Below are 270239 nucleotides of genomic sequence, written 5' to 3' on the forward strand. Positions count from 1 at the left end.
TCTGCTCAAGTGAAGGAGCTGGAACTGTTTAGTTCCTTTAATGTCTCTCATTACACCATTTTATGAGCATTTCCAACCAAAAATCCATTATTTCTCTCTCTGCCTACTTTATGCTGTTTCTTTAATTAAAAAGTATTTCTAAAGCCTTGATATTTACAATGAAAAAAATGCACAATTTTTTTTTTTTAAAGAGTCTAAGAAGTCCTGGGTCACTTGACTGAATACTGGTGATAGATTTTCATCATTTAAATTAACAGTAAGAAAAGTGAACTGGCAAAAGTGTTACCTGGACATCAAAGTGGTTATGGTCAGATAGGAAGAGTAAAATAGAAGAAATTTTTGTCTGAATACCTTGAATATCTCAGACCAAATAAGGTAAAGTCCATTCATGTGGTTTGAAATGTAGTGTAAGAATTTGCAGAAACTACTTCAAATTATTTTTTCAAGGTAGAAACAAAGATGTGGAAAATCTCTGTAGCTTTTTCCCAATTATCTAGATCACCAAGCCCTTGGCAGAGAGCTACTCTAAGGATCATTCCTGTATTTCAGGCATGGTGATCATTCTGAGACCTAATTGTAATCTATTGTCATTAAAATTAGGTAATGGTAATTACCTAATTTTAATCTATTATCATTAAAAAGTGTAAAGCTTTTGACAGACAGATCAAGAATGAGAGCAAGCTATGTTGTTTGATCTGTGTTTCAATCTATTTCTGTGTTCTTCTATTCAGTTAACAAGAAATGGATAATTTTAAGTATTATTACTGTAATAATTACTGAGTTATTATTAGCATTAAGTCCTTTCAAAGTTATGGCTCCTCATCAGTTAAATGGATGTACATACAATTTATGCACAAAATACTGACACAAAGATGACTGTGGGACAAAATGTAAATTTTTTTTCAAGTCACAAAAGTAACATGGTTTAAATGAGAAAAGAATGGTTAAAAGAATCTCAGCATAGAGCCTGTTTTAAAAAGAGCCTGACTAGTGAAGGAAGCAAAGAGGGCTATGTGAATTATTCATTCACAGAGAGTTTGCTGTGGGGCTGCCTACCTCTGCCTCTGCTGCTCTTGTGGCTTTCCTCAGTTGCTGCTGGACTCTGCTGGAATGCTTCTTGCCTTCACTGGGGAAAGTCAGCAAAAAGGGCTCCCACCAACTGTTCCCTGGGGATGGTGGTGGAATCCACTCTGGCAGCTGGGATTCAGGCTCTGTGTCATTGTACTTCTGCTGAAAAGGTTCAGAATCAAAGTGAGGTAATTTTATTTATTGCATACTCTAATTTAGACACACAAGGATACAGGGGATTTCTTGAGATGTCAAATAGCAAAAGGGTTAGATTTACAGAAAACAGACTGCCTTGGTGGTAAAGGTTACCTCAAAGGTACATTCAAATATGATCCCAAAATATCAAGCTCTGGCTAAAATGATTACTAGCAATATCTTAAACAGTTCTGCTAAACTTAACTACAGATAAAAAAGCCCAGTGTAGCTTTTGCATTTGAGGTGACTCCTGTATTAAGTCTTGTAAATATTTTTATTAAAAAGGTGAGCAACTAGCATCAGGAGATCCAAGCTGGGAAAGGTGATAAAAGTAATTAATTAAATAAATTCCTGACAGGATGAAAGAATGTCAGAATTGCAAGGTGAAGTATTAGACATGAGAAATGCCAACACTTGTGGTACCAGTCACCCAGCAGTTTAAAAAAAAATGTTGGCAGGGGAGGAGGAATAAACAAATGCCAGGAATTCTTCCCAAGTTTTAGCCAAGGAATCACTTTAAAATTAAAACAGAGTAGTACATTTATTTTCAAAATTGTCACCTTAACTGATTTTCCAGCAAGATAATGTGTAGAAATATTATTATTCTAATATAAAAAAAAAGGAATGGCAATTCTCATAAAACAATTAAATATATAAATTTAACTAAATATTATATTGTGCTAAGAAGTAACTTACTATAGTTTTAAGTACAACTTGGAGTGAGGGCTTCAATAGTACTCACTTGATTCAAAACAAGGAGAGAAAAAACATATCTATTTCCCTTAACTACAAGAACATTGGATATTCACTACTTTCATTTTTTAGCTAATTGTGCCCCCTCCAGGTCCTTCTGTAATTTACACTTTCTTTAGTCACCAACCTTCCAGCATTGCCAAACTGAATGTGTTTTCCAGTGTTGTAACAAACTGAGGGCCTCCGAGTTTGATTATATGCAAACTATTGGCTTTTTCCATGTTCTTCATTCGTTTGATTGATAGCTCCCTAAGGAGCCATCAGCAGAGGCCATCTTCCTGCATTACCAAAAGGAAAAATACAAACTTTCAAAATTGAAATATCAGCTCTTCAAATGTTTACCTCAAAGTGCTTTTTAAGGCAATTTATTCCCTTCTGTCATTACAGCAGAAGCACATGAAATCATAGCAGGCACATACTCAGTGCAATTTAAGAGGAGAGAGATGAACACTAAAGTTCTTTGTTTACAAAAAACAATTTTCCTCTTTGAGAGACTGTATTTAGAATAAGAGTTCTTACTTGCTAGAAAGTTTAATCACATTTAGTTTTATATTTAATTCAAAATAATAATATCCCTCTGAAGTTTTGAACAGCTTTAGTACAGTTGCATACATAAGTGACTGTTTTCAAGTATAAACAAAGGGAATTTTCCACTAATGAAAATGGATATTGTGGAGGAAAGCCTAAATTTAGGAGAGGAAGTTTTGGTGGAGAAATGGCAGTAACCTTCTCTGTTATGGATCAAGACTGTACTTGGGAATGACCCATCACCAGCTGAAGGAGGATGCTTTCCTTCTCCCTTTCAGAAAGGTTCAAGAAAACATCTGAAAGGAAATCTGTGCAGCCTACCCACAAGAGAAGAAAGCTTTCACAGGTAAAATGCTTTGAGAGATTCGGAAAACACATTTATAACCCACTAGCACAGCGTGATATCAATAAAGTGTGAACTTTGTAAAGTTACAAGAATTTTGAGTGATTTGATAAACACAGAAAGGGGAAAATTGAGTAGCACCATAGTTCTGGAGAAGCAATAGGGATTGGAAACCTGAATATCTGTCAGATGAGGCAGTAGCATCAGCAGGGATAGAAAGAGACTCTCACAGCACATCACAGTGCTCAGCAGTGGGTCAGAAATGTACTGGAAGAACTGCTGAGCTCCCAAATTTCTACGTGGCTCAGCCACTTGTCAGTGCCCAAAGAGAGACTCAGGGGAGATGGAGCCAGGTTTCATTTTCAACATAAGCTGCTACCAGCAATTGCAGGCTGAACTGAACACAGGAAAGCTGCATGTTAAGCACAGTCTAGAAATAGGAATTTAGCATTTGGGTAAAACTCAGCTAAAACCTGCATTATTTCTTTCCCTACTTCAAAGTTTCAGTCACATTTTTTTTTCAGCATATCCCGCTTCAGACTTAGTATTTGAATAATTAAAGAACAGTTCTCTGATATCAGCCCAACACACACAGCTTTCATCATCTATAAAATCCTTCTTCATTGACAGGAATGCATAAGCAGTCACTGGGTATGTTTGCAAATTATCCTTGGATTGCTCACTAATTCTGCTTTTGAAAAAATTTGTTGTTACAAAAAGCCTGAGTTGCATTCTATACAGTTCCTTTAGTCCTAATATCCAGCCATAAACTCACAACTACAGGCATAATATGTACCATCAATTTGAGGTAGATTCTATCTCATCTTTCAAAATTAAAAGCTATCATTATTTAGTTTTAAAATGCTAATCATTTTCCATTAGTTCAAAAAGAATTTTGATCAAAGCTGTGTAAAAGTGAAATGGAGGATAAACTGTACAAGTCTTGAATTCATTAACATTTGTCGACTGTTTAGCTTGAGTGATTGAATTATTAATACAGTAATTACTTGAAAAAAATTACATATACAATCAGAATGCCAGCATACGTCCTCTAATTTCAACATGTAGTTTTGCTTCCAGAAGTACAATCAATGCCCTATATCTGTAGTATTTCTAGTGCCAAAGTAAGTGCATTGAAGGAAAAGGGGAAATAGAGGTAATATCCAAAATCTATCCTCAAATAGATTCTCTTCATTTTTAGTAATTTTCATTAGCCTGGATCCGCTTTTCAAAATAAGTAGACATTAAGTTCTTCAGCTGAATTCAGTGGCAGGGTTTGGTGCTCAAAAACATTCAGTCAGGCTAATCTTGACATCCAAAAGTTCTTACAGATAAAAATTATCTGCCATGTCAAAAATTTTCTCTCATATTGGTGTAAGTTGCAGCTCTTTAAAGTCCACCTTTTAAAATCATTTTCTAACAGCAGGTATTACAAATTTAGTAGCTGTTCCCAAATTGAGAAGTCCCCCAAGCATGCAGTTACCAATCTTTTAGCTGAGTAACAAAGACCTTCTCTCTGCCAAATAAAAGCCTGCTATGACTCAGCTTTCAAGGGCCACACTGACCTTGGTGCCCAGAGCAGATTTACTGCTCAACTCTCAGCTCCAGATGTTCCAAATCAGAAACAGCACCAAAAAACTACACTTCAATGCATCAAAGGTATGCATACCAAAACATATCCTGTGGGCTGGATGGGACTATCAGAAACCCCCAGGGACATTTCAAGAATGCCCCAATTTTGTGCAGCATGATGTTAACTTTGTTGCTTCCGTGCCTTCCTAGAAAAATTCACAGCTGAAAATCAGGCCCTACACCTTATCAGGTATCTTACATGAATTGATCTGTACCATTGGTTATTTGCATAAGTATCCCACCAGTAATTTCACCTCTTTTTTGCTGTTAAATTGAACTGATAGACCAATCCTTTTAATGAAATGTAACTATTTTTTTAATACATACTTACATATCATAAAACTCCATGGTTATGACCCATTTAAAGAAAAACAAAAAAAAATCACTTTTTTTTGGCACAATGCTGTTGGAAACAACTGCATGACTGCTGAGACACTCCTTTTAATGCAAGCCAAATAAAGAAAAAATTACCAATCAATAGATAATAAAGTATCAAACAAAACCATTGGTTTTTAAACTAAACATTACCTAAAATAAGATCCTCCTCACAGGATTGCAGAGTAAAACTGTCTTGTCTAGCTATTGAGGAAATTAATGGACTTTCTAAAAGATAAACAGAAGCAATCATGGCCAATAATTGTAGTTATGGTTAATGCATGACCCCTACTTTTTTATTATTTTATATTTCACATAAAAATGTCTTTTGTATTACAAGAGACCTTGTCCTGATTTATGTAAAACATTGTATGCTACCACTATCCAGTGAAAGCACTCATATTTTTCCAGTAAGTACTGTCAATATTATTTTATTCGTGCATTATAAGTAAATTAAAATCTTTAAGTAAAATTGTCATCCCTATAGCATTCTTTATCCTGCAGCATCACAAAACCAAAATACAGTCTTTGAGTCAACAAATCCTGTCTGTAACATTCCCTGCAAGTTCAGCAAATGCACTGAGACTCAGCAGAAATGAAGCAAGTAATTTTAATTAAAAACTGTTTACGTCTGGCTAGCGGCCATTCTAGTTAGCAATCCATAAAATGATTGTTCCAGGTATTCTCTTATCAGCAGAAATTCTCACTGTAGTGTAACCATTCCCTGTGAGCAAGCAAGCAGAAATTGAAAAACTGTGAACAGAAATTACCTTCTAATAGGATTGAGAGGTATCACTCACCTCCCAGCAGCACCTAAGCTGACTTAACCATTCAAAGTCACTCTCATCTTTGCCTTTTTTGCTTACCAGAGATGCAAGAACATCCTCAGCATGAGCATCAAGCTCAGCAAGTGCTCCCAGAGTCACTCAACTCTGCTTAGCCAGCTTTGCTGACACCAAGGTGACAGTGTCCTCAGTCTGTCTATTATCCTGTCCCAGAAAATCCTCTGCTGCCTGCAAAAAATTGTAAAAGTTAAGAAGTGGAATGGCTGGTCTTAGGCGTGATTATGTTTTCTTGTATTTCTTATTTTTTACTATATTACTTTTATTTATTTCTCTGTATTTAAATAGTTCCTTCTCACTGTGATACCAGTACAATGCCCTTCATTCACCAGGAGCCCAACAGGGCCCTGAGATGCTTTTTTTTCTTTTACAAACCCAAATGTAAAACATCAGTGGCACATATCTGCAAACAAAACAGCATACACAACCTAATTCCGGCAACACAGGAAATACCCATGTTCTTTTACTGTCTCCATTTTGTTCTTTCCAATAATACCTAAGAATATATCATGAAGAAAAACATTTGAACAATTTACCTTAAAGACCATTTAAAGTTGGATTAAAAAAAAGGTTTATCCTCAGCCATTATTCTTGTGTCCTACCCTCTGCAAGATGCTTACCAGATTATTTACTGAAGATCAGTTTAAAGATGTAAAACTTTACTTTCAGTCTCTGTAGCACATAAACTAATGAGGAGAAACAAGAATTCTCTCTTCTATAGCTAATCCACCTCCAGTCCATAAAAAATTATTATTTATACCTTCCCAGCAATAGCAAACATTAAGGAGATTGAGTAGAGCAACCAGACACAATCTTAACACGATAGTTCTCCATGATTACAAAAAAACCAAACAAACAAAACCAACACCTTTAAGATTTTTTTTCCTCACAATATTTCTTGTCCTGTTCTTTGCACTGTAGGGATGTTTCTCTGGCACTGAACTAGCATTCTGGTTTCCACTTCTGTTCTTGTTTTTGTATGACTTTGCACTGCAGTCACTGCACACTGTCAAGTCTGTGTATGGGTACCCAAACCCAGCTGCTCTCCTTACAGCAAAGGTTATATTACTTAACAGGATCCCTACTAAATACTTCCATACCAATTAAGGTCTTTGGTCTTTGAAAAAAACTCAAGGAGTTCCTAATTCAATTTAAAAAAAAAAAAAAAAAAAAGAATCTGGGGAAAACCAGATGCTTTTTCTCTAAGTATTTATTAAGTCCCTTGACAATTATTTCCAGAAATTCACTGCACTTCCTCAGTTTTTCCAGTATCTTGTCTGCTGTTACTGCTGTCCACAGATGTCTGTTCTGGAAAAGAAATTATTCCAGATAAAAAATATTATTGTGTTTTCAAGTGAATCACCACACAGCACTGCAGGAAGTCTTAATCAAAATGAATCTCTATTTCACATTCTGCTTTACTCAACCATTATCAGGTTTACAATTTACTGTCCTTGCTCATTGCCAGAGTTCACCAGAGAAGTAGTTAGGCAGCTTGTATGTATGAAATTATTGAAAACATGACTATTATTTCTGAAAATCATTTCAAAACAGCATCAATTGATCAAAGAGCACAACTCTCATCATTCTGTTGGAGCAACATCAATTTACACTGGCTATTAACTGCATAGTGCAATTAAGCAACATGAACAATTCATACATTTTGATGGATTTTTTAGTGTACTTTCAACAACGAAGTGACACATTTTAACCAGTAATCAAGTATTAGAATTCAATGCAAAGAATAATCCTTCCTTCCATATAAAATATATAAATACATACACAAGACAGGAGTATTAATACTGCAGTTGTACACAGGCAACACTGACTTCAGTACTAACACTAACCAGTAATGTGATCTAAGAACGGCATTCCCTGATCCTGAGACATTTCCCAACTAATTACAAGTTTAAAAAATTTTGTTCTCAAAACAAAGTTCTACTTGTTTTAAGAAGAGAAGAAATTGTTCTTTTTTCTTTCACAACAGGACCTGAATGATCTGTCAAGACACACTGTTGAATAAACACTGGGTTTTTTGTATTTGTACATCGTACAGATGACAAAATATGCATTAAGATATGGAGTGCTTGCCAAATTCTTTCTAGTGCTGTCCAAATTAATTTCTCAAATTAAATTAATGTGAATTATTAGAAAATCTACTGTCTAAGATGAAAGTTATCTCAGTTAATACAAATGCCAAAAGGGTTTTGAAAAGACCTTAAAAGAAATGCAGTTGTGTGAACATCAGGTTCTGGCATTTAAATTGCCTTATGACCCATTTACAGCCTAATCATCACTACAGTTTTTAATCTTGCTCACCAAGTAAGGGCTTGGGGAGCAAAGACACACTGAAACATAGGAAATGACGCACATTTACAATGAAGAAATCAAACCACACAAATGCTTCTACTCAGTTCCAGTACAGGCTTGAATTTAAACCATGACACAATTTATTTCAGTTCAGTTCCATGCCAGGACATTGTGAACTGATCCAAACCCCTCACTTTGCAATGCAAAATTCACAGAATTCACAGAATGACCAGGTTGGAAGACACCATCAAGATCATCGAGTCCTACCCAGCCCCAGCACCTTAACTAAACCATGCACTGAGTGCCACATCCAGGCTTTTTTTACACACATCCAGGGATGGTGACTCCACCACCTCCCTGGCAGACCATTTCAGAACTTTATCACCCTTTCTGTAAAAAATTTTTTCCTTATATCCAGCCTATATTTCCCTTGAAAATGTTCTATCAGGGCAAAGTCCTGCAAGGAAATGGGGCTGTTAATACCAATGCCCTGCTCCATTGCCAAAGCCTGGGAACACAAGTTCTCCTGAGGCATCTCCTCTCCCACCTAAAGCAGAGTGCATTCCCCAGACCCTGGTGCTGCTGGGATGGCCAGGGGTGAGATGGAAGCAGAGGTGACAGAAATGGCAGCCGACCCTGAGGTCCCTCTGCTGTGCCTGGTGCCTGGCCCTGGAGGGACACAGCCAGGAACTCACATCCAGGATGAGAGCAAAACACACAACTGCATCCATCATCAGCAACTCCACAGAGAGTGACAGGGACAATTTCAGCCGAATCCATCTACTGAGGGCTCACAAGAACTGCTGACAGTGACAACTCTGATGGACATCAGAGCACAAAGATGTGCCCAAAGGATTCCCAGCAGGAGCAGTGTCCCAAAAGGAGACCCACCCTGCCAGGGCAGGCACTGAGACCGGCAGAACAAGCTCAGTGAGCAGCAGCTGGGCTCACTGAGGGGACAGGGACACCCAAGGACAGAGGCTGCGCTGCTGGGCACAGCCAGGGCTGCCAAAGGCGTCCCACAAACAAACTCCTCACAGGGGGACAAAGCACATTGGACCCACAACTCCTCCTCAGCTTCAGAGAATTTAACATTAAATTCCAAGTTCAGTGTGAGCCCAGAAGCTCTGAATGTTTGCAATATGCACTCAGCTTTGGTTTAATGCCCTGCTGGTGTCACACAAACCCTTCCCGTCTGGTGACACCCCCAGAGCTGTGTGCTGATCTCAGGGATCAAGATGGGGCGCAGCTCCCTGCTGCAATAATCCCAGCCTCCCTTTGTGCAGGAACACGTTCCCCCTGTGCCTCCTGCCTCACATCACACCAAACTGCACAAACTTCAGCTATGCACAGACAATCAAGACCTCAGCAGGCCAGCACAGTTCATAGTTTGGTTTAGAAAACAGTTTTTAATGCACAACTGTATAACTACACGTTGTTAAGAGAAAAGTGAGTTTTGTTCCCTTTCTCAGTATATTTATCAACAGCAAATGGAATAATTGCAACTGGTAAAGCAAATCAAAGCTGTGTTGCTTTCCCCAGTTCTATAAATGGGATTCTTCCTGCTTGTTTTTTTTATTTCACATGAGAAAAAGCTAAGGAAATAATAATTTATGCTTCAACATAGTTTCCTATTTACAACTAAGGCATGAAATAAAAAAGGGAATGGCATCATTCCCAGTGATTCAAAACATCAGTGTAACTTGTTAGTGACACTGCCAGTGTCAACTGGGGGGGGAAAAGTATCAAGTAAAGCACATAAATCAAGTTTACAAAATAGCCTGAGTACCCTGTTAAAAGACCATCAATAATCTAGTTTCTAAATATAACTTTTAATATATCACAGATTGCAGCCTGGGATCTTTTTTTACGTTTGCTTTTTTTCCTTGCCTTTTTTTTCCTTCTGCTTTCTGCCCCGGGAAGACAGAAAAACTTCTGTACCCAAGATTTTCTTAAAATTTATGAAAAGTGGAAATTAAACCACTAAGGAATTTAAACCTCATCAACACACTTTGCTTAAATTAGGTATTTATAATGAAGGAATAATGTATGATTATTCAAATTTGCAATGAAAAACTAAGCCAATAAAGCAATTTTATTACCCAATGTCATATAAATGCAAAAAAAATCAGCCTGAACAGACTGAAATTAGCTTTATGCTTTAAGAAGCAGACAGACCGTTCATACAGTCTGGAGAAGAGCATCCTTTCAAGCCATGAACCTCAGACCCTGCATTTGTGGAAGGACAGTGCCACCTTCTGGAGACTGGTGCCTGTTCGTGCAGCCAACATCAGCCAGACACTGCTGAACTTCCATTCTCGCATTTACCCTCTCCTGCACAAACTTTTTTTCCCCCTATCAGTGATAGCACGTAGCACATTAAAAAAAAAAAAAAATTGTAATTGAGTATCACTGAATATCTGAATTAGGTGATTTTATCAAAATGGATCATTCAGCACACAATATTCAGAAATACCCAGCAAAGTTCTCAATTTCTTGCCTTTTTTTGAACAGTTCAGTAAACCCACTTACAAATACATTAAAAATGCAATATCCTCCTAGAAATCCCTTGATATTTGCAAACATCTTCAGAAGGAAGGCAGTTTTATCGAATCATTATTAGAATTATATAACAGGATTGGCAGAATCACAAGGTAGCTGGTAATTCCCTGAGGATCAGAATCTGCAGAGCGTGCATGAGAGGAGTCTGGGAGAGCTGTATTTGCTCAGTTGGGTGAAGTGGAAATTAAGGTAGAATTTAACTGTAGCCAGTAGCAGGTACAAATCTTTGCTTGGGAGATTCAGCTGGGACAGCAGGAAAAAATTACTTCCTGGGAGCTCTGAAGCCTCTGGAGGTAATCTGCAAAAAATCTGTGTTCATAGAGATTTCTGAAATTTGGATACACAAAGCTGTACCTGACCTGATGGAGGGGTGCCTAAAGTTTCTGCTCTGTGAAAGGAGTCGGATTAACTGAACTCCAGAGGCCCCTCTCAATCAATGTTTCTCTGATTCTGTCTGAACCAGTGATTTTTTAAAGACCCTAAGTAAGGAAGCTAAGATGAAACAGAACATAGATTATGTTTTATCAGAAGCAATGTTTTTGGTACATACCACAAATTCACTCCATACTCTTAAGACAGCAGTATGTACCTGAAAAGCTGATTTGATCAACTCTTTTAGTCAAGTACTGAATTATACACTTTGCTTCAGGCATCTGAGCCATGATGTCAGAACTGAGAATGGCTCCAAATAAAGGCAAGCAGCCTGAACCTTCAGCCTTTCACCCAGAACCTCCTGTAGGAACAAGTTTGCTCTGCATTCCCTACAGAGGAACCTCAGCTCAGCTGCATTCACTGGGCCTTCCAGCAGAGCATTTTCAGCAGACTGCTGACACCTCTGGGGCAATTCAGCAGCAGGTGCAACACGTGGAAGCTTTAAGATTTCAGCAGATTTCACCTCATATGATTTCCTGCAATAACATTAATAAATGCCACATTATTTTCTGCAACTGGATCGTTTGTAAGGCTGGTGACAGGAGTTCCTGAATGAGGTGAATCCAATGAACAGACAAACAGTAGCAGTGAATAAATGCAGGGCATGTTTTAGCATGTAACAGTATTTGTGTACGAATTCCCTCTAACAGAATCTGGCTTCTGAGAAACACCCAAGCCCCAACCACTATTTGTTTTTGCTAGGATAGTTGGGATTGCAGAAGAAAGACAGGAAAGCCACCCTAACTACTGAACCAAAACTAAGCAGGCTTTGTCCTGCATACAGGACAACCAAAACGTGGTTTTAATAAAAAGATTTCAAGTAGTAAATGGCCCAATACTTAAGTCATATTTTATAGCTGACTTCAAATTCCAAGTGTGGATGTGGAACAAATTTGGTTGATGGATTAAGGAGTTCAGTATTACTGCACCCACTATGGGTACATATTCATGTAATTCAATAGTTGTTCAGCCCTTCCTTTGAAAGCAAAAAATTCAAGGTCCTTTAGTCTATCATTTGTTCTAAGTATTCTCAATTTTTTTGCATCATTTAAAAATTATTTACCACCACCATTTGACATTTTTTACTATCTCACCAGTATCACACAAATATGATGACAGCAGTTCTCTCTATTCCCAATTCACTGACATAAGCAACTTGCAAAAATATATAAAAATAAAATGCTATTTATAACCCTATAACAAATATCTATATTCTTCTTTCCCATATAGAAACAGGGACATTTTTTACTACTGTCATACTACTGGGCAATAGAGATGGAATTACCAAAAGGGCATGCTGTTAAAATATTGTATGTTTGTTCAATAACTCATTTGTTGTACAAATATACAATTCATTCAAGGAACCATAGCAGTAATTTTCTCAACAGCACACCCCTACATGGGCTGCACCAAGTCCTGTTAAATTAAATATATGAAAACTTATTTAACTTCTTCCCTTATTCACTGCCACAGGTTCTGGGCAACAGACCACTGTACCCAACAAGTACCATTTCCTCTAAACAAAGCCCCTCTCTCATCCTTCAGCTCTGGTACCCCATCTCTGGTGACCTTACTTCTACCAAGAGCTAGAGAAAATGCAGTTTGCAAAAGGAAGTTCAGGAAGGTCAGTTAACTTGCTTACACCAAAATGAAGACAAGGAATTTGGGATTCTGTTTGGCAGCAGCCCAGAACTCTCCATGCTTTGTTAGGTTACTAAGAGAGCAACCATTGTGTAATTGCCTGAATCTCAAAGACTGAAGCAAGAGCCCTGTGCTATTGAAGTAATGCCTTGCATTAGCACTGTCAGCCATCAGAACACCCTGAAAACTGAAATGATGAAATCACCATGGCAAGCTTACTCCTTTTAAACAAGAAAACCCAACTACTTGACATTAACAAGGAAGGAGCTCCTATACTATGGTAGTGTAGCAATTAGAGAATAAATATTTAGTGGAATGCACATGCAGGGATATGAATTCATATTTACTGATTATGTAATGAAATCTGAAAGGGCATTTCTGCAGGTCAGTGGGAGTTTTGAGGTATCCATAGTAGCCAGATATCTATAGCCAAACTTTCTAGGAAAGGCTTCTGGGCTTTCACAATATGGCTATGTTTGGGGGATTTAAGAGGTTAGTACTTCATTGAGAGAAGAGACAAAACCAGATTAAAATCTATGCTCAAAGATGGAAGTACAGAATTTTGAACACAATGCTTAATGTTAGAATTTAATTTTCTGCTTTGGGAAAAATATCTAAATCCTTCATCACATCCCTGAAATTTGTCTTTCTTCACTTTCTTCATCTCCTTTACATAAGCCCTAACATTTTTAATTGTTGAAGGGCTAAACAATTCAGTAGCTTTATATTTTAAGCAGAAAGTTTAGACAAAATTCTCTAAGTCTTCAACCTTTCAATCTCTAGTTCAGATATATTTTAGCTGGTAAAACAAAGGTATTGATTTAGCTGGTAAAACAGAGGCATTGATATAAAACATCTGCTGTCTTAAGTACTAGAGGGTGTTAAAAATACGTAGGGACATCTCCAATGCATTAGCACTCCCACATCATTAATTAAGAGTAAAAATCAGCTTGAAGGGATTAAATTGTGTGTGGCTGACAAGGGACAAAAGCTTTATCCCTTTAAAACAAGATTAATTTGCTGCTTAAGAAGGATAAACAAAAGCATTTGAAGTCTCTATGCTTTAGACTAAGCAGAAGAGATTTCTTGTTTGGTTACAATAGTTGGTGATGTTCTATTAGAGAAAAATCACCTTTTTCTCTTTCCATAATGTTTAATGAAAGGAGATCCTCTCATAGTCTGAATTTTGACAATGTGGTCTGAATATCACCTAGAGATGACAAAAAATGGGTTCCTGTTTCTGTATAGTCAAGAACTCCATTTAATCCCTTTGGAATTTCTTTCCATTAAAGTTTTCTCAATCAAACATTTTTTGCTGGCTGTTTCGCTGACAGGCTCAAACTTTCCTAGGAATGGTTCAAAACATTGAAGTCTTCGGAAGAAGACAGTGGTAAACCCACAACTTTGGACATCTTTCCCAGTGTCTTTCTTGCAAACCAGGATTGTGATTAGATGGATTAGAGAAACGTGGCATCTCAATTCTTCTGCTTTGCATTTAACTTGCCTTGTTACTGCTACTGCATGTGGAGAAATGTGGGAGGCTTTGACAAGTTTATTACCCATGATGAAATGCAATTTGTTTATTCTCCAACGCAAAATTATAGCATAAAACGTGTTCATCTTAAAGGCACCAGATTCTCAGAGAGCAAATATTTCACTTTTTGCTTGAAAAATTTGCTGTAATTATGCCTGATATTAAACCTCATTGTAGCAAAAGTTCAAATCACTCAGACCCAAATTCAGCTGAGGCACCCACCTGTATTCCAAACATTTAATACCAGGCACATGCACCAGAACTTTGCTGAACAGCAAGTGACTAAAGCCAAGTTACATTTCAAGGGTGAATATAAGTGCTTTGCTGAACTGAAACATAAATACATCAAAGAAACAGCAGGGGTTGATTACTGAAGTGATATTTGTGAAATGAGGGGATGGGATTTTACAGTTCCCAAGCTGCAAACTCTACATCTGCTAAATTTTAAATGATCATTCAACAAAAGCTGTAAAGGCAAAATTAACTTCACACAACTTGCCAATGAGCGCTTTTTAAAGTTTTCTTGTGCAGAAGTAAATGCATATTCAAGTTCTCCACCCCTCGGGTCTCAGGTCTTTGATTAGTTCAGTGTATTGGGAACGGATATTGAGTCTTCCACAGGTAATTCAATTGCTTGAATTTAATTCAGGAAAACCAAGAGATATTCACTGTTTGACTGCCCTGCCTGCTCAGAAGCCTGCACAACATGCAATTTAACTCTCCCGGAATGCTGTCTACACTACAGAAACTACCTGTCTGATAAACAGGTATGATTCGTGCTGATAAAAACTGAAACAGTAATTAATACTGATACAGTAATTAATAATTGGGAATAATAAAATAGTTAAAAGTTGTAATGCCAAAGAAGAGAGGGAGAGGAGGGGCTCTACCCCCCCCACCCCTTCCCAGCAGATGTTCTCAAGGACCACAGGAAAGAAGCTGAAGATACAGTTGCTAAAAATGAGCAAAAACCTGGTTGGGTCCCAGAAAATGCTAATAAATGCTAATAAAGGATTTATTGCCTTGCTATGCAGATGCAGTGATACATTAGTCTGGGCTTACATCGTACTGGCTTGGTGCGCATGTGTGACCCAAAGGTGAATTAAAGGACACAGAGGAAGACTACGAACTCTTCATCCCAAACGACCCCCAAAGACTGGCGCGACCCCCAAACCGAGTGGTGGTAAAGGTGGTGATGAGGGCGGAGACAGAGATGTGACGAGCGGAAATGGGAGGAGATGGCGTTTGCACATGGCGCAGAAGGAAGAACCTTCACTTGGCAAGCTGGTACGTGACGTGGCACGGGTCCATGAGCCCTGCACTCCGCACCCCGCGGTTATCATTTGCTTATGCGCCATTATTGGAAACAAATTATCCCTTATTTTAATCAAATGATATTGTATCCAATTTTATAGTTTTTTTTTTATTTTGACTATTCAATTAAAATTGCTACTACCTTTAATATTGTTTGGGGTTTTTTTAATGATGGGATAATTAGGCAAACATAACACCTGTTATCTGATGCTTACAGTGGCTAGATGGGCATTGATATAAAGCCCAAGCCATCACATACAAACACAGTGCTTTCTGAAAAGCAGCTTTTAAATGTCCAGGTAATGCCCATATCACTAACTAAATAGCTACATTACTCTCTAAATACCTACATTACTAACCAGCCACACTGCTTGCTACCACACTCCTCTACATATGTGACCTCCAAACTTTCTTGATCATACAAGAAAGAGTAAGCAAGAAATTTTTGAACACAACCCCCAGTATATGTATATTTATTTACAGGTTGTACACAAAAGCCACTGTACTAACATATTATATACACAATAAAGCATACACAAAAGTTGAAACCAGAATAAATTAAGATGAAAACAATATTGTAATTAACTTGTATTAAATTTTATATAAACTTTTTTCCTTTTACTAATTGTACTATTGTTACTACTATTTTAAGTGAGAACAATTGTGTGATTGAATACACTTCATTAGTCTTGGTTCAGTATTTTGAGATTCAAAGGTCTAAGTTCAGTTTATTTCAACACTGTTTTAATGGCTGTCATAGCTTAAAGTTTGATGACAAGTTCAAATGGAAGAATTGCATCATTGGCTGGGCTTAATAAATCACGATTCCATCCACCAGTTATACAATGATTTCTGTTTAAATTTGTATAGTTTCTTTTTACCTTCCCTGATGTCACTTTACTGTTCTTGCAAACTGACTGGAAGGTCTTGCATTTTCGAATCTTTAAAATCACATTAAAAATTTTTGAAAGAGACTGCACCAAGCCTTGTCCAGCAGAGATTTTAAGCTTTCCAAGGCCTGTGCCTCTGCAGGGAAACTTCCCTGTTTTATCGTTCACTGCAAAGAACATCATCCCTGTGCCTGGTGGGAATTCCCCTCGCCGCCAACCGAGGGAGCTGCCGCAGCAAAGCTCCGAGAGGAGCCCGGCACCATTTGCTCTGCAGGCTGGAACTACATCCCTGCACCTCATTATTTTCTCCCAATACACGCAGTTCCCTCGGAAACCCTTCGCACCCCGAATGCCCTAGCCCCATAACCCGCCCGAGGTGATCTGATGGACTCGGCTTCATCAGCAGCTTTACAGCTGACCTGGGTGAAATCACCTGAACCCATCAGGTGACTCTGAACTTCGAACGTGCTCTTTGTAATCCCTGTCATACATAATGAAACTGAAATATAAAGCTCAAGCGGCCTTGATTTGGGTAAGCACTACCTAGCAACAACCAAAACATCAGTGTGTTATCAAATGCAATTGTCATACTGAGTCCAAAACACAGCACTGTGCCAGCTGCTGAGAGGAAAATGAACTCTCGTCCAGCAGAAACCAAGACAATGACATAATATTTTGTACTTTGCACCAAGCTGAAGCTTTGGTACGCAAATTAATTTCTGTGGTTTCTAAAGGGGTGCCTCTAGCAGAGAGTCACTTTCTCTAGAAACATTACAGGAGCAGCAGCCCATACCAAAAGCATCTGTTTAAATTTGCCCTGCTAAGTGAATTAAAGGCGATCCGGGCAGTTTTAAAGACTGTGTTGCGTGTAAACCCGTTTTGCAGAGTTCGCAGCGCAGACAGCGCGCTTTGATTGTTGGGTGCCAATGCCGAACGCTTCAGCAGGACCGGGCGCTGCGGCCTCTGCGCCGCGCCAGGCCCTGCTCACACCGATCGAGAGCTGGGCTGGCAGCGCTAAAAAGTTAACTCATAAAAGGGAGTTCGGTTTAAAAAAATAAAAAATATATAAGAATAACAATAATAATAATAAATTTTAAAAACCGCACCTTTCAGCTCAGAGAGCCCGCTCCGTCAGCCCGGTGCCCCCGGGCGCTGGGAGCGCCTCAGCCGCCGCCCCGAGGCCCCGCGCTCGGCCGCTCCCGGCGCTCCGCAGCGGGACACGGCACAGCTCGGCACCGCTGCTTCCCGGGCTCCACCGCCCCATCCCGGCCGCTAGAAACCGGCGGGAGCCCAATTCCGGCCGCCGTGCCTGGCCCAGCACCGGGAGCCCGGCAGCGGCTGCGTTACCGTGGCCGGGACGCTGAGGCCGCGCTGGACGCACCTCGGCCGAGAACGCCTCACACGTGAGGGCTCTCACGGAATTGAGCACACCTGAGGGGAATTAAACTGCCACAAAGTGTCTGCAGCTGTGCCGGGCCTCAGCCGTGCCAGTGCTGCCCCGCGATTGTCTGCCTGCCTGCACAAAAAGCCTCAGCCCTGCCGTGCCTGCCACCTGCAATAAGGATGGCGAGCACGGCTCCGAGCAGCGTGTGCCATTCGCTGCTGCCGAGGCAGTGTCCTCCTCACCTTTGGAAATAACCCACGGGGGAGTTAATAACGCATAAGTGAGTGCAGGTGCTCGTCTCCAGGCAAAGCGGGAGGCAGCTGCCTCAGCTCAACATGCAAAGGAACTCAGCTCTGTTTGCAAAAATGATTCCTGCAAAGATAGAATGGGCTTGGGTGCATAACCCACAACAGCAACCGAAGGTTTTCCACGTGCCTCATCATGCATCAGCCCACCTTGTGCACAGTGACTTAGGACTTAAACAACCTGCCCCCACACTCCTGGAAAATTATAGAATACAAGAAAATATAAATAAAAAATCTCATTCAGTTTCATTGGTACTCAGTGGGTGTTTCCTCCACTGAATCCAATGCTTTGGCCAATCTAAATCAACTACTGGCACAGTTGGTATGACTTCTAACACTTTGCTCTGGCCAGGTTTGAATTTCTATGGGATCTGAAACTATTTTGGCCATGTTGAATAGTTTGTGAATTTTAAATGAGGTTTCTGGATGTTTTCACAGCAATATATAAATGGTAGCACTACATTTTACAGCGCTAACCTGCTGAAAAATGCCTATGAATGAGTTCCAATTCAGGCCTGTAACCAATCTTGTGAACTGCACACAGAGCATTATGAGTCTAGATAGCAAGTTTTAACCATAAAAACCCCTTTATTCAAATACCACAGGCAAAGAACCACTAGGGTATTTCTGCTTTGTCCAGCTGCAAAAGGCTCAACATCACCTGGAATTCCCAGTGCATTTTCTAAATCCAAGCCAGCACCAAAGCCTGGTTTTGATTTTGAAATGAGAAATACCCTCATACTCAATGAGCATAGGGAGATTCACACAAGCTCTGGTCTGTACTGGCTATGCTATGGACCAGTCCAGCTGGAAACCAGGCAAAGGGAGTTCCCTGCTATTCCAACTACACCTCCAGCAAGCAGTGGCACATTCAGCACACACTGCTTCCACTGCTGGGCATGGGAGTCCTTTTGCTAGCATGTGACCTTTTGGGGTTTATTGTCTGATTAGGAAACTGGAAACAGCATACCTGCTTGTACTCCTCAAAGGAAGAAAGAAACAGATTGCTAATATGAGAGACATTATAAAGAAAATGCTTATACATGTAGTATTTTTCATTATCAGAAGAATTTTCTTCTCCCAACAATAATAATACCTACCTTGCTGTTTATTCACTACATGGGATACCAGATAAGAACTTTTATGGGATCATTCCTGTACCTGCTTTTAATTATTAAGAAGTTTCCTTTTACTCTCATAGCACATTACTCAGTGGTAGATGACTTGGCAATTCAGCCTTGTAATATTACCATTAAATTCAGCAGACTTCCTACACTCTGATTCATTCTGTATCTTGCTCATTTCTGCAACGCTGAGTGGATCAAGCAGTATTTTCAAGCCTGTCAGCTGCCAGGTTCTCAATGCCCAAGATGAGCAGTTTCTGAAACAAACACAGTAATAGCACACTCTTATTCTGCCCCAATTTTACCAAGTGTTTTTTCAGACTCAACTTGCCTCATCTGGCAAGAGCACAAGCACTGCTGTCCTGGTGAAAGGAGGGTCACTTATTACCATATAATGGCTTGGGAGGGACCTTGCAGATCATGCAGTTCCAACCCTCTGTCATGGGCAGGGACACCTTCCACTAGATCAGATTGCTCAGAACTCTGTCTAACCTGGCCTTGAACGCTTCCAGGGATGGGGCATCCACAGCTTTTTTGAGCAACCTGTTCCAGTGCCTCACAACCCTCACTGTCAAGAATTTCTTCTCATTATCTAATCTACTCTCAGTTTAAAGTCATTGTGATGCATTTCTCAAAGACATCTCCTCCTTTAGGATTTTTGAAAAACCAGAAATTCCCAGTTGTCTCAAACCGCCATTAAACAGAATAGTTTGTTTATTTGATATGTTAAAAAAAATTAGGCATCATTCCTGGTAAGAACTCGCACTGCAAGAAATGTAAATATTCAGATAATTTCTGAATTTAATGCTGCAACACCAAAGCAGCCACATGGACACACTGTTTCTTTCACTGAAAAGAAAGGCCATTTGTGCATTTCAAACAATGGAAAAGCTCTGTCAATGAAATGTGCCTTTGGAAGAAACGCTACCCAGGCCACCAGGAGTTAACCCCCTCTTCTGAGTGCAATTCCCTTTCTAAAGCACACTTGTTTTGGGGTTTGTTGTTTTTTATTTCAGCCATCTACTCGAAAATGAAACAAATGTACCATTAATGCCCTAGGAAGTTAATATGTATAACAAAGATTGCATTTCAGTTGTCTTACACACAGCCATTCAGAAAGGGCAGTAGAATTTAGTATAAAAAGTATCACCTCATTAAGTACAGCAAGATATAACTACATAATTACAAATAGGAACAGCAACATTTTTTACATAAACCCCAGACATGTGGAGAACAGTTCCAGGAAGTGAGCTGCTAAGTTCATGATTCACTGGTACTAGTCAGCATGGGTTCAGCAAGGGGAAGTCAGACTGGAGCAACTCTGCAGAGAAATGACTGCCAGGAGCTGAAGGGAGAGCAGCACTGCCTGCCCAGACCTCTGACACTCTCCCAGAAGATCCTGGGTAATCATGATGGGCAGAGCATGCCCTGAGCAAGGCTGCAGGTGACACAAACTGGGAGTGCCTGATACACCTGCAGCTCCTGCTGCCGTCCATAGGCACCTCTGCAGGCTGGAGAAATGGGCTGTGGAGGAAGAGTCCTGCACACTGATCCATCCTGGAGCCATCCAGCTGGAAAAGCCCCTTTGCAGAGAAGGCCCTGGGCTCCTGCACTTGGACAGGAGGCAGCAGTGTGCCCAGAGCAGGCTGATGGCATGGGCTGCACCAGCAGGGTGACAGAGCTCATCCTTCCCTTTCCTCACACAGGAGCAGTGCCCAGTGTGAGACACAGACAGGGATTCAGGGACTGCAGCACCTCTCTTAGAAGGAAAGGATGAGGCAGCAGGGATTGTTTAGCCAGAAGAAAGCTCAGGGAGACTCTTATCAACACATCCCATCATGTGAAGTGGGGGTGCAAAGATGGAGCCAGGCTCTCATCAGGGATGCCCAGTGACAGGACAAGAGGGAGTGGCACACACTGGAACACGTGAGAACATCTGAGCACAAGAACATACAGCTGCTGTGAGGCTGGCTGAGAACTGCAGAGCTGCCCAGGGAGACTCAGTGTCCTTCCTTGGAGACCCAAAGCCATCTGGGCATCGTTCTGCCCAGCAAGGCCTAGGTGGGATGGCTGGAGCAGGGAGCATGGACTTGCAGAGGTCCCTCCCAACCTCAATCAGCCTCTGATTCTGTGAATAAAATAAAAAAAATAATAATGGAAGTTTTGAGAAAATGGCAAAGTTTTTTTTTTTTCTTAAAGAAAAAGGTCATTAATTGCATAGAAATCTTACTTCAGTCATCTCAAAATGTTACTCAGCATTCATTCACACTTGGAAAGTCCCAGTAATATGAGAAGAAGCAAAACAGACTAACAGTTGCTTACAGTGCATGTATTTACATTCAACTGGAGTTAATTTGCACAATAATATTTTAAAATAACTCAAACACACTTATCTAAACAAAGTCTGATTCAATGTATATTTTAAGCATATATAAAACACAAATAAAGTCTTCAAAACTTAAATTCTTTGGATAAAACCAATTTTCAATTATTTAAAGTTAAGTTAGCTCTAAAGTAGTAAGAAATGTAAACATCAGATACTGTGATAAAAATATTAGGAAATAACAGCTTTATCATAAAGTACTTGGATGGCATATGCTGGCATATGCTATCAGCTTAATTTTGCTGATATGCAGATGCTAAAAAATAGTTGTAATTTCAACTCAGGAATACTTTGACAGAATTTTAAATTATAACAATTTTGTTTAAACATTCTTTTTTACCTTTATTTACACTACTTTTTGGCATTTTTTTCTTTATCTTAAGTGAACTTGAACTTCTACATATGTATTGAATAATTTGTGGTTTTAACTTACCCAGTTCAAACTGGAGTCCATGATGGTGGAAAAAAATCAAAAGGTCAGGTAAGACTCCTCCAACTGGGAAAAGCCAAGGACTTTGAAAAGTAAGAGTGTAAAGTACCTGAGCACAATCCAACAGCTGGCTCCTGCAAAAGTAATTCTGTTACCATATATATATAATCCGTACCAATGAGAAAAGCTCCATGAGAATTAATCCACAGAGGAGACCTGGTGTGGCTCATTCACACCCAGCCATCAGAGCTTTGTCTCTGCTGCACCAACCTGTTACTTTATTTCATATGACATTAAATCTTGGAGAACAACTTCTTCGGACAAACAGAAGCTGAGAAGTTTTACACGCCCTACACCTCAGTCTGCTTTCCACTTGTCAATGTGAGCATCCCCCCACACCCAGACAACAGTCCTGAATCCCCCCATGAGTTTTGGTGACACCTTACACTGAAATGTTTGGGAAAAACCTGCTTTTTCCTTGTGTGAAGGAAGATAAAACACAACCTTTTACCACTCATCAGGTTCACCTCTCAGTCGTATTCCAAAATGCCAATCTGCCCAACTACTGACAAATCCACAGGCACACTTGCAAAAGATTATCAGATTGTGGTATTTTATTACAGAAAACAAATCCAATTTAAAGACAATTAAATTTAACCTTTGAGGAGTGGAAAATCTTGAAATATTTTGAAGTGGCATTTACTTTTAAAACATCTGTAAGAGTTTTAATAAATTTACTGCCGAAAAAGGCTCACAGGCTCTGTTATGATTAAGGGGCTTATTTTATGAGTATTACTTTCAGGTTGTTAAGGCACAACTGGCATTTGTTTTAAGACAAAACTTGACACAGGCACTATTACCTCAGAGCCAGAAACAAGTGAAAGTGGAAGGCACAGAACTTTAAAAAATACCACTAACCAAACCAATTTTAAAGGCTTAAAACAATTTTTAGGTAGTTTGTCTTGAAATACTAACACACTGCAGTCCATTTCTCAGAGCAGGCATGAAGCTGAATAATTATGGGCAACACTAATTGACAGCAAGATACACTTCTACATTAGAGGGACACAGAGAAAAACTGTTAATTGCTGTTTCACTGGCAATAATGGTTATTTTCAGTTTACTCTTTTAACTAGAGGCTTTGTGTTTTGGGGCTTGTTTGTGTGGGTTTTTTGGGGGGGATTGTTTTGGGTTTTTTTTAAGATAAGGGAAATTCAATGCAGTAGATTATACTATTTCAGAGGTTTGATTAAAGCAAACAACCAAGTTCAAATATTCACATCAGCATAGAAACCTCATCTTGCAATGCAATTTATGGTAAGAAGCCAAGGGCCATAAGCACAAGGATTGACAATCTACCTGTTTTCTATGCCAAGTGTTGCAGAGATCCAACACAGCATAACCATACAGAATATGCATGATAATGCCCAAGTAGCCCAGATCCATAAGGCAGAACTATGAGTGATCCTAGAGGTAAAACAACTTTCCAAATGGCCCCAAGAGATGCACCATAGCCCCAAAACATATCAAATTTAGCCTCTATCCAAAGTGATGAGAATGGTAGCCAGCAACTCCAGTAAACCAGCAAGATTCAGCTTCTCTGCTTCCCTTCCCAATTTCTTACTAAAAGAAAAGGTAGTCCTAAAAGCATGCATGTGTTCAACCACTGTTTGGCAAAGGCTATGCTTAAACTCATTTCAGGTTTCAGTTTGTTCACACTAGTACCATCTTTTGACTAGAACTTGAAAAGTGCAAAAATATTATAATTATATCTTCTTAAAAAAAATAATTCATTTCATTGGCGCAACAATTCCAATTCCTCAGGAGTTAAATCCACTGCCAGCAATGGATAGAAAAGGAGGCACCAGCATAAAAGAATCAAAGTGCATTTCCAGCATGCCAATGCTGCACGAATTGGCAAGCCAGAACCTTTTTGTCACCACTGGAACAGATTATGCTGAATTCATTCCATGGAAAGTCCGTGTTGTACATTAGCACACAAAGTCTGTCACCAGCTCCTGGGGATACTGCAACGAGTCGTCGAAGCGGAAGCGTTTGGAGAGCGTGCTGCTGTCCTCTGGGATGTTCTCCTTGTCCTCCTTGTCACTGCAGCTGCACTTTACACTCCACTCTTCTGAGCACTTGGCTGTGTGTCCTGGCAGCTGAGAGGAGCAGCAGATCTCTTCAGGGCTGCACAGGAGTGGGAGCTCCCCTTGCTGCAACCACGAGTGGGACAGACAGTCTGCTGCAGTGGGCCTGTCCCTTCACAGGGAGAAAGGGAAAGGTGCTTGAGTTAATTCCAATAATACTAAAAAACTAAAATAGCTCTGATGCTAAAAATCCTGAGCAAAATTGACACTGAAGAGTCAATATTGGTGTTTTCACCCCTACCTCAGCTGCTACAAAACACAGTTAAGTATTGGCTACATGCATCTGAATTTAGTTGACAGTTTACCCTAAAGCTGGTAAGCTTTCATCAGAACAAGGAACATAGTCTCTGGGAATGTTTTCAACATGGTGCCTGGGAATACTTTCAACATGGTCCACATAAATGGGCACTTGCTTTTACTTTTAAAGCAATATGCTTTATACAGACCATCAACAGTCAGGCTCATGATTATTCAGTCATTATGCTTTCAAGGATAGCCAAGTCAACAGGATGTCACAAACTCTGACATTTTCTAGCTTTACTCGTGCAATTCATCTGGCATAAACTCTTTCAAAATATAGATCCTACCAAACAAACCAGACTTAGTAAATTGCTCCTGTGGATAACGTAGTACAGTGCTACTGCAAGTTTTAATTGTGTTCTGCATTGTTAACTTCCACAGAACTTGCCAGAAAACTGGCTCCAGGACAGCAAAGCCACTACTTCCCCCTCACTCCACCAGAACACAGGAATATTTTTCAGTCAGAAAAGTGTAACTTAACAGAGTTGACTCTCTAAGAATTTTAAGAGACTTTTCCTCTTAAAATTCAAGGAGGTAGTGTCATCAAGAGTTGGAATGGGAATAAAAAAAAGGCAGTTTATTAAGTACATAATGCACACTCTTGAGATGCCCAGGAGAAAATGAGAATTAATTGTTACAGAATGTCAAATATCCCACAGGTCCACACTAAGAGTTATCAAAGCAGGTTCTTCCTCACTGATTACTTTTTTCTAGATGCTCCACAAACATGAAAGACAAGATTCCCTCATGATACTGGGGTTTTGTGAATCCTTTCAGATCCTGAAAAACCATGTACGTGAGATGTTAAGACAGGAAGGACTCTTGTAACTTTATATGGAGTCCTCATTGCCTCAGAGCAGGCACTTCCCAGAAATCACCTCCCATCCTCTCCTCCTGCCCAAGAGCCTCTCTCAGGCAGGCAGGCAGGCAGGCAGGCTCACTCCTCCTGCTGGAGGCTTTCTGGAGATGCCAAGGGTTACTGCCTCACCACAGGTGACCATATCTAGCACTGCAATCAACAATACCTGACCAGCTCACTCTCAAAGTTCAGCTTCTTTGCAAGGTCTTGAGTGAAGTCTGAACTCCCCAAGAATGCAGAGTAAGGGGTGTGTCTTACAAACAAACAAGTTTTTGTCTTGGATTGAGATCATTTTTAGAACACTGAACAAGGCAGGACACTGCCAAGTATAAAAATACAGTAAGAGAGGTGTTTAAATAAAAAGATAAAGGTGAGTCAGGAAACAAGAAAGCACTGCAATGAGGCTGCACTGCCTTTCCAAACTACAGTAATTATAGAAAATAACATGACCTTTCTAGAGCATAATAAAATAATAAAATCTGATAATAAAATCTGATAATCTGTTATCTGAATGAAAATATAAAGAAACTCAAAAAAAACCTCAAAGAACAAGCCTCCCTAATAATAACATTATCTGTAAAAATAATAAAAGTAATATCTGACAATTTTAGCCAGACATTGAATCCGAAATTCTTCTCACACATTAAAAGCATAAACTTGCACTTTAAAACAGCCAGTCAAAACTACCAATGCATTGTGAAATGTCCAACTGATCTTGTCAGTGACATTAAGCACATAAATTAACATTCACTTTTTCTAGGTGCTCCACAAATTTAGGATTCTTGCCTGGAGGAGTTTGCTACTTACTCTGGATTTTTTATGAGAAGTTTTTGAATGAAGTCTTTTGCAGGCTGTGAAACTGATGAGAATGTTTCTTCTGAATAATCTACGTTAACTTGAGATATATTAAGGTAAGTTTCTTGAACATCAGCGCCCACAAATGGAGATTCTTGTGTCAGCAGCATGTAGGAGATGACACCAATGTTCCTGAGGTAAGAACACAATGTATAAAGCCACTAGAGAACAAAATGTGTAAAGCTACTGGAGAATCTGAACAATACACCCTGCATGTTTACTGTGCTGCAGATCAAACTTCTTGGCATATCCCAAATTTCCTTGTGTGCACACACACAAGGAAAGACAGGAGTATATATCTCAATGAAGGGATTTTTGAAAACTCTTTAATTTCAATAGATCCTTTTCTTCCTGCTGAGATTGTTAGGAAAAGGAAATACCACTTTTACACAGCCCACTCTTGGGACATGTGGCAATTCTGGATGATAGAGCTGCAAAAAAAGACAAGACTTTCTAATCTGCATGCAAACAAAACCCATCTTTCACTGCAATTCTGGATGACAGAGCAGACTCATTCAACCTCTCTGTACATTTGACATCTGAGTTGTGTTACAATCTCTTCTAGCTGAAATGTTTCTCCCAAGAACATCAACATGAGTACCACAGATCATGCCAGCTATGATAAATTTTAAGGTGGTTTCTTGATGCATAATAAAAACATTTTTGTGATCTGACAGATCAGAATTTAGAAGCCATTACAGTGTGGAAACATGCAGCTGCTGGGTTTGTCATGGTGAGCACAGCATCAACAGGGGTTTTCTTATGTCTTCCCACAAAAGCAGGCAAATAATATGTGATTAAAAACCATTCATGAACAGATTTAGTTACTACTATGAGTTGAGGACTTCAAAGGAGCAACTAGCAACCTTAACAGTGAATATTAATAAAGATGCTGAAGATTTTATGTTTTAAAGGAAACATTTCAAAACTCGTCTTTAACATAGCACATAAAATTAAAATGCCACAAGAAGTTGTGGGTCAGTTCAAAGTATTTGTCATTTTTTATGATTCACTCTGCAGATATTTCCCTAAAAATAAGAAGTAGGAAGTTTACATCCTTCTTACACTTTGTATAAAAAATTATTTAACAACCTAAAAGTGGGGAGGGAAGTGTCCTAGAGTAGCTAATACCTGAAGCATGTCACCCAGGAGTAAGTAATACCTAAAGTATGTTATCCAGCCACTGTTGTTATTCCCTCAGAACAAACACCTCTCCTCCACAGGCTCAGGAGCCACCTGCATTTCCCACTAAGTGTGCAACAGATCCAAAAACTCCTGTAAATCCTGAGGGCTTCATCCCTCTCATCCCTTCCCTCACTCTTTCAGCCAGCCCACTAACAGAAGGGGATTCCTGGAAGCCAGATGAAACTGCATCAGGCCCTTAGATTGTTAAGGGATTCCACCAAACCTCAGTAAAATGAAGATCACACCTACCACATGTCTGTAGCTGTGGTAATAGGATCATAGTTCAAGATTTCTGGAGCTAAAGAGATGGGGGAAAAAAAAATGCTTTAATAAATATCTTCTTTAAATGGCCTTGAATCATACACTACATTTCTGGCATTCTTTGCCAGCTATTATTATGAGACTCAACATGTAGTTTCAATAATTAGATTTATTATTTCCAAGCCACAAGGTGGCAAAAAGTTATTTCCATTTGCCTAGACATGGATGTTTACTTGGTTGACACTGAAGTGGCACTACATGGCCTCAAGTTTTCCAAGTTTCAAGATGTGTTCTAATCAGATGCATGCACATACATTTTTCTCTTAAGAGGTTTTGAATTATACAGCTTCTTAATGGGAGTGTATAGAGTCTTCAGCATGTTAAAGCTGCACCACAATGACCAAGCCAATTTTAGGATCAGTGGCTGTTAGCATAGGCTAGGTAACAAGTTATTCACTGCAGAATGAAGTGCTCTTAACACTGAGTGTTGGCAGCCATGAAGGAAACTTGTCCCTCAGAGAGGGCCAAGTGTTAACAGCAATCTTTCCCTTTCCAACAAATATTTTAATCTCATTAAGTCATCATATTGGATAACTTTAAAGATGTTCCATTAATTCAAAGAACATTTCTTTGTGCATGCTTAATGTTGTATTTCAATTCCAATTAGAACAATTTAACAAATACTACAGTATAAAATTGAGAGCTGCACTTATTGATATAATTCAGGATTTTTTGGTGCAAATATTTGTTGACTACTCTTTAAAAAGAGCAGCTCAAACATGTTGCCTTGCCCTGTGATGCTCTTTATCAGCCTGTAAGCTGCTCAGTGTGCTCCATGAACTGTTCCTGTTCTCTGGAAAGCCCACATGAGAGGCTGTGAGCAGCCCTTCCATACCGAGGTACTCTGTGGTTCCCATGATCTGCCGCAGTTCATTGCAATTCTCCAGCTTCCTGGACATCCCAAAATCCACAATTTTTACATCACCAAGAGGATTGATGCTGCTCAGCAAAATATTTTGAGGCTAGAACAGAAAACATTACATTCCTAATTAATAAAATACAATCAGAAAAAAAAAAGCCCAATGTACTAAATGACACTTCAGCTTCTATTATGAAATACTTATTGCTAAACACTATTTAAAAATATTTAATCTCATAATAGCATTTAATCATCTTCTCCTCATCTTTTAAATGTATTTAACAAATTACTTTGATGAACAGAATAAAGTGAAGATAAAGTGCTAAAGCAAAGCCTGCTGCAGCCTCACCTTTAAATCAAGATGAACAATATTGTTTTCATGCAAGCAGCAAAGTCCTTCAAGTATTTGCCTTATAAGCCTTACAATGTCCCTTTCACCAATTCTGTCATCCAGATCTGGGACACACAAGTCAAATATTTCTCCTCCAGCAGCACTGAAACACATTGAAGAACATCTATGTGTTAAGTTTAAATTTTGAAACTTCAGCAAGGAAAAATGTTTTTAATAGCACATATTTATCTAACATATATCTGTAATATCAGAGAGGCTGGGAATATTTTTCTTTTCACACATTTACACTGAAACACTTAATATAAACACTTAGAAAAGGGAGAAAAAAAGTGATGATGCTTTTTCTTTCCTTATAGCCTGAGACAGCAAAGAGCACTTTGACTGGTAACCTCAGAATGCTCTGATCCCCTCAAGCAAGTGGGAAGATGCCTTCCAGAAGCTGAGTTCTATCATCAGTCCCTAATCAAAGAAGCCTTTCTTTTCAAGTCAAATCTAAAATGTCTTCCATGAGACCAGTTCATAAATAATTCAGAGCAGTGTAAAGCAGCATGGAAATATGTGCTGCTGTGGTTTGTGAGTTATTCCTCCACTTGGCTGCAGTGTCAGCTGCCTCCTTTCAGGCTGGGTTTGAGATCATTACTCAGCCTGCTCTGAGTGCCTCAAGTCTCTCTCAAGGATGAAGGGCTTCCTCAAAACTCCAGATCACTGAGCTGAAACTTCACTGCTGAGTTTACCAAACTCTCTAAAATGAGAGTCTAGTAAAGAGATAATGGACAAAATGAATGAACACAGGCACAAACTGTTTAAGGTTATGGGAGGTGCCAGAAATGCCTCCCCCCAGGTGACCTTAAGGCAACATGGACGTGAGGAGAAGGGCAGAGGATGCCATGGATTTCAGCTCTCACAGGGTTTTCAGCACTGGCTCCCACAGTATTGCTGCACTCAAGTTACGTTATGGTCTGGATGGGTGGGCACCCACATGGGTAAAGAGCTGAAAGCTCTGCAGGAAAGGATTTGCAGGGGGGAAAAAAAGCTTTTACAGATAGAATCTAGCAAAATTCCTTCAAATTTTCCAAAGAATATATCATGGTGTACAGAGACCACCATCAACAGCACTTCAAATACTTTGTACAAGAAACTTAAAGCTAAGAAAGAACTAATTTCACAGGCTGTATTTTTGTTCCCTACATTCCCCACAAAAATTTACACATACAACAAATATAATAGATAATGCAAATTCAATTCCCAAATTAAACTTGTTTTCAGAGCTAATAAGAAGCTTTGGGAACATCTGTAAAAAATATGGGAATTTTTTAGGAAACTGTTCCAAAAGTCAATTTTAAAACAACAAAACCACTAAATTTAGGAGCTCAAAACAAACAAAGTAACTGTAAGTCCCAGTCACCAAAAAAATGTCAAGTGCTAACTGCAAGTTCACAGGCATGGATGTGCTCAACCTCTTTGAAATCTGTGCACATGGAATCAGTGACTTTTTTCTTTTTATTTAAATTGCATCAAGGCACTCAGGACCTTCTACAGTATTCCAAGAACATTATTTCCAGTCAGCCTGCCTGAAACATCATTAAAGGAAAAAATATAAAGTATATTACAATGAAAGATTAGCATCATGCATATAGGGTACTGTTGCAATTCTTCTGGGCATTCAGGCAACTCATGCAAAAAATTAATATATTGAAAGATGCTTTCCTGCAAACATGGGACATGTGATGAAAGCACACTTACTATTCCAACACTAGGATGATTTCATTTGCTGTTTCATAGACTTCATGCAGGTTAACTATGCGAGGATTGGACTTCATTAATTCAAGGACAGCAATTTCATGCACAATCTCTGCTTTGCAGTCTTGACCCCTTCTCCTTTTCTTCAAAAATTTAGCTGCATACTCTTGGCCTGTGGATTTGGCTACACATTTTCTCACCACAGCACATCTTCCTCTATGAAACAAAAGGGGAAATATTGAGATGCAGGAAATCAAAAGTGCATAAATTAATATTAGAAATAAGAAAACACAGCAAACAATTGCAAACAAACAAAAAAATGTATTGGGAAATGCCATGCTTGGCCTGCTCTTACACTGTTTCCTGAACATTGACTTGCAGGCACTGTAAAAGGACACTAAGCTAGATGAGGCTCTGGTGAGACCCAGGAAAATTCCCTTTATACAGCCTAGCTAAACATTAAATCAGAGTATCAGGTTACAGGGACATTCCCATGGTCAGGTCACAGAATAATTTGGTTGGAAAGGACTTCTGGAGGTCCCTAAAAACCTCCAAACCTCCTGCTTAAAGCAAGGCTGACCAGACTGCCCAGAGCTCTGTTCAGGTTGCAAGATATTAAAAAACCCTCAACCTCATTAAAACACCTACAGGACAATAACAAACAAAGCAATCCCCTATGAAATGCAGAGAATGAACAGGAAAAATAAAGTACATTTAAATGCATGGGTGGGGCAGGAGGTTTTCAGCGGGAAAAAAATTTAATCATAAAGAGAATTTCCTTCCACAAGCCATGCAGTACTGCTACAAAAATCCCACGTATCTGCAAAATGTTTCAAAACATCTTAATAGAAAAGCACCCATCATTTAGCATTCTCTTCCTCAATTACAGTTAGACCAAGTGTGTTGCTTTATTTCCTAGCCAACTGTTTAGGTATGGAAACAAAAACGTATTTTGGCAAAAAAATGTTTTTAGAAGAAAACCACATACTGTAGTTAAAACCCCAAGCTGATCTTTGAAAAAGTTAGGAGGAAAAAATGGCAGTTTTTAAAGCCAAGTTATAAATTCCTGAAAAAAATAATAATTTATAGCTACTAATATTTCTGGCACTCCCAGAAATGCCTGGTTGCATACAAGCAAAGTATTTTCAAATTGTGAAGAGAAACCTTACATACAAGAAAATCTATTTATTTAAAGAAACCTTATTTACAGACAAACAACTTGAAAGGCTGCAATAAACTGTAAGTAAAGTTCTAAAAACAGTATCAAGCTTTATACAAAATGCACAGCCTACATTTATCTCTTCAAAATGAGCCTGTCCACCTGTGTTTTTTGTTACCACAGCATACTAAGGACAAACATAATGAAACAGCTCAGAATGAGCCATCTGAGCTCTGTTCTTTAAACTAAATTGGCTTCTTTAGTAGAAAATACCACATTGCCTTACAGGCTTTGCCTTTTTTCTGGTGCAAAAATCCCAGCGCTTACAAGGAACATTTCTTTAAAAAAAAGTACTTAAAAAGAATCTAGACTTCAGTATTTAATCAAAACAGGGATGAGCATCTCGTGCAAAAAAAAAAAAAATCAATTTTCATTTGCAAATAACTGCACAAATGTGCCTAAATTATTAAATATTTAAAGATTACTTTGAATCATACTACTGTAACTTAAAAATAAATTCAACAAAACAGGCCTTCTGTCATCATTTATTTGAACATTAATTAGTTGTAGATTTTCTCTACCCTTTTTTAAAAGCACTAGACTTTAAAGGTGGAAGTTATTTAGGCTGATACAGGCACACTCTTCACCTTAACAACTATTTTTAAGCCTGAAACAGCCAGGTTCTTTCCCAGCTGTTAACCCAGCTTATTACTGCAGAGCATTTGAAGTTACTGAGCTCAATTTCATAATAGACACAAGTTGGAAGCACTCCCCCCTCCAGCTCACATTCTCTTTTTAGCATCACATCAGCCCTGCCAGCCACCAAAGCGTCTCTAAACTTAACAAAGGGGAACCAGTTCAGTTTCATGAGAACAGCACCATCTTCCCCAGTAGTTTTGGCAAATCTTCCTTCTGGTTCCTGTGGGTTCAACAACTCTGAAGGGTCAGTAATACCTCCAGATTTGAGATGTACGAATTTCCACTTGTTTATTAGCAGAGTGCCAATTAAGGCAAAAATTAAGGCAAAAAAAGAAGACCAAAAAGTCTTTTTAGAGCTGTGGAAATTGCTCCAGGAACACGACAACATCAGCTCGGAAGCGCTGCACTGACACAAGCGCAGCAGTTCCCACTCCTTGCATCCCCCTCACAGCCCAGCTCTGCAAGAAAAACTCATTTCAGGATGTTTTCATATCTCAGCTCAGAAACCACAGAAATCTAACTACTTCAAAAGAAGCCAAGCCACGCACACACCAGGGACAGAACTACTTAACCCACTAAACAGAACCTAACCTGCCAGCTTCACTGTGAGTCAGTGTCTTAAATACCAAAGGACCCAACAGATAAGGGTGTGGGAGGAAGAAATGGGGCTTGGGAAGCTTAAGCCGAGAACAAGAGAACTATTTACCACATAATCTCAACAGGAAAAAGAAAACTGCAAGTGAAAATTAAAGCATATTAATCATTTAGAGAGGTTACAAAGAAAAGATGGATTTTACATCACTTAAAAAGCATTTATACACTTAAAAACATGAAAAACACACATGTAGTTAGGCCAGGAGAAATCACAAATATGTTTGCAAAACAGAGTCCTGCTTCAGTTTTCTTTGCATTTTGGCACTTACTTTGTTATGCCTGGTTTTGCGTGCACAGAAAAAATTAAAAACTGTTCTGGAATTCACACAAAATCTACACTTTTGTTTGCTTTAGATATCATCTCACAAGTACGCAGAGTCTGAAAATCCAGTGTTGGAACAATACCTGAGTTTAGAGGGTGCTGCATATAAACTGCTTCTGTAGAGGTTAGAATTCAAAAGCAGGGCTGACAAAAGTTAAGAAAAGAAGAAAGTTATGGGCTGCAACATGCACTTCTCCAAAAGTGTACCAGATAAAAAGCACATGCTAGAAAAATAGGAAAAAACCCAAGAGAACAATGCAGGCTGAGGAGCTCACACAGCACAGGCAGAAGAGCATCTCTGCTGACAGAGGGAGGTGCAGAGGATCCCTATGGAGCACAGCTGTGAGACTGCCCTGGCACATTTCTGCTCAGGGAAACGTGATCACAGCATCAGGCTGGCATGGCTTTACACCCAGTGCACTGAGCATTCTCAAGGTATGACTTAACCCAGGGATTTCAAAACACACACTCACTTGTGTGGCTGAAACAGTGTCACAAACACCGAGGGTTTGGGTGCTTTGTTGTTTTAGTTCCTATTTTACTGCTGCAAACAAGGGCAAGGCAAGCAGGCTGCAAAACTGCTCTGAAACAGCAGCTTGTCTGAAGCTCAGTCTAACTGCTTGGGGCTGGGAGGGGAGAGAAAAGATCTTTGTTTTCTGGGTTTCAGAACACTCACCCAAACGCCTGGAACCCAACTCAAAATCCTTTTTCTTACAGTATCACCCTGTGTCATCTCTTGTTTAGGCCATGCCCCAGGAATCCATGTGGCAGGGAATGGAAGATAATCCCAAATCTACATATCTGTGAAAACCAGATCTCTCTGACATGGAATAGGCTGGCAGCTTATGCCTCACTGTCCCTTTTCCTGGTCCCTAGAGAACCCACCGTGAGGCAAAGAAGGGGACAGGGAAGGAGGAGGGCATATTTCATTCTCCATCTACTACCTACAGGTTTGCCTCATTGTACAGAGAATTTTCTTGCAGCAGAAATCCCTCTGCTCAAATAAAATAAGGAATAATCTTACCTTCCTAGCTCTTTAGATTCAAGCATATAAAAATTGTAGAAGTTCTCTGTCTTGATTGGTGTGTGCAGAGATGTGGCCAACAAGCCAGAAAGGCTTTTATTCTCCAGCTTTCTCCTCGACATGGTCAGGAGCAGCACGTCTCTGTCTTACACCAGCCACCTGCTGAAGCAAAACAATTAAGAGTTTTGGAAATCCCATAGCTACAGCACAGGAAAGTATACAAATATTGTGAGTTTAGGGCTATAAAGCTAGAATAGCCACTTTGTTCAGCAGCAGCCTGAAAACAACACATTTAATCACTGTAAAAACAAAACCTGAAAGGAATACTAAGCAAGACATGCTAATTTAATAATGTAAACACTCCAGATAAGTTGGGGGTTTTTTTTCTCCCTGGAGCATATCCATAAGATACTAGGGATAAGCTTTAGTTCTAATAAAAATGCTAATAGCTACTTAACTATTAATGAGATGTACCCTTTCTTCATCTTTCTGAAACTCTTCTCTGGATTCTGGGTAAGTTCCACATTTCCTTTAAGTTTACACTTTTAACAGATATTTGGTTCCTGGGGGAATTTACCAAAACTCCTTCCTGTTTGTTAACAGCAACACAGCAGGAATAGGTAACAAGAGGACAAAGTGGGGTTCTTTTCCCAGTGCGAATATTCACATTTGTTACTAGGCTCACTCATAGCTCCTCCAAGTTTCCTTTTTAAGGCTGAGTTAATTGTCAGAGAGAAGCATGAATGGACAAGGTCCTCTTTGCAAGTTCAGATCATTTAGAACCAAATGATGGAGTAATCCTGATTAAATTACCTTAATAAACCAGTAGAACAGCACATTATGAAGATACACCACCCACAGCATTTCTACTACAATGAAAAAAAAAAAACCAACAAAACCAAACCCAATAAAAATACTGGGGTTTGGTGTTCACGTTTATAGGCCTGAAGCATCTCTTCAGGTGAAATGCAAAAGCAAGGCAGAAAAAGGTTACTGAAGGATACCAGAAGTAGTAATTGATGGCTTCTTTAAGTTAAAGAGCAGGTTTACCTTTATTAGTGAAAAAATAAAAATAAGGCAAATTACATTTCAGAGACAGTTAGCAAGCTCACAAAAATACACTTGCAGTTAAAATGAGAGAAATGCACTGTCAGACACTTCTGGGGGAGCACTCAAACTAATTATGATCCAAATGCAAGCCATTACCATCCAGCATTGTTCACATTCCCGTGTGGGATGGAACATGGATATTCATATTAGAACTATTTTGGATTCAAATCATTGTACATAATTTAGCAGGAAAAAGACCCAAATTACACAGTTTAAAAATATCTTCAAAGTATCATTTGATATGCAGGAAATAGCTTCCTCAAGAAATTATGAAAAGGTCACAATACAATCCAATACACAAGTCTTTGACTCACTCTGTAACAAGCAAGCATTCCTTCTGCCCCCATTATAAGGCAGTTAACATTAAGAGGATGATTTTCATGTCTGAAATTTTACATGACTCTCCTTAGGGCTGTGCTCACTTTAACTCCTAAACTGAACCTTCTTCCTGCTGTACTTCAGCAGAAAACCATTTGTGTTCGATAACTGGCCTCACTGACTGAGAGATTACCAGTATCAAATTTATTACCATTATCGAGCTTATTACATAAGCTTTCATTGCACATGATCATTCGTACAGAGCAATTATTAAGGAGAACTTCTGCCTCACATTGCCTTGACGTTGTTTCTCTGCTAAGACACCACATCTCCTTTTTTTTAGCTCAGTATCATCAAGAACAGAGAAGAACACATACCCACAGCAGGCAGAAACCCACAAAGAAACACGTCATCTACCCAGGAGAAGGAGATTCAACCAGCTGTGAGGAAAAAAAGGCTTCCCACTAAACTAGGGAAGTTTTCAGGGGAAAAAGCCAGCTCCTTTAACCTTTTCTAAAGACGTCGAGTCCCTGGTCCGGGCCGGGACGATGTTTGGCAGCGAACGACCACGGAGGGCGGCAGCGGCCGGGCGGGACCCGGCCCTGTCCCCGACTGCCCTCACAGGCACCCCGCGCTGCCGCCGGCGCGACCCGACACAGGGCGAGAGGCAGCGCGGTGCTTCCACAGCGCCCAGCCAGCAGCACAGCACAGCACAGGAGCCCCCCGGCCGGGCACACTCGCCCCCTGGCTGGCTACAGTCCCCGCCCGGGCACACTCACCGCTGGCCGCCGCCCGCCGTCCCTCACAGCTCCGCCGCCGCTGTCTCTCCGCCTCTCAGCGTTTGAAAAGCGCAAGCCGCGGGGAGCGGCTGTCCCAGCAGCGCGTGTGCCAGGCCCCGCCCACCCGGCAGAACACCCAATCCGCGCCCAGCCGCGGCGCCCAGAACCCCGGCGATTGGCGGGCAGCGCCCCCTGCCGGCTGCCCGGCCCCCAGCAGCAGGTGCCGCCCGGCCGTGAGGGAGCTGCGGGTGCTGGGGCTCGAGGCGGTGCGGGGCGGCCGCTCGTGTCCGCACCTCGCGGGGTGCGCGGAGCCGCCGCTTCGGGCCACAAGGCACCGATGGCGCGTCCCGCTCCCGCTGCTGTGGCAGCGAAACCCCGCAGCGAAGGCTTCTCGGGGTGTCCGCTGCATCCCCGAGCGCTGGAGCAGCGGGGCAGGTGCGCGGCCAGGTCCCGGTACAGGACGGCGTTCCGCGCATCCCCCGCGGTGGGGAGCCGGGGACATGAGCTGCGCCGCAGCGGTTCCGCTCCGTCCTGGTGGGGGACGTGGTGGGGACAGAGCCGCGGCCGCGGCGACAGAGGCGCCGTGCGGGGACAGAGGCTCCGTGCGGGCCCCGCCGCCGCTGTGCGAGTGACGCGGCCGCGAAGGCTCCGAGACCGCAGCACCGGCCCAGTCCAGTTAGAAACCGAGCCATAAATCAGTTCTCACAGTTCTCACCGAGAGCTGCCGGGAACAGAGAGCTCTCAGTCCTCCTCTATAAGTACACTGCTCGCACGGAGCATGTTTGACAATCTCTCAGTCATGCATTCAAGTGGAAACAGGGTCTTCAGAGCCTCCTGAGAAGCCAACAGGAAAAAAAAAAAAGTTAAAAGACTCCAACCTGTGGTTTCAAAGACTCAAAATAGCCTAAAGCATGGTTCAGAAATAAGTTGAAGTCAGAAAGAGTTCTAAAATAGTTGCAATTTGTTTGTCAAATTGATTTCCTCTGAAGCAATCCAACGAGCAAGAAATTTGCAAGCATCCGTTTTATAATACATTTATCATGAAGGCAGTAATAGTAATGTAGCATAAGAGTTTAAGAGCTGTGTATTTAATTTCAGCAGTGCACCAGTAGAGTTTCTGGGTTAATTCTGTTTGTGCCATGGCACTGCCAGTGAAATGGGTAATTGCTGTGTTTATTACAGTGCCTAAGTCATGCAGTCACAGCAAGGCTTGCATTAAGATGAAAGTAAGGTAAATGAAGATAAGAAAGCAGAAAGCATTCTTGAAGAGTCTAGAATAGGTCACACCATGTAGCTGGCACACTGAGGTACCTACTGAAAACGTGTAACTCCTGCTTGTTTGAACTTCCATCTGGCTTTTTAGCATTTTGAGCTGTGGATATTTTTGACAAAAGCAGTCCAAAATCTTTACTCTCTCCCACAGAGTTCCACCATCTCTGCAGGGTTCCAGATCATACCCTTTCTTGATTATAACATGATTTCAAATACATCTGTCAAACAAAAATACAACATGTGGACAGGATTGGTTTTGTTTAGAAATGCTCTTTGTGCAGTATGAAAAGCAGGCAGCATTCCAAACATACCAAATGAGCCACAGAGTAAATTTAAATGATGGCCACAATTAAGATGTTTTAGGTTATTATAGCACGTGGTGCCAAGAAGTAAATGACAGTGCTTATGTTTGTCTCCTTAGCTGCTTTTTTGTCTTTATTGATGCTCTTCAGGATTTGCTCTACTCTCCCTTTAAGTTTTGAAAACCAAGTAAATATCAAAAATGCATCATGACATGCATGTTATTGTACTCTTGGTTATCTGTTTCTATAATGCCATGGAAACATGAATGGCACTTAGAGAAGGGTATAATTGACAGGACTCCACCCTGAGGACTTTGGAATTTTACTTAGATACACCACAACTGAGAAGGACAACAAAGGTGGAGGAGGGGAAATGGGTAGGCTGAAGGTCACAACAGTACATGATCATGAACTATTATTATTCCTAATGTATACACCTGGTCTGTGGGATCATTAAAAAATAGCAATTAAAGGTGTTAGCTTCATAGCTCCCATTCTTAGTTACTTCTTCTCTGGCTTACCTTGATTATCGGTTCATTACAAAGCTGGCTCTTTTCAGCCTGTAGAGGCTTTCACGGAAAGAACGATTCCCGCTTGATGAGCAGCCATTCAGCACGGCTGCGATGCACGGCCCCCGGTGATCAGAGGCACAGGTGTTCCAGGCAGCCAGCCTTGTGGGAAAAGCTCTGCTCCCTCAAGGAATGCTGGTTTCAGCACAGGTCATGATGTCTGAAGAGATGGCACCTACCCTTCTCAGTAGGGAACTGTGCCCACTGACTGGGGACAAGCACACAACATTAAGAGCTGCACAGCTGGAAGCTCAGTGTCTGAGCCTTCTCCAGCTCGTTTTTATTTAATATAGGTCATTTAAAAAAATCTTATCCCCCCCGTGCTAAAATCTCTGCACCACCTTCTCACACAAGGCAATGCTCAGTGCAGTGGGAAATCTCTGGATTCCCCCCAGCTGCCTCAGTGACACTCAGCACAGGCTCCAGGCCAACTGCAGTGTTTACACCGAGGGAAAGCGAGTGAGTGATTGTGCACTACGTGGCATCAGTTATCAGTGACCTGAATGAAAATACCTCATGAGTCTGACATCAAGAATGTCAGAGAAGAGATTCTGAGAGGGCTCCAGTCCCAAAGCCTCACCTCTTCCCACAGCAGCTCTCCTTCAATGACTCCAGTTAGCTGGCACCACATCTTGAGTAGCAGCAAGAGAATGCAAAATCACCTTCTAGAGAAAGTTTTTTTTTTTTTTTAATGGAAATGTCACTTTACTATCAGGTTCTCCAGTTTGTGTAACACAAAGGAGAAGTGACAAGTGGCCATTTAACCATTCTCAGGCTGTGTCGTGGTGGGGAGAACCTTTGCCTAAGAACTGGTTAAAGACCAGTTTCTCCCACTCTAACCACTACCATCTCTTAGAAAAGAAGGAGGAAATATTTGGTGGGGGCCACTGACTTTTATTAAAGACAACAGAATGCATTTCCCTGTGAAAAAGAGAGCTTTCCTGAGTTGCAGCCACTGCTGGGAAGTATTTTCCTGTCAGCTCTGGTGCTTTGTTTGTCATAAGGGGTTTCTTTTCATATATAGCTCTTATTCAAATTATGTTGCATATGGCTGAAGAATCCTTAATTTTCCCACTTCCAAAATCATGGTTTGTAATATGCCGAACTCCACAGACCACCAGAAACCACTTAGCAAAGGAGATGTCAGAAAGAGTATCTTGTGGTTTCTCTAAAGGTTTTTAAATGCTGCAAAAAGACAGAATGCTCTAAAGGTACTCACTTCAAAAAGGATGTTGCAGCATATTCAGAGGCACAATAAAAGAGATGTTTTACAAAGCAGATTTTGTAAGAAGATTTATTTTAATTAAGTGATTTCATGATGAAACATGGTCTTAAACAAAATAGAGATCAGTATGAAAATAAAATTATACACAGAAAATTCTTTTCCCCAAATGTTTTTGAGTAACAGGGAATACAACACAACAGTCCTGTATTCAAATTATGTAAATCTGTGAGCAGTCAAACATTATAGTACATTCCTTGAAGCCAGGCACAATGACACACATTGTGTGCCCCTGTAACACACTCAACACATTTTCTATCTCTCCTCTCTGCCTCGAAGAAAAAAATCCTGAAATGTAATGCAATGTAAATAGGGAAAAGGAGGGAAACATCTTAATGCTTGAAGCAGGTATTCCCCATTTAGTGTTTTGTGAAAGTCATGTACCAAATTCAGATGAAACTTAAACTGGCTTGTAGAAAGATAGAAAAACTTGGAATTGTATTTGATATACAGTCTTGTGAACACTTTAACTGAAAAGTATGGAAAGGATTAAAAAATACACCGTGTTCTACTTAAAGCTTAGAAATAAATATGCACTCCATATTCTCAGTGCCTGAAATTCTTTAAAAACAAAGAACTTGGTATAAAATTATATCAAGTAATTGTCAAAAATGAGGAAGATGCACCTATAATCCTGTTAGATTCTGGATGCCTGCATCCCCACTACAAAAACTTGTAAAACTCTACACACTTTGAAACATGCTGAAAAACCCAAACTGTAACTAGCAAGGGCAGGAACATCAACTGACTTGGGGGTAGCAGTATTCCACACCACATCCCTCATTACCTTCTTCTCCTCTAAAGATCTTTCTTTCCATACTGTACCAGCACTTACAAGTACAAATGTTCAGTCAATTATTCAAAAAGCAGCCTTGCTGATCGGGATTCATGGATGCCCTCAAGGCTACGTCATTCCCATGAAAAACAGCGTGCAAAGAAAAAGCATCCTTCACATGTGATTTATGTAGTTAATATTATCATAATTCTCCTCCTCCCTGCAATGCTGATAATAAACAGCAGTCTCCTGAGTGTTGCAGACTCATTGCAGAAAAATGTCCTGCTGAATGGCACTATTGAACCAGTATGGTTCAACATCGGAGTTGTCTTCTCATTTAGGACTTCAAGTATATATAAACTCCTACTGTCTCAGTGACCATGTTGCAGAAGAAAACTCACAAGGAATTCCTTTCCTGACTCTCATATTCAATCATTCAATAGTCTTATCTTTCAGGTAAAAAAACCATGTCAACTTTTAGGTGCAGAAACCCATCATGAAACCCTCCCACCCTCTTACACAGTATTTTTTTTTAAATAATGTCATTAGAGTGTGAATGGAATCAAGACTTGCATCTGCATGGGTAACATTACCTAGGTCATTGAGAAAATTCTAATTACCCTAAGTAAGCCTTGGAAGTGCCACCTCAATCCTTCTCTTTGTCAAAATGCGTGGTCCTTATACAACCATAATGCAAATATCAAGTATCTTTTAAAAAAACCCAAAATCTGCATTTTGTCACATCTAAACATTAGGGATTTGGCCCATCACATTGAAGAGGAAAGTCACCATTGGTTGTGATGATTTAACCTTTTATCAGAAATGGTATCCTTTGCCAAATGCAGATATAATAAACAGTCATTACTTGTACAAACATAAGACCACTTCCAGATACCACCCTTATTTTATTTAAAAGCCTTCATTTTCCTGAAAACGGCCCAAATAAAAAAAAACCCAGTCCCAATAAAACAAAACAAAAAAGACAAACCACATAGAAGTAAATTTTCTGATTGTGTACTTAGATTTTCAAAAGCTAATAATCAGTTAAAGCATGTCCTGCAGTTGCAGTAACACCAATGTATTTCAGGATGAGCAGTCATTTTTTCCTAGGTGCATTATCATAGCCTAATTTTCAAGCAGGAAGTGTCCTGTTTTATATGCCAGGGCTCATCACAGCTCACTGTCCTGCTCCCTACCCTCGAAGTGCAGTCCTTTTTCTGAGCCTACTCTCAGCCTTGTGCTCACTCCAGCCTCCTCCACAGCTCTATCTCATGTGCTGCGTGGAACTGCCCTGTCTTATCATTACAGCACCTACAATTACATTCCTGCTTAGAATTACTTATGAGGCTTCCCAGATTTATTTTCTTATTCATACAGTAATCTACTTTAAAATTAGTGAGCTCCAACGTCTGACTGCAGTCAGCATGGCAATCAAATATGATGTCTCAGCAAAATCCTCTTTTATTGACCCTTATACTGCTGGATGGGCATTTCTAACTATGAAAAATGTAATCCTCATTTCAAATGGAAGATGTGGAATAGTCAGTGGAGTGTGTCATGAGCTGCTTGTATAGCAAGTAGCAGGCATCAGAGAAACAACAGGCTTTTGGGGAAAATCCAGCTCAAGGGCTGCATGAGAAAGCCTCCAGCTGTGGAAGGCACAGTCCTCACTACGGGAACAGATCTCCTGCTGCTGTGATTTCTGGATCAGCATCACCTGCCTCACTGCAAAGGCTCTGCACCCACCTGGCCAACAGCCTGGGGCAGCCCATGGGGCCCACAAATTCTGGCAATATAAAACATTGCAAGCAAAATCCCCTGCCTCATTAATTCTGCAAAACCAAAACCAAAAGACATTTTACCTTTGGATGTCTAATCAACTGTTTTCAAAACCACTTTTATGACTATTTTTATTGAACAACTGAGTCCTGATGTGAGAGTAACAGTCATCCTGTTGACTGGACTGAGGGAGCTGCTTTTGAAAGCAAACCCAAACCAGAGTCTTACTGTGATACTACAGCTCCAGTCAGTGTAGGTGGTCAGCAATTGTCTCTGGGTGATTGCAGGATTATGTGCAGTCAAAAGGGACAGGATGGATGGCTTTGGAAGGCAGCCCAGAATAAGGGAGACCAGAGTCCTGTGGAGTTCTCTAGGTTTATACATTTAAAAGCTAATGATGTCAGCACAAAGGGATGTTAAATTAGTTGAACAATATACCTCCTGAGTGCTTAACAAAAGCCTCCAAGTAGGCAAGGCTTTTTCTAACACGGGCTGAATGAGAAGCTGCTCAAAGTTCTGAAAACAAGAAACAACTGAAACCCAAAAGATAAAGTTTCATTATTCAGAAGTTTTTTAATGGGTGAAAGGATTGAGAGCAGCATAGCTCAGCTCCCTTTCACATCCATCATAGCTTTGAGAAATTTGTCAGAATACATCTCTAGTTAAAATTTTAGTATCATTATTCTGCAATGTAATCTGAAAGGAAACAAGTTCAAATTTTGAAATATTGACTTAGAAAGGGGCTAATCAATAGGTGTAGCAACTATTTCACATAGTCCTCAGGAGGTATTTTTAAATGCATTTAGAATATATACAGACACTTCAGCAGATTGTAACCATTCCAGGAGTCCTTGACTGTCATCCTTTTACCAAAAATCAGGAGGAACCTTTCTAAACAGTGGCCAGAAGGTCAGTCATACAAAACAGAATTATTAAATAATCATGGTTTCACCTTAAAATACCTACAGAGTAATATGGCTCTGAGCAAAACCTATGAAGCAAAGTCCTAAAGGGAAATATTTAGTAAAAATACTACAAATGTTTCAGTAAAAAATATTTCACAGCAATGAATATCCCAAATAGTAGTAGCCTAATGCCAAAATTAGTCAGTCTAAAGCTGAACAGAAGCACTATGAAGTTCACGGTCTATTTGGAAGACATGCAAAATATAAATCACATCTTTCATTGTGAAAATTCTGTGTTTGGAGGGTCAGCATTGTAATTCTGCATACTGCTAACTGATGTGGTTTATGCTGCCTTTAGTAAAGTTATTCTTTTCCTCTACTATTTACCTAACAAATATTTAGTTTTCCAGCAAACAAGTAATTTCAAATTCGACCCCCAAAAATTTTTTATTGCGAAATATTTAGGCAAAAGGTTAAACTAGTCCAAGAGCAGCCACTGTCATTGCACTAACAAAATCGTAAAGAATTTTCTACTTAAACTGATGAGCCAGTCAACCCATAGCATTTCTGCAGTTCTGCTTTATAGCACATAATTGAGCCAAAACACAAACAGTTTAAGAAGCCAGCTTTGAGTATTTTTCTGAAATTTTGCTTGGAGCTCAATTGCTTGCCTAGAGAGAAAAGGATGAGAAGGGAAAACAACAGTAGATGAAAGCTACATCTGCAGTCTTATGACTGGAGAGCAACCGTCTTCTCAATTCCCATTAGTGCTAACAGGAATATATTAACCCTCCACATAAAAAAGTGGCAGGAAAACCAACACTATTAGTATAATTTAATGCAGATAAGTTTCATTCACTGAAAAGAAGTAACTTGCTTTATGCTATGGGACATGAACTTACACTGGCCATTTAAACACAGCTGCTGAAGTTTCCCTGATGTGAACAGGGATGCCCTTAGATCAGAGACAGCCTGCTCCAAGCAGCTCCATAAAACTGTGCAGCTACCACTGCAGAAACTCAGTAAACATCTGGAATTTATACTGCTGAGATTACATTTAACAACCAGATTATACCATTGCAAATGCTCCAGAAGGAATTTTTTTTTAAACTTTTTTTAAAGGATTAAAAATACATAAGAAACCACAAACCTCTTCTGTTTCCTGTAATTTCAAACAGAGCAAACTACCAGTCGGCTGCTCTGCCAGTCCAGCTCCCAGCAGCAGCTGTGTGTGATGTCCTGCCAGGGCACTGCTGCCCAGATTCCCGGTTCCCCGAGATTACAGCTATTCCCTGCCCCCGTGCCCCGGGGCTGCCTGCTGCCATGTGCAGCTCATGTGGTGCTGCCCCTGAGCAGCCTTGCCTGGGAACCCACAAGAGCTCACCCCACTTACTCTCTAAGCCATGCTAGCATTTTTCATGGTAAGGTCAGTACAGGAGAATGAAAATGATGTTTAAAAGCAAAAGGAGGGAAATGTTTGATGAATACCAAGGAAAAACAGCAGGCAGGGAGTGGGGTGGGGAAGAAGTTCTGGATGGAAAGGCTTTCCTGTCCTGCCCTGCCAGGTGCTGCTGGCGCTGTGACAGAGGTGGCAGATGGCTGTGCCCTGCTGCTGTGGGCAAAGGCACCACTCCCCTCACTGCTGCTGGCCCACAGACTCAATGGTGACTGCTACAGCAGGTGCCCCACTGCACAGCTTCATTGATTCCAAGCTTTTGTGATGTATTTAGGAGTGTTCTAGCTGTAACCTGACTGCCAGTAGTGCCAGGTGAGCAAAGCACACCTCTGCTGGGCTGGCACACTGTGACCTGGGGAGAGAGGCCCTGCCCTGGCATGTGTGGCACAGAGGCCACTCTGCTGCCAGCCTGCCCAGCCTGCAGTGACCTGGGAGCTGCTTTCTGGCTGGTGATGTGTGGCTCCACTTCCCAGCAGAGCAGGAAACATGGGCTGCAGGAAACAATTCCTGCAGGGACATCCCCTGCCAGCCTCTGTGTGATGGAGATGCTGCGGGTTAAGTTAGTATGAGTTGTCATTGGCTGAAGGGATTCTTCTGTCCACTTTTTTCCTTCCTAAATGCAAAGCTCCTTAGCACCATCTGGAAAAGCTCCAAGGAGATACAGAGCTTTGGAAGGGCTCCCCAGCCTTGCTCTGTGTGGACCCTCATCCCTGCTACACTGTGTCATAAGCAATAGCATTGTGGTTGCCTGCTGCAGCCAAGCTGCAAGACATGAAAGCTGGCTTTCCCTTGGGACACATTAAATGGGAATGGCTTCCAAAACTAAAGGGAGAACATTCCAAGCAGTTGCCAGGAGATGTGGGTATCTGAGTAAGCTCAGGCTTCCTCTCCTCTACTCCCTCCTTGCTAATCCCTTGGAGCAGCAGCATCCCTTACACGTCACAAAGAGCCAAGTGCTCGAGGCAGCACAGGGAGCTGTACCCAGCTGACACCTCAACCTTCCCACAGCGCTTTTCTGGAGTCCCCCAGGGGATGTTGGCAGCAAAGGAGGAAGGAGCAACTTCTCCTTAGTCTCTCTTGGCTTTGGTGCTACGAAGACTCTGGATTTTTTTAAAATTTATCTATTTTCTAACTGACAGCTGCCCCACTCGTGACCCTGTCACATCTTCACAGAATATTAGATTATCATGGCTGATTTCAATTATCTTTACATGCATAAATACAGAACAAATGGGTGCAGTAGATATATTTAAATAAAAATTGACAAGATGCATTTATTGTTTTAGTTTTGTACAAAAGCATAACTTAAAAGGCAAACTAGTATAAACTTACTTTGTGCCAAATATTTAAACTGTTCATTCCAAAGAGTATCTGGTTCAAAACTTGTAGATACAGTTTCCACCTGGGAAATCTCTTTTTTTAAGACCACAGATAACACAGTATTGTAAAATGAAAATTCTGTAGTCCCTCAACCAATCAGAAGTTGCATTCTGCTCTGAGTGCCAGACTTTTAGCTACTCAGTGAATGGATCCCATGAAACATGAGCCATGCTGGACTGACCTGCTGAAAAGTCAGTTTGCCTACTGCTCGTTCATGGTCTGAAGAGAGATGTGCATTAGGACCCGTGACATGCAATCTTAGCAAAGACTGATAAATACACGTGTAGAAACAGGGCGATGTGTTTGGATTTTTCTTTGCTACTTCATACCAGCCAGAAGTAGCCTAAGAAAACCTAAGTTACTTAAGAGAGTCCCAGATGTCATGCAGAAGCTCAATTATCCTTGAAATAAAAGAATGCTTTCGCCCTGATTTTGCTTTTCCTTAGCACATGTGCCATTTCCTCAGTGAGTCTGAAGGGTTTTCTCAGTCACCACCACAGCTGCAGCTGCCTTTGCCTCGGGGGGTGGCTGGCAGTCTCTGCTGACGGCATCTCCAGGGACACTTGCCTCTGCTGGAACAAACCTCCCACCAGAACAAGCAGGCACCTCCCTCAGATGCCCCTTCAAGAGCCGCCAAAGCGAGGAGGTTTCTCCAAAAGCTACCTTCCCCACAGAACAGAGCTCGCTGTGCTGCAGCACTACCAAAGGGCTAGCACAGAGCTGGATTCGTGTTCTTGTCATCCAGTGTCCAAGCGCAACTCCTGCCATTTGAAAATGTGGTGGATGCAGCGCGTGACGGCAGCTGTGCGAGAAATGAGGCACAGCTGCACGAGTGTTCCACAAGACCATCTGGAGGAAAAGTACCAAAAATAGAAGCGAGCAAGCCTCGTGTATTTCAGCAAAATTAAGCATAAAGAAATCGGTGTCCATGCAGTGTTTGATATGCCATAGAAACTGCTGCAAATAACACTGGATAAGAAAACTATTTATCAGTGAAAATGCAAGCTTGGACACTACGAACAGTTTACATCTTGTAGGTGTTCACTGATACAGGACAGTGGCATTATGACCAGTGGCTCACCTTAAAGAAGTTATTCATGGTTTTCCAAATGAGCTAGTGTTTTACAGTGCTGTACAAATAAAAAGTTGTGGGGAGCATATGAAATATCTGTATTAAATTCCACTGCATTAAGTTATCCAATGCATGAAAAATGACCCAGATGCATTTAAAATAAATGCATATTACAATATCACATATAGTATTATAAAATTATTACTTATGTGCACAGTCCTGATATCTATAGACATGGCACTGTGAAGAAAGCCTGGTTCCTAAGCATTTTTATAGATATTTGATAGTGATGCAATTTGCTGTCAGTCAGATCATAATGTCCCTTCAACTTTGGTACATTCAGTGCAAAATATTTTCGGGAGATTTTTTTACTCTTATAAAAATAAAAGGCATTTTTTTTCCCTGGAGAGTGCTTAAAGAATAAACACTAGCAGAATGTCTGTTCAAGCATGGAAAGTGACAAAACAGAAATAACACTTTTGTTTGCTTGTTTCCTGTTTACACTCTAAGAAACATAATATAACGAACCTATAAAAATAAACAGAAGTCACTGTGTTAGGGTTTTTTTCCTGATATGCTGTGATAAATTGCTAGTTTCTTCTTAAAATAGTTTCCATGCAGTATAAAGCATAAAATCAGTCTTATTAAGTTAATAAGTTCATTGTAACAGCTCATATTTTGTCATACACACCACTGGCAAATGCATTTCCACAAACCTCCTCAATGCACAAGCTGTTGTTACATCCTTTGTTGCTGATTTTCCTTCCAACTCACTTCTGCCCCAGGAACTGGAGCTTTATGGTGTTCTCCATGCAGGCACTCGTAGTCTTAGGTAAAGCAAGACTATGCTGTTATAACATATGGCATAAAGGAATGTACCTTCATGAATTAAAAAAAAAAAAAAGAATTTATAAAAGTTCAGTTGTATGCTTTTTTGATAATTTACTGGGTAGGTAAGGGACTGAATGATTTCACATTTTGACTTGAATTTTCTATTGAACAACTTTGATGAAATCCAGTCCTTGGGTACATGTCAGTTTTGCAGTAGCCAAATGGATCACAACATGGCATCAGGTTTCTGGTTTGCTCAGAAAATAAACTCAAGAAGTGTAGCCATCCCAAAACCCCATGGATTGCAAGACTTGGCTTTCCCTGCACACCAGGCACACTCTAGTTTCACTGTTGAGAATTCTGCCACTACCACAATGCTTTTTAATTGCTTCACAAGCTCCTTTGTGGAACCTCATTATTTGAATTGCACCATGAAACAATTTTCCTCTAGGGAATCCAATACAAAAGTTCATTCATTCCTTGAGAAGACAGATCCACAAAAGTCCAATGAGCTGGGCACTGTGGTTTGTGTATCACTCAAGTCCAAAAGTACTTGTCTCTTCTACTGCTGTCAACAGTTTTTCATATAACATAGAGAATGATGGGTAAGGGGGAAGGTCCAGACGATTGAAACAAGTGTGAGCCCTGAGGGGAAAAAGAGAGAGGAGGTGAAGAAGTGCATTATTTGCAAAGTTCAAAAGAGAACACACAGATTGGTATGTGCTTGGATAGAGATGGGCAGATAGTATTCTTTTGGAAGACTTTGTTCTGTCAAATGATATTTTCCAATTGAACAGGTAGTGAGGTTTAATCTACTTTCTTCTCATTAAAATAAGCCAGTAAGAAGCATTTATGAAGCTCTTTAGAAACATACTGACAGTCCAAAAGGCATGGGATAGATTTTATCCATCAAATGTGCATGAGAAAAAAAAAAAGAATCATTTGGCATGGCACAAGTCAAACAGTCTGGTCTGAAATCTTGGCTTTAAATGTGTCTTCTGAGATGCAGCCTTTCTTTTTTGTATGGATGATATTTGAATACTGTATTTGCAATGATAAGATATTTCCACATATCTCCAGATCTGCAGTGGTAAAAGACAAATAAATTAGATGCTCTTCCTTCTACAGTTCCTTAGCATATGGATGGTGTTGTTGAGGCATAGTGCTTGTGGATGGATCTGCCCTAGAGGCCAGCAGATTTTGGAATTACAAAAAAGCCACGCACAAACCTGGTTGCTAGAGGTTGCCCTGCTTTCTGAAGTGTGTGATCATGCAATTTATTTCTCAGTTTTTGAAGTCCATCTACCTGAAGTTTGTTGACACATTTGGAACTGTCTCTCAAATCCTCTTCCAGGGAATGAAAAGGGAGATAACAAAGGTTTCTCTTCATATGGAACCATAGATATCATTGCCTGACCTCAGGGCATGCTAAGGATGGTATTTTCTAAAACACTGAGGTGGATGAGTCTGCTCTAATGAAATAGACAATGTAACTATTAATGTGATGGGATCTTGAGGATGAAATGATGCAAAGAGAAACTGGAAGAGGCATCTCTTCTGCTCTAAAGCTTTGTAACACAGCCTCACTTTAGATTGATTTTCGAATTTTAGCAGGTCTCTGTTTACAAATACTTCAATCTTTTGCAATAAAATACATCATAGAGTCATTTATTTAAGCTCAATCCAGCTGAAAATCAAACTCCTCCTGCAGTGCCCTGCCCTTCATCAGCATGATCTGTATTATGCACAAATATGTAACATGTTAATGGAAGGACTGAAAAAGCTCCCTCCTCACAGCAAACACATCTCCTCATTCAACCTACCCAGTCCCAGAAATCCAGCTGTCTACCACAGACCTGTACAGACTTCCTCTGAGCCAGAAAGTACTGCCTTCCACGTGAGCAAATTCATTAATTGCCACTTTAAGTAGCTCCCAGCTATGGGAATGGAACATGGAGTGAAGTGGGTTAATCTCACTTGTTAAAAAACCTCAGAATCCATCACAAACTGGAACTCATTGAAGCTGAAACACCCACTCAGTTACAGCCTTGTAGTGTCATAAAAATATCAGGCTGAAGATATGTATACACAGCACACAAGGTCACACCATTATTATAAACACCAAATATGCAATCACTTAAAAAAAAATTGCCTTTAGCACCCTCCCCAAATCCAGTACTCTTAGAAGAACACTGCAGGTACATGCTGTGTACCAGAGATGGCATTTCCCCACTCCATATTCCAGGGGTCTGGCAAAATTTTTGTACCCAGGCATCTCTCTAAGGCTCCTGGACGAAAGCTTTAACTCCTCCTTCACCTTTCCAAAAAGCTTATAAAATAATATCTGTGATACAGACTATATTGCTCCATGTCCTGCAGAGTACTTTAAAAAATTGAAAATAGCCTCTTATGAAGAAAGAGACCAATTTAAGACCAGTAGCAACAGGAACTCAGTGATCCCTTGAATTCAATGTAGAGTGCTGAAGAGTCTTAGGCAATTAAGAGCCTAACCACATGCTTCTGCTCCATGGGGCTGACAGCCACTCATTAGAACTATGGATCATGCTGTGTGGGCTGTAAAACCACAAATTATAAAAGACACAGTATATAATTAGCAAGGGATTCATTACTAACTGGTTTAATAGTAAGCTGGCATGTTGTTTACATTTATTAAGAGAACTGAGTTTTATCTTATTTTGAGGGCAATTTTGAAAATGGAATCACTAACTGTGGAAAACCAGGTAATTAAAAAAGACAAAAACAAGACCTTTGTCTTCTGAGGCAATGCAAGCTTTTCCAACCCCAGCACACAACCTCCTAAGTCCTTGAGACAAACGTGGTTTTTCCCTTCTGGGTAGTATCTTCCCATTCCAACATTTCAAACCACATGGGCACTGACTGTTCCTCTTCCTGGGCTCACATCTATGACAACATAAAAACCCATCTTGGTTCCTAAAGTCTAAGTTCTCAGATTCCCAATTAAATTCCCCTTCATTTTGATTACCATAGTAAAAGAGAGTGATTTAGGATTAAAATGCAGTAGTCAGACATAAATATAATTTCGAAGTGAACCATCACATGAATGAATAAATAATGTACAGCAATGAACCTGGAACCAATTTCTCAGCATGGGAGTGAACAGAAAGTGTACTGGTCCCTTCCCCTAGTTTAGTCTAATCTGCAACACAGTGTAAAAGAAGGAAGTAGAAGTGGCACTGGGTTAGCAATAGTTAAGCTAGACCCATAATAATCAACTTTTCCAGGGCATTTTACATGCTACCTAGTCAGCGTCAAAGACAGCAATGCAAGCTGGGCAACCTGACATGTGCCTCACAGAAACCTCACTGTTTGGATTCAGCAGAGCTGATTACACAGCAGTCAGAACAGTGGGAACTAGGCAAACATCTAGTGAAAACTTATGTGTTTACATTCACAGCTGCTTGGGCCACAGTCACATACCTAAGTGACTATCCTAGCTGCCCTTTGTGTCTCAGACCAGGAAGAAATGGGGATGGGTATTCTTATGTGTTTTCAGCACTGCAGTAATGTTTTTAGAAACAGAGGAAGAAAACAAAGTCCACTGACCTGTTAAATCCTCATTTTTGCCACCTGAGCACCGAGCACTATCAAATTTCACAGGCACTCCTGCTAAGAGGGCAATTTACAAAGTACAACACTGCTAGGAGTGAGTGATGGTGCCTTAACATAAAAGCTTTAGTTATCAGAGAATTAGTAGGAGTCACAGAGTCCTAGGGCAGCGTTCCCAGCAGATCCAGCGATGTGTTGACACATGAGGGGCTTGTTTGGAAACCTCTTGAAAGCTGCTACTCGGGGTTGTAGTTACTGATGTGTTACCTCCAAGCCAGCAGTACCTGGTGTTTGCACAGGGGGTCTGAGAGGCTGCTGAGACCCAGGCTGAAGCTGCACTGCATCCAAGAACTACACATGTAAAAATGCAAACAGCACTTTTGGCTTGGGGCTTAACCCATTTCAGCGCTAACATGGAAGAGGTTTCATTTTTTATGAGATCAAGGTTTACCATGTGTGAATACCAGGAACTGCTTGCTCATAATGACTGCAGGTGTTTGTCACACACAGGTGTTTTTATTTTAATTCTCACATTTGTATGGTACAAACAATCCAGAGAGACAAAATTCAAATGTTTGCTAACCAGGGAAAGTGGGGTAAGTGAAATTTCAATTAATGATACAATCTCTTAAATGTGAGGAGCTGGCAATTCCCCTACACTTGTTGAACAGCCTATGACAGCAAAGATCCTCAACATGTTTCTCCATATTGCACTTTTGGAAGCAGTTTTATTCTGCAATTTATCACAACCAGGGTTCTGCATAACCTTTCCAGAGGAAATTCTGAACATCCTGTTCTGGCAGGTCCTGACCTTTTCCAACTCTGCTTGCAAGCACCAGGAATTTCAGCTTCAGAGAATATATGGAAAAAAATCATGCAATCTCTCTTCTAACTTAAACTCACAAAAAAAAAATCTTGATTTTGAAGTCAGAAATTATTTTCTTAAAAAGTCACAACTTTTACTTCTTAAACAGAATCAAAGCTAGTCCATAGGCCAATCATAATCAAACTATAAAGAAGACTTATTGGGCTACAAGATATTACTAGGTCCCCAAATGACATTTGATATGAAATAGCAATTTTCAGGATTTGGATTCCTTTAATCCTCAGTTGCCTGGCTCTCATTTGTGCTGTAAACAGGAAAGATGGCTCTGTTTAAAGGCCACCTGCTGTGCCTGTGGATTTCACAGCACCACTTCTGTGTCCATGAGCTTCTCCACGCAGTTCTGATGGCAGCAGCCAACCCAAGAGACATCTCTGCCTCTGACCTGGAGGAAAAACCTACAGGTTGCTGGTCAGAGAGACACTGAGTGTCTCTGACAGCCATCCTGTGTCTAAGATGAGACTCTGAATGCAAGTTATTCCTGAGGCACCTTGTTTATGAGGAGTGGGTTTATGATTAGGGTTGAGCTGCCTCCATGGATCAGCCCAGCCCAAAGCTGCCTCCAGAGGCTGTACACAGCACACTAAAGCTGAGGTGTGATGAAGCAGAGTCAGGCTGCCCACACTCCACACACTAATCTGTGTCTAACCACTCCTAACCCATTCTAGAGGCTGCAGAATCACAGAACTGGGTGAAAGGAAATCTCCCAGCTATCAGTCTCATCACAGTAAGGACAATAACCTGTAATTTTCTGTCAATGAAGAAACCAAGCTGAAGGTGGTTTTTTCATCATTCACATTATTAGTCTAGTCCTGGCATTGTTACCATGGACCTTTGAAGAGAACTCTTTTTTCTGCTCCAAAAACTGGAAAGTTTTTTTTTTTTAATCTTTTCATCCTACTCCTCTAAACTTGCCCTACCCAATATAAATTGCAAGGGCTTGTACATCTCAAGTCCTGCTTTCATATCTTGGACTCTGATGCTGTTCCTTTACCCTCTTCACCTATTTCAATTGATCTTAGTTGTTCTCTTTGAAATCCTCACCTTTTTTGTCTCTCTTGCTTCTTCTCAAGTGAAATTACTCCCTCCCATCTATTCTGCACTCACAGCTTTCTTCCTCAGTATTTGTTAACCCTTGACATCAGACCAAGCATAAAAATTGTATCACTAAACTATACTATAAAGCCTGTGTCTGATGCAAAAAATAGGATAGTAGCTTTCAGTCATAGTCACAAGAGCTACTTCATTTTAATTCATATTCATTTTTGCTCCTAACTTGTGAACTGCATGTTCAGTAAATAAATACTTGCACATTTAATCAAATGTAATAAAGAAAGTCAGAAGTAGCTATCATTGTAAGATAATTTTCCATGAGAAAAACACCACAATATGGATGTCAGCCACAGTTGCCCTGCCCTGTCCAGCTTAAGAGAACAAAACTGAGTTCAAACCAAAAGGGATGCATCAGACACTGCAACTACAGGGAAGGAAATTTGCATGTGAGGGATATGCAATATATTTGCATATTTTGTTAATGTTTGTCCAACAGGTGATCTGTTCCCCCAGAGTGGCCCTGTGAAGCCCCTGGAGCTGTACCTTGGAAGAGCAGTGATCTTCCCCCACTTCTCCACGCAGAAGCGCCTGGGCCCGTTGCTGCCCCGCAGAGAGGCAAAGCCTTCGTAGGGAATGCTGGACGTGCCTGTGACAAACTGGCAGCACAAACACCCATCAGGACAGGCTGCACACAGGGGCTGGGGGACACAGCAGCACTCCCACCACAGCCCAGACACGTTTGGAAAAGCATTCGCAAAGCAAGGAAATTTGTGAGGCACAAGCAATAAATGTTACTTTACATGGAGCTAAGGGCAAACACCATTTCCTGGCTGGGCTCTAGAAGAGGCAGCTTAGCAGATTAATTTCCTCCAAAGGTTTCCTGCTGCATAAATATTGTATAATAACACACTATCAGTATCCAGTTACTCAGACTTAAGCCTAAGTGAGTTTTTTGCTGCTGTTTCCTGCATTAAAAGGAACTAATACAAAACATAGTAATATCCAGTGGCTTTGTGTTATGCCTTTTTAGCTATATGGATTTCCTTTGCTTTATAAACCACAACTAACTACTGTAAGAAAAGGACAAAATTCTAAAGGTTAGATATGCCCACTGACATTTGCTGAAATACTGACTGGTGAGCAGTTTTATTTACAACCTGTCATGAACAGATCAAATGTAGCTTTTGACAGATCAGAGACTATTTAATTTGTAATGACCTGGATATTACAAAGATTTCTGACTAACAGATGTGACAGGGACATACAAGCAGACATTTCTGTCTCTCCATCAAATGAGATGTTCCACACTGCCTTTTTACAGGCTTTTTAAAAATACTTAAACAGATTCAAAAAAGAAAATTCTTCATAATTCAGTGATCAGATAAAAATACTGAATTGTTAAAACCAGCAGATTTCATATTAGATCAATAACGTGGTATGTTTTGCAGTGGAGGTTTGTCTGTTTCTTTACAGACAGGATGGATGTAGCCTGAAATTTAAAAATTTAACTCAATAGTAAACCCACATGTATAAATATTCTTTTCTTGAGGTATTTTGTCCTTCAGCAGCAGGGTGACTGGAACCTGTAGGTTTAGTGAAAATGAAATTGGACTGACTTAAAGGCTTGCATCATTATTTTCTAATTTGAAGCCTTGAACTTCCATCTAAGCTTTCTCTGTCCTAAGCTGTGTAAATACTATTAACATTTCTAGCTAGTGACATAACCAGTTACACAGTTTTCCTTTTCTGTCTTTAGGAGTCTTAATGTACTTTTAATCAAACAATAGTAAAGGATTATTGACATCAGCCATTGTGTCTTAAATGTAATTCTAAACTTAGAAATCTATAAAAATACCTGTGAGCTTCTGTCACTTGAAATTATTACATTTAACCTCTGACTCAGGGTATTCCCCCTAGTAAACATCACCATCATTTCTGGGTATCCTAAACCAGGATGGGGCTATTTTAGCATAAAATTTTAATTATTTTTACACAGATCAGCTGATTTCTTACCTGTAAAAGTCTTAGACGTTGTTCATTGTTGAACCTTTCCACAGCAGCCCAGAACCACCGAATTACAATGTGATTGTCATGATAACCTGTTAAAAGAACAAGAGCCTTTACACTTTCAGGTGCTATGAAAGTGGTTGAGGGAATAGTTAGTAAGCTTTTCCTGGTTTGGCCCTAGTCACAATAATGCCATATTCTTTATCCAATTGCATCAAATGGCAGAAGGTGAGAGAGACATACTCCTAAAATGCTTAGAAATCCTGAAGGCAGAGAATGAATGTACTATGACAAAAAAAATTGATATTCCTTGTGCAACCCTTTCTTCCATTAATCAGTCACTAACAGGAACGCCAGTTCTTGAAATATTCCAGTACTGTGCTATTTATCTATCCAAAGCTACAAATGATGCTGCAACCATCTCTCTCACAGCTCCTAAATCTTCTGTTGTTCTCAAATTATTTCAACTACCAGCCTGCAGCCACTGTGATTGCTTCTAATTTCCTGTCAACTTTGATTGTGTAAAAAAAAAAAAAAAGGAATATCCAACTAAGAATGGCTACCATTTCCATTTCTCCCCCAGGTCTGGGAGGTACCTCCCAGTGTGCAGCTGAACGTGGCACTTTCTGTGGAGAAGAGTGTCCTGTAGTGCTGTCTCAGCAAGGACAGCCAAGAAAGAGCTGCAAGGAGATGCCAGAAAGCAAACTGAAATGGAAAAATTACCTTCTCCCAACACCAACTTAACCAAAGAAGCTCAGAAGTTACTATAAATGTATCTCATGGGATGGTTCTTTATTGTCTTGAAAACTAGGTAGATCCAGAGCCCTCAACACTCTTACTGAACAAGTCAAAATTCAAGTTACCTCCTCTGTACTCTGTATTATTTCTCCAATCACTCAAGTCAATTTCTGCTGTTCCAGCTATAACCAGTTCCAGTTCTCTGGCATCAAATACAGACACCAGTCTTGCATCAACAACCTGTGAAAGGAAATAAAATGCATAGCAGCATTTCTTCATGTACTGATTCATGCCTCCCCACAAAATCTGCTACTAAGGTATTTAACAGGTATCATTTCAGGTAATTCACAATTCAGGTTTTTCTTTTTAAATAAACAAGTCTCAGAGACCCAGTGCAGAAACAGAGCAAGGATTCAGTGCTAATCATACAGTGATTGAGAGTATTGTCCAGTGCAAAGTAGACACAGAACCATAGTCTTTATATAAATTATTAAAAACATTTTTTTTACACTCCCTTCCCCTTCCAGTATCTACAAGAGCACTTCTGATTATATTTGGGACCCTGTATTTTGGAAATGTATACAAGGAGAAAAATATTTTGGATGGAGGAAGAAAGTAAATTTAATCTTGGAGCTTTTTACCTCATAGAAGCCACGAACTAGACTTTCTGTTTGTTGTACAACTCCTCTCTCAATTCTCCATTTCACCATTCTCTCTATGTATTCTTTCTTGTTCTTTTCAGTGACTGGGATATTGGCACCTCCTGGTTTCAGTTCCCGTTCTGTGATCTTAGGACAAAAAATGACCAAGTGACAACACAGTTACTATAAAGACAAAAGAAGGAATTGTAATAATTAAAATTTTTAAGCTGAAGTAATTCCTTAAAATCACTAAGCCTTACTAGCAAACTGGAATATATGAAGTAAGAGAACATACAAAAAGTCTTTAAAAAAATATTTTAAATTCCATTTAGTCTGAGGAACCTTCATAATTAGATTTAAGAATAAGTCGAGAAGAAGAAACAATCTTTATAGTGACTTTTGAAGTTTTCTGAATAATACCTTAACAAAGGTGTTGTAATACCTTTGAATGGCAACTTTGCTGCAATTAAATCCAGGTAAACTACACCTACCAAAGCAACCCTAAAGTCTGGTATTTCGGATACTCTCCAGAAAATCTCCTTAACCAGAAGAACGTGTTTGACCTGTTACAAATATTAATTCCTCCCCAGATTTCAATATTGATTTCACCAGCAGGAATATTTTAAATACAAGTTCAAGGCAGCATGGAGAAACACTCGTTCTTCTGTCCAAATAAATGTTTATCTAGCAGGAGAATGCACCAAGGAAACAAAGAAACTTGCACACCTGCCCAAAAACTTCTTCATTTACAGTAAATGTGAGATCTAGGATATCGTGTATGTCGTTGTCTTTCATCCACTGCAAACTCTGGTGAAACTCTTCATCCAGATATTCCAGGTCACTCAGGTCACAGAGTCTGACAGAAGAAAGCAGAAAACACACAAATACAGATGATGGCAGCAGCCTGTGCTCAGTAACTAAACTCAGACAAAACAGACTGTGAATGGGAGCCAAGAGAAACATTAATAAAGAGGACAACTTCAAATCTCTGTTTATTTGCCTGGTAACAGCAGTTACTGTAGAACACAAAATAACTCTGTAAATATACAAAACTCCAGAATTTAATTTGAAGATGCATTTCTTCTTAATGGTGAGTCTGCCTCATGTTTCCTGAGAAGCACATTTAGGAATTATGAAAATACACAGATTGAAGAGACAAAGAATTCAAATAGTAAAATCAAGCAGTGTCATTTTTGTTTATGTAGCTACACTGCCTCATCTCCATCATTTGTTGAACTGCTTAGATTTCCAGCTTACCACATACTTACCATATTTCCCCATACCTCATTCTTCTGCTAGCATTTAGGTGTTTTAAAAATGTATGTGCTGTAGGAACGTATTAATTACTCCCCACTACTAGAACATGCAATGTTTTATAGGAAAAAATATGCTTCCAGACTTCTCAAAACCAGCTTTCAAATAAAAAGTAAAGCACCTTAAGTTCATTAGGTCTTATGTTCCAGACATGCTGAGCAAGCACAGCTCTCATTGTTTCAGCCAGAACAGAAGCAGTAGTTCTGGAAACTACATCTGAAGTCTATCAAAGTACAGCTCCTCAAAATGGAGATTGCCAACAATTAGTCTAATCTGAGAATGCATGGTGCAGTCTAAGTTATGAAGTGATTCATATCCTATCCTGTGAGTCATTGCATGACAAAAGAATAAGAACTCTATTAATATCTGGAATAAGCCCACAGCACCGCATTGTACCTCTTCAAGTCTAAGATTTTGTAGAAGAAAGCTAGTAACAGGGCTAAAACAAAACATGAGGTTCTCATACAGATCACAAACAACATTCTGAGGTAGCAGAAACAAGGAAATTTTTCAAAAAACTCATGGATCGAAATCAGTTTAACTAAGTTATAAATAATAGCCTATCTCCTTTGTCAGTACAGCATCATAAATGATCCATACACAAAATGGCATCTTTGATGGGGAAGGAACCAAACAAAAGAGGAGACAGAACAATTCTACTCACATTCGGAGGAGAGCTTTATAAAAGGGTCTTGTAAAAAAGGCATCCAGCAAATACTGATGTATCAGAGCAAGACCAAGAATTCGACCACTAAACCTGAACCTGGAAGAGAAAGAGTTACATTACAGTTGTGATACTGAATCTTTGTGGTTGGTACTGCTCTGTCATCAGAACTTGAATGTATTTCCAAACAGCATTATTAAATCAGACAGCTATGTCTAAATTGTGGTATTTTTGTTTATTTCTTGGGTTTCTTTAACATTCTCAGTAAGGCACAGGGAAAAAAATAATAAAAAATGCAAGACTGCAGAGTGTGGAAAATCCCTCAGATACCTAAGTTACAACTGCTCAAAAATGTCAAATCCATATTTAACCCAATCGGCCCCTGCCAGAGCAGCCATAATAAATGCATTATCTCCCAAAATGATAGCCCCTGTCTATTTTTATTCCACACCCCTACAGGATTAACTTGTTTTCATGTTATAGAGAGGCCAAAGGTTTTGCTACTCTTTCCCTGGCTGACAGCTCATGCTGCCTGTCTTTCCTACTTACAGGAGCTCCTTGCTCCCTCTTCTGACTGTGGTTAAGGAGTTCTCTGTATATTTTCACAAACAGCGCCAGAAAGTTTTTTTATGTATAGCAGTGCTCTCCAGCCCTATGTCAACAGGATCTAAATCTCCTTCTCTCACCTCTTTCTTCCCTTATTATCTTTATTTTGTTGGGTGTGTAAGGAGCAAGTTTGCCAGCATTGAGAACAAATGGCAGCAACCTTGAAATAGGAGGGTCTTTGCAAATATTCCCATGAGAATCAAGATTCATTGTGAAAGCTCTTCCACAATTCTAGAACTGGATTAAAGCCTAGTGTTTGTTTTCAAAGTAAATGTTTCTTGAACTTTCTGTTTATGCATCCTTAACAACATTTTTATTGGAAAAAATTAGGGCTTTATGATACCTGCTTGTACAATGTTTGTAAGATGAGGATGTGACATGCAGAGCCTTCCCCTTCCCATGCATAAACTGTTTGTCACAGCTGCATTTTCTGAATTCCCCCCGGGGCTGTACAAAACCAGCACTCTCTGAAAGAGATAGGGGTCATGCCTCCTTCATTCCCCAGGTCTCTGGCCCAGCACTGCAGAAGCCAGGGATGAATAAAAAACATTGGCAGAAGCTGCACAGCACATAAGGGTTTTCTGTCACCTCTGCACCAGGCTGGTCTGCCTTTCCAATAGAGACTTGAAGTACTGGAGTTGAACAGGCAGGTTGCTTCCACTAACTGAACTACCACCCAGGTAATTTCCTTTTCATTGTAAAATTAGTAATGAGATTCCCCTCTGATACTCATTCTTCATAACTGGCCTTCAAAAAATAAGAACTCAGTGCATATCTGTCCTACAGAGATGAGCAGTTGTCATTCCACTATTAATGTAATCCAACTACTTACACAGCAGAATTCTCTGTTAATAGTCACAGCACAGCTTTACAGATTTATGGTGATGCCATGGCTTAAATCAACTGAGGGTGATTTAAACTGGCTTATAATTGTTAAAATAGGATTATGCAAAAATCCTCGATAACTATTTCAGAAGCAGAGGTAAATTTACAGACTGTTTCAAAGCTGTGTGATCAGCAATCTCCTCCCTACCCCCAATGAAGATATCACCACAGATCTCCTTCCAATATGTATGCTGGGGGTTTTCCACTGAGGTAATCTCTGCACTCTTTTGGAAGATTCAAACAAATTACATATAGTAATACATGCCTGAAACCTCCCGTCATCTCCTTAGCTGACAGAAAGTCAATGTGTTGCTATTTTTTCTTGTTTTTTCTAATACACAAGAGGTTAATATTGCTTTCATGAAATGACTACTAATGTACAAGAAATGCAGGGAGTTGTGTTGTGAGACAATCCCATGATATATGTTCCAAATCATAATTTTGCTGACCTTGTGAGAAATAAGATCATTTAAAAACCACAAGAGAAACCAAAATCAGGGAAGTCTAAAGAAATGCAATTATTTTGCTGCTGGTTACAAAGATCAGATTCTGTGTTACATGTCTGAGCAGATTTGAGCAGTTGTTCTACAAGTGAAAAACAAAAGAAAAGAATTCTTACCACTCATGGTGATTGTCTACAAATGCAGACATGGGACTTATTTGTACTGTGTAGGTATCATTGGCTGAATATTCAAACAAACCATAATATGGATTGAAGAGCTCCCTGGACACCAGGAAAAAAAACTCTCTTGATGGTCCACTGTAGTCCAACCTTTAAAGAGAAACCTGACATTACTATCAAGTAAGAACCTTTTTTTTAATCTACATTCCTTACACTATATTTTGATTAAAATTTCGTAAGATTTTAACCAAAACCCTTATCCATGCATATTGCCTAATGCCAAAGTATGTGGAACTCTCAAGGGACTATTCTAAAATGGAATGGCTTGGAGGACTGGAATGAAGTTCTCCATGTGGGCTGCACTCAGAAAAAAATCTTTGGCTCCAGCTGCAGTGGCCTCTGCCACAGGAATATAACCAAATAATTGGGGGTGGGGAGGAGGCAAATCATGAAAAGAGCCAAAATCAGACTTATCTTCATCTGACAAATTAACAATGAAAATAAACAATGGTCATATTTTGTCTTTGCAGACTGCAACCATAGGACAATTGGAGGGATAATATTTGTGTTCTCCCTAGCAATATAATCTGAGATTACTTCAGTGATTTATGTTTCTTGGTCTAAATTTTCTTGTCTGTCTTCCAAACTTGAGTGCATTTAAATGTCTTTTGGAGAGTGCACTTCCTTTGTTGGGTTTTTTTATTTATTGTTTTCTACTTTTTTCCCCTATTTGAAGATTCCAGTACTAATGAATCTAAATAACCTCTTCTTCCTGAATGATAAACAAATTCATTGCTGACAATGCACTGAGATTGAATTGTGACATTACTCTGCAGGTCACCAGTGAAATGAGTTAGGTATGACATTAATGCTCTATTAGAGTTGGAAAACAGAAAACTAGTTTTCCAGTGGGGAGCAGAGAATATTATAATCCTACCAAAAAGAAAGATACATCTTTTATAGATAAAAGACTTAATATTTGACTCAAGTACTAAGACGATGCACAGACACAGGTACCACAGAGAAGGTCAGCTTTCACAAAAAACTCCTACTACAAATGTTTTGGCTCACAGACTTTTACAGAAGATAACCACAAATGAGAGTTGTTTTTGAGGATGAAGCTGTCAGGACAGTAAAGGCTAGGTGCCGTTATCAAGCTGAGGACAAACCCTCTTCCCTCAGCTGAATAAATACATTTTCCCTTCAGTCACTTGGAAGCATTTCACTTCTGTTAAGCTTCAGTGAAGTACTGAAACAGATCCTTACCCTGGCAAGAAGGGGTAGATTCCATCAATAAATTAGAGAGGAAAAAATCAAAAATGGTTTGACACCATGGACAACTGTTGGATCTTAATCTTGGCACAAATACCAGGATCAAGCAAAGGGTCGTCTGCAAGATTCTTGCAAACTTCTGGGATAATCAGACACACTAAGAAATCTTGAGATAGAAAGGAAACTGTGTGCTTGACTATCAGGCACTTCATACAGCTCCCTCTGTATGCAGTTACTGTGAGTCATGTTAAATAAATCAATCATGAGAGTCCTGCACTGCCAGTCAGATTTATCCTACAATTAAAGGCTTGGCACAAGGGTGAGAAAACTTCATATGAGAGGTATGCAACCACACAACAGATGCAACTGTGGGGCATTTGGATGTTCATGTTGTTGGCAACATGACTCATGTCTCCTAGGAACCACCATTAATATTTCAGATTTACCACACTTAAATGCAAAGCAGCTTCTCCTAGTAGTTCAAAGAACTCAGGAAAAACAAGGAACCATATTTTTTCTATCTAATTTTTTGTAATTTATTACCAAAATGAATGAGTGTATAACAACCATTAAATGAGCATCACAATTGGTAAGTATAGAAACTGAAGATTGGAGGAAGATACACATTATGAGACTTATGACAGAAATCACTTGAACAGCAACAACCATGTCTGAGTTGCCCCACTTACTATTTTATATATTAATAAATCAAGAGTTACTAAAATGTTGTATTATGTAATTATTTCCTTACCCATTGCTTTATGACTTATATCTCTTTACCAAGAGCAAAAGAAATGCAAAAGTAAACTCCTACTTACACTGTTAAAAAAGGAGGAGCAAATAGGAAACAATTAACTTTCAGTATTCCTCCTCTCCTCCACCCTGACCTGTCTTTCTTCACCTGGCCAAATGAAGAGTTGGATGTGATACATATCCTTGCACCATCTCTGATGAAACAATACTGTTTGCACACATCCTTTCTTCATTAAAAATACAGATGTGCAAATAAAGGACTGACGTCATTTTAATTTCCCTTTGCTCCTAATGAACTGATTCTTTTCCATTAAGGCTAGAGTCTCATGTAAAGCTGGATACAATGGGGACAGGAGGTGTCACCCCCATTTCCAGGTCACTCCTCATGCTGCTGAGTGGTGAAATGCAAAATTCTGACATCTGATGAAAGGAAATGGTGTATCTGGATCAATCTCTATCTCATGTATGATTTAAAGAATTTCCCTTTCATTTTTAAATCTGATTTGAGGCTGTAGCTGTGAAAGTAAAGGCTGGTAGGGGCTGAGAAAGCAGGCCTTGCTCCTGCATCCCCACTCTCCTTTGTCAATACAGCATAATCTCATTGTGCACCACCTTGCCATTCCAGTTCTGAGTTTTTCCTCAGACAGCATGGTGATATTATTTATATGAACAAGTCCACACTTGGCTCTCAGGTGTTAACATTATTTTAAGACTTCACTGGATCTTTATTAACACCAAGTGCTTCAGGGTGAATTTTAAACAAACAGTAGGATTTAGAGGTTTTCAAAGACATATTAATTTTATCTAATCTTGTAGGAGACGTTTCTATTACAACTTTGCATTTTAAAGACTCACACATTGCATGGCAATAGCCCACACTACAGCATTCCAAGTGCTGTGCTGCAGTTGTCTGAATATCATGGAATAAAAGTTTAAATATTTATAAACATATTCATGAACCATTTCAACAACAGACAAGGGGGCACAAATCAAGAGACAAAAGCAGCAAATAGTACACTGTTTCAGTTTCACTTGCAAAGGAAATCTAACCACATGTTGCTCTGCAAAACACATCTCACAACCTGTAACACATTAGACTTTCATTAGACACAGACTGAGCATTCTCTGAATGTGACTTTGAAGCGTGGGGAATATTTGGGGTTTTTTAACAACTAGCAACAGCCCAGTTGCTTTTACTTGTGATGTAGGCCCTGACTTGAAGAGGCAGTGAGCACCTTCTGTAGTACTGAGGGCTTTCTGCTCCCAGTGTCTCAGACAGGGCTAAATCAAGGACTTGAGCCCATAGCCTACTCTGAAAGCACACTCCCTCCAACAAATGGCAGCTGTCTTTTGGTAAGCCCTGGAGACACAACAGCACTGAGAGAAAAGAAATATGAATAACACAAGAAAGCTGTTTGGTTTTTAATTTGCTTTCCCAGCAACATTCTGAAACACACACCAACTACTGGGAAAATTCACATAACCATTCACATTACTTCTGCAAAGGCAGGGTATGTTACATTGCAAAATGCTTAAGAAGCCATCTTGAACAGCTGTATGTTCTAGGCTTGTGTATGTGGCATTTCCTGACCACAGTTGTTCCTCTTTTCTCTCTAGAGAACAATCTGGTGAGAGAGAAGCTGCAAGACACTGTGTTCTCAGACCACAAATACTTCCCTGTTTTACTCACCCTTCTTCCCCAACAAACGTGACATAGAGTTTATTTCTCTGCAGGTCTTTTCTTGAGTAGCCCATGATCTGGTTAAAGGCATCTTCTAACAAGTGATCTCTCCTGATGATTAATCTGAAGGGCAAAAGTATTTTGAAACAGCAATTTGTGAACATGAACCACATCTGGAAACAACTATTTACACAGCAGGATAATAACCCGGGTGATTTCAGAGATACCCGTTTCTGCTGGATAATTTTATTCAGATCAGGAAGCTCCTGTTCTCCTCCAATGTGCTCCCTTATGTTTCAATAAAATGTCCCTTGTACACTGTACATTGTACAAAGAAGAGTAGTTTTGTTTTGTCTGCCTTGGTCCTTCCTTAAAGTCTTAAGGAGAAAGGTCCTAAAGCTGGCATTTTCATTAAGTCTGAAATCCTTTTGTAAAGCTGGGCCCCTAAGTGAGTTTAACTGTGAGCAAGAGTCTCGTCTTTTCTGTAAAAATCAGCCTCTTAACACAGAAAAAGATAAAACCATGGAAAATCACAGTATGGTAAAGCCAGAAACACACATTTCTACATTATCCTTGAGTGTGTGATGGTACAAAAAGTCCAGAAGGAATGGCAATTATTTGTACAAAACCCCACTTAAGCATCACATGCGAAAATGCAATGTACCTTCTGAAAGAAAAATTGTGCAAATAAGGAAGTGTCATGAAGATCTAAAATAAGAGGTGAAAGAATCCTCCTTACTTAAACATCCCCTGCCAAAAAAAATGTGTTCAATTAGTTTCCTGAGACTTCACTTGCTCTATATTCAAACACTGCCTTCTGTGTGTGCCCATCAGCCAGCAGCTGCTGGAAGGCAGCTGAACCCACCCCAGCTCCTGCAAAGCCCCTGTGGCCCTGCAGAGCCCAGTGACTGCACTGAGCCATCCTGCCAAGGACATGCAAGGGGAGAGCCTGGAGCTGAGCAGGCACCTGGGCAAAGAGGAGACCCAGGCAGCAGCAGAGCTGTGCTGGGCCCTGCTTTGAACAGGTCAGTGCTGTTGCCTGGGAAAGCAACCCAGAGAAAACGTCCGTTCACATGTCAAACTACAGCTTAAAAATCTACAGTGTGATGGCAAATAGGTCAGGGGAAAAAGGGGTGTAAGAAATTGAACAGATTATTACAAGGAGCAAATGCTACCCACCAGTTATTTGTCCAAGCATTCAGGACAAAGCTTTCATAGATAAGGCTTTAACTGTTTATGATCTGATTACATTCTAGGCAGACATTGCTCAACCTTTGCCCCTTAAGGCCTAAACAATAGCATTTTAATCCCATTTCATTTTTGCAAAACTTGTAACAAGCTCACATGAATGAAGTCTGAGCTTTGCACAGATTTCTGCAAAATAAGAGAAGTGACTGGCTGAAGGAAATATAAAAAAAAATAGAAACCCCCTTTTTTATAATGGAGGAAATGATTAAATCATGTTCTAGTGCCTCATGGCTATGAGTTTGATAACTGGCACAAGACTTGGTAATTTACAAAATTTTGAAAGTATCTTGTGAGAACAATTCTTATATATAACAGCACATAATCACATGATTAGCTAATAAATGAAGAAGGGAAGACCTCACTCCAAGCACTCTACCATTCAGAGTTCTAAAATAAAAATATTACCAGTTTTTTGAGGCAATCTTTAGAGTTTAGTAACATGTAATATTTGAATCCTCTTTACTAAAGAGGACTGTGGTATCAGAACAGGCAATGATGTACAAAAGATATGTCTCTCTAATTTTTTTTTAGTGGAAAAAGATATGAGAAAATATAACTGTTTATATCATAATGGAAGAATTCAGATGCCTCCTGTTCTGCAGGCCTCTTCCCAGAGCTCTTTTTGGCACCATATTGGTAACATTGTCTGTACAAAAACATAGTTGGAGGAAGCACAGAGGTGCTCAGAACTTGCTGTACCCTCTGCTATGAATCACATGCTGGCATTAAGTCTTTTATTACAGGTTTTCTATTCCCAGAAATGCCTGGGTAACCATAACATCTGCATTCCTTCTAATGGGAAGAAGCTTGCAGATGTGCGAGGCAAGGCAAGCTGCCTGAAAAGAAATCCAGTTTCACAAGATGCTTCAACCTACTTCAATTTCCCTGGGCCTTGTCCATATCCTTTAGTCTCCAACTTCCTGTAGAAGTTCCTCAGCTTGGCTTCAAAGTCTCTTTTGTATGGAGCTGGAGCTCGGGCGTTGGCACGCTGAGTACCTGCAGGGAGCAATGGGCACAGAATGAGCTGTGTGACACCAGCTGATGGATGTCCCATCTGCTCCTGGGAAGACTCCTTCATAGCAAGAGATATGCATGGTATGTGTTTGGTTTAGTCACCTCCATAAAGAGTAAAAGCTGCATATCTTCAAATCTGCTCTGCAGACTTTTCGGTTGCTCACTTCCAATAGTATCATCTTTCAAAAGTAAATCTTAAAAGAGCAAATCCAGGTCAATGCAAAAGATGGATTTTAAAAACAACGAAGCAACTAGAAAGACTTTACTTTTTGTTTTTCAAGTACACTTTATGTCTTACCTTTATAATAGTTCATACAATAAATGTTCTGTTCTGGTTTTAATATTATCAGGAAAACAACAACTCAGAAATGAAGCAAAAATAGGCTGAACTCTGCATTTCCCATGATGACTACACCAAGAGGAAGAAGGAAAATATTTGGAAATTCCTTAGTGGAAGATTTTCCCTGGGGAAGTAACAAGGAAGAAAAATATAGGAAGAATGGAAAGACTACCAAATTTAATTTTGTGGAACTTCTAATCTGTGGCTGCAGAAACATACATGATGTTCATGTAAGGGAATTTAATTTTGAAAAACTGGTTTTGAGGGTCAATTTCTTAAAACCAAGAAGAGGTGAGATCTGTACACAAAAAAAAAAAAAAAAGGCATACCCTACAACTGCATGGACAGTGTATACAAATCAGGTGTTTAGTCTCATCTGTTCTGAAAATGGCCATCATTAGGACTTCCACTGCCTCCCTGGATAAATGACTTCCGCTGCTTTGATTGTGAGGCAGGGTGCCAAGGAGGCAGTTAAACTCCTTCCCTGCTGCATGGCTGTGTAGACATCCTACAAAAAATCTGGACGATGTTTAAAATTTTTCATGCCCTAAAATACACATAAGTCGCCAACTACTTCTCTGGAACTAGTGGCCACCTGTAAAGCACTGAAAGCACAAATGAACAGTTTAGCAGCACTGTTCTGCAGAGTTCTGTCTTTTACCTCAGTTCCTCATGCAAGTTTGTTTGTGGCTCCCTGCATGAAGCTAAGCCAATACAGAAACATTGAATGCTGCTGTGGGGAAGGCATGTGAATGTAACGTTTCAGGTAAAACAAGAGAGGAGGTGCATCCGTTCAGCCTCTGTGGGCAGAGAAGGGGAAGGAGAGCAGCCACAAAGCCCATGGGTCTGACGGAAACGGCGACAGCACATCCTGCGGAAGTGGGGGCTGGAAGGAGCTGCAGAGTCTATCTCTGCACAGATCAGAGACAGCCAGTGAGCTCACTAAGTTGAATGCCAATTAACAGGTCCTTAAAAGACCTGTCCGACCAGAAATACACTTGGCACTTGTTCCAGGCTTCAAGTGAAGTGTGGGAGGATAGTAAATATCATGGAATCTGCAGGGCTCCAAAAGAAACATGAACCATCCCTCCGAAAACAGAGATCATGGTCATTGATTCTTCTATAGTGGTTTTCCTCTTTTACTGAGAGCACCAAGAGCTTCTAAAGGTACACTGAGCTGAAATCTCCTGAAAACTTACAGAAACAGTAAACAAGCATTTTAACTATTGGCCTTTTCCCTCTCTTGTTTGTTTTGCTTTGGGTCAAACTATGTACAAAAATGCAGTCACCAGAAAAGGCAACAAAAATATACTTTAATGTTAACCCCTCAAGGAAGCTAGATTTTTTTGAAGGGTATCACAAAACATGAATCTGATAACACATTATTCATGGTTCAGAGATCAGCATCATAATATTCTGTCAGCACATGACAAGTTCCTCACTGCAAATCAGATGCATATGCCAAGAAATTCCTGGGCAATTATAGTGATTACTTCCGCCTTGGGAACAAAAGATGTTAATGGAAGAGCTAAAACCACCAGTGATGTGATAATCATACTTGATTTTCAAAGAGCTTATATTCTGAAGCAGATATAAAGAGTAGCTTCATGACTATTCATCTTTTCCAAAACAGAAAGTACAAGTGATTGTGACTGATCTGAACAATGGATCCTTAACACCCCACCTCGTGCAGTGCAGCACAGCCAGCTTAGCTGATGAGAAAAAACAGAGCCTCCATAGAAACATGGGCTATTTACAATTTCTCATCAAAAAAGTCATTTGTACACCAACACAAACATGCACCCTTGCAGACTGACAGAGAGATTCAATGGTCTCTCTATATTTTTCTATGAGCCAGAAGAGAGATTACAATTTTAGGGAGAACGCGACTAAACCCATCACTGTTCCTTCTCTACTGTCTGCTGCTACTGTGAGTAAATGAGAATATCACATGTAAAAGACTGAGCATATTTTGAAATTACTTTGTTGGAATGAAACTATGCCCAGCATGCTTTGGTGCACATACCAGTGATTAAGAAATCTTAACTCTGGAAGCCAAAACTGGTTTTATTTGTAAAAGACTGCCAGGTTTGCAGTTGGAAGTAAGATGCATACATGCAGATCATTCCCTTCTTGTCAATACAGGGAAACAGTTATATCTAAACCACATACATACTGAAAGTATTAATAACTGTGAATACTGTATTTCACTGCTTCACAGAAAGCCAAAGATCATTAAAGTCTTCAGATCATTTCTTCAGAGAGATCTTACAGAGGTTCTTTGTCCAACAGCAGGAAAAGCTACCACATGTTTATGAATGCATTTAATTTGATTCCATGAAAAGGCAAAGCTTTTTGTTACTCTGGACTGGGAAATGCCCATGAAAATCACAGTTCTTTTTCTGATAAAAACTACTTGTTGTCTGTAACTATCTAGAGTTGCTTACACTCTAAATGTTCTCTATTTATCTATACTTTTGTTATCAAATTTGTAGAAATCCCCTAAAGTCACTTCTGATTTATCTGTTATCATGAGGAAACTAAGCATAGCAACATCTATCAACATGGCTTTCAAATGCTACTTGTCATACTTGCAATAATTTAGTTCTAATCTGCAACTCAGAATCTGAAATATCAGTCTCCTTCCATTCTGACGTGAATATTCAGACAGCTGTAGTATGCTATGTTTTGAAATTGTGGTAAAGTATAACAAGCTGGCTTTTATATATAAAATTGTCCCTCATTGCCCCACAGCCCCATTACATTGCCATTTTAATTTACAGCTATTAGATCCATGCTCCAGGCATCAGGATGCTGGCATGAGCAGTCACTTAGTTGTTTCACACCAGCGAGAAACAAGTCTGCATGTTTTTTTACAAGTCAGAACAAAATCACAACCCCTCAAGTTGCATACATCCAGCAAAACATCTTGTGAGCCAAGGCAAAAGTTCAAGTCTGACAGTCAAATACAATTGGACTTGTTGACTTAGTTCAAAAATAGTTCTAGATCTTGTCTGATCAAGGATGAGAACTGGTTTCATGGAAGCCCTGCAGAAGCTTTGCCTGAGCAACTTACCTGGAGAGTTCTGAGGTGAAGACACCGGCGAGCCTCGCGGGGACTGGCAATAGCTGGGATGAAGTAAGGCATGTGGCGGCACATATGACATTATCTCCTCCTCAAACAAGCTGGCAAAAAGGAGAAAAGGAGAAAGAACATGTTTATTTGAATAAATAGCAGGTTTCACTTTCTAGGGATAAATCCCTAGTTATTAACCTGTTTTCTTTGATAGTCACCTATTTTCACCGTGCACACTTTAAGTGCTACAAAGTATTTTATTGCCATTTCCTCAAGCAGATTTTGAAAGTACTAGAAAGCAATAACTGCTATTTGGGTATTTCCTCTCAAGGTTAAAATATAGTTAATCAGCCTTAAAAATTCATGGGCCACTCTCTCTTTTTTTTTTTTTTTAAATGTTCTCATTACAAAGGGGTCAATAACCTTACTCAGAAACATTCTAAGCCTCCAGGATTAAGAATCACATCTGAACTTGTTAAGTGTATTGACTGGTAAGCTTGTTAGCACAACATTTTATGTTTAATAACAGTCCTATTAAACATTTTATGTTTAATAACAGAACCAGGAATCACATCTAGCATTTCAAGCTCAGTTACTTCATGCTTCATCTATTATTGATACACAACTTTTTAAGTGAAAAAACTCAAACATTCTGCAGCCTAATCACTGCTTCTGTGTGTGTGTGTGTGTGTGTGTGTGTGTGTGTATGCATGTATGTATATATGCATATATATATATTAAAATTTCAGTCTTTTCCCAAATTTGACAAGGAAATCCAAAAAGGGACAGAATATCTAATGTCAGAATGGATCTGGTATCAAAAGGTATTTTGAATGTGAAACATGACACAAATAAACTGTTGCAATAGTACATAAAAATCACTTTCAAAAACTGAGCTATAGAAAGAACTGTAAACCTGTCTTATACTATCCAATGCAACGAAAACAATGTTAAAATAAAAGATGTTTTTTTACTAAGTCTGCTCACCAAACAAATATCTAGATTTTTTACATGGACTTTTTTAAAACGGGTTCTTTCTCACAGTTTTTTTTGCAGTCATGGCCATGTGATGTTTTCCTCCAAGTTAAACATTTTAAAAAGTTTCTTAAGAAACAATATTTACATTTCAAAAAGACCCAGACATAGATTTAAAAAGAGATTTTTTAATAGCTGTAATAACTAGGAGATTTAGGGACCAGAAAGGATTATCATTATACAACCTGACCTCAAAATACAACTGATAATGTCAATTTTATTTCACTAGATTCCATTTTAAAGGTACCCATGAACTTCTTGATGCATTTTTACAGTGGATGAGAGCACAGTATCAAGATAAAAGGGTCTAATTTTAGCAAAAAAATCTGCCTGATTTTTCAAGTTAATAGCTTAAATGAAAAGTACTAAAGAATCAGCTTCCCATTTTCTGAAGTCTAAGAATATTGCCTTTACAAAAGGGGACAATGCTTGACAGCAAGTGAAGAGGCAAGAGAGATATTAAGTAATAAAAAGACTTCTCGAGTATGTGCCTTTACAAACAGGCACTTCCCAAAGCACAGAAATAAACAGATGCAGTCTAAAAGTAGCACAAGGCTCATTGATGAATAAAGGTCTGAGCTGTACCACCTTTCTAAGCATCAGGGCTGGATGCAACAGGACAATTACAGGTGGTCTGGGCAAACCCATGTGAATCACAAGTAGCTGAAGGTCGCACTTGAAAAGTGTGACATTCAACTACCATCTAGAACTGAACATGATGAAAATAAAACCTGAGCCTTGAGCTGTAGCTCTCCCAGCTGCAACTCCAGGGAGGGAAAGGGAAGCAACTGGGTGACATCATCAGCCCACACTGCTCCCTGAAAGCTCCTGAGTGGCTGCCACAAGGTGTTCCACATGTGCATGGGCAGCAGCAGTGCCTACCTGAGTAACATGACAAGGTCTGCATCACTGGATAAACGCACCAGCCCAGGTGTTCCCTCTGTCCGGATGAACTGGATCTTCTCCCTGTGTGAGCAAAAAAAGGCTTTCAAAGTACCTTTTGCAAATAAGGCATCAATGTGTACCACAGCAACGAGTACAGAGTATATCAGTAATCTCTGGGTTATGGTTTTCCCTACTTTTTTTCCCTGCCACACCAAGCCCATGTGAGCAGTAAAATACTACAACCAAAAAGTTAATTTGCTCTGAGGAAGGATGCTCCCATTGCCCTCATCTCTTCAATGCTCATGTGCTTATGCTCTGGGCAGGCTTCTTTTACTCCAAAAGAGTAAAAAAAAAATCAATCCCAAAAATTCACACTCAAGTCCGTGTCTATTAATTCAAAGCAGGAGGCTGAAACCTGTAAAAATACATTCCTATTGCAAAAATGAGTTCACTGTCTTTCTGAATCTCTGTACAAATGTAAGCCATACATTACAATGTATACCTGTGATTTTAAAGCCAGCATTTTCATAACACACTGCACTTAAGAGATCTTCCAGTAAAAAAAACCTGCAGTACTTCTCCCCTGTATTTCATCTAAACACATATCCTTTCTCCTAGACCCTGTTTGGTGACTGTGGAATCTATGCATCTTAAGTTCTGAGCATGGTAACACACATAATTTTAGGATCTATACTGAATATAATTCCTTAAATTCTTATTACTTTTCTCTGCAGAGCCTTTCCTTGCATTCTGTAATACAAGTACATCCTTCATATTTTTTCTCTATCGGTATGATAGCACAGCAGAGATAAATTCTAATTTGTCTTTACACTTCTGGAGGAAAAGAAAACAAGAATCAAACCCATGTATTAAAACCTAAACCTAGTCCCAGTTTGAAAGGAGAAAACCCCCAAACAAACAGAAAAGACCTCTGTGAGAACAGCAGCATTAGCTTAGCTCACAAGTCTGTCTACACCATGTCCTATTACCAACACTGACAAGAAGATCAAAAACACTCCATGCAATTGGCAGGGACATCTGGACACTTCCAAAGCCCACTTCACTTTACATTGGTGCCCAAATGGCTAGGCTGGAGGAAATAAATGGTGGATTATAAAATATATCTCAGTGTTCGGTTGTCAGCAACACCAGAAACCAGAAGGACATTTTCTGGGTTAACTAATATATGCAGCCTTCCAAATTATTGCAATGCATGACTTTTTGGTGTTACCAGTGAGAGTTGTGATTTCAGTGATTTTTAAAAATATATATGCCTTTTACCTTCCATTAAACTATAAATTATATTTAATGTATAACAGGTGCCTTTGCCTGAAGCCCTTTACATTATTTAGCAGCCTCTCAGATTTACCTTTAGTGGCCTGGAAGAAGATTTAATCTTGGCAACATGCCTAACAAAGATATGGGAAGTATAATGTTCCCACTCCACCATGAAACCTCTGAACAGCAATTTTCTACATGTAGTATACTTTCATTTTATATTTTAATAGACTCTCAACTTCTTATCTCTTATTTCTCTAAGGTAATGAGAAATTATTTTAGACAGAAAATGTCAGAGATCTTTTCAAATTATCTATGTCCTTTTCCACTGGCCAAATACTGATTTTCCTCCTCATCTATGTAACAATTGCAATAATATTAATAATAGGAATATTCAATATAATTATAATTTCACTTCAACTGCACCGAGGTCCTCAAAGGAAGAGATCACTAGCAGTTGTACTAATCACTATTAAAAAAAATTACACAAAGAATTTACACTGAAGGATTTTAGTTAGGGCTTAATTTTTCAGGTGTTACAGTAATGTCCATGGAGTTGCTTAGTCTCACGGTTGCTCTGTGTCAAACAGACATGGATTCCAATAATTTGCTAAGTCAGGGTCTTTAAAAGACTAACCGGGAAAAATAAAACTGGGATATTTATAAAAATTAAAATCTTACTGAAGCATCAGCTCTAGAAGAATATAGGAGAAGTATAATGGAAGATAATTTATGCTAATTAAATTAATAACTTCAAATACTAAAATTAAAATGGGACCATTCAGCTTAAGAGAATGGCTTTTCTGACCAATCCCATTCAATGTAAAAAAAAATTATGTTCATTAAAATCCTCAATCATTCTGCTGAGGAAAGTCAGTTAAGGCATATATCTTCAGTCTCCTTCCAAAGTAAATGTACAGAAGGACATATAATCTCAATCAAATTAGGAGGTACAGAAAATCCTCTGATATTTCGTTTCTAATCTGAAACTCAACTTTTCTTGAGAAATCAAGTTTGCGGGAAATTATGCATCTGTAATCAGGAAGCAAGGTTCTGCTAGAAGCAGAATCGGGGAATACCAACAAGCCTTGTGAGCAATTTGAACTTTAGTTTGTTAAAAAAAACCCACAACACACATGAAGAAAATTGCACTGATTGCTATCAGACTGCAGGAAATCAAGCACCCTGGGAAAAAGAATATGAAGCAATGAAACTACAAGCAACCAGAAATTGTTTGTATGCTACTTCCCAGCAGATTTCAAACCAAGCCTGGTGGAGGAAACTTGCCTGCAGTGATATGGGTACAAGTGTTTTGACATGCTGAGAACTGCAGATTTCTGCTGTATTTTCTAGAGAGCTTGTATTCTGCTAGTGTGTTGGTTCAGGTTTGGCAGCTAGGATTTCTTTAGAAGGTAAACCACGTCTTTAACACATCACAAACTTGTTATGCTACACATGGGGAAACTGCAAAATAGGGTAGCTCACTGAATTTTGGGAACTTGCAGGACACAGAGGAAAAGGGATCACTAAGTAACACAGAACAGAAGAAAAATGAGTACCAGTGCTGGCTACCATGCCAGCCAGTGTGGGTAGAACTCTGGAACACAGCACTGCACAGGAGAGACACTGCCAACAATCAAACCAAGTTTTTAAATGTAGTGTCCAAGGAAGAACAGATACATTCATTTCAGTTCTGGCCAATACTATCCAAGTTGCTGGTGTTTCCATTTCCAAGTCCAAAGATATGAGGGAGTTACAACAGCCACACAACAAAGATCATCCTTCCTCAGATCTTGTTGCACTGTGCAAAAATCTGTAGATGTACCATTTTGTAAATTTTGGAGAGACATAAAAAATTCTGATTGAGGTAAGATTATCTCCAGATGTCATGAGGCCAGGACAGCCTTTCTGTAAATGTGCTTTGCAAAGATAAGGACAAATCCAAATGCCATTCTGCCTCATGCTCCCAGCTGAATGAATGGGCACATTTGCTGTGCCATCCAGCTGCCTTGGCACATTAGGAAGACATCAGCAAATCTCTTATGCCAGTTGTTCCAAACATTTTCTTGTAGGTACATTTATCTGATAATTAAACATTATCTCTGTTCTCTCCAACCTTGTCAAAGCAGACTGTTACACAGAAATACAGTGAAAAACTATTTCCCACAGCTTTATAAATATGTTTGAAGTCATCAGAAGTCTACATTCTGTTATGTTTCACTGTTAATTAATGAAAGTAGCTACCTGTAATTAGCATTTTTACTGAAATGGGAATAGCAGACTTCACTAATTTTCTTACCTGAGTGAATGATTCCTGGTAAGATCTGGCTGGCGCTCTTGGAGAATTTCAAAGATATTGGGCTGCCGCAGAAATGCAACTATCTTGTCATTGTAAGCTGAAAACATTCACAAAAATATCATGCTGAAACAAGGAGATCCCAAAACAAAGGATGACATTCCTTTTGAGTCTCCAACAATAATGACACACTTCACCTTCACAGTTTTAAGTTTAGAAGTACTGGGTTGATACTTTTGTATGTAAGGTTACCAATTCTATTGTCTTTTAAGGAACACATTTCTTATGATTATGAACCAAATCTCATTGTAGCATATCCTTTCCACTGCTAACAGCTATTATTCTGTTAGCAGTTTCTATTATATTTCATCACTCACACTCTTAGCTAAGGTGAAACCAGAAGAGTTATTGTTAGTATAAAATTGCAGGGACCTTGGTTTTCACTGCATCTATTCTCAAACATTAAGCAGCCATTGGAAACACCCATATAAAATCCTCATTAATGGCTGAGCCCATGAAGCATGCACACCATGTCCATGGCAAGGGGGAGGATATAAATGGGCAGAGGTTTTCAAGTAAACATGCCACAGTAAAAAGAGCCAGTTAGAGTTAATCAGATTAATTTATCTTGATTTAGCACAATGTGACAGCTGTTAGATTTAACAAGATACATTCTGCACATGGTGGCACAGAAGCCAGTAACTCTGTGTGTTTGTAACTGAGAACAGAAGTTAAGCTAATGGCTAATTCCAAGCTGATTAACACTTCCTGTAATCTTGCCAAAATAGATACTCACAAGTTGTGGAAAAAAAAAAAGTTAAAAATCTCTGAGAATACACGTAGTCCAATTACGATCCAATCTGATTCCCTGGCTTCAGTTCATCCTTTGAGCACACAGAGTATGTGAGCCAGGAAGGTAAAATACATCACTTATTTAGTTCTGCACACTTCCAGCTCTGAAAGTTCCAACTGAACAGTAGGGAAATGCAGATGGACAGAAGGATCATAACAAATGGCAACTTCCAGCCATCCCAAATAAATGGAAACCCCTGCAATGCACACTGCCATGGCCCCTCAGTGATGGAGAACTCTGAGCAGAGGCTGGATGCTGACATACCCACTGGAACCACATCCTGGTACTGAGCTCTGCTGACTGTGTTAAATGTGCTGGATGGTCTTGGCAAAACAGGGGGTCCTGAATGGCGGGAGTCCTCTCCGACCTGAAAACGTGCAAGCAACCACAGTGAGTGTCTCTGTGCCAGCACAAGCACTCAGGTACAGAAAAGTGAGATTTTATATGGCTTAGAACCAAGCACATGCATCAAGGCTTTGCTTGATCCCCAGTAACCACTGCAGCAGGAAGCAGCTGTGCTGCTAGCACAGGTACTAGCAAAACATTATTTAGCATACTGAACCCATAAATAGAAAGAATCAAAACTAATGCAAAATTTACTGTATTTTTAAACAGTCCTGTAATTAATGGACATCTTTATCTACATGAAACATTCTGGAAACCAAATTCTGCTCCTTCATTAGCACCTCTATTACCTCTGTGCATGAATGCAGTTTCCCTAAATTTGAAGTGGAAAGAAGTTTGTGGCTGAAGCCTCAAAGGAGAATAAAGAAGTGAGTTCACATTCAGGCATGGCAAACAAGTCCAAAATTGGTAAAAACGTGGCTCCTAGAGTAATTCAGAAACACTGATATGTTTTTCTAGTATTCACCTTCTGGACTTAAAAAAAATTCCACGTGAAGAAGTTTTAGGGTAGAAGCACAATATAAAATTGTTCTTAAAGGCATTTGTCATGTTAGGGCAACTGCTGTGGTTAACTGCATCATGAGGTTTCAGATATTTCTCAGTATTCAGTATTTTATATCTATAAAACATTTGGTCAACCTCTTTTTGATGCTGCTGGACCTCTTTGTTTACTTCTCCATTATCTGCCTACATGTAATGGTTAGCATTTGAACTGTACTCCCAAGCCTCAAAGATCTATAAAACATCTAACTGCAAAAGATCAAATAATTATAAAAGGTTGCTTTTGAATCCAATCTCTGAAAACACAAAGCAGCAAAAGTCCCAAGATATGTCCCAAGACCTTTTTGCTCTCTCATAATATTCTTTCGGAAAAATGTCGAACTATTTCCTGTTAGGCAATGTGCTGGAAAAGGAATGCCATTATTATTAGCTCCAGCTTCACACTGTAGTTCAGCTTTAGCTAGAAAGGCATTCCTTACACTGGTTCATGTTTGCTTTAGAGCATCTCTGTAAAAATTGGGTCAGTGGCTTCAAAACATCAAAGTTCACGGCAAGTTAAAGCCAACAAAAGTATTTTGATTTTCTTTTTCATTAAATACTCATCTTTTGCAATAACGTACAGTTCCTTTATGCAACAGCTTAAAACAGGGGAAAAATGCAAATATGCAATATGCAATACATAAGCCCTAAAGTGCAGAGGAAAAACTGGTGTCCAGGTTCATACATATGTAAAAAGAACATCATTGCATCATTAATACTAGAATGGTAATACTGTATGGAATTGCTATGCTTGAGATTCCTATCTGGAATTAATTCAAGCAACAATTGTAACAATATCAAGGAAACACTTCTAAAATTGCATATAGAAACATGGTTAAATAATTTCATGTATCTAGATGGAGTAGCAAATTTTGACAGGCAAGCAGTACCATGTATATGAAATATATATGATCATTTCTTGTTGGATAAACTATACTTGTTTTGCAGCACTGACAACTTCAGGAGCATGGCTGGGACAAATACCTGTTTTAAGTGCAGAGCTACTGGATGCTGCTTAAAGAGAACTAATTTGGGTAGATATTGGGTAAAATCAAGACAAAAAAAAATTCTGCTGTGCTACAAATCAATCAAACAGAAATACTTGCTTTACCCTATTCAAGATCTAAATAGCTATATGAAGGTATATAGCTTCTTGCCTTATACACAACATCACCAAACTAATGGGAAATGCTATTTAAAACCATTTGCAAAATATTCCTGACACTGGAGAGGAGCTGACTAAACCATGTTCACACAAGATGTGACACGATATGCAGCCGGTGCTGTGGCACTCACTGCAGCTCAGTGGAATCCCTGTTAGAGAAGTGGCAGACAAGATTCATGTTTGCTCTGAAACAGAGGCCTGGCAGACCTTCATCTGCCACAAGACTGAGCTAAGAAAAGGATAAATCAGATAATTTCTCTTGCTGTTCTGAATTGTATTATGTTTAATTGCTGGCATGGAACAGCCCTCTCCTAAAATGACAACGCACAGCCAACAGTATGGAAGTTTTTAAATAAAGTACAACTGAAGTCCAAGTCACTGCACATACACAAGGTTACAAGCATAAGGAAGTGACAACAACACTATGGGGACTGCCAGTGAAAATGGGGCATGACAACATAACAACAAAATAGTGTTTTCCATGTACTTCTGATCAGAAAGTAGAGATTAAATATATATTCAAAGGCATATAGCAGTCTGATAAAGGCTGTATGTGGTATGATTTTTTTACACTTCATGGGGCAGCTGCAGAACTAGATGTATAGTCACACGTGCATCTTTTCCCCCCTGTTATTCTGCACAGTTATGTATGAACACACTTGGCAGACACCACGCTAGACAATGCACATTTTGTCAGTGAAAGACTGGATACAGGAACCGGTAATCTGTAATCAGATGCTCTCCTGTGGTTAAGTGGGGTTACTGCGAATTCAAAATTAGTAAAACTCACGTTTGACATTTTTCCTCTGAACTCCTACATGTTAAAAGCAACAACAGCTAGTAGAAAAAATAGTGAATCCTTACAGATGACTGGTGCACTGTTATGGAAGGATCATGCACACGGAATGCTGTGAAAGGGGATGGTGGTGCCCCCGAGGAGGAGGAGGCCCAGGCCGCACTCACCTCCCCAGCGCTGTGGCTGCGCTGCCGGGTCAGGTGCTGCCGATGGACCAGGGCGCTGGTGGGCCGGCTGCTCTGCAGGGGCAGCCGCGGGTCGATGAACGTCGTGGTGCGCGAGTTGTGGTCCACAAAGAAAGCCTGCAAAGGACACACGAGACAGAACTCATCAACACTGGTTTCATTCATTATGTCTGAGGTTAATGCCTATTGGGGATCCGGGTTTCATTCCATCAGGTGGGGCTGTGGAAAATCTGTTACTGTGGCTTGCATTTCCCTTCTGCAAAAGGAGGACAATACCTTTCCATCCCACCCAAAGGGATGAATTGTTTAATGCCTTACATTGTTCCTGTCTCTAAAGTCCTTTGAAATTCTCATCTGACAAGCATCAGAAGTGGGAAGCTTTATTATGACTGTCAAGAGGAGAAGACTTGAATATTTCATAAAAGTAATCCTGGGGTATTCTCCTTTTCATTTCCTTATAAGCAGCTAAAAAGGCATCATTAAGTAGCAAACCCATTACCTTTTGTGAAGTATTAACCATATAATTAAGAACACAATTGGCTGTATGTATGTCAAGTGTATGCTTGCATCCAGTGATGAACTATGATTACAGACCAACAGGGATTTTTGCTGTATTTCTGCTACAGTTATTCTAAGTTCATTGACCTTTTTTTTTAAATCAAAACAAAATGCAAAAAAACCCTAAAGCACTTCCAGAGCAAAAAAAAGACCTCTGAAAGTCAAAAAGAAAGGTCAACCAACAACACAAAGATGATGGCAACAAAAAAAATTAAATCAGGCAATTGATGAGAACAACCACATACTGGCCAGTCAACCATTTGCTGAAAACAAGGTCACAGGGACATGTATCCTGGGAAATTAAAGCCTTCTACAATTCTATCCAATTTGAACCAAAAAGGTCTCTAAGCCCTGAAATTTATACTTTTTGTAGCACCAGTGTTGCACTTGGAAACCAGCACTGTTCTATTTCAACACACTCCGTGTTTTCTGTCACAATACTGGAAACATGTGGAAGTGGCAAAAAAATTCCTCAGTTCTGAGCAGGAGAATTACAAGAAAGTGACATCTGGCTCGAGGAATCAAAAAATCTGGACCAGCAGAGTGGTGGTAAGGGACTGCAGGAGCCATTTCTGTGTTTGGCTACCAGTTAGGTACTTCAACCACAATTCCACAAACAATTTATTCCTATGGTGTCAGCAAAAGCAACATTCTCATCTTTCCCTCTCCCGACCACTTGTTTCATCCCCTGTGTGCCCTTCCTGCCTTGTGCTGGCACAAGTGTTTGTGTAGCCATGCAGTGAACCCATCAGGGGCTCTGGTCCAGGCTAAAATTACTCTCCTTTTGTCTCTCTCCCTGCTGGCTCCTCTAGCCTTGGTCAGCTCACCAGGGATGAGAGGAGAGGAGAGCAGAACCACTTTTCTGGCAGCAACACCAGCTTCTAGTATTCATGGAATCATTGTTTCAGATTGGGAAAGCCAGACCAGAGCAAATGCAATTCTTCTGACTGCTGTGAAGGTAGGCAGACAAACCAGTGTGTCATGCTATACAGCAACTAAATGCCATTATGGACTGCAGTGGGAGAAAATATTCATACTTCCATTTCCCAAGGAAGGAGAAGCATATGGAGAGACACCACAGTTGCAGAACCCTAAAAGTGTTCCAGAAAAGAGCACCAAGCCTCCTATAGCCCCAACAGCAATCACCTGTAACCTGTAGCTTGTGCCTACAAGGAAGGAATCCCATCACCTGACCAGTAAGAACCCTGTTCTGACCATCTGACATAGTCACAGATATGCAAGTGAAACTGTTTCACAGTTCAAACACTGTAAAGTGTTTTGTTAAAGTGTCAATAAATGAAATTTTAATTGCTACATCTGAGCCTGTCTACCCTGCAAACAATGATGCCACCCTGCAGTGCAGGTATACAGATTAGAGAATACAAAACCAGTGAGAAAGAATGAAAACCATAATGAAATTTATATTTGGGGCCTGGCAGATGACTGGAAGGGACTGCTGGAACACAGCCAGTCGTTCTGAAATTTTTTCTCCTGATTGGTAAAGATCTACCTACTTTACTAGCATGTGGTTGGTTTGGGGTATTAAGCCCTTCTATCTGTTTTTTTTAGTCTGTGTACATTTATAAGATGTAATGCACTTTCAGCAAAACACAGGTTGATTTCATGAAGTCAAAACCATACTGTAAATCACTTATTAAAAAATCCTGATTCAATAAAGGAGGTAGTACCCCTAGAGCTGCACCACTCAGTTCTGATCTAATGCAGCACTCTAGTATTGCATGCAGTGTTCCACAGCATTCTATTTAAATAACAACTCAGTTTAGACATGAAGATAAAGACAATCATATCTTATTAAATATGTATGGTTGCAGGTCAGCTCGTAGTAGCCTACTTTAAAACAAAGCATAAATTAGCACTTTGAAGCTTTGGTGAAGATAGCCATTGGAGCTTCAATGCTTTGGGCTAATATGGACACTGGCACACAGCTCAAAATACACTGTGGTTCACAATCTCCTTTCAAAAAAATTCCTCTCATAACTCCTGCCTAGCTATAATCCATAAATCTACAATGCTTGGAGAGACTGACATAAAATAGGTAGTGCCAAAACTATATTTAGCCCATTAAACATGAATAGTTGCCCTAGTTATTCTTCCAGTTAATATCTGTGAAGCTTGCTAAAATACCTTTTCTTTCCATTGAAGACTTCAGTAATCAATTACTATGATTTCTTTAATTGTAGAGAGAAAAACCAAAAATGTGCTCTAATAAATTCCTACGTATTTGCACATCTTGCAGAGATCTAATTAAAAAGCACAAAGACTTGCATCTGAATACATATGGACATGTGCTTACACACACTGCACAGATGCATTATCTGTACAACGTCTGTGTGTATGCACATGGGCACTGCAGGGCACAACCTCAAAGCTCAGCTCAGGGGCCTATTAAGCCTGTATAATGCTTCCTGCTGCCACATTTTCCAATGGCTTTCTGCCTCCCTGTGGTCAGTGACTGATGAAGGATCATCTGTAATGCCCATTAGAAACTACACTATAGTCACACCAGACTTTTTATGGTATTATCTCCTGCACGGGCTACACAGAGGAGCCAAAGAGGAGCTGGACTTTGCGGTGCAGCTCTGGGGGGAGTTCAGAGGTGGGCAGTCCCCAGCTGACCCTGGAAAACAGCCCACAAAGAGGACAGGCACACATTGCCACGGGGGAATGAAAACACCACTATTCAGCATTGCACCAGGGCCAGAACCATCACTGTGCCTCATGAGCAAGAGCACCGAGCTCTCACTGATATACTTGAAAAAATAGAGGAAAATCTCTTCTCAGCAGGGAAGAGTACTTAAGGAAAGGAAACATAATTATATATTGTGTTATGGCTAAGTTCTACTCCTTTCTCTTTAGGTTTATGCTTTAATAAAGGCAGGTCCAGTTTCAGTTTGGTCTCCCCAAGCACTGGTCTTGCCATGTGCTGGCCATGGTCTCTCGAATGCTAAATAGGCACTTGTGACACAGACAATTCAATATGATGAAAATGAGCAATACTAAGACTAATTCAAAGTGAAGAAATCCCAGTAAGAATTTATTCAGTGCTTCCTCTTCTTGATTAATATTGTGGTAGCATTGTTGTTACAAAATACTAACCCAGAAATCCAAAGGTCTAATTCTCTCTATGGAGAACATATTAAAGAAAATTGAAAATTGCCCCATTCTTCAGGAGAAAACCGGCCTCTGAAGAACTTAATGGAACAAAAATTACTTAAAACAGAAAACAGTGAGGCAAAGAACAATGTTTGTAGAATTTCACATTCCTAATTGTGTGTCTAATGAAAAAACAAAGTGCTTTTCAGAGATAAAAAATCTAGGAAACAACCCTCAGGTATTTTTACCCTTTAGTTTAGAATTGTCTGATCTTTCCAAGCATCAAGATCATTATTTATATGGACTCTCACAGCTAACCACATTGAGAATGATGAATGTAAGAACCAAGAAGCTAAATATGCCAATAATCCTAATAAACTGATAAGCCTTATCACTTCCGCACATGCTAATCACAGTCCATTTTTAATCCTCCCGTTTTCTACACAAAATATAACATTCCAGATACTGAGGATGCACTAGCTTAAAGTTACATTAAAACTTACATTACAACTGTAAAAGCGATATCAAAATATTTTTTTAGGAAATTGAAAATCGATACCTGTTTAAAAAAATCATTGAGATTTACAAGTATTTAAGATCTCTAAAACCTCTTAAGGAAACCTACTCCATACCATCTCTTTCCTTCTAAGCAAAACACAAGCACCAGAGTGATCCTCCTGGGAGCTGTCCCAGACAATCCTTTTTATTCAAGTACATCCATCTGATCTCAGAAACTGATGAACACAAGGCCCTCTCACCCCTGTGGAGTTACCTTGCCCTGATGGTCGTGTTTCATCTCCCAGCCCCTGGGCAGCTCCAGCTGTTTGTTGGCAAACATGTTGAGGAAGCCCACCAGATCCCGGTTGTGCTGGTAGCGCTCGAAGTGGTGGGTGTCGCGCCGGACTTTGGTGATCATGTGCTTCAGACACGTGTTGTTTGTAAACATGCGGTAGGCACTCTGGAAAACACAAACAGCAAGGGCTCTTCAAAGGAGAAACTGCTCTGGCCACTAAAGACAGCCCTGTTCATTGTAAGTGGGCCTGCAGAAGGAAAGTTACTCCTCCAATTGCTTCTCCTTACACTCTAAATGCCATTACACAAAGAAACACTGGGGGGAACCTATGCAAAAGAAGCACTGAAGAACATACAAACAAAGAAAATATATAATATTAATATGGCTTTTTTGTTCAGTGTGACCTCTAAAATACTTTGCTATAAACAAGGCAATCTTGGGGAAACAAATAAAGCCATTAAGCAGCAAGGTCTTTCCCAGAACTTTGTCTCGCCCTGTGAAAAGCACAGTAAGAAAGCTATTGCTTCCGTAAACAAATAATTTTCTATCATAAAAACGATGAAGAATCAAGTGGAAAATAAAAATTGCTATAATGCAGAGCTATGATGGCCCTGATAGCCCAGTAATTTCAGGGGATAATGATGAGTGAATCTAGCCTCCCTATGTACTACCAATATCTTATCATCAAACACTGAGCAGTGTTTTTGTACACAAAACAACTGCATTTATTAAAGCCTTTGAGCTGTAGCCACCATACTCACAGGGTTAGAATGCAGCACTGTAAAGAACTCTGGGCTGATAAGGAATTTCACAGGGGGAGACTGGAGCAATAACGTAAGTCTGGATCTGGAGGTAGAGTGAGGCAGCACATTCTCTCTTCGAAAATCTAAGAGCAAAGTAAATGTCAAAGATTTCCAGCAGTTATTACCAAAGCATCCCTGCAAACAACTACATTGATGTGAATAACACAAGCAAGGAAAGCATTAAGTAGACAACTATATCAGATTTTCTGAGGATTATCTACATAAATGTACCCAAATTTCTTCTAAAGTAACACTGAAGTTTCTGAAAATATTACAATCTTAGTTTAGTAACATTTACCTGTTGTTTCTGTAAACAACCATTAAAAAAAAATCATGTTCCATTACTTGGGTTACCAAGTTTGTGCTTCTATATGAGATGCAATGAAGTCCCCTGGGCATGTCTGCACTGCTATACTGTAGCTGTATGCAGGCAAGTTATTTTTTAAAAGCTAACTAATGGATACAAAAGTCATTGTACAATTATAAATATTTAATTCCTTCTTAAAAAACAAACAATAAATCTGCCATTACCACAGTCCCAGTCTTGCTACAGTATTGAAACAGCTTATGTAAGTAAGAAGCAGGTTGCCAAGGAAGTACCTTTCAAGTTTCAACTTCCAATAAACATTTGTGTCTTCTCCTAGCAACTATAGAAGCGCCCTGATTTTTCTTCAGTACCATGAAGGAAGTGAAAAAATACTGAGTGTTGTTTGCTACAATGCGAACACTGTTGCCCCCAATTCTCTTTGAAGACATTTGGAAGTGTATTTTTAATGTAAATGAAAAACTGCAAGTTCAGATCTGGTCTTCAGTGATACTACACTAAAATGTGTGCTGCCATCTACATTTCAATTTCTTTTCTTTTTACACGTTGCAGTATGTGCACTCTTCTCCATCAAATGAATATTAATCATGTAGACCATAGCTATCACAGATATAAAACATCATAACACACAAGCAGACAAAGGAAAAAGGTAGTGAATGAGACTCAAAAGTGAGGGAAAAGTAAGAAGAAATAACAAAAGAAAAGGAAAATAACAAAGGTAAGATTCTAAGTAAAGGGAATGGAGAAAATAAAATAAACACACTAAAGGAAACCAGGAAGTGTGAGGGAAACTGGTAAAATAAATAAACAAGAGGGTTTTTAGAAACACTACTTAAACAATAGACCTCAAGCTGTCCCACATGGAACACATCACGAACAGGGCAAAGGCAGAGTGACACAAAGGCTCCTGAAGCTGTGCCTGAATACTTGGGCTGGGAGTGTCTTGCAGACACTCACTACAGTTTTATGTGAACTCTGTACTGGTACAAAACTTGGGTGTACACCAGGCAACTCTCACACCCTGGAAGATGCTGTGACATGCAGCAGGTAATTCCTCTGTCATCATCTGGTCAATCTGGAAACGAGAATGGGTCACCAGGTGGGTTTTTATTGCAGTTTGAGGCTTATGAATTTGGTTTATGAGAAGTTTATTCAGCTGAATTTGCTGGGTAGGTTTGGCCTGAATTTGCTTAACTTGTGTACAGCACTAACCATCTGGCTGTACGTGCACAAAGCTAGAAAAGGAAATAGCTACAACAGAAGTGAAGGGTGAAGGGTACAAGTAATAAAAGGGAACACTTGGGTAAATCTCAAGTTTTACAATGACTTGAAACTCAAAAAAGGGTGACACTGCTTGCTTATCAGATTAATTTAGGAGAGACTTTTAAAAGAGTACATCAAGAGCATCGAGAGACCAAGCCAAAACACAGGACACCACACAGCCATGCAAGGGACTGGATGGGTAAAAAACTTTATCAACATGTTAGTAAATTTTCAGTAGGAAGATGACAAAGGAGAGAACTGCTTAGTGAAAAGAAAAAAAAGAATAATGTTTAGAACCCTAAACAAAAGGTATTTCTTCCTATCTTCATTCCAAAGGTTAACACTGGAGAGACTATCAGAAGAATGAAAAAATGGAGGTGAGAGAGAGCAGGTTAAAGATCATGGTGCAAATTCAAGGTTTTCAAAGCCTTTAGGTCTGGTGGCATGCACTCCAACAGTTAGGAAATAAGGTGGAGTAATCACTGAGACACTGGTGGCTCTTTCAGAGGTCTGAAGGAGTTCTCAGAAGGAAGGGGATAATGCTGTAAGAGTCCACCAAGATGTTTTACTAAGATCTCTGGTCCTACTCATTATTTCTACTAATGACTGGATAGGGAAGAAAAAACTTGTTCCAATTAGGAGATTCTACAGTACTTGGACAGCAGAATGGACAAGATTCAAAACCACAGGGGCACATTAGGAAAGTACAAAGATCTGTGTGCAGGTAGGGATAATCAACTCACAAAGACCAATGAAAACAGACATTTGTGCCAAAGTTCTGCATACAAGGCTCAGGACTTGATTTTAGCAGATCAAAGACCGAACACTGGTTAGTGTCAAACCATTAAAAAGAAAGTAAACAAACAAATAAAAAACAAGCCAAAACAAACAAAACCTTCTGCAGTAATGTACAAGGAGTGTTTTATGTAAGACACTTCCACAATCTCTTTAGTACAGCAGAGTCATAGCTTTATTTAATTTTCTGAAATATTCCTCAGAAGCTGAAGACCAACTCAAGACAATCCTGAGCTGGCCAAAAAACTAATTTGAGACCTAAGTCCAGAAGTCACGAGGAAAGACTAGGAAGCAATGGATTTAAGGGTATGTTATAAGAAGAATAAAGACTGTCTAAAAAAGTTAAAGAATGTCCCTCAAGTGGAGAATATAAGAACTCATGAGACAGCATTTGGCAAGCATGGCCTAGGAACAGCTCATCCAATTTATCTAGAGATGTAGCCAATGACTTTCTGAAGCCCTTTCTAGTTCTACATTCTACTATTTCAAACTGCAATAGCAGAGTCAAAATATTTGTAAGCCAGATCATGCAATTTTGTATTTTTTTCACTGCAAGTGTCCTGCTCTCTAAACCAGTCTGGTACTGACAGAAAAGTGCTCTGAATCTCACAATCTTCTCTTCAGCATATTGAGCAGGCTGAGTCATAACCTTCAAAACTAGACAGAATTGAAAACAAATGGCTTCATTTACACACAGACTTTCAGCAGAAGCAGTTAGGGTTTGCCTTAAGTACTCTCATTAAATCATCTGTGAGATCAGTGCTCCCTTCTTTGGAGAAGGGGTAAAAAATTAATTTCTTTTTTTAACCTGAATTAGAATGGTGAAATTCAGCTTCCTCTGCAGCTCCATCCACGGCATTTGTGTGCTCTTCAGGCCTGTCATTTGTCATTGTTCTTCGGATGCTCTGGTACCTAGGGACGGAAAACTGGACTTTACATATAGTATATGGTAACTATGATCCAATTCTGGCTCCGAGGGAGCCTGCTCATATTTTCTGCCATATAGGTTAATATATACTGACCTCTAATTTCTGCTTTAATAGCCTTTTGAATTTCTGACAACCATCATCAGATGTATTATTTTTGGTCAGATAGCTTAAGATCACAGGTGGAACACAAAAGCCCTGGAAACTCACATGCAAACTAAAAGCAACAGCCCCACAAAAATAACCACCTAAGGGCAGCAGTGGGAGCAGCTGTGGCCTTGTCTCCATGCTCAGCCTTGCAAGCACACAAAGTTCACAAGCACCAAGGGTGACTCCTACCGGCGATTGAGCTGCTCCATCTGCTGTATGGAGTTGGATCTCTGCAGGATCTGTGGGGCCGGGGGAGCTGTGGGGCGCTGCCATGTTGTTGTCCTGTTCACGTGGTCCACGTAAAAAATCCGCCCGTGGCTGTCAATTCGAGCCTCCCAGTCTAAGGAGCAATAAAATACTGTAAACTATGGAGGGCTTGGGACTTATTTGTTGATTTGTTTGAGCTCTGTCACTTTTGTAACCCCATCTATTGTCTCTATAATAATCATTTCTACTATAACGTAGACATATGCATATCTATATAAAAAACACACATCTATACAGAAACAGACATGTCTGATTCTTAGACACCTGCAGCTACAGAAAACGTGCAAGCCATTTAGTATATCAGCTGAAAAACAGTTTTTGAGACCCCGGCAGGTGTCTAGATGAGACTGTCTATATTGCAAGTCTAAGTGGAAGTAGTATCTGCTGACAAAATAAAACACTCAAGTTTTAAAACCAGAGTTTGTAAACAAAATATTCCAGGAAGAACAGAATTGTTCACTGGGAAAACAAACAAACAAACAAACAAACAAAAAACTCCCAAAAATCCCTCAAACAGTTCACATCTGTGAATTCATTATCCTGCTTAATTGTCAAGCCCTAAATAGTAAGTTGGGATTTTTCTTGTCATGTTTATGTCCAATTCTGACACCGTCACCATTTCTGTAACATGCTCTTGCAGAAGAAAACCATTTTTTCCTGCACTTAATTTAAAATACACAAGTTTAAACACTTGGGCAATGGCTTCCAAAGTAAAACATCTGCATCACTGTTGTGATGGACAAGGCTGCTGTGTTCCTAAATGAGGCTATATTCCATCAAATCACTGTTAGTCAAATGTGTTACAAATAGCTTGCTGAATTGTCATTCATCAGAGTTTCATGGTCAAGCTTTATTAATTTTTTTCCCCAGGAATGTAGGAACTGGAGCATATTGTTGCACATTAGAGGCAGAAATAAAAGATCAATGTTTAAATTCTTTCTCCTGTTCTTTAATTTGACCTAACACAAGACTGAAAGAATGACACATATTTTTCATTTTTACTTTCAAATGTTGATGAAACAACAAATTGAATATAATCCAAATTAAAAAGAAATTACAGTTTACAGCTCAAAATCCTATTCTTAATATTTTCCTTAATTTTTCAGCATTAAAATATGAAACCTGTCACACATCTGAAAGCAGAGCTTTAGAGAAAACAAACTGAATTTGGGCAATGATTAGTAGACTTTTTTTGTATTAGCAAATTATTTATTTACACAGAGATTATATTGGGCTTTGACTGTAAAGGAGTGATGTGTATATGCATGCATACATGCTGAAACCCAGTAAATGGCAGAAATGTTTAAATACTACACAATCAAAGCTTTTTCCACAAACATTTCAGCAGTTTTTCCAGTAAGTTATTGTAGTGTATAGTTTTCTTCTGAAACCACAGAACTGGACCAGCTATTTCTGTGCATTTCTGAAATACCTGTCTCCCAGACACAGGTTTGTAAAATGTAGAACTGGTATAATAGGGTGGCAGTTAGTTAAATTGAAGATCTGCACACAGGATTAATCTGATCATAACAGAACCAGCAGGCTGCAAAACCATATCATCATCCTGGCTTTGCACACACAGTTCTATCTGTGTTCTGCTGTCAGGCTCCTTCCAGTTACTTGCTCCAATTACAGAGCAAACACAGTCCCATACCATACTGGGAAATAGGATCTGTTCATTTTACACTAAATATCTTAATTCCTGACTCCTTTAAAGTAACAGAGCTTTGCCACAGACTTCAGTGGGTCTGAATTTCCTTTCTTTTTTTTCATATTTGGTTTAAAGCTATGTTTGCCTATCAGATGTGTACCTTTTTTTTGGGGGGGGTGGTGGTGTCCTTTCTTTGAATACATAATACTGAATAGATTTTCACTTCTCAAAGTTTAAGCACATGAATAAGTTCAATAATTGAGAGCAATGTATTTTTCATATACATTAGAGAAATTACAATTAATTTGTTCATTAAAGTTCATCTAACTGTTGCTTAATGTCCAGGTTTATTTTAATATAAAATCTTCACTCTGCCTCAAAAAATGCAAGGAAACACAGACACCTGCAAGTTAATCTGCAGATATGAAAGATGTTGTATATGCCTTTGTGAATCATTACCACACAAGCAGTATTCAGAGATTTCAGAGTGTTTGACAGCTCACAGTGCCTCACCATCACCTCATCTCCCTGCCCCTGTGCAGTGCACACAGGAAAGGCAGCACTGCCCCTGCAAGAGTGACGCTCAGCAAGTCTGTGTGCCCAGGTGTAATTATCACAGCAACAACACTGGACCCAACCATCATCACTCCTCACTTCCAACTCCTCAGCTGTTCATTCTCAGTTCTCACGTTAAAAAAGGAAATGTAATGAACTCTCAGTAATGAGCCACAGGCAGCTTATGCCCCAATTAAAGGATGGAGAAGCTCACTTGGTGGCAGAGCCTCGTCCACTCTCTGGTAGCGGCTAACGTCCTGACGCACCGAAGGCAGGGACCTCAAGGGCTGGTGGCCATTGGCTGGAGAACCTGGAACCAAAACACACACACATTTCTTTTTTCAGTCAATGTGGGGAAGCCCTAGAGTTACCTCTAAAGTGAGCAAGCAGTGTTAAAGCTTCTGCAGGACTATGATATTTTAGGATATATCTAACAGTCATCTTTTCTTGGGGTCAAAATAAATTATGCTGACAGCTCTAGGCAAGTGATTCCTCTGGGATGTCCTAGTCCTGGAAACATCACCTCTGGGATGTGCTGCATCCATCTGTGAGCAGCCAAAGTCAGGGCATGGAAACAACCTGTGCCTGAGCCATATCCCAGGACAAAGCTCCACCTGGCCCCATAAACCTTAAGAGTGGGAGGTGGAGCTGTCCACTGTCCTTCCTTGCTGCAGCCAAACTGATCTGCAAAACATGATGCAACATGACACCTAATAAAGAGCATCCCAAATGTCTAGAAAATGCTGTAAAAGTATTTGAAGTGAACGCCAAAATTATTATTTCCAGTCAACAACATGTTTATGAAGGGAGGAAATTTTTGCTTATATATAGCCCTTGGTATGTTATGAAAAAGATGCATTTGGAAACCCGCTTGATTGGATATACTTCAGTCCCTGAAGAAACTGAACAGATTCCATTATTAAAGTTGCTTGGAAACAATTCATTAGGGACACATTTCTACTTTCAGTGATTTTAGTGAGACAGAAAATTCTCAACTGTTAAAATAATTTAAAAATCAATAAGAGTTTTACAGTGTTAACTTAGGTAACACATTTCTCTCCTCCCAAGGTTCCAGTGCACTAGGATCCATCTGTACAGAGAAGGAACTGGGAAAAGGAAAATAAAGAGCCTGAAGTGTACAAAATATTATTACTTTTCCTTTTCCCTTTCTTTTGATTACCGAATTAAAATACATCCAATTTTAAAGTAAACACATTTTGGATATTTCAGGTTTGGATTTTTCATTAAATCAAAAACCTCCAAAAGTGTCTTGAAGAAAGAAATAAATTCAAAAGAACAAAAAAAAAATCTTGAAAGCTAATGAAATTGAGAATTTAAGGATCTTGTTTTCAGGTGCAGTAAGGTCACTCCAGAAAGTGCCTCCTGCAGTTGTTACCTCCAGTAGCTCCTTCAAGCTGTGCCGTGGCACCCTCACAAGCTGCCTGCTCTCCCTCAATTTCTTCATCCTGAGACTGGCTCTGGGCAGCTGCTGCCTGCAGGCTTCTTCTTCTTTGCCAGATTTCTTCTGCTTCCTCTTGGTCCGGCAGTTCACCTGCCTCAGCCTCCTGCGCCTCCTCCTGAGGTAACTGCACCGCAGGCAGAGAACCAGCAGCGCCCGCAGGCTCCTGTGCTTCGGCACCCGGCTCCGCCGCAGCTGCCTCGGGGGCACAGGCTCCCTCCTCCTCCTCCTCCTCCTCCTCCTCCTGGGGGGAGAAGGCCGGGGTCTCGGGAAACCTGGCGCTCTCGCAGGAGGAGCAGCGCATCTCCACGGAGGAGCGCCGCACGGTCGCGCTCTCGTTGCAGGAGCTGTCGGCGCCCTCGGCGTCGCTCTCCCCCTCGGGCCGGGTGCTGGCCTCGCTGACGCTCTCGGTGCGAGCGGGGTCGCTCTGCTCCGTTTCCGACGACAGCTGAGAAGGCTCCGAGCCTTGGTCAATGGACTCCGTCTCGCTGACGCCCCTTCTGCTCCCACCTGCGGCCTCAGCAGCTCCCGGGTCCGCGCTGCCAGGAGGCTGCTCTGCCTCTGCAGGGGCAGGGGACTCGCTGCCAGCCGGCTCCGCTGCGGCCTCCGCCTGAGAGCCCTGCAGGGTCTCGCCTCCTTCCTCCGGAGGTGGAAGCTCTGGGAGAGAATCTTGCTGGTCATCAACTGATGGCAAAGGAGCATCAGAGGCTGAAACCCTTTCACTCTCTGCAGGCCCCGGCATTACCTGATCTGATGAGGAACTTACTTCATTTCTTTCAACGTTTCTGGTAGCACCATTAAGCATTACTAAGCCACCATCATCTTCCAAAGAAGATGGAAAACCCAGGTCTTGATGCAGCTCGTGCTCCTCTTCATCTGAGTCAATGTGAAGCATAGCATTAAGTCTTGTGTCAGTAGGGAAGCTACTCCTCAGTTTTGGGGAGGCTCCTCGTGGACGGTCACCACAGGCAGATGTCCCTGGCCTGGGATGGTTATTGTGTTCTATTGCATCGAGATAGTCATTTAGTGAGTCCTGGCGGCCTCTGGGAGGGGATGATCTTGAACCACCAGAGGTCAGCTCATCCTGGTCTGTCTCCAGAGTCCTACTAGTCCTTAAAGAATGTCTCAGGATTGTGTCTCCAGAAGATTCCTCAAAGACTGGGCCGTTGGAACACACCGTGGATGTATCGTGATGTCCTGCTGGCATGTCCTCATCATCAGAGGGGCTCCCCAAGTCTCCATTTACAGAGTTGGTTCCTAGCAAAGTCCCAACTGTTTCTGGTGAAGCATCTGCAGAGACAGAAAGACTGTAGGTGAAACACAGAGAAGCAAGAACACAGAGTTCATTCTACTTAAATTATATAAAAATACACATCCTTGAAGATGCTTGTTAACTTCAATCAGAAAACTAAGGGAAGAAACTTCAATCAAAGTAACAGAGGCATCTACAGTGTTGGAATAGCAGTTACAGAATTTTCTCTGTATAAGTCTGTATACTCTTTTGTAGGATATAGAAAAGAGGTGTATAGTATGACTTTAAAGATTCCCATCTTCCTTTCAAAAGACAGAGCACTGCCAAGCATACAATGAGAATCACAAGCAGATTCATTTAGAATCTATCCCAGAAAATCAAAAACAATATGCTAAGTGTTGGTGGTTCTTGAACTGCCATGTCCAAGGCAGTACGTGCCATATCTAAATTTTTAATCCCAAAAGAAAAAATCTGTAGTGGGGGGACCATAGACAAATGAGAAAGTATATTATATCATCAACAACAGAAAAGCACATACACAGAAATACAGAGAAACTCCTTCCATACAACTATCTGGAGATCAAGATCATTGACAAATTCTCACCTTCATGAACAGAAGATGTGATTTCCACTTTGAACTGGAGATACCCACTAACATGATCGGCAGGGAGCCTTCTGCCAAGATTATAGCTGACAACCTGGTCTCTGCAAAATCAAAAATATTTGGTTTTTAAAATTTTTGCTGGCTTCATGTTTTCAGTATTTAATTCCTATTATGCTATTAAAATCGGCCACATACTCCAGTTTGCATGGAAAAGAACAAACACTAACAGTGGTGTAAAATACCTTTTGTTAACAGATAAAGCACCCTAAAAAACTATGTTTGATCAATTCCAAATACAGATTGTGCCCCACCAATTCTTATAGATCCCTAAATATCTTAAGATCTAAAGCACTCAAATTGCAAAGGTCCCTCTCTAGGCTAACCTCCTCCTATCCCAAATGCAGTGTATAATTAACAAAACCTTTCTGCCCCCTTGTGGTTTTTACTATGTACAAAAATCACAAATAGTTACTTCATAATTTTTCACATTAAACAAAGCACTTCTATGTTCTGATTTAGTAAAACAATTAATGCTTGAATTTATCCTTAAATACGTTCTTAAGAGTTACTGAATTCAGCGGGGCTCAGACTAGGTTAGACATTTGTATCAGCTTGACACTTTGGATCAGATCCCAGGCTGTACATTTTCATTTAGGCACAACCAGAATTCACAGCCCTAGCTCCCCTCAGCACAGCTGGGACAGCTGAAGGAAGAAGAGGGAGCTACTAAAGTAGTATAAACACCTCTCTTTTACTGAGAGCACTCCTACTGCAAAATAAAACAAGTTATTACTGAAATAAGCTGCAGCAATTTGCATAAACTTTTAGGGGAAAAAAAATAGCCCTGAGTGGACAAGCAGCCTCCCCTCTCCATAATGCTCGATAGTCCAAGTACAAGTCACCATCAAATGTCTGAGGTTTCCAGTTTTTACATAAGTTTTATATTACTCCATGCCATTCGAGAATAGAGGAAGCCATGTCATGAATAATGCCTTTTCTGTATTCAGCTGAATCAATTCTAGATGATTCTCACGCTCATTTATCATGTTGTCCAGGAAATTAAAGCCACAGGCCATTTCATTACACAAATTTGTGAGCTCTGACTACAGCTAAAACTGGGGTAGCATTTATTAAAAGGGGATGATTCTGGATTTCATCTTTTCATTCCTTAAGTATCATCCCTGACATTACCAAAATGATGGTGTTATACCTGCTTGACCAAAAAAAAAAAAAAATGCAAGAGAATTAGCAGTTATAATTGTGTATTTGGTACATTTCTACTTGACATCTACATTAACCATTACTTTACTTTGCAAAACCTTTGGTGAAATATTGTCTATCTTTACAAAAATCTGAAAATGGACAAGTATATTACAGAAGAAGAGGCAAAGATTTAATGTCAGTTCTAACAGCAGTATGGCAAACTATCCAAATACCCATATTCTTAATACAGATTTCTTACACTGCCCCTCCTTTCCTAAGAAGATTTTATATATCAAATATACAGAACTGAAATTCAGAGAAGAAAACAGGAAATGTCTTCCAGATCAATGGTTTGAAGAAACAGAGGTGAGAACTGATGAACACAGAAAATTGGTAATTTCCACAAATCACAGCACCAGGAATCCAGAGCACAAAAACATTTTAGTGTTTAGCAAGGAAATACACACCCTGCACTAGGTTTTAAAATCAGCCTAGATCATGGAGTTATTTTTGAGTTTATAGGAGTGTGCAAATTTATTAGAAAAAGCTGCTTGTTCAACCAATATGTTGAAACTCAATGTGAAGCACTTCCTAGAAAAGTTATATTGTGTATATATCACTGTTCTTGGATACCACTACAAAACAAATGGACAGGCTTTTAAAAGTTCTATGTCAGAAGGTATCATCAAAATTTTAAGCTACTCTTACAATTTTATTCTTCCTTTACTTACCAGTGTAGACACCACTTTGAAAATGTAAAGATGAAAACTGTTTTCAAATTGAATTTGATTTTCTCCCCTTATGCAACCTGTTACTTTGAGGGGAATATCTCTGGAAAAGGATGCCAGTTTGTATAAGTGTGATGACACTGCCATGCCCTTAAGCTTTAAGCTTTAAAGCAGAAAATATGCATTTAATTTCATCATGATTCCTCATGGGCCTAATACTGTGGCTTTTTAAAGTCAATTGAGACACTAACTTTAGCAAACTTTGAGGCAGGGCCTTTAAAAAAGGCATGCACAAGAGGTGAATTTTGAGTCCCATCACTGAGCTATTCATAACAACAGGCAATTTTAATTGTGTAGTGCTAGAAGAACTCTGAAAATAAGGACTCCCAGCCCTGCAGTTCTGGCCAATTCACTGAAGGGATATTACATCTCTGATTAGTGAACTGACAATTAAAAAGACACCAGCTGTACAAGAAGTCAGTCAATTATACCTGCTTGTTCTAAAAGATTTGCACACAACCATGTAGTACTATGAAAATGCCTTGCTTCTTGACTAGCTAGCCAGAGGGTAAGGTTTCTTGTGACTAGCATTTTTTATATAAAGAAATAAGGCTGAAAGAAAAAGACACACACCAACAGAAACGTGGGTACATGTATTCAGGACAGGGCTAGAAACGTTGCCATTTTCCAGTCAGGCAATAAAGCTATTAAAAATTACAATATATTTCTTAGTATAGATGTAGTAAAAATTTGCTCTGAGTAAGCCAAAAAGGCTGCTTTTTGCTCTCAGTATCCTAGATGCTGAGTCCTCCTGCTGAATACAAGCTAGCATTAAGAATGTATTCATTTACCCAATTGCATGTCTCTCCAAAAGTCTCTGAACGGGTATGGTTAACTTCCCAAGGAAGCGCTTGATGATTGGACGACTCTTGGCAAATTTGTCTTTAACCTCAATTTCCAGGACATCTGTTAGAAGTGCAACAAAAGAATATTTCTGGAAGGAAAGAACATATTTGACACCATATCAATACACCTTTATTCAGAAAGAATGTACTTAATTACTACTAATGTGCAGCAAACTCCAAAAGTAATGACTGATGACAGCAGTTTCCACATGGCAAAATAATGTCAACATCATTTATTACAGAATTTTTGCATATGTAACTAGCTTTTTACTGTTCCTCATCCCCTTTCACAGTTTCTTGAAAAGAATTGCTCAGTAAGAAACTGAACTGGATAAAAGCACTTTCAGGGTGTATGTCAGAAAGTAGAACGCCCTGTATCCTACTGCTTGCTTCTATTTCCATAGGGGGAAGCAAGAAGAGAAGGAATCCTGGCTGTACTCTGTCAGGTCCATGCAGGAGGAAGGAAAGAAGTGTCTCAATCCAGGCTGTGCTCAGAAGAATCTCCCTCCCAAAACCATGCTTGGCATTCATGTTTTGTATGCATGACAGGAAGTCAGGAGGGCAATGTGTGTACAGTACATTCAGGAGCAGCATTAGTACAGAAGGAGAATTTTCTATGGAGTTTTGCCCCAACACTGACAAATCTTCCCAGAAAACTCCAAGAGAACCTCTTCCTGCACTTGAGGCCTTTAAACAATATGATGCTACTTTACAGAAGATTTCTTAATGTCTGGTAAAATCATTTTTCCACCTTTCCCTGCAGGGAACATTAACACAGTTACTCTTTTCAGCTTTCATTTTCATGCATTTTGTGAGCACTTCATCTCTTACATCTGTACTGCTCTGTCAAGTCTGCCCAACAATGGCCAAAAGATTCAAATGTGGTACAGGCAAATGTTAAGCAAGCATGTTGGCAGACACACACACATACATACAGTGTGATGATAAATTCCCTTAGGAAAACAGGCTTAGAAACCCAAAATATGTATTTGTCATCTAGATTTTAAAATACTCCAAATAAGCAAGCAAAGCATGGCATAACCTACTCAGAAAAAACAAGGTCATCTGGTTACTCTTTTACTATCTGCCACCTTCATGACCTCTGAGCAAACCACCTGTGCAAAATGCCTAATTCACATGTGGTTAGGTAGCCAAAGATATATTGAACAATGAGCAATAGGAGAAACAGCTCTTCAGTTCAGCTGTAGGCATCAGATAAACATCTTCAAAAAAACCAATTAAACTGGGTCAGGAATAAAATACCTTCCTCATGCTGAGCAACTGTCACAACTGGGTTCCTCTGATAAACAGAACTTGAAATGTGTCACTCTCACTTTGCTATAATATTGCAAATTACTTTGCAGAAAGTATTAGGTGTAAAACAGGATCAATCCTGCACCACTAGGACAGAATATGTAATGGGATCATAACTGCTGTTGTCAGAGTATTGCTAAAAGGAAGATCCAGCAGCTAAAGCAAGTAATACAATGTGTGCACCAGCGAACATTATCTCTTTTCTAATAAGCTTCAAAGCCAAGGAGAACTGGAGGAGGAATAAAAAGAGGGGGGGATAAAAAGGTAGAGACCTGAACTTTGTTTTTTCAAAAGATTTTAGGACTATTCACATCTACCGTCTTTCCCACAACCAAGCACCCTAGGGCAGTGCTAATGCTGGCCCTGCTCAGTTCTGCTTTACTGCTTGTTTGCTTTATGATTTGTGGAAACATTTCCCAAAGCCTACTCAATTTTCATCTTCCCAAAAAATACATTAACGTTCACCACAGTACAGGCTTGGCAGTCCTGAAAGGGCTATGGACGTGTGTCAGCAGTTTCACTTTGCCACATAAACATTTATCTTCAAAAGCACAGACATGGCTCTCCTGCACTCAATGACAGTTGTGGGACTGATCTCCTTCCATGGGATCTGCACAGTTTACCCAATACAAGCACGTTTGGCAAACTTGCAGACTACCAGTTTCCCCCCTTGCTGAGTGGTGCTCTAACACCTTCCTGGGTTTTTCTTCCTACAAGGTGTAGCTTGCAGGAGCTACATCAAAGAGCATCCCTCAGCCTGACAAAATGGAATATTCATCACTTGCTACGCAGCACGAAAACACCATTTCCAAATGAACAGTTGTGCAATCACTGAGCATGAATGCTCATGTAGTGTAACATCTCTTAAAGAGTCTTCTCACAACATATAATCCAACTTTAACTAATTTATTTTTGCAGTTTGAAGAAATCTACGGGGTGGCTAAGTGAGTTCAGCTTTTTTTTAGCAGAGAAGGGAATGAACTGCCAGCAGCTTAAATACCCAGCTTTAATATGCAGACCACAACTGCTTCTATCCACCAACAGGGTTCCTAAAAATACTAAAATTTCTGTGTCATGTTAAATAACTAGCTACAAAATAAGCTCACGGCTTTCAGAGAGTAAGGCCTAATGCACGAGGAGAAAATGCAAGGCTGGTACGCTGCATCAGCTGGCAGCCAGCTCCCAGAAGGGATACATTACCTCTCTGTGCCAAACAGGATTAGTTGTGTTACTGATGATAGTCGACCTTCTTTCCTGGCCATGGTGAGCAAACGTAGGAAATGTACTTTTCTTGCCTGGCTGAATGGACATCTTTAGATAAGGATCAGGGTTGAAGAACATGCCTTTTTTAAGTCCAGCTGCTCTAATATCTAAAAAGCAAAACAAGAAGGAAGGAAAAAGGAACTGAGTAAATTAAAGCTAGTTCACAAAGTAGTGTATTCCTAAAATATTACCCAGGAAATCAATTCACCATAGATTACTAAATAAAGCAACTTAAAAGTACTCACACATTAACTGGATCCAGTGTACAGCAGGAAATCAAGTGTTTTCCCAAAAGAATATAAGGAAGAAAGGTATCAACATCCTCATTTACATTTAAGCCTCCACTTATTTGTAAAATAAAAAGCATAAACTTGTAGCTCACCTACAAATATTTTTCTCAGTAAGGTATCTAAGGTATTTCCACTCAAAGAAAAAAAAGAAACCCCAACAGAAACAGCCCAAAATTAATCACATAGCCCTTGTTTTGTTTCTGGGTGAGGAGAGAAGATAAAAAACTTTATGGGAGGTAATGCAGTGAAAAGACACTTTCCAAAAGTTCAGTCTTTGATAAATGTAACTTTCCAAGTCTGCTGTGGACTATGATGCAATTTTCTCCCAACAGAGCAGATAATCCACCTCACATAAAAGGAGGCAAAGTCTTCTGAAAAGGCTTCTTTTTTCCTAGGGAAGCCTCAGTACTGCTGCCCTCACAACTTACAACAATAAATAATAATTTCCTCAGGAGCATATTGTCATGACTAAGGACTTCAATGACAGTGCAAGCTTCAGCAACAAGAAAAATAAAGAGGTACTTTTTAATATAATATTCTATTTTAAACTTAACTGTAAAATATTTCTCTGTTTCTCTGTAGGTTTGCTGAAGCACAAGATTTTTCTTTTTCCATTAAGTACAGCAGTATGCTGCATGCAGCAATGCCACTGGCACATACAGTTTAGACATCCAGCAGAATTCACTGCTCTAAAATTAAATGCCATGCCTGTGCATTTGGTAAAAAAAAAAAAGAATCCTACCCAAAATTCAGAATTAAGCCATACAGCAGAAACATGATGAAATAGAGTCATGTGTAAATGAACAACTCAAAAACATTACAGGACACATGTCACAAGTCTATCAGTCAAAATTATTTCATGGGACTCCTCAGGCAGAATCACAACTGTCTATTAAACAAAACAGGTTTTTCAGAACTCACAAAGCAATTACTTGTATAGTCCACTCTGTGAGTCTGTAGAACCTATCAGCTCTATCTCAGGTCACTGCTGAAAGGCCACTTCAAAAAGCAGTGCATTTTTTCTGCTCTACCTTTACAATCTCTGCACGTTTTATTATCAGCTCTTCAATATTCAGAAGTGAATTTCATCTGCCTTTGCTCAAGCTGAATATGCTTCTGTCTCACACAGGATTTCCCTGGAATAAAGTGCTAATCAAAACAAGTGAAGCTGGTAGACTGCACCCCTACAGCTATTTCACTGTAGTGACAGCTTAGCTCTGTTACAAGTGAATTTTTTTCCCTTTCTAAATCACCATTCAGCTATTGCTTTTTTCAAAGTGATGGAGCCAGACTGCATTTTAGTTACAAGTTATGCTTTCCACTCTTCAATCAGAGAGGAGCTGTCCCTTGTGCAAACTGGAAATTTCCCTAAATTTTTCACGCTGGGATATATCAAATCCATTTCTTTCACTCCTGGAGATCCATGATTATGGCTGGTTTTCAACAAACAGAAGTCCTAAAGAAATGACATCTTTCAAGCCACTAGAGTGTGCTCCTACAGAGGCTAATGAAGAAAAACATTCCATCTTTGATGTTATTTAGAACAGAAACTTACATTTTTTTAAACAATAATTTGTAAAAGACAGAAGCATTGGTTTTTACCTGATAGGGTAAAGCTGACCAACTTCCTAGAGTGCTGAGCTCCAGAAGCACCTTCATCTGTGCCTTCTACTCCCATCTGAAGAGGAGGGAAAAAAAGAAATATACCACAGAAGTTTTCATCTGCTTTGTACATGCCTGAGGATGATAACACAATTTTAAGGTACTATGCTAGGGAAGGAGCTGCCTTATCACCACAGACAGCCTCAACCACAGCGTTAGTTTACAGCAAAATATCTGTTATTTGTCACACAGTGCTAATATATCAGTAGCCCAAATCTTCCAAACAGAACATGTACAGCCTAACACACATGCAGACAATATTAATCAGAGAAAACCTTTATCTTTTACAGCTTTCCCTTTTGTAAAATAACAAACAACAGCATGGATTTGTAATACACATCAAAGCACTGAGCTGTCCAGTGACAGCACATGTAACTTTTGTCACTTTCCACAAATAGATAATTTAGTGTGCAACAAAACAAAACAAAAAAAAAGGCAGAGATCAAAGAGAGACTAAAAAAGCTTTCAGCTCTATTAACAAAAGCTCCTTTTAAACAGAAAAGCGCATCAGACATCTAAATATAAATGTGGTCTAAAAGCTTATGCTGCACAGATTCTTGAGGTTTGGTTTCTACTGAAATCCTTCATTAGGTAAAGCACCACTTCAGAATAAAAGTTTCTCCTGTATTAATGTCTGTCTCTTTCAACTAGCAGAAGGATTTGTCTTTCAAGACAGAGGAGATGTGCATCCAGCTGAATAATCTATCACAGAGACATCAATGGAGAGAGATCTCTGAAGACAAATGGCTCCTTGGGCAGGCACTGCACCCACTCCCAGTCAGGAGAGGTGACACAGAAAAAGTCTGAGCCAAACACAGTGCTGAGGATTAATGCCAGTGATAGAACAGGGTCTGATCTATTGAAAGATGCAAATCAGCTGAATAAAAATGGGCACACCTGTGAGTGTAGATGAAGAATGGGAGGCAGCCCTGAGCAGCTGAGCAGTGGTTTGAAGTCACCAGATGGATAAATGACTCTGGAGCTGCAGCAGCCACAGGGAAGCTGCTTTGCATTCAACAAACACATAGTCATTCCTTTTTATACTGCTTTAAGCTACTTAATAATATCATTTCAAATACTTCCCACTATGATCAGCAAGTACATTGGGATTTCATTGGAATTAGCAAACATGTGGATTTCTCCAGCCATGATGTTGGGGCCTGGCATCCCCGTGGGCCTCAGCAGTCTTGTCAGGGGACACACTGTGCCAGCAGGCACTGCCACTCGCCAGCCAGTCCATTCCCTTCCCTCACTGCTGCCTTCATGGGCACTGCCCACCTCTCAGGGCAAGACAAGTCTCACCAGAGTGCTCAGAACTATCCCTTTTCCACCCAGCATGACATTATTATGCCAGTGATTTTATACGGATGCCTAAGTAGTGACAGGTGGTAGCAAAATTCTGAAGGCATCAAAAGCAATGGGTTAATTCCATTAATTATCAGAGGATGGATCAGTGTCCCCTTGTCTACAGACAGATACCATGGAAGCAGAGAGAGTGATCCCACTGTGATAGCAATGCTGTCCAGGCAATGCCACAGGAATGCTGTGTATTCCAGTTTCCTCTTTTAGGCTCCTTTCAGCACACACTGTTTTCCCTATTAAAAATGTTAGTCATCAACAAAAAGGCCTTCCCCATTCTATACCTGTTTTTCTGCTACAAGTTGGACTCCATTCAAATAATATTTTTATTGCTAACTTCACGTTATAGAAAACAGAATTTGCCGACAATTCAGCTACAGTAACATGAACGCTGACAGTGTTCCCTAGCACTTCCATGACTTTTCTATACAACCTCTTCCTCGTTCCATTATGATCTAAAAAGAAGTTTCAATTCTTCTGCCCCAAGTGAAAAAATTCATCCCATCACACACCCAGAGTTTTGCAGCACAAAGCTCATGTAATCTGGTGTAACACAGTGTTTCTAAATGCTCCATCAGATCTTCTATCTCCTCTGAGCCAAAGTAACACAATAGAATGTTAGCTGCTTATCCAAAAATATGATGGACTGAAATACCTGGTGTGATACACCATCAGTATGAAAAAATCCAGTGAGCAAGGAATTTATTGCACCATAAAAAAGGGGAGTGAGCACACCATGACTCTTACCACTTCCTCACACAGCATTTCTCTAAGAAAAGACAGAACCAGTACCAAAAGAACCCAGTGGTCTCTATTGCACAGTGCTTAAGATCAACACCAAAACCATGGAAATGCAGTGAAGTTTTAATGTTTAACAACAGGTTTACTTACACATAACTAACCCAGTATGACATTTTTAGGAAGTATAATCTGAACTGTCATACAACATTCTCATCAGGAAAAGTAACAGCTCTCTATTTCTGGAAGTCTGCACTGTTAATGCAAACAAAAATGTTTATATAAAATTACCCCTTCTAGCAGGTGTGTGAATTCTGTACAATACCCAGGACCCTGCATTACCTTTCAAAGGAAAGAAATTTAAACAGCAAAAACTGGTATAAGCCTTCAATAATTACCATAACTCTCAAAGACAGCCCTCCAGGTAACTACCAAGTCATTAAATGCACAGTTAGATGATAGATGTTCAGATGTCCTTTTGTTCAATGAATCCCAAAACTACTGGTGGATAACATGATAAGGTCAAGAAAATACAAAAGTTCAGGTGGTTTCTCCACTCAGTATAATCACTCTGCTTCTCAGTAATGATCTAGTGCAGCACTCAGCCCATTATAAGGGTTATTCTGAGATGCATTTTTTCCTCTTGCTCAAAATCAGACTACTTGTCTTTAGTTTATAAATTGATTAAAGACAGTAGCTGGCAGGCTCATTAACTATGACACATTTTCTCCTGTAAAGTATCGAGTGTGTATGCATCTGTGAAACTGTTACTCATGGTGAGATCTGACAATTAAATGATGCTACCACCTAGGTTTGTAATGCTAAGAGAAAACCCACACACATTTGGTATATTGAGATACAAAGTCTAGTACAGCACATTTAGGGTCAGATAACCATAGCATGTTGTGTATCTAATACACAACACTGCAAAAGCACAAGTTCAGAATAAATGCTATGCAGTCTGAGTAATTTCTGCTTTACTGTATCCTCAACACTGCAGTTGTCAGGACACCACCCTGACACTTGTGATCTTAAATATTTGGCAGCTAACAACAACAAATCAAATGCACTGTGAAACTTGCTGAAGCTTAGCTGCAGAACTAACCTGATAGATAAATCACTTGCAGCAAAAGCACCATGGTACAAGTTTGGAAGCCTTTTCTGCTACTGCTTAACAACTATTCCACTGCTACATAAACAACCAAAGAAACTCTTCTAAAACTTAAACAAGTCTCATAACACAAATGCAGTAAGACAATACTTCTTGGTAATCAGGGAATTACTAAATTTCAATGGTATATGAACACTGAAAGAATTCAGTAAGTTTTGCAAGAGCAGAGTTTTTCCAGTTTAATTCATACTAAGAATTGCCATTTCTGCAACAGTTTCATACTGAATATTAGGAAATATTTAAGAAATAGGAAGAAGTGGAGACTCTGGACATGGTTTCAGTTATATAATCATGTGAAAAATTCCTATTATGGTGTTAAATTACAGAAAACTATAAGTAGCAAAAAACTGAATGCAAGCAAAGTCAAATTCTTAGCATAAAAAACTTCAGTTAATCCCTGACTTTTTACTGTTATTTTATTATGAGCAATACAAAACCATGAAAATCACTTTCCAGTTTTCATAGTTTTGTAAGACAGCACTTCTTTTTTTTGTTGTTTATAATTGCTGTCAATAGTAAAAGTAGGAGATATTGATGGGTTGGTCTGGCAGTTAATACTGTCATTACTACTATCATTTTATAAAACCTGTCAATAAATCATCAAATACAAATACAATGAACAAAAAGGCTAAACTCACCATCACAGCAGGGTTTTTCACAGTGATACATGGAGTAGTAGCTCTGAGGGCTCCACTAACACCATGGTAGTATTTAAAACAGATCTTTATTTCAGCTGAAAAGAAAACAAAAACCACATTAAACACTTCATGACTGACCCTAGGCAAAAGAGACACAACAAAAGGGTCCAGCTTTCAGTGACCTATCTTCAGAAACACTCTAACAGGAAATTAAAAATAGAGCTGCTGGTTATATCCTTGTTGTGTGTTGGGTCATTCTGTTACTTAACAGACAAAAATTATAACTTACCTAATTCTGCAACTTGTATTTCTGCTACTGTATCATCAGCCCTGAAAAAGGCACATAAGACATCTGCCACTAGGATGATTTTGTAGCACTTCGGAAGAACGTGACACATATGTGAAGGAAGCTGGAATCACTTTATATATCAGAACACAGGAAAGGTAAATGTTGAACCATGTTTCTGGTCCCACTGATTAAAGTTTTGTTTGCTAAAGTGCATTTGCTGCAAACAAAAGAGTATTATGTTTAACTGAAGCCTGACCTCCCTTGTAGTTCCTCTGCATTCTTCCAACCAAGCAGAACAGCTATAATTATGGCTGCCCTTGATCCTCTGGGATTTTCCCTATCTGGAACAATGTCTGTTTTCCTTCTCCATCGGGAAAACTCTTCTGTGTAAGGCTGGTGAGGGTTTTACCTCTGGGTACAGAGATGGCCACAGGCAGACAGCAATGGCCAAAGGCAGGCAGGAATTACAGCAGCCAGTTCAGACACAGGATGTGTAGGAAAGTCTTGGCAGTTCAATTCCTCTGCTTGGTTTAACAATATGTCAGTAGTCCTGAAGTACAAAACCCAAGTTTGGTGTATGATTTTGAGACATATATGGCCTGATTCCTTGAGGGTTGAGGTACCCACTTATCCCTACTCAGAAACCCACTCTGCAAGCCTGCTCAGCCAAAAAGGATTATTTATTTTTAACTTTGCTGCAGTTACATATCAACATTTATTTACTATCTTCCTCCCAGAACAAAGAGGAGACACCTCAGAACAACTCTTCAAAGGAAAGTGTCTGGCTGACAGTGCCTCCAGGGAATCAGGAGGTGGAGAAGCTGCTGAGCCCACTTCCTCCTCCTCACAGATGAGTTCACAAACACAGACAAAACATGCTCTATTTACCACAAGCTTTACAGCAAAATTCAAAATGCAGACAGGATTTCTAATCACCTACAAAGGTTTATGAGACTTAAAACTCATCAGGCAGGACGATGGGTTAGTTTCCTCCTGAACTGAGCAATTCTGCTTACTTACCAACAATGCTTATACCCAGGACTCACAAGAATTTCTAGCTCACATAAAATCAGAGGTTCAGCACTTGCAAAATTTGGGAGGATTTATACCAAGTACTGGACTCTCCACATTATAAAATGCACATATTAAGTAACAAGAACTCAAGTATGAGCATTTCCTATTCACACTGAGAACATAAAGACAGTGTACTACTCCAACCAAAACTTCCAATTTCCAGCTATATTGCCTGCTTTTATTGCATCGTTTACTTTTATTGCAACCTGAGCTTAATTTTTCTGAGAGTTACTGGAGCTACTGTTTATCCAGTCTGTTGTGACTATCTTCTGTCAATTCATCACTTTCAAACAAAATCTAGCAATAGAAAGGTTACCCAGCTGCTGGTTCTATCCACAGACAATCCATAATGTGATGGGGGACAAACACTGTGACTACACTGACAGGTACATTTATCTAAAGGCTGAAATGCAATACTACAAGTTTTGCATCCTCATATTTCTTTCTCTCAATGACTTCTATGAGCATACAGTACTTTTCAATACCTGTATACGGCTGGTGATAGAAAAATGCTTGATTCAAGAAATGGATCTGACATTCCCTTTCAGATACACTAAATTAAAAAAAAATACAATCTAACAAACAAAATACCAAACTTCAGGACTTATTGCTAGAAATAATTAGTAAAAGCAGAGCATTTAAAAACATGACAATGAGACTTCTTCTCCCACTTGCCAGCAGAAGCAACACTGATTCAGTTTGGGCGTTATACAGCACTGCATTCACACATGCATTTAGAGAAATGGCAGATCAGCTGTTAGCACTGTGTCAGTGGGATTAATACAAGAGAAGCTGTGCTTGAAATTCAGCACAAAATTGAAAAATGGGCTACCCACGATAGGCATGCAGATGTTAGCAAAATGAGCATGGATTGGCAAGACTGGATCTTATACACAGCAACAATACAAACACTTCATAGGGTAAGAGACACCAAAGTGGTTTTTTTCTTGGCTAATAACGCTAGAAACTGCAGTTAATGTAAACAGAAGAAGAGATCTCAGAGGAATCCTGTAAGTTCAAAGCAGCTAAGGATGTAGCTTTTTGGCATGTCTTGTGTGGTGCTATCAGAAAAAAAATCTTGATTAGAAGAGGTTTTTCTTGATGACTGATGGATTCCTGACTTCTAAATCTATTGAAAACAAGTATCTGTGGCTGATCTGATAGTTACAGGTGGTGTGCTTGTTCTAAGGCAGCAGTAAGTCCAATTATCTGCAAACAGGACTTCAGTATTTTGAAAAATTAGTTCAATATCATATTAACACACAGGTTTCCTCTGAACTATTCCCTATTCTAATGCACTTTAGCATGTGTTACCTACAGAGTTTCCCAGTTTCTTTCATTTCTCCTGTCACCTTGTTTTTATGTGTTGCCTTCAGGGGGAAACTGGCACTTCTCTTTTTTCTTTCCTATTTATTCTTTCTCAACAGGTTAATGAGATTGCTTTGCATGGGATCCCTAATGAAAACATTAAGAGCAGTAAACCCAGCAAAGGACATACATCTGTACCTGACCACAGAATCATTTGCTGTATCATTAAAGCAAATAAGATGTTTCAGAACACAAAACAATTTTCATTCATGGGAAAAATTAATGTACTTTTGATACTACATGTGTCCTTTTATAATTGACATTCCTGCAGACATACAGACCACAATAAATTCCTTCTTTAATTAAAAATAAGCCAAAAATTAAATTGGGGGGATTTATGATTCTTTCAAAGCTATCACATGGCCATATAAAAAGTGATATATATGTTAATTAATCTGACAACTCTGTGAAACCATATTCCCCTTCTTTTAAAGCTAATAGCTGTTACTATGTCATAACCATAGTCTTAGAGCTCTAGTACACAAAACTGTTGGAATCGGTAAAGGTTTCTGGGACTCAAACATTGACATTTGAATTTCAGAAGAACACCTGCATGAAATTATAGTGCTGTTACCTCTATGGACCATATACTTTTGCCTCTTCAGTAATAAAGGGATCAGCTTACACTAAATAACAGCTTGGGTTTAAAACATCACTAATTCCCCAAAGTTCCTCACTAACTACTTTTTTACTGCCTTCAATACTTTACCTTTGCCCATCAAAAGAATGCTTTAATAAAAGACAGATACTAAGAATACATAAATACATGAGCATAATCCTTGGAGAATGCATTCCTTCTGGGAGACAGATAATGCAGGAAAGCAACTGTGTTTGCTGTGAGAACAACTTGCTCCAGACAGACCCTAGTCAAACAAAACACCTGTATTAGAGGTGGAACCATCTCCACTGAGAAGGGATAAGCAGATACCTCTCAAAAAAGAAGTCAAATCTAAGTTGGGTTACAACAGAACAGTCTCTAGAGCAAAACAGTGCTCCTGGTTCACTGTATGGAACCTGCACAGCAGCTGAAACTTCCTGGCCACTGCAGCTGAGTGCCCAGAAGGTACTTGGGCTGAATCCATGGCTCTCTGCAGACAGAAACATATGTCCTCCAACAGTCACTGAGGAAAAAGCTGACAGAACAGTAACTCATTGAAAAAATATGAGAGCATGTTCTGCAAAACTTATTTAAGAAAACTAGAACAAATGAAGTCACTCACATTCATGCTTTACAAAGCTATAAAGGGAGATGCAATCCATGAAAAAGCTACAGATTTAAATCCTATTTTTTCCCATCTGAACCTGACAGACAACTGCAGAAATTTAGCAGTGCTACGTATGTCCTGCCTGTTGAACTTTTCTGTAGTGTGACAGTTCAGTGAATTCAACATTTCTGTTTGGACATTTAGCATTCTCTTCTCTGCATCACTTTCAGCATGTGCATTTTTGATTACTTCCTACTGGGCAGTAGCAAACAAGCAGCAGAATGCAAGGGCCAAAGCTGGCAGCCCTCAGGTACTTGCCATCTCTTTCAGCAGGTGTATCCCAGACTTTATTTTACAGGAACATTAGGCAGACCACCTACAAAGTGACTTACAGAAAGCTTTTTAGCTAAAGTAGGATCAATAACAGAAAATGTTTATGTCCCACTGGTCTTTCCATCTAACCTGCTTCAAAGGGAATGTGGACAAATGCTTGTTCAGGTAACAGAGCATCCCTATCCCTACCTGCCCCACTCACTTTGCTGCCAACAGAGATTCTTATTTAATAATAGTCATGAGAACTATTATGCTCCAGTTTGGCAAAGTAACTATAATCTAACCTTTAAAACAAAACACTGGGGTATTATGTGCATAAGGAAGTCAACAAAGCCTGCCACAAATGTAAAAAATACAAGACTTGATCCTGTTTCAGTTATTTTTGATGCTCAAAAATAGCTGTTGAGACAACATAAAAAACCAGCACAAGAATAATAGAAGTATTTCTAACTCAGTGAATATGTCTATAAATAGAGTAGGGACAATAACCATGAGTCCCCAGACAGACCACTGAAAGGGCACTGGTTGCAGGGCACTGCACAGATGAATGTTCCAGGCTCAGAACAATTCCATGTGAGAAAACCATGACCTTTACAGAATTTAACTGGTAAAATTCTGAATGGTAAAAATATAAAGATTGGATACAAGTAATGAACAAAATTCATAGAACATTCATTAACATTGACCATTATGGCCAAAACCATTACAAAAAATAAACTCTGTTCATACTTCTAGTTACAAGTAGCCCTTAAAAGATAAAAGTATCTGAAGTTCAATTATTAAGCTGGTATTTTTTTTCCTTCGATATCTATCAGCTTTTAACAAAGAAAAAGAGAGCTGGAAGTCTGCTTTGCTAGCCATAAAGTAAGGCATTTCAGTCTGAATATTTTTGCAAAAGTTATAATTTCATGGAAATAGGAACTGAATACCAAGAACTCCACATAAAACCTCACTTTTAACATGGTACCAGTGTAATGCAACCACATACATTACCATGTCTTCTGAATATATCTCTTAGTATACTCATGTTCTTACTCATGGGGGATGAACAGATTGAGACCTGCCCTGCTGAGGGCTTGGGGACAGCTGGTGGAAGGGAGGCTGGCCATGACTCAGCCATGGGCACTCCCAGCCCAGAAAGCCAAACCTGCCCTGGGCTGCATCCAAAGCCCCGTGGGCAGCAGGGCAAGGCAAGGCAGGGGATTCTGTCCCTCTGCTCTGAGATCCCACCTGGAACCCTGCATCAGCTCTGGGGCCAGCACAGGAGGGACAGGGACCTGGTGGAGTGACTCCAGAGGGGGCCACCAAGAGATTGGAAGAATGGAGGACCTCTCTTACGAAGACAGGCTGAGAGAGTTGGGTTTGCTCAGGAGAAGAAAAAGCTCTGAAGAGAACTCACTGCAGCCTTTCAGTACTTGAAGGGAGCTTATCAGAAAGATAGGGACAGATTTTTTACCAGGTACAGTGGATAATGGTTTTAAACTAAAATAGGGTAGATTCAGACTAGACATAAGGATGAAACTTCATACAGTGAGGGTACTGAAATGCAGGCATATGTTGCCCAGAGGGGTGGTAGGTGCCCAGTCCCTGGAAGCACTCAACATCAGGTTGGATAGGGATCTGAGCAACCTGACCTATCAAAGAGGCCCCTTTGCAGGGGGGCTGGACTAGAGACCTTTAAAGGTCCCTTCCAACTCCAACTATTCTGTGATTCTATGGCACAAATGAAATTTTAGTTCAAAACACACTGCATCTGTGCAGTCACTGCATCCAAGTATCGCAGTGTGGCACCAGAAGTAATTTAACCACAGAAGTCCCAGGGGAGATTTGGAAATTATTGATGTGACAAGACTGGCAGTCTCTGGATGAATCCCAACAGCTGCCACTGTGGATTATTGCTCACAGCATCAAGCCATAGCACTGCTAAAGAAAATATATGCAAATCAATGTATTTCTATTCTACTGACAGTAATGACTATGACATCAAACGGTATAAATAACAACAAAGGTAGGTAAAGTAGGTGAAGGTGTTTCTTGTGGACACTGTAATTAACACTCATGGGACCAAAACTACAACTTATAAATACAAGGCCAATACAATCTCAAAGCAGGCTCTCAGCCTAAACCCACGTTAATAAACCAGGCAGGACCATGGCAGAGAATCAAGAGTGAGCACATGCCCATCCACAGTGCTGAGCTGTAACCACCCCCTGGTTTACCTACTGGAATATGTACAGCTTTTCACTTCTGGGCACACTGCACATGGAAGTGCATAAGCACCAGTTCCCTGCTGCATGGCAGTGACTGTCCTATGCTGATCTCCCTGCCATGGCATCTCCAGCATGACCTGTCCTCCTCTGTACTGCAGAAACCTGACTTGGGAGCTGCAGATTATGAATGAGCAGCAGCTGATACCAGCTAGTCCCAAATAAATCTCAGGCTTCTTCTCACGTGTTTTTTCTATCACCAGCCTTCCTATGGATCATTTCACTCCATCTTTCTGTTACCTCTGTTCTCCATATGGAATACCATCACCATGCCCCAAAGGGTATTGTGCTTCCATCCAAAGCTCACAGACAGCCATACCCAGAGAAACACTTGCCATCTGAAATCATTTCTGGGGCAACTGAAACCTCTCTTGCACCGGAGAATAAAGGCCCAATGTACTTAGAAACCTGAACTTAGCCTGATGCCATGCTAAATACCAGATGACCATACTAAATGCAAAAGCATTAAGCTGTGTTGCACTTTCCCACTACTGCTACCTGTTTAGGATAATACTCCTTGAACTTGTTTCCTTTTACAGGAGGGTGGAAATTGTAGAGCTGGGTTTAGCAATCCTTCTGTAGTTTACACACCAAAAAAAACCTGAAGGAGCCATCCAGCGAGTGAGTCATTGTTTTCTTCACTCACATTTTAGCAAGTCTCAGAGCAGGATGTTTGAAAGCCACCTCTGCTATGTGAGGAAACAGCATATCAGGTATATTGATCCTCAAACTCACCTTCTTGAATGTCTAAAATGACTGAGTTCCCTTTCATGCCTACAAAGCATTTTTGCTCCTTCCCCAGGGAAAACCAAGAGGAACAAACACCTGCCTCTGTACTGGCTGGCTCTGCAGTTCAGAGCCACTCACACTGTCTCAAGGTGACATCTTAAGGACACTGGCTGTTTGTGATGGTGAGCTGGACCTGGTATTTTGCAAATATTTTCCTTCTCCTCTGCATAATATTTCCTCCCTCCCCTTCCTCAGTCACTCCCCTCAGAGGCTGCTTGTTTTTCTGGAATACATTAAGTTCATTTCTCTTTATTTCACTGTTGATTCCTTTGATCCTCCCTTCCAGGGCAGAGCCTACAGAATTTTTGTGTTGATTTTTGTCCGAGGCAAATAGAGTTTTCTTTGATCATCCTTGTTTTGCTAATTTTGGATGCTTTGAGGGGAATTAATGTCTGTTTTCAGTACCAAGAGGAAACTCTCCCCTCCCTTCTTTCTGCAGGTTGCTTGATCTGAATAGAGCAGATGGCAAACTATGCCTTTACATGTTACTTTCTTGGAAAAATAGGAGATATTGAATCCCCAGGGAAGGATTTTTAAGATGAATAAATTAAGTGATCTTAACACTGAGCTACAAGACTCCAGACACACAGTAATGTGAAATTCAGAAAAATGTTTATCCAAGTCTACCTTTAAACATAAGCACAAATTTGAGAGACCTTGGTGAAACTATAAATAAGTTTATAATTATGCTCATGGAAAAAGATTCCCAAACTGAGGCATAAAATGTTTTTCTTAAAAGATACAAATCTTTTTGCAGAAAGAGTCCAAGGCCTAACCCAGCTGACTGACTAACATTAATGCAATTAAAATGGAAATACTCCTTCTGCATGAGATTTGTTTGCATATGGCTCATTAGCAATGCTATAATTCTCTGTACTTCACCCTCCAGAGATATTACTGGTGAACACATACATAATGTCCCTAGGCTGTGACACTGCCAGGGAAAACCCACATCCAGAGTCTTTGGTTTAAGTGCATGCTGACTGAACACACAACTCATTATCCAACATTAGCGACTTACATTCCCTTTCTTCCCAAAACAACATGACAACTTTAGGCCACTTTTGAGTGTAAATCCTAAAGGATTATTGTAGTTACTTAGCATAAGTCTGTTAATGAGCATCATCATTGCCAGAGCAGGTTCAATGTTTCTCAGGCTTGCAGAACATTTCCTTCCTCTCCTTGAGTACAGGTAGAGCAGGAACCTGCAATCATGCAGGTGTCACAGCATAGGGCAGGGAACCTGCAATCATGTAGGTATCACAGTATATAGGTGGCAATTAAGTACTGTTCTCCTCTACTTGGTACTTGGTGAGGAATACTGTGTCTAGTTTTGGGTCCCTTGGTTTAAGAGCAAAGAGAAATTGGAGAGTGAAGAGCAGAGGGCAACAAAAGTGATTGGGATGGATAAAATGTGACATATGAGAAGAGGCTAAAGGAGCTGGCCCTGTTTAGTCTGGTGAAGAGGAGTTAAAGGCAAGACAAATGTTACTATCTCTACTCTTTCCAGTTCTATCAGAGATTTTAAAAGGGGCAATGGCCCCAAATTTAAGCTATAGCCATTCTTACTGGATGTCACAGAAATCTTTTTAGCTGTAACAATACTGCAGCACTAAAACAAGTTACCTACAGCATCCACAAATCTTTGTCCTTGAAACCTTCCAATAAAAACCACGCTTGAGCAGGTCAAATATTGGTCCCAGCTGAGAGCAGATTGGATGCAACGAGTATTCCTGAGCTGTGGCTAGTCTCCAATTGAGTTTAGACTGATCCATTTACACATTTGGTTCATGCTGGTCCCCCAGACGCTGCCCCCCTTATGGATCTGCTGCTTCAAACATGCAGGGATACTGGTAACAGTCTGCTGAATGTCATTACTGTGAGGAGCAAATATGATAAACCCCATGCACCATGACCTGTACCTCATGTATTCTACCTCACAGCAAATATGTTTCTAAATATAAGAAATATACAACTGGAGAGCTCTTTCCCAAATGTGGGAAACAATGGTGGACTAAAGCATCAGAAATAGCTTAAATTTAATAATCTGGCACGTGTTTACTGGAAATGTTAGACTCCTCATTTGTCTCTCCCTCTTGCTGTGACAGGGGCATCACGTGCAGTGCTAGACTGAGAGACAAATCATATCTCCACCACAACAGAAGAAGGAGGGTAACAGGGGAGCTAAGTTTGGCACAGGCTGGGCAGTGCCAGGTCTGCAGGGGGTGGTAAGGACCCCACAGCACAGCTCTTCCCACACCCAGCCTGGCGCTGCACCACAGCCACAGCGCGGTTGTACCTGGAGGGCGCAGCCACCTGCTGCGTTTGCCCCGGCTGGGACCTACTGAGCTGAGGAATAGAAAACAAATGGAAAAGAGCAGCTGCCTGTAGTTGCATCAGTGTTGCTTCAACACCTGTAAGTTACAATGAAAAACCTTGCTGAGCAAACATGGTCACAGACCTCTCGTTTAAAAAGTGGAATCAGAAATTTGGTAAAGTGTTTCAGTGCAGTTTTTGACCTCTCACTAGAAACACCAGTGTCACTAGTGACATATTTATCTACCATACCATGTGCTATAGCAACATATGCTCATAAACACTCCCTTTTACAGTTCTCAGCTGCTGCACAATTGCTTGTCTCTTGTTCATTGTATGGCAGCAGAGGTCCTTGTTAGTGAAGCTCACCATGACTGAAGAACACACATCCTGCACTTCCTATCAGCTGACTGTGATGTGCAGTTAGTTGCAAACTGCAAAAGTCAGCTGCAGCTGATTAAACTAGTAGTACTTGAAGCATTAGTTTGGGTTACTCACATGAAATGGAAATATTTTTCAAGAGCCTCACCTCAATACACTATGGAGCAACACATAACCAGCTAAAAGATACAAACATCCCTGAAGGAGTTCATGTACAAGAAAGATGAGGCAATGAACTTTACCAATAGACATTTTAATCTGCCTTAATATACCAGTGTCTTTGGCACCAGGGATGTTAATTATCTTTATTATTTTCTTGAGCATTCTCTTCAGTTCAATCATTGTAATGTAATGAACTCCTAAAATGGAATTTAATTTTATCCTATTCAGGCCCTTTTTCTTTTCTTTTTTTTTTTTTTTTTTTTGAGAAGTATGCTGTGTAGCACATAGGGCAACTTGGCAAGATTCAATGATGAGTTCTAGAAATAGGGAGCATTAATATTTATTTTTAGTAGAGGGTATACAACACCTCTTAAAATACATGTATTACAATTCTATCAGTTAATTGGAATAAAAATTTCTGCCAAGACCTACAGTAAGCAGCACTGCAGCGTTTTACTTCACTGCAGTGAAGTAAGGAGTGGGAGTATTTTTATTTTTTTTTTAACTTATGAAAGAGGATTCATTACTGTGAGGCTAAACAGGTGGTAGAGCAACTCAGAGCTCTTCTGGGACTGATTGCCACTTTGATGCTTGGCACATCAGAGTTTCCAGCAAGCTCTGATACAACATCCTACGATTAGAACCTCCGTTTCTTTAGGATCATATGCTTTATATGGTAGGATAGCACAGCTTCATCAAAAAGCCATAAAAAACCAACAAAGAAAAAAACCCAGCCCACAGCAGAGTAGTTCAGCTTCCTATAAACCCTGCTTATCTGAGGGAGTGGTGTAGCTCTTCAATTCGAAGCTTGACTACCACACAGTTCAACTGAAGGCTTTTTATTTCACTCACAAAAAGACTCTCAGTATTTCCAAACTGCCCAGTGGATTTTCCAGCTCAACAAATCTTCAGCTGAGAAATTCTGATGCAACAGAACAGGACACTGGCACTTCCTAGAGTCAAATCCAACCTTCCCACTAACAAACACATCAGCAAGCACTATTAGCTTACTACCTTTTCCTTCACACACACTTACCATTAATATTTGGCCAGCTGAAATTTGGAACTTCTGTGGGAAGGGACTTCATCTTTCCATGTGTATATACTACATCACACCACACAAGGCAACTCTTTCCTCGCTTAAAGTGAAATGTGCTGTCTAAGAACATCACTAGAACACAAATGTACCTCTAAGCTCAACTCTGTTTTTATGGCGCCCAGCAAACGCGCTGGAAAATGCTCCCCCCGAGAGCAATACAATCAATTCCCCTGTTTCATCAGAGGGACTTATGAAATGGGTATCAAATGCCACCCTGCTGACCTGCCTTGGAATATGCACTGCATAAATAGGTACTCACATTCCATAAAGTAGGGGCCAGGTTCAATGCGCCACACAATTTGTCCTTTTTGCGTGCCAGTCACTCCTCGATTCTTGGAATCCCAGAAATTGGCTGGAGAGTTCTCATCTGAAGGAGGGAAGACAAAAAATAATTTCAGCAAGCAGTATTTAAAATAGAAGTTTTCTTGGCTTTCTGTTCCAAGAGGCCCAAATACAAAAAATTACTGTATTAAATTAAAAAAATAAAGAAATCAAATTAACTGGCAAAAGATAAATAGCTTCTCTTGTACACTTGATAGATCAATTTATGCAGAGTGAGCAGACAGACACACAGCCAAGGTAAATATATGGCTTCCTGTAAAAGGTAACCTGCCAAGGTACAGTATTAAATTCCAAAACTTCCCTATTCCAACAGAGAGGCTATTGGAAGTGTATAGCTGATGGAAACTGCATCCCAGAGTTACCACACCATGTTATACACCAGTCCCGCTCTGTGAAAATCTAGCATTCATTTCCTAGCTGGGAAATGCAGAATTGTAAATAGGGGTATCCAGTTAGAGGCCCAAAGTGCAGAATTGTCAGTAAGCCAGAGCTAGAAAGGAGAGACTCAGCAACATACATTCAGAGAAAACATTCAAAGCAAACTGTATCTGCAGAGCAGCTTAGCAATATCAGTTTTACCCCTTCTCAAATTAGATTTTGTCCTAACAAACACAACTCTTAGGGCCGTTTCATCTTTCCAGCCTGTATTCAGACACCCAGAACACCAAATGAATGAAAAAAACCAGGGGAAAAAGCTGTTTTAAAGGGCAAAAAGGTTAGTTCTGATGACATGGACAAAGCTGGCATAAATCCAACTTAACTCTTTTGTACAGGAAGTTCTTTGGAAGTATGTATTATGACATTTTTACCAGTGCATTTCAGCAGCTGTTTGTTAACTAGACTAGACAAGAACTAGACCTATGATGTCAAATATAACATCCTAATTCTTTCCAGTGGTACTGCACATTCTTTAATCTTACTTTTTTTAAAAAAATCCTTTTATTATATACATTTGAATGCATTCTACAAATTTAAAAATACTTCACTAACAACCTAGTCTACTGTGGCTTTATTCATGAAGTTCATATCCATTCAAGCAGTTTCCTTTGTCCTTTGGTAGGAACTCTCACATAAGATTACAGAACTGTCGCCTACATTTTAGATATCCATTTATGAAAGACTAAAAAACAATGCAGCTTTCTTACATTTCTCTTAAAAATATGAGCTCACACTGAAGCTTCTCTTCCTCCCTTTCACTCTGATGGCTCATCTCAGTGTACATGAATTATGATGAGTGCAGTCTGTACATCTCATCCCACCAAACCAACATACAGAACACGACCACACACTGGATTTCGGCAGCTGCTCAAGAGAACTTACACACTGCCCAAAACCTAGAGGAGCTCTGGAGAATCAAGAAGGGGTCATGGCAAGCTACTGACATTTTAAAGCCTCCAGCCGTGGATAACTTTGAGAATTTTTAGAAAGCTGATGTCTCAACACCTCATAATCATGACACGTCCAGGAGAATTTCACAATTATCTCAATGACAAGAAGGGACAGGAGGGTTCTCCTAACACTTGTGATCCTCAAGCTTGTAATGCCCTCAGGCTTAACTTCTCGTGCAGAATCAACATGATAGGACACAAACTGAATGCATCAGAAAGTCAGGCACACAGGCAGTAAAATCCTAAACTGCATGTATTTATTCTTCATTACAGTAAAAAACTTTCAGAGTGAACAAAGCTGCATCTCACCCATGTTTTTGCTGGGTTTTTTTTCCAAAGCTGTATAAAGTAGAGCATTGAATGTACAGCCTGTAAATAACCCCACAGGCCTTATAAAAAAATCTCTATGTGGTTTGCAATGACACTCTAACCAAAAGAACAGACTGTTGATGAATTTGTTTACTTTTTAATGTAAAAAGGGCCTTCCTATCCCAAGGCTCCCTATTTTTTTCCAGACAGAACACTGGAAAGCCATGAGATACAGCTTAACTTCCAGCAACACTACATTAGTGACTGCTCTGGTCCACCATATAAACCTGGTTATCCAAAATATCACCCAAGTGAGCAGATTCTTTAAAAATTCCAGTTAGCTGAAACACAGAGTTTTAAGCTATTCAGCATTCTCACTTCATCTAGGTAAATGAAGACACATTCCTGACAGTAAACATCTCATGTAACATGCTCTAGTTCTGAATTTGCTGTATTCTGAATTTGCTCTAGTTCTGAATCTGCTCTGTATTTAATCAACTGTAGAAGAGTCTGTTCATGATTCCAGGAAGAAGGAAAGATATTTGGTATATTATAACCATAAGCTTTTTTATTCTTATCTTGTTCAACAAGTGAACAAAGCCTGAAGCAATGAAATACACCTTTATTGGTGAGATTTCCAACAACAAGGCACAAGCAACTGGTTTGGTTTTTTTTAAACCAGTCACAAAGCAAAGTCAATGGCAATTTTTACAGGGATATTAGTAAGCTTCAGAAAAGGTCCTCCATGAACTGAGTCTCAAATTCCCAGCTGGTAGTTACAAGAAGGCAGAATGCTTTCTTTCACTTTATTTAATAAAATCTCACATTTACAGAAGTGCCTGGATATTCAGCCCTTTCATGAAGGAACGGACTCCTTTGCAGCAATGAAGACTAAATCATTGATACTCTGCCCACAGGCATGCTGCCACTGCAACAGAAGGTGGTGGAGACAGAGGGATGGAAAATGCTAACAGACCATTGCCTGTCAGCAATCGACTCAAGTTACAGAATTTATTTTGGTCAGATTTTACTTTCTTCTGAAACAGATGGGTCTTTTCTACTTTTATGATGCTATTCACATAGGGGAAAAATAACATTACTAATGCATATGGAAAAATAACTTCAAACATCAGTTCATGGATTTTAAAAAGAAAAACTGAAGGAAAAAAGTGCATGGCATGAAAACACTGAAGTACACAATAATCATGAAAATATTGACCAAAAAAGAGGAAGCATTTAAGAGCACAAAGAGTAACATCAGAATTATCACTCCCTCATTTTCTCTCTTCTCCCAAACATACATGTGTACACAGTCTCTCTCTCTCCATATACATATATATATATATATATTTATATATTTATATATATATTCCATAGGGAACTTCAATTCTAAGCAGTTCTATTCTCCTTTTAGCACATAATTGTGGCTGTTTGTGAAACTGGCGGCTGTTCCAGAATCTGGGCCAAAGAGTAGATATAAATATCCCTTCCCAGAACATAAAATATGCAACAAAATACTGTCTTACTGCATCAGTATCTTGTCCAGTGAGGCTACACTTCTGAAAGAAATCAAACAATGCAAGATGCACACTTTCTCTCTATATTCAGTAATTCTTAGACAAAAAATACTACAGAACAGAAATTCTCAGAGCTGCAACCCCTGTACAAATCAGAGTATTTGAGATAATGTTTTACAACAAAAAGTGGGTAACAATAAATGTATCACTGTGTGTAATTTCACTCTGAGTAATGCTCCTTGAAATCTCTGTAAAGCAAAAACATTCTGAGTAACAGTGTTTTCTTTATTTAACTACTAAACAATCAGCCAAACCAGGCATTAAGAAAAGCTGCACTGGCACACTGCTGGCTCTCCCTCAACTTGTCCTCCAGGACATCCAGGTCTTCTTCTGCAAAACTGATTTGCAGACAGTCAGCCCCCAGCCCATCCCAATGTCAGGGGTGACTCCTGTTTGCCCATTTCTGCAGCCTATCTGGCTGCACAATCATGTTTTATCTTCTGCTGCTCTCAGTTTTGCACAAGGATGTTACAGAGTGTTGGAAGCCGTGCTAAGCCACTGGCTGACATCAGGGGTCAGGAGGCTTCTGAGGAGTTCACATTTTGTTCTTTGTGTCTAACATCTTTCATTATTTCTGTCTTAGGAAAAAAGGATAAACTACCTGAAACAAATCACCTCACAGAGTCATCTTGCATAGATTAAAACAACAAACAGATAAACAATCTATCTTTCATAGGACAGATGAAGAGGAACTGCTAGTGATAAATTATCTGAAACATGCCTTACAGTCCTAGTGCACAGTGCAGGCAAACCAGCACTCATCTTCTGGTCCCAGTTTCTGTCAACAGTAGCGTTAGGTTTTGTGATTAAAGGGTTGCTTCCATCAACATAAATTATTTTTATTCTTCAATATGCCAAAACACTATAGAAGTCACAAATTCCTGGTGTGGAAACATCATTGATTTAAATTTTTTCCTGTGCAATAAGCAAAGGTCGCTATAGCAATCCAAGAGGTTCAAACTTCTGCATTCTGATCTCTTTACTCTAACACATTTATAAAGATGCTCATAGCAGAGCAAAGGTGATGTTAATAGATTCTGGTTGTCAACTTTAATTATATACAACTTAACAATTTTCATCTTTCACTGCCATATATGGCTAACTCACAGCTCTTGAAAAATCCATGCAGCTTAGCTCAGAAAAGATCCATCACGTTGGTAACACCATTGTATCCCTGTATAATTCTCTTATCCTCCTTTGGGATTTACATCCCAGTCTCTGATTTTTCATCCTTTTCTGGAAGATGCTTTACACAAAATCTTTTGAAGTGTTTGTATTGTTCAATTGCAACTCAAAATTTTAAATTAAGTTCATATTGTCAGAATGCTGACTTCTTTCACATTTTAGGCTGATGTCAATAAATTTTTGGCACTGAAGATGGTGTATGCAATGCATTCAGTTATTAAGAGGAGTATTGGTACCAAGCTTTTAAAGCATCACTCTCATTTATTTCTCTAGGCAGGTCTTTTCTTACAGTGAGGATCAGCAGTGCTGGAAGGGTGGAGAATAGCAAGGCTACATCTAGTTTGGTCCAAGGCTGAGATCTGTGGATCTGCCATCAGCTTCCCTCATAAACACCCTACCAAGAAGGGTCTCCTACCTATTTTACTCCATCATTTCACTTAGTCTTTAAAAGTAACAGGTTTGTGGTTAATTTGCATTGGATAATATTTCTGAACTTGATTTTAAGCCAACCTCAGGAGATCTCTAGGATGGCATTTCCAATGTAAAACAAAAACCTAACTGACGTGCACTTTACAGCATTGCTTCCAAATACCTCAATCTCAATGCCAGCAATTGCACTCTGCTCTTCAGTGTGAGCACACTTCCAAACAGTAAAACAGACTGTCACCAAAATGTAAGACTAACAAGAACATTCCAAAGAATACATACAGTGGATTTGGGGCAAATGACTAGGAAAGTCTGCAATGCTAACTTTGGTGCAATATTTTCACTTTGGTAACCTCTAATAATTTCAATTCTAGAAATACTAGAAATAAAAATCCATGGGTGATCAATAAAGAAGTAGTGTTTACATAAAGAAGTAAACTGTGTTTACTGATATAATGAACTAAATATATATTTCTTCCTTATACCCAAAATATGCTTAAAAGCACTTGGAAACTATATCAGGACACATCAAAAGGAGAAGATAAATTTTATCACCTGAGGCCTCACTCCTTTTCTAGAAAGTCAATAAGTAAATTAACAGGTTAAAGGGTTTCTACTGCAAGCGATCACTATAATAAATCACATTATGTCAATCAATTTAAAATACACTAGGTATCAGTTAGTACTATATAAACAAATATTAACCACTAAACCAGAGCTTGTTTCTCTGATTTTCACAATTTGCCATCTCAGCCTGTGAACACAGGTTACCTGGTAGAACCAAATATTTCTCATGAAAGACAGCACCATTGCTGAAATTAAAGATGAACACTTAGTTGTACCTTCTAGCCTTACCTGGCCGTTCCAAAGGATGCCTGTGGATCCTAAACTGCATTCCTCCATCAGAGCCCAATTAACAAAGTGAAGAATAAAAACAGTAATGTTTTAGAGGACGGATATAGAAAACAGCATCCTTGTTCCCAATCACAACCAGTGCTTTCTACAGAAGTTGCCTTCTGGACCCAGCTCGTGCAGCTCAAGTTTGGAGGCTTTAGCTGTGTGTTAGCACTGCTGCATAATCTCAGCTCCACGAGGCACGTCTGTCCTCTCCCTTCCTCCTGTCACTTGAAGGAAAGGCTTTTAGAAGGATGTTCTCCAGCTCCGCGGCAGTTCCGAGCAGTTCCACGCCATCATCTGCCTTTCCTCCTTTATCCCAGGTTCCTCTGGGTTCAAGCAGCGCGTGCTAAGGCACAGAAGGTATCACGTCCTTCAGGCTCCGCTATTTGCAGCCACTCCCCTCCCAAGGGTACAGGATGCCGAAGCCCCATCCTCCCTCCACTTCCTTCCTTGCCTTGGCCATGGGAGGATTCCTCAGCATGGCCACGGCCCCGCAGCACGGGCGGGCTGATGTAAACAGGAGGATCCTGAAATCCTAGAAATGACGGCAAGGCAGCCACAGCAACGAGCACAGCAGGAGCTCGCTGGGAGTGCTGGCTTTTGTTTACACAGTATTTTGCTCTCCCGCATGACTTCCCCACAAATCCAGTTATTTCAGGGAAGAGGGGACTGCTCCATGACATCTGGCTGGCATGGAGCTGCCTTAATCCCAGGATAACTCTGCACAGGGCACTCCTGGGAGTGCAGGAGGACAAGCAGTGGCAGAGAGCTTCCATTACTACCTCTCCTCTTTCAGTGTGGTAAATGCCACCTCAGGAGCTTGGACTAGCCTCTACTCCTCCAGATGCTCCGACTCCTTAATGGCCTCCAGATGCTCCGACTCCTCAATGGCCTCCTGGTGGAACAACTGCAGCTGACCTAAAACTCATTCAGCCAGTGGCAAGGACCCAAACCGTGCCAAAGCAGTCCCAGCACCTCAAGAACCAAAAAGGTTCCTAAAGGAATCTGCAATCTGGTCTGTAGCCTGAGATCAAATTTTTCACAGCACACATTTCAAGAAATTGCACACTTGTGGAGCTGTAGGTCCAGGCTCTCAAAACAAATCTTGATTTTGCTAGTAATACCCAGATTTAAAAAACACACACAAAAAAACCCCCAAAAACAGTAAAAACTCCTTCTGCCTCTTACAGGAGTATCTGTTCTTACTCAACTTGAAGATTTTTCAAAAACACTTCCAGTCAAAGAAATTAGGATGGATTCTTTGCTAACAAAGAGATGAAAGCTAATGTATTGCTTTGTGCTTGCATGAGCACCTCTAGGAATTGTATCTTCAAAGGACAGAAGGTAAAAGAACACCAGAACTGGAAAACTGTAAGAGAAATCTTAACACCCAGCTGCGTACTAAATGGCTGGAAACATTTCTCCCTCTCTCCTCTCTCCCAACAGAGCAACCCCAAAAAAAGCTGAGAACAAAATTCTTGGACAGTCTTTAAAGTTCCCTAAGCAGCTGCAAGATCCTACTAGCACAGCTCTCTTTACTCTTCAGGACACTTTGGATAAAACTTGGAAAGGAACAGAAATACAAGACACAAGCGTTCAACTGAGAAAAGCAAGAGCAGAAAAGAGGCAGAGAAAGGTACAAGAGATGCTCTTACAGCCTCACACACAAGAGAAGCTGCTGCTGTAGCTCTTCCTGAAGGTATTCATGCACTGCCAGAGGGTGCTGGGCAACACTCTGAATTCCACCCTGGACACAGCTTTTGGTCTTTTGGTGCCACAGTCCTGCTATAGTAGCAGTGAAGAATCATCATCATCCATAATCATGACCCATGGTCAGAAAACAAAGAGGTGTTTGCTCCTCACAGCACAGCAGCAGTTTTTCCTATTCCACAACCAAATTTAAGGGTCATTTACCTCCACTGATTGCCCCTGAGCTGTGGGCAAAAAGCAGAACGACTCCACTTGCATTCCCTCGTATGCCTCTCATGACTCACTACATACATTAATATGCTGCTGACTTTTATTGCACTCTATTGCTTTATGCAGCAAGAGCCATTATTAATTTTTCTAGTTGTGACTGACAGGATGGCCAAGAATAATATCAACTTCTCTAACACTTCACTCCTACTTCAGCTGCAGAAGCAGAGCACAGACACCATACCATACACCCAATCCAAACACTGAACTATGAAACCTTTTTGCTATTGAAACATAATAGAGTGGGAAAATCCTTGCTCTCATTTTCATACACAGCCTATATTCTGACACGGGTCATTTCATCTTTTCCAAGAATTATACCCCTACATTTTGATTCCTTCTTTATGTACACTAGCACTTCAGCATGGGGATCAGAGCATCTCCATGTGCCCTCACACAATGTGGTATTTCAGGGCACAGCAGCAGCTCAAAGGATTAGTTAACTAGAATGCAAGACACAAAGATACTGAAAAAAAATAGAAGTCATTTCTTCAGACATATGACAGTAGAATGGCAGGAATAAAGTGGAATTCCACTTCTCTGTATTCAAAGTAAAGGCATCATTGAAATTCAAAGCATTCAAAGATAAAAATAAGCCCTTTCACCCATCTTACTGGCAGAAATTCAAAAGCGTAACAGGAGGAAGGAAATGACCTCAAGCTTAACATCTTTCCTGAAAATCTTACTAATCCTCCTTCATAAACGACATGCACTTCATTCCCACCTATAGTTCAGGTTTCAAACATGTGCCAGACCCACAGCACAAGTGCCCTGTGCATCATGAGTCACCTGCCAGGCTGACCTGGCCCCCCTGGAATCCACATCCTGCACAGCACAGGGACACAATGCTTGGCTGTTCCTGCACTGCACTACTAAAGACTGGCTACAACAAGAAGGGCATGAATGTTAGAGCAAAAATTAAGCTAGAGAATGACACTGAATAAAACCCTGACAGATGGTACTGCATACCCTTAGACACAAAGACTATTAGAGGCTGAATGATATTGCATAAGACTCCCAACATCTTTGCAAAATGCTAATAAATCACCTGCCATTTAATTCTTGAGGTCCAGCTAGCTGTATGTGGGGGGACATATGGCACGGGGGTGTTTCAACCTCTTCCTGAAAGAAGCAGCACACAGCTGAGGCAAAAGCTGCACCACCTCTCCTGTCAACGCACAATCATCTCAGCTGCTGATGGGTCGGGGAAGTGATGTCTGCAGAAGATGGAGACTGCCAAAAACAGTGGCCACCAGACAGGGAACAGTTTGGAAATTAAGATTTAGGCCACCAGTGGTTACCAAAGTTGGACTAGGTCAATATTCAATCTACAATCACTTAGCAGGCTATTGCATTATAAAGATGAGAGCACATGAGGACAGCAAGATGCAAGCAATACACTAAGGAAAAGAGAAGCCTGTCTCTCTCCAGTAGCATCTTTTTTTTTTTAAGCACTTCACTGCATCTCACATCTTGTTAAAAGTCAGATAAACTCATCTTCACAACCATAATTCTTTCTCAATATGCTCCTTACTGTTATAGCCTGTCTCATTCTGACACTCCCACAATCCTGTATTCTACAGGAGTTTTTCTTGCTTTTAACAGTAGCAAGTCCAAGGGCAAAAAACCCAAAACCGAACTCCACAACAACAACAAACCCTGCATGCACCAATATCCTAAAATCCTGTTATTCTGAGACAGGAGTGTTTAGAATATCTAGAAACACATGCCATTTTTTCCTAATTAACATTTAAAGGTTATTGTGGGGTTAAATGCTGTCAGAGCTAAACTAAAAAAGAAAAAAAATAAGAAAAACAAAACCTGTATCTAACCTTTTCTGTGCCATATTAAATCTGCCAGTCTAAGTTTATTGTGGAATGTTTTTCATCATTTTCCTCCTCAGCCACAGCCTTATATGGTGTCAGATAAGCACTTGTTTGCTGGCAGCACACGAGCTGCTGAGCTTGCTTAGCTGCACGCAGAAGAGGATTGCAGCTTCCAAGGATAAAGGACACGCACTTTTATCCGTGACCACATTCCCATCACAAATCTTTGCCAGAAAAAACTCAAAAATATAACAAAGTATTCCTGCTGTGGAAGATGTGATACCAGCAAAGCCATGCTCTTGTCTACATAGCCTATCGTGCCCCCGGGAAATTCTGTTGGTAAATAAACATTACCAACAAAAGCACAATTTTGCTACTAGCACAGCTGCACTTACAGAGAGGCTTTCTGTGCTGTGGCTGTCTTCAGACACAGCACATGTAATCCTACAGGCAGCAGAAAAAGTAAGGGGTCATTTATTCTATGGCCTGCATGCTGGTTTATTTATTAACCAGCACACATCTGGTCCTGTATGCAGACACGAAGTGGAGAAAGGTCCCAGAGAAACCTGCAGTTTTGCTTGATGTTCATTTTTAGCTGGTCAAACATTCTCAAGTGGAAACAGTGGAAACCACTTCAGGAAAGGCCACATGGTTATGGCCATCCCCCTTCCCTCCTTCTCAGCCTCAAAACATTCTTGGAGCCATTCCCACTCTGCAATCAGAACATTATTCCCATTCAGTCTGCTGCTGCTCTCTGGCAATAGTCACATTTTCATCTTCTGAGAGTGGGAATATTCAGGAGAGGAGAAATTTGGACAACACTGAATGGCCTTAATACACAGTAGATTGTACTGAATGATGTAATGATCTCTTCTGGGTTTAATTTCAGTAAAATATGGGCTCATTTGACAGCCATTACTAGCTCATAAACTAACCTTAGGTGCACTTCATTCCACATGTAGATCTTCTGTAAATTACTTACACCTCCAAAAGAGGCTTTTCTTGTGGAACTGTCAGCAAACACAATTGCCATAACTGAGAGGACTTCAAATAGAGTTGATGACTGTGTTCTATTTTTACTTTTTTGTTGTTTGCAAATCTAAAAACTAAAGACCATTTTGAATTATTATGAAATGTACATCTGCCCTTTAAACACTATACATATCACTGCAATGCACAGGAAAAGCACAGCAGGCTAGAAGAGATTTCAAAACCATATGCATGTTATTTTAAATCTGTATTTTCAAACTGTTGCCAAGTGTCATTTGTTCTGTTTATATTAATGAAATTTTAAAATCAGATAGGAAACAAGTACTTGGCAACTGTCTATCACTGAAACATTCAGCTTGAGTACTCACCTTCATTTCCAGGCAGCATTTTGCAATATGCCTCATGTTGGCCACCCATGAAACAGAGTAAAATTCATTACAAGCATATTTGCTGTTATTGATCTGTAGGTTTGCACAGAACATCATCTAGTTTTCTGCTTTCCTTTTTTGCTCATCCTTCTGCTTCCTTTTCCTTTTTTTCCTCCAGCTTTTCATACAGCAGAAGAAAGTACCCTGTTTTATACAGAGTTTACAGTAGCAATGGTAAATTATTATTTGAAACCCAGCCAGTGTTAAGACAGGTTCCCTACCAAGTAGCTAAGAGAAGTATCAAGCCTGTTACTATTTATCTAATAACCTACAAAACTTTTTGTCCTAATTAACAGGAGCCATTCCATGTCTAATTATTAGCAGCCATCCAGTTTCCCCTGCCCTACAACTTAATAACGACATGCGAATACTTCATAAATTCACATAAATTTTGCAACCACTTTTTGACAAGTATCATGCTTATTTACCCTTTTCATCCTCTGGTCCTAAAAAGTGAGGTGATGATAAATTGTAGGCATCTATAATTTAGGTTACATGGCCTTTAGGTTAATAAATTTATCAATTCAAAAAACTCACCTGACAGATGATCCTCAAAATTGGTGAAAAGCCAGAACTAGTTACTCATCACATCAATAATTTGAAAACCTCATTCTAGCTTACTCAAGTGACACAAATCCCTCAATTTCTGCAATTATCTTCTACAAAAACTGACCTGAATTCACTGGTGCATTATCCACCTGACATGCTCTTTTCCCATTCATATTCTAACAGACCCATTACTGGCAGAAATATTTACACTTTACAAATGCTAGAAAATATTGGTACAGCTCAAAGGATGTCTCTACATGCTCAGTCATGTCTCTACATCTAACATCTTGATCATTAAGACCTTTCAGGTACTTCAGAGATACAGACAAACACCAACCAGCCATAAGCAGCTATACCCAGAAACTAACTTCATCATCTTTACTTATCAAAATAAAGCAAGCCATCAGCTCAAGAGCAGTGTCACTCAGCAAGGGCTCACACTTCTAACCCTCTAATCATATCACAACTGTCAATGAAAGAGCTGCAGGCCCAAATAATTCATTAGGTATTTATAATACTTCTGAATAAACTGCACAAAAAAAAAATCTTTAATGTATATATGCAATCAAAAGGCTAAGTTCGGTAAACACATTTCTTTTCTTGAACAGAACATAAACATGCAACTCAGATGAAAGTACAAGAGATTAAAGGTTTGTATTTCTTCTCAAATCCCCACAAGGTCATAAAGTATCCTAATGAGCTGAAATCTCACTTGTGGGAAGCTCTCAGATGTGTGATGAGAAGGAGGCACTCCCGTGCCAGATGGCTGGCTCTGCTCACAACCATGAAGGAGAATGACTGTAACCACAAATCCGAATTAAGTGTTTTAACTGCCCACATATGTACACCCTCAAGCAGTTCTAACAAGTACCTTTTTGCCAGTGAAAGTTTCTACCAGAATTACTGAAAGTTTTCTGTAAGACATATTAAAAAAAAAAATTAATTGATCATTAGCAAGGGTGCTAAACTCAGAGCACAAACCCTTTTGAATTACAGAGCCAGCATCACCAAAAAGCTGACCCAGCCTTTGCACACAGGGATCCACCAGCTGCTTTATGGCCAGCTGGTTGGATATTCTCATTTTGCTTTTGATACCAAGTCCCCCCTTCAGCTTTCCCCACAGTTCTCTTTCCTTTCCTGGAATGAACCAGGAAGAGCAAAGTATGTGCCAAACACACTCCCCAAGAGCCCTGTGGAGCTCATTTAACCCTCAATCACTTTTGCATTTTCAGCCCTTGTTTTACTTGGTGTTTACTTAGACATTTCTTTTTTTGGCGTGTGATTGTGTGAAAGTGCTATTTATTGCCTGGAATGAGGGCTAAAACAAGAAGCAGTACACCCACAGAACAGATCAGATACAAAAAGTGTTTTCCTACACACAACAGCTGACATCTAGGAATCCAGGAGGTTAGTTTCAGTTTTGCATTCTCAAATGGTTGATGGTTTGAACCCTGAACCTATTATGATGGTATAGATATCTCTGAATTTTCAGCAATGTGGCATCCTTCAACACTGGGTGGAGAGAACTGACTCATCACTGAAAGGAGAGAAAGGACAGTCTTTTGATTCCTCAGCTTCACTTTCAATTGCACTTGATTATTGCTTACAGTTTCTGACATTGATCAAAATTCTTCTTAGCCTGTTCCAACCTTCTGACAGTAACAATATCAGCCAGCATTTCACTTTCAGTGCTCAAGTCCATTCCTTAAAATGCTTTATTTTTTTTTAGAGAAAAAAAAAATCCTTTGCCAGTTTCAAGCGAGTACTCACTGCCTTTTAGAAATTCTTCTGGTTTCTGAAACTTGTCAAAAAACATTCTATTCTGTGTCTCTGCAGCACACATCTCTTAAGGATCTTGTGGGATTTTATATTCCCTTAGCAGCTGTTGTTTTTAAGTTTATCCTCAATATTATGAGTTGTTTAAGCAGGAATGCAAACTAGTCTATTGTCATTTGGCAGTAATAGGTTTCTTAGGGAATTTATTAGAAAGTCAGGGACCTTCCTGGTTTGGAATACAGAAAAATGTTTATATTCTGACAATATCCTTTTGTCATGCTTCAATGTCTCAGTAATTTAACCCAAATGTAGAAGCAACCAACAAAAAGAATAAATGGTCCAAGAATCTGAGCTCATTATGAAGCCCAAAAAACCTATACAAAGACAATATCTTTTCTAAGCATTTCGTACTAATGCTGCACCTGAAGTAAAATCCTACAAGTGTTTCCAAACACATATTTTGATCCAATGAGCACGGCCAGAACTACTCAGTGTGGTAGTATAAATCCAAGAAGTGGGCAAGCAATACACAAAAATAACAAAAAAGGTATCTATGGGATTAAAAGTATATAAGAACTGCAAATAAAAAAATCCATTCAGGTTGGTTATATCTCATCTAACTAGCCACAAGTTTGTACAGTGAGCTGCAAACCTTGCTAATATTTGTGAACCAAGTCCCTGGGGCATAATTTTCAGCCAAGCTGTTGTTTCTACAGTTTACAGTTTCTTACATTTTTGCCTAATTTTATATTGTGTGTCACTGATTACTTGCAAACACAGACTGTCCCATTTGGGGATCTGGCACTAGCATGCTGACATTGCAGAATTTAACAGCACAATTAGGGAAGCACTGTAGTCACCAGGAGATCAGGTTCTTTGGATGAGCATATGACTGAAGTCTGACCCAGTTCACTTTACAGAAGCACATCATGTTTTTCTCAGTCCTGTCCACCAAACAGTATAGCGTGCTTATACACTGAATTAATCTTTAAGCAGACCCAGGATAATCCAGAAATAGATCAGGAGCATAGCACATTCCAAATTTGCACATACACTTTCAAAGATGCTATTTTTGCAAGGTATACAGATGGAGGAAATAGAATGTGTTCACTGCTGTCTCAGTGCCTGCATTCTTGCACTGTCCCTGACCTGATTCAGGCTCCCTTGGACTGCAGCCTGGGGATTGTTTGACAGACATGCACAAGTTTTTTATTAGTTCCTTGCTGAGACCACCAAACCTATTTTGTCACAATGAGCCAGGAGTTAGTCCTGATGGCTTTAGCCACCTATTTTTGCTGATTTCTCTATCACACTTGGGATATATCATCTCTTTTGCTCAAGTTGGAGCTGCAAGTCAATCTTGTGTCAAGCATTGTTTTTCTTTCCTGCATTCCTGCCAAATCAATCAATAATTTCTTCAGATTCTTCAACAGGGATGCCTCTATTGATGCAATGCTTTTGTTTGTTATTTAATAAGCCCTGACTATACTGTCCTTTTGCCTGCACACACTGCTACTTCACTCCTAAAGGTTGTATCAAAAAGCTCACAGATCACAGTACCAAACTACCACGGCCAACACTTATGCTCCAACAAGAGAAATGTAGCAAGTTAATTGTTCGCCACCACAAATTACAAGCAACAATCACTGACAACAACCACAAAACCAGAGACAGATTCTGTCTCCCTCCACTGCAGTTGGAGCTGTATTTTGTACCTGCTTTTATTCAACTCTCACTGTTTGGAGACACTGTGCACACTGACAGGGTCAACTCCTTTGCAGATATTCCAGGCTTTCTTCTCTCTGCTGTGGTGGGCATGTATTCAGATTTCCCTCGAGTGCCTGACAGTGCATGTCACATGTCTGGAGATGCATGTCACCTCTGTTTAGAGATGTGGTATTTACAGCCTGCATCAGGGACTTTCTGTGCAATGTACCAAAGCAGAGCAAGCTGGCTTATTACTTGCTGCCTCAGAGTTCAAAGTTCAGATCCAGATCCAGACATCGAACTTTTTAAATATTAAGGGCCATCTGGTTTTGCTTTTAGTTAGGCTCATCAGACAGAAAATCCCAGATCATGGTGTTTGGTGCTGGCTTTCTCATTTCTGTCCCTGAGTTGCTGAGTAATCCTGGGGAAGCAAAGAAAATCCTGAATCCTGTGCCTACCTACTGTGTATGTTACTAAAATGGTGTCCTCTTACTTATTTTTAATGTAACTATATAAGACTGCAGTCAGCAGCCAGCACAGTGACTCAGCAAAGCCCCAAGCAAGGAAACTCCCTGCTGGGACTCCTGCAACCCAAAGGAAACATGGCCAGGCCCTGGGCCTTTCCTTACAGAACAGCCTCACCTGCTTTGGGCACCTGCAGGACACTCAGGACACTCACAGCAAGGGCTCCTGGAACTAGAGTGCAAACTGCTTGTGAGTACTAAAATAAGGACCAAAGCCTATGCAGCCTTCAGATTTCAATGTTGTTTTATCAAAGTTTCATAGTCCTTAACTCAGCACCTTTATGTTACTGCCATTTATTTACCCTTAAGTTCAACAACATCCTTAATTTTTCACTAAAGAGCCTGCCTGTCACATCCCCATCTGCACCTCTCACACCAATACCTGTCAGTCTAGAAGCATGCCCCACATTCCTAACAGGAAAGCTCAGGTGCTCATTGGGGATATTTGTCTCCCAAATCCTTTTGGAACTTGGATATAACAGATTTTTCAGAGACTATCTGTTAATTAGTATCCACAGAACTATCAAGGGCGTCTGTGATGTCGAACACAGTATCCTCTATTCAGTAAGCAATTTATTTCAGGAGGTTGACTCATTTCCTTAAAGCTTTTTGAGCTATCTGTTGTGACTGAAAAAAATTCAGAAAATTTAGAAGTACTCAAGGAAATGAGCCAACACATCCTGGAAGAAATTCATCCAATATACACACACAATAAGATAAGTCAGTCTTAGATTTCTAAAGAAATGAGCAGGAAGGAGTTCTAAAAGAACCTGAAATATTTTCTGTGAAACGCAATGTTTGTTTCCCATCCTCATAACTCTCCTCACACCCACTTTAACAGCAACATACTATGGCTAACCAGGAAATGGTTCTCCTAAGTTTGTTTTCTCCCTGCAAAGACAAAAAAACCTTCCCTGAAACAAATAAGTGGATCTCCCCTATACTTAAAAACACTGCTGCCTGCATGCCTCCTGAGAGCTTTCACACCCTGGTGCTTACCCCTAGAGGCACAGAGTCCGTGGTCAAACCATAAACCCAAGAGAGCCTTTTCCATGAGATGAGTAACACAACACTGAATCACCTCATCACAGACTCATTACCTTCAGGGGTTTCCAGCAATGTATCAGTGTCTCAAGGCACTAGTAAATATTCTTGAGTATCAAATAAGCCACCTCAAAGTAACTGGGAGAAATCATGCTCCAACAAAACAGAAGACAATTTTCCTTTGGAAATTTAAATGGAATTTTATGACAAAGTCTTGATTTACTACATTTAACTGCAGAGCAGTCCTAAGCAAAAGGACATTATCTAAAAAATAGCATCTTATAACCTATTCTTCATCACATGATATGCAATATATAGATGGAGAAGAAGGGGGAAAAAGAGGTTGGAAGATCACTCATGACTTTTGCAATCTACTTCAACTGAAGACAATCTAGAATTTCCAAGATAAATTAACTTCTGAGTAATGCACTGATGGCATAAACAGACTTTTCAAGTAATAACTAGTAAAACTGCTAATTTGTCATAAGCACCATCCTGTCACATTCAGAGTAATAGGAATGATTTTTTTTCCCTATACATTGCCAGATCATTTTTCTCACATTTAGGCTTTAGTAGTTTTGTAGTGAGATGGATAATTCACAATTAAGATTTACCTCTTCAACAAAAAGGATGCCAATATAGTTATTTCTCATCTCAAATATCTAAGCTGATGTCATGAAGATGAGAGAAATTAAGCCAAACACCGCTTATGATAAGTACTAAACAGCTCTGCAGATTAAACTGGATGAGACCCAAGCCAGAAGAAACATAAAGGTCATTTTGCAGTTCTTCAGAAGCAGTATCATTTTAACCAGTACCAAAGAGCATCATCAGAAGTCAAGAACAGAGATAACAATTATCCTTATTTAACTTTTTAGTATAAAATATCTGAAATAAAAAGTGCTCTCTTGCGTGGTGTTAACATGCAACAGCAAAAAGGAACAAAAAACTGTAGACTAATGAAGGCAAGGAAGTTTTATTAAGTTGTGTATTATCTTGAAAGCACCTACATATAATATTTCCATTATTCCTTCTCCATTTCCAGGAGAGGATTTTTAAAAAGCATTAATTCCCTGGGACTCATCAGGCAACAAACAGAACCTAGAATTGAATGCAACTAGAAACAAAGGCTCACCAACTCAGCTACTCCCAGCAACACACGTAAACCTGCACATAAGTAACTAATTGCAAACAGTGCAATTAGACTCACATTCATTTTACAGCAGCCATCACAGCCTCTCTGCTGGGGTCACTGCTGCACCTTGCAGCTGAGCAGGTCCAGTGGCAAGTTACTGCCAGGAGTGTCCCTCCCACTGATGGTCCCACGCTCCTGCAGGGAACCCCTGCTGCTGTCCCCCAGCCCCTCCGCGATGCTGAACCGGCCCAGAGCTTTTTGCATTCTTGGGAGGGTAAGTGCTCTGCCAGCTTGGTGCTGCTGAGCCAGCAACCAGCAGCACCAAGCACAGTCACCTACCTGGATCTGAAACACAGGGATTTGTATTTAAGTGCTGGAGCAAGAGAGGAGCACACTCAGCTCAACCTGCTTGTAATTAGGACTGCTTTCCAAACCCCAAACCTTTCCTCATCTGATCAACCCAGAGCTCTTCAAAGCTCTTGGGGCAGTGGCACTGGTGTCAGCTGGGATGGCTGGGATTTCACTTCTGAACACACAGCAGGGGTACATTTGGCTTGGGGTTTTCAAAGGAACTGGACAATGCACTTTTCAACGTACTGCTCAAATTTACAAGTTTAAGTATACATCAGAAAAACGTTGTTGCCTGCACATTAAATACCACCTCATCAATAACTCCTAAAAAAATCTTACTCATTGTTGACTTGAGTAGATTGCTGCATCCTTATTCAGTATCTGGGAAGCAAGTGCCTTTCTGGAAGTTTACTAAAATTAAGAGATACATCTATGTTGAAAAATTTGTCGAACTGAATTTTCCCCCACCCTGCAGGCTTCCATCTGCTGAACTATGTCATGCATGAAACTCTAGATACAAATTAAACTACAGTGAACATAGAAATATTTTTTTTCTTTTTTAATGAGGTCATTACTGGATATTTATCTCGGTGACAACCAAATGTGCCTACTTCTGCACTATAACGTTTTCCTACACACATTTAATTGTGTAAAGTCAAACTCATTTAGGCTTAACTAGCTTCATATACAAGAAAGTGCTCCCACATTTTATGGCAAAGATAAAACATTGATTAAGGTCCTGATTTTGCAAGGCATGGAATGCATTCAGTTCTTAGTCCTCTTCACAAACGACACTTATTAGGTCCAAGCTTTCAGTTTTCCCCTCTTGAAAATTATCCTCAAGTGTGACTTAAGTCATATGAACTACATTTTTGACCATCAGATGAAGTTTAAATTCTCAAGGAAGCATGCATTTAATGGAGCATGAGAGCTCACATCATGTCTGAATAGATATATTTTTCCTCTTTGCCTTATTACAGTATATACAGAATGACGACCTTACTTATATGGAAATTGTAGGTTCATTTTTTGCAATACCACACATTGGAATATAAAGGATTCATTGCTTCCCAAGGTTAGGGTAGGAATGACAAGGGCAATGAACCTACTGATTTTTATGAACTTTCTAGGACTACTGACACATTAGTGATCAGTGACTCGAAACACGACGGAAGACCAAACAGTTTGACACTAACTCTGAATGACTGCCACACAAAGGAGGCAGATCTCTTGAAACAAAGCTCAGAAGCACAGGGTTTGCCTGCCTGAAAATCAGCTGCCCATTACAGTGAGGGCAATGGAGTCCTGGCTGCTGCTGGGCACAGAGACAGGGAACGCTGCCAGTGCAGCCGTGCCCAGGTCCCACAGGGTGAGCGCCAGCCAAGCACAGCCGGTGGAACTGCACAGCTCCAGCATCTTCACCCCAAACCAGAACCTCCCCCAAGCCAAATGGCAAATGCTGCAAGGGCTGGGCACCACTCTGGCCCACCTGAAAATATTTTCATACCAGACAAGTTTCAGATCTGGCCATTCTCTGTGTCTTTTCTGTCCTTCAAACAGCATAAATTGATGAGCTTTGCTAAGAAAGGAGGCCTATCAAAATCAGTACTGGCACCTTCCTTAACCTCCTCCAGTTATAATTTAAGAACCTGTGTATCCAATCTCAGACTATATTAAAAATGATATTAAATGTATCTGCCAATAAAGTGTTAGCTTCAGAGTCCTAGTATGTTTGTGTCTCATCTTTTCATGTCCCAATGGCTTCACTTATACCAGTCACATCCTTAACATATCCTATTTAACACTCAGCTTGTAACATATCTCAATTCATATTCTTACAGTCATTGATAAATCTGTGCAGACACAGGAGCCAAGAACTTCATAAAAAATGTACAGGAGGAATTCTAACACTATGCATAATGCAAAACTAAACCATAATCTATTTCTCATATTAAAAAAATCAATAGATGCATGTATGCAATTCCTTTTTCAATCCCATTATCACTGACTTGGAATAACTGTTTTTCCAAATTACTTTCAAAATACTGTACAGCACACTGATTTCATGATGGAAAACAGCACTGGAAATGTCTTTTAAAAAATTAAATCCAACCTCCTTCCAGCAAATTAAAATACAAGCTGACACAAGGCAGTTTTACAGTAAAAGGGAATATTACAAATCCAGAGGTCTACATTGTTTTTCATTATCCAGTGTTTGTATTTGCCATCTTCCCATCTGCTAGAACAGTCACTTCAAAAAGGCATGGTTGTGAGAACACCACTTTCTATCCAAAGGATTATAAATGTTGTCATGCCAAAACCTCTTGCAGTGGAAAGATACTGACAACACAGCTGAAAATGTTCTCCCTGCAGCTACGTTTGTCTAGTTTTCAGGTCAGGGCTATCTGAAAAACTGAAAAAAACCCACAATTAACTGAAAAGTTTGGATGTTCTGGTAAGACTTTCTATGTCAGAGCTTGAATTTTTATATCATTCTACAAGATCCTAGATTTTGAGGGTTTTAGCAGGGAATTAATTATTTTCTTCTTCTTACAACAAAAAAAAGTATATATTTTAATGTAATTGGTATCTTTTCAGGCATCTACTGCATGCAATGAAATACTCAGAGGAAGCACTTTCTACCCATGTCATCTAATTTTCTGCAGGAAAGAAATGGTATTATGCTGGGTATTATAAATGGGTATTATGGTCATAAACTATTTTTGAACAAAATTCACCAGCTCACAACTGAAGAGGAGAAATTCCATGTTGGTGAAAAAAGAGCTTTGTATGTGGGTCAGGACCTAGGAAAAACTGAAAGAATAAAATTGGAATGCAGTACCTGGAGGGAAAGCTTCTGAAGACCCCTGGTTTATTATACAGGCTTTTTTAGACCACTAAAGCCTCACCCCACTTTAGGATACAGTTGTTACATTGGACTGCCTCCACTTTTCATTATCCCACTCAAGAGGTGGCCTTTCCCTAAATATTAAGCCACCAGCAAATGAAATTATCAAGGCGGCTTTTTTTTGGCATTACGGCTGATGACAAAGAGCACAGTGCCAGTGTCCTGGAAGTCAAAGCCAGAGACTCTCATGGAGCCAGCTGGGGAAAGACTCTTCCCCACAGAAACTGAAGCCAGTGGTTTACAGACCTTAGCAGCAGCCAGAATGAGGAGTAACCACAAATTAATAGTTTTATGCCTAGCAACTAATCAACAGACATGAACAGTACTGTTCACATTTTAAAGTACAGAAAAGGAAAGAACGGAACAGGAACAGGAAGGGAAAAATCAAGTGAATAATCAGAATTTTCTGGAAGATAATGAAGATTTTACTTTGTATGTTTTCTATAATGCAAACCAAATAAATCTTCTAGGAATAAAGTATTTTAACATTTTATAATCTCTCTGTCTAATGTGAGCCTCTATTTTAAGCATACTAAAGGCAGTTTATGCAAAAGCTTTTTCTTTTTAATCCTGTCTGACCTGAAAAGGAGAGACTCCAAACTCCATTACCCTAGGAAGCTTAGTATAAACCCAGAGCCTATCTAAATTGCCCTATATAACTTCACATCGGGGGCGGGTTTGTTTCTTTTTATTTTTGTTTGGTTTTATAATTCTGTTTTGGATCCATGAAGTAGATACAACAAAAAATCAAGCAGCTTCTGTAAGGCAGCTAATGGAAACAAATACAATGACCTTTGACAGACAGCATTTGGAATGTGCTAAGGATCTCTAGAATGAGGGCATGCAGCTCATAAATAGGGCTCTGTAAATTAGGACAAAAATAGGCCAACCTGTGCAATTTGGCCATGGGAGATAATCTATTTTAACCAGAAATAGGGTTTGCTTCTCTCTGCTGACTTTTTATTTCTTATTTTGTACTTCTTGTTTTCTTTAAATATGAGACTTCATGACAACCCGTAACACTTACCAAGATGCAACTTCCCTCACCATTCCATGAGCAGTGCAGAGTCCACCTGCTCATCTCTTTGAGCAACCCTCACTTTCCAAGGAATTCCTAGAAGCCTGTTGCTGTAATAACACACTAGCAAGAAAACTGGGATCTCATAGTTCCTTCAAACTGAATATCCATTTATCTTCTTTGATTCCAACTGGGGCCAATATTGGGCACAGCTTGACTCACCACACGATTACAGAGCTTGACCACTCTTGTCATTGCAAGATTCCTCATAAATAGAGGAAATAAAAAACAACCTCCAACATATTAAATATTGCTTGTAACAACAGTATTTTTTAAAAAAACTAAAGCAAAATCTGGGTTGCTACAGAACAAGAAAACCTTATGGGTCTAAGAGGATGTGTATTAAATTCTGTAGTCTTCTACAACTTCAAAAGATGGTGGTTTTCAGTCTAAATCCTAATTAAAAATCAAGAATTTTTGAGAAGAGAAATTATTTCTTCCTTCCTTTTTAGGACAGAAAGACTGAAATTTACCTCAACTTCTCAAAGTAAGGACAGGCCCAGTATCTCTACTAAAAAGCCCCCTCTTCAAATTTCATCATGCTCGTCACTCTCAAGTGACAATCCTCACTAGCAGTCCTGAAGAAAAAATGACAAGTCCATTCTAGGCAGAGCTGAAAGCTGAATCCAAAATGACAAACCTGCATTTCAGATGTGACAATTTCATGTTTCACACAGCACTGCCCGATTTACCAGGGAGCAAACAGCATTTCTGCCTCGCCCGCAGCCTCGGTGGGACCCCGTGTGCTTTCACAGCTGTGCTAGCTGCACTCCCACACAGCTCCTCTACAGACAGAAAGCTGTTCAACAAAACTTGATGGACAAGACTGTTCCAGAAGTGCTACTGACACTTTTCAAAGTTCAGCCAGTACAAATCCAGAAATAGCCAGGAAAAAGGATGTTTGCCTTCATAGAATACACCATGTCCCTCACATACACTTTTCTTCTGGAAATCCTTAGGAATACACGGGGAAAGAAAAAGAACATGCATACAAAGCTGTTCCTCAGCAAGAAAACTGGCCATGTTTTCACATGCACATTGATGAAACTGAGGAAGATTAAAGTATGGTATAAGTGAACAAACTCACATATATATCTACAAACATTCTTTAAAATGCTGTCTTTAAAAACTGAGCATTAATTTAGCTATGTAGAATTTTTCAGTTAGGTTCAATTCCTTGCATTTAAACATGAAAGACTGAAAGTTTCCGTAAAGGAGTATCCTGTGAATCAAAGTTTTATAAAACACAGTCTTTTCTACAAAGTATTTGTTCATTTATTACTTCCTTCCTTTTTTAAAAATAAAATAACCAGAAGTCCCCCAAAAAATATTCATATGCACATTAAAAAAAAAAAAAAAAAAATCAGTCCTTCAGAATAAGATCATTCTGTGTTTTTCCCCTTGGGCTTTTCTCATTTTAAAAAGGCAACATTTATTTTCATAACTATTTAGCAGGCAAAACACTTCACTGGAAGTTGTACTGTATTGGGAAAAGCTCCATCTACTATTCCCTAGTGAAAGCCAATCAATCACCTGCAAAGCACTAACAGCAGAGGCAGTGACTGATTGCTGACAGTCTTGTTACCAACTGCACCAATCCATGCTGGGTGAATGTGTGCAGTGGGTTCTGCTCAGCCTCTTATAAAGAAACTCCTGTTAAGAACTTTGGTGGGATTCCTCATGAGCCACTGCAGTTCTAACTGAGCAATAAAACCACACTCAGAAGCACTGAACTGCCTGCTCATTATAGAAAATTAATGAGAACATGCTAATTGAGAAAATTAATGAATGAAGAGGCAAGACAGCTTCCAGTGTTCCATTTTCAATTCCTTTTATACTGGCTGTAACTCTGCAAAATTTAACTTGAGCTGAAAATGTACCTGGATTGCTTCAGACCTTTGCCAAACCTCTCTGTGCAAATGCCAGGGCTCAGAATAATGCCCATTTTAGAATATCCATCTTCTCTTCACAGAATTAACAACCACTTTTTCCTCTCAAAACACTGATCCAGATTGCATGACAGTTAATTGTACAAGCAATACTAAAAAAAAATAAGCCACAGGACTGTGCTTTTGGGTTTTAAAATAAGAGCACAATATTTGCCTTTTTCTGCTCCTAGCTCCTCAAAAAATAGTGCTTTACTAGAAGACATGGGGGAATACTGGAGGTACAGCAGCAAGCTGGCAGAGCCCCAGTGCTGACTGGTGTTAGTGCAACACACAATTCCCAGTGCCTTCAGGAGCCTGTGCCCAAGGGGAGACTTAAATGAAATAATTTTCATTTTAAACAAAGACCAGGATGGAGAACCTCAAGCAATTACAATAAATGTTAATAACATGTTTGAGAACAGAGCTTTTATTCTTAAAAATATTCACCAACTAGCATGGCTCTCCTGAGAAAATAAGAAGTGTCCTCAACTTACAAAAGAGTAAGTGGAAACTGGAGGTGCTTCACAGCTATTATCAGAAAGGATGGAAAATCCTGGATTGTACCTGTAGAATTTAACTTACCTTAACTGCAGCTATAAAAGTTATGCAAATTAAAAGGTTTTTTTAACACTTGAAAGAGTTGATAAAAAAATTTACATCAAAGATAGACAGGCATGCCTACCAGACTATGTCCTTACCTCTGTTGTTAAAAAATGTGCAATTTGATCATTCAGAATGATGAAACCACCATCAAAACTCACACCACTATCCATGGATTTCAAGTGGCAATGGAGACAAAAGCTTCTGGACCTTCCACCATTTAACAAAGCAGCATTCACATACTCTGGTATTACATGGTTGTATAATGGGGGGTTTTGGCCCAAGAAGGCATAAATTTGGGTGTTCCTCATAGGTTTCTTACCCTGTGCTAGCTTAATATTTTTTTTGTACTTTAGGAACTCAACAGACTGAATATAGAAATAGTTTTAATCATGAAAATAAAATACAAAAATCACTTTCAGCATAGAGTAAGAACCAATAGTAATTTTACAGAGTTGCTTCATTTTAGGTTATTGAATATCAATCCTGAAGTGCTGTGAACCATAAAAAAACAACAAGAAAGACTGTCATACCTTTATGCAGATGTAGCTCTCGATGTATTTAAATTAGACTGTTTCAGCTCATTTAGCAGTCTGTGCATTTTACAGCACAGATCACACTTCAGCTGCTAATGCTGTTGGGAAGATTCACTTCTGTTTATTATGGAGACACTTTATTTACGTGGCTTAAAAGTAACTGCATATCCACAGTTTGTTCCAGGAGAGATTGCAGCTTATGCAGCAACTCCAATCCAACTTTTATAACCAGGTATGCACTGGAACAGCCCCAGTTAATAATGCCCACTTTGTGGAACTACAATAATGTTGGGAAAAAAAATCAGACTAAAAAAAAGATAACTAGAAACAGCATCTACACAGAACGTAACATTAAGTGATGCAGAGATGGAACATCTTGGGAAAAGGAGGCACAGCAAGTATTTCTCAAAAACCCTGCTGAGGCCACTTAGTCCCAGCCAAATATAACTTCAGTGGTCAGAACTGCCTCCTCCATCAGTTTCTGCTATAGCTGCTTCTGGCAGTTTGAATTGACCATTCTCTCTACATGAGTCATTAGGTCCAGAGAAGCAGCACAGTCTTGGAATGAATGAACCCATCAGTCCCACTTAGTGAGCACTGGTTAAGTTCAGTGCATGTGAAGGGATTCCTGAGAAGTGATTCCATGTGCTGCTCCAGGTACTGGCTGTGCTCCCTCCCTAGCAGGGACATAAAGGCTGTCCTTTGGCCAGTTCCAAACCACACATGCAGCAGGCATGTTTGCATCCTTGATTAAACACAGCACAGAGGAAAATCACAACCCAAATGGATTAGTGGTGCTCTCAGTACCAACTGACCTACTGATCCACCCCTTTGGAGTCACATTATCTGCTAATGCACACACAACCCCCAGGCCTTTGCATGGCAGCCTAGAGCTCATTCCAGCTCCTCCTATGAAATAGCCTGAACAGCACAAAGAAACCCACACAGAAGAATCTCTGGAGAGGATTTCCTTCTACAAGAATTCCTCGTAAACAGAAATTTTCACTCCTTCAGAACTGATGCCATTTTAGTTCTACAAAATCAAAGACTTATACAAATGATAATGTTGCTTTTCACAAACAGTAAGAGGTTACTTGTCCAAGATAATGTATAAGCATTGGACTGTAAGCACATCAAGTTACATGATGAATATGATACTTCAAATTTTCCAGTCTGTAAGCCAGCCACCAGCCAAGGTGGAAACAGGAAACTGTATGTGTATTTAGTGTTTAGGAATAACACATTTCATCTTCTAGCAGGTCATTGTGGAATCAGATCTACATTAATCAGAATCACGTTTTTACATAGCTCACTGCATGGAGAATAGCAGAGAGGAACTCAAGGCAACTTTCTGCAGTTGTACCTCAACTTTATCTGTAGATTAATTCTGTAGCATGCCAGAACACATATCAGAAAAGAAAAGATGAAGAGGCAAAACAGCAAGAAACACACAGAAATACGACAGCACAATTCTGACCTACCTATGTGATAAAGTCCTATCCAGTCAGTTGGATCTACTTCTTCCTTAATATCCCAGAAAATGATGAGGTTCTGAGACTGTCCCAAGGTGTACTCGTACATGCTGGCCGTCAAACTGGACCTGCTATCCGAGGTCACTAAGTCAGTGTCACTGTTGGCCCGCTGCAAGTTCATGTTCTCAGGCATGGTGCCCTGAGAGGCCAAGCTCTGCAGGTTCTCGGGGCTCAGGGTGTAGCGGAGCTGCGGGTTGCGGCGGCGCACGAAGAGCAGGTGCTCTCGGGCTGAGCTGGCCATCTCCTCCCCACGTCTGTCAACTCACGTAAAAAAGTTGTTGTTCAGAGATCTAGCACAACGAAGGAAAAAAGACAGTTTTAGGTGAGACAGGAGGTGACTCAGTCAGTTATTAAATGGAGAAGTATTAGTGCAAAAATGTTCCCATAGACACCTGAAACAGAGCAAGTACAATCTTTTTTTCATTGCTCTACCACTGCAAAGAACTTTGTTCTGCAAAGAACAGCACCTATTTACCTGTACATTAAAAAACCCCCATGATTCACTTACAACAAAATTCAGAGTTAGCCATACACCATGAAATAACATTTATAAGCCAGAAAACAGCAGAAAGCAAATCACCCAAGATAGTCTATGAAGAACAAGCTCAGTAACAAAGCTAATGTAAGTGTGAACTTGAGAGTGAAGTAGCCTTAAGAGCAAAGATATAATGAACTTGTCTTCTACCATAAAAATCCCAGCAGTACATGATGCTAATGGTAGTTTCAGCAATACTCTCTATGCATTGTGTGATCAGCATGAGTTAAGTGTGGAAGATTGGAGGTAAGGTTGGACATATTTCAGCAGAAACATCGTATCCCAGATTTATGCTACTATAAAATCATCTTGTAAGGATTTCATCTTATAAAGTACAAAGCATAGCTTCTGAGATCCTCTATACCACACAAAAACATGATCAAACCATTGACTGAGGAACTTTAGACTACAGATATATATCAATTAGTCCATTTATCTGTGCAAATTTTTGTTGTCCTTCTCCACCCATTACAAAACAGAGGCCTTAGAACTTCAAGGCAATTTCTTCAGTAAAGGAGCTGTCACTGACTGCTTTCCTCCAGCCCTGAGCAAACACTTCCCTGAAAGACAATATCACCACACAATACATTCAGAATCAGAACTTGTTATCCATTACCCATTATATCTAAATTACTGTCATTTGAAAAGAAGCCCTCACATTACTCACAACGTGCAATAAATCATAACTCATCTTCAGTTTTCTTTTCAATAATGTTTTAGTGTATGAACTCTTCAAGCATACAAAAAATTTTCTGCTGTTTTTCAGCTTTTCTTAAATGGGAGATGTTTTGAAACACTAAAAACTAACAAAGAGGGGAAAATAAAGTTCAATTTTTCCAGTTGTGTGCAGTATATCATCCACTGTATATGATTCAGCATCAAATAATGCAGAGAAGGAAGTAAACAAAAATTCAGTTCAATAATTCTACATATACAGAAGTGACACAGAGACAACCACGTTTACTTCCCAAAGTACATGACACAGTTTTTCCTGACATGAAGAATATTTTGGCTGCATACACATCTTATTTCTGGTGCTGGACATCAGCAGGGCTCACTATCTCCTCTCTGCCATGTTCCTGTACGCTCTGCCCCTGACATAAGGGAGAAAAGGGAAACTTTGGTTAAAAAGGCCATTTTAAATGAGAATCAGGCAAGTTAGTATCTCATTTCTCTATGCAAAGTTTTATTCACTAGATCTGAAAATCCAGAGTGCTTTGAGACCAGAAAGGTTTGTAAGAAACAGCCACTACCTTCCTTACAAGCCAGTGAAACACACAGGGACCAGCCTGTGATGTGACAGCACACACTACATTTAAGTGTTAAATGCGTTTAAGTCACACTGAGAGTTCTATCCCTGAGTCAGGAGGTCCCAATTTGCTCCTGAGGCTGCCCACCACAGCAAGCAGCCCATGCTTCTGCCTGGGAACCACGGCCCTCAGCACCAGATCAGGCAGCATTAACTAACAGAGAGCTATTAAGTTTGTCTTCTGTCCCACAGGCACAGATTTGATGTCTTTGAACTACTGTATGCAGTGGTTTTATGGCAGTAAAATCACTGCAAAATAAGGGTTGTGAAGGGAGACTACAGGTTAGAGACAAAGTTTTAATAGGAGGGATGAAGAAATTTCCTTCAGCTGCAGAGTCTTACACTGTACCTAGGGCAGAACCGGCATTTGTTGGAACATATTGAAAATTTATATGTGGCAGATGGACAAACTCATCTATGGTTAAGGACACGTGAGAATTAACTTGTACTAGCCAGGACTATGCCACAGTTTGAGAGATGAAAATAGCCTGAGAAAAACATTAACTCCTTTGCAACAGTCCATTTTCCTAAGTCCCAATGGCTATCACTCTGGTGAAACACATTAGTTTCTGAAAGTAAAGTAAACCACAAATATAAACACTGGCTAACTCATTTGATCCCATTCATAATTCCAAGTGTGATCCAAACAAACCACATAAAGCCACTGAAATCAATTTGCTACCAACAAGTTAAAACTCACATGTAAATGAGCTGCTATTGCAGGTAAAAAAAATCAAACCCCCCAACAATTCAGGACTCTTAAGTTTTTACAGCATCTTCTAAATCACTAAAAGTGGTTGTAAAGGGGCCCTCAAAGGAGTCCTCATGCCTCATGTCAGATAATATTCTGCTATGTAGCATGTCACAGTGACATTAGTTAAGAATCTTCTTAAAGAGAGAAATATAACACTCATATGTAAAAGGGGAAAAGATGATTGCCATAAAACCCAACCCATAAGAAGTGACAGAAAAGCAAAAAGAGCCACTACCTCAATTATTTTCAACTGAGAAAAGAGATTAAAACCTTACACAGTGCCTTGCTGCCTACAAAAGAAATTAGTTCATTGGGTTAACAATTCCTGATGTCTGTCACTAATAACTAACAGAACATTAACACATACATCCTACCGTAGACTGAAAATAAGAATTATCCTCCCACCTTCAGTTCCTGCTAAGCACCACTGACACAGCCTTTGCACCTAGACTATATTGTAAAGACAATGCCCAGGATTAACTGTGTGCACCTGCCCTGCCATGAAGGTTCAGCTCACCAGGCTGAATACAATCAGAGCAGTGATGTCAGTGACTATCACACCAAGCTGGCCAGGCATATGGTTTCATGAAGGCAAACTGAAATGTTCAACCTGAATTAAAAGCATAGGAAAATACAGGCATTCAGGAAACCAGCAGATACTAACTTCAGCAAACTGTTTCAGTAGAAAAGTGAAACCTGTATCAAAGCTGCTTATCTGTATCACAGCATTTTCTTCAGTACTTGACAAGAAGCTTAGAGAGAACTAGAACTGATTTCCTCTTAATCTCTAAGTGGCCCAAGTTCAGGATTATTTCTATCTAAATATACTCCCCAATTACTAATCATAGAGGGACTTGAACTGGGAAATAGTTCCACTTAATACCCAACATACAGATAGGAAAAATCCTCTTGCCCGACCTTCTTCACTAAAGGAGATTGAAAAGAAATGTCAGCCCATTTCACACAGTCAAATACTCAACAGTTTAAAAAAATCCATGAATGGAAGTCCAAGAGTTCCAGCACAGGAATAAAAAGAAAAAAAAAAAAAAATAAATCCTACCCCACCATGCAAAACAAGCCTGAGTTCACATGCTGCCCTGTTTATCTTACTCCTAGCAGTGATTCATTTCTTGTTTATGCAGCGCTCTTTGATGTGGCTGACGGGTGCTGCTCCCAGCCTCTTCCCACAGCACTTAGAGTAAAGCAGCTCCGCAGGGCTGGCCCCGGGCAGGGCTGAACCCGGCCCCGAGCAAGGCTAACCCCGAGCAGGGCTAACCCGGCCCCGAGCAGGGATAACCCCGGCCCCGAGCAGGGCTAACCCCGAGCAGGGCTAACCCGGCCCCGAGCAGGGATAACCCCGAGCAGGGCTAACCCCGAGCAAGGCTAACCCCGGCCCCGAGCAGGGCTAACCCCGGCCCCGAGCAGGGCTAACCCGGCCCCGAGCAGGGCTAACCCCGAGCAGGGCTAACCCCGAGCAGGGCTAACCCCGAGCAGGGCTAACCCCGAGCAAGGCTAACCCCGAGCAGGGCTAACCCCGGCCCCGAGCAGGGCTAACCCCGGCCCCGAGCAGGGCTAACCCCGGCCCCGAGCAGGGCTAACCCCGGCCCCGAGCAGGGCTAACCCCGAGCAGGGCTAACCCGGCCCCGAGCAGGGCTAACCCCGGCCCCGAGCAGGGTTAACCCCGGCCCCGAGCAGGGCTAACCCGGCCCCGAGCAGGGCTAACCCCGGCCCCGAGCAGGGCTAACCCCGGCCCCGAGCAGGGCTAACCCGGTGCCGGCGGTCCCGGCCGGTGCTCCGCGCGGGGCTCAGGGCGCTGCCGGTGCCGCGCTCATTAACCCGCCGCTGTGCCCTTGGGTCACCGCGCCGCTGCCGGCAGAGCCTCCCTGCCCCGGGCAGCAGACACTGTCCTGCCCGACTGACACCCGAATGTCCCCCGCTCACGGCATCACTGAATCACTTAGGCTGAAAAATACCTTTACCAGCATCCAGCCCAACCATTAACCTAACACAGGATCACCACTGTCACTGTCTGACAGCTCCTTTGCTGAAGAAATTGTCCCGAATATTCAATGTAAACCTCCCCAGGGGCAGCTTGAGGCCGTTTTCTCTGGTCTTTTTGCCTGTTACCTGGAGAACAGACTGACACCCAACTTCCAAGAAGTTGTGGAGAGCCATAAGGTTCCCCCCCAAGCCTCTTTTACTCCAGGCTAAACACCCCCAGCTCCCTCAGTCCCTCCTCAGGACCTTCACCAGCTCCCTTGCTCTCCTTTGGACACATTCAGATCATGCTTCGTGTGTACCTCTCAAATGCCTCTCCCATGCTGAGATAACCAATCCCCATAATTATACAGGCTGAAGAACACATTAAGAATACAAAGAACAGAAAACATGCTGGTTTTCCAATTACACACTGTGTGACACTGCTTTGTTCAGTACAACGATTTATAAATGCTACAATATAAGGTTCAAACTGACCATCTGTCTGAGCTAAAAGTGGCTGAGAAAATGCTTCTTGAATAAATTTAGAATTTGGAGATCATTCTCTGCACAGAACTCAAAAATAGCACATTTTCTGGGATAAGGTAGAACTCCAGTCCCTATAGTGGCTTCAAAGCTGCTAGAAACTCTGGCAAAAGCAGAATAGTCAGAATTCACTGTCGGCTGCAAAACCTGCCTGTGCAGCTGGGTGATGGATACCCATGACTCACTCGTATGCTCCACCACTCTGCACTCACCCTGCTTCAGCACTGAAGAGCTTTTCTCTCCTCCAGAGCTGCTGTGCACCTCTGCCAGCAGGACAGATGGGCCTTCCCAGTGAAACTCAGCAGCTACTTACTCAGCATGATCATCGGGAGCTGATCTGGCCTGAGACAAAGGGATTAACTGGATAGCTCTTTAACTCAATAGCTTCCTTTCAGGCCTGTATTCTGCTATTTCAGATAGTAGATTTGGTCTATGAAAAATAAAAAATAAAAATACAACAAAATAATAAATTCAGATAAAGCTGGCATAAAGCATCCTTTTCTCTGCTGACAAAAATGAGAGAAAATCTTCATCCTTCTGCCCAGATGTCATTTTCTTGTTATTCCTGCTGGAATATTTCCAAGAATTTCTCCTCATCAAGTTTTCTGCATTCCACAAAATGTAATTTCTCTCAGAAGGTATTTGACTGATTAGCAGGATTTTTCTCCATTAGCTAACATTCTGTCAGATCTAAGTTAAGCTAACACATTTGGATGCTTCCTATTCTATCACCAAGATAAAGATGAATGTAAAAGCTGTCACAGTATTCAAGAGCCAAGAAAAATCAGTTCTTTAGGATCTCTATTTTTCTCCACTGATTAACAAAGAGAGGGTAATAAAGCCTTTTCACTTACATGACCATGACTATATCCTAAGTCTTTGAGATTATTTAGTTCATTAATTAACTTGTATCATATAGTAGAAATTTAATTTTATTCCAGTAGATCATGAAATTCAGTATTTCAAAAATACAACTGCCATCATATTACATAACTGCACAGCTCTGAGCCTCAACAGCAGGCAGAAAGTAATGAGATCCATCAGCTAAAATACAGTCCTAACTGTTCAATATTGCTACCTGGAATGCCTGAGTGCTCAATAGGTCTGCATGTTTTAAATAATTATTTATGCAGGTAGATGATACAAACAAACCCAGGGCAAAAAGTGATCACTGAAAACCTAGAGAGTTTGTGATCTGATAAAATCAAAAGAGAGATGTCATCAACTGGAAAAATCAAATCATTACACTTCTGACACCATTTTTCTTTTTAATTACAAGGAGACTCAGGATATATCAGAAATATTAAAAAGGAAAGAAGAAGTCTCTGTTTCTTCCCTCAGTTTCTTCTATTTTACACATTTGACAGTAAATTTGTATTCACTGTTTTTCCCTGAACAGCCAGTCTGGATATTACTTTTATATGGGGAGCTCTTGAAAGATATTAAAAATTATTGGAAGCTACTATCACAGCTGACACAGGACTTACATACAGCTGAAATACTAAATGTTCTTTAATAGCTCTCTTTTTTAATGGAATAAAATTAAAAGTTGCTTTAATTCAGCATTAAATTAATTATATAGTAACTGTCTTGAAATATAAATTGTTCTTTCCAGAAGCACAGAGACAAGTAAAATTCAGGAAAAATATTTTTCTGCTGATCTGCTTGCTTCCTCCTTCAACAAAGCCCCCCAGACTTCCATAATAGGACAATTACTGGATACTCTTAGAAGCAGCTTAGCCTGAAGCAATGATGATGAAAGAACTTAATAAATTTCCCAGTTCCAGAAACAAACCTATATGCGCATGATCTTTCAACCAGATTTCCTTTTTAAGCAAGAAAATTGCCAAGAAGGTCAACTTAAGCATCTTGAAAGACACAGCTCTTTGTAGATCTTCTCCCAAGAGAGATGTTTTGACTTTTCCACTCAAAGGATCCCCACAGGAGTGCCAGACTGAATGACGTGCCTGACACTCTGCTGGCTGTGCCAGGGAGCTGGCCTCCTTAGGGGAAGAGGCAGAGTTCCTCCAAAAAATCGTTCAGAGGACCAAAACCACTCTCTCTTGATCTGTGGAGGAGACTACAGTTACTCCAGACTGAGCAAAATGGGACAGAATTTTGTTGGGATGTCCTTTTGCCTTGTTGCCCTGCTCTGAGCCATGAGGGGAATAAACTGTGCTGAGAAAACTCTGCCTTCAGTCTGCTAATTCATCCTCTGAACTCACTGCTGGGAAATCACAACTAGAAACTTCTGGAAACTGGACTCATGTCTTAAAGTAAAGCTAAAAATTACTGCACTGTAATTTGACAAGGATGTCGCTGTTCAGGAGAGGGAGGGAAAAAGGAAAGAACGTGTGCATGCATCTCCAGTCTGCTTTGGACTCAAAGCTGGTGACTCAGCTCAGATGTTAAACATCAGCTCAGATTACAAAACCACCATATAATTTAGACTGGCTGAAAATCTACCCTAAGGGAAAAAAACATATAGTTCAGCATAAACATACACTTTAAGAAAACAGTCCATTCATTATTTGGCCAGAGAATGGCCCAATTCATTCAGTATGTAAGAGAGTATCTATTTTAATAGATTTCTGTACAGTTCATTTGTAAAGTGAGTCCTACCTTGTATCTACCTGGAAACAAATGTCACTTTCCTATGACCTTAGCTTCTTGAGCAGGGCTTCCATCTGCCACCCAACAATGGCAACTTCCTTACAGCAGGCAGAAGTTCCTGCTCAAGCCTGACATCATGGCCACAAGTCTGAAGAGTTATGCATATTTCTGACAAGTCCACACAGCAGCCCACCAGGCACTGGGCTTTCAGTATAACTTACTGCATTTATTACCACGCAAAAGCTTCAGCATGGAGCAAGCTGGTGTACAGCACACTGGCCAAGAGTGAAAGTCACAAATACCTGCCCAGATCCTTACACATCTGCATAGCCCAGCACTCTACAGTTATGCCAGTTTTGGAGGGTACTTACTGATGCACTTTGTGGTCAAGGAAGACAAATGTCCATGTCCCCACAATGCTGTCCCCACGGCTCAGGTGAAGTAAGAAGCCCTAAAACATTTCAAGGTAACTCAGCCACATGAACTGTGGAGCTGAACACTGAGAGCCTGGATAACCTGTCTGGAATTGTAAGGAAGGGGTTACAGAGGGTTCATCTAATCCCTTCAGCTGCAGCTGCCAGGCTGTGAGATCCATCTGGCCTGCAGATGCATCTTAGCATTGCTCTGCAGACATACAGGAGGATGTCAATTGCCTAAAATTCATTCCTGTCTTTCACTGAAGTAGCAATAAAAGAACTGCACATAAATTTAAATTAAAAATACCAGATAGGCTCCTATCCTCCAGACTACTCACATAAGAAACAAAATTTGACTGGAGATTGCAGGGCAATTTCATAGCCAACAGACCATGTTCCATATTATATGCCCTCCTTAACCTCCTCCCGGTGTGGCAACTACTGTAACCAAGTTTGTTTATCTCAATAATCTTTTCTGCAGCACCACTCCTCAGAGTGGAGCTCACAGCTGAGGCAGAGACTTGGGTACAGCCATGTAGCCATTAAACCCTACATATTGTGAACTGTGGCCTTGGATAATTCACAATGCAATGGTACTCTACAGAAACTTTAAAACCAGAATTCCCACTTCCAGGCCTTGATCTTGAGTGTCCATGACACAGCTCTATCTGCTGCTAGTTGCTGTTGATCAGTTGTTTCCAAGAATTTCCCTTCAAGTACTGTTGCAGCTGCTCTCAGTTTAGACTTCTGATGCCACGTCACACAATCCAAAATACAGCCCCCTTCAAATGTCTATACTAGAGACAAATTTTATTCTCTATGAGAAGCTCCTTTGTCACAGGATGGGAAAATTAGAATTCAATTATTCTGTCACTGAACTATAATATATGCTCATTCTTACATATATGAAAGCCCGCAGGAACCTAAATAACCCCCCCCAAAAAAAAAACCAAACCAAAAGGGTAACCCGTTCAACTCTCTTGAAATCCCTCCTGTCCTTAGGATTTCCAGAACATCAGCAGCAACAGCCCACAGTTACCCAATTATAAGTTTTTTCCCAAGGCTTTTTCACAAGAGACAGTAAAGACCAAAATACAGAACTTCTGCAGAAAATAAAAACTTAGCATTTGCCTTTTCAGGAAAGAAATAAACACAGAACCAGAAGAAAGAGTACAATGCTAAAAAGCTTGACAGAAAAGATGTATTCCTTTGAAAAAAGAAAGGAAATCTGCCAGGCCAAAAAAGCCACAATTCAAAAAGCCATTTATAAAATAATGCACTTAACAGAAGAAGCAGTACAATTATTTACTGCTTACTATGAGAGTAGTTCTGCAGTTTCATTCCAAGTCTCTGCAACCAGTACCCAAGCAGAAACTACTCAATGAGTGTCACACCACTGAATGACAGCTGTATTTTAGTGATACTTAACAGAGCCTGATTTAAGCATTTATTTGGCAGTTATTAAAACCTGGTGTATTTATATTTAGATATGCAACAAGCATTTCTAGACATTCATTTTAACTCAATTTTTAACTGGAAATCCATTCTATGCTGATGGAAATCCTTGGAACATATAATGAATATGAATGAACATGCATTGTTTCACCCATACAAGCCCAAATCCAATAGAGTCAGTCCCATTTTCAAGCCTGTTTGAGATCAATTTTCTACCACATAAAAATGATTTCACCCACTGAAATGATAGCAAACCACCACAGAGCAGGTACATCTCTCACACAGAGATTCTCACGTTTGCAGGGAACACAGGAATGCTGTTTCTCTCAGAGCAGCACATGTTCCAATTCATGATGCTGTTTATTCAGTTTTGTCACAAAGGGGTATAATCAGCTTGAAAAAAGGCATTTCTTTGTGCAAAACATGCATCAACTGACTGCAAATTTGAGAATTCTGTAATTGAAACATGTAGGTAGACTAAAGTAGAATAAAAAAGAGTGCCCATCAGTCCATGGCAAAGCAATTTCCTTGACTCTCCATTTTTTCAAGTTCCAGCCGGGTAAAACTGATCATAGTGTGGGCGTGGGAGATGTTTAAAAAAGACTCAATTGGTCTCCTTAAAGAACAAAGGGAAATTAAAAACAAAACCAACCCAAAGCTTTGTGTACCTAAGTCTTATAAATAAACTTGTAGATACAATCAGTAGATGAGGAAAACAGGAAACAATTATTTTTAAGAACTGACAAATTTTGCTGGAGTGAATTTAAATGCTGTCTGTATAAATGTGAATTTCCATTCTTCTGCCCCTTTTACCCTTTTGATATTTCAATTTAGATCATTTTGCCAGTTATAATCTTCCCCCCACAAAGCCTGCATTTCCATAAAGTTTTGAGGAGACTCTTTGGCTGAATTAAAACATGAGAACATTTCTGCTTGTCTGCAGTTTAATGGAGTTTTTTGAATGAATGAAACTCTACCAAGCAAACATCTACCAAAGGCATCCCTGACACTAAGAGGAGAAGAATGATGGTCATGCCAGCCCAAAAGCAATGGCTTTTGCCTGCTGACTGTTCCAAATACGTCCTTAAGGAGGAGGTGCCACTACCAAAAACATGCTAATATAATGTTTCTCATATATATATTTTCAAGTTCAACTTAAGGTGCCCAGTGTGTTAAGTTAGAAATATTGCAGAGAATCAAATAGCTATGAATGCAATCTTTGCAGAAACTGCAAAGATTGAAAGCCCTAAAGATTCCTCCTCCAAAAAACACCCGTTCTACCTTCTTTAAATCGCTTCCTTATAATCCACAGAAAGAGAGCCCAGAACAAGAAAAAAAAAACCCAAATTGTTTGTCTGTATTAAACACATATGTTGATCTTCAGCCTAAATAAATCCAGACAGAAAGTCAGCAGGGCTGTATATGAAGGTGCTGATGATACCACCTTCTCTGCATACAGGATAAATCACTTTTAATTCAAAACACTTCAGCTCTAAACCAAACCAGTTCTGTTGCTTAATAGCAACAGTTTTGTCTTTTACAAACCACAAAATAGCACCATACAACATTTTGAAGTCTAATAACTTGTTTTAAAGAATGAAGCTTGCAGTCTTATGTCCTACTTCAGATTTTCTTCCAAATATGTTTTAGGTCAGAACTTTGTGCTTGAAACACTGTGTCAGAACTCCTGGGTGCCAACTGCTTTACTTTTTTTTTTTTTCTTAAACACTAAAATAATTTCAAGGAAACATTTTAGCTGGATAGTCAAGAAACAGAGCACTTTATCATTTCAGTAAAAAGAAGTCAGATTGGTAAGTAGTTACTGTGCCCTGGATAAAATCTCTTCCACAGCTGTGTGAGTCAGATTATTTAATTTACACCAACAGGTTATTAGGAGAAGATGCCTGCATTCTTTGAGGTGCAGCAAGACATCAGTAGGACACTTTGACATATTCTATGCCATACAAATTCCCTCTCTCCTCAAAGCTAAGAGCTCCGAGGAAGCACAGGCTACGCCAGGGAACAGCCTCAGAGCCAGAGACATACACTAAATCTCAACTAGAAAGGAAGAGAGATGGACTGCAAAAACTTCCCCTACTTAACAGCTTGTTGATTTGCAGTTTACAATCCATAACCACGCTCAAGAGAGGAGAAAACCAGTTAGGAGTCCTAAGGAGCACCACTTTGACAACAAAGATGCTATTGGGGTTACTGGAACACGCCTTCATCACCCCCAAATGCATCCCAGGGCACACTCGGCTGTGTCTGGTCTGTGCTTCTGAGATGAGGAAATTGTTTGTGCTAGAGCACAGAGCACTGAGGAAACAAAGCCATCACCAGCCGTGCCTCTGTCCTTGTGAGTACACCTTACAATTCATTATTTAGTTCAATGAGCACGTGCTGTAATTTCTTCTCCTTGCAGGATTACGGCTGCATTTGCTGCTTTCCTCAGTTTCTGCAGTAAATGAAGCAGAAGTCTTTCAGAAGCTACATGAACAATTAATGAAAAGACAACAATACAAAGTAGGCTATATAAAGATGAGGCTTATTATGAATTAATACTTTTACTATTAAATATGCATGAGTTTTTAATAAGTAGAGCTAAAAATAGAGCGGTGTATCACAGGATTTCTCCAGGCTGTACAATTTTCATTCATCTTCATCCTGTGAAGAAATGGACCATTGCTGAAGGGATTCTCACTGCACATTTTTGCATTGCTATCACTGGCCCTAATTCATCAATCCACAAAAATCCCCAGCCTTTGGGATCTTGGCATAAAAGATTCTGAACAGCTCCACCCTCTGCCATAAGGCTTGCAGGAATGTGCAGCAAAGTCTGCTCATCCATCTCCCAACAGGCACAGGTCTCACAGCCCAGTCCCCATCTGCAATTTGTGTGTTTAGAAAGAATCCATTAGTAAGAAGACTCCTGCATTGGTTAACAATCAGCAACCAGCAGCAGATGTAGCCACTAGACTTCCTAAAAACCCTGAAGTAACTACTTAAATCTTTATCTTTTCATCTTAATATTTCATTTTCAGAATAAATGTGTTCTCTTCATTACTTTCCCCCCACCAAGAAAGGAAATCTGAAATTGAGCCAAATGCATCAAATTTTCTGATTGGATTTTAACATTTGTTTTTAACATCAAGTCCTGTTACAGATGAACAAAGGATTTTAATAAAGTCTGCACTAGTTCTGGAGGAGGTGTACACATTCAGGAACACACCCCAATTCTATATACATCCACCCCAGGGCGTAGGTGCTACAGCCCCAGGAAACGGAAGAAGATTGAAATCAGTGTTTATAAATACAGCCAAGAAATCCCAGCACACATACTACCAAATTTATAAACAGAACTTCAGACAATCTCATCTGGAGGCCTAAATTTCCTACACTTATTTATGTTGGGGAATTTATTTTTTTTTTTACATGTTGTGTTGTGCCTTCATGTTTTTAAAGTGACCTTGGTGTGTTTAAACCAAAGGACTTGCTTTGATTGAGCTGAGTAAAGAGTTGCTAATTGCTGTGTGACAAATGGAAACAAAGAAATCATAGCACACTTCATCCTAGTACCAGCTTGCATTACTCTAAAATCTGTATTTTAAAATTAATTGTTCGATTTTGAATGTAACTTATTTTTCAATGTGCAACTATAAAATGTAATTTAATCCACATCAGATATATTCCTAATTAAAAAGCAAAGCCAAACCACATTACAGCAGAGGTAACTTTCAGCATTTTATGGATGAAGTATTAAATCACATACCTATTACCATTTCAATCTTTTTTCAGGGGGAACAGTAAAACAGGTGCAATAACATGATAGCAATTTTCAGTAAAATGTCCCTGGCTTGCTCTTTATGAAGACAATTTATGATCTGAGCTTTGCATAGACATACAGCTACTCAAAACTGATAACTCAGAGTAAAATTCACGTGTTCTTGGAAACCCAGAATATTATATTTCTTTCCCCCTTCTCCACATACAGCCTAGTACACTCGAGATTTATCTTTGCTTTTCTTATGATGCATTATACTCATAATAATCAGAAATCCCCATTTTGTCCGATTTTTCAGAAACAATCAGCTTTTACCACTGAAACAAAAAGAAATTGACATATTTTTTGATTTTTGGTGTCCTTACTATTCACAAATGCATTTTGGGCTTCAAACACACTGTCCTCCCTCCCCTACCAACCACAATCCATCCAGTTGCTCAATATTGCCTTTTGGACTTAATGTCCAAAAAAAAGACTGAAAAATAGCCATATACAACATGATCAAAACCCAACAACATAAACAAAATAAAATATGAAGAAAATTGGGGGAGGGGGAAGTAAAAAAAAAAATACTGGTTGGTTTTTTCCTTATTAATGGAAATGTCCCTGCATTGTCCTGCATTTGGGAGTTGACTTCACAGGGTCACCTTCCCAAAAAACAAGATGCAATGCAGTTTTCTGGTTAGATAATGTCACTGCCTCTGTGTCAGCCCTCCACTTGTGCCAAATTACCACTGCCAACCTCTGTTGTAGGTTATTACTAAGCAGAATTAAAGAGAAATCACTCAAAACAAATACCCACATACTGACTGGACTTGACAGTTTGCCAAAATTACAATGTCATTTTTTGAAAATATATGAATGCAGTCTCCTATCAACACTGCTGGCTAGCTGATGGATTTCTATGTAGTTTGAGACTTTGATTCTTTAAAATTGTTGGCCATCATAAATTACATGACCATACAATTACAGACAAATTACTATTTATTACCATTAAATTGTTTTATCCCTGTGATGCAAGTCCAGTAGTTCAGTAATAAAAAATTTCAGGTTTAGGCAACCATCGCCAGGTTTCCTACCAGCACTTTTAAGCTGTTTTTCCTGAACTGCAGCAGCAGCACAATCAAACAGAGGATGTTGTTGTACTTCACTAACAATGCTACACCTCCACCACTCTGTAATGCAAACACAAACCTCAGATTAACACACAAGCAAGTCTTACAGCTGCCAACACCAAAAACTCGTGGAGCGTGCTGGAGCTGCAAAACAATACCAGGTTTTAGAGAAAGCAGTGGTGCAACAGAAAAACACATTTTAAAATAATGCTAAAGCCAGAAGCTAAACCCTTCAGAAAAATCAAACACCATATAAGGCAGCATTTAGTTACTCTTGCTAATTGGTCACAACCAAGGTCTGGGTGACAACACAGGTCTGCTGTTGAAGGGCAGCAGTTTTATGGACCCTGAGAAAGCAGATCACCCATTCATTCCAAAGGCTTCACTGGAATGCCCCTATACACATTAGTGATGCCAACTGCAGTTGGAAAAGCAGCAACTGCTGCAAACAGCTCAGCAAGCCTCTAATACTAATGCAACATAGCCTGTATTAGTTGAGTTCAAATTAATAGCCATCCTCCACATGGCAAAAGTGTTTAATCCAAGTGTCACAATATTGAGCCACCAGTTTGTCATCTCCCACTAGTACTGACTGTAGGAAACAAAGCAGAATACATTTTAAGTTCTTAACATGATTACTTTAACTCCATTTCTCCTTGATCACCAAGGAACATCTACCACTGTTGCTGACATCTCATCACATGTTGCATCTTGTCTAAAAGAAAAAAAGAGCTTCAATTATAAAACATGCTATTCTCAAACTTACTTTCTAGTATTTCTTATAAGAAAAAAATTGCTTTACAACTGTGTCCAACCTAACAGAGAGGTAAAAGTGGTTCCCACTGCAGACCAATAGTCATGACCAACTCTGAGCAGATTTACATGACATACACTCACGCCAACAGCTTTCCACAAAAATAACTTCTTAAACCTATTACTTCACTTCTTGGCATTTGCTACATAATTATCACCAAAAGTGCTGGGTTATCAACCCCCATCTGTACTGCAGTGGATTGGCAGTATAAATTTGGATCATCCCTGTAATTGTGTGTCTCCCTGAATACCTTACTTCAGAGCTTCAGCTCCTGAAGCAAACAGCAACAGAAGACCTAGCAAAGGTACACCTGGAGTGGCACAGCATGCTTGTGGCATACAAGGGTTAAGATACACCACTGATACTTCTGGTGCAAGGGAAAACCCCAGGAAACACTCCAAATTTCAGTGCAAACTGGCAAATACTTATTTTAGAATAAACACAAAGGACAGGCACATACAACAATACGAAGTTTCAAAACCGAAAGATTGCAAAACCACACAAGATGAAATATTAAAATTTACTTTCTCTGCTATGAACCCCAGAGATGTAGCAAACCTCTCAGGTCCTGAACTACATCCAGGAGGAGCCAGAGGCTGCACGTGCCTGGATATGTCAAGATAAGATGTGCTCAGTCTGGAACTGTCTCCATCTCTCCCAGGGCACTCACTGGCCATCAGGGCAGGGAGCTGGTGCTGATCTGCTGGAGTTCAGCTCTGCCCAGCGGACGCTCAGGGAGCAGCGGCTACACAAAAACAAATCGATGGGCTGATAAAAAGTGTTAATAGCACACTTAGTGGTTGGACAGACTGTTCTGCAGGGGGAGAGATGTGGTAATTAAAAGATCAGAAAATACTGCCACAGATCCATCAGGGAACTTTCAGGAGGGTCAGAAAATTAAACCATTTCCATGTCATGCCACCAGCCTTTCAGAGCTAATCAGAACCTGCAGTTCTTACATTTCACTCTTCTCTGAGTTCCACTTGTTCTCTTGTGTGCACAGGGAATGCAGAGTATCCCCAGGCCCCAGGGGCTGAAAAGTGCTGGGGCTTTAGGCTCTAACCACATCCTTGGAAAAGCATTATGCCATGGGCACCACATCTGAACCAGCATCCAGATATGATGGATACACTGAGAAATGTCTGATGAGGTTCTCTGTTGGTTTGTTCGTGTTTATTTTTTTAGCAGGCATGCCTACAGGAAATTGAAGCCACAGGGCAGTACCTTCTGCTACCTACAGGCTACTGGGAGGATTTAATCAAGAATGCATGATATAACAGGCACTGAAATTCCTGGAGATTACAGAATGCTGCAGAGGGTGTCACAGGGTGTCATACAGCCAGGCAACAGAAATAAAGTGATTTAAGCATATGAGACCAGAAAAGCAACTAGTGAAAAATACATGACTCCTTAAAGCTAAAAAGTATAATTTTGGATATTGTCTATATTTAGTGAGCAATAACCAAACAGATCTAATTATAACATGAGCTCTTACAATCTACCTACAGACTGAGGAAACTTTTCTGTGCTAAGGCACAAATATGTCTTCCAGTTATATTTGGTGGAGCACACAGTAAAATGCAACTTAGCATCATCCAGAAACAGTGTGGCCAGTGAAACATCATTCCTGAAGTTCCAGTTCCAGCCAGAGGATGTTTCCCCCCAACATTTACTGGGTCACCTCAAGCACACACACACAAACATCTGCTGAGCAGGTAAAGGCCACCTCCATACCTGCTGAAGCTACAGGACCCTCTCTGCCACACTGGAGTGCTTGGGAGCAGCAGCAGGTGGGAAGGCTTATCCAGCACCAGGGTAAAGCCTAACATGCATTGAGCCTGAGGTCTTCCAAATAAAAGAGCATTCTCATGACAAAAAAAGCACTGACAAAACTGTGATATCACTTTGCTTTAATCATCAAACGAAACAAGCTCAGAAATACATTTCATGCAGCAAATATGATTTTATTCACGTCAAATTTTCAAGTTGAAGATGTCATTTCCTGTAAGCCCCACTAACTCTAAGCTCATAACACACATGACACACATGAGAGCCATAGCTAAGGTGGTCGTTTCTTCTTACCTAGAATTTGTAATGATTCCATTATTAATCCACAGTTGGAGCTCAGTTATGACTAAACTCTTCCATTATTAACAGACTGACAGTGGAATATTCAGCTTAACACAATCAACTCTCTCATGGGCATTAAACAGTTGCTCTGTGGGTGTTTTTGGAGCTTTTTGGGGGGATTGGTTCTTTTTTCTTTTTTTTTTTTTCTTTTTGTGTTTGTTTGGTGGGGTTTTTTAAGCATTATGATTTCCAGTTAGTCAAAACCACGGTGTAGACACCCTGCATTTCATAACATGCCATTCTTTTTGCTAAAGATGAAACTAGAAGTAGGTGAGATACTGGAAATACAAGATCTATTTTACAGCTAACGTCAACCTCACACAATCATAGTTGCATTTTACTTTTAAGAGAACTGAAGTTCACACAGTGCAGGTTTTACTAGGGAGTAGAAAAGGCAGAGTGCAGAGGCGTGAACTGGTCAGAGGAATACGGGTAATAAAGTTTCTTAAATAAGGAGATTCCCAGGACTAAATCTCTGCTCCCAGTGTTATTCTGTGAAATCAGTAAGAAAATCACAGAAATGACTGTTACTCTAAAGACTATTTTTCATTACTTGTAAATTTGGGGCTCTTCCTCCTCCACTTGCTTCAAGGTTCCTTATCAGAATTCGTCACCATCATCTTAACCGTCCCTGAAACACCTTTTGAAGTATGATACACTAAGAAAATGGTTTAAACCCTCCTGACACATTCAACTGAGAATTTCTATATAAAGCTCTCCTAAATTCTCTTTCACAGTATCCCTGACACCTTCTGTAGTTGACACCTAAGAGACGTTAGCACTGTATTGCCATGAACTGTGTGAATATTTTAAATTACTTTTTAAATATTTATGAAAAATGACTGAATAATATTGTCAGAATTCATATTTTTGATCTTGTTTCCAATTACTTCTTTTTAATTCCTACCACTAGGAATTAGGATTTGAAAAAACAAATGACAGAACATTATGAACAAGCTACACTGCCAGGAACAGTTTTCCAGAGCCATGTTTTATTTGAGAGAACTGTCACCCTTCAATAAACAGCAGATTTCATTAGCATGTTGTTTGTTAATTCATACAATTTGTGTATAATCAATGAATTAAACTGATAGAACTACCTTGAAATGCATAATTGTTTAGAGAAGCAGAAAACTCCGAATCATTTACTCAATACAGTACATTTACAAAAGGAGACTTTGAAATTAAAAATTAATAAGCTATTAATAGGATGAGACAGCTTGTGACTCATTGTCTAACAAAGGAAGCATGTCAGGGAACAAAAAAAGAAAGAAAAAAAATCACTAGACTCCAAGTATGACTTTTTAAAGCTATATGCACAAGCAAGTTATTTGAGTTACTAAACACAACAAGGTGATGTGTTCTCCAAGGAGACAAAAATCAACAAAAAGAAGCAAATATACCAACCTGGAACACACAACCAACATGTTTTGTTCACCACAGTCAGCATGGTAAGAACCAGCTGTGTCAAAAAATAAGTCATGTCCTGAAAACCAAAGGAAAAAGGGAGAAGCCTTCTTGCACATAGCTAAAGAGATCTCTCCACTAAAACATTTTGTAATGCTTTTTACTACCAGTTTTTCTGTTTTCCTGAATTTTTTATCCTCAGTGTGGATTTCACTTGATCTAATCTCACATCTGCAAGCCAGAAACTGTAACAGAAGAAAATGCATGTTTTGATTGCCAAGGTGTAGCTTGAAAAAAACCACACAAATCTTGCCCATACTCTCACCATTCCCTTTTGACTCATGGAAAATATTAGTCTGTGCCCTGTGCAGGATGTAGAAGCATAATAGTTTGAAACTAAGCACTTGATTAGAGAGACTGAAATTTATTTCAGCAATGGCTCTCTAAGCTAACAACAGTACCAAAATTCTTTAAAAATTAAATACTTAAAGTGGACTGCTCTCAAATATTGTGGTGCTTTTGATAAAACCCAATTTATTTATCAGGAGAAACCTGCTCGTTTTACAATACTTTCTTATGTAACAATAATCTTTCTTGTGCTACCCTTCTTGTGAGAAAAGCTTAAACTAAAGGGGCAGGTATTGCAGCTTCTCTAGGTCAAGGACCTGGTTCTAGCCCAACCACATCAGTATTTTGCCCAAACTCTTAATCTCACAGTGCATTATGAATTTTAGAGTTTACAGCTACAGGCACTAAACACACTCAAAATCTGGCATGCTTTCAGCATTCCCTTGATTTCCTTCTCCTCCTAAAGATAACAGTCTCAACTCTTTATATTCATTTTCTAGGAACAGCATTTTTCCATGCCTCTAATCACCAAAATGTATTGCAAGTGCACGTTCCTAAGGCCCTTTGATGCACTATAAAGGGAATGTGTAAGTTTGAGGCTAATCACGCTACTCTTCCAGCACTTGATATAGATCATCTGAACACAGTGAAATGAGTAAAAGGAAGACTCATTGGTCAGTCTTTTACATATATGATCTGCTCCTATGCAAAGAAAAGTGTCCCATATTATTTCTCCAAAAGAATTCACTCTCAGAAAATTATTTGTAATGTTTCTGATAAACCAGTACAGTGCCAGCAAAGTTGGCCAAAAATAATGGAAGACTAGTCCAAATTCCCTAATTTGGAAAGACTGCCAAACTCCCCACAGTCAGTGGCTGACATTCTCTATTTTTGTGTCAAAATATTTATCAGCTCTCCCCCAACAACTGCTACACTGACTTTATAAAAGCAGTAGTCAATATCTGTAGTGCACTGTATTGCTCCATATGCAGTGTGTCTCCCACTCTGAACCCATCCATGTTTTTGAAGTAACACAAATGAAAAAGATTAGTACAATATATACCAAAAAACCAAACACTATGGGGAGTATCAGCCATCTCTGCCTCTCCCACCCAGCCTGTCTTTGCCTTCCTTTCCTCCGCTTCACTCTCTGGCAGATTGTTTTCTGTCACCTCAGACCAGGGATGGAGAACCCTTCTCAGCCCTGCTCTCTCAGGGCCCTGGCACAGCTTTCAGGCAGCTCCCCAGAGGGGCTGAGCATCCTTCTGCTTTCCTTTACCCCTCCATCAAAGCCTCCCCCTGCCACCCTTCTGAGAAAGGGACCCAAAAACCCAGAAAATTATGCATAGTATTCTCAAGGAGTAAATTAATTGGTTTGACCTCAGATAAATTACTACTTAAAAAGAAATAATGTTTTATAACCTCCTCAAAATATTCATTGTGAATTGCCACAGAATTTTTCAATGCAATCAAAATACTGCTATATTGTAGCTGGGATTTGAGAAAACTCCTTTCTGTTTCTGGTAAATGCATAATATAATGAACTCAACAACCATAATCTAAGAGAACAACTGAATGCAATCAGCAAAAAATCAACAGTAATTTAATTTTTCCCTGCATCAAGGTATCTGTGGGTGGTAGGAGAGAAGCACTATGTACAGCAGTCATTTGGTTCTTATCTCAAGTGTTGGGGTTCCTTAGTAATGAATCTGACTTTATGGAAACACTAGTTTCCTAAATGTATTTAAAGAGGGCAGGAGAAAGAGGAAGGCATTAAACCACTAACAATTCATTAATTCATCACAGATCCCAACTGGAAATCAGAACTTCCATCACGTGTTTTCAACACAGTTGATCTTAAGATCACTTACAGCATCACCCATTGCTGGGTACATACATGCACTGAACAGAACACAAGCACAGTATGGTAACACCTTCATTAGTCATTTTTTAATAAACATCTTAGAGTAAGAATTAAAGTACCTTATTTAATGCATACCATATTGCTTTCATATCTATGTATTACTGCTATGGCAAGCTGTCTAAAAAACCTGCCTTCAAAGAGCTAAATTCAATTATTATCTTTTTTTTACATTGTACAGTTGAGACCAAAATGTTGCATAAGCTGTCAAATCTAGAATAAAACACTATTGCCATAATTCAGTAAAAGCTGTTTATGCTCACACTAGCCAGTTAAATCATGCTGGATTGGAATGGATGTATGCTCTCTGTAATTGGAATGAATTCCACACAGGAATATCTCTCAGGTCACACTATGACACTGAAATAGTCCCAAATACACAAGGAAATTTGTATTCACAACAGGTGAGTAGATGCATGAATAAACTGAAATGCTGTTTTACATTTTTAAAAAATTTATACAAGCTTCCAGCACAAGTATGTAAGTCACGAGTAGCAAACAAACCAAACTATGAAAGATTGAAGCTCCTTTTACAAAGCTGCTGATTTCAGGCGGTTTCGGGTAGGACACGGCATGGATAGGAAATCCCAGGGGAACTTAAACTCCATAAAAAGATATAATCGTATTTCCTCCCAAGAAGCCTTCCTCACGAGATGTTTTGCTAATCCCTTTCAGAGCCCACTGCTTCACTGTGTGAGCGCAGACCTCTCTCTCCTCCTGCGCGCCCGGGCTGCCGGAGGCGCTCCCTTCCCCTAAGCCGGGCTGAGAGCTGTGGGCACCACGGCTTCCAGAAGGGAATGCTCGGCTCCGCACCCTGCACTCCCTCCTCGCCACACTGACACTTCCAAAAGGTATTTCCTGAGCATGGGAGAAACAATAGCGTGACACTGAAGCTGGTTTTGGCACGGCTTTGTAACGCAATGAACACAAAGCGCCCTTCCACTGCTCCTCACTTGCGCCGCTCCTGCTGCTGTGCAGAGTAAATCATTCCTAAATTCAGCATCGGGGAACTGGCAGTGAATTACTGGCTACAGTGTGCTGTGGTACATCATAACAATGTGAGTATAACTGTTATGAAAATATTAACGTTTGCTTCTTAAATATTAAACATTGATTCAGTAGTCCTAAAAAACTTATCCCATGTAACCAAGGCAAGGGGAGCTGCCATGCAGCTCCATTCTGATGTGCCTGGATTTGGGATTTTCAGTTTCTGTTGTAAAATGGAAAGGATGTGCGTGCATACACGTACACATATTTATACAGACACTTATACAAATGGAAGTTGTATTTTTTTTAATATCAAACTCAAAAGCTCAACTAAATAAAAATTAAGATGCTCTCACCTTGCAGTGGAAGCCCTTGCTCTAAAAAAGCTCATCCACCAACATTACATGGATCCACGTTTACTAATGTACTTATTGTGTTTAATTGTACAATCCTTAAGCAGAACTTAGAAAAACTCATGGCATGTGTTCAAATTGAGTTGGACACAAGTACAGACTTTTAGATATTATATATAAATTAAAATCACTAGTGCCAGGATGAAGGAAGAAGCTTGTAACAGCCAATTTGTTAGAATTAAGCTTCCAAAAATATTTAATAGTGCTCAAGAGAATTGTTAATATAATTTAATGTCATTCATCCCAAAGTTTAGGTTCCTAAAAGCAATTGTGGAGAACAAATAATTTCTTCCTTTTGAGGAAGTGCCTTCACACTAAATTGCCAGTACACTCATCAAATTTGATATATCATGTCTATTTTTTCTAGGATTAAATGGAAAACCATTTTTGGTGAGTGACATACATAAATACTTTTGATAGCTGCTCCTTAACTCTTCTAATATTATTTTTCAGGAATTGTTACTGGCAAAGTGGAAACGATATTAAAACCCTCTTTATCACTCTTCATTTCTGTAGAACACATTCAGTTCGACTTTTACCACATGCTAATAATTATTTTGAGGAAGACCTCCATGAGAAGACATTACAACATCTATCTGATGTATTTATGCAGCCTGAAACACTGTAATATTCCCGAGATACTTAAAGATTAGACATGTACCATCAGTGAGTCATTGCAGTATCTGCATTCCCTGGTATTTATAACAATGGCAATGCACAAGAACCCCACATGGAAACAGATGGACAGATCATCATTATGGAAGAAAAAAGATCCTCAAAATTACAGATATCCCTTGTAGATGTATGGTTGGAGAAAAATATGATACAGTAAAGCAATAACCTGTTTCCATGCAAGTAAAAAAATAGGCTGGAATGAGAGATGTCTAAATAAAATGTTCCAATTCAAAAAGCAAAACTGAAGAACACTGCTGACAGGAGAGACAAACTGGTAACAATAGTTACAGGCTAATACTACTGCAATCTAGTAACAGTCCTTAATCTTAATAGTATTGTTTTATTTTATATGCTACATTTTATAACTCATCCCCTTCACTTTCTGTAGTATTTCCTTTGTGCTTCTTTTACTGGTATTGTACTAATTGCTCTAAGAACATGAAACACTACTACTATGATTCTGATTGTTTTCCTTCATGTATTAAAAATACAAACCTATGAAGGAAAAACATTACACTCACCAACGTCACATACATCAACCCAGTAAGATTAATAATTTAAAATTAGATATATATCATTTGTGTGATATTCACAATTACTAATGATCAAAGTGTTAGAGAAAACAATGGAGAAAACTGTAATCTTGAAGAGTGATAAGTAGATTAATATGTAAAAGTGAGGTAACTTCCCATTCACTTTGAAAATTATTATCATATGTATTTATTTGTAAGAACATGTTTTAGCTACATTGAGAGTATACTTGAGGCTGGCATAAACCAAGATTAGCTTAACTGATTTTTCAAGGAGCTGTGCCAGTTACTGCATGATAGCACCTGATACTTCACCTTTTACCTCTGTGTGAATGACTTTTTCTAGTGCCTGGATGCACCATAGTTTACTGCATGTCAGAATTCAGCACTAGAACTGCTCAGCATGAAGTCCACAAGCAATGGGGGTCACAAGGAAGCTGTCAGGTTTTGTTTAAGAAATGACCCCTGCTCTTCATTCACATTCTTTCCACAATATCCCAGCACTCTCAAACAACTGACATGGCAACGTCACTGATGGCATCCTAAACTGCCTAGAATAGAAAGGACGAAAAATGCAGATGATACACATACTACACAAGTGCATGATACTTCTTCAGCACTGGTTAAATTCATCGATCTTTTAGAAATGCTGGGGGGGTTGATATTTTAATAACAATCTTGTTATTTTTCCATGATTGTGAAGGTGAACTTGTTTATATGGAACTGCCATGGTGGACTTTGCTCTTTGCGTGTCTTAATCTTCACTTGCCGTAGCCAAAAATGTAGCCTAAAAATGCAGGAAAGAATTCAAGCCTCAAGTTTTCATTTCTATTCTGATGTCAAAGCTATGCCAAAATTTCACAGAATCACAGAATATGCTTAATTGGAAGGGACCTGTGGAGTCCAGCTCCTGGCCCTGCCCAGCACCCAAGAATCCCACCGTGTACCTGAGAGTGTCATCCAAAGGTGTCTTGAACTCTGCTGGGCTTAGGGCTGTGACCACTTCCCTGGAAGGATTTGCTATCCTACACCCACCCTGCAAGTGGCACAAATATCACAGAGGTCTGGGGCTGCACACAAGCTCTCACTTAGCCTGGAGCCACAAAAACCATGGAAGAGATCCCTCACTTTGACATTCCTTATGGTAAAAGAGGTATGACGGCAGCCATCTGGGCAGTGGGAGCCAACTCTAAGAAAAAAATATACTAAGAATTTTTTAATTTAGAAAAACCCAACCATGTTCTCTAGCAGATAGAAGTGAAAACCTGGATAACCTGGATGTTTTGGATGCTTAGGAAGAAACAGTCTGCAATACAAAAAAATCTCTAACCAAACAAAATCATTATTGACTGGACACCCCTAAGCATTATCTTTGAGAACTTCCAACTTGGATTTCATCACGTAAGGCTTGATTTAGATTGCCCTATCCATCTTTAATGGACTTAGGAAAAAAAAAAAATACCCTCTTGCCCAGGGAATATTTATGTATTAAGATACTAAGAAATATCTCCAAGCAGGAATCAAACAAGGTGCTCTGTCTCACAGAGTGAGAATTCCTGCCCCAAAGAATATTAAAAAAATAAATTAAACAGATAAATGAGTATCAAAATAAAAAGCATCTGGAAGTCAACAGCACAGGAATTTTTCAAAATAATGCCCAGTTTACTAGAGCCTGCATTTTAGAAAGCATTGGGCTCTCTAAAAACAGTGGGAACTGTTATATTGATTCAGGGTAGGACCTGCCATATTTTCTGAACAGCTGTGCCAGGGCAGAGTCCTATGTGTGCCTGAAGAATGGCTCTAACTATCCTGCTCTCACCTGACAGTTAAAAATGCACATGAAAGGCCAACTTAGCATTGTGGAAACTTTCCCACTCTACCAAGCCTTATTAAATCTTGAGCTGTTCAGCAGCTCCCCTAGTGTTCAGAAAGCTTACAAAAGGGCAAGAGCATCTTAGAAGCTGAAAAAATATGCTTGTTTTTATAAAACCCTTAGAAGTTATTACTTGTAGAATCCATTCATATAATCTTTCTCCCTCCTGCCTTCTACAGTTCTATTTCTCCAGACTTAGGACCTATCCTCTTATTTTCTTTTCTTCCGTTAACAAAATATTATTCTACATGAGAGTCTGAAGTACTGTTTCCTTATTTAATACATCAGCCATGCAATACTAAATGCCAGTTGTGCAGCCCAGTTTTACATAGAAGTGGATGAGTGAAGATTCACAAACAAAGCCACCCTGGAGACACAAGTGCTAGGCTACTCACAGATACCGCAAAACCCAGCCCCTGTTACCTTTTCTGAATTTTATTTGTGGAAAACTTATTTTTCTGCATCCCTAATAGAACTGCAGCACAATCCAGGCTAAGAAGGACTTGAAGACATAATTCTTGTTGTTAGGCAAGATGAAACTCATTTCCAAGAAGGACGCAGGCATACGTTTTAAAATTTTTAATTCTGTAGCTTCCTCTTTGTTTAAGGATTAATGATAACTGTTGAAAGCTTATCCAGTATTAGAGGAATACAGTCTTACACCAAGAAGCACTCATGCTACTAAAAGCACTATACAAATAGTATTCCACAAAAGAAACAGCTCATGCTAGCAAACAAGGAAACTGGGAGTGTTTATGGTGACCCTGCCCCACAAACTGCAGTGGGGCAGGATCTGAGTGGCACAGTGAAGGGCTTACACCAGCAGTGAAAGAATAAAAGTATGCACAGAAAAATGAAGTGTGGGCTTAAAATTTCCCTGCTTGGAACAGAGAACAAAACTTTAATGGCAAATGATTCAGAAATCATCCATGTATAGAAAGAAAGATTCATCAGTAGGTACCCAAATTAGGATATATATCACTAAACCTAAAAATTTGAACTGGAAAGAAGGTAGGGAGTGGTAGACCACATCAGTCAGAAAATCTGGATTCAGCTAGAGTGCTCTCAGCTCCACTAACAAGTACAAAGACATGAAGAGAGAGCTGGGGCTCTTCAGTCTGGAGAAGAGAAGGCTCTGGAGATGCCTTCCAGTCCCTAAAGGGGACCCACAGGAGAGCTGGACAGGGGCTTTTCACGGGGCTGAGCAGGGACCAGACAAGGGCAGTGGCTTAAGCCAAAGGAGAATGGATTCAGCTTAGATATAGGGAAGAACTTCCTTACTGTGAGGGTGCTGCAGCACTGGGACAGGTTGCCCAGAGAGGCTGTGATCTCCCCATCCCTGGAGCAGCTCTGAGCAACCTGCTCTAGTGGAAGCACTCCCTTCCAGAGGCAATGGTGCCTTTAAGGTCCCTTCCAATCCAGACCATTCTGTAATTTTAAATCCTCAGGACAAAGGGTTTCATTCTGGGTCAAGCTCTAATTCACTTTATGTTGCACAGGCTCTGAAGTGGCACTTGCAAGGCTACCATTATCCATTAGCCTCAACAAATGATGACATAAAATGCTGAAAAATCAGAGCAATGCCACAGAATTTCAGACATCTACAAAATCAAAATCCAACATCAAATAAAAATTAACATAACACGCAGTGAGAGTTAATACAGACTTTCATTCAATGATGGGAAGCACACAGATCAAGAGATCCTGACAGAAACAATTATCTGGTATCTCAGTGATAAAGAAGCAGAGCTCATCTTTTCTGATGGATCAGAAGCCACATCACTGGCACCAGCAAAAGCCAAACCCAATAAAAGAACATTTTTGATTGATTCACTGTCTGATCTTGTTACTGTGAAACTCTCACACAAATTTACTACAGAGTGCAATTAGGAGCATACAATTAAATGTGATTCCTCACCTACAAAAAAAAAGAAAAAAACACACAAAAACCACACACAGAAAAAAAAACCCTCACCGATTTCTTTCTGCTATTTTCAGGCGCCCTTTATTTAGTTAAGCCATGTCAATAATCATTAATCTCAGATTCAGAATCTCCAATAGGACCAATTGTGTAGTAAAACCAGTTTTAGTGGGAGTTTTAAAAGAGAACCTTCCCTCAGTTCAATACAACTGTATCTTCTTATACCAAAGTTCAAAGCTCAGCACAGTTTTAGTTTATCTTGACAATGATACCAAACACATTAGTCTGTTATCTCCCAACATACTAATTTCAAGAAGAAATTAGATCATTTGCCAAATCCTGCAGCATGTCCTTATCAGACCAATGAATTATCCAAAACTTCTGTCAAATCTTAGACACTGCTCCTGAATTTCTCCAAACAAGAAAAGAAACCTGACAAACTAGGATGATTCCAGAAGAAAGTAAAGGGAACTCTGACATGTTGATTAAACAGTCCATTAACCAAAGTTACACTTTTTCTCTCAACCTTGAAAATCACTCAGTTCTTAATCCAAGTTAAATGTTTCTGAAGCCTAACCCTGAGTTATATCTCACATTCACCTGCTTTTCATTGTAAAGCTTATATAGTTTGATTCAGAATTCCTTCTAGACCAAAGCTTTAAGTTTATCAAATAACACACACACACTGTCTTTATTACATAATCTCCTATTTGCAATGTGTCTGTGGTATTACCATCAACCTGAAAGCCAATTTGCATTTCACTGAAAACAAAGCAGTAAGAGACATTCTCTGAGTGAATTAGCTGTTACAGTACTTTGAAGCATGTCCATTTTTCCTACCAATATACAAGTAAAAAGAGAAAATTCACAAGACTTGGAAAAACTGAAAACCAACAAAAAATGGTTTTCAGCTACCAAAGCTTCATTGAGCTATATGTGCATCAAATTTCATTATACTTTTGGGATTTCCTAAAAACACAGAGCCTCTAATTTTGTACAGTATGTACAAACAGTACCAGCACAAAATACAAAGTTAATGTTATTAACAATGTTTGCCTCTAGTGCTCTATTGCCCCTCCCTGAGGCAAAGACACCCATCCAACAGTTTGCCTCCACCCTGTGATGGGAGTTCTTGTGGAGCAAGGGAGAAACCTGGCAGCTCCCTGGCCTGTCTTCCCAACACACTCACCTTCCACTCCCTACCAGCTCTACACCAAACATATGCATACTTCAGGACTTGAACTGTAATTAGCTTAGGGCATATTTAACTAATTAGCAACCAACTCCTAATTTCAACAGTGCTACACTGCCATGCTATTTACACCAACAGAACCACACAGAAAAAAAAATAGTAAAGTTTTTCCTTCCTTTCAATGATCTGCAACATGTTTTTTGTTTTCTTAGGATGACACAGATGAAGACAAGACACCCAACACGAGTGAAGGCAGCATGAATTTATTTAAACACTTAGCATAGGTGAGGCTCAAATCCTTTGCTCAGTTCCAGGCTTCTTACTACAGAAGGGCACTGAGAGGCTGGAGTAGGTCCAGAGAAGGTCACTGGAGCTGGTGAAGAGCAGCAATCTGATAAGGACTGTCTGAGGGAGTTTATCCTGGAGAAAAGGAGGCTCAGGGAGACCTTACTGCTCTTTACAAGTACCTGAAAGGAGGTTGTAGTCAGGTCGGTGTCAGTCTCTTCTCCCAAGTAACAAGGAATAGGCAAGAGGAAATGCCCCCAAGGTGCCCCGGGGGAGGTTTAGATTGGATATTTGGAAAAATTTCTTCACCAAAATATCTGTCAAACACTGAAACCCTCTGCCCAGGAAATGGTTGAGTCACCATCGCTAAGAAGATGGTACACAGTGGGACACAGTTTAGCAGTGGGCTTGGCAATGCTGAGTTAATGGCTGAACTTCAGAATTGTAAAGTTATTTCCCAACCTAAATGATTCCATGATTCCACAGGGTAACAGCATCAAATGGTGTGCCCTTAACTCCACAGGCAAAGGAAAAACAGGTATTGGAGAGGCCTGTGTTATATGGACATCCTCACCAATATAACCTTACACTTACAGTCAAAATCCAGCTTTTATTCGAAGAGAAAACCAAGAAAAACTCAAATCAATGAAATTCTCGTCAGGTATTAAATTTCCAAATGAGGAAACTTGGGCAGACTTTGTTTCCACTCATTCTTTAGCCTTTACTGGCTTGCTTCCAGGGATCATCAACCAAGCTGCATATTTTTCAAATAAAAAAAGTGCTACAGCAGTGGGATCAGAGCTAGTAATTACTGCAAAAAGCTAAAAGGACACTAAAGGAAAGCTGGTAGACAGAAAGACAAGAGGAATGCAGTAAATTTTAAGATATGGTGAAAAGACAAATGACACCTGAAAACTGTACAAAGTTCATTCGGAAGTCCTGATCCTGAAGGTGTAGCAACTGCCACAGAACTGGGTCCTGAGGACAGAATTCAATTCAATTGTTCTACATGACACAGGCTGGAGAATGCACCCATCAAATACACAGCTCCTGGGGAGGTGAGATTCAGTATTACCTCATCTAGCAAGGCCAGACAAAGTTTTGATCTGCACCTAGGAGGAGAATGCAGTACACCCACTCTTCTTCCTGACCACGCCAGACACCTGAGACTCTTCCAGCACCCATGAAGACCAAATCCTGGGTTTCCTCTCTGTGCCTTGAACTGGCATGTGTGCAGCAAAGTCTGTCCAGACATAATTACTGGGTTACATGCCTTCCCCCAGCACTTCTGAAAAGGGTATTTTGCCAGAAAGCATGTGCACACCTCCTGATTCACTCTGAAGCTGAGCCAAAAACAGGGAACAGGCCACAACTGTCCAAATTGTTCATACAGCATATTTTCTGGCACAGCTGCAGAGCACACAGAGAGTGGGCTGCAGGCTGGATGAATGGTTCTGGTAGTAGCAACCTTCAATCACTATTTTTCTAGAGCTATTCTTAGTCCTTCCTCTTCTACCTTACAAATCCTTAAATTTAGAGGATTACAACACACTACAGCTCTTTTTGTGCAAGCAGACTTTGTGCATCCATAATGCACGTAATGGAAATTTGCACAGAAGTGGGCCCAAAATTGGAGCTTAAATCAACACTGGATACAGATGTATATTGGAAGTCAGTACTGTTGGATGGAAAAAAGTATTTAAACATTTTTATACACCATACAATTCTTCTGTTTTTCTTAACAAAACATGTGGATTAATATCCTAAGACTAATTCTAAGCAGCATCATTCCCAGCATCTCAGCCAAGCTATAAGTTTGTATTAACACCTTCCTGTTTTATGGTCTTTGCTTCAAAGGCAATCATGGAAAATTGCAATGCAGTGCTTGGCTAAGATCCACACTGGCAGCACCACCATCCATGCCAGCCACCGTTTCACGTGGACGACTTCAAGGGCTTGGGAAAGGACCTGAAGGTCTTCTTGATTTTCTCAATGTTTCTGTCTCTGCAGTGGGACACGTTTCATAAATACCATCTTATTTGTTTCACATCCTATGCTTCTAATCACTATATGTCATTTATTTTCCTCTCCTAGCTACTTTTTCCATTTTTGAACTCTCAGGGAGCCCTGTCCATGTCAGCTAAACGAAGAGAAGACTGATGGGTCATTTGATTACCAGAAATAAGCACTTACTCCCTGAGAAGCAGATCTGGTAGCAAGACATTTTCAAACTTGCTGATAGTAATGCAATAGGATCCAGCAGCTAACAATTAAAGCTGCATCAATTCAACCTTGAAACACTCTGCAATTTCCGAGCAGTAACTGCAGCTGAACCTTGGAACTGTTTACTGGGAAAGACAGAGGGCGAATCCCTGTCACATGATGTGTTCATAAAGAGAAGGCTTCAGTTTATATCTGGAAGAACTTCTGTAAAGGTTGTGAAGTGAACAGCACTTCTTCCTGGAGTCTCCATCTTTTGATCTACAAACTTGTTTCTTCACTTGTTCTTGTGAATCACAGGGAGAAGGTGGTTCCTTTTAATACCCAAACCATGTTTCTTATACAAAAGTTCCTAGATGACCTGCAGAACACTTTAAACAAACATATAAATGAGCAGGGATCCACTTGTCTGGTGATGTTCAGATCTAGTGTAGGAACAGATTATTTAATCCAGTTAGACTGTTCAATCTTTGGTTTGCATTTCAGCTTCAGTGTTTTGGCTAGGGAGCGGGGAGTGGAATAAAGGATTATTTGGCTTTTCTCTGGTACACAGACTGTTGGAGGACATCACCCCTAAGAAGAGCCAGGCTCTGAGCATTACTGACCACACTTTGCTGCTGTTTCTAAGCACACAAGTGCTCACTCTAATGCCTCTGTGGTCAGAATTGTACCTGCCTGGCACCAAGCTGACACTGACTTACAGACTTGCAGGATCTCAGGCTAAAGCCCCAGTAATCCTATTAAACCCCATGCACTATAAAAGTCACACAAAGAACATCCACTTGCATTTCACGTAAGGCCTATCACACAAGGCATGAGTCAGTCAAAAACTGTGCATCATAAAGAAAGGCTAACCTGGAAAAAAAATTAGCATTTTAATACACAGGCATCTACAGCAATCAACAAGAAAATAACAGAAGAATATTCTGAACAGTAATACCCTTAAACTTCTCCATGCTTGTTTTCAAAAGTAATTTCAAAGATGGGAAGCTCAAGCATTCATTTCATCCACACTCACATTTTTCCATTTCAGAAGGAAATTCTGTCTTTTTCTTGTTGTTGTTTAAAACCTTTTCTCTAGGGGGAAAAATCCTCACAAGAACCTGCTTTTAAAAGATAATCTAGGGATTCTGTTTTGTAAAAATAGAGCTGATTTTCAAAAGAGGAAGGAGCCTGACTTAAACTTCTCAACATCTGCAACTGCAGCTCTCCCCCAGGCATCTGATTAAGCATCTATGGAAATTAAGTAGGCAGTTCAGCATTCAGCCCAACTGGACTGACAAATATGCTTCAATGAGTTGGGATTTCACCTTCAAAACAGTTCAGGTCTTAAATACACTCCATTATAAAACACAGATTTATTGCTTAATGTTCCATTTTGGCCAACAATTCTTTGGCAACTTTTTTCAAGACAAGGACAGTACCTTCTTTCCTTCTCAGCTGAGTTTGCCGTAACACCCAAACTTTCAGTCCCACATTTCTACCACAGAAGTAGGCACCTTTTGAAGGGTGATAAACACACTTTCTAATAAATTATATTATGCAGAATTCCAGTCCTGTACTAAGCCTTTTCCTGTAAGGTCCATATGAAAATGAGGAAGTTTGAGAGAGTGCAAAATTAGCCCTGCAATACCATCTCAGTGTCTGACATGAAATTTAAATTTTGCTTTTCAGTTCCTCTCACATCTAAAGATCAGTTATAACAGAAATATATTTTATAACTTACCTAAAATCCCTCATACAATTTCTTGTTCTGAAAACTACTATTAACATAAATGCTACATATATATTAAATACAAACATGTGTCTGATAGTACTTAAAGTGTTCCCTGAAAAAAAGACAACCACAATCATCCTGACTTGGAGCCAACAATATCATTTTAACTTGGGCTCTGCAGCAGATAATTCTGAGAAGTTAAAATAAGAAATGAACTTTTAAAAGCAGATTTGGTTTATACTGTGCACACTACAGAAGCAACATAAAAACATGCATTACAACCACATTCTAGATGAACTCCAACAATCTTTTTCCTTACCCCTACTAAGGCAAAATGCCTTGGAGACCAATTAGGTATTAAGGTCCAAATTTGCCTCATTCAATCATAGCCAGTGACACAAACTTTCCCAGCAAATTACTAGAAGCATCGTGTGACCAACTGTTTATAAGAAGAAACGAAGCAAGAGTTTTTCAGAGAAGATGATTTGCAATAAAAAAAAAAATCACCCACATGTACAGCAAATTCTTGCATTTCACAAAAGTACTGTAAAGTGAACAGTCCTTAGCAACATGCAAAATTGCAAAATTATCCCTACTTATCTTTCCTTTCAAGCACAGTAGCTACTAATTTTTTTGCTCTCAGTCTCTCTCCTCCTCTCCCTCCACTCCAAGTTCTATCTCACAATTTTCCTTATTCTGAAACACCTCATAAAATAATTATAGTAAATGATATAAAGTATTTTAAAAGCCTCTCCTAAAGAATCCAGAATTATTTTAATGAGCTCGGCATTTTGGTCAAAAAAGAACAACATTTATTGAATCACAACTGAGTGCATTTAACTGATTAGAAAACTTTGTGGAAAAAACCTCAAGTGTATGGGATAATTCATCTAGAACTCAGCACAATGTGAGTTAACCTGTACCTTAACCGTGCTGTAGGTCATGATGAGTCACTGTTCTTTGGAAGAGCAGCCAGAGCACCACCTGCAACTTGTCAAGAGGCTGAAATGTGATTAGGTTATCCAAAGCTTTCCTCTAGGAGGAGAAGTCTTCCCTTACACAGAATTACTGCATGGATGCATTGACATAAAACAGTATTTCCAAAGTCAAATATCATTTCACCTCCATGCTGAAAGCAAAGCATAGACTGAATAAAAGGTTCTCACCACAACAGCAAACAATTTGGGTTTATTTTTAAAGGTAACCTTGGGGAACCAACAGTTACACTATTTCCAGTCAAGTTCTGCCTCTTTTTTCCCCCAAGTCCTTTCTCTCACTCTTGTAATAAGGACTGGCTTTGAGCATAGCCATTATGAAAAGTTTAATACATTCCTGTAGCCCTAGGGAGATTAGGGGCCACTGCATGCAAAAAGAAAAAAACATCACAGGTGTCTGCTACATGTGAGCTGTTACTCATCTTCCTTGGAATTTTTCAAAACATCAGGCTAATTAATTATCCTCACAACAACAGCACAGAGAAGAACAAGGTAACAATCATGCAACTGGAAATACAATAATTATAAAATATTACATATATTGCCTTCAATGTTCTGACTTAAAGACTTTCAAGATACTTATCTGAGAGGCTCCTTTTGAATCTGAAAAGCTGACAAACCTTCCATCCACTGGTCAAAATAATTGCAGCTTCCATTTCCTAAGTAGTTTAACAATACATCATCTTACATCCCAGGCTTTGAATGGAAACAAATGAAAATGTATGGATTTGTTAAGGCTGGCAGCAAATTAATCTTGCTTAAATTGCTCCCCTGCTCGATAAGTGCGATACACTTTAATCTTCATGATCCGATCCATTTTGTTAAACTACCTTATCAAAATTCCCTTCTTTCTATTCCTTCTACTTTTCCATCTCCCAGTGCAAAGCTGTTGACTGGCAACCAAGTAGAACTGCAGAGCAACCCAGTGTTGAGCACCAGGCTATACCAAGTGTCTACGATGAAACTGAGATTTTGCAGAAGTGGTTCATCTCCTTTGAAACTGCCTGTTTGCCTCCACAGACTCCCAAAAGAATCTCTATTCTAAATTTACTAACTGCTCTTCTTGGTATGAATTATACACCCAGAATGTTATTTTGCAACTCTGTTGCTGCTCTTTAAGCATTACCCAATGCTAAATTCCTATCAAGTACAACAGCAAGTCAAGAGCACAGCCTATAATTCTGTGCCTCAAATGAGACAACCACAGTCCAAGTGCAACATATGAGCTCAGGCACACTAGAGGAACACAGAACACTGATACAAGTTAATGACTGGGAATCTTTGTACAGCTGCTTTTTCAATTCTCTGCTGTGAGCAGCTGATTCCAACAAGAATATTAGAGAGGAAAGCCAAAAGCATCAAAATGCAGAATTTGAGACACGAACACATTTCAGTGAGATCAGTTATAACAGTGAAGTTAGACTGTGCGGAGTTTCTAAGTGTTGATGCAAATCATACTCAAAGATAACAAAGCAAAAGGGAATACAAAAGGTTTCTGGACATCTTAAGTGCCAGAAGAATTATTTCAAACACATTGGTTTGTGTCAAAGAGTTCAAAGGGAAGATGCAATTAAAGTATGACTGTCCTAAAAGAAACCAATAAAGATTTTCATTATTCAGGTACCTCAGTTTCTTCACGTTAGTGGTGCTTCTATTTCTGCAACACTTATGTCTGCCTAAAGTACATATAAATCACTTACATTTGCTTATTACTCACACTCCTGGCTTCTGATAAAATTACTTATCAAAACCTAATAAAGCATCGTGGACCGTTCTAGACCCAGGCTTAAAATTACCATATGCAGAAAACATTTTTAAAAATTTACAAATGTGTTCTCAGCTCAGAAATGGCTCTAACAATTTCATGATTTTGCTAAAAAAATCTTAACTAAAATTAGTATTCTATGTGTGGGCATACCACTGTATTTTTAATTTTCTGAAGAGACTAAAAAAAGTCCTGGTACTAACCTTAATCTTTTATGGCTAAGTTCTATAAAAAAACAGTAAAACTCACTCCAACTGCTAAAAAAAGCCATAAAGCCATAAGCATAGCTGAAGCAAATGAGTTTGCAGATAGATCCTGATCAGTCCTTGCTCCATTTGCTTGTTTTGGAAAGCAGCATCCCACTCTTCCCTCAAGGAAGATAGGTAAAAAAATCTCAAGTGAATGTTCCTCCTCATTGCTAATGCACAGAAGCTGCTGGAGGTGAAAGCAGAAGCTCCCATGTGCCACCCTTTCCTGACAAACAGGAGAATATCTGACATCAAGGACTTTCTCAGATGCAGTATCTTTAAAAAATGTCACTGCACCAGCAGAGTTCAGCAGCTGATGAAAAAGGTGACCCAAGGCATCTGCTACAGACCAGGAAAAAGGGAGATGGAGCTAAATTCTAATCACATCCCCTGCTTTATGAATACAACCCTTATTTTATTTCACACTTTGACAGTCCCATAGCTGTCCTCAGACGTGACCCCAACAACTCAAATATTTTTTTCTAATAAACTTTTCTTTCTGTTACCCAATGCAAGGGTAATCAAAATGCCACTCACCAGGCTCCCATCCTTACTAAACCAAACAGGACAAGAAAAGGATGAAAAAAGCCATAAGTATGAATGTGTATGCAGAGAACTGCAGAAATCCAAAATTACTGGAGGTCTGAGGAGGGATGAGAATGACAAGATAATTGCAGAGATGCCTGAAGACAAAACAGAGAGAGAGAGGCAGAGGAAGGAAATCAGAAGAGAAAGCACTTTGGGACATATAAGATGATAAGATAGGAAAACTTCAAAGAAAGTAATCAAAAGAATAATTTAAGATAATGGATACATGACATTTCAGAATACATAGTCTTAAACCACTAATTGTTCCTGTTCTGTGGTTAAATTGATTAGAGTTCTGTGGTTTTCCAATTAAAATACCACCTTAAACACACACCAACTATAATTAGGAGGAAAAGAATCTCACTATGTAATATTACATAAAATCACTTGGACTCTTACAGTAAGGAAGCTGAATTGAAAATAATCAGTTCCATAATGGTTGAACTATCACTCAAAATTGAAGGGTAAGCCAGGCATAACACTTTCTAGAACACTATTCCTAGGATGGTGTAATACTTATGAAGCTTGATTTTGTGGGGATCCATCACATTCCTATCCTAAGTTTCAACAGGCAGGAAGATGGATGCTGGCTTTGGGTTTTATGTCACCCCCAAGACCAATATTACAGTATTTTAAATCAAGAGCAATAGTGAGCTCCTAAACAGGTTTAATGGAGGTTGGCACATTTAAGGAACAAAAGCACTGTTTATTTTACTACACGCTTTTTTAAAAGTGAGATACATTTGGGGGTTGGGACTAGATGGTCTTTAAATTCCATTCCAACCCCTTAACATTCTATGATAAGGGCAGCAAGAGGAAGCTTTTCACATTGAGACATCACTTGTCATGAAAGGGCTTCCTCAAAACTCAAAATCTGGAAGCATTTGCAGCAGTTCAGATTTCAGTGATCTGACCTGGCAGACTGTTCCACAGCTGAATCCTTACAACCAAGGGCATTTTATCCCCAGTTCTTTGAGCATTAATCCTGGGCTTTGCTAACTGCATTGTACCAGATCCACACACCCATGGGGCAGTTCACAGTCCAACTCAATCTTTCCACTGTAAAACCTATACAAAAAATTTTCCTGCACAATCCAGGAGGAACAGGGCTATAAACACTTCTAGCTCTTTATTCCTTGGGACTTCTCCATGTGCAAATAATGGATAAAAACTTCAATCAGTTGAGAATTTAAAATTCAGTTCCTGCTGAACATAAAATAGATATTCTATTCACCTCAGATTTCTAGCCATGCTTCTTATTACAAACTATAGATAAGTGAAATACCACTTGCAGATGAAAATATGGCTAGAGCACCTAACTACATCTTGGAACATTCATGCTCTAAGAGATCACACACATGGACTGTTTTTAATTTCAGGTGAGTAACGACAAGAAGAACTGAACTTTTAAGTAAAGACCTACAAAAATATTATTACATCTGTTTACATTTTAGTGAGATAAAATGTCTTCACTCAAATCTATCTACCATTTTACAAAGATCAGAGAGCACAGGAAGTAACACAGATACCCAATGAGTTAGAGAGTAGAATATTCATGGGAGAAAACCTTCTCCCCATATACAGAAAAAGTGAATGTACCATGCAATACTTCTGCTGGTTTTCTGCAGCAAACTACATTTTACCAAATTTTTCAAGTAGTTGCTTAGTACATTACACAGAATGAGGGAAAACTGATCAGATACATCAGTCAAAGCACATTACATCCTGTTAATCCATTTAACAATTTAAGCTGTACTTGGCATCATCTAAGAAGTGTAAATCACAGTAGCTCAATTAAGCATTATATCCATCTAGATTAGTTGGAACCAGGAAGAGAAGTATCTCCTTTTTCAGTAAACCTCAGCAAGTCTGAAACAGTAAGAAAAACAACAACAATATTATTGTATACAAGACTACTTTCCCTTATAAAATCATTAAGCATGGAACTCAGTTGAGAAGACTCATTTTTTATCCCTTAATTTCTCTTCCCTTAAAAGACAACTTCTAGCCTTCGACAATCCACACTGGCCTTGAGTCATCAGTCTGCAAGCAGAAGATTTTTGTTACTGGTTTCCCAAGAGGCAACAAATGAGATTTACATTCCAAATGTATTTTGGATAGAGGAGGATCACAAGGACAAGGCATCCTCAGCAGCAGGAAGACACACAAGCAGACTCTGCTGTGATACTCCCCGGATTCTAATTGTCCTGGCCCTGCTGCTCTCCAGACTGCAGCAGCAGGGAGAGGCTTCACAGCCTGCTCTGTACCTACAAGGAGTGATTCCAATGTAGATTTTTCATGGGCTTACTTATACGAGTAAACATTTATCAATTTATCTTGCAAATTAAGATCAAAATAATTATTTGACAAATAAAGTTTGCTTGCAGCTGACTTAGAGTCACAAGTCGTGAAGCATATCCTGTAGAAAGCTAAATCCTTTGCTCCCTCAATCCAGCTTTTTCTTTTCCAAATGACACATAACCAGCTAAGACACTAAGTCAACACACAACATTTCACATGTGGCTAATCAATCCATATTTCAGATAACAAAGTCTTTGTTTAATATACAGCTAGTTCTCTACACTAACCTATAGCTTCATAATGAAAAATTCAGCCTGTCAACCTAATAGCCCAACATAAAACACATTACTGAAGCTCAGAGTGAGTTCATAGCACACACTCAAGTTAATAAGACTTGTTTATGAAGTTGAGCTAGGTCAAAGTTGTATTTTGCTGAAAGTTATCTAATTACAAGGAAGTCTAAACACATTTTAGGAAATTAAACAGAGAAGTGATGTCATATCTACACACACAGAGATTATTAGGAGAACATTTGACACAAAGACACCATGTAAGGCAGTCTAAAACTGTGACATTTACTCAAATTATGACACTTGAGTACACACACTTATAAGATCCTAACAGCATTTTGGGAAAGTCTGGGCATTGCTCAACATGGCACTATTCAAAACATATGAAGATGGCTGTTCTATGAAACAATGTGCGTGTATATGTATTTATTTTTTTATACAGACACACAGATATGAAACAACAACATGCACTAAACTTCCTTAAGTGTTGTTTTCTCCTGAGTAACAGTGGCCTCTTGTTTTTCTCTAGATGAAGAGCATTCAATGGGAGCTTTTTCTAATCCACACACATTTAGTAGCATCTCTATGGCCACACCTGTACCTGTAAGAGAACAGGCCAGATGCTGAAGCCATGCAGGAAAGAGAGCATGTGCTAAACGTTCATGACTCACAGAACAGGCCTGCCTTGTCCCTAATCCATTTTGGGATTCCCTAGCCCATGGCTTTTCCTTAGCAGTGCTCTGTTAGGGCTGCTGGCACTGGCCCAAGGCAGGCCAGGGAGCTTCTGACACCTGGACAGTGCCACAGTGCCTGTGACAGCACTCAGGTTCAGCAGGTACAGCCCCAGCCTTACCTTACCTTCCCAAGGGGAGGTTCTGCAAGACTCAGAGAGCACAACAGCTGTCTTTTTCTTTTTTCCTTTACAATATAAATACTTAGGAAATTAATTCCATGACTCTAATATTTATGTTGGTGAAGACAATGTAGATATTTTTATTAGAGCAATGAAGCAAGAAACATAAAATATGGGTTTATGTAGTTATGGCTACATTTTAGAGATGATACATTTACAATCTGTACTACTTATTTTTAGCAGGAGAAATCTCTTTTATCAAATTACCAGCTCAAAACAGACTCACATCAATAATCATACAGGATAACAATAAGATCAACCAAGCAGAGGGGCCTTTTTAAAAAGCCTCTTAAATAAAGAAAACACACCATTGAACAAGTACTTCTGAAGCTGGAATGCTGTGTAGCCTAGCACTATGAAGCTCACATGCTCTTGTGAGAGCAAGGTCAAGGAATCACTCAAAGATGGATTTTTGTGACAATCAGGATCCAAAGGGAGTTGCTGGTTTTGTAATCATTTTAGCACTATTTTGCTCAGCATGTAATATCTAATGCCCTTGATATGAGGCACCAAGTGAATTATCACTTTTGAGCATTTTTTCAGTAGGATCCTTACAGACCACACTGCTTCCCACCAGGCTATGGCTGATCCACTCCACTCACCATGAGGTGCTGCAGCTTCAGCTGTCACATTTATTCCTGGAAAACTCTTCTTTTCTACTCTGCCTACTCTATCTGACAAGGATCAGTCAATGCTTTATTTTTTTAAAGATGCTGCTGGTCATTCCTGGAAGAAAATGAAATTTACTGCTGTATGCTTTGGGATCATCTAATTACAATACTAGCCTTCAGGGAATTTTTAAACTAATGACATTGGATTTGTCAAGCACAAAAACTTTTAATCTGATTTTTCAAGTGGATCCTAGCCAATGGATCCTGGCCACCACAGCACTTAAAACACATTTGACTGTCTTCCATGCAATATTTAGGTGGGCTTCTCATCAAAATGTTAATTTTTGTTACCTAATATCTTTCACCGGTGGTCAATACAAGGCATATAGGGATATTGACAATGCTATTAAAGTCTTTATGACTGAAAGTCCATAAATCAAATTATGTGTCCAGCTTCACAAATGAAAGGAGGCACAGACTTTGAGAAATCTGAAACAAAACACTGTATGAACAACTACCCAGTTTGTCTGCTGATCTCATGATGCAACATCAAGAAACACCAGCTCGACAATAGTTATTTTTAATTTTATTTCAACAGCCTAGTCTTTATTTTGAGCATTCTTTTAATTTCCAGTGCTAATACCATGACCAAAGCCCCAAACGATTAATTATGTCACAATGACTCCTCCAAAAGCAAACAATTCAGATGATCCATCAATCATCCACTTTTGGGTATTTCCTAAGTTCTAAAGTACAAATAATGCACCATTTGAGCTATTAGGTTTGGTTTGACTGCACTAGTTGGGTTTTTTGGCCAAATGATGATGAACTCACATTTCAGTTTCAAATTCATTTCCATTATTACTGTTCACACACACAGCTACAACTGTGCCATGTAAAAACATGGATAAATACACTTCAAAGAAAAGATCCTTTTTCAGATCTCTCTTTCAAACATAATTATTGCCTATTTTTTCAAAACTGCCTACTTTATGACAAATTTATGAAACAAATTATGAAATACAATTTCATAAGTTCATTAAGCAACTGCTATCAGCATTCTAGTCCTCCCCAATCATAAGAAAATACAGTTGTAACACAAAAGTGTGCAAATGTAACAAAACTCAAAATAGTGGCACAATCCAATGGCTACATCCAAACCAGACTTAGCCTGGGTCACTTGTCATTTTCTCCCCAGCACTACCAGGTACCATGAGAAGAAGGAACAGCTCTCCAAGGGAACACGCAGTGAAATGAAGGCTGTGACTACCCATTTGCCTCAAAAGCTAAATGTGTTCATCCTGTCAGCAGGACTTGGAAACCTAACACCAACTTTATCATCAAAGCAAGTAACAGGACTCCTAGGTGCTGGAAGGGATGACTGACACACATCCACGTGTAATGTGAGTGACCATCTCCAGCCAACAGTCAGGGCTTGCACTTCCAACAAGAATTCACAATCCAACTGCAGTCATTTAACACAACTACTCCAAAGACAACATGCAACTGCCATGCTACTTTCTTCAAGTAGGCAACCAATTCTGAGAAAAGACATTTCAAGCACTGATGTCTACATTTCTGTAAAAATATAAAACCAAAAACTGCTACTTGAACTCTTCTGTAAGTACTACAGTATTTTAGCAGCATGTCCTACTTCCCCAAAAGATGTATCCTTGGAACACGCATCCATGCTACACAAAGCTGTTATCACCATTTTCTATCCTATTGCCAGAGATGCAGGAATTGTCAGCCTTTTCCTCACTGATATTCCAACAGACCACAAACAAGTTGTTGTGGAGCCACATGACAAATGCCCTGCATCATTGTCTGCATAACCATGCAGTTTAGCTCAATTTCAATGGAAATTACAAGGAGCTTTTCTCAGATACTAAACTCAAATATCAAAACAGTAGATCATGTCACTCTCAAATGCCAAAAGACATGATTAGAGAAACACCTCACATATCACTAAGTAGCTTCAAAGCGCTCAACACACGCTCCCAAGGTTGCGGGAGTATGTGTCCCTTCCTATTAGGTTAGAGAACTTCTACATTAAACAGTCAATTCTGTTCCATCTTTTGGCAATGATATTAATACATTTCCTTCTGGTGGTAGCTACACTGCAGCCTCTCCCCCTGTGATCAGCAAGGGACAATGTGAAGACAAAGGTTACGACCATGCCACGCATAATGACAGCAGGATCAAATACAATCAGGCTCAGCCACTCCAAGCACTCCATGCTATGAAAGTGCAGTATTTTGGAGACAGTCTCAAAGAAAGGATTTTGAACATGCTACTAAATTTTAAGCACATTATTTATATCTCGTTTTCGATGATTCAGTAACATTACCCAAACAGGTGCTTCATTAGCCAGTGGAGTAAATGCAATATCCTAAGCATTCTGCCACTGTCTGACTGAATGAGTTTTGGAACAAACAAAATGCTGAGTTAGATTTAAAAAAAAGAAAAAGAAATAGGAATTACACATATTTATTCAAGAATTTAATCTGCAGATTGAGCCTCATACATAGAAATCCCCCTTATTTTGCAGCATATTGAAGCTTTAGCTGCAGTTTAAAGCATGTTGGCACATAAAGGAAAAAGTTAATTTCTTTTCCATTAGGCATTACTACTTAATCTCATAAAGGGAAAAACGCAAAATTCATTCAATTTCTTCTCAGGAAATCTGACAAAACAGTATATTGTTTCTGGCTGGCAGCCACTGTACTATCAGAGAGTTTCTTAAAGATGCAACACTGCATTCTACCAGGTTTGAAAAAACACTGGAAGCATAAAACAAATAGAAATGACCATTAGCTAAATTCACTCCAAAAACAAACAGCAAGAAAGCCAAGAGGTCTTTAAGGAAGAGAGAGGGTCCTTGCAGAGGCTGGCAAATGCTCCAAGCCAAACTAAATCCACAGTGCTAACAAAGCACGGCTTTGCTCTGGCATCACCAGAAGGCTGTTTTTATAAAGACAGATGGACAGAAGGGAGGCTTTTCAACTACAATCCTGTCAAGTTAAACTACTACCAAGCAGAAGTTTAAAAGTGGTTTCCAGTCAACCAAATGAGCTCCATGGAATCTCAGAGCCCATTTTAAGGTGCTATAAGTAAGGACAGAAAGATAGATACACCCATGCAGACTAACATCTAACATCCACCGTGGTAGCTCCAGCTGACACAAAAGTAACCACCACATTTTTGGAAATCTAGAGCCTGAACAGCAGACTTGATTGAAAGGCATCATTGGGATTGTTGCTTTCATATGCTAATAATGACATCATGCCTTATGGCCTGATGCTGCAACCATACATTATCATCTCATAAAGACATTTTTTCCAAAGAAGTTGAAGATGTGAGCAAACAGCTCACCTGCATATAGGAAGAAGGTTTTTTAAATTCGTCCATGACACAGATTTCTTTCTGTACCTTAGAACTGTAAATAACTACTACTGAAATATTTATAGAGGTTTGACTTTTTTTTTTAAAGTAAGAAAATAATAAAAAAGTGTTAGGGCATAAAAAAAAACCTACAAAAGAAATTTTGGAGCATACAGGAAGCAGCCCTGGATATCAACAAAGTGAAGCAAGGTAAGGCCCGTGATGATATTTCAGGTACAGGAGCAATTCAGGGCCAAATCTCTTGCAAATATTCTAGCACAATGTAGTGTAGTGCAAAGACTGTCACACAGCACCCCAGAAAAGGGAGGAGATAAAAAAACGTTATAAATACTCTCTCCATGTTCCTGACATATATCCAAGAACAAAATAAGCGATAATAAATTATGTAACTCTATTACTGACTACATATACCACACTCTCTTTTATTGTGGCATCATACAGGCCAAAAGAGAATTTTATTTTTCTCAAATACCCTGGTTTGTACTGATGTGCTCTGAAAAGCTTAAAGAGAAAAAAACAAAAACATACTAAGAAAGGAACAAGATCTCCACATCAACAAACAATCCACAGAACAGTGAGGACACGAATATAAACCTATTTTTCCCACACACATAATGTCATTGTTCTATATTCCGTACATACAGCAATAGAAACACACATTAAGACCCTCAGTTTTGAAAACAACACGCTTGAAAACTGCGGTGATCTTTCTTCCCCACCACGGACAGTGCTACAGAGAATCTGGAGAACAGCCTTATACATAAATAAATAAATACACTAAACGGCGAAGGGGGACAGCCCAGAGGAAATAAACGCAGCTGAACACAAAGTGCTGAACGCCTTCCCCGGGCAGGAAACCAGTTATAATTTAATGGCCAAAGCCGATTTAAATGAAGCCGAGCGGAACCCTGCGGGGCTCCGCGGCAGCGCGGCGCCCCAGCCTCCCGCATGACGGGGCCGCGGCGGCGGGCGCTGGGCGAGGAGCGGAGTCCCGGGGGTGCCGCGCCGGGGGTGCCGCACCTGCCGCGGCCCGCGGAGAGCCCCGCGCCGGCCCCGCCGCGTCCCCGGCCCCGGCCCGGCCCCCGCGGGCACCGGCGCCCACTCACCTGGCCGAGGCGCGCACTGCGGCTCCGCGCCCGCGGCGGGCTCCGGGCGAGGGCGGCTCCCGCTGCCGCTGCGGAGCCGGGCGGCGGCCGGAGTCACCCCGTCCTTGCGGCACGCGGCTCCCGCCGGCGGCGGCGGCCCCTCCGCGCCCACGGCGGGGCCAGCGCCTCCCGCGCAGGGGCGCCCGCGCCGCCCTCCGCCCCCGCGCCGTCTCAGCGGCGGGGCCGCGCCCCCCGCCCCTCCGCCAGCCCCCGCCTCCGCTCCGGCATCTTCCCCGCGATCGGGCAGGGCCGTGGGTGGGGGCGGCCGGGCCGGGGCCGGGGCCGAGGCCGCAGCCCCGCGGGCCTGGGCGGCGCCGGGGGCGGGCAGCCGGTAACAAAGCCGCCCGCAAGGCTGGGGATGCGGGGATGCCGCCCAGGCCCCGGTGCAGCACCCAGCGCGGAACCCCGGCCCAGAGCCCGATCCGCACCCCCAGGAGCGAGCAAATGGGGCGGGCGGGTGAGCAGCGAGCCCCGTGCGGAGCTGGGGAAAGGCTCCTGCGGCTGCTACATTGTTACCGCTATCGACGAGCCAGCGCCACTGAGGTGGTGCTGTGAAACGCCGGGGTTTTTTTAAGTCACACTCAGTTATCTGCACTGCCGGCTATCGGTGTCATCAGCCGTGAGTATGAGCCAGCCTTCACCGGCCCCTCGGTGCCAATTACCCGTCTGTTTCAAAGCAGTGGAGTGCCGACAGCTCTACACTCCCGACTTTTTCCGCAATTTCACTTCTGCTTTGTCCATCGCAATGAATTCAGGATTATTTTCATAGGAAAATGTGCTTACAGAAAAACCCACAAATGAAACAAAACCTTAAAATACATTAATATGTACAAAACACAGTAATCTAGAGGAAGAGAGATGTGAAACACTGCAGAATCACAGCCCAACAAAAACACGGTAATATCGGGAGCAGGAAAAAATGGACATATTCTTACCTATCAAGGTTATGATTATTATTATCAGACAACACCTCATGCTTTGTTTTCTAAATCATAATAAGATAAAATCTTCCCTCAAGCAAGGAGCACATCAGTCATTACTCCTTTGTATTCCACATCTGTTTTCATATATATATATATATATTAAAAATATATATATGGGAAACTACATGGGTTTCTGTAGACATGGTTTCTTCAGAATAACCAAATGGCAACTATGTTAAATTAATGCATGTCAAAATAAAAGGTAAATACAGTGCATTCTCAAAGCCCTGGGCTCCAAATCCTTTCTGTAGTGAAGCCTATGGCACTGTGGGCTTGGGCTTCAATAGAAGGAGTGAATTCGCTCTGCAGCCCTTCTGTACTGGAGGAGCTGCTCCAGATAGGAGTGTACGCAGCTGTATTCCAAAGTAGGTCAACTATAAAAGTCACTGACACTCTTCCACCTACCTGAAGCTTTAAAACTTTGGTTTGTTTCTTTTCTGTGACTTGCACACCTTTTGGCACTCTGGTCCAAAGTACTTTAAAAAAGCTTAAAGTGCAAATGGTCAGTGTGCAAATGATTGGTTTTATACAAATTTTCCTTCATTCCTTATACTGAGGAATGTACTACTGTGATGTGCAATTTTAATAGAAGATTGGATTTACATTAAAGGATCAGATTTGAATGATCATATATAGGTTAGTGTTTATTTGGACACTGTAGACACATCACTCTTTTCAGCAGTACCTTGGCTTAGCTCCAGTAACGTAACACTTATTTTACTTTCTGAAACTAGATGAAAATAGAAAAAAAAATATGTGCAGTGCCAAGAGTTTCATAACATTTATGATTGTTTGTGCTTTGTTTTTGGTTATCATGACATTTTTTTGATGTTAAGATGAGAAACCCAGAAGATGAAAACCTTTAGCTAATGAATTATTCTCAGTGGATTTGCAAGCTGTTAAAGCCCTCTGACTGTATGACACAAGTGAAGACTTCCCATAAGTTAAGCCTTTTCATCTGTCAAATTAAAAAGTACAGAAATCCAATGCATTGGATTTTCGGGTTTCTCTCCCTCAAATGAATACTGGAAATGTTCTTGTCCACTAAGCAAAAACATTAATTCATATGAATCCTCTTGACTTCCCCCAAACACAAATGGCTGGGATCACAATAGTAAAATCTAATGTACTTGTAGAAATTCAGCACTACTGCTTTCCTATGGTTATAACATGTTGATTTCTATGCATGCTTTCCTGACATATTCACATTATATGTGATGCTACATCCAGTCCTTTATTAACAGTTCTCATGTCTTTGGGGTGAGTTAAGATTCTGTCCTGTTTTCCTCAGATGTAACTCTGGCTGCACCTGAATAGAGCAGGATGCACACTAGAAAATAAACATATTCCACAGAAAATTGCTACTTCAGTCTTCATGGGGGCTCACACACTGTGCAAGCAAGAGGATAACTTTTCAGAGCCGTGCACTGAGGCAAATGGGCAGTTTACCTTCAACAGACTCAAAACCACAGGAAACCAGCCTGCTTTTCTGGAGCAGATGTCTTTCCTCCTATTTCCAACAACTATTGCTCTCACCCAGCCCTCCTTGATCCTTCTTATCCCTCCTTTGCCAAAAAGTTCATGTGAAAAAACAGAAACTCCCACTGCCTTCTCTAACATTCTGTAACAGAGATGGCCAGTGCACAACACATGGCAATTCCTTTCCAGACTGACAAATGCCTTTTCAAAGTTAAGCTACAATACATTTGAGGCAAAGCTACTATTGGGTAAAAGTTGGAAAAATTATAATTGCTCTCACCTGGAGATGAGGACAAAAATAGCTGAAGTAGTACTAGAATGTGAAAGCTTCCAAAAAATGTTTTGTTATGTCCTCGGTAAAAGTTTCACTGAAGAAAAAACAATTTTCAGTCAGCCTCAAAAATTATTTAGTAATCAAAATGCAAAATCCTATTGACTGTAGAAACCTTTTACTCTAATGATAAATTAGACATCCAAAATTTCTAATGTCCTTAATATCCTGACAAGAAGCTATGACATATTGACAAAAGGATGCACACCTTGCAACATTTTCAGCTGCTCTAACCTTAGACATTGGTAACTTAACAAAAGAGGACATATAATTAATGTAATTCATAAGAAATTAATATTAAAATGAAATTTTGCTTAGCACTATTAATTACTTTCACACAAATACTAAGGAGACAAGTACAAAAAAGCAAAATATAACCTTTTGGCAAACCATGTACAAAGAAAATAAAATTATATATCAGTATTTCCCATCTGCCTTCTTTTTCATTTCATTATCATTTAGAAGAAACAAAAAGGACTTGATGAATCATTACTGAAGGTCACCATTTACCACCATGGGATCAGCAGCAAGCTATGAAAAACACACCCTTTGAAGGGATAACTTTGCCTATACCACAGCAAGAAGTGATAAAAGACAAAGAACACTCTTCTGTATTACACAAAGATATTTTCTCAGCTAATCAGCTCTTTACAAGGCAACGGGCCAAGCTGAATGTCCAAAATATAAGCTTCTTTGCCATGGCTATTAAAAAGCAAAACATGAAAAGGCTTAAAGGATCAACCAGAAAAACATTTGGGTGAGATGAAAATGTAGTCTTTCACAAGATTTCTGGACAGATTACTGTTCAGCAGGTGAAAGTATTAATTGAAAGAATCAGCCTAGGTGCCAAAATCTGCAGGACATATTCCCTGACCTGTCCCACCTCTTTTGTGCTGCACAAAAGATTTAATGAGAGTGAAAACCATCTGCAGCTCCCCAGCAGGTTTTCTGTAATATAAAAGAGTCCCTGAGTGACTGTGGGGTTGTCCAGCCCCTGGGAGGCCACACTCCCCTACAATCTGAGCAGAGATAGGGGAGAGCCCTGTGAGGGAAAGCACTGCTGGGGTTTGCTCCTGCCACCTGCAGCTGGTCCATGAGCCCTCAAGAGCTGTTGCCATCTGGTACTATCAGTGCCAGGGCAGGCATTCATCCAGCCAGGGACTCAAGGGGCTCCACAGGAGCTCTCCACTCCTCTGGAATACAGGGAGGGAACCCACTGCACCAGGACACCTGGGCTAATCTGGTTAGAGCTCAAATCTGCAGTCCCCAGTCCAGCAAAACCCCCATGGGTATCTCTGAGCACTTACCTGAGTTGGTCTTCTGGCCTTGGACTGAGAAAAATATTAATAGAGACAGGAAAAAAGCACATGGCTGACTTTTGATTTAGAAACATCTAAACCTTTCATGAAAAGTATATTAATTGCCAATGTTAAAGCAATACCCTACCAATAGCAATTTATTAAATTATTGAAATAGTTCTTGAGTACAGAAATGAAATCTGGTGCAGTTCCTAATGCTTCCAAATAGTTACTGAAATGTGCATAAAGATCACTGAATTGGAGTTGAAATCATGATGATAAAAGCAATTGTCAGTTTCTGTTGGCACTTGCAGAGATTTAATTTTAGAACTGTACCCTCAGGCAAGTAATATAGCATTAGACCCATTGCATCAAAAAATAATACTGAAATGTCACTTGTAAAACACACTTTCATGATCTTGCTATTTGACTTATAAATGTGTCAGTCAGACATGCAGAGAAAGCCTCTAGTGAGGTAATATCAATGGATCATGCTTTTGTAAAATCAGAAATGTTCCATAACTGAAGAAAATGACTGCATTGTTTCTTTACAATATTCTTGCTGAAGCAAGTAAATAGAGTCTGTGGGGAAACAGTCCAACATCATGAGAGAAATTACATAAAGACTGTGAAGGCATCAAGACATTAGTGAGGCTGAAAAGAGAATCACAAATCTGTATCAGAACCCCAGAGAATTTAAAGATCTGCACTGAGAGTAATGGAACAATCCTTGGTTTTACCCAGTGGAGGGAGAGCAGAAAAGGCTCAAGCAGGTGGTGCAGAGCTGCCACATCATTGATATCACTAAGACTCAAATCTCAGAATATTTATCTGGTGCCCCTCTTTGTGTACACTTACACCTCTAGACAATGGTTATTTGAATTACACATTTAGTCAATAATTTGACTAAAATCTTGAAATTATCTCTTTAGGAATCTCAGTGCTTACCACACCAGAAACACTTACATGTAAACACACTCAGTAAGGAAATACAGCAGATAGGTGAGCAAGCTACCCTGGCAATGAATTCTCTTTAAATGATTGGAAGGAAGCAGTAACATATTTGGCAACTAAGCAGCAGGTTACCCTAGTGACATTAATTCCTTCTGCATCCCACATAGGATTGAATGTGGAATTAGCAGAGCTTGAAAATGCCCCTGCAGCTCAGGCAGAAATAATTTACTTCTCACTGTAAATTGAGGCTTCTCTTCAATTTACGCTTGAGCTTCAATGGCCTTTATCAGACAGGGTAGCATGAATATACATTTCACTAACAGCCGTGATCAGCAATGGAAACTCAACTTATCATGGACTGAGAGAACTATCAAACGCTTGAGCCACATTCATCCTGCCACAGAACAAATAAACATTAATGCCAGAAAAATAAAGCCACTCTGAAAGCCTGAGGAATCAACAAAGAAGCTTTTTGCCTGTGCCTAATCCAGCTAAACCTTCTTACAGTCCCATTCAAAACAGACACTTGACATGATTTCCATCCACAATAGCTTTCTTACACATTCTATCCTTTTCCATTTATGAAAAGACTATAAGTTTATATTTAAGAATCCACAGAGTCATCTAAAGCACAGATGCTGAAACTATTATTTTGGCTAAGAGTTCAGTTCAGAATGGTGAAAATTAATAGGGCTTTACCTTCCCAAACACTTTTGTCGTATCAAGAGAGAGAAGACATTTATTCAGTGGATGTAAAATATACAAATGATGGTGCCTTTAAAGCCAGCATTCAGCCAGATCTCTGTGTAGAAGTGTCACCATACCATATCCAGCACAATTACAAAAATAACCACCAAATCCTAATAGCCACAAATATAATCTCACTCCCTGCTCAGGCTCAAAGTGAAAGGATGAGCTTGATTTTTATATTTTTACCTAGTTCTTACTGCAAGGTGTTATACAACTTCAGTGTTAGTTTCCACCAGGCATTTTTTCCTTGGTATCACATGGAAAAAAACAGCAGTGGTAAACTATCAGTTTGCAATAATGGAAGCATTAATTCCACAAGAATATATATGTAAGTTATTGTATTTATTTAATGAAGTGTAAGCTACCTGACCACTTGAAATGTGAACAATATCTAAAAATAAAGACTCCAAACTGAAGCCACAATGGCACACATTACCATGCCACAAAATATGAGGCAGGGGGCTGGAACTGGATGATCTCTAAAGTTCTTTCCAACCCAGGCCATTCTAGATCTTAGACTTTGCTTTAGATTAAGCATGTGCCTAAATTCAAATACAAACTTAACTCCTTAACTGAAAAGGGACAAATTTGGATGTGCACCTCAAGTTAAGCCAAACATCAACAAGTAAAACCATTGCATGAAATCACATTCAAATTCACAAATTGCTCAAGAGAAGAGTATGATGACAGAGAAGAATTGACTGTAGCAAAGAAGATTAGAAGAAGTAACAATACTTAATTCTTCACACTGTAAAAGAACAACAAACAAGTATTTAGGTTCACAGAGTAAATAAAACAGGGTATAAGAAATGAGGCCCAAATAAGAAGCCCAGAGTGATGAACAGCACAGGCTGAGCTTTCTACCCCAATCTCTGTCTGGCTGTGTTAGCTGTAGAAAAGAGAAGGGGTGTACACTGCTCAATACTGCTGAATGTCAACTCCTGTTCATATCATCTCCATACTGGAAACTAAATATGGAGTCCTGAAGATGCTTTGGAAGAGCAGAGCCAAGAACACAATCCTTGAAACATTACAAGCTCAAAGGACAGGAAAAAATAGGTAGAATAAGACTTGTCTGGAGTATGGCCGCAGAAGTTCTCTAAAAACTTTCGCAGGGAGAAAACAAATTTCTACATGCATTTACAGATTTAGATGCTCTGATCAGCAGATGACACACTGCTTAGGACATCTGGAGTGCAGCTGGAACACATCAGAGTCACTCTTATCCTGGCACAGTTGGATCAGGAATACCTGTCAGTTTTCAGCTAAGCTCACATCACTGTATTAGGCAACCATTTAAATTCCATGCATGGCTTTGGGCTGGTATATGATTTCAGAGCAGGAATCACATGGCAATCATTCCAGGAGGACAGAAACCACATAGAAGTGTTCCTCTCACTGAGGAATGTGGGTTTGTTTTTATAGCAACATTACTAAGTTGAGGTAGGCAGCACAAATGTTCTACAGTTGTGTCTTTGCCTACTTTGCTTTATATAAAAACCAAAATGTTTTCTGTCTTCCTTATTTTGTGGTACAATTCACAGAACAAAGAATTTTGCCATGTCAACACCCTGCTGCTGCTTTTGGTTGATAGATGTAAGCCTTAGTTTTGTGTTTTACTACAACAGTTGTTTTACAAGGCAACTTTTGAGACTTTGCTTATAGTCCATTTTACAAACTTTATTATAAAGACTGTGTATTATGAAACTTGGGTTTACATGTTGAAAAGCTGAAAGTATGGACATAACACTCCACCTGACAGATATCCAGATTTCCAGAGTGAGGGTTTGCCTGCAGACAGACTGACTGCATCACCACTTGCAGCCTATAGGAGCTGTTCTCCATTGCCTAATATCTTGTATGAAACACCAGCTCCCAGATTTAATGAAGTCTGAGTATGTGGCACAGATCATAAATACAGATTTTTAAAGCATGACTCCAGAGATTGCTTTCAGTATTCTATGAACAATTCTGCAGCTATGGAGTGCAGTCTATACATGCAAAATACACCTCGCTCTAAGAGCTCTGGTTCAGGAGACAAAGATGCCATTACTGAACAGCAGAGGCTGGAGATGATGTGAGTTGGACTAATGTGACCAGATTACTGCAAGGTGAGTACTCTGCAAGGTGGATATTTGCACCTGCATTTTACCAGTGAATAGGAAAAAATGCTCTAAATTCTGCAAAGTCTGTTCTAATTAGATTTGAATAGCACACTTAATTCTAAATTAACACATCTCAATGAGCATGAGTGGAATTAATTTCCTAGCAAAAAGCTGAATGTAGCAGGAAAAAAAAAAGGCAGTAAAGGTTACTTATCTTAGCCTTGTTGGCTAATTCAGGTACTCTACTATTATCAAAAGTGCCTGAATAACTTCAGTGGAGTTGTAGAATATCTTACTGCAAAAAAGCATAATCTCCACATAATATTCATATGAATAACAAATGCTATTTAGACATCAAGCTACTGCTTCCACACAAAGCTGTAACATCACTTCCCCAAAAGCGGATATGACATAATGAGAAAAACAAAATACTCCAGATAATGTAACTATTTAAAAACCATCATGATTACAACTTGATGTATTTTGGAGAACACCATTACTGTGCATTTGTTAAACCTCTTAATTTGCCTCAAAGTGTACCTGATTTGGAGAAGCTTGCTGAAACTTATATTTATTTAATGTATTAGGGCTGTTTTTTTCTGAGAAGTGCCAGGTTGACACATGAATAGAAAGTGGCAGAAAAAGAAATACTGTTTCTCCCACAGCAAGCACACTAATGTAAAGCTTAAAAATTAAGCAGCAGCAGCACATTTTTCCTCAGACCTTTGAGCTGGACCATATGGTTGACGCTCAATTAAGCAAAGATTTATCAGTCTTCAATTGGAATGAGTCCAGAACTCACTATTTTCTCAAATCTTTGAACCAGAGGACTAGAACTGAACAATTTTATTGACTCACACACGATACCCCACACTTTTAAATCTTTGAATTAAATTAGGAAAATGTAATGTATTTTTGGCAGGGGTATGCATTTCTAGATTTTAGAATTATAATGTAGCGGTTCTATAAAAGCTACAAAATGGCAGTTTGATGTTACAGCTTTAGCCAAGTCACATCTCACTACCGTCAAAAAGGTGAGGTCTCAACTCTTACGAATTCTCTTCAAGCAGTCCCATCTCTTACTTTACATCTGCTTTAGCAGCCACCAAACTGCATGGCAAAGAATGTCCTATTCACTGAAATGGCAGAATACCCACACAGTAAAAGTGTGTGTGGTTTCTTGCCAAGTTAGCAAATGGAATGGGTTCACTGTGCATTCCAAGTGGCACAGGATCCCATGTGACAGACAGGTGATCCCATGTTTGGGAACAGACAGCAAAGAAAAAAGTATGAAAATGTCTGTTTGAGAGCACAATGCTGTTATTTTGACTTCAAATCTAAATATTAAAAATCTGCTCTCTGGACACTTGGCTTCTGCTTTCAGCTTTCTGCTTTGTAAGTACATTTTCATTGCACCCAAGTGCAGCACTAAATTTCTGAACAATAGACAAGTCCATGACTTCAAATCTAAATGTGTTAAGAATGGATTGAGAAATAAGAACTTTCAAATGAACCCAGTCAGAATTTTATCTAAGTGAGTATCGGAAAGAATATTAAGATCTGGAACATAAAATGGCACAGCTGCATAGAAAAAGATGTAATTTTTTCATTCAAGATGTATATTTCATTCATTTGATAATGAATGAATGAAAATGAGTGTAAAAAACAGATACAATATTAGACAGAATTAGGTCATTATTTTTTTCCCATCAGATTATTAGAGGCCATAGAAATGTCACAAGAAAGTTGTTTACAGTAAAAATCCCAACTCAAAATTTGGCAATAATGAAGTCAGTCAAACATAAAGCTGTTACGATGAATTATAAAAGCTTAATTTTAAATTCCATGTGAGACTCTGTGGTTAAATTCTGATTTTATAGACAGATGGTAGGGTTTTTTCTTTGCTTGTTTATAATAAATGTACTTGAGTGCATCTATTCAATTCACTGATAAAAGAGGTGCAAATATAATTTGCAGTATTCTAAACCACAAGGCTTAATTCCTTTGCAATTGCCATTTCAAATGTAGCAGCCGATTCCACTGTCACTACAAAGGGATTAACCTTTCTCTGGTGATTTTTTTATGATGGGGGAAAAATATTATTGAAGGGTTCAATCAGTTTTGAAGGTTTTTGTTTATTTGTTTTTCCTTTTTGTAAGTGTGACCTCATCATTGCAATTTTTCATAAAGGTTGGAGTATTCTGCTGTAATAATGCTATAAGACAATTCTGTAGTCCTGCTTTTTGTGGAATGGTTTAGATTGGAAGGGACATTAAAGATCATCTTGTTCCAACACCCTGCCATGGGCAGGGACACCTTTCACTAGACCAGGGTGCTCAGAGCCTCATTCAGCCTGGCCTTGAACATTTCCAGGGATGGGACAGCCACAGCTTCTCTGGGCAATGCGTTCCAGGGCCTCACCACCCTCACAGGAAAGATCCTTCCCCTAATATCTAATCTAAACCTACACTCTATCAGTTTGAAGCTATTCCCCCTTGTCCTGTCCTTTACATGCTCTTGTAAAATCTTTCTCCATGTTTCTTGTAGGCTCCCTTCAGGTATGGGGAGGCTGTAATTAAGTCAACCCTGAAACCACATGGAATAGTAAATAACTTCTAATATGGTGAGTATAAAGGTGGAATGAAGAGCATTATTAAAACTACCTTCCACTGTAAATTACTAGCAGCACTATAGAAAAAAAGTATATTTACAGGTGTTCACAAAGAACCGTATTGGTGCATTGCAAATCATGGCTGTTCTGTTTTCATCATTTTTCCTATGTGCCCCGCCAAACCCTTTGATCAGGGAAGATGCTCTTCCTTGATTAGACAGATTAATGCAAACTTTATTACCTTAACAGAGGGACTCTGTTATGAAATAAAACTTGCCTGTGCTCTGGCATTGAGGGTTTTTGCCATAATTATTTTACACATAGAGTATAGGTCAATAAAGAAGCTTCAATTACCTGGGCAAAACACTGCCTTTCTACACTAGTAAGGCTGTAGGAGACGGACAGGATCCCTAGCTATGTGCCTGTCCAGGGGCAAATGAAGAGATAACTGATTTATCTGGACTTACTCACAAAGCAGCACCTTAGCTGGTACCCAAAATTTCAGCTATCAGATTCTCAGCCAGAACACTCTGTTCTTTCTTCAGTCTGTTTGTACTGTGTATTTTCAGATCTTCCATTTTTGTTGTTGTTGTTTGGAAAGTATTGGAAGGAATAGAGAGAGTTCATCTAGAACATTTTTTCCAAACCCTTTTTAGTATCCAAGGACCAGATAGTGCTTCAGGAAAAAAAATCTGTGGAAAATGTACTCTTTTTCTTGGTAGGAAGGCATGTGATAAATATTTAGCATTTAGGCAACCAAAGTTTATGAATTTAGATGTTACCATATGTATCATTTTAATTTTAAATACCTATGAAAAATATCATAAGAATATGGCCTAATTTCTGACTTAGCCTGTCAAAAGTCAATGGCATAAAGCTTCTAACTCACATGAAAATCTATGATGTTTGTGATGGGGACACCATCTCTTCTTTAGGATGTTCCCATGGTCTGTGGGCTTTTGATTTACTCATATCAATCTAGTCCATCCTTCTGCCCTACAGCAGAATGAATTATGGCAGAATCATTTCCGAGACATTTTACACAGGACATCAGAGCACATGGTCAGAACTCTGGCTACAAATTCTAGAAAGAAAAGTGATTACCTTGAAAATGCAGATTGTAGCACATTATACATCTTTGGTGTACATAGTTATGAATTCTGATCACAAAATATTATGGACAAAAATCTGTCCTTATAAGCTCAGCCAGTAAATACTACAGACTTCAGCAAGAGTCAATGTTTTATTCTGCCTAATTTTCCTCTGATTCGGTAACTTTGACCATACAGGTAAGAATCTGTGCTCATTGTGTCCTGCACCTTACCAGTTACTAAAAGATATCCCAAAACTCTGATAGATTTTTAATGGTCTGACACTGCCCTGTTGTGCATTCTGTCCATAACCACACCAACCTAAGTGTCAGGAAAAGCCCCTTACAAAGACCCCAGTGCTGCTGTACATATCTGTCTTTTTAAAAAAAGTCAGGAGAAAAACATCAAACTCCATGTGATGTCAGCAGGCTGACAAAGGTAAATGTTAGCAGAAGGGTTTTAATGTTCTCTCTAAATAAGCACTGTTTATTCATCAATACTCTTTGTTATGAGCTGGAACCAGGATATTGTCTGCAGATTGACGTAGAGAGTTAAGAACATAAAATCTGTCAGCACATAAGGAAACAAGGTCAGGAGAGAGAAATAGTGTTTTTTATAAAGTAGTATTTAGGGCAACTGCATTTTAACATAATTAAGTAATGCACCATAATTAAGTAATGCACCATTACAAACAAAGCAAACGCTGCATTGTTTGTAAATGCAGTTAAGCCTTTTAGTCAGAACATCACCTTTTCAACAAAAAAGCCTTGTTCAATAAAAATGACAGCCAATAGATAAAAATAAAATCATTAATAACAGAGTATTGCTTAGAAAGATTGACCTTATGATGTCCAAAATGATAAGCATTATTATTTGTATTATATATGTTTTGCTGAATGTTTAAGTTTTGAATATAAATCAAGCTCAGCTACTCAGTGTAGCTCAACATGTTAGCTACATTATTACCTGTTACTGCTGGAAATTGTTTAAAGAGACCAGACTGGATTCTCTGTATGGAACTGGTATTTTGCACTGCACTCCTGTGTGCTCCACTAGACCCCAGTGTAAAATGGATGCTAACAATTGAGGCCAGGCTCCTCCTGGTATTCCCTGCTGCTGGCATAAATCCAGGCTCAAATCCCCAGTCCCGTGGCTCAGTCCCCACAGGTCCACCATAATTTGAAGTAGATAAATGACACATTCCCTCCCACAAACAAAATAATTCTGTACAAAGTGGAGCCAAGAATCTGAGGTGGAAAAAGGCAAACTGTAATCTCCTTTTATGCACACATCTGGTTTTACAGCACATCAGTCTGCAACTCCCAGGACAGGAGCCACACTCACCAAAGCCCTGCAGCAGTCCCTGGTTATTCACACAAAAACAGCACAGCACTTCAAAGAGTGCAAAATGCAGGTTTAGTATACAATAAGGCAAAATCCCTCCCAAAAATACGGGCTGGCTTTTGATTATATGCAAAAAGAAAATGTTCCTCTGCATAAACAAAGGGCTGCATAAACAAAGCCTGAACTCAAATATAAAATGTTAATTAAAATTTAATGTATCCTGCGTGATGCCTTTGTTTGTTGTGCATGCCTGGTTTAAATCTGAGGCTGGTTATCTCACTGACTAATGGGGCTCTCCTGCTTTGCCAGTCTCTTGTTCTGAAGGAGAAGTCATTCTGCCAGTAAGCACAGCAGTCATTTACCTCGGCTATCACGTCAGTGTCCTACCCTTAGAGACTCTTCCCTTCAGAAATAGGCCAGCAGATACATTAAGCTTATGTGTCACTGGCATTAGGGCAAGAGGCAAACCCTTACTCAAAATGTAATTCTGTTTATGAAAAACATGTCGATACAATTTACAGCTTTCGATTTTTTAAATTTAAAAATAGGAAAAATATTACTAGGAACGTTGTTATTGGTTTAACTGGAACTTGTGGTATTACTCTGACTGGAGATTTTCAGAGCAGACAGGATAAGTAAAAATCACACAGGGTTCTGAAGAGAAAATTTGCATCTGATACAATAAAAAAAAAAGCATTGTGGAGGAATGGGATAAACTAATTGAAGCAATGCTCAGAGAAAGAGTTACAGCAGTGACAGGGTAGTTGAGGCTCTGACTCCTACAAAGCACCTCCCTTTGCAGAATGCTGACCTGGATGGACAAACTGATCCCATTTAGCAGATGTCATTTATCCCACCTCTCAATTCAAACTTGCAAATTTCACCTACTGCTGCAGCATTCTTTCATGCCACCCAAGGAATCAAAAAAGGGATATTTGTAATGGAGTTTGCTCTCTGATTTACCTTCATACCGGAGTGTTCTGCATAAGCAAGGAACCGAGTGAGATGAAAAGGATTCTCAAGACAAGCACTGCCACAGTGCTGGCAGCTCAGGCTCCACCTTGAACAAAGACTTCAGTTCTACCTCAAAACAGTAGAAGAAACTCAAAGAAGATCAATGCAAGGAAAGCATTTTACCTATGCTGGAATAAAGCTTTGTTAATGAATGACAGTTGCAGCACTTAATTATCTCCAAACACAGGGCAAATCTAAGCAGAAATTAAAAGACATTACCAGAATAGCAAAAAAAGCTATAGCTAAAAGAAATGCCATTGCAAACCTTATATGAATTTTCTGATTTTGACATATAATTTACATGAAAGATTTACTTTGCTATGTGAGCTGCTGCACACATCACACAAGGCACAGGTGTAAGCAACAAAAGCAGACTTCTGTTCTTAACTACAAATGAAAACATTCTTCCATCCCATTTTATCTTGCAACTTTGTACATTATTCCACCAGGAATAAATGTTAGTTGGCAGAGTATAGAGGAAATGTAGGAAAAAAAGGAATGAAAGGAAAAAAAGTAGATGAGCTGTCATTATAATGCACCTGCCCACCCCATCTCCTGTTGCCATATAAACAACATTAAAAATGAAAGAAAATACTATTCTTAGATTATTTTGACTACTTCTGTGAAACTGTTGGACAGGATATTTGTAGCAGACAAGAACATCTAATTTTTTAACTTCAACTTTCAACACTCATTCCTTTGATCACAGTCATCCTAAAATTTTCCCATGGGAAACATGCTACAGACATTTTGATCTACATGTTTACCCCTACTTTTTTATACAAAGTAATTCTTATCAGACTATACACCAACTTCTGAAAGTAAAATAACAAATGGGAACAAAAAGCTCAAATCAAGCAGTTCTCCTAATGCACACTAAAGTAAGAATAGTATTTGATCTGTTTGTTTCAAAATTTATCAGGTGCTGTCAGAATTAGCCATCTTTCTTTCAAATAGTGCTACCCTACCCCAGCTCATGAAAGGATCTCTGAAATACAATTTCCATTTGACCCACATATCAGTTGCTCTTTTATGTTCTCACCTCCTATACACACACTATTGTAGTGCATAAACCAGGTACCCCCACATGGTCATTATATCAAAATCTTCCCATTAATGACAAGCCTAATACAGCACCAACAGTTATTGAGAAACCGTACAATAAAAACAATGCTATTTATCCATCCCTTCTTTAGGTGAGAAACTTAAGAGTTACTTAATTTATCACTTTAATCTCCTTTCTCCCAAGTGATTTTTATATTCCCTCACATCCTACATTTCTTCACAAGCCTCCTAGCAACATCCCCCAGGCAAAGGCTTTCTGGAGCAAATTCTCAAGTGGAGCAATGACATCCTTATGTCAGCTGAGGATCTTTTTATTACATACACAGCACTGATCAAATGCACTGCTGCCCTGTCTGCAGAGTCACCCTCTGCTCAGAAAAGCTCCAACTCCTCCTCCAAAATAAACATTCATGCCAAAAGATCCTTAAATCAAAATAATTATATTCATCAGTAAAGTGCAAAAATTTCAGCATTAATGGAGAGCCACCAGCTGCAGTTGCACAAGTTATAAAATGCACCATCACCATATTTAGAGGTCCTAATAAATATCTTTCCTCTCTGCTGCCATCTACAGACAGACTTCAAGGTTTTTTTAGAAGAAAAAAACAAGGTTTTTTTAGAAATGTTTATCTACTTTTCCATTCCAGATAAAAATAAGAGCATCTTAGCATGCCCTACAAAACAGTCCACCCCAAACATATATGATATCAATAGTATTACCTCAACATATTAGAAGCTTCAGGAAAAGCTAAGCCCATGTGATGGGTCCCTGAATGGTCCTTTGATGGTGTTCACACTGCATGCTGCTCCTGAGGAAAATCCTCAGCTGGGAATCAGTGGCTCGTGGTCCCTGTCCAATGCATGGGAGAAGTTGAGTCACACAGAGATGTCCCTCAGAAGCCACATGAGCTGCCAAAAGTGAAAAGGAGATTCTAAATCTCTATGATAGACAGCTTAAATACCTTTACTTGAGTCCCCAGAACATCTAATGCTTAACGGTTGTTGCATTACTACTTACTACCTACTTCAGACAGAAGGCCTCCTAGTTCCACAGCCTTACATTTTAACCAGAAGGCTACAAAATCAGTTTCCCTCTCTGCATAAAACAAATTCAGTACAAGAAGGGGCACCATTTTAAAAGCCCCACACCTCAGATGCACAGTGGAGACACTGTAATGCAGTACAATTGCTGATCTATGTATCTGTATTAAATGACTGCAAGCTGTATGGTTACAAATATAAAACACAAGGCTTGCTTAGGGCCCCAAGTGAACATAGAATGGGTTGGTTTGGAAGGAACATTAAACATCTGGTTCCAATCCCCTACCATGGGCAGGCACACCTCTCACTGGACCAGGTTGCTCAGAGCCCCGACCAGCCTGGCCTTGAACACTTCTAGGGATGGGGCATCCACAGCTCCTCTGGGCAACCTGTGCCAGAGCCTCATCCTTCATCTCAGTGAAGTTTTCTTCTTAGTATTTAATCTAAACTTACTGTGTTCCAGCTTCCACCCAATTCCTCTTGCATATCACTTGATGCACACTAAACTTATCACGTGTGAAAATAACCCTTAGCGTGAAGGCCAGCACGCTTCTGTGGCGCAGCTGCCGGGGGAGGTGCGAGCCTCCACACGCCACAAGCCGGAGTTAAAACCCCCTCCGTGCTCTGCTGTGAGTTAAACCCCTTCAGTGCTCTGCTGTGGAACGCTGCACTGCCAGCGCCATCTAAATCTAAGCACCAGACAGAGGCGAGGCTCATTCACACAGCCCTGCCGAGGGGCTCCGGGGGCCAGCCCAGGGCCCCCTCAGCAGCACCGGCGCGCCCCGGCCCCGCAGTGTGCGGCAGCCCCGGGGGGCTCCCTCATGAGCCGCCGCGGGCTGGGGGGCCCGGCCCCGAGAGGGGATGCAGCGGGCCGGGGATGAAAGAAAACATCGCCAGCCCCTCCAGGGAGGGGATTGTCGCACTCTGCTCTGTGCTGGTGTGGCCTCACTTTGACTCCTTGTCCGGTGTTGAGCGCCACAATATGAAAAAAGGCATTAAGCTGTTAGAGAGCATCCAAAGGAGCGGCATGAGGATGGCGAAGAGCCCTGAGGGGAAGCCGTGTGGGGAGCAGCTGAGGTCACTCGGTCTGTTCAGCCTGGAGGAGGCTGAGGGGAAACCCCATTGCTGTTAAAACTTCCTCATGAAGGGAAGAGGAGCGGCTGGCACTGATCTCTGCTCTGTGGTGACAGTGACAGCACCCAGGGGGATGGCCTGGAGCTGTATCAGGGAGGTTTAGGCTGGATGTTAGAGAAAGGTTCCTCACCCAGAGGGTGGCTGGGCACTGGAACAGGCTCCCCAGGGAAGTTGTCAAAGAACCAAGCCTGGCAGAGCTCAAGAACTCTGTGTTCCGGGGCACAGGGTGTGAATCTTGGAGTGTCCTGAGCAGGGCTAAGAGTTGGACTCTATGGCCCTGTGGGCCCCCTCCAACTGAGAACTCACATGCTGTGATTATGTGAGGGGAAAGCCAACAGGAGCCATGCTCTGTTGTGGCCACCATGAGCTATGCCTCAGTTGTCTCTGCTGCAGGTCCCTCAGGAGCGCACACTGAGTAGGTCAGTCTTTCTTCCATTTCAGCTTCAATCATTTCAGAGAGTCACAGCTGGAAGGGACTTCTGGAGATCACCTAGTCCAATCCCACCTCCACCCCTTCCCCATTCAAGGCAGGGTCACCTGGAGCAAGTTACAGGAGATTTCCACTCAGAGATCCCAGAAACACCTGCTACTCACCCAGCCATCAGCCCTGTGCAGGCCAGAGTAGCAGGCATGGGAGAAAATATGTGGTGGAAAGAACTCTGAAACACTGTGAACCACACATGTCAGTTAGAGAGTGTTCTGGCTACAGACAGCAACAGAACTGAATCCAAAGAGTGCAAGTAGTAAAAGAGGGGGTTTATCACTTCCCTCTTCATTTGCACTTGGCACTTCATTCCCATTTTTTACTTGTTCCCATTCCATTATTTCTTGCTAGTCTCACTCACCTAGATCAGGATACTTGACTGGTTCCAGAAAAGTTGAGTAAAAAGTGATACTGTGCTACCAATGTTTTTACAGTGCTGGATGCGATAGCCACTTTCACACACTGGAGATCCTAAGAAACACTTAACTGCTGATAGGGTCATAAAATCACACTGCTGAAACAAATTAGTTGAAACATCTTTTGAATGTGTGTCATTTGATAATCAAAGTTGCATTTCTACAGTCGTCACTCTGTAACATATTGATATATTTTTTCTACTTGACACAGAATTCTTTTGTCATCTTCCTTAAGATAAATATGAATCAATAGAGCATTCAAAACATTTAAAAAGTCACTTTTTTGTATTCTTTACTAAGTTATTTTAATTCTATCTCTGCCTTCTTATTCTTATACTTATTTTTTGTCAAAGGTTTCTTTCATCTCTCCATTTCTGTTGGCTGTGCTTCTAGGACAGTGGCCTTCTTGTGGCCATCTGGACAATTGTACTAATCTGAGCAGCTACTCCTAAAAATATGCGGTTTGAAGACATTCTGATTTTTAAAATCTGTTTTACTGTTTCATATAACTGAAAATTTATACCTGAAGCAATTTATATACTGAGAACTTTTGTTTTTTGGTTTCTTTTTGGTTTGTTTTCTGACAAGGTAGTGACTTCTGCTCCTTTTTCCCCAGTGTGCCCAGTAGCAGGTACAGCTGGTGCTGGCAGAGCTGTATGTCAGCAAGAATAAACTGACCTGTGACAAAGTATACCTCCCAGCCTCCTACTTTGCCCCTCAAAGGGAAAACTTTGCTTTTATTCATCTAAGATAAGGTTGTTTAACCTGAGCTCTTTAGTACCTCATCTGGAAGGAAGTGCTTATTTCTTTTCTCTACTTATTTGTGTAGTGACAAATGCACAGTCAGAGAGTTCTGTATCAAAATAATCTTCAGTGCTGCTCATACTGCCTCTGGGAGCCAAGATGCATCTCTAGGATTTGGGATAATTACTTTGCTTAATGTGTGAAAATAGCAGAATGGCTAACAGCCACCAGGGGGCATTAAAACAAAATAGATGAGTAAAAATTGGTTGAAAGATTGGAAACCTGTGAAACTCTATGTAATAGAATTTGCGACAGTGGTGAAAAGATTTCCACCTTTCTTCAAACAGCACAGAATGTGTAGGGATTATAAGAGAGCAAGAAAGCTGCATTTATGCAACAGTCCTGATGGTAGTGACAGTAGGAGGTGACCAAGGCATTGGACTTAGATTAAAACTAAATTTGTTGCTGGAGTGAATCTTGGAATTATTTCTATGAACGGATAAATTAGAAGTGACTCCTGCTTCTCCTGCTATGAGACTCAGAGAAAAGAAAACAGTGGCTCTGGGTAGAGACATTGTCACTTCCTTTCTGTGTTCCACTTCAAACAATGCTGGTTTGTTCCCGCACCAAAAGCAAGTGGAGATATTTTGTCGCCTCTCTTTTCTTTAAGACTGAAGTACAAAAGCTGGATTACAAGATATTAATTAAGCATATGCACCAAGTAACCCTTTCAATCTCAGCTATAATCCTCTGGTGAAGAGGAGGTGCACATGTGCCCTTTTCAACTAAGTGAAACTAAGTGGCATTTATCATATTTTAAAAGAAAAACATTTTTTTTCTATAAGTCAGTTCAATTTAGTGGGGTTTGTATAAAGAGCTTTTGTTAACCCCGGCCTATTGTTTTTACCAGGATCAAAATACCTCTGTTAGCCAACCAAACAGAAGTGTTGTGGCCAAGTAAATTGCCCCCCTGTGCTGCTGTTATGTCACTGTATGTGACACCATGCAAAACCACCCACCACACCCAGAATCATTTGTCCTTACATCGTTGTATCACAATATCCAAATTATTATAGCCTGCATGGATTACTGTAGTAGTTTGGAATGAACACCTAAGGGATTAGATGTTTCTAGAGTATGAACAAGCATGAAGTAAAATTTTTTAAAAAGTATTAAAGTGCCCCAGCCTCAGGCCTTACATGCTTCTTTATCAGTCCAAGTATTGTTCTATGATTAGAAAGAGATCCCAATAGCAAAGAGTATTTCTGTAGCACTTGTCAGGTAAAGTTAGTCTGCCTCATTTTCTCAGGAGTCTGAGGCACTCAGCATCTGGTTTCCCCCTTTCCTATGCCTCTGTATTTTATGCTGTGTTGGAGATCCATGTTGGTTTCACCACTCCTCTGAGAGAGGGGCCACTCTATTTCACAGCACAGCAAGAGAGCAGCACAGAGTCCCTACCCCTGTATACAGGAGAAAGATGTGAAGGGTGTGCTGTTCCTGCCCCTCACACGTGGGACACAGCACACCATCTCTGCTCTCTCTGCAGTAATAATGACACCACCTTGCCTAGTTCACAACTGGCCTGGAAGCAGCAACTCAACGATGGCTCTCATCTAAGTCTGACAGCCTGAAAAGTCCTGAAAACCTCGAGCCAAGAAGAGAGCAGCTCCAAAAAAAGAGGTAGAAAAAGCAAACAAATTCATTTCAAAGAAGGAAGCAAAGAAAAATTACCTGAATGGTATTTTGCAGGCTGTTATGAGACATAATTTCAGTTTTCTAGCCTTTCTTTTGTAGTTCTTTACACTCAGGGGTGGAGAGCAGACCTCTTCAAGTTTAGTTTGTTTCCTGTCTTTTTGCCAAAAGACATACTGGAGCAACAAGGAATATTACAGGTACAGGAGAACTTCAAGGGACAGTCGTGTACTTAGAAAAGGTGCTTTGTACACACTTCATGCTTGGTTGATGTTCATTAAGCAAACACTGATCTGAAAGCTAACAGCTAATCTATTTAGCTCTGCATTCAGCTCCATGTCAGTGGTTTAGCTTCCCTTGTCCATGCCCTCTACAGACACCCTTCCAAAAGCCATGCTTACCTTCTTTGGGTAGTTTCCTCAGCCTTCTCCATAGTTAGCTCTTGTACAGCCATGTAATTAACTTTTTAGAGATGTCAGTATTAAACTGCTAAAACTTCATCTCTTCTTCAGTAACAACAAAGATTTCCCAAAGAGTCATCAGCTTCATAAAACAGCACATCTTCTCTAGGAGGAAAAGTGAGGAGTCTCCCCTTCATACCTGCCTGGCCAGCCAGGGCAAGGACCAGGCCCCCAGCTCAGCCCTGGAGAGGCTCACGTGAGCTGTGCAGGAAATGAGCTCATCTGACTGGCGATTGCCAGCCCTGGGAGAGCATCACCTGCAGCCAGGAGACTCCCTGCAGAGCCCAGGTGTGGGAGAATCTGGCACTTCACTTGCTCTGACAGTTAGATAGGTGTCAATTGCTGAGGCCAGCTGCAGATAAAAGGTGCTCACAGGGCACCCACCTGCAGGGAACCTCGAATTCTTGTTTAAACCCTAACAGCGGAATTAAATTAACTCTGACCTCTCACGGTGTCTTTTTTACTCAGGTTCTTTGCATTATGAGGTTGATAGTAAAATTACTATTTATAACAAAACAATGACTCTTTATTTGTAATCACTGTAAACCGTATGCTGTTGATAGGCTACATGGTTGCTTTTATCCCTCTTTCATCAGCTTTAGGCTAAGGCCTGGCAGGTGCTATCAAAACAAAGACTGGTTTGCAGAGGGTTCAGGTGAATTTCTGAAGACAGAGTCATGTGCCTGTGGCTGGATGCTGACGTGACTGGGGCAGGGAAGAACTGGCAGGACTGGCTGCTTATAATGGGAGATGATATCTGGGTCATGAGAGAACATAAGCTTTGGGCTATTTCAGGAGCATAGAAGGAATTCATTAGGTGTGTGATGTTACACCACACATCACCTTACCTTCATAAGAATTAGTGGAATTTGTTCAACCTATCCTAATGTGGAACAAAAGACTGGAGAAAGAGTAGTTGGAGCAGGAGATTCACATCATGATATGCTGAAGATGATTACAGCATGGGCAGTTTTCAAGACCAAAGATCAGCTCATCTTCATCACGGCCTACTCTTCTATGGGGTGCCAGTACAACCTGGCTTGAGGACAGGTGGTGTTGCACTCTGACCTGCTTCAGCAGAGCTGCTCACCTCCTCTGACCCCTAGCACTACTGTTTCTGTGGGACCTATACATGTTATTTGTGGTACTTCTTTAGTATAACAGAAGTTACACTAACAGGGAGAAAAGTATAACAAGTATAACAATAAAAGTATATTCTCCCTGTTTAGCATAACAGGGAGAGAAGTCTTGCATGACCCTGGAGCCTAGGGGTAGCCAAATACACTCTGAATTGTCTCCTGTTCCTCCAGAAATTTGGCCCTAAACTGTAATTTATGTGGTAGGACTGCAGACTGATGCAAGAGCCTCTCTCCCTTGAGGCAAATGGCTTTTCTGAGGACAAAGGGGTGGCTCAACACAGCAGCAAAGCTAAACACACCTGAGCTTCATTAAATTTTGCTGCTTAAAATTTGGTATGTGCCATATGGCTTTAGGTTTGTCCTATTCAGTAGGATATATGTTAGCTGAGAATAAGTAAACATCATCAACCTCAGAATTTTTATTAACAAGTTCACAGAAAGAATAGAAATTACATTGATTTCAGTAATACAAAGATCAATCCCCTTCAAATACAAAAACTGCTAGGAATATGAACTCCTAGAAAACTCTGAATATTTTACAGGTCTTGAAATACTGAATTCCTCATCCTCTAGGATGGTTCCACATTATTTTAATTTAATGCTGCACATTAAAATACATTATAATACCCTCATCACCAGTGAGTATGGCTTCTCCAGCAACCTTAATGGTAATTAGCTGAAATACTGCACACTGTACATTTTCCCCCACCAAAAGCCCTCAGCAAATCACTCTGGGCCTTGTTTTTCACTGTTTGACTCTATATCCAAAACTGAATCTATTTAGAGAGCAGTGCACCCAGGAGAAGAGCTAACAGCAGCCCCTGTGAGCACGTCAGGGGTGTGCTCAGGATGGCCAGTTACCACCCACACGTGATACAGGGCCAAGGGCAGAAGAACGCCACAAAGCCACAACACAGCACCAGCCATGTCCCTGACCCTCTGCAGAAAAATCTGTAATTAAAACCAGCTTCCCCAGCACTGCATAATGCAAAGGTCAATCCAAAGGGTATCAATTCCACCTGCACAAACCTCTTCACACAACTGCATAGGTATACAGCATCTTCTGAGCCATTCTGGTATTCCCACTGCTCTGGTAAATGAGTGACAAGTTAAAGGCAGTGTCTCTTCTCAAGTCTGTTTGATCTGTTTCTATTCCCTGTAAAAATAATGATTAAAAAAAAAGCTATCAATACACAAAAATAGTATAAAAAAGAAACAATGAGTAGCCATTACAATGGAATCAAATTCATAGCCAATAAAGGCTTTCAGCTGTATGGAAACAGAACAAGTATTCCTTGTGCTCTCCCTTTTTAAGGAGTTTCCAAATCATATTGTTAATCACCAAAGTTATAAAATTTCACACTCAAAACGTTAGCTCTAAGTTAAATAGCCAGCTTATAAACCAGCAAAGTACTACCTAATTTGTCTTTGCATGCTGAGCATTTGTTTCTCCAATCAGAACGTGAATATTGCCTGCATCTTTTACAGGGTCACAGACTGCTGCTCTGAACTCCCAGGGCTGACTAACACCCTCAGCTCTCACTTCACCAACACTGCTCCTTTTCTAAGCACCCTTTCAATGTTTCTACCTACCCATTCCACAGACCAGACTTGTAGATGTATGACACATCAATTAGGATCCAATACAGATCAATTAGAATTAAACTGTGGCTCAGATGCAATTAAGCATTCTCAGTACTGGTCCATCTTGCTCCAGCATGCTGTTTTATAGCATGGGTGAGTATACAGAACTTCCAGTTACAATTCATTGCATGTAATCTATAGAAAGGTCAGCTACTTAAACAGGAAAAGTTGTTTAGCAATCCTTTCTGCTGTTGCCTCAGCCTATGAGTAAATCCTTCAAAATTCATACATCTTTGAACTTAACACATGCTTAAATACATTATCAGGTGACAATCAGATCTGGGCTTCCAATGACAAGGAATTAAAATAGAAATTGAAGGAGGCACAACTACAGAGATTTTATGTACCTATTTTATCTATGTCTAAGGAATTCTTCACATTCTCCTGACTTTATTCTCTGTCCATAACTTACAAAGTTACAGTACCTCTAAGGTGAGGGGAGGAAGCTCAAGTGCTCTCTGGTAATAGTGGATTGCCAGGTGCAGCAGTCCCAGCTGGTGCAGGCCACGGCCTAGGTTGTAGAAGGACTCCTGGCATGGCCCACGCAGGTCCAAGTAGCGGTGAAGGAAGGAGAATCCCTGTAAGAGAAATTGAGCACACAACTTTTTCCTCCCCTCCTGTGCATTTTATTTTGTTACCATTTTGGAGTGTGATGATTCTGTTGTAAACACAAGACCTTCTGGAGACCATGCTGGTAATCAGAGAAGGTACTTCCTTCAATTTGAGGAATTAGTTCAGACACAAGCAGCTAATGATCATAATTTAGGTCGCCAGTAGGTCACTGTGGTTGAATTACTAATTAACTACCATAGCAGCAAGAAATTATGTAAAATCACTGAGTATAGTAAGCAGGAAATGAGAAGAGAGAGAGAAGGGAACTGTATTGCCAGGGGGTAATATAAATAGGACATTGTTCAAGAATGCATAAAAAGAGAACAGGGCAGTTTCTGTAAAAAAGGCAGGCTGGTTACAGAAAAACGTGGATAAAAGTATTAAAATTAGGTCAAAGTTTGCAAGTTCAAAACATCTTGAAGTTGGACATTGTCATAACTGGTTTTGTGTCACAACAGTTGGGGACCTGTAACTTTTGTCAAGATCAGTGCAAGCTACAGTCTTCCAGCACTTTCAGAAGTCACAAGAGCTCAGGATCCTCACCATATTGTGCTGACTGAGCTCAGAAGCTACAGGAATTAAAAGGTATTTCAAGTTAATGAAAATACTTGGTGTAAAGTAGAGGAAATTACTTCCAAGATTCTGTTTGGGACTACTCTGTCTGTGGTTTGTAACTGGATCTTGCAGATGGAAAGAAAAATGCAAATAATGAAGCTGAAAATTTGAAGGTAGCTAAACTGGAGCTCACAAGATCTTTACAAAGAGAGTGTGTAGAGGCACCTAAAAAGGGAAAAGAAAGACAGGGGGGAAAATCCACTTTCCAAGCCTGTACAATTTGCCTCAAGAATGCAGTTTATGAGACATAGCTACGAAGGGGACGTGGCATAGATTCCACTCTACAGCAATGCAAGCCAAAATAAATTTGAAAGAAAACTCAGATTACAACCACCAAGATATTCTATATATTATATAATATTATATATAATATATATATATATTATATAATATTTTCACAAATAGCTGGCAGCTGTTAACATCAAGGTAACAAGCTACCTTTACCATAAGGAGAGGAGATTCAGATGGTGTAACTATAGTTCAAAAGCACACTCATCTGTGCTCATGCTTTACCACTTGCCTCTTTAGAAATTATACCTTAACTATGAAAAATTATTTGAACAGAGTGTGTTGTAGCCATAACCATCTGCAAGATACAAAGGCAGGAAACACTGTGGGTAACAAGAACCTCACTGCCTCACCTGTACTAGAAGAGCATGCCTTTTCAGCACATATTTCTGAGAGGCCATGTGGATGAAAGTCAGGCCAATACAAAGACTGTACAAAGGCTCGTCTGGGTTTGCACGGAAGGCTTGTACATACTGACCTAAAAGCAAATAAATCAATAAAGACGTTGGTTGTGAAAAGCACTCCTTAAAAAGTTACAAACAAGAAAAAAAATATTTCAAGTAGAAGTGGGAACTAAGGAAAGAAACAGTTTAATACATCTACATCAAAATACACAGGAAAAAACAGGGAAGGAAATTGTGTATTTTCAGGACCCACTGGATTCTGAAGGAAGAATGCAGACTGTGATGTAAAAACAGAAGCAGAAAACGATCAGACACAGAAAGCAAACATGGTACTTGCTGGAATTTAAATGTGACATTTGGAGGACTTGACTGAAAGCAGCAGGTTTACTTTGAAGGCCTGCTTAAAGCATGCAACCAGCTGCATTTGCTGTTTAAATTGGGCTGGTTCTGTCATTATTATCATCATTAGCCTCCAATTATCTTTGCAAGTTAGTTATATTTACAATGTGTGCTAAACTTGAAACGTGCCAGCTTAATTTTTATTAGCAAAACCCTTCAGCAGTGCTCTGATTTGTGTACAGAATAATCAAAGCACCAGACTAGCATTGTGAACCTATAATTTTCTGATGAAAAAAAAATCTTTCCCTTTACATAAACTTTCACTTGTTCTATTTGTTGATATTAGAACATGAAAGATATTACCAAGAGCATGCTTGAAACTGCCAGACACGAAGGCATTGTGCCCATTGAGGACACACAGCACGTGATTGTCAGGATTTTTCAGCATCAGGCGGAGACAAAAGCGATGGTGGCGGACATCCTGAGACTGCATAGTGACCTGATTGAAGATGTTCCACAGCTGGGGCTTATTGACATTTTCCATGACCATGATCCTACAGAATGAGACGTGTGCAAGAAATTAATAAATGCTATGTCGTATATACTGTCTCTTCAATAAAATCTCAGCAGTTCAGGGAAGATAACAAAGAACAGAAACTTAAAGAGACGGTCAGGCAAAGATGAGAGTGAAAAACAGAACCAATGGTTCTGGCCAAATCAACCAACCTATTGCATTGTGCATTTTTGGAATCTGAGGCTATTGGAAAGCTCCTTCAGTTTTAGTAACCTCTCATTTAGCCAAGGCTGGAAAGCATCAGCCTGCCTACTTCAGCAGCATCATCACCAGTGTGACTACAGCCTCAGTGCAGGCAATTACAGCACAGACTGCTCTGCCTTCCCAGCAGCCCACCTGATATAGTTGTAAGCTTTTCTGAAGTTCTTGTCCAGAATTGCAGCAGAGAGCCCAAAGTACTCCAGCTCCTTGCGCTTTTGTCTGTCCTCGTAGAAGGAGTAATATTCCAGAGAGGAATCCACAAGGAGCTCTGCCTCCTTGTAGCGGGAGAGGTCACACAAGGCATATATTGCCTTCAGGAGGAGGTTCCACCAGTCATCTTTTGTCAGAACGCTTGTGAGGACAGCAAAAATTGCTAAAAATATTGGAGCCAGAAAGTTGAGAAAAATTAGAACAAGAAATATATTTTTTTCAAAATAGATGCATACATCAAACTGATATTTTCAAAGACATTGTAGCACTAACAGCTAATAGGAAGTATTTACTTTTTCTCAGTTTAAGGGCAGTTGATAAAACACCAGCAAAAAAAACCCTCTTAAAGTGGGAACAAAGAGCAGGCAATACACCCAGTTCAAGCTGTAAACATACTACATGAATGCAATGAGTCCCTCTCCCTAATTTATCAAGCAGTGCTTAAGAGCACGTGGCCTGGCTCAACCAAGCCTGGGCCAGCTAAAAGAAATCACACCGCTTTTACAGTGTATTTGTATTGCATTCTAGATTTGCGTGTACGATATTTCCCCTGAGGTGAATGTTGGCCCATAATATCTCTAGAGGCCCTTTTCAATCTGAATTATTCTGTAACCTTACTATTTTTCTCTGAATGGGGACTGTTCCCTTAAGATATATTATCTTCAGTTTGGCTGCCTTCTTTGCTCTAGAAATAAAGCAATGTTAACATGGACTGCATGGATTTAGCATGCAAAATAGGAGCATTTTTATCATTTTTCAGAACTATGGAGTTCACCTTGTTGCTTTGTTTTTAAGAAACAATCTGTGATTTGTTACCTTTCGCATCGCAATTTGCTGTCTCTTGGTCATCATTGTCAGAAATTTTATCCCTTGACACCTTAATAAGATAGAGGTGTCTCTCTCCAGATTTGGAACTAGATATCAAACACACCTGAGCTCTGCTCATTGCTACCTAGAAACAAATTTAAGGGCAGCATTTCAGATTACAATGTAACATCCTATGACAAAGGCAGCTTTATGGCCAATCCATCTAGCTCACCTTGCATCCCAAAACAGTCAGTGACACCACCATAGAGCAAGGTCTTCAGAGAGAACATTCCCAATAGGAATATCCTCTCTGCATTGCCTCGTGCTCCAGTGCAAACTGGGCTAAGCAAAAGCCATATACAAATTCTTCAAGCTACTTAAAAAGACTTCTCCTGGGATTGGAACATCCCCAGGTTTATTGAAATCAAGACTCTTTGCAGAGAAGCATAAGAACAATGCCTTTCTCTACCATTTTCAGAAGTGTGTGCATAGTCAGCTCTTCAACCAGTATAATACAATAGTTAAGGTATTGAGCAAATGGATAAAATGGAGGTCTAAAGATTCCTTTAAGTCACTCCCCATTTATAAATAAACAAAAATTAATTAACACAAAACTGCTACCATTGTATTTACTGGCTAAACAAATTCTTATTTTGTCCTTTTATCGCAAGAAAATAATAAAGAAAGAAATCAAAAAGAAAATTGTTGAAATAGAAGCCAGTATCAACACCACAAAAAAGCTGTGTGCTCAGTGTTAAAAAGGCAAGAAGCAGCTTATAACTCAGTGGTTGTAAGCACACTGAGAACAGGGAGTTGAAGTCACTGTATCAATAATTATACACACAAACAGTCCTCTGCTCTGAACACTATAGGCAGGAACACCAGTATTGCAGGCTACCTGCAAGATTACTACCTAACAAAATTATGAAACCACTCACATATAAAAGCCCACTAGCTTTCCTCCTGAGTTCATTTGTAGTCTGTCTTGACCCAAGTCACACATGCCCAATTTCACAGAATGCAGCAGGAGAGACTGGCTTACCTTCAGCAGCATGGCCAGCATTGTGAGCAAGGTGTCAATGTAACCATACATTTTGCCTTGGGAATACAACAGCGTGGAGCGATGCAGGAGAAGCTTTAATTCCTGGACAACAGTGAACACTGTTATTCAACCTCTTGCACAGAGAGAGTTTATAAAACAAACCAATAGGATTGGAAAAGTTTCCACAAAGCTGTAAGAATCTGCAGCAGCAGGTGAGCTCTCCCTAAACTGCTCTCAGGAGTTACTGTTCCAAATTCTCCCATTTCAGAGACATCTGGCATGACTCTTACCTATGGTGAGGGTCCTTTTGGAGAGGGGATTCAGAACCTCTGCTTACAATCAACAGAGGCCAAACTGTGTAGCTCACACATAGCAACTGCTGATGAACTTCATGCAGGGTCACAACTGGCTCTCAGTGGCCAAAAGCTTGAAAGTTTGTGCATTGCACAGAAGTTATCAGGTGGGACTGGGGAAATGCTGAGACAATGGTCAGGGACAAAGTCAGGAGGACGTGTTCCTGACACTGTAATGGATCAGTCACTGTGCTCTGCAAGCTCCCCATTGGGACGTAAGTCTGAATCCCTGGTCCTATGCAGACATGTTGGACTAGTAGCACAGTTTGGCAGATTAATACATCCTAAATGGAAGCACAGAACATGTTACCCACCTGCTGTGCAGCATTAGCATCCTGAGCCAGAGTATCTGGGTCATACATTGGCTCCAGAGCCTCCAGAGCTTTCTCCGGCCGGCCCAGCTGCTGCTGAAGTGTTGAAAGTGAGATTCTTGCATCGAGATGCAATGGGGCAAGATCAACAACTTTGGCATAGCTCTCTGCAGCACGCTCCATGTGTCCCAAAGCCTTCAAGCACTCTAGAAATACCATAAGCAACACAAGACACTTAAGTGGCAGAAAAAGAAGATTTCAAAGTTTGCAAATAAATTAACATACCTTCTTAGTAAAATCACCCCAAAAATGTATTTTTAAATGATAATATTCAGATATATGCACTGATGACGTATCCACAGTTTCACTGATGATGTATCCACAGTTTCACAGGATGAAATGCAGAATAGATGCTGCTTCACTTACATGAACATAGAGTACTTTTAGCTGATGTAAATTTAAGTGTACATGAAGAAGAAAAAAATGCCTGACAGAGTCATCATGATAAGCTTCATTCTGCAAATACCAATTCTCATTCAACCAGTCAATCTAAAATTGCCGTGATCTTGGATAAAGGTCCCTGGAAATGCTCAGCACTGCATTACCATCTCTCAGTCCCCCTGTTCAGCAGTCCTGCCTCCTCTCACCTGCGTGCCGAAGCCACACAACAGCCAGGTTGTACCGCTCTGAGCAGACAAGGGAGCTCAGGAGAGGCAGGGCTGAGTTGTATTCTCCAACATCCAGAAAGGCCTCTGCAACATCCAAGTACAAGTCACCCATTTCTTCTGGATTTTGTTCCACCAGAGTAGTCAAAAGAGGCTTTGAGAAAAAACACACAAACACTAAAGCACAAATAATCAATTTCTTTAAGGCATGCTTGTTGGAAGCTTGCATTTTTATCCTATGTTTTTTGTTCATTTGCATTCTGAACTACACTTCTTTTAATTAAATGTTACTTTAGAAGTGAAAAATAAAAGATCTGAAATTCAGCACTTCTGAAGAAGCCCCATTTTTCTATTCTAGACATTTCACACATCCAGTGGGTTTAAGTGTCCATCAGCGAGGAGTCTCCTTTTTGAAAGAAATCTTTAGATTTAGTATGGTTTTAAAACATAGTGAAAACATGTTCCTTAGTGTTCACAGCTTTCAATATGGTCCTGGGCCTGTCACAGCACACAGGCTGTGACTTAGTAATGTAACTTACACTGGCATGATTTCTAAGGGCAAAGATTTTATTTCTGCTATTACAGGCCTGTGAAGTTTCTCTCCTGGAGTGGGAGAGAAGCAAAAAGAACCTCCACAGCTCCCTCAACCACCTCAAGTCTATGAACACAGGAACAATTACTTGCTTTTGTGATTTCTTAGAACATTACCCCCACCTTGTGAGTTGGTTTCCACTTACACTGAGTGGCTCCAGGATGTTCAGGTGAATCAAGCACACCATCAGCTTGACTGTGATGTCTATGGGAACACCCTCAGGTATGCAGCAGCTGACCTTCTCCACAGCTGGGACAAGAGAAAGAATTTCCTTCTCAACTCAGAGGCTTTAAGAAGCACTTCTCAAGCACCACATCCCCCCCAGGCCATGCTCAGGAACTGAGAAAATATTCTTATCAGCTCTAGCAAGTGTTTGTCTGCCCTTCTTTTCCTCCTCCTTTATCTTCTCCAAGAGTTGGAGCAACGTCTTCCTACTGCCTCTGAGACAAATAATTCCATGTGAGGTACCAAGTGCTGTCAGTCTGCATCAAGTCCAAGTAGGATTCCACAGCATGTGCTTAGATCCTTTGCCTACTTAAGAGGTACCTCCTCAATAAAGCTTTCTTTAGCAATCTTTATCAATAAAGATTCTCTTTAACAATTCCCCTTTATTTTTTAAGGAATTGCCCTGTATCAAGGTGGTTCTCATTCTTGCTAAGTGAAGTCCTGTGTAGCAGGCACTGCCTGAACACATTGTTAAACAGAGTTAATACAGAACTTCACACAACTGGTAGGCTGAATGCAACCTGATCAGTATGCAAACATGAGGCACAGCAGCTACCCATGACAATATCAGCAAATGAGGGGTCACACAATAAAATTCCATTATCACAGGTCCTTCACATACAGCCATGACATCTCCTTAACTCCTGGTTAAGTCCTCCTTCACTTCAGTGCTTGCACCAGACATTCAGTGCTAAAACCTGAGAAAACTGGGATTTCCAACCTAAGGTTTCCCTTTTACCTCCTATGTTCACATCCCTTTACTGCAAATCACAACATGCAGACTAATTTATCATTCTTTGAACACTGCAATACCCAGCACAAGGGTGACTATTCCCCTACTGATATATTTTTTAAAAATGACAACTGCCAGTCTGGATTAGAGGGAAGTTCCGAGAAAGAGAAAGAAGAAAAGTACAGAAGAATCCTTTTCTGGATGAAGCCCTGTTTCTGTGCTGTCAGAAATCTCTAGATGTTATATGATTGCAAGCTGGTTCTTAACCATATGATCAGTTCACAGACTTGTCTGAAATTAAAAAAAAAAAAAAATTAAAAAATTACTTACCTGGAGCACTGGATTCAGCAACTGGCTGACTTTGGCTGTCAGTCACTGCCTCCTGGTTTTCCTGAGTTTCTACTGCAGCATCTGTATATTTTTAAAAAGATTATCAGATTAACCAGTAGTTACTTGCCTTTGAATCCATAAATGACTGGCAGCTTACTCTGAAAAGTGGACTCCTGCTTTGGGTTGGGGCTTTTCTGTGTTGTATTGTTTTGTTTTTTAAGGACAGCAGAGCAGGGAGCAGTTATAAAAGTTATAAAAGTTACAAAGCAACAGAGAGCGGAGCCCAGCTCTATTTTAGAAGCCTTCTCTCAACCAATGGCACATAGGAGGTATATTGGAAACATTGTGTTCTAATTCCTAGGCCCATTATAATTTTGTTTCTTATAAAATATCTGCTGAAAGTCTCCATCAAGACAGTTGTTCATAAACAAATGTATTTTTACCTGGCCAATCAGAGCAAAAAGTCACCAGAAATATCTTATACCTGTATTGTGCTTGGATCAGATTGCTGAGACAACCACTTTAATCACAAAACAGACTGTCTCCTTATGGAGTTAGTGTGCTGAGTCCATTCTACAGCTTAAATAAACATTTTCAGATTAAATTACTTTGATAAAGCAGGTTTCTCAAAGACAGCCCACTTCATTAAATTATGAGCTAGTACACCTATATTTCAGTTAGGTGGTTAATAACAGATGTAGGATGTATAAAGAACATTACTCTTAGGTCAAAGGTTGACATTCTTGAGCATAGTTGCCACTAAGCTTATCTTTTTATCCTTTTTTTTTAGAAGTTATTTAGCTGGTAGAAATAGCTGGTCTGATGTAAACACTCAGAGGAATGTTTAGAACTTTAAAAGCCCTCCAGTTGCCTGGAGAGCAGTCCTTGTCTTCAGTGAGTCAGCAGGGTGATGGGGACACCTGAGTAACTTCTTACAGCAGGCTGAGGTCACACCATGTTACTCACTAAGAGCACCCACACATTTCAATAGAGAAAAGCCTGTCAACAGTGCAGCAAAATATACCCAGGAGTTGAAAAGGTAAAGGAAAGATGTCAAATCACATGAACAGCAGGGTCACAGGAACCACTTGACAGCTACTTACCCTTTTTCTCCTCAGCTGCACTTCTTTCTGGTGCTTTTTTTTCAAGTACAATTCCCGTAAAATCTGTAATAACCTGAAACAAAAAGTTTTTTGTTTCACAAACTATCCAAGTTTACAAAAGTAACTTGGATAATTTCAAAGATTTAAAGCATAAATGGAGCAACCAGCCTATGTGACAGTTTTAGACATCACAGAAGTTATCAGAGGTAAAGCTGCATTCATCTACCCAAGTAGAACCTTCAAAAAGAAACAGGAAAATGGCTCTGTGACTTCAGTTCTACTGTAATAATAAATCCAGTAGCTAAATGCTGTGTACATAAAATTGACTGACTGACATTTAAGGAGGGAAGAAGCACAAAAAAGGGTCAGAGGAATTGTTTGCAGGCTCATGATACTATGCTCTGACAGAGAGCTGAATAAAATCTAAAGAAAGGGAAAAAAAAAACCCTAAGTAATTTAATATCAACAAATAAGAATGTTCACAAGAAGAAGTCCCAATTTACAGTGTCTTTTCAATCAATCTTGGAAAGTATGACAATGGCCAAGTACCAACATCTTCCCTCTCAAAGCCAGACCAAATCAAGTGGGAAATACTCCTCAAAAGTGAGATTTAACTAATTTGGACCAGATAACCAATATTCTCTAATTCCTGATGCCTTAGAGTTAAGATGTATTGTCTTTCTGGGATGTATGCTTAGTGCTTAACAGATAAATTATTAGTTGCAACACAAGTCTGCCAGATAAGTCACAACAATCTGCATCTGAACCATCAGAGCACTCAGTGTCATGATTTTAACCTTCCACTCAGAGAATAACCTCTGCTGGTATTACTCACAAAACCAGCCTGAAGGTCTTCTCTGGCTACTAAGATTATGGTCGCTATAGAGAAGGAGAGGAAGGATCCCATAATTTTAAAACTCGAACAATGTACAAATCTATCAGCCTACAATTAATTCAATCCAACCATTAATTTAAATGCTAATTACTACAGAACTAATAGCAAGCAGTCTGTTTCTGATGAGCTCTATTTTTACAGAAGCAGGACCCCATTTTAGCACTGCAGGAACATAAATGATGAACATAAACCATCCATTCTGGCAGGCAAAGAGTGCTGAAAATGCCACCCAGATGCCCTGAGCTGTCCGTACCGCCAGAGCTTTGTCATACTGCTTGGAGGAGATGTAGAGCTCAGCTGCAATGTTCACATCCTCCATGGATACAAGGCTCTGGTGCTTGCTAAAGGCCTCTTCCACTATCTCAATAGCAGAGGTTACGTCATTGGCTTCATAGTAACTCCTATAAAACACAGACATGAGAAACCAGGTAATTCACATGACTGACAATGAACTGAAGCAAAAGGATTTTCATATTTCTCTGATTTTTGCTTATTAGCAAAGATTTTCATCAGTGAAGATTTTCATTAGCAAGTGGATGTTATAAAAGACAGTGAGAAAGGGGGTGTTTTTCCTTTCCATACAACTGTTGAAAACTTTTACATATTTTGAATAATTAACAATTTTTTTCTCCCATATTTGTAAGGACATTACTGGAGTGTTCATCACACCCTCCCCCATTGGAGTCAGGCATCAATCATGTCCCACATTAACCTGTTTATGAAACCTTCACTAACAACAATGTTATAATACACATCCTTGTATTTTTTGGTACATTACCCAAACACAAAGATCAAAAGACCTTAAACTGTTTTGAAACAGGCAGTAACAGTTGGTTGGCTGCCTACTCGGGTTAGAATGAGGACGTTAGCCACTAGGGTTCAGAACAGGATTTGTGATAGAGGGTGGAAGGTCATCGATTGCAGTTTTGATGTATGTAGCAATGGAGTGAGGAATGGGATTAAGGCAGCCAGGGCTACTACGCCTCCTAGTTTGTTTGGAATGGATCAGAGGATGGTGTAGGCAAACGGGAAGTATCATCTGGGTTTGAGGTGTGGAGGAGTGACTAGTGGGTTAGCTGGTGTAAAGTTTTCTGGATCACCTAAGAGGTTGGGAGAGAACTGCTTCCACGAGGAATCAGTTCACAGGTAAAACACAACTGTGTGAGAGCTACACACTTTAAGCACGAGGCTCCCGTGGCAAAGCAAAGGGCAGTGTGTGCAAGCCCAGCTCACTTGGCCATGTCCCGGGCCAGCTGCATGAAGCGCTCCCCGTCGGAGGGAGCCAGCAGGTTCAGGATGCGCCGGTAGCCGTCCATGGCCATCTTCTGCTCGCCCAGCTGCTCGTACAGGCTGGACCTCTCCCACAGGTAGCGCACGTTGCTCGGGTCGTACTTCAGAGCTACAGCGAGAGAGAGCAGCAGCACGGCAGAGTTTAGGAAATGCAACAGTGGGTTTCACATTCATTTCCTTGATTTGTGTTAGTGGACATGCACAGGGTTTTTGCAAGGACATCCTATATTACAGATTCATTTATCATTCATCTTTCATCAATATCATTCATCATTCATTCATCTTTTATCAAAGTCCAGACAGAGATATCAGAATCTCAGCACCCTGAAGCAAACTAAACTAGAAAGCAGAAGATAACAAAATTATTGCCATTAGCACATAGCATTAATTTTAAATTATTAAAATGTTTGCTACACTACCTTTTGTGTAGCAGAACACAGCCTGCTTAATATTGTCCTGCTCCAGTGACATTTCTGCCAGTCTAACCCACTCCTCAGTATTGCTAGGATTTAAGTGAGCTGCAATCAGTCCAAACTGTAATGATTTCTCCATATCACCCTGGTCTTCATAGATCATGGCAAGAGTGGAAAATGGCTCATGAGCAAGAGGAGCTGTGAAAAGATAAAAAAGAATACGATTTATTATCTAAAATCCACACTGGAAACTTGCCTTTCTCAAAAAACAGGTATCAGAATTATATGAAACATGTGCTGTTCAAATTCAGGAAAACTTGCAGACAAGTTTCTGATTCCTGTCTGTAAATTATTAAACAAGCTGATTGAATCTAACACCATTTATAGTATTATTCTATACTGCAAGGCATGCTGATGCTTATATCTTGTGTCTACAAAGACAGTAAAAGCAAACTGTGTAAAGCTAAGCCAAGGCCTGGGGCTCTGCAGAACTGGGGTGCTAGTTTCTTTTTATAAGCAAAAAAATAAAGTAAGTGCACCACATATTCTTAATTCTACTACTTATACCTGACTTTGCTCATACTGTTTATTTTCATCTTCAGTGAAGCCACACTGAATCCTGCTCCTGCACATGGACACTTGCCCCATCCTTAAAGCCCAGAGGCTGTCCCTTCTCCCATACCTTGTCTGATGATCTCCATGCACATCAGAATGGCCTCCTCACGCTCTCCTCGAGCAAATCTGATGTTGGCCTCTCCCATCAGACCCCTCAAGGCACGGGGAAGTTTGCTGCGAGGTCTTTTCTCCTAAATGGAAAAGGGATGCTGTTTCTGCCCAAATCCAGGAGACACCCAGTTGTGCTTAACACCACCTAACCCCAATTTATTTAAGTATTAGCAATAATAAATGACTGGCAAAAAAGACTTGCCAATGTTCATAGTTTTCTGATGCTGGGAAAACTGATTTCATTATTTCTGAAGGCTTTAAACAGTAAACAACAGTGCTTTTATAACAAAGAAAGCATAACAAACACCAGCATAAGCAGGATTATCCTACATGGAACAATTTTCAGGCAAGTTTCCCAGTAAGCAGCTAAAAGTCACACAAAGTGGCATTCATGGACCATGGTCAGAGGACACATAGAAGTTAATGAAAGTTTAAATACTTGCTTTCATCATTTTCTTGGTCTCTCGATTAAGAACCATCTCCAAAACAAAAACATCTCCAGCTGTAGGCTGCTCTGTAGTTTCTTCTTCCTCTTCTCCTCCTCCTCCTCCTCCTCCTCCTTCTTCTTCTTCTTCTTCCTCCTCCTCCTCCTCTTCATCCTCCTCCTCTTCATTTTCCCCAAGCATGGATGCAAAGACCCGATGGACAGATTTACTGACCCCATCTGCTGTTTCTCCTTGTTGAGAAAGAAGTAAAATAGGTTTTTGATATAATGAAGAGAACGTGCTGCTTCCCTGGACAAGTGCAGAGAAAAGAGCAGCCCACTTGAAGCAGCTATTCTGTAAGAGTGCTGCCTACAGAAATGCACAAAAACTATGGACAGCCTCTTTGGTTTTAAAGCTCTGCATTATTCATCACCAATGCCTGGCATGGCCCAGCCTGTAACATCTTTTGGATATCTGAAATGAAAGCAGGGAGGAATACACAGAATGAAGCCCACAGTTTAATCAACATTCTTCTCAATCCAGAAGAATACTAAGCAACTTTCAAGCACTGGGCTGGCTGGCTGCAATCAGCTTTTCAGCTGAAGAGGCTGTAAGTGAGCAGACAATTCTACTACACAACAATCCAGCAACCAATTTTTCAAAGCAATTGAAAACAAGATGTTGTAACCATTCCATCCATGACAACAAGTACCTTTTAACATGTGTAAATACAAAATCCAGATTATTTGCATTTCTCTGGAAAAAAACCAGAATTCTTTAAGTAAGAAAACTATGCTAAGTACTCTGAGTAAATATGTTTAAGGCACATATGTTTTTTTAAATTCACATTTTTTATTTACAGCTTCTCATTATAAACTGAATCCAGGGTTATAACTGACCACAGATCTATATACAAAATTCAAAATATGTAGGGTTCAAAAGTTTGAGCTGGGGGATTGGACACATGATTAAAAATAACCACAATATCAAGTTGGGACTGAAAAATAAATCTATCATGCATTGCCTACATAGGAGAGGGATTTGGGGACCACACCTGGGTTTATGGTTATTTTTTTTTTACTTGGATATGTTTGGTTATTTTTATTCTGACTTGGATATAAAGCATCTAAACATAAGACTTATCTTCCCCTGTCCCCATCTGAAAAATCCCATAATTACTAATTTACTTTCCCTTTTATTTCAGTCCCTTCAGAGACCAGAAGGGGAAAAATGGAGCCAGGGTTCTATGGAGTCAGTTATTAAAGAGCAAATACTTCCAGTGTCTTTTTAAATAGGAATGATTATGTTAGAAACACCAACCATCAGTTTCATCCTGACTTTGGGACTTCCCAGATGCTTTTCTGGATGAAGATGGAGCCTCTACATCTTCTTCATTTTCCTCAGCAGATGCATTTTCACCATCCTATACACACCAAAAATACAAATTATTACCTCTATAGAATTACTCATTTTTTATTTCCCCACATATTAACAGTCACCATTTGGCTTTCCAGCCTTTGCACTGCCAGTGAAACAGGTGGGATAAGCACTGCGTTTTTAAGTGAATAAAACCCAGCATTCCTTGCTTTCAGGACATTTATATTTGTATCAATGTGGGAGACTCAGATGGTGACTGTTCACACTACATCAGACTGAAGAGACCAGTCCATTGATTATTGGGCACTACAGTGAGGTGGGATGACATGGTATTAGAAAAAAAAGTTCTGTGTGACAAATCCTTCCAGGAGCCAGTCAATATCACAACAGCAGTCATGAATCCGGTAAGAATGCTGCCCCAGGGTAACACTGATCCTTCCATGACAGCTGAGTTCTGCTCAATCTGCTCTCTGAAGGCCACGGAATGCAGAAATTCAGTAGCACGTTGACACAAATATAGCAGAGTTAAAAAGAACTGCAACACTCCGACAACTCACGCTTGTTTTCTTTTAATCACACCGCCTACGTAGCGTCGGACACAACGTGTTTCCCTATATTTACTGCTGCCAAGAATTCAAACGAGGAGCCGCACTGGCTCTCCCTCAGATGCTGCTGGGGGAGCTGGATCAGCATAATCTGCATGAGTTCATACCCGAACCAGCTCCTTGCCCCGACCCGAAGCACCGATTTCCCGCGGGCCGGGCGGTGCTGCCGGGCCGGTGCCTCTGCCCAGAGAGGCGGGAGGGCAGAGCTGCGTCCTGCGGCCCCACCGCGGCTTCTGCTGACCGGGACACCGACACTCGGAACTCGGAGCCGCAGGAGCAGCGAGCGGGACCCCTGCACACACACAGCACGGGCCGTGCCCTGCCAGGTGCTGACACCGACACTCTCAGCTCCGGAGCCGCAGGAGCAGCGAGCGGGAGCCCTGCACACACAGCACGGGCCGTGGCTTGCCAGGTGTTGTCATGATGGGGCGGCCCGGGCCGTGGGGCGGCCAGGCGGGGCAGACTCACCTTCTCGCGGCTCTTGCGCTCCTCGCGGCGCTGCTCGAACTCCTCGAAGGAGATCTTCCCCTCCAGGTACTCGATCAGCTCCGGGCTGAAGCCCGACATGGCTCCGCCACGGCCCGGGGGAGCCCTGTGAGGGAGGCACCGCGTCCGTCCCGCTATGGCGCCCGCCGCTACAGCGCCCGTCCGCGGGAGTTCCGTGCGGCTGAGGGGCCTGAGGGCAGGGCGGGAGCGGAGGGCAGGGCGGGAGCGGAGGGCAGGGCGGGAGCGGAGGGCAGGGCGGGAGCGGAGGGCAGGGCGGGAGCGGAGGGCGGGCACCGAGCGCTGGGCCCGGGGCTCGGCGGCTTCTGCTGCCTCGGGCGCCTCGGCCTGAGGGGCTTTAACTCCGTACTCAGGGTGAGGGGGCAGTTCTGAGCACGGCAGGGTCGGAAAAGGGCGTGCGGGGCCGGGTGAGGCACAAGCAGCCTGGGGGCCACCAAGGACGGGGCTGTACCCACAGGGGATCTATCACAGAACACCTTGGGACATGTGCTAATAAACTGAAGGGGAAGGTTTATTTCCCAGCTTTGAACAAAGACACTCGGCAGTGGTTAAATGCACTCCCCGTTTATTCACACTTAAGCACAATTCTGCTCACAGACTGCAGTAGCACACATTTGTCAACAGACAGAATAATGCTCATTGCAGCAGGACACCAGATTCCATTGGCAGAAATGGGGACAGTGAAGAAACTTTGGCATTGTCGGGTAACAGTTAAAAAGTCAAAGCAGTAAAATTTTGCTGTGAAGGTTTCCACTTGGCATGGACCTCTGAAATTAATGCCTAAAAAGACAAAAAAATACAAATACGTGAGACTAATACAAAAATATCCATATGCAACCAATGTGTGATCCAAACCAAGACAAAAAAACCACTGGCTAAGCCTCTGTTCCCACAAAACAGTTCTGAACACTGAAAAGAACTACCACAATCATCCTGAATTATGCAGGACAAAACTTCCACCAGTCATTTTCTCACTGCTTCTGTGATTTATAGTACAGCATCCCTTCTGAAGTCCCTTTTTTTTTTTAAATGCACAAAATACACCTTCTTTGGTGCCTCTGTTTTTCATAAATCAGCAAAAAGAGAATTCAGCATTAAAATTTGAGTGCAGTCTTTATTATGGTTCATGATAATAAGAAAAAAGCTTTGATTTTGATTATAAACAGACAAGGTGTTAAGCAGGCCAAGAACAGGACAGAGCTGGAAATCCTAAGCTGAATATTGATTACAAATTAAGCACTTCAAGATACTGAGTAAATCACCCAAATGCTTTGATTTAAATATTACTGAAATTCTCAGCAATTTGTAAACCAGAAGAAAACAATGTTCATTGTGAATGCAAAGGAGAATGTATGCTTTTAGTGCAAGAACTTATGCTAAATTAATTTTCCTAATATAGATGTATCACACGAAACCATTAATCTCAATTTGTAATCTTACTCTTTTCATAAAACCTGCATCCCCTATTATCTGTAAATTTTCAGAATTCTCCTCCATATGAAGGAGGGGAGAAAAAAGAGAAAACAAAAAATCAGGGTCTATAGAGGTCTGCACAAGGACCCTGTGTTATTTTATCTAAGTAGCAATGATCTCATCAATCTCTGCCTCAAGAATTGTAAACCCCACTTCAGGCAAGGGTCAAGGTACTACATTTTTAATTCCTTCTGAGAAAGAAGTTGCTTTTATATTTCAGTCAGAATCTTGGTTGCACGTAACAAGGCACCCTCTTTTACCTTCATCAGCAGAATCTTTCAGCCTTTGAAATAGTTCTGAAAGGATTTTTTCTTTTCTTCATAATCGGCAAATGCAGAAGCAATAGGATCTGAGTAGAGCCTTGATCCTTCATTGTTCACAGTGAAAGTGGCTGGGAACTTCCTGAGATCCAGACCTCTGCCCGAGAAGTAAGCCTGGAGTGTTCTGAAAAACTGAGCAGATTGTGGACGTGAGAATAAACAGAGCATGGCCCACGGAGATTAATTATTTCTCCTGACACAGATTAGATGGAATGTTTATTCCTCTGTGGGATGAAATCCTCAGTTCTGATCATAACCTGATACATGTAGGCAACCTAATTGACACATGCCCACTCCATCCATGGCTTGTGCATTTTGTGAGAAGTCAGAAGAGCAGCAACTGTGTCCTGCTCATTTATGCTCCCCACTGACCCATGGGGGCTGAGAGATAACTGCACCCTTGGAAAACAGGCACAGCCAAGCCCCTGCTGACAGCAAACAGGACACCTCTGGAAACATTTCAGTAGGAGAGAGCAACAATGGGCAATTGATTTGAACTGTTCCCCAGCAATCACTTCCAAGGAGAAATTAAAGCTTCTTAAAACACTGAGGAAATATTACAGGAAACCGATTCTTTTCCTTCACAAACTCTTTAAGATTGTGCAAATGTTCTCTGAGTGGTATTTTCATAGCTGTCAGATGCAAACTTATTTGTACTTCCATGAGATGAAACAACATGCAATCAGAGCACACATCTGAAAGAAACACAGTAATCATTCCTCTTCTGTTTCACAAAACAAGTGGCTGTATAATCAAAATAATTTTTTAAAAATGAAAGCTGCTGGATGGAGATATAAGCACATTTTGAGCACTACTGTGCTCTGAGAATGTCTCTTCAGTTAAGGGGTACATCTTGACTGAGCAATGGTTATTGACCATACAAAGTGCACAGCTCCTAACATTACATCTAATGGCCCCCTCTTGCCTTTAAATTTAGACAATAAGGAGTCTCTTCATGGAAAACAAAAAAACACACAGAACTTCAGCTCTCTTTCTTGAAACATTTCCTTACCAGGTCTCTGTTTCTGGGGTTATCAAGAGGCTTCCATTTATCTTCTGGTTGGAAAGGAGCCCCCTTTGCCAGTCCTCTCACAGCCAATACTACACACAGACCCAGGAGCAGCCCTTTCCACATGCTGGAGATGAACAGACTGCCTGTAAGAAGGGCAAACACACGAACTCCTTACATCCTACAGAGCTGTCACTGGCAACACACAAAGCATGGGAATCCAAGCAAAGTCTGCCCACTGCAGATTACACCCATGTGCTAGCAACTCTTTGTTTTCATAGTACTAAGGTCCTCGGGAGAACAAATTGTTCTAAACAAGTGTTTCCCATACCAAAGCTATTTCTAGACACTGGACTCTCTTCTGAGGGACCAGCAGAACACTCAACACAAAATATTACATTTGTAAGTTTACATTAATTACATAAAGCCATTTTCAGTGGCTAATACAGCACCAGAGCTCTGTATGCTCCAAGGAGAATGCAAAAATGTGACTCAGGATCCAGAGAGCTCAGTTTAATAAAACTGCATTACATTTTACTACATAGAATAACAAGTGCAATGGTATTTAATACAGCCTGGTCTAACATACTAGAGATCCTTTTCACAACTTGACTCAGGGGGAGAAAAGGAATTCTCCCTCTCACATTCTTTAAAATAGAGCTTACCAGGGAATTTGGCTTTGGCTTGCCCCTTCTTGGTTGGTCTCCTCGTAATCAGTGAACAACCTGATCTCTGCACTTATATTTCTAGTAGACTGTAGGTGGGTGTCAATGACGTTAGCAGGAGCTCAAAAATACAGTAATGATTCCATTTCCAACCATGACATAAAGACCTTTGAGAATTTCATCCTTGGTACTCTTCAGACCTGTTGCTATTGAACAGTGCAGCACTAATTCCTCCCAAGCTGTATTGCAGAAATTGGTAGTAGGCATGCAGGAAGTTTAAAACAATTCCCAGGAGAAATGGCACAGCTTTATCAAAATATTATTTTTAGTTAGAAGTAATTAGCTGTCTCTCTAGAATGGTGACTAATGGTTTTCAAGTAAATGAGATATGGATCACTCTCTTGATGCTGGAAAAAGAGAGGGAAAAGTAAGGTCTGCTTCAATATCCAAAATCATAACATTTTAATGGAAGCATTGCTTTCCTACCCTGATTTTATCAGCAGTTAATATCCTCCTGTCACACTAGAAACTAAGACAAAGGCTGCAAGGGGGACTCTGCTAATTTACCTTGGCCTTAGTGCACAGCATTCTTCATATCAAAGCTGCTCACATTTTTTATTTCACTGCACTCTTCTCTCCACTATATAGATGATACATGATTTAGCATCACATATATCCCTAAATAGACATGTTAAAATTAAAAAAATTTGACCATCACCTTACTCCAGAGTGTAGATGTTTGTGTCTGACTGGAAGCTTTATATTTTTCTTTGGTTTAAATTTTGAAAGCAAAATAAAAACCTGCCACCACCCTTCCAGGAGGGTGAAGTTTTGGACACCCAAACATCATTAGCACTACAGTAAACAAAATCCTAGCAGTGTTATTTTCAAGCTGATCCCAAGCACCAACTCTTCCATTCCCAAAGATGACGAAGAAACCCAGATGTCCCCAGGATATGCACTGGCCAAGGGGAGGACACTTGATAACTCCACAGTTAGCACTTGTTTCTGTTCTACTCCCTTCTGCTAATTCAGCAGCTTATTTTTGTGACTACAGTAATATGTAAAAATTCAAGACAACTTATCCAGCTTGTTTATTATTCTGCATATTTGAAGTTTTAAAAAAATCATACACACAAAAAAGAGAATCCATTAAGCCACATCAATTATGTTTCATTACACTCAGCTTCCAGATAGTGGACTCATCAAGAACAGAGCAGTAGCACCAGAAAAAACACAAAAAAGGCAGGTCCCAGCATAAAGGAACTGTCTTTGTTGATATTCTAGGTAGATGCTTATTTCAGCTAGAAATAGAAATATGCTTCTGTAGAGAAAATGTCAGGAAGGGGAAAAGGCAAGATTTACAGTTTGGTTTTAGACTTTAGTTCCTTATCTTTGGAAAGAGGAGGGGGGGAAAAAAGCCAGAAGAGCTGGCAGTTTTCTTCTACCTCTTTTCTCCCCCTCAATTAATTTATTCCATTGATTTCTCTACAAAGAACTGGGGATATGCAGTGTATTCAGTTAATAAAACATACTGAAGTCATCTGCAAATATGAAACAGGCTTTGTTACTGAAGGAACTCAGGCAAATGTGGGTGACTGATGAAGCATGCAGATATGCAAGAGATTCAATTAGCATATATTTTCTGTGAGCTGTCTGAAAAAAAAATCTCTACACACTTGTATTGTGGCTTCCTGAGCTAAAGCTCTGAGAAACTGTAGGAGCTAAAAAGTCTGTTTAGACCTATAGCTCATTTTAATGTGTGGGTTGGTCTTTTTTTAGTAATTTCAATTCTTTCCTTCAGGGAAAGTCAAATATAAGCAGAGCACATTCATATTAAAATACTATTAGTATACTTACACTGACTGAATTAAATTGTAACCTCATTTTTGAGGACAGTAGCTGAGTTTAATAAATTCTGTCAAAGCCAGATGTCAGGGGGCTGCCTTTTTAATGCACCCAAATTTAAGCACCAGGTTTTCTTGATAAACATCTTCAATAAATCAAACATTTTCAAAGTGTCTATACTAATTATATAACATTTCTGGCACAGGAAGTAATGTTCATGTATGTTTGAATTAAATTGCTGTGAAGATGAAAATGCTGATAGCATTGGTTGCTCAGTTCCACACAGTATATTTTAAATTTGTACAATTCACCTCTGAAATGTATGATGCCGAATTTTGCCCCAAAAGGCGAGAATAACTGCCTAAGAGACTCAGCTTAAGTCTAATAAGCAGGAGGTATTTTATTGCGACGCGTCGGGGAAATCACAAAGTGGATTTCCGAGTTCACATAGCAAAAGCAAGCCTTATATACAATTTTGGGTATAGGATTACATCAGATCAGATACATAATCATGCATATTCATATGGGGCGTGGTGTAGGCGGAGCGTGGGCGGAGCGTAGGTGGAGACATCTCTTTTGGGAAATTTTCGGGTGGTCGTTCCTGTTGCCTTCATCATAGACAGGGTCTCTCCGATGACTCTTCCTCTTTAAACTTTTGAACCTCTTCCCTAATTTGGTCAATTCCCGGTGTACTTGGCTTGGTCTCTATGGCTTGGCAAAGTTCTTAGGGTCAGTTTGACATTGTTGGCTCTGAACATGCTTAGCCCATCAGTTCCCCCTATCCCTATCTCCTTCCTGTCATTGTGTTTCATGCTTTAGCTGATTAATTACTCTATGTGTTTCCTAATACTATGCCTTCTTCAAATGCCTCACATTCTATGTTTTAACTCATTATTTCTTGGAGGCTATCTGCTTTGGGGCTTCATGTACAAGTTTAAAATATACTAGTTTAGCTGAGAACAAGTTTTATACATATGATGCTCTAGATGAACTGTATTATTCAGCAAACACTTTGAACTTTATTGCATTTCCCAGCCATGAATCCTGAGGTGTTGGGGTTAAGACACTGAGCCAAGCTTCACCCTGTCTATCCAACTATCTTTACTGCACTGTACTTGAGGTGTGAAAGAAGCACTGTTAAAGCACTGCTCCAACCACAAGGCTTTTTGTTTACTACTTTTATTTTCTGCTTAGAATCCCAAGGATTACAAGTCAGAAGGAAAAGCACCAAACTGCTCCACACGAGTACCTGAGGCAGGACTAAAGGCAGACACTGCTCACAACACTCATCAGCATACAGGTAACACACAGCAGCACTGGCAAGTGGCACTTCTTGGGATTTACAACCATTTGTACCAATGCAAGCACGTTGGAATACCATACAAAAATATACAGAAGTGTTTCTTTAGCAGGGCATTTGCTATACAATATACTTGAAGTCATGCACGCGTAGGTAAAAAAAAAGACAAAAACCAAATTGAAGTACACACTGCAGCCAGGGAAACCACCAAACAAAACAGGAACATCCCAGAGCAGCTCCTAATCAAGCTGCCCTCAACAAAAAAGTGTCTAAATGCAGTTTTTAAAGATTATGAGATTCCATCTTTCAGCAATTACATCATCATCTGAAAATACCTCTTCTCCAAGGTTTTCTCAGCATCTCACAAGACAGGGACTTTGCTGAAGTTTATGATATATGACATGATCTGTAAGAACTTAGTTATAAACATTTTTATAAGCACAGTAATTTGCTATAGCATTCTTCAAACATTTATAGATAAGACCCTGTCAACATTCTCTAAAAACCTGTAAATATTAAGAGTGAGTTCATGTACAACATCAGATTTGTGGTAGCTACATAACAACTGAACACAGAGGAAGAGTTAAAAACTTCTAAGACAGATTGCTTTGAGAAGTGATAAGTTTTTCCCCAAAATCACACATTTTCTCCGAAGTTTTAAGTCCTTTTACAACCAACAAATCCTTCCCTCCCCACTAATCACCCAAACCAGGTATTTTGGCCAACATGCTTCTGACTTTGTGCTTGAAAAAACAATTGAAAGGTCAGTGGGGAATCAAGTTACACAGTTTCTCTCGAGTCACCATCATACGTAAAGGCCTTAAAGGTAGTTCTACCTTCTCAATGGTTTCAATACTCGAATATTCCAGTGGCTAGGAAATCACCAATGGCCAGGAGTGCTGAAACATCACCACAAAATAAGAAGTCAGGTGACTGGAATGAGTTCAAGCAGCAGGGAAGACACAAAGATGGTGTGTTCCATGCTCAACAGCAGCAGCACTGTGGCACCCAGACTGAAGCAGGAGCTCAGTGAAAGGAAATGTTTTCTAACTTTGCTGTGTATTGCTCTGTGAGCAGCTGGCAGGCAGTTGTTTGTGTGCATGTCTAAACAACCCCAGTACTACAATAACCTCTGAGATGGCATCACTTTCCAGGGTTCAGTGCTATATGGGAGGGGGGGAAATCACAATTTGTTCAAAACACACACAGAATCCTCTAGAGACAAATAAGAAAAGCCAGCAGTGGCTTTTCCTGAGCTCTTTGTATTAAAAAATACACGTAAGAAATCCTTCTACTATATTAAAACAAGATTTTAAGATCTTAAGTACTTCTAGTTTTCTTTAATGAGTTAGGATAAAAAAAGTGTAATTTTTTTCTCCAAAAAAGGGAATCTACATCTGAACTTTCAGGGATTTATATGTGAATATTTTTCATAAAAAGTAAAATTTAGTATTCAAAACTTCTGGAGCCTTAACACAAACAATCAACCCTGCCCCTGTCTAGTTTTCTTCCCACAATGGTGAGGATTTTGCTATTTAATGCTTAAATACAGTATTTTGCTTAAACTAAAATTGATTTTTTTTTGAGGACCAAATATCAAAATGTTTTAAAATAATTTGACACACAGACTTCAAAGCTGAGACAGATATCTGCAACTAGTTTTTCCTTCCTTAGTTTTCTTCTGGTCACAACAGAAAGGCTTGAAAAATTCAGGTCAGCTAAAGCTTTCTGATTTTTGGTTGGTGTGATTCCAAACAAAAAATATGCTGCACTTGTCATAAATCTTCATTTCTCTAAGAGTAAAATGGGGTCAAAATAATTTTTTTAAGCATTTTCCCCAAATCAAGTTTCAGTATGATCCACACAAATATTTTTGGTCAACTCCAAAAATCCAACATAAGGCTATGGAAGTCGACAGGCTACAGTTAGAGTGTATTCATTTACTGGTTTAAGGCACAGTATATATATATATATATATTCTCTCTCTCTAGAAAGCTACAAGTTTAAAGTCACAGTGAGGAATTTCACATTTCAGTTTTGGTCTGGCACTCTAATCATGTGTCCTGTCTACTACCTGTAGACTTCTGTAAAGCATTCCAGGTGCTGCAGCCTCAAATCCTGTTTCCAAACCCAGACTGAAGTGGGTGGAAAATACTGAAACCTGAATTGATCCTAAAACAGTGCACTTAACCTTTTGCAAAAATAAACATCAGCACACTTGCACATTTGATACTTAGATATACCCTGGAATTATTGAAGTTGGAGGGGGAAAACAGTCTTGGTTGATATTTTAACAAACAGGAGGAGTCTGCAGGACACAGCTGCTGCACTTCTGCCAGGTCAGTCCCAGTTCCACTGCTCTGGGAACTCCTGCTGGGCACTACAGGCCAGGGACACTGCAAACCAGAGAGAGCTGCAAGGGGATGGAGGACCCACAATGCTGGGCCACAAATAACAAATATTACCATGTTCACACTTCTGGTTTTTAGAGACAAACTCAGCTCTGACACCACACATTCCCACAGAATCAGAGCACAAGCTGCCAATAACTGTAGAGAGACAATGCTGACAGGATTTCTTTATGACAGCATGAATAGCAAAATCTGTCTGCATTTAAAAATGCAGAAAGAAACCTTACATCTTAAGCAAATAAATTCAAAATATCACAGTTCAGGTTTTCAGCCTACAAGGCAAAAAGCACATATTTGAGGCAGTTATGTGCTTAGACACATGAAAAATTGAGGGCTGGGCAGATTTGCTTAAGTAAGAGCTATGGAATTTTCTCTCTAAATGCTTAAAGTTCATTTTTAAAAGCAGCAGTGTCTATTAATAAGACAAAGTGTATACTTTTTACTTGAGTTTGAGGACAGATGAGCTGATTAAAAGCTTTGAACACATTCACCCATAAATAAAAATATACATCAGGAAGTATAGTCTTTGCAAAAGGTTCTCAAAATTTTTAAGACTTTATGGATTCTAATATTCTAGTTCAAAGTTCTGGCTCTAAAAAAAAGGTAAAAATTGTGCTTAAAAAAAAAAGGACTAGTTTTGAATTGTCCTTCATTGTCACACATTTCCTGGAGGCTATACAACAGCAGTATGTAGCTTTGGTGACAAATGTCTCCTCTAAAGGAACAGTGGTGAGAATTTTATATTTTACAGTGCTAAGTGCTTACAAAAGCTACACTGATTATCTCCCAGAAACAAAAATGCAACATGTCAAAGCTGTAAATTAAGTGAGAAACATTCACCATTAAAACATTAAATGGAAAATAAGCATCAAGAATTCAGTCTACTTTACAACTAACAATTTTCTAGTAGCTTAGTGACTTAGAACAGCAGCACAATTCTGTACAGACTCTACAACCACTTCCAAAAACATTTTCATAGCTCAGAGTGTTAAAGGTCAGTAAATGGCTGGTTTTATCTATAAATATAACAAAAGTCTAAACACACTCAACCCTGTATTGAAAAAACTTGATTCAAATGAAAGTTTCTCAAATGTTTACATTTATTAATGACTACATAACAGACTTTATTCTGTGCTGTCAGATGGATCAGATTTATCAGACTTCAGAACACCAAGTGAGTTCATCACTTGTTACTGGCAAACACATGGAAAATGAGAAGTATCAAACACTGACATATGCAATGCTTTTGAGGTTAAATGTCAATGCATTTTATTTTGTTAATCACTGACTTTAAAGTTAGTCCAATTAGGTTATAGATGAAAAATTCACTTAGACATACCAGCAGTCTCTGTGCCTTCTACAATGTATTCTTACTGCACTGTTCACAGTTCTGCCATTATTCATCTATTTGTTTTGAAACATAGCAAATTAATACTAAGGATTTGCTACATGAAAAAACCAAAATCAGGGCAGAACTCTAAATGTCAGATATAATACTAACTTAAATTCCATTTACTGCAGGTTTCTTGGAAATAAAACATACAGAGAAACCTCCCACCAAAACCCCCAAACCAATCCTCTTTCAACAGGATGCTAAAATGTGACCCACTGCAACTTTTAAATCACAGCTAAGATGATTGGCTTTGGACAACATTAATTCGCTCAGTTCCAAGGTGCATTTGCTAATTCCAGTGAAGATGTGAGTTTTTCCTTATCAGACACAGAGACTTTCTATGAAGTGTTAGATACATGTGTCACTGCAGCATGATGAGATTGTGAGGAACATGTCTGATGACATCAAGCAGAAAAGATTATAGTCTTCCAGAGCAATTTCAGGGTATGAAGCTATCACCAAAGCTTCTCATTAAATTCCTCCCTGTCAAAGAAAGACTCTGCTGTACCAAAAGTTAGTGGCATTTAATATTTTAAGGTCTTACCCTGTTTCCTCATTCTGTCTCTAAGAGCTTATAAAAAAATCATATTAGATCCACATAAATAGTTTTTATTTTGAATGCATCCTGAGGTCTAAACCCTTACAGTATGTGTCCTGGTCTCCTCCCACATGGTCTAGATAATCTAAAATGTGAAGAAAAATAAAGTGGAATTTTAATGTAATTAAAGGTAGTAAGAGACATTATAATGTATTTGCCAAAAGCTGTTTTATAAATGCAGCCCACTCATAATTAAGAATATTTCAGTAATATTTACATCTCCTTATATAAGCAATTAACAGTGTATATATATATATTGGACTATCCTATGTTTCTGCTGAAATAATAATTGAACAGTGGCAGAACTACAGATTTACCTACTTTACCTTCTTGTCCAAAAGTAACAACAATCATTGTATTTTACCTAAAAAATAACCTCAGACTGTTACAAAATCTAGTCCTTTGCAGAATGACAAGTAGGATAATTCATCCTCTCTCAGAATAGGATGAATTCGAAGACTTGTTCTAATCCTATTACCATCCATTGATTGTATGGCAAATCTAATTGGGATTAACTCCTAATCCGCCAAACAGCTGAAGTTGTCCAGTCCACGATCACTGCACAATCCAGACACACATCCCTGCCAACAGTTTAAATCTATTAAATGGCACACAAGGCATTTCAATTCAAAATAGGAGTAAAACTTCCCCTCCTTTCCCCAGTAAAGGTAAACCATCTCTGAGAAAAGGGAGTGTTGAGTGAGATGTGAAAAACTCTTTTCATCTGGGATCTAAGACTCAGGATTATACCTATTCCTACCTCCAACTTGAAAATCAGGCAGGAAAATACACAAGATACCAGAACTCACTTTATGAAGAGTTCTAACAATCATCAATAGAACTCCAGCTAAAAAAAAATCATTAAATGAAAAAAAAAAGTGTTATCCTATGCTGCTGTAATTCAGTAGGTTTCACTTCATGGCATATTTTGAAAGCTATCAAAGATACCAAATATCAAGTCTGTTTCACTTCCAACAGTTCCAACAAATGGATTCATGCAGAAAGAGCCTGCTAAGGTGGCAAAACAAAATCAGAAGTAAAAGAGAGTACTAAGCCAAAGGGACTATGAAAGTCGAGGAAAACGATCTTCCACAGAAATCAGACCCTGCACATTTCACAGCCCTTTGCCAGCCCTGTGCAGTTCTGCCACCATCTTTCATTCACAGCCATTTGCAAGTACAACAACTCTGTTCTTCTATGTCTGAACAGCAATTCCTAGTTAAACCAACGGGTGCATTTAGCTACAAGTATATTAAGTCACACAAATTATCTTATATACATATACTGTAGCATACATTTGATTAGAAAATATCAAGATATAATCTATTCAAATAACTTTTCTGATTTACAAACACTATATATAATCTAACCTTCTTTTTGAAAAGGTTAAGACTAGAATACCAGCACATAGATTACTGATAACAGTGACAGGGGTTTGGCTAACTACAATACCCTTACTCAGTTACAGCACTTGTAATGACTTATTAATAACTTGAACTGCTGACATGGATATAAGCAAACAAAACACACGTGGCTTTCTTCACATTTGTCCTTCATTTTGGAAAGTCACTGTGTGAACTGAGTCTTTCCAGCCAGCTGCTCAAAGGAATTGACCCTAACAACACATTAGAAATAACTGAGGCACTTAGGCAGGCTGGCTGTACTACTGGATCAAGAGTATTCTTGATTGACTGTGAGCAGTAGATTTCCTCTTGGTATTCCTATGTGATGATTGAGCTGGTCTAGTGTTTCCAGATGAAGGTAACAGGTATCTCAGACACAGCAGAGACAGCTAACACAGAAGCAAGTAGTAAGCTCATCTGTACACAGAATCAATACATCATTTAAACCTAAGGACTGCTGAGATTTCTTCTGTTGGCAAAACACATGCCCAGGGGACAGAATTCCTTACACATAGCTATTGTAGGCTTTATTACAAATGGCAGTCACTGTAGCATCTAGGCACTAAGATAAAATTTATACAGAGCTGATAATTATGGTCAGTATTTCCCACTATTACTGAGTTTGCCCACATGCAGAAGGTAGCACTGTATGGCAGGACAGGAATTTGCAACTATTCCATATTCATTTTATGTATTGGCATTTATTAGGAGATGGTTGGTTCTCTGTTTACAACAGGAATAAAGCCTGCCTTGTCTACTTAGAAATAGAGCAGCAACTGCACTGGTAACTCACAGCATATCTCAATGTTTGCTAGCTTCCACACATGGACAAAGTCCAAGGATTAATTTCAAAATTCCAGAGAAAACTGACAATGTTTTAAAACAACATTACAGCAAATTGTTTATGAATCTGCTGGTATCCTTCCTGAATAGAAAGCTACATAGAATACTGTTGTCTTCTCACTCTCACAAAAAGTAAAATGTGTAAGACTTGCAATAATCTCACAAATGTTCAACTCACACTGATTGAACAAATGATTTGATAGAAATAACAGTTCTATATAAGCAGTACATTCTAGTTTGTCTAGACACAAATGTGGCAGCTTTTGAATGTAACATAAAATCATTCAAAGTATACTTGGCTGTGTGGTTTTTGTTATAGTCACAGTGTGCTTGAAATGTATTGAGTTTTAACCAGCATACTTTAGACCTGCAAGAGATGCAAGTTCAGAACACAGACACTGCATGGCACAGTGAGTAAAAAAGGTGTTTCCACAAAGCAGTACAGTGAAATACCAAAGTGTCTACAAGGCAGAGTATTGAGATGTTGCACTGATATGAGTCATGTGCTTATACACAGTTAAATCACTCCATTTTCAGAGACATGAAATAAACACCAGGAAAGGTTTTCTAAGCAACATGAATAAAACCATAAATTTTCTGTAAAGTATTCACAGTTCTGTCCTCTTTCCCACAAAATGTAAACTACTGATCATATTAATTTAGGCATTTCTGTGTTGCAATTTTTCCCATCTCCAGAGTTAAGTTTCTGGGGTGCATTGTCCTATATAGAATGAACATTACACAAAACAGCACAGCACGTGTAGAAGAAGAGAAAAGGTTACAAAGTGTGGGACTCTGTATAAATGCATTCGTCCAAAGGCCAGCATTGCAACAGACAAAGGGAGTGGAACTTTGGCTGCAATCTTCAAGAGTTTACTGTAACAATAGAAAGGAAAAAGATTATAATTTTGTAGCCACATATGCAGAAAGTATGCAAATGCCATATATAATTTTCCTTTGCAAAATAATTTCTATTTCAAGGCTTTGTTAATCTTTAAAACTGAACAACTAGGTCTAATGTGCCAGAAAAATTGATGCATAAGCAAGAGATATTATTCAAAAAGGTTAATGTCATTAAAACTATAATAATTAAGAAATTTGTTCTCTGTAACATAAGAAGACTTAATGGTTTAGATCACTTGAGATAATAGGTACTGGTCAAGAGGATAAATGACATTTGGTATTATTGATTGTCATTCATGAGACATTAACTAATTTCATATCTCAACAAGAAATATTCTGTCAGCAAAACCAAATTCCCAGAACTTCTTAATCCAGTAGAGAACACATTCTATTTCTACTCCCATAAGGGGAGCTACAGGAACATAACTATAATCCTGTAGAATTCCCTTTTCCTTGTAACTGTCTGACAATAATTGCTCAACATATTTGGATTCTGTGACACTTGAAAGGATTCAATGAATTGTGAGTTAAAAAGTCACATTTCAAGAAGTTATTATGCAGCCAATTGCTTAGACAGCACATTCTTCATTTATTTCCATGTGGCAAATACAGGGGATTTTTTCCTCTTAGCTGAACTAGAGGTACTTCACACACATTTTAGTTCATCTTTTAGACTTAACCATATGAGTTCATGAATCTCTACAGAGGCTGAACAATTACAACATAAATTAAGTTTTACCACACAAATGGTAATTCACAAAGAAGCAGGAAAGCAAAACTAGAGATTGGGCTACAGTACCTTGATTTCACTTCAGAAGTACTTGAATTCATGAGGATTTCTAAGATGCATACAAGCATAATAGCTGTGGTTCTACAGGGATCAGGATCAAGCCTAACATTGTACCTGCAAAGAAATGGTTTAAAAAGTACATAACTTCTAAACTAGGCTGCCAAATAATATCCATGTACTGATGACAAAAAATATACATGAAATCAATATGGCATCCCAGCCTGATTTTAAACCCTTTCTGAAACATTACTTTGTTCAACATGTCACTGATTCACTTAACACCTATTTGCACCACAATACAAACCAGACAGGACAGAGAAAACAATAATAATTAACAGTACTCTTTACAACTGTAAGGTAACTAATAATGTAAAGAACCAAACATTTATAATTTTTATTATCTTCAAAAGTTCCTGTAACTTTCTTCCACCTCTGTGTTCATTTAAGAACTTACCTGAGGTTTTTTAACCAATAAATTAAAGATGGCAAGTTGAGCAGCACAATCCACGTGAATAAATTAAGGACTGTAGTGTGCATCTTAAGACTGTTAGCAGCTTCAGCAGATGTTTCACTGTTGGAGGGAGACTGTGTTGCTTCTGGAATGCTGTCCACTGAACCCTGGGCTTTGACTGTGTGTGTACTGGAGTTCTGTGAAGTTTCTGAAGTTTCTTTTGAGTGGCCTGAATCCTGGAAATGAAAGACAGAAGTCACAAAGATGTGCACAGGCTTGTAAGAACCCATGCTGGGGAAAGAGGAAGGAAAAAATATCCTAACAGTATCACGCCAGCTGTGATTTAGGAAGAAAATCTGCAATTTGTGCCTCAAAAAGCCACCAAAAGTAAAGTCCAATTTTAAAGTATCTAAATTTAACCAGAAATTTCTCATACACTAATAGTTTATATGTCTATGGAAGAAAAGAATGGAGACTGTAAATGCCCTGACACCAATGAAATGAAAAGCAGTTCCTGGAAGGGGGAAGAACAAAATAAAAGGAGCAATAAAGCATGGGGGTGAAAAATCACAGATGATCATTCACAGGAAAGATATAGGAAGTAATGCAACTGGGACTAAAATATTACCTGTAGGAATAAAAAGCAAAGATAAATGAATGAGTTGGCAGATACTAACTTCCAGTGACAGCAATCCCCACAAATGAAACAAAATATTATATAGAGATGAAAGGAGAGGATTTTCAACTAAACACATGAAAAACCCACTCAAAGAAACCCAAAGGAAACTTTCAACAACTTTTTGTGTCAGACTTTGTTCTATGTTTGAAAAAAAGAGCAGGTACTTATCATATGCTGTTATCCACACCTGCTTACATCTTTGATCCTATACTTTAAAGTAATCCAGAAAATAAAGTTCACATGGACTTGGAGCCCAACACTTCTTCACTGTGTTTTTAGCAGCTCCCTGTTTACATCAGTCGCAGTCCATATTCATCTAACACATCTTTTTTGTCATCTCTGGACTAAAATACCTTGAACTCCACACAATGCCTCTCTAGAAAAAGCAGTTTTACCTGCAGTATACATTATTACCTAGAATTTATTTTTTTTTAAAGATAACCCATGCATAATCAAATACCAAAATTTAGACAAATCCTGTTAATCTGTGTGTATTCAGAGACAGAGTTTTCTTCTTAGATGAGAATTTCACATGGCAGAAACTTCAAACAGCAGTCATGTGTGATGGAGCAGGCTGCTCATGGCCTGCCTGTTCTTTCACACCACACATGCAGCAAGTGAACTGCACCTACCCAGTCACTGCAGCACAATCTAAGGGCACCAAGGCAGAAGTTTGCCAGACAATTTTTGGCCAGAGTTTGGAACAGAAGCAGGAAACAGACTCACCCTGTTGTGCATGTTTTGCTCTGCTCTTACAGTTACATGCAGTTTTACAACCTGGAAGACAAGCAGTTGCTTGTTTAGTAAGGATTCTTCACACAAAAGTTGTAGTACAGGAAAAGAAATTGAGGACTCCTTACTCTTCAAGGGAGCTACTAGTCTTTGTTCTTATAGTATTGCCAGCTAGAAGTTAAAATTTTCAATTTTCTGCATTGTTGTAGTGGGCATGTCAGATCACGCATTTCTTTGTAAGAAGCATTAACAAAAGAAGAAAAAAATTCTACAGATTATAGGATTATGACAGTGATAAATTAGAAATATCTGTTTCAAGTATGAGAATAATAACATTTCTTTATGTATGAAAAAGGGTAATCTGGATTTCTGCTTTTAACCTGGGGTTAATTCAAAGCACCTAAAATTTTCAATTCAGTTACATATACAAAATGTTTAGCCTTTCAGTACCTTGAACAAGTATTGGAGATAAATAATGAGCACAGCAAATGCACCACAAGTGGTCCAGCTAACCAAAGCAAGAGATATCATCCCACAGAGTCTGCTGGGTGTAATCAACTTATCTTTCTGAAGTTCAGGAGGTCTAAAAAAAAAAAAACAAGCCAGAAACAAAACTCCTGTTGTACTTCTTCTCAGACATCAATTTATGCTTGTTTTCAAACCCAGATGTATAAAATCATGTATAAATTCAATCTGCCCAGAATTCAATCTTGCCCAAGCATTCACACCAAAGTAAACAAACAAAAAAATAATTGTCAGGGTCAAAGTCATCTAGAAGAGCATAATTATATAGCATCAAGTTGTTTTACCTAATCAGAGATAACCATAATGAAGAGAAGAGTCTCAGAGATGTAGAGAAAAATACTCCACTCCAGTAGGCAATGCCTGTCCCAAAAAGAAATAGAATCAGGGACACAAGGGGGAACCATGCATCCTGACTACTCAGTACAGCAGCATCCACCTCTGGCAGTGACAGTGACTCCCATATCTCTCTAAACCAGTTAAACCTGCCAAAAACATGAAAGCAGTATTATTTATCACTTCCAATTGCTCTGACAGTTAGATATCTATCAACTATTCCTTCTATTACAGTCTTTCAAGCAAAATAACAGTCAGGTGTTTACAGTGACTACAGATAAAATAACAGTCCTCCCTAGCAACAGTTTTACTGAAACTTCTGTTTGAAACAAATAAATGATGCAAACTCACCCCTGCAGAAACACAACAATGCTTATAAGAGGTTCTACTTTGTAGGGCTTTGCTGTCCTAACTAGTTGGAGGGAGAAGTCTGAACACTGGCCTAGGATCAAGAACAGAGAGCATCTTAGTTACTGCCACGTCATGAACTTCAACAAACATCATCCATAACAAAATATAAATTTTCACAATGAGAGTTGACTTGAAAACAAGATAACCATGCCTTGTCAGAGTACTGCAAGGCTGCATACTTTGCCACCAAGCCCTTTCTCCACTGGGTCACCCACATTAAGGTAATAATGTGGTACCCATGTTAAGGTAATATGGCACATGAGCTTCTAGAGACACTGTGGAGCTTGTAACAAACACCTCCTGAATTTTAATAAAAATGCATTTTGGCTGAAGACATGACAGCATACCAAAGCTGTAATGCAAATCTCATCTTCCTCCAAGAAATAGTGTTTTCTGAACATTAACAAATGTATTTCTAACTTTTACATGTATTTTAGGTAGATTTCTGATAGTTCTAAACTACTGTGCGACACCGATATTTCAGAGAGGAACTGCAAATTAAAATAATAAAGAAATATTTTGCTACAACACAGCCTTGAAGAACTACCAGTCAAGAAAAAAATTAAAAAGAAGAGCATGGACCCAAATATTTCTGTAAGTTGAATGCTATTTAGCTTAAAAAATTGACATTCAGCTAGTCTTTCATCAGTAAATTCAATAAACAATTTCCCTAAATATACTTGTGACAGAGAAAAATATGCAGATTTTTAGAAAGCTACCTGTTGATCTCAATGTGCTCAGTTGTCCTCCATAAGTAAGAAGAATATTAGAAACAATATAGACTGGAAAAGCACCAGCATGGAACCTTACTATCTGAAAGACAAGGATAAAGGGATAACTTCATTTCTATTTATAAAAATATATTTTAAAAACACATACACAAATATTATCATGAAGCCAGAATGATAATGAGATTAGAAAATCTTTCTTAAAAGATCCAGCTTCTCATTTAAATGCATATTTGATATTCTCTAATAACAATTAATGTTATAGGTGGGAAATATTAGAATCTCTCATAAGCAGTTAATGAAACAGGTTTGGATAAATGATCAAATTAGAAAAAACTGGGTTTTTTTCCCCAGTCAAGACAAGTATAAAAAAAATCAAGCATTACATTTCAGTAAAGTAAATTTAAAACAATGTAAAGGCCACTTTTCAAGCAAAATCTGCATATAGTTATATATGCTTTTAGGCAAGGAACTTTTGGAAGCAATTATATGCATGTATTAATTGGCTTCCACTCTCTCAAGTAATGATTAATAACCAATAGCCTATAAACTCTATAAATGTTGTAAAATAACAACAAAATGAAAAATCCTTGCTCTGAATGCATAAGTTCATGTAGAGAACCTTGCCAGTTTTATTCCAGCACTACACTTAGGTGCTTGCAAATTAATCACTCTTTAGCAGCAGAGAACTGCAGATGGCCAGTCTATTTTTACTGATCCCCATGTCGAAATGTATTCTTCATTGATAACCAAAGAAGATTGGTTGAAAAGGAACATATGGACCTACTTAGACTTTTTCCCCCAACTTAATTGATGCTAAATGTATTTTAAAGTTCTAACACCACTGACTCATCAGGCTAGAAAGTTAAAATGACCTACAGATATTGAGCTCACCACAAAGCCACATACTGCACATTTACAGCAGCTCTTTAGAGCTAGAGAGCTTTTCTGCTCCTCTAAGGACCAGGGCCTGACATTCATCCAGGAGGGATCCTTGCCAAGGGAAAAGGCTGCAAAATGATCACTGAATAGTGCTCCTCTTGGCATTGAGAAGGAACCTGAAGTGCCATAGTCAGGAAGGGAGGAAGCAAAAATTTTTATAGATGCTACTGACATAGAAAAACCAATTTAGTATTAGGTTTTCTTACTTGCCCAAGAACCTGTAGAAGTGATGTCTTCAGAATTACCTTGAAAAAAAACATATTGTTTCATACAGTGGTAAGCATAAGTACAAAATACTTCAATTTTTAAGAAGCAAATTTAAGTTCTAGAATACAGCAATCCTGCAACTAAAATGTGCAACACCTTACTATAGACAATTAAAAGCAAATGCTTTAAAGTTTTAGAGTCCAACTTTTAGTACTAACCCAGCTGTTGCAAAATACTTGTAACACACACTACATTTGAAAAAGGCCAAACAGCCCACCTTTAGATTTGCTTAGTATTTATTTAGATTAATTAGCTATGTTTTAAAAGACTGAATTATGCAAAAATTATCCAGCAATGCAAACTAGCTATAAAATAAAACTGTTTTACTCACTTCATACTGACAGTCTGGGGAAGAGTAGATGTTTAACTCTGGAAGGCTGCTGTCACTGTGGGGCTGAGCAATGTGCAGTTTGGCAGAAATCTCAGCAAGAGATGGAACTCTGAAACAGCAACTTACATGGTCACTGCTGTCCTTATGACCAAACAGAAAAACCAAAGGTGTCTCAGTCCTCAACAAGTGCACATAAATCAGATCTACCACACCAAGTGTCACCTCAAGCTGTGAGCAAAATGGTGTAAGGAACTTGTTCATCCTGTCACAAAGAACTGTGTAACATCCTCAGTTCCCTCTCCTCTGAGCTATCCTGGGATTTGGCACTAAGGAAAGCAGACAAGTTTAGGGAACACATAGAGCATGCAAGTATGCTGAGTGCCAGGAAGGGACAGAACATATCCTCAGGAATATAATTCAGTTTCCTGAAAGTATTATGCTGCTGGAAAACACAGGGGGCTGGGAATTGTGAGGTATCCTTAAGACTTCTAAAATAAACTAGAAATACAGTTTTCCTACCATCTAAAACTAAGTCAAGTGTTCAACTTCATAAGTGACAAATATATTTCAAGCTGTATAATTTGATTTTGTCAGGACTATGCTGCTGAAGCAAACATAGGGCTGCTGTAATCCAAACCCTGGCTTCCAGGAGGAAGCCAGCATCCAGAGCAGCCACTGTTCTCCACTCATGAGAAGGTCAATGATAATCCTGAGAATTTCAGACCAGCATATCTGACTTCTTTTACAAGAAAATTAGTGAGAACTATTAAGCAAACAATTAGTAGGTATCCTTATTCTAGGAAAAGTCAAAACAACTGTGTCAACAAGGGCAGAAAGGTAAATGAGGAAAAGATGCAGAAGCCAAACACTTAAGACCGGAGAAACTGTCTCACATCAGAAATACTACCACAACACGATGCAAATATTCTTTAAAAACATATTAACAAGTCATTAATTGTTAAAGTCCTTACTTTGCTACAGTTATTGAGTCTTCATATGACCAGGGGATATGAAGTCTATAAACACTTGGTTTTCTTTCTGAAATGGAACAGCATTAAAAAATATAAACTTAACTACGAACAACATGTGGCAACTGTCTCTAAAAACTCCAGGGCCAGTAAAACAAAGGTGGCACACAGATCACTACACAGAATCTCTGGGCTTGCAGTTACATTGCCATTGACACTGCAATGCAGATCAGAGCAGTGAGCAGCAAACAAAAATGACACGGTTAAACTCAGGCTGTTACAGAAAAAGACAGTGAGACATCAATGTTCAAAAGAAGAACAGTTTTGAGAAGAGTTCTGCTTTACAATATGAAACAAAACCTCAGTCTAATGAAATTCATCACTTTGTTTCTTGAGAAAAGCACATTTGCCTAGGATTTTTACAAATGTGAATGTTGAGCTGCATAAGCTTAAACAGGATGTGTTGCTAAAGGATCCTGTTTCAAAAAAAACACTTTCAATATAAGGCAGAATCTTGAAACTGAAATGGAAATTCAACTTCCCTTTGCTGGGAAATAAGAAAAACAAACATTAAAATCCTAATTCCTCATTTTTGTTGATCCATCCTTCTTAAAGGGGGAAGTGAGAGATATCAACAGACACATTTGAACACAGACACATAGCAGCATTGCTAAACTCTATTGCATGAGAACACTTTAGCTCCTACAAATTTTCAACAATTTGTTTTATAAATTTGTACTTTAGAAGACTTCTATTTACCTTTGAGTGACTGGCAGTGACTGTCTATATAAATTTTGAAAGCTTGATATATCTAGAACACAAAAAAATAGAATTCACTCACTTTTCTCCAGACAAACAGTGGTTACATTACCTTAAAAACTTTAGTAGAATTCTTACCTGGCTGAAGTGCTGGAGCTGTACATTGTAAAGTAATCCAGTTGAATTTAAGAGAATTTTGCTTGAAGAAAACCCTGGAAAGGATACAATATTTTCACTTATTAGATACAATTATCTGAGAAGTCACTACATATTCAGATTATTTCTTTTCCAGGAGAATTACATACTTTCATATCTGTTAAACCCCCACATTTCTTATTTCTTTGTTGTTAACAAAAGCAGTGTTAGCTTCAGTGAAAAACAACCCCCAAAAACCTCCTGACCTGATATTTTTAGGCAAATTTATTATCCAAAGGTTAGTTATATTAGTTTTCCATTTTTTCCAAAAGCAATATGCTATACTTACCAAATGAAAAAATGTGTGTTACAGGGAGCTGGACTGTTCTGGAATCCTCTTTGAAGAATTCACAGCCCAAAGTATACTGCAATTGAGGATATTAAAAACAGATCTAAACCAAAGCACAAAACTAGAAAGCCTTTGTACTTGCCAAATTACATTTCCCAAGTGATGTCTCCTCTATCTTTGCTTATTGAACATTGTGCATTGCTAATTTCACTGCAAGATGCTTCTGTCACAACTATCTCAAAGAAGAACATCACACTTGTGCTGTGAATGACTTCTTGGTTCATGGATTAATATACCACAGACTCAGAGACTCTATTTGTGTAACAGAAAGCAATGTCAGCTCTGACCCATCTTACTGGAAATTCCAATTCAGTACTCTGCCATTTCCAGGACTAACTGGAAAGGTCTGCCAGACCCACATGGGTAACACACCAAGCCTCCAAATGTCCTCTTACTGGGATCCTGAGAGCTCTTGCTGCAAAGATATCCATCTCATTTGTGAGAGTCAAACTGGTAAACTCTGCACAACTCGGGCTACTCTGCAACTCAGGCTACTACATCATTTGTGGCTTAAGAACTTGCAGAACTATCTGACCTATGCTTCCCAGAACCCAGGTGTGCTGCCTTCCATTTTCTGTAATCTCTGCTAAGCTGGGTAAGAGAAGTGACTGTTCAAAGGTATGAACATTCAGGAAAACAGTCAGAGGATTAAGAAGAACAAGGAAGATTACCATTAGAATCTCCAACAGGAACTCTAATAACTGATTTGAGAGCCATGGCCTTGTACATGTTTCAAGTGCTGTTCATGCCTTATTGTTTGGTATTTTATCAAAGTGTTTCTGAGCTTACAGAAGCTACTTTCAAACCACACTACACTGTGGGTCTATGGCTTCTCAAAGTAACTCAGCACATATTAAATATGCTTCCTTTTCCTCCTGTCATAGCCCCTGAAAGTTATGAATACACCAAGCAAGGAATTTCTGAATGTGGTATTTTTTTACCTTATTGCCAACTGCAGGTGGCACCTGAATGACAATGTGGGACAAAGAAGGATAGTCCAGGAGTTTCAGCATTACAACCTTAAAAAGAAAGGAAGAAAGAAAAAGAAAGAAGGAAGTAGCAAAGCCATTAATGAACACACCCCTTAGCTTGCCCCTTGCCAGTTCCCAGTTGTTGACCTCTTGTACCCTCTCCTGTGGAATGCAATCTGTCCCAATGCTCCAAACAGAACAGCTCCTTCCTCTATGACTTGCAACGACCTCCTGAAACACCTCTCCCTCCTACAAGTTAGGTCCACACTTACCTTGGTGGTTGGAAGTAACTCAGCTCTCCAGGATAAATCAGCAGCTTCCAGGCTGTAAAAATTCATGCACATTAAAGGATGAGCATATTCATTATGCAGGCCCAGCATTATGGCAGTGGATTAATAAACCAGCTTCTCTCTCTCTCTGAATTAACATTTTAAATTGAGAAGAAATTTGGCTGCACTGCTACCACAGTAATTTATCAAACTGCAGTAATTTCAGATAGTGCAAATCTTATTTGTGCAAAACCAAGCCAAGCAAAGCTCCAACTCTCTCATACAGAAAACCTGCAGCATGTATTAGCCAGGCAGCTCAGACACAAAGAGAAAACTTTTCATCAGCTAAAACTGTACTAGCATTGAAATATTATGCAGTTTTATTAGCATCTGTTAAAAATCAAAAGCACAGATTTTCCTATGGAAATACCTAAAATAGAGAATATAAATAAAAAATGTTGTTAGCTGTTAAAGAGTTTGTAGCAATTCTAAAATGTGTTCACACACTGAACTGCAACACATCCATTTGGTCACCAGGTTTTGATTTTTTGATTACCAGAATACTGCTGTTTCTCTAAACAGTGTTCATGACCTCAGGACAGTCCACAGCCAACCCACAATTGTTAGATGAGGTTTAAGTAGCAGTCCTGAACGAGTAACTTCATCACTTCATGCTGATCAAAGGTTCCACAAAGGAGTCACAGCCAACTTCTTGGATCAGGAAAAAGTAACTGTGGCATTTGACTATCTGCTGGAGGCAAGACTGCCTGTACACCTCAGTGACCCCAGAACAGATAAAAATTTTGCTTGTTCAATTTTGCCTGGAAGCTTTCCCTTATTTGAAGAGTAGAATGAATTTACTTTGAGTCTATTTTACAAGTTTAAGCTAAGACAATGTTTTAAATCTATTTTGTAACTACTGTCATAAAATACAACCACTAAACCACGCGTCCTTCTAAATACTTTTCATATGACAGTAGCAAATTTAAAATAAGAAAGAAAGAGATGCTTTACTCCACTCTTCTGAAGGCTCTGTGTGACATTTGATGTCTTTGTCACAGGGTTCTAAAGAAACAGAATGACAGAATGGGTTGAAAAGGACATTAAAACCCATCTAGTTCCAACAGCTCTGCCATGGACAGGGACACCCTGCACCAGACCAGGTGACTCAGGACCCCATCCAGCCTGGCCTGGAACATCTCTAGGGGTGGGACATCCACAGCCTCGACGGGGGAGCTGCTCCAGTGCCTCACACCTTCACAGTGAACAACTTCTCCCCAATATCCAACCTAAACCTGCCCTGCCAGTTTAAAGCCACTACCCCCTGTTCTGCCACCTCATGCCCTTGTGGAAGGTCCCTCTCCAGCTCTTGCCATGAAGGTCAAAAGCACAGCTCCCTGAAGAGGAATATCACCTATTTTAAGAAAAGCTATTCTTTCCTGTTTTCCTGGTGATATAGAAAGCATGAATTATTTACAATAATGATTTTACTTCCCAATCCCTTCCTACCAAGGATAATTTATACACTTTAAATTCAAACACAGCCTCACAAAACCCATTTGAATAAAGGACAGGAATTGTTCATACTCACCACATTGATGAATTAGTGTTCATGCAGCCATAAATCCAGCTACTTGTGTCCTGTAAAGTCAATACCATAAAATACTCCATTACCTAGGTGTGATTGCATTTATAAATATATTCAAAATACTGATTACTTCAAACAATGCAAGGGTTAAAACTGATGATAATTAAAGGACTGATATCAATCTTGCAATTATAATTGCAAGGACAGAAAGGTGAAGCTTCAGAGTGAATGGTGGGGGTTTCCAGGAACCATTTTACACAACTTCAATTTGCCACCCTTTATATGAGTAAATACAAAGTTAAGCAAACAAGCTTTCATAAATTCTCTTTTAAAAATATCCATCTTACATACGATGTTTAATCTCTTCTAACTAAAAGGAACATCTCAAGGTACTCTTTTAAGCAGTAGAGGAATACTTTAGATATTTAATGCTCTACTGCTCCATCCCTTGAGAATTTAAGTGTTCTGAAGCAACAGCACCATGATGCAGCTCTCAGACATTTGTTTGTTTTGTACCTCCCTCCCCCTCTCAAGCTGTACTGGGCCTGTGTTTCAGACACCATAACAAGGGAAAAGTTATCCTGTCAAAGCACAGCTAAGGTCACAACATACATGCAAACACTGAAGGTGCCACTGAGAAAGTTACAAAAGCACCAAGCACACACAACTGCTGTTCACAGTGGTGGTATGAATGCCATCTTTGCGAGGGGAGGAGTGGCAACAGGGACAGGCAGGATGAAACAGGAAAGCATCTCAATTTTCTTGCCACTAATGTAAATATGTGATTCTGAAAAGTGTATTTATCCATCTTCAGTTTGCCAAGAGATTAAATTCATTCTTGTATAAGTAACTGAAAAAAAATTTGGCTGAATATCTGTGTCTCAAGCTAAAAATACAAGAAATGCACATTATGGTGTTTCCTCTTCATAGGAGACAACTGAGATGGTGCTCATCTGTCTCCCATTCACTTTCTTTGCTTAGTAAAAGATCTCTGCAGCCTTTCAGGCTCACTTAAATTTTATTATGGGAAAGCAAACCTACAAACAGCTTTCCCAAATTAGAAGTATGGCAAAAACACAGCAGCACTAAAAACAACTTCTTCCTTCAAAACCATTGATACAGAACTGCACTAAATCAAAGGACACAGTAATTAGAGCTAACCAGGAGAGTTGGAAAGAAAACATCTGAGGTTCAGGTGGCACTGAAGGTTTCAGATCTTGAATACTAAGTGGGACATGCTAAAACAGGTAGTGCCTCTGACATGCATTAGGCTGTGATTGCAAATGGATGTCAGCAATTTCAACAGCTCATTAATTGTCTTAGGACTGCAGCAAATGGAAATTAAAAATCACATCTTTATAAACAAATGCCAGACATTAAAGAAGTATTTTCTCACCAACATACTATTTTCACAGTAAACATGACTGTATGATTTTCTGTGGCTTGCAAGAGGAAATGAGAAATATTTTCCATCAGAATCCTAAAAAAAAAACCAAAACCAAAAGCTCATTATTAAAATAAAAAACCACAACCCCCTGCCCCAACACAACAACCAAACAAAAATATAAACACACAATGGGGAAAAATATTACTTACATTGTAAACTGAGTAAGTCCATTTTGAGGCTTTGACTGTAATCCAATTGAAAGTTCCTAAAAATAAATATTTCAGTATGCTGCACTGCAGGAACAATTATCCTTTCATCCAAAACCTGGTATTTTACTGATCACCAAGGTCTTATTTCCTATCTATATATGGATATAAACCTTTTGTGCTTTAATCAACACTGAGGATTGCTACTGCTTACAATTACATGCAACAGTTATCATCAGTTACACAGGAAACAATAAAGCCCTAGGATCCTGTTAATAAATACTAATGGCAAAATAAAAACCCCATGGATCTTGAAACAAAATAAAGGCAACAAAACAAATAAACCAAATTATATTCATGTAATTACAGGGTGAGTGATTAATGATGAGGCAACATTAGGAACAGCCCCAATCTTTGTCCCTGTCAGCATTTTAGAAAGCTAATACAGAAACTTGTGCAGAAGAACATCAGCAAAGTAACACAGAAAAAACCAGGAGCAGTTTAAAGATATGCCTGGGAAAAGAGTAAGGCAATAATGAAGACCTCAGATTACAAACAATGCCAATTGTCATGCAAAGAGGTTGTATCTTTCTTCCATTTAAGGAGAGTAACAAATTCATGACAGAAATTCAGCTAAATGTCAAGAGGTCACCATGAATAGGAAGACAGAAACATGAAATTCAATTTAAAAGAAATTTTTCTTATTGCTAAAAACTGACCCAAAAAAGGCAACCCTCCCAAAATATGAGTTTCACAACCTCTCTGGGCACCTGTCCTAGTGTTTGACTACCTTCCTGGTGAAATATTTTTTCCTAATACCTAATTAGAACATCTTTTGTTACAACTCGATTTCTACTGCCTAATTGTAGAAACCTTCTGCTTTCTAATTGTGCTATCACTGTAAACCTCTGACAAAAATCTAACTTCATCTTCTCTCCAATTCTTCATTAGGAAGTTGAAAACAGCAACATGATCCCCCTCAGCATTTTCTTCAGGGTGAAATTCCTCAGTTCACTCAGCCTCCTTCCCCCATTTCCTATGCCTCAGGAACTGCCCATTTGGGTGGTCTTTTGCTCCACACTCATTTCAGAGATGCCAATGCATAAATGCTTTCATGTAAGAGGGTGCCCAAAACTGGACAGCAAAGTACAAGCTACATTGGTACTTCTACAATGTCTTACACTGAGAACATTCCTGACATAAAATGGTTTGTGTAAAACAGTTCAGCCCACTTCAGCAAAATAAAGCTTTGCTCTACAAAAGTTGTGTTTAGTCCTTAAGACTCCATGTAGTCAAAATCTCTCACTTTTAACTCTGCATCCTTAGGAAGGAACTGTAGAAGGAACCCCTCAGTGTTTCACCCTGCCATGTCATGGGGAAAAGTGATTGATGGAGCAGGTCTGAATGTTCAGGATTTCCATGAGCAGAACAAAATCACCATAATGGCTCTGCAACCCCCCTCCAATCCCTCTTGCAACCACTGCAGATAAGACTGCTCTTCTGACATCCAGCAATGCCCAGTTTCTGAGATCTCCTACTGGACAACCTGGTGTAAATATGACTCCTCAGAGTCCGAGCTATAGAAAAGTGACAGATTTTTGCACCTATCCCTGTTAACCAATTTAATACCAAAACCAAATAAACACAGATTGCTTAGGCCTATAACCTGCATATTATTTTAGTTTGCCTGAAGGAGGATAAAGTGTATTCTGAAACTGTTAATGAGAAGATTAACCATTAACAAAGCAGTATCACTGAACCCTATTATAAAGAAAACTGCTGCTCACCTGTGAGGTGTGTAAAAGCTTCAGGATTTTCCTCATACATCTTTGCAGGGTGTCTCACAAAGTGGTGATTCAATACAGACATTCTCTTCTTTGGATCCTCAGTTATCTAAAACAAAAGCACATTATCAATTTTTACCAATGTGTGTGATTTAAGATCACCTCATGATCACAGCTAGCAATGCAGTTTTGTGGGGGGAAGGCAGCAGAGATTGTTAGAACTCATTGAGCCCCTTCTCTTCTGAATGCAATACTCGGAAGTGCCACCAACAGTCAATCACTGCAATACAGAAAATCTACACATTACTGAGCACAGCCAAAACTTTCAGGAGTTTTATATTCTCACCTACTCATAACCCAGGAAACCATTCCATTAAACTTTCTTTATAGGCACACATGCATTCTTCCTGAAATGAAACTCAGGCCAGAGCTTAAGAAAAATTCTCACATTTAGGCTAATCTGAGCTCTCATATCCAGCTGTATTGCCACACTGGGATTCACTTTTGTTTGGATTTTGGCTGGGATTTTTGGTTTTTTGATTGGTTTGGTTTTGCTTTTTCCAAATAAGCCTTCCAGGACTAATTTTTATCTATTCCACTTTCCAAAACTGTGGCCATTCAACTGATTTCTGAAAAGTTTTACTCTCTAGCACAGACAGTGCTGCAGAACAACTGTACTGCTCTTTTTGACTCTCAAAATCACACAATAAAATAAATACACATGAAAAACTAGAGGAATCTGTCCCAAACAGCCTCAGAAGGAACACCTGAAATCCTTCCTCTTCTGTCTTGGGCTCTGCACTTATGTACACATTAGAGGTCAAATTCACAGCTACAGATCCAACAAAATTTGTTTATCCTGGTGCAAGGTCAACTGAACCTGCTGCTTTGTGGAAGAAATGTTCAGCCCACAGCTCAGCTATAAAGCATCAAGCAGTCAATAATGAAAACTGAGCTAACACTTTATTTCTGACTCTTTGGTTAAACAACACAAAGGGATTTCTCAGTTACTGGTACAAAATGGGAACTTCTCAGCGTGACGTAGAATAATCAAGAAAGAGCTTTCTGTGAAAGAGGGAGATATCTCTCCTGATTAAACATTCTGGGATGGAAGAAGAAAGTCTGATGGGTAAAGATACAGAGATCACATATACAGACCTGCCTTGTGTTTTCATCTATGAGATCAAAAAAAGCTCTAATGGTAGCCAGGATCAGTTCTTTGCACCTAGAAGACAGAATAAGGAAAATTAAATCTAGAAAGGTAAGATCCAGGGTGTTAAAGTTGGTCAGAAGAGACTTCACCATAACAATAAAGTGAAGGTAAATTATGGTAGAAAGTGCTAACAGTGGAGAAGAGAGCTTTGCACAGTGAGTCAATGAACCTTTGTTCCATTCTCTTACCACACTATGGAGAGATGGTCAGTTGAGGCCCAAGCTCTAGGCACAGCTGAGCTCTGTTCGGGGGAAGAAAACCATTAAGCTTTTGTTAGTACTCAATTCTAAAATTATATGGAAAATTTTCCCCTCATTTAAACATATTTGCACAATTATTAAAAAGAACAGCCCTTATCTTAAGAGTTTCAGAGCTTAGGGTGCAGCAGAATGACTTCTTCAGTCACCCATCTTGCAAGCACTGAGGCACGTGCAAGATGGAAATGATAAAACAAAATTAGAAAACTATCTGTGTTAGATAGCAGAGACCAGGGGTGAAAGGGCAGAAAATGGAGAGGAGGAAACTTACCAAAAATTTCTTCAAAGACTGCTTCTATGACTAATCTTACTATTTTAATACCTGATCCTGGCACATGAGCATAGCAGCACGCCAATGAAAGCTGTTCTTGAGAAACCAAGGGCATCCTCAACAGCAAGAACCATCAGAGCACCACAAAGAAAGGCTGGTCAGTCTGAAGCTATTACTTGCTTTAAATGGATTTCATATGTTACATTTTAGGGACTAACACTTTCTAAAAAACCTCCCACAAATGGAGCTCATCAACCTATTGCTCAACATGAATCAAATAAACTATGAACTATTAATGCATCATTGGGAAGTAAAAACCAAACTGAACAATAGCAACCACAAGACAACCTCCAAAACAAACCAAACAAAAACCAGAAAGAACTGGTACCACTACTCAGGAAATCTCATGCAAAATTCTGGTCACCAACACTCAAGAGAAATGAAAGTAGAGCAGATGCAGAGAAGGGTTACTAGGACAAAGGGAATGCAGAGTTAATCCTCTTAGCCTAGCAGGATCTGAGCTGAGCCTATTTATAGACAGCTTTCTGTACAACACACAGGGAGGTAAACACCAAGGGAATGGCAGCTATTTCATATAGCACTTTAAGCAGATGTCAGAAGAAAGGCATTTAAAAACTGGCTTCTGCAGTAAATGGAAGTTGGAAATTACAAGTTTTCCTCTTCCTTGTGTTTTCCAGACTCTCCACTGTCCATGTAGGGAACAAGTTGATGGAGAGGGGATGGAACAACAAACCTAACTACTTCCTGATGACCCTTGATTAATTTTGAAAGCACAGATGCCTCAAAAAGCAGAAAATTTGACTTGATGATCCTCTACATCCTTTCAATTCCTAAATTCTTTGAAAAACAACAAATACAAAAAGAAGGTGCTATGCCAGAGCTCTCTTTTATAATAGAACATTCTACTTCTATACTACACATTCGCCTTTCTCCACATACACATCTCTTGCAAAAACACAGGGAAATAAAACCTGAGTTCTGGAACTGAAGAAGTGCAAGCAGGTGGTAAAAAGAAACAGTACCAAGTTATAGATGATTCCAATCAGTGCCACACATATTCCTCCAGTGAATGGCTCATTTAGACTACATCAACTATTCTTGATTCTATAACCATACAGTATCCATCTAGCGTTTGAACATGCAGTATTTTCATATTTATTGACACTATGCTGCCCATATAGCACTGATACATGCATTACATTAATAACTATCTAACACAGTTCCATGCAAAACCAAAAAAAAAACAGTTTGCTTTTTTACCACAACAGATAAGGCACTGTCATGTTGACTCAATCTTGGTAGAAAAGCCAGTCCTGAACGAACTTGGTAATCTCTGAATCCTCCCGCCACAGAAAGGGTAGTTAAATTTCTTAAATCTTGGGCCTTTAGAATCCAATGATTGTTTACAGCTGTATAAAAATCTATAAAATATATTAAAATCAATCATCATTTTCCCATAAGGCTATTTGATATAAAAAAAAGAGCTATATAAACATTAACTAAGAGTTTCTGTAAGCCCCCTAGGAGACATTTGAGCTCTGATTATCACTTTTGATTCATGTAAGAGAGGAAAATTATTGTTTTAACCCAAAGAGGTAGCAGTTAGGAAAGATACATTTTCTTTATCAGCTGAGCACATATATTGTTAGAGTAGCAATCCACACGTTTATTTGAAGGACAGACACAGATTTACTTGAAGTCCAGAAACAGTCAGTAAGGATTAAACATTGCTCTGAAGTCAATTGTAGGATGGAGAATTAATACAAGCACAATAAATCAAATGCAGCAGCTAAAGATAATTCATTCCTCTTGGGTGTCACAGAGAACAATGAAAATTAATGTCTGTTCCCTTTCCTTCACCAATTCCCTCAGTATCTCCATGTAGCAGCACAAATACCACAAAACACATATTTAATCAGTATAGTTTAATCAAATCTAGCTTTTCAGGAAGTGTATAGTACACGTGTAATGATTATACTTCATTTTTATGCCACACTTATTTAGGTGAGAGAAGATATGATCTTTTTTGTAAATATTTAAAATATGTAATTACATCTATATTTATATTCTCACTTGTACAACCTTTGGGTATGAAAATCATTAAATTTATCACCTTTTACAGAACTAACACTATCTCATCCAATAAAGATAAAGGTCATTACAGAGGTCAAGTTTCAAAAGAGGAGAAAAAAGAGAAAGAAAATACGTCATTCACTGGAAAGCTTACAAATTTAGTAACATGCCCTGCAACTTATTAAATTACAGATTATTGAGAGCTCCAGGCATTACACAGAAACTCAAGTCCACATAATCCATTCTATATGACACCTGACTTTCTCTGAGCATCCTGGCACCCTCAACTACCTGAGTAACAAAGGAACAGATTGATTACAGTAAATAAAGCAGCACATTTTGCTGTTGATTTGCAACAATCTCCCCACCACAGCTTGAGAGGATCAATAAATAAATACCATATGGTTAGACAAATGCAATACTCACCAGTAAGATATTTGTCCAAAGGCATTACAGGTGCAACATGAGGTGTGGCTTGTGTAATGAGCAGGTTTATGAGTTCAGGCTTAAAATTCTTCAGAGTGAGCAATGCTCTTGCAACAAGACCACCCATGGAATGCCCAACTATTGCCACACTGCTCGGGGCAAATTCCTGATCCTTCAGCAAAGAGCAATCAGACACATCAGAAACAGATCTGACATTGAACTGTTCTTATTTTCTTATCAGCTGTAGATTGCCCCCCCACTCCAATTAACTTATGGTCTTCAAGGACAACATGAATTAGCATCAACTTAACAAGCTCACAAATTCAATAAAAATGTCCTGGCTATCTCATGAAAATGTGCTTAATATGAATTATCCAGCTCAAAAGGAAATACTGTGTAGCCTGTGTAAGCTTAGTAAACTTAAGCTGATTTTAATTTCTGAAGTTTTTAGGAACAGAGGACATCAAAGAACTTTCCCAGAGAAAACTTGATGTAAGGCAATGCTATAGGAATATTTTAGTAAACTACAAATATTTACATCTCTACTAGAAAAAGACATCCATTGTGCACAGAAGTAGTTATTTGGAAACACAACACAGAACCTCCTCAAAACTCTGGGATTGTCACATACTAAAAATGCGTTAAAGTAATGCTCTATTGCATTATTATCACCTTCAAAAAGTCTCCCTCCCCTACTCCTCAGTTTTGCAGCAGGAAGGGCAGCCCAGAATTCCATTCCCAAAGGGAAGTGCACTACTCAGCACATGGCACTACTTACCTTGTACAGCTTAAGGATTACTTTGATGCACTCATGCACAAACTTGGTCTGTCGTTGCAGGCTGCCACCATACAATGCAACCAACTCCTCATTAAAGTTGACACTGAAGAAATTAAAATGATACTTGAAGTCAACATCTTCTGCTTTTCTAAGTGCAATGGAGCCAAGAGAACGTACTAGAAAAAGAAATCACAGCAATTAGTCCAACAGTCATTGCTTAGCATCACTTTAGCAGAAAAACACTGAAATACATAATCAATTAGGAAACAAATACATTAAATCCATTGTTCACCTCAAGTCATTTATAAAAGACATTGTAAACCAAACAATTTCTTTTCAGCTTACTGCTGACAACAGAGGTATTTTATGTCAGGAACAAATTTATACAAGGATCATGTTCCTCCACCTTAGGGCTGCTTTTCTCATCTCATTTGCACCTTCTTAGTGCCACCAGAGAAGAAGGCATCCTTGACTCCAACTGTAGAGGCAGTGCTACTGCTAGGATTTCCTAAAACTCCTTTCAAGGCCATCAAGAAGAAAACTCCTTTGAAGGCCATCATCTAAGAAAACATTCCCAAACACCACTAAGATAAGTATGGGGGACTGCAAAACCAAATTCTAAAGGACACTTGTCCACCTAAAACCTCGAGTGAGAAAACGTTCACTTTGCAAGGTCTTGCTTCTGACCTGTCTAACCCTGGCTACTGTTCAATTCAGCCTTTTGTGTGCAGAATTGTCCCCAAGTTTCCATGGAGACAATGCAGGATGGGAACAATAACAGCTGCAAATAACAAGGCATGGTAGTAAAAAATAAGAGAGAAAGTCCCAAAAGTGCCTATATAAAATAACAAATGATGGTAATAAAGGTCTGCCCAAATCCAGCACACAAGAACAAGATTCTCCTAGAGTACAGGTTGAAAGAAGAGCAGAACCCTCCTTCTCAGATTGTCTTTTACTCAAAGTCTGAATTTTGTACATTTTACAAATTTCATTTTAGTGCCCATGAAAGATGATTAATTAATATTTCAAAAATGCCTGTAACCACATCAAAAACTCCTGAAGGTGGGTTGTGAGTGAGCCTCTTCTTTCAAGTGAAAGGACAAGAGGAAATGGCCTCAAGTTGCACTAGGAGACATTTATACTGGATCCTCAGAAATGTTTCTTCCCCAAAAGGGTGGTCAGACATTGCTGCCCAAGGTGGAGTTGCCATCCCTGGAGTCATTCAAAACCTGTGCAGATGTGGCACTCAGGGACATGGCTTAGAGGTGGGCTTGGCTGGATTAATGCTGGCATTCCATGATGTTAAAGGCCCTTTCCAACCTAAATGGTTCTATGAAGATAACAAGGCCAGCAAAGGCAGCAGTAGCCCCTGTCTTCATTGTTTAACAAATATGAATATATTTTAAACAACTAAGAAAATTACAATAGCAACACCTTCTCTGCTCTTCTAGGCATCAAAATAAAACTGTGTCATCTCACAATAAATTCTGAACAAAGTAAGAATTAATATGAATTAATTTTAACAAAAGTTTTCCAAAATGCACAGATGATGTATTGCCAGTCTCCCTAAATCCATTCCAAAAAGAACATTACTAAAATATTTATTGTTCCTATAGCATGTAGTACTTCTACTCACCTAGTAAGTTTGTTTTTCAGATATTTCCTTTTGATTCCTAAAATGCCCTGAGAGTACCATTCTATTTCCTGCATAGTGATGTACTGCCCTGTGTTTAGAGACAGCATTAATTCACAGATTTGCAATATTTGATGCACAATCACTAAAGTCCATATGGCACCTCTCATAATCATTATGTTTGTAATCTTCTTTGGATGCTATTGTGCCTGGAAGTCTCTATGGCTTTTCTGAAAGTACTAATTGGTAAAATATTTTACACTGTTATAAGCTAAGCAAGTACATTATCAAAAAACTCCAGCTCTCTAAAGGTTCTCTGAAATCAGGTAATTTAATCATCAAGTTTAGTGCTAATATAAGGAAAAATTATCACAGTAAGAAATCAGGGCTCAGACCATGCTGGTTTTCCCCCCCCACACACATCCATTTTCTAACACCATGAGAGTGTTATTTACTGTTTCAAAGCACATTTTAGGGAACAAAAATAACAGTCTGACAAACCCAGACTGGAAGGAATAGCAGGTACCAAAGTAAACATTGAAACACAAAACTTCATGTACCATTAGCTTTGGTATTCAGAAAACTAAAAATGCTTTAAAATGATTAATGCTTTTCATTTGGAGTCTAGAAATTTAACAGGGAAAACAAAAGAGGTTGTGTGTAAAGTGGGAAGCCAATGTTAAGGAAAAAACAGCACAATATAAAGATGTAGGGAATAATGAAACTAGAGGGCAAGCTTAGATGAATTTCTATAGCATGTAATTCCTTTACATCACAGACAACAGATGGTTCAGTTTCTCCTAATCAAATTCAGGTCATGTTTTATTTGGCACTAACTGCACTAAACATGGTTCAAATCAAAACCAACTAGATGTTTGCAATCAAAAGTACAGCAAGGGTGCAGTGCTGCCAGAGCATGAACTGCATAAACTGTACTGTTTGTGGCTTTCAAAAGCCTTGCTGCTCCAGAGAAATATTACAGCTTAGCCATTCCACTGATTTCAAACAAAAAACATGTAACTTGACTGTTTGGAATTAAACAGACTAATATGATCAACCATTATGACTCTGTCTGATATTATTTCAAACAGAAAACTACCAAATGCACAAATCTGAGAGCTTTTTTGTATCAAAGCTATAACTCAGCTAAACACTTACCTTGTTTGTAACTGCCAGCATTCCCAGGCAGAAAGAGAACTGGAATTCCTGTCAATAGGAGATTTTTGTTTTCTTCAGCATAGTTCCCTTCCCCATAGAGATACAGCTCATATGCTGGGTATCGTCTGGCTGTTTTCTTGGGTAATTTTATTTTCTGTGGCAAAAGTTAAAAAGAAAACAAGGACCTTATTTATAGAGTTACAAACAGGAAAATACAGTGGCTATCCAGCCATTTAAATCATCTGGCACATGTGATTTTATTTTTATGGCTGAAGAAATCAGCCATAAAAATATTCTTTACAGTCTAAAGAATGCAGAATGAAAAACTGGGTTAGGCTTTAAAAAAAAACTAATTCAAAATGGAATATCAAACAAACTGTTTAATAAGTATTATTGGGCATACTGAATGGCTCCAGTTACTCTAAACAATTAGCTTTGAAACAAACTACAAATGAATGCAATTATGTATCTACCAAAGCTGCACATTCCTAAAGTAAATCCAGCCTTATAACACAGGTGGGGGAAAGAAAAAAAAAAAAAAGGCATGTCGAAACCCCAGCAATTCTCCCAGGAGAGGAGCAGATGAGAGCAGAAACTGGGGCACAAGAGTGATGCTAACTATTCCTGCTGCACTGGAATGGCTCTGGAACCCTTCCCAAGGCCATGGATCCCAGCACAAGGATCCAAGAGTCACACCTGGAGAGCAGTGGGATGTGGGTACCACCTGCTAGCTCAGGGTAACTGCAGCTCTGGTGGGAATTCTCTCAGCTGGTTTTACAGAGATGTCACCTGCAGTGGAGTTTAACCAACAGCAGTTACCACCTCAAACAGCTCAGCAGGAAAAACAAACCCCTGGTCCCCTGAGGCTTTTTCTGTTTCCTCTCCAGAGCTGGGTCTGTGGTCTGACAAAGTGCCTGGCTCTGGAACAGCTCAAGGTCCAACGTCCATGTCAGCTGTCTGTCAACAACAAGTAACCCCCTAACCTAGCACACATCTGATTCACAGGATTAGGATCCCCAAAGAGAAAAGAACAAAATCTCTCTGATCCCAAGGGCTAGGTGACGATTAATCTCACACCAGTAAGTCAATCTCTTCGAGTCATACGCCACTGTCTTAATTAAATGTGTTCTTGTTTACTACTGCCTTGGTTTAACACCTGCATAGAGGCTGGTTGGTTTATAATTCTGAGTTTCTAAGATACAGATTTTTTAAAATTTTTATGAGTGCAAATACACTCATTCCAGTGTTTGATTATTTATGTTACAACTATGTAACAATTGGGAGAAAAATAATACAAAGACACATGAATTAAGGTGTAATTTCTATTTTAAGGAAACATTTTTACAGAACAAGGTCAAGACTAAACTCAGTTTTGTATCAGAAATCTCCTGTAGAGTCTCTCTCAATTGCTTCGCTGAAATAGAAGCATCTTTAATTCAAATCATTTATTGTTTTCTCTCAGCTGCATCTACCATAAAGGTGATTTAGCTTTAATTCGATGCCCCCACACTCCTTCCCTTCCCCTGTTCTTGTCTATCTCTGCTCAGCTAATGACTGTTTTCTCCCACCTTGGCCTTCAAAATTTTTGGTATATTGGTTATTTGTAAACTATTTAAATTATGTTTTTTATGAATATAGATTAAAAATATCTATTCTATGAGATGTATCTATGTGTGCATATTATTTACATTTTTTTAATATCTTGATTCATTAACACAGTGTGAGACTTTGAGTTCAATTCTTTCACTGAGAAGAAGAAAATTTAAGCTTCATTCAGGGCTTATCTTCAGATCATCCTTTGATCTTTTCCCTTTCTTCATCATCCTGCCTTTCCAGCTTCACTCACCTCACTGTCCCATTCTCGTTCCTTTCTGCTGCTCCTTTTGGAGAGGCTTTCAAAATTATGTGAAAAAAACTTTCAGCAGTTCCCATTACTAAACTCAGAGTGTCAGCAAGATGTGCTTATATGACTTCCTGACAGATCAAATCAACTGTTCATCCACAGAAACTTCCCGGTTCATTGTCTTTTCAAAAACTTTTACAGAACATAAAATTAACATGCTGTTCTTCCTTGGGGCATTGTCAAACACAAAAACCCACAAAACCCATGAGAATTGTGCTGTCAAAATACCGTGGGGTTGGGGGATTTTTTGGTAAATCACAGTTTTTAAATATTATAACAAAGTGGCAATGTATAACTCCAAAGAAAAAGAGACATTCATGTTCCATGACAGTGGGTTTAAACTGTGAATTCCCAAGACATTGCTTATGCAATCAGTTGTAGCAAGCTACAGCAGCTTTTTACAACGTCAGTGCAGGCTTGGTTTTTCACCCTGGTTCTGTAAGAAATTAGAAATCCTCATTACTAACTTCTGAGTCTCTTGCCAAGTACAGCTCAACAGGGCAAGGGCAGGTTAAATTCAAACACTGCAGTTCTAAAACTCATGCAAAAAAAGATGATCAATTACTAGGCTGACTGGGAGCTAACTCACCCTGATGGGCACAAAAAAATTAATCTTCTTGTTTAATTGCTCAAGCAGTTATTTGTTTTGTAACGTGACACCAATCCAGAAGCAAGCGCAGGTACCTCCCACCGAAACTCCCACCCTGGGGTTTCCTAGCGAAGGCAGCACCACACACACAGCAGACACCAATAATAAAAAGCTACTTGTAAAGTACAATACCTTAGCAAACCCAAATGAATTCACAGTCTGCCCCCCAGCCCAAAGTACTGTTTTCTGCATGGCAAAAGTGATTACACAGGAAGCAGAAATTCCAGAGGGCAATACAGCCAGCTGTGACTTGCATCTCCTGCATGGAACCACTGCTCACCTTTAAGCCTTGCACCCCGCCTGAAGATGCCCGAGTTTAAGCCCTTACATAATGAGTAAACACAAAAGATGTGGTGGCAGACAAGAGTTTCAGGCACCCGCCAATACCGTCACACGGGTTTTGCCAGTAACTTTCTGTTGGTTGGCTTCAAGCTGAAGTAGGTTCTGGCTGCCAGGAGATCTCAAAACTTGCTGTGCAGTATTTAAGTACTTGTAACTGCTTAAACGAATTTGTTCTACAGCACTGACAAAACAATCCCTATAGCCATACCTAATTCCTCTTTTGTAGGCTAAGATGGCTATATCAAGGTTAGGAAATAAAGATTACGACACCCAAAAAATTAACTTTCTGCTTCATTATGAATTTAGACACTGAAGTTTTGCTTTTCATCTTCTTTACTGTGCAAGCCAGCTTGCAACCTGCTTCTGAACTGTGTTATTTAGAAAAATTATTATGTTTCCCAATGTAAATTAGATCTCACATAATGAAAAATGAATGTTCAGAAGTCAACCAGTTATGCTTTTAAGAAGAGAGAAAATGCTGTAGTATTTACTACTATCAAAAAGAGAAATAGTTTTCTAACAACTGCGTGCTGCAGCATTAGCAGCGAACTTACAAATATGCATGTACATCCTTCCATCACTAAACCAGAATAGTGTGTGGAAAATATCAATTCTCTCAAACTGATCCCAGGTTTTCAAAGAGACTTCTACAAGGCTGTTAGCAAAACAAGAGGGACCTCAGAGGTATTTACAAGCTCTCCCGTGTACCTTTTGGGACATGCCACCTCCAAAGTGCTCACCGAGAGGACTTTGCACCACTGTTCACCACCTTGAGAGACACGCTAATAGTCAAAGCTCAGTTCTGCCCTTTTTTGACACACTGGTTACTTCCTACTAAGAAGTGGCGAGAAGGGCCATGAAGTGCAAGGCTCGGCCTCCTGGGCACTGCCAAAGCTGGCACAGGAGCTGGCCCAGCCCCTTTCTCGGCCAACACCCGTGTGAAACCCAACATCCTGGGTTTCACAGAGCCGCTCGGAGCTCCAGGCATCGGCAGCTCGGACCGCGGGCAGGTTTTGCACGGCGGCAGCACGAAGCGCCCCGCAGGGTTACAGGTGGGCGGCTCTGCCACCGCCCTGTCCCCACGAGGGGCACCGCCACACGACGGGGGCACAGCAGCGCGTCCTGCCAGCCCGGCCCCGCTCCGGCCCAGCTGCCCGTGCCCCATTTACCGCCCTCCGCTCCAGCACGGCGGCGAGCCCCGAGTGCGAGGCTGCTCTCCCTGCCCGGGGGAGCGGCGCCTCAGGCTCCCGGCTCCGGGCTCCGGCCGCGGCGGGGCGGGCGGCACCGCCCCGGGAGCGGCAGGTCCCACCTGTTACACCCCGCCGCACTCACCAGGTACTCGGGGTACTCGTACATGTAGGTCATGCTGCACCGGTTCTCCTCGTAGAGGAACATCACGTCCCGCACGCCCAGCAGCACCAGGGCCGCCAGCGCCCCGTAGAAGAGCGCTTCCAGCGCGGGCAGCCGGCGGCCCGCCCGCCCCATGGCGCCCCGCGGAGCGGAGCGCTGCTCCCCGCGCACACAGGCACGGCGGGGCGGGGCGGGAGCGCCGCGCCCGGGAGGCGGAGCGGGAGGGCGGCCGGGCCGGCGCCTCAACCTGGCCGCCGCCGGCGCCAGGGGGCGGCCGCCATGTTGGGGAGGTCGGGCGGCCGCCGGGCCGAGGGGCCCGCCCGCCATGTCGCGGCTGGCGGGGGACGCGTGTCCGCCATGATGGGGAGGGCGCCGCGCCGGGGCCGTGAGGGGGCGCGGCCGCTCGGCCCCGCAGCGCTCGGGCCGGCCCCGGGGCTCAGCCAGCCCCGCCGGAGCCGGCA

The 270239-nt window shown here is 39.8% G+C and overlaps 5 protein-coding genes across 10 annotated transcripts; all 5 read right to left on the reverse strand.

Annotated features, from left to right (window-relative positions):
- Positions 1–22636: 22636 nt before the first annotated feature.
- On the reverse strand, positions 22637–36784 carry STK17B (serine/threonine kinase 17b). Of its 3 annotated transcripts, none has more exons than XM_059476131.1 (8): positions 36732–36784; positions 34525–34683; positions 30670–30882; positions 28924–29068; positions 28551–28677; positions 27644–27692; positions 26162–26341; positions 22637–24307 (listed from the first exon to the last, which is right to left on the reverse strand). In XM_059476131.1, the coding sequence occupies exons 2-8, from the start codon at positions 34644–34646 to the stop codon at positions 24037–24039; spliced, it is 1107 nt and encodes a 368-aa protein (XP_059332114.1). In that variant the 5' UTR covers positions 34647–34683; positions 36732–36784; the 3' UTR covers positions 22637–24036. The 3 variants fall into 3 exon arrangements, with proteins under 3 accessions (XP_059332114.1, XP_059332115.1, XP_059332116.1); XM_059476132.1 differs by having other exon boundaries at positions 34525–34686; XM_059476133.1 differs by lacking the exon at positions 36732–36784 and adding an exon at positions 36461–36482.
- A 4554-nt stretch (positions 36785–41338) lies between these two features.
- On the reverse strand, positions 41339–147259 carry HECW2 (HECT, C2 and WW domain containing E3 ubiquitin protein ligase 2). 2 transcript variants are annotated; one of them, XM_059475588.1, is made up of 30 exons: positions 147232–147259; positions 145815–145888; positions 144209–144549; positions 117506–117613; positions 105964–106058; positions 101998–102073; positions 100043–100212; positions 97475–97617; positions 94693–94793; positions 92774–94126; positions 91592–91687; positions 89094–89244; positions 88637–88740; positions 85404–85528; positions 84622–84807; positions 80160–80294; positions 77351–77453; positions 76237–76333; positions 72657–72740; positions 70740–70849; positions 67185–67305; positions 65071–65184; positions 61353–61505; positions 59243–59341; positions 57991–58120; positions 57265–57411; positions 56749–56863; positions 55892–55977; positions 54422–54534; positions 41339–48999 (listed from the first exon to the last, which is right to left on the reverse strand). In XM_059475588.1, the coding sequence occupies exons 3-30, from the start codon at positions 144498–144500 to the stop codon at positions 48888–48890; spliced, it is 4719 nt and encodes a 1572-aa protein (XP_059331571.1). In that variant the 5' UTR covers positions 144501–144549; positions 145815–145888; positions 147232–147259; the 3' UTR covers positions 41339–48887. The 2 variants fall into 2 exon arrangements, with proteins under 2 accessions (XP_059331571.1, XP_059331572.1); XM_059475589.1 differs by lacking the exons at positions 144209–144549; positions 145815–145888; positions 147232–147259 and adding an exon at positions 123329–123674.
- Positions 147260–207119: 59860 nt separating this feature from the next.
- Positions 207120–229044, reverse strand: GTF3C3 (general transcription factor IIIC subunit 3). 2 transcript variants are annotated; one of them, XM_059475945.1, is made up of 20 exons: positions 228838–229044; positions 227708–227810; positions 226406–226638; positions 225919–226042; positions 225243–225434; positions 224767–224932; positions 223787–223934; positions 222639–222711; positions 221536–221616; positions 220393–220496; positions 219638–219809; positions 218994–219196; positions 218327–218428; positions 217294–217429; positions 216403–216640; positions 215856–216046; positions 215103–215227; positions 213660–213812; positions 212620–212746; positions 207120–207321 (listed from the first exon to the last, which is right to left on the reverse strand). In XM_059475945.1, the coding sequence occupies exons 1-19, from the start codon at positions 228934–228936 to the stop codon at positions 212624–212626; spliced, it is 2766 nt and encodes a 921-aa protein (XP_059331928.1). In that variant the 5' UTR covers positions 228937–229044; the 3' UTR covers positions 207120–207321; positions 212620–212623. The 2 variants fall into 2 exon arrangements, with proteins under 2 accessions (XP_059331928.1, XP_059331927.1); XM_059475944.1 differs by lacking the exon at positions 207120–207321 and having other exon boundaries at positions 211996–212746.
- A 377-nt stretch (positions 229045–229421) lies between these two features.
- C7H2orf66 (chromosome 7 C2orf66 homolog) lies at positions 229422–233008 on the reverse strand. The gene is made up of 4 exons (XM_059476434.1): positions 232341–233008; positions 231679–231821; positions 230607–230798; positions 229422–229653 (listed from the first exon to the last, which is right to left on the reverse strand). Exons 2-3 carry the CDS (start codon positions 231799–231801, stop codon positions 230625–230627), a joined length of 297 nt encoding a protein of 98 aa, XP_059332417.1. The 5' UTR covers positions 231802–231821; positions 232341–233008; the 3' UTR covers positions 229422–229653; positions 230607–230624.
- Positions 233009–235351: 2343 nt separating this feature from the next.
- Positions 235352–269940, reverse strand: PGAP1 (post-GPI attachment to proteins inositol deacylase 1). 2 transcript variants are annotated; one of them, XM_059475590.1, is made up of 27 exons: positions 269761–269940; positions 265535–265688; positions 262744–262919; positions 261966–262137; positions 260727–260887; positions 259106–259158; positions 258863–258929; positions 257708–257813; positions 255924–255979; positions 255724–255807; positions 254331–254380; positions 252743–252794; positions 252441–252518; positions 251440–251515; positions 251094–251167; positions 250956–251007; positions 250200–250266; positions 249229–249337; positions 248837–248875; positions 247680–247773; positions 246901–246991; positions 246501–246698; positions 246142–246274; positions 245686–245736; positions 244284–244516; positions 243839–243943; positions 235352–243012 (listed from the first exon to the last, which is right to left on the reverse strand). In XM_059475590.1, the coding sequence occupies exons 1-27, from the start codon at positions 269911–269913 to the stop codon at positions 242874–242876; spliced, it is 2823 nt and encodes a 940-aa protein (XP_059331573.1). In that variant the 5' UTR covers positions 269914–269940; the 3' UTR covers positions 235352–242873. The 2 variants fall into 2 exon arrangements, with proteins under 2 accessions (XP_059331573.1, XP_059331575.1); XM_059475592.1 differs by lacking the exon at positions 245686–245736 and having other exon boundaries at positions 244284–244555.
- Between the last annotated feature and the right edge of the window lie 299 nt (positions 269941–270239).

The sequence above is a fragment of the Ammospiza nelsoni genome, chromosome 7 (assembly GCF_027579445.1).
Source record: "Ammospiza nelsoni isolate bAmmNel1 chromosome 7, bAmmNel1.pri, whole genome shotgun sequence".
NCBI classification, from domain to species: Eukaryota; Metazoa; Chordata; class Aves; order Passeriformes; family Passerellidae; genus Ammospiza; species Ammospiza nelsoni.

Bases quoted from the DNA above. Each gene is read 5' to 3' on its own strand.
- STK17B (XM_059476131.1), bottom strand. From the start codon at position 34,646: ATGTCGAGGAGAAAGCTGGAGAATAAAAGCCTTTCTGGCTTGTTGGCC. The intron at 29,069-30,669 runs GTAAGTGTGCTT...AATGTGTTTCAG, and splicing joins ATCATCCTAGTGTTGGAATA to TGCTGCTGGAGGAGAAATAT. The intron at 26,342-27,643 runs GTAGGTGTGATC...TTCTTACCTCAG, and splicing joins ACCACAGCTACAGACATGTG to GAACATTGGTGTCATCTCCT.
- HECW2 (XM_059475588.1), bottom strand. From the start codon at position 144,500: ATGGCCAGCTCAGCCCGAGAGCACCTGCTCTTCGTGCGCCGCCGCAAC. The intron at 102,074-105,963 runs GTGAGTTTAGCC...CCTCCTCTTCAG, and splicing joins TGAAAAACCCTGCTGTGATG to ATGGGAGTAGAAGGCACAGA. The intron at 76,334-77,350 runs GTATGTCAGCAT...GAATGTTTTCAG, and splicing joins CCAGGATGTGGTTCCAGTGG to CTTACAATGACAAGATAGTT.
- GTF3C3 (XM_059475945.1), bottom strand. From the start codon at position 228,936: ATGTCGGGCTTCAGCCCGGAGCTGATCGAGTACCTGGAGGGGAAGATC. The intron at 225,435-225,918 runs GTATGGGAGAAG...ATCTTTTCACAG, and splicing joins CATGGAGATCATCAGACAAG to CTCCTCTTGCTCATGAGCCA. The intron at 218,429-218,993 runs GTGGGTAACATG...ACTGTTGTCCAG, and splicing joins ATGCTAATGCTGCACAGCAG to GAATTAAAGCTTCTCCTGCA.
- C7H2orf66 (XM_059476434.1), bottom strand. From the start codon at position 231,801: ATGTGGAAAGGGCTGCTCCTGGGTCTGTGTGTAGTATTGGCTGTGAGA. The intron at 230,799-231,678 runs GTAAGGAAATGT...CAATCTGCTCAG, and splicing joins ACCCCAGAAACAGAGACCTG to TTTTTCAGAACACTCCAGGC.
- PGAP1 (XM_059475590.1), bottom strand. From the start codon at position 269,913: ATGGGGCGGGCGGGCCGCCGGCTGCCCGCGCTGGAAGCGCTCTTCTAC. The intron at 257,814-258,862 runs GTCTGTATATGT...CTTTTGTTTTAG, and splicing joins TAGATGAAAACACAAGGCAG to ATAACTGAGGATCCAAAGAA. The intron at 251,008-251,093 runs GTAAGAATTCTA...TTTGTGTTCTAG, and splicing joins AGCTCCAGCACTTCAGCCAG to ATATATCAAGCTTTCAAAAT.